A 238736-nucleotide genomic window follows, 5' to 3' on the forward strand; every position below is an offset into this window, starting at 1 on the left:
GTCTATAACCTGATATAGCTCCCATATAAACCGATCTCCCGATTTGAATGCTTGTGCCATTAGAGACTCAATTGCCATCCCATTTAGCTGAATTTGGAAACTAAGTCTTAAGTTATGACTTCCAACATCCATGCCAAGTATGATTCGAACCGATCCATAATCAGATATAGCCCCACTATAAACCGATCCCCGGATTTGACTTCTTCAGCTCTTAGAAGCCTAATTTTCACCTGATTATGCTGGAATTTGGCCCAAAACCTATCTTATGACTTACAACATCAGTGCCAAATTTTATTGGAATCAGTCAATATGGTGATATGGGCCCCCCAGGAACTGATATCCCGATATGACTTCTTGGAACAAAAATAATTCAAAAACAAACTCAATGAGGATACATTTTTAGTGGAATCCATGGTGGTGTGTACCCACGATTCGGCCCGCCCGAACTTAGCACGCTTTTAATTATTTTTTATATCCACTACCGAAGGATGGGGGTATATTCATTTTGTCATTCAGTTTGCAAAACATCGAAATTTCCATTTCGACCCTATAAGGTATATATATTCTTGATCAGCGTAAAAATCTAAGACGATCTACCCATGTCCGTCCGTCTGTCTGTTGAAACCACGCTACAGTCTTTAAAAATAGAGATATTTAGCTGAAACCTTGCGCAGATTGTTTTTTTTTTTTGTCCATAAGCAGGTTAAGTTTGAAGATGTACTATATCGGATTATATCTTGATATAGCCCCCATATAGATCGATCTGCCGATTTAGGGTCTTAGGCCTATAAAAGGCGCATTTATTGTCCGATTTTGCCTAAATTTGGGACAGTGATTAAAGTTAAGTCCCTCGACATTTTTCTGAAATTTTACCTAGATCGATCAAGATTTGGATATAGCTGCCATATAGACCGATCCTCCGTTTTAGGGTCTAAGGCCCATAAAAGCCACATTTATTATCCGATTTCGCTGAAATTTGGGACAGGAAGTTGTGTTAGGTCCATCGACATCCTTCGTCAATTTGGCCCAAATCGGTTCAGATTTGGATATAGCTGCCATATAGACCGATTTCTTGATTTAAGGTTTTTGGCCCATAAAATGCTCATTTATTGTCCGATGTCGCCGAAATTCAGGACAGTGAGTTAAGTTAAGCCCCTAGACATACTTCTGCAATATCGCACAGATCGGTCCAGATTTGGATGTAGCGCCATATAGACCGATATCTGTGTTTTAGGTTTTGGGGCCATAAAAGACGCATTTATTGTCCGATGTCGCTGAAATTTGAGACGGTGAGTTTAGTGAGGCTCTTCGACGTCTTTCTTCAACTTTGCCCAGATCGGTCCAGATTTGAATATAGCTGCCATATATACCGATCTCTCGATTTAAGGTTTTGGGCAGATAAAAGTGGCATTTATTGTCCGATTTCGCCGAAATTCGGGACAGTGCTTTGAATTAGGTTCTTCGACATTTTAATGCAACTTGGCCCAAATCGGTCCAGATTTGGATATAGCTGCCATGTAGACCGATATCTCGATTTAAAGTCTTGGTCACATAAAAGGCGCATTTATAATCCGACTTCACTGAAATTTGACGCAGTGACTTATGTTAGGCTTTTCGACATCCGTGTCGTATATGGTTCAGATCGGTTTATTTTGAGATATAGCTACTGTATTTATTAGTATTTGGTCCAAATCGGAACATATTTCGAATAGCTGCTATGGGGCATTAGGTATGCATTTTTCACCGGATTTTGACGAAAGGTGGTTTACACATATTGCCGAGCTGGCGGGTATCCAAAGTTCGGCCGGGCCGAAACGCCTTTTTACTTGTTTTTAAGTAATTTCGAAAGGCACTTCTTTTCAGATTTCCTTCGGGATCTTTTTTTGGTATGTTGTTAGGATACTTCCAGTTTTTGAAGCCGATGTTATTGACATAATGTTACGTACTTATATAATGTGCAAGAAGTGGCCTTTTCGATTTTTTTCACCCCCAACATCCCTCTTTCCAGTCGTTATGTTCATTACTACTTTTCATTCCTGCGAGTCCTTATAAAATGGGAGATTTTATTACGATAAGAACTTAAAGTAGCTAACTTATCACACTTTACGATCAATTCTCTCCTAACGTTCCTCTACTTTTTCTTGGTATACATTTTCATTACTTTCTAATATTTTGAACAGCTTGGTACTTCTTTGTCCTTGTACTGGCCGGTTGGTGTATATACTCCCTCAATTATATGACATCTCTGTTCTTCTCAAATCCTGTGCATGCCTATGCCATTGTGTTATCCTTTGAAACCTTTGGAATTATTTGTTTCTGTCATATCGTTGAAGCCTTTGAAAAAAGTTATGTTAATACAGCAAAAAGTCCATATGCGGCATATTTCCTATTCTTACCATTATTTAGTGTCTGCAGTGCAATTTCCACCATTTACTATAATGGTCAATTTTTAAGAGTATGCAGTGATCCGGATATTCGAGCCACTTCCATATATTTAGAGAATTGTAAGGCAATACCTAATTGTTGTCGTAAGTATGAGAGATACTTACTTGGATAACAAAATTACATTACAAAAAAGTTTTATGCTTCGAGGTGAATTTAAAATGATGGGTTCTGAAAATGGCATTCTAATGGAAACAATAGCCCTCATATGTATTATCACCTTGTGCTGGTGTATTATATTAATCACGGATTATCATTATCTGTTGCAATGCAAGAATATACCAAGAGATGATTAGTAAGTATAAGGGGACATTTCAAAAATTTCCATGAATAATCTTTAGTTATGCCCAATTAAATGATCATAAACGACGCCATGATAACTTGGATGACACCCAATTTGGTGAAGAATCTACCTTCTTGGAGCATTATAAGGTGCAGCGTTTGACAAATGCCCATTTTAAGGATATACCACTCATATGTGATCGTGTGGGCAAAAATTTCGATCAATACACAGCTGTGGATCGTCTCAGTCTCATTTTGAAGAGGTATGGACATGTATCCAAAGCGGAAGTAAGTGTTATAAAAATTTTTCTCGATTCCCTTTCAGTTACGATTGTTTTGGCATATTGGGCGTAAGTGGTTGCGGTGTTTCCACTCTCTTTAAATTAATCACCGGTTCTGAAGAAATGTCCTATGGTCGAATTTTAATCAAAGGTCAAAATATTTCCTGCAATTTTTCCTTACTTCAGCAGTCAGTGGGTCATGGCAAAAAAGTGATGATAAGTTTTCCCGAATTGTCTATCAAGAATATCATGGAGCATTTATGCTTGCTGCAGTGTTATCCAGCTGAACACGTTGCTGACATCTGTCTGAACTTAGCTAAAGTTTTGGGCCTGTTGCCACATTATGACAAATATTTAAATGTCTTAAGTGCTGGCACCCTTAATCGCCTCAATTGTGCCCTGGCTGTAATGGGTAATCCAGACATTGTGATACTCAATGTGGCCACTTCGGGTATTGATTCTGCCGGCAAGAGAATTGTCTGGAACATCTTGAAACGTATGCAAAACCAAGGCACCGCCATACTGCTTGCCACCACTAGTCTGAGGGATTGTGAAAGATTCTGTAATCGTGTGGCATTTATGTCACATGGACGTCTCTGTTTGATTGGCAATCCTTGGAGTTTGAACAAATTTTACGCCGACTATAATTTGCTGAAAGTGAAATTCACTCGAAATATTCTTCATTCTCAGAGGAATATGGCAAGAAATTATCTGTATGCTGCAAGTCTGAATAAGTTGACGGATTTTGTATACCGCAAATTTCCAAATTCGATGCTAAAGTAAGTTCAATTTTCAGCAGGGAAGTGGGAGGTGTGGAGTAGATATCAAGTAGTAGATCAAATAAGAAACAAGTAGAAGAAAAACAAGTGCTAAGTTCGGCCGGGCCGAATCTTGGGAACCCACTACCACCACCATGGGTTCTGCTAAAAATGTATCCAAATTTAGTTGAAGGGCATAATAACCAGCAAAAATAAAAGCTCTAGGAACCGAACAAGGATGATCTAGAGTCCGATTTACATGAGAGCTATATAAGGTTCTGGACCGGTTTGGACCGTACTTGGAACAATGGTTGCAAGACATAACAGAACACTATATGAAAAATTTCAGCCAAATCGCACAAAAATTGCAGTTTCCAGGGGCTCAAGAAGTCAAATGGGGAGATCGGGTTATATGGGAGCTATATCAGGTTATAGGCCGATTTGGACCGTTCTTGGCACAGTTGTTGTAAGTCAGAACAGAACACCATGTGCAAAAATTCAGCCAAATCGAATGAAAATTGAGGTTTCCAGGGGCTCAAGAAGTCAAATCACGAGATCGGTTTATATGGGATCTATATCAGGTTATAGACCGATTTGAACCGATTTGTATATGGCACAGTTGTTGGAAGTCATAACAGAACGCTATGTGCAAAATTTCAGCCAAATCGAAAGAAAATTGAAAATCCAGGGGCTCAAGAAGTCAAATCGGGACACCGGTTTATATGGGAGCTATATGAGGTTCTTGGCCGATTTTGAGCGAACTTGGCACAGATGTTAAAAGTCATAACAGAACATAACATGCAAAATTTCAGCCCAATCAGACACAAATAGCGACTTGTAATGGTTCAAGAAGTCAAATCGGGAGATCAGTTTATAGGGGAGCTATATCTAAATCAGAAACGATATGGCCCATTTGCAATGCCCAACAATATTAAGTATCCGTGCAAAATTTCAAGCCTGGCCGACACGTGATAACTATGAGCACCACACAGGCTGGAACTTTGAGCTCCGACTTGTGTGGTGTCAATCGGGAAGATTAGCTCAAAGCTACCTGTCGCGTCCACAGGTTGCGGATGGTGGAAAGCTCGTTTTTTTCGGTGTAGCAGCAAATGAGGGAGCGGGCAGTCAGCGATTTTCGAGAGGAGAATGTGAGGACTCCTCCCGGCCGATACAGGATGACTATGAGCACCACACATGCGGGAACTTTGAGCTCCGACTTTTGTGGTCCCCATCGTTATCACGGGAAGCTTAACTGAAAGCTACCGGGCGCGTCCACAGGTTGCGGATGGTGGAAAGGTCCGTTTTTATGCAAAGTAACTGCAAATGCGGCCGCGGGCAGTCAGCAAGTTTCGAGAGGACAGTCTGAGTGAGGAGTCAGGTGGCGCCGGCTCTGATTTAAATACTGAGTGTCAATAATACTCGAGATGACAAGGCGAGTTTTTGGCACCTTCAAATAACCAATGGCCAACATCAGCGTCTGTTCCCAGGTTAGGGGCGGCTGGCGGCGAGCGTCGAATCTTGGAGCAAGGGGTTGCGTTTGGGGCGCTGGGTCAGTAACCCGGCCCCGGAAAACTATAAGAATCACTATGCTAAACAAAGGAATAGTAAAAACGGACCCCTCTAACGTTGACGACCCAAGCAAACGAAAAAAGGACCATGATTTGCGGATCTACACCTGGAATGTCCACACTTTCCATAGAAAAGGTGCAGTATACGCGCTGGCGAATGTATTGGAGAAGTATAAGGCAGATATTACCGCCTTACAGGAAGTGCGATGGACTGGAAATGGCGTCACAACAAGACCAAAACGTGACGTACTATACTATAGCCGCAACAACACGAGACATGAATTCATCTGTGGATTTGTGGATAGTTGGAGACTGAAACACCTTGTCTTCAGCTTTACTCCGGTTGATGAGAGGCTAGCCACAATCCGCATAAAAGTCAAATTCTTCAACATCAGCCTTATTTGTGCCCATGCACCGGCGGAACGGTTGACGACCCACGCAAACGAAAAAAGGACCATGATTTGCGAATCTGCACCTGGAATGTCCGCACTCTCTATAGAGAAGGTGCAGTATACGCGCTGGCGGATGTATAAGAGAAGTACAAGGCAGATATAACCGCCTTACAGGAAGTACGATGGACTGGGAATGGCGTCACAACAACACCAAACCGTGACGAACTGTACTATATCTGCCACAACACGAGGCATGAATTCATCTGTGGATTTGTGGATAGTCGGAGACTGAAACACCTTGTCTTCAGCTTTACTCCGGTCCATGAGAGGCTAGCCACAATCCACATAAAAGCCAAATTCTTCAACACCACCTTATTTGTGCCCATGCACCGGCGGAACGGTTGACGACCCACGCAAACGAAAAAAGGACCATGATTTGCGGATCTGCACCTGGTATGTCCGCACTCTCCATAGAGAATGAGCAGTATACGCGCTGGCGAATGTATTGGAGAAGTATAAGGCAGTTATTATCGTCTTACACGAAGTGCGATGGACTGGAAATGGCGTCACAACAAGACCAAACCGTACTATGGCCGCCACAACACGAGGCATGAAATCGTCTGTGGATTTATGGATAGTCGGAGACTGCAACACCTTGTCTTCAACTTTACTCCGGTCGATGAGAGGCTAGCCACAATCCGCATAAAAGTCATATTCTTCAACATCAGCCTTATTTGTGCCCATGCCCCGACGGAAGACAAGGACGAGCAGACCAAGGCTATTTTCTATGAGCGCCTAGAGAGAGAATATGACCGCTGCCCCGCCCATGATATTAAAATCGTTCTGCGAGATTTTAATGCGAAAAGGGGAAGGAAGACATTTTTGGTCCAACAATCGGAAAGTTTAGCCTCCACGAGATAACGTCCAGTAATGGATTGAGGCTGATAGATTTCGCAGCGGCAAAAAACATGGTAGTTAGTAGCACCAGATTTCAACATAAAAATATCCACAAAGCCACATGGCTGTCACCCGATCAAAGCACGAGAAACCAAATTGATCACGTTGTGATAGATGGAAGGCATTCATCCAGCGTGTTAGATGTACGATCGATCCGTGGAGCGAATATAGATTCGGATCATTACCTAGTTGCAGCAAAGGTTCGCACCCGTTTGAACATGGCGAGGAAAGTACGATCTGACACTGCACGGAAGCTGAACATTGAAAAGCTGCAAACACAACAAATGGCAGCGGCATACTCCACTCGACTGACCCAAATGCTTGATGAAAGCACTCCTTGTTCCGATGATATAATGGCGCAGTGGCAAACTATTGCCCACTCCATGGAAAATGCCACGAAATCCGTACTTGGGTACCGGAAGCCTTCTCCAAGAAACCTATGGTACGGCCAAGAGTGTCGATATGCTACTGAAGCCAAGAATGCGGCATATAGAGCAACCCTGCAATCAGTAGCAACGCGCCAGATGAAGGAGAGGTATCGGGAGAAAAGGAGAGAGGAGAAACGTCTATTTCGCAGAAAGAAAAAGGAAATGGAAGGACGTGAGTGTGAGCGAATTGATATCTACAGAAGTCCGAAAATTCTACCAAAGAAATAAACATCAAACCGATGGCTTTGGTGCAGGCACATCCTCCTGCAGAGGATCTGGTAACTGACACAGATAACATGCTGAGGATATGGAAAGAACATTTTATCCAACTGGTAGTGTCTGATGATGGCGGCGAAGAGGATACCGCAGAACCAATCCCTGATGATGGTAAAGAATGTTTACCTTCTAGTCAGAATGAGGTCCAAGTAGCAATGACCCGACTAAAGAACAACAAGGCAGCAGGACCCGACGGGTTACCCGCTGAACTACAATATTTAAGACCGGAGGTGACACGTTGATTAAACGTACGCATCAGCTTATCTGCGCAATCTGGCTAAAAGGACGCATACCCGATGATTGAAACCTCTGCATACTATGTCCCGTACACAAGAAAGGAGACAAGACGCAATGTGCCAACTACAGAGGAATAAGACTCCTCCCCATCGCATACAAGATACTCTCGAGCGTACTGTGTGAAAGATTTAAACCTAAAATCAATGAGATAATTGGGCCCTATCAATGCGGCCCTATCAATGTAGTCTTTTGAAGGCAAACACGGTGGTACACGCAAACCGGGAAGTTCAAAAGCCCGATGGAAAGATCAAGTGGTGGGAGACACCTCGAAACTTTGTGTTAAAGATTTTAGAATGAGCGCAGAAGATCGAGGCGCTTGGAACGCTATTTTACGTTCGGCTTGTGGAACAATTGTTCTGTCATAGCCAATTAAAGTAAGTAAACAAAATTTCAAGCGGCTAGCTGTAGGCGTTCGATCGCTATCGTGATTTCAACAGACGGACGGACGGACCGACATGGCTAGATCTACTCAGAACATCGAGAGGATCAAGAATATATACTTTATGAGGTCATAGACGAATATTTCAAGGTGGACTAGATTAGTATAGCCCCATTCTATGGTGGTAGGTATAAAAAGATCAGTACAACAACAGAATAATTTTTGTTTTATTAATTGCTAATCCTTACCCAAATTTCAGGACGTTTCACGCTGTATGTTCGGCCTATTCGCGAAGCGATTACAACTAATTTCTGCTATACCATTGCTGCATATTAAATTTCTTCCTGTAATTCTATTCTGAGACAAAAATGGAAAACATTATTTGAACAGAAAGAAGAGATGGATATCGTGACACATATTTTTCTTGCTACCGTCCACGACCTTTGCGTTTGTGCGTTAAGGGGATGATTTACATGGTTTTTAACTGTTACCTGTGTGTGTGTGTAGCTGACGCCTTTTTGTCGGCGGCACATGCGCGTCACGGGAATGGTGTGCAGGGTTTTCAGCTGTTACCTGTGTGTGTGTAGCTTACGCCTTTTTGTTGGCGGCACATCCACATGATGCTCAACAGCACAGCCCAGGTAAATAGAGGAAAATGTAATAAAAATCGTATGTTCCTTTTTAAATGAGCATTTGTGTTAGTAAAAAACCTGTAAAGGTTTCTAAGGGCATTTTATTTAGGGTTTCAAACAGGGATCTCTTAGAGTCACAAATCAAACATTCTTGTATTATGATATTCTAAGTTTTAAATCATGTGATTATTGTATGACTGACAAACAACGTGTATTAAAAGCACCTTTCTAATTGCATTAAAGTTTTGTTTGGTATTACTGAGAAGGATGGATTTAATCATCTCTGTTACTAGAAATGTCAACCAAAAAAATTAAAACTTGTAATTGAATTACATTTATTCAATTATACTAAAATTTGAGAAATTCTTAAACTATTTTGAACGAAATTCAAATTAAAGAATATGGGTTTATAGGAAGCGTTGAACTCAACATAACAACATGTTTATATTGGGTAAATAAAAACGTTATTTGCTATAGGATTATTTCACTTGTTGGGAAGACACTTGGTTAAGTAAAATGACTTCCTAAACCCAAGTTAATAAACTACTTGCCACTAACTACAGATGAGTAAAACTTACTAAAAATTTGCAATTTTTTCTTGTTTTAATCAAAATTTAACCAAATGAGATTAAAATTTGATAACTTATTTGGAATAAGTGTTTTAATTTATTTTATGCGCACCATTCTTCTGAGCCAATACTACTCCACATAACCCAAATATTTGTTCTTTAAATTATTGTCTCTTTTCTAAAATCGTATTTCCTTCTGACCCCACATTTTAATTACAGAGAACATCACGGAAATCATTTCACTTTTGTCATACCTCAGAAATCGGCAACTGTTTCGAATATATTCATAACCATGATGCGGAATGCCCATTTACTTAATGTTGAAGATTTTGAACTGACCCGTTGTTCCCTATCTAAATCGTTTATAGAATTTTGGGAAAGAGAATATCGTCCGAAACGTATTGATGATCATTTATCATTGCTATAGAGTTGTTGTTGTTTTTCGCACTTTTAAACAAAAATAATTATCTGAACTTATTTATAATCATTCATTTATATTTACTCAACAAAAATATAAAAATAAAAACTTACACTAATTCATATTTATGCAAATTTTTCTATGAACATTTAATTTCTAAAAATTTTTATCTTACATCGAAGCTCGAGGATAGAATCCATGGTTCCAAGGCCAAAATAAGTCATTTTTTTACCAACGCTTCAGTTTTGTGGCATGTTTGTCCAATTTCTACCATTAGGTTGCGGTACGTTATCGTTCACTTGATCTTTTCATCCTAGTTTCGGCGCATCCTTGCTACGAAAACCATTCTTCCATTTTTGTAAATTTTTAAAATTCCTTATGCAAGACTGTTGTAACTGCTGCTAAATTTTGGCCCAAATCTGCTCCAGATTTCCTTTCAAGAATACTAGTTTCTTCACAAGTCCGTCTGAGAACATATGAAATCCGAATGATGGAAACAAAGGCATTACGACAGTCGACGCATAAACGGTTCTCGCATTCCACCTCCGACAGGTACATTTGTATGTATGTCCCAGTCTCGATTAATGCTGTCAAAATATGCTCGTATAGCATTAGTAACAGATTTGTTAGCATGCTCCGAAGCATTTCACAGGTATAAATATAGGGATTTTCTCATGTGAGTTATGTGGCGAACGTTCATCAGTTCATCCAATGTCCTCGATGTAAAAACTGCACCATCGAGAGTCACTAATTTGTAAAAAATTTGCCTGACGAGAAATTACACCACATTACGTTTTGTTGCATTTTTCGTGGCTTAGAGGAAAGTGAATATTGCGAGGTGATCCAAAATTGGCCTCTGGAACACGAATATGGGTTTCGTTGATAGGGGGGCCACAACGGGCCTTCCCCCTCAAAAAGTGAAAATGTACGGAATATAGGCAATAAGGTACTCAAATTAAAGGAATTTTTGCATTGAAGGCGAATGTGGTGAAAAGAAGAAGCAACTATGTCAAAATATGATCCCATTTGGACCAAATTCCGGACAGACATTGAGTGGTCTAACAAATTCAAGTCACTGTTCAATTTTGGTTTAATATTAGTCTTTTTATCTTTACTTTACTTTAAATGGCTATGACAGAATATTTGTTCCAGTAGCCAAACGTAGAATAGCGTTCCAAGCGCTTCGATCTTCTGCGCTCATTCTAAAATCTCTGACACCAAGTTTCTAGGTGTGTTCCACCACGTGATCTTTCCATCGGGCTTTTGGTCTTCCCGGTTTGCGTGTCCCACCGTGTTTGCCTTCAAAAGACTTCTTTGCTGGAGCTTCTTCATCCATTTCGACAACATGACCTAGCCAACGCAGCCGTTGTATTTTGATGCGTGTAACTATGCTATCGTCGTCATACAGCTCATACAGCTCGTGGTTCATACGTGGCCTATATTCTTCATTAACGCAAAATGGTCCATATATTTTACGAAGAATCTTTCTCTCAAATACTCCAAGCACTGCCTAATACTCCAAGCACTGCCTCATCTATAACAGCACGGTTAGTATCAGTGTCTTGTATAGTGTAATCTTTGTCTGTCGAGAGGTGGCCTTGTTTCTAAACTGCTTACTTAGTCCAAAGTATCTCCTGTTTTCCAGTATTATTCCTCGCTTTATCTCAAAACTGGTGTCATTCGTTTCGGTTACGGCGGTGCCGAGGTAGATAAAGTTGCTGACTGTCTCAAAGCTGTGGTTCCCAGCTTTCTTCGTTTTCTTTATCTGTTCGGTTGTGCAAAGCTTTTTGAGAGTTGAAACCATCCATTTCGTCTTATCTCCATTTACTGCTAGAACCATTTTCACTGACTCTCTTTCGATTCTTTCAAAGGCTGCAGTTACTACTTCCGGTGACCGGCCTATGATATCGATGTCGTCGGCATAGTTGAGTAGCATGTGCTCTCTTGTGATTAGTGTGCCATATCTATTCACATCTGCATCTCGTATAATCTTCTCCAGCAGGATATTAAAGAGATCACACGATAGGCTGTCTCCTTGTCTGAAACCTCGTTTGGTATTAAATGCTTCGGAGAGATTCTTTTCTATTCTTACAGAGGACCGCGTATCAGCAAGTCTCATCCTGCAGAGTCTTATCCATTTTGAAGGGATACCAAACTCAGACATGGCTTGAAATACCTTTGAACGTAAAGGAGTATCGAAGGCGGCCTTGTAGTTAACAAAGAGTCGGTAGATGTTGATTTGTCCTTCTCGGGTCTTTTCCAGGATTTGGCGCAGTGTGAATATCTGGTCCAGGATGGATTTAACAGGTCTAAAGCCGCATCGATAGGGCCCAATTATCTCATTGACTTTAGATTTAAATCTTTCACACAGTACGCTCGAGAGTATATTGTATGCCATGTAGAGAAGACTTATTCCTCTGTAGTTGGCACATTCCGTCTTGTCTCCTTTCTTGTGTACGGGACATAGTATGCAGAGGTTTCAATCATCGGGTATGCGTCCTTTTAGCCAGATTGCGATGATAAGCTGATGCATACGCCTTATCAGCGTGTCAACCCCGGTCTTAAATATTGTAGTTCAGGGGGTAACCCGTCGGGTCCTGCTGCCTTGTTGTTCTTTAGTCGGGTCACTGCTACTTGGATCTCATTCTGACTAGGAGGTAAACATTCTATACCATAATCATTGATTGGTTCTGCGGTATCCTCTTCGCCGCCAACGTCGGACCCTAGCAGTTGGGTAAAATATTCTTTCCATGTCCTCAGCATGCTATCTGTCAGTTACCAGCTTTTCTCCTTTGTCTCTGCAGGAAGATGTGCCTGCACCAAAGCCATCGGTTTGATGTTTAATTCTTTGGTAGAATTTCGGGACTTCCTTCTGACTCCTGAACATCTCAATTCGCTCACACTCACGTCTTTCCATTTCCCTTTTCTTCCTGCGGAACAGACGTTTCTCCTCTCTCCTTTTCTCCCGATACCTCTCCATCATCTGATTGCAGGGTTGCTCTATATGCCGCATTCTTGGCTTCAGTAGCATCTCGACACTCTTGGTCGTACCATGGGTTTTTGGAGGTGGAGCTTCCGGTACCCAAGTACGGATTTCGCGTCATTTTCCATTGAGTGGGCAATAGTTTGCCACTGCGCCATTATATCATCGGAACAAGGAGTGCTTTCATCAAGCAGTTGGGTCAGTCGAGTGGAGTATGCCGCTGCCATTTGTTGTGTTTGCAGCTTTTCAACGTTCAGCTTCCGTGCAGTGTCAGATCGTACATTCCTCGCCATGTTCAAACGGGTGCGAACCTTTGCTGCAACTAGGTAATGATCCGAATCTATATTTGCACCACGGATCGATCGTACATTTAAAACGCTGGATGAATGCCTTCCATCTATCACAACGTGATCAATTTGGTTTCTCGTGTTTTGATCGGATGCCAGCCATGTGGCTTTGTGAATATTTTTATGTTGAAATCTGGTGCTACTAACTACCATGTTTTTTGCTGCGCCGAAATCTATCAGCCTCAACCTATTACTGGACGTTATCTCATGGAGGCTAAACTTTCCGACTGTTGGACCAGAAATGTCTTCCTTCCCTATCTTCGCATTAAAATCTCCCAGAACGATTAGCGGTCATATTCTCTCTCTAGGCGCTCGTAGAAAATATCCCTGGTCGCCTTGCTCGTCTTTGTCTTCTGTCGGGGCATGGGCACAAATAAGGCTGATGTTGAAGAATTTGGCTTTTATGCGGATTGTGGCTAGCCTCTTATCCACCGGAGTAAAGCTGGAGACAAGGTGTTTCAGTGTCCGACTAACCACAAATCCACAGCCAAATTCATGCCTGGTGTTATGGCAGCTATAGTATTGGTCGTCAACGTTTGGTGTTGTAGTGACGCCATTCCCAGTCCATCGCACTTCATGTAAGGCGGTAATATCTGCCTTATACTTCTCTAATACATCCGCCAGCGCGTATACTGCACCTTCTCTATGGAGAGTGCGGACATTCCAGGTGCAGATCCGCAAATCATGGTCCGTTTTTCATTGGCGTGGATCGTCAACGTTGGAGCGTCCGTTTTTATACCCTCCACCATAGGAAGGGAGGTATACTAATTTCGGTATTCTGTTTGTAATTCGTCTGAGACCCCATAAAGTATATACAATATATTCTTGATCGTCGCGACATTTTATGTCGATCTAGCCATGTCCGTCCGTCTGTCTGTCAAAAGAACGCTAACTTCCGGAGGTTTAAAGCATTCCGCTTAAAATTTTGCACACATTCTTCTTATTTGTGTAGGTCGTTTGGTATTGTAAATGGGCCATATCGGTCCATATTTTGATATAGCTGTCATATAAACCGATCTTGGGTCTTGACTTCTTGAGCCTCTAAAGTGCGCAATTCTTATCCGATCTGAATCCGATGAATTTTTGCACGAAGTATTTTGTTATGATATCCAACAACTGTGCCAGGTATGGTTCAAATCGGTTCATAACCTGATATAGTTGTCATATAAACAGATCTGGGGACTTGTCTTCTTGAGCCTCTAGAGGGCGCAATTCTTATCCGATTTGGCTGAAATTTTGCATGACGTATTTCATTCTTACTTTCAACTGTGTCGAATAAGGTTCAAATCGGTTCATAACCTAATATAGCTGCCATATAAACCGATCTGGTTTATATGGCAGCTAGAGACTTCTTGAGCCTCTAGAGGTCGCAATTATTATCCTATTTGCCTGAATTTTGTACGACAGATCCTCTCATGAACATAAAAATACATGTTTGTTATGGTCTGAATCGATCTATAGCCCGATACAGCTCCCACATAAATCGATCTCTCTATTTTACTCCTTGAGCCCCCAAAGGGCGCAATTCTTAGTCGAATTGGCTGACATTTTACACAGGGCGGACCCTCCCCCTAACCCTAATTTTCAGAAACCCCAGATTTTGGAGATGGTGGTGCGATTTAAGCGAAACTTTGTGTGCTCTCATACAGTACGCTAAAAACAAAAATTTGGTATCCAAATTTCGGATGGGGTACCTAGGGGGGCTGCCCCACCCTAAAACCTACCAAACATATATTTAGACCAATCACGACAATATGGGACTCAAATGAAAGGTATTTAGGATAAGAAAACGTATCTGATATCCAATTGTCGGACCAAGTGCTAGGGGAACCACCCCAACCCCCAAAACACCCCTAAATCAGACATATTTACCGACCATAGCAATATGGGACTCAAATGAAAGGTATTTGCGAGTAGAATAAGAATTTGATATCCAAATGTGGGACCGAGTTTCTGGGGGTCCACCCCTTTCCCAAAACACACCCCCAAACAGGACTTATTTACTGACCATGGGAATATGGGGCTTAAATAAAAAGTATTTGAATGTAGAATACGAATCTGATATCCAAATATGGGACCAAGTGTTTGGGGTGCAGCCTCTCACCAAAAACATCCCGCAAAGGGGACAAATTTACGACCATAGCAATATGGGGCTCAAATGAAAGGTCTTTGGGAGCAAAGCACGTATTTGATATCAATATTCGGAAAAAGTGTCTATGGGGCCACCCCACCCGCACAACACCACCCAAATAGGAAATATTTGATGACTAATGCAATATGAGGCTCAAATATATGGGGTTTTAGAGTAGAACACGAATCCGATATATATTTTCAAGGCCAACTCACTGAGGGGCCGCCAATCTCCTAAAACACCCCCAAGCCGGTCATGTTTGCCGACTATGGAAATATGGAGCTCAAATTAAAGGTATTTGGAAGTAGAACACGTATCTGATATTACAATTAGTGACCAACTGTCTAGGGGACGTCCCACCACCATAAAAACCACAAATAGGACGTATTTACTCACCACGACAATTTGGGTCTTAAAGAGAGCGGAACTAAATATTTATTTTATTTTTAGGGCCAATACCCCAAACCGGACAAATTTGCTGACTTTTGCCATAGGGATTTTAAATGAGATTAGAAAACGAATTCGATATACAATTTTGAGGTCAATGGCAATATGGGGTTCAAATAAATGATTCAAAATAATTGCTAATATATTTACCAGGCTTAGTGTTTGGGTGACCTCCCCAATCTCCAAAACACCACTAAATCGGGCATAATTACAGACCATGTCAATTTGGAGCTTAAATGAAAGGTATTGAGGGGTAGAGCAACATTTGATACCCGCTTTCGGGACCAATTTTCTGGGGGACTACCCCTTTCCCAAAATTTCCCACAAACAGGAATTTTTTACTGACCATTGCAATATGGGGCTCAATATTGGAATACGAATTTGATATCCAAATGTAGGACCATGTATTTGGGGCATCACCCCTTTCCCAAAACACCACCAAAGGGAAAAAAATTTTTCGACCATGCCAATATGTGGCTCAAATGAAAGGTATTTGAGATTAGAAAATGAATTTGATAACCTATTTTGGGGCCATGTGTTTGGGGGACGCCTCATCCTGTAAACGGCTCTTAAGCCAATGGCAATATGGGGTTTAAATAAATGGTATTTGAGAGAAGAGCAAGATGCCGACATTTTTCAGGGTCAAGTATCTGGCGGACCACCTCTCCCCCGAAAACACCACTAAATCAGACATCATGAGAATATCGGGCTGAAATGAAGTATTTTAAGAATGGAGTACACCTTACATCCAAACTTAAATTCGTAGACCAATAAAGATCATATGGGATTCAGATAAAGGCCCTTATATTGTTAAACTGTTAGTCAAGTTAGCATGGTATTTCACTTAAAGATCTTTAATTATCGAAAATAAATATTCCAAAGAAACTTTTGTTCCATATTAAGTAAAAGAAGGCGCAGCGGAGCGGGCCCGGGCCAGCTAGTGTACCATAAAACGAGAAGAGTGGCCAATATTTTAGTGGTGGTTAATTATAATATTTATTTTTATTTTATTCACAATAAAATTCAATTTTTAAAACTTAAAATGTAACTAATTCCATAATATTTCATGTATACTAAATCACTGGCTAATAGTCATGTAAAAATTCATAAAAAAATATAAGGATGAGGTAAAAAAAAAATTGAGATGTCATCACATCCACCAAATACATGTATAAAAACAATTGACACATACAAAAATTTAAATTCCTTAACATAAGTACATAGAAATCTCCTTTTTTGGAGGAGATTGAAAAATTCGTAATCATTTTATTTTTGTAATTTATGTGGTGTCAATGCGAGCTGAGTACGAGGCGTCTAAAATTTATGAATAAAATTTACCAATTTCCAGCTAAAGTTGATTAAGCATCTCTCTCTTTTCACTACACTACAATAACTTAGGAACATTTAGATATTTTTTTTTTCATTTCCAATCATTCTTTAAGAATTTAAAGCACTTTCGTAATACTAAAATCTGCCTCTGAAAAGCCCCAATACTTAAAATGTATCAACAAAAGTAGGAGGAAAAAAACATCAAAAACTATGAATATAATTACATATATGAGTTTTTTCCTAAAAAAAATACACATTTATAAAAATACATTTGTTTATATGATTTTCGTAGTGGCATTGTTGAGATACATACATAGCATATGCATGTATATATGAAGATTGTAGATTTTTTTATATAATATATAAATGTAATAATAGTTTAGGCATTCGTATTTGTTATATATTACTATATAATTACTTATTTATATACAATTTAATTTTAGCATTCAATGTATGTTTCTATTTTTTTTATACATTCTTTTGGTAGTATAGATCACGGTTCCGTTTTATTTTTGTTTTTCTATTGATTGTACTGACATTCTTTGTGGATCACTTCTGTTATCTATTATCACGTATACATTTATAGGGCATAGGCTTGGGGGGGATCTCCTCCCTTCCACAGACCTATCAGGCGGTTCTTTGCATTCCAGAATCATTCTTCAGCTTGTTTATTGCAGCAGGAACACCATGAGTTGCTTCAAAATAATATAGAATAAGAAGAATGATTAGTTAATTTTGAAAACAAACAGAAACTTCTCAAAAGATCCGTGTTTCAATTTCTCATTTTGTGTTACATTGTAGCAAACGATCAGAAAAATGAGCAGTTAGGGAAAGTTGCATAAAATAAAAGAGTTAATTCGTTAAAGCAATCAAAATGTCAAAGGTCAATGGCAATACAAACAAGTAAGAGCGTGCTAAGTTCGGCCGGGCCGAATCTTATATACCCTTCAGTCAAAATTCAAATTCAGTCAAATCGAGTGGGAATTGCGCCCTCTAGCGGCTCAAAAAATCAAGGTCCCAGATCGGTTTATATGGCAGCTATATCAGGTTATGAACCAATATGAACCATACTAAGCACAGTTGTTGAAAATGATACCAAAACACTGCGTGCAAATTTTCAGCCAAATCGGATAAGAATTGCGCCTTCTAGAAGCTCAAAAAGTCAAGACCCAAGATCGGTTTATACGGCAGCTATATCAAAACATGGACCGATGTGGCCCATTTACAATCCCAACCGACCTTCACTAATAAAAAGTATTTGTGTAAAATTTCAAGCGGCTAGCTTTACCCCTTCGTGCCTTTACCCGTTAGCGTGCTTTTGACAGACAGACAGACGGACATGACAAAATCAACTTAAAATGTCATGACGATCAAGAATATATATTCTTTATGGGGTCTTCGACGCATATTTCGAGGTGTTACAAACAGAATGATGAAATTAATATACCCCCATGGAGGGTATTAAAAAGAGATTTTTGACTCAAATTAGGGACACTTAAACAATAGTGGACAATGGTTATAAGAAAGTCCAAAAAATTCCAACGTTTTTTATACCCATCACCATAAGATGAGGGTATTCTAATCTATTCATTCCGTTTGTAACACCTCGAAATATTGATCTAGGACCCCATAAAGTATATATATATATTCTTGATCGTCTCGAAATTCTCATTCGAACTAGCCATATCCCTCCGTCCGTCTGACGAAATCACGATAGCTGTCGAACGAGTAGAGCTAGCCGCTTAAAATTGTGCACAGATATTTTATATTGATGTAGGTCGTTGGGGATTACAAATGGGCCATATCGGTTCAGATTTAGATAAAGCTCCCATATAAACCGATCTCCCGATTTGACTTCTTGAGCCCATGGAAGTCACAATTTTTGTCCGATTTGACTGAAAATTTGCACTTAGTGTTCTGTTATGACTTCCAACCACTGTGTCAAGTACGGTCCAAATCGGTCAAGAACCTGATATAGCTCCCATATAAACCGATCTCCCAATTTGACTTCTTGAGCCCATGGAAGCCTCAATTTTCATCTGATTTGTCTGAAATTTTGTACATGGTGTTCTGTTATGACTCTTAACAACTGTGTCAAGTACGGGCCAAATCGGTCAAGAACCTGATATAGCTCCCATATAAACCGATCTCCAGATTTGACTTCTTAAGCCCCTGGAAGCCTCAATTTTCATCTGATTTGTCTGAAATTTTGTACATGGTGTTCTGTTATGACTCTTAACAACTGTGTCAAGTATGGTTCCAATCGGTAAAGGACCTGTTATAGCTCCCATATAAACCGATCTCCCGATTTGACTTCTTGAGCCGTTACGAGCCGCGTTTTTATCCGATTTGTTTGAAATTTAGCATATAGTGTTCAGTTATAACTCCAGCAGGCTTCAAAGTAATGTGCAAATGTGTGGAAGTTCCATCACTGCTCTACGAATATCCACATGACAGCCCACTTTTGGTCGGCATATGTGTTTTTTTTTTTTTTTTTTGTTTTTCTATGGAATCGTTGTCAAACCCAGTGTTACCGTTGTGCAACTAAAGTCTGCAATTCCGACCTTTTTTGAGGCCATTGATTTTTATACGACTTTTCTAAATTAGCACTAATTTGCGACATTTGGCCAATTTGTGAAACTTTTTTCAAGTTGCACGACTTTTTGTACAATTTATGAGGAGTACGCAAATTTAACCAAGCGACGACACACAGTGTTGCCAAGTCGAAAAATCTTTGAAATTACCATTGAAAGTTGGTCATCTTGAACATGTCAAATTTTGAATTGCTTGTCAAACAGATATTTAACTGAATCGATTTTGATGAAATTTAGCAGAGACTTAACGATGAGTAATACAACACTCCATACCAAATTTCGGTTGAAAACTGTAGCAAGTGTAAATCGGTCGACCTATATATTGGAGCTATATCTAAATCTGAGCCGATTTTAAACAAACGTGTTTGTCATGAGGCTAAAAATGTGATCTGTGGAAAATTTCGTGATGAGTGGATAACGAATGCGATCCTCACCTTGATTTTATAAAAACGACAGGTCGACTATCGGCACAGAAAGGCGGACATGGCTAAGCCGTATCAGGATGAATTTTTCAGTCAAACTACACATTTTATCGTAGCCATAGTAGTTGTGCAAGGTAAAAATTGTGTTTCTATAATACATACCTTGTAAATGTGTAACTAGTTTACCATTTTCTGCTAGGACCTAAAATATTCAACGTGTGACTTTTTTTGCGAAAACGAATTTTTGATGCGACCTTTTTACAAAAAAAAACGACTTTTTGTGTGACCTAACCTACCGTTGAGAATTTTGAAATATCTCAACGGCGATTAGGTTAGGTTTGAGGAGCAGTCTGCCAACAGACTCATTTAGGCGTCCATTGTGATACCACAGGAAAAGTAGAAGGAAGATGCCTTCTAGTTCCTACCATTGAACTATCCAGATCGCTTTAAAAAGCCCCATAACTTGCGAATGTTCAAATCCGCTTAATCAGACAGGTTCTCAAAGAAATGAGAACCTAAAGTGAAACTCTTTCTGACTGCCAGTGCGGGACACACACACAGAAGGTGTTCTATAGTCTCTTCTACTTCGATGTGCTCACAGTTTCTGCAAAAGTCGTTGCTGGCAACCTTCAGTCTGTCAGCATGTTTTCAGTCTAATCGGAAGTGACCTGTCATGACGGGCACAATGACTGAGACGTCTGTTCTAGGCAGTCATTACAAAGCGGTAGACCTCTTCAAGTCTAAAATAGGCCACATAATTTTGGAGTGCTCGCAGCCCTCTCTTTGCGGCCATCATTCGATGTCCTTCGGGCTAGAGGCATGCACACAGATTCCAGTTTCCCTGGAATGTGTAAAGTAGTTCCTAGTCTCGCAAGCTCGTCCGTTTTACAATTCCCTGAGATATCTCTGTGGCCCAGCACCCAGAACAGGTACATTTTGAACTGTTCAGCCATTTCGTTAAGAGATCTGCGACAGTCGATGGCGGTTTTTGTATTCAGAAATACGTTCTCCAGGGATTTAATGGCTGTCTGACTGTCTAAGAGGATATTGATACCAATCATCGTTATGACATTATATCTTAGTCATTCCACCACACTGCTGTGATCGGGTAACCTTTTCGATACGACCAGTTCTAGATCTTTAGAGTACACCCCAAAGCCCGCATGGTCATCTAGTTTGGAACCTTTCGTATAGAAATCTATGTAACTTCTATTACCAGGGATATCGTTGTTGTTGTAGCTGTGTGTTGTACACTGAGGCGGCAAGGATTGAAGATCTTCATCGGGTCCGGCTGCCATGGTATTGACCAGGGATATCGTAGTTCCAATCGGTTCTATCAGGAGCAGTGGTACAGTACTTATTATCACGTCCACAAGTCACTTGCTGGCAGCACTTGAAACCTTGTTGACCACGTAGAAAGCAATTGGCCGGTCTGTGGTAAGTGTGCCAGTGTGATTTCGTCAACTTTGTGACACGCAGAGGAAAAATATTTACATGTCAGAATGCCGCCCTCCGAACTGCGACGGGCTGTCTCCTCAGTTCTCATGTGGACCACCTCCATCAGTAGACAAAGATCCTTACAGTTCGAAGACATAACTACATGCTGTCTAAGCTATTTGGGCTGTTATCGCAAAGACCATCTAAATCATCATCCTGTGGATAGATATCCACCGCCCAGAAGCCTTAAGGTAGATCTACACGATCTAGAGCGTGAGGTTCAGCTCTACAAGAGAGAACCTGTAGATCAAGCGGCATATCAAGCAGGTCTAAACAACATTCATGCAGACACGGTAGCAGATGCGGTAATTGACTACCGGGTGAATGTAGTCCTTGGAGAACGACCGCCACCCATTGCATCTGAAGAAATCGACCTCCCCCGGCAAACCAGAGCAGTTCTGGCTCAATTACGTTCCGGCAGAGGCATTCGCCTCAATTCCTACAGAGCTAGGATTGATGCCGACGTGCAAGATCTATGTCTCGATTGTAACCCGGGACCGCACGATACACGTCACCTGTTTAACTGCCCGGCCAGACCCATCCATCTTAGTCGCAGAGTTCCTGGGTCTTGACACTCAACAGAATTTAGCAGATGAAAGATAGAACACAATAAACTACTACAACAACAATGCTGATATATTTTTAGGGCTAAGTACGTGGGTGACCGACCCATCCTGAATACACCTCAAACTGAACATATTCGTGGATTATGGCAAAAAGGGGCTCAAATCTGTTTCATATACCGACTATAGCAATATGTAGCTCCAATGTGGTTTTTGTGAGCGCAGCATGAATCTGATATCCACTTTCGGGGCAAATAGTTTGGCTAATCCAATCCACCACCAAATTCTAGAGAATGAAGTAGATCTAACATCCAAACTTTAACCGGCGGACCCTCCCCTTAGCTTTTTTCAAAAACGCCAGATCTCGCAGATTTGGGGGGGGACGATTCAAGCGAAATTTAGTTTGTTTATAATAACTTAAATACAGAAATTTGTATCCTTTAGGGTGGGATATCTAGGGGGCCGCCCCACCTCCAAAGCCACCTGCCAAATAAAACATAAACCAATAATGACAATATGGGACTCAAATGAAAGGTATCTGATTTCAAAGCACGAATCTAATATATGGGGATCCGACTCAGCCCCAAAAGCACCCCCATACCGGACCTATTTATCGATCATAGCAATATAAGGCTCCAATGAAAGGTATTTGGAAGAAGAGCACCAATATAATATCCACATAAAATCTGAAAGGCCGCACCAGCACCCCCAAACTTATTTTCTGACGTGACCTTATAGGGCTCGGATAAAATTAGAGGCGCAGCGGAGCGGGCCCTGTCCAGCTAGTAGATATATAAATAAGAATAGTGCTTGTGTTACCATTGTGCCGATGCGCCAAAGTTCTAGGTTTGATGAAGTAGAACATGTTTGAATTTAGTTTTCTAAAACTCAAAAAAAGGTGTTGAAATAAAGGTGCGAATAGTAGCAAGCGCCGAAATAAATGCAAAAGAAGTGTGCGTGTGTGGTTTGTGTATTAAATAAAATCCATATTTAATAATAATTATAATTAGTGCTAACTAAATTTAACTTAAATCTAAAAAAAAAATTAGTGCGAGTTTGTGTAACCCAGTGAATTATTTACAAATGTGCAAAAGAAAAACTGGTAGAAAAAAATTTACATAGCTTTTCGCATGTCATATTAGGCCAAATACAGAAATAAGAAAAAGTAGAAGTAGAAGTGCAAGTGTTGAGTGCATGACAAGAAAGTAGGAAGGTGTGTTTTTGTATGTGTGTGGGCGCGGGGGAGTATGTGCACAGGTTGGTGTAGAATTTTAGGCTCACTTGGTGACTTGTCGGGTGTCTTCTCGCTGATATTTGGCAAAATCTAAGAAAATCTCTTCTAATGTCGTCTGTGATATCGAATAATCTTCGATATTCAATTGGTCTCGATTACTTTCCATAAGGCCAAAGATTTGAGACCATTTAATACTGGACAATGGAATGTAGAAGGTAAGAATACCTTGGTAGTTTTCTCTGCAAAAAGAAAGCAAAAATGTAGGCATAATTTAAAATGTGAATAATACAATTTAAAACAATTAAAGGTGGTCTCATTTGTACAACAACCACAAATACGCCATCTCGCCATCACGATGTCATTGTTCTCAACACAACCAAAGAAACTTGCCCTCGCGTGTGTACGTGTACAGGTAAAATGAGAGAAAGCTTTCGTGTGTACGTGTGCAGGTAAAATGAGAGAAAGCTTGCGCTCGTATGTATATGTAAGCAAGTAGAATGAAAGAAATAGCAACACAGACGAACAGAGAACGTGCCGAAAAATGGGGTGGAATGTAAACAAAGAACTGCCATATTAATACCATCAGCTGGCCGGTTGTTTTCAACTGTTCGCATGAGACCACCTTGAATAATAACAAAACTTACTGTAATTCGGCTCTTGGGAATTCGGTTTCAATAAATGTTCTAACATTTTGGATATCCTGTTCCATTACATGTGGCAAAGCAGAGTTGCTACCTATTCTTAAGGTGCGGCCGCTACAAAAAAAAAAAACAAACGGTAAATCAAAAACAAACAGGTTGATGTATCTCTTTCCCATTCTCAATCAATAGCTTCACTTACTTGCTCGACTTTATGATATCCGTACTACGCCTCACTTTGATCTTCAAAATGAGACCCTTGGAGAATTTATTCTTTAAATGCTGTGTGGAACCTATACACTTGAATTCACCATTGACCATAATGGCCAGACGTGTGCACAACGCTTCACACTCTTCCATACTATGTGAGGTTAAAATTATGGATTTTCCCGAATCTCGAATGCGACACACCATATTCCATAGTTGGCGACGGGCGGCAGGATCCATACCCGTGGTAGGTTCATCCAAATATATAACCGATGGACTGCCTATGACAGCCAAAGCTGTACTCAATTTACGTTTGTTGCCACCACTATAGGCTTTGGTCTCCTTGTCGAAATGTTTCATAAAACCAAATGATTTGGCCAATTCTTCGGATATGTTACTTATACGATCACGTCTCACACCACGTAGCAGACAGAAAATGCGCATAGTTTCACGGCCCGTCAAATCATCAAGCAATGCATCGAATTGTGGACAATAGCCGATTTCTTTGTAAACACTGTTGACATCGGCCGCAAGATTCATGCCCTTGACATAGGCATTGCCGCTGGTAATACGCTCATCACCAGTCATCATTTTAAAGGTGGTCGTCTTACCGGCACCATTGACACCCAAAAGGCCAAAGCATTCGACACTGTAATGAAAAAAAGAAGATAGGGACAAATATAAGAATAAAAAAAATATAGGTGGGCAAAAGGTAGTTAAAGTTGTAAATATAACGAAAAATTTGGGTGTGGATTGGCTCAAAGTGAAAGATTTGCCGAGCGAGGTTAACTATCATCAGATTGTTGTTGTTGTAGCAGTGAGTAATGTTCTATCTTTTGACCGCTTGGTTCTCTTAAATATCCAGACCCAGGAACTTTGCGAATAAGGTGTGGTGTGTCCAGAGGGATCTGGGTCTAAGTCGAATGGGTACGGCTGGGCAGTTATACAGAAGACGTGTGACGTGTGGTCCCAGGTCATAATCAGGACACACATCCTTCAATCCTTGTTTGGAGCGAGGTTAACTATCACCAGTTTGTTGTTGTTATAGCAGTGTGTTGTGTTCTATATTTCGTCCGCTTGGTTCTGTTGAATATCCAGACCCAAGAACTTTGCGACTAAGGTGTGGTGTGCCCAGAGGGATCTGGCTGTGAGTCGAATAGGTATGGCTGGGCAGTTAAACAGGTGATGTGTATCGTGTGGTCCCAGTTCACCATCAGAACACACATTCTGCTCTTTGCCATCAATCCTTGCATGGAGCGAGGTTAACTAGCATCAGTTTGTTGTTGTTATAGCAGTGTGTTGTGTTCTATCCTTCGTCCGCTTGATTCTGTTGAATATCCAGACCCAGGAACTTTGCGACTAAGGTATGGATGGTGTGTCCAGAGGGATCTGGGACTGAGTCGAATGGGTCTGGCTGGGCAGTTAAACAGGAGCCGTGTGTCGTGTGGTCCCAAGTCATAATCAGGATACACATCCTGCACGTTGGCATCAATTCCTGCTTGGAGCGAGGTTAACTATCAACAGTTTGTTATTGTTGCTGTTGTTGTAACTACATTTCATGTGGAGATGGCGATCCTCGTCAAGATTCTGTAGGTTAGCAAGCAGTGTGTTGTATTCTATGGTTTGACTGCTTGGTTCTGTTGAATATTCACACCCAGAAACTCTGCGACTAAGGGGTGATGTATCCAGAGGAATCTGGGTCTGGGTTAAATGGGTCTGACTGGGCAGCTAAGCAGGCGACGTGTGATTCCAGGTCACATACCCTGTACGTTGTCATCAATATTTGTTGTTGTTGTAACCACATTGCATGTTGACGTGGCGATCCCCGTCAAGCTCTTGCAGGTGAGCAAGCTCGTTCCGGTCCAAAGGACCGAACGCCGCGGGAGCATGTTGTCCATTGGTTATTTTTAGGCGCCAATAACACGCCTTGTCATATTACTTAGTATTTGTGCAAGAGCCGGAGCCGCCCGGCCTCTCAATGAGACTCTCCGCTAGATACCGCCGATTGTCCGCGACTGGCGTTGCAGCTACTCCGTATGGAGCATTTCAATATCTGCAACCTGTGGACGCGCCGGGTAGCTCGCAGCTAAGCTTCTCGCGACAGCAATCACGGTGGTTTGCGAGTACCGCTGCCTGCACCGGGAAATTTGGCGGCTCTTGGGGTATTCGACCGGCTGGTATAAAGCGAGCGGATGCTGCTTTAATGATGTCTCGAAATTTCCTCTCGACAACTAGCACATTTGAAGGAGGTGGTAGCTCACTGAAGCGTTGATTGGTGTACTCTATGAAGCTGACCCAATCGACCTTCTTCTGATTGGTAAACGTCCGGCACTCAGAGGTTATGAAGTGGGGTGGTTGATCGATGGTCTGATCCCAAAAATGTGTCGCCTTGCCAGCAAACGGCACTCAGGAGATCAGGCCATGCAATGGAAATGTCTGGCAAATGTCCTAGTGGTGGCATCCTCATTCAATGTGCACAACGTGGAGCCAAAGATATTAAAGCGTTAAGGTCTCCTAGAACCAAGCGATTATGGCCAGTAGGCCACTGATGTAGGGCCTGTAAATTTGGCCCTTAATTGGGTCACAATAACCAACCGGCGGTATGTACGAGTTATTTAGCTCTATCTCGGCAGTACCGGACTTGACTGCTACCCCATACATTCTATGCAGGGGTCACTAGCGCCAGGCGCAGGAGAGAAAGGTTAATACTGCACGGAATGTTGTATCACGAAGCCCAGTACGTTGTATGTAGTTTTCTGTTATGACTTCCAATACCTATGCCGAATTAAGCCATAATCGGTCAACGGTAGCCCATTTATGGCCTTTTGGTACGTTTCTGATATTTTAATATACCCCTATATATTTTATCAGACCGAGAACAACAAACCGATATTGTTAAAACCCCGTTTACATTGCTCTGTAAATCCGGATTTAATGGTTCGATCATCGGTTTTCCCTTAATAAAATCAGCTGACGAGAGCCTTAAATCCGGATTTAATGAGCAGTGTAAACGGGGTTTAAATCGTAAAACTATTTTTTGCATGATTTTATCAAGCCGCCTTAAAATATGCTTCTGTGTTGTGTAACAACTTAGGCAGTAATTTTCAATATCAACTTACGGTTTAACACACAGCGATATTTCATTAACAGCCAAAAATTTATCATAATACTTGGTAACGCGATCTAAAACCAAATTCCAAATGCTCAAATCCGTGGGGGTCATATTCAAAATGCGATTTTTCTCCTTCTCAACGTCATCATCGTAATAGGCATCTGGAGCAGGTGGTGTGGGTTTGCTAATTAAAAGAAAATGAAAAAAAAATATATATATATATATAAATTTTCTCTTTTTTGGGTGCTATGTCTGTCTCTCTCTCTCTCTCTCTCTCTCTTGCTTCCTTTAACAGCCATATACTTACAAATTTCTTTGTTTCCATTTATAAATCAATTCATTTAAAATGCCATATTCGCGTAAAATCAAAATGGTCAAGAATGCAATAGCAGTGCCAACTAAATATACAATTTCGGGTAAAATGCCAGGCTCTTCCCAATCGAAATAGGGTATAGTGTCTGTGAAATAAAAAAAAAAACAATTAAGAAAAAATATACTCAATCTGGCAACTTTTGTTAGCATATTTCAGTACAAGTATGTCAACTTACAACAACATTTTGGTACCAATTGACATCTGAGAGCATCGGGCAATATTACAATCATTTTATTGCTGCAGGCATCACGTGTTGCCACATTGACATATAGCTTATTGAGACCCATGGCCAGAGAGAAATGAGGGAATATTCTAAAGATCCAACCCAAAAGATCGGCGGTGGATTTTGTACCCAGGAAATCAATGGACATGACAGCAACGACAATGAATAGGGCCATACCTAGGAGAGAAAAAACAAATTCCGAGAGATATGAAACTTTGAAAAAAATTCCTATAGAAATGAAATTTTTACAAAATCTTTATGTAAATTCATATGTATATGAATTTGTGTTTGTTTGTTTGCATGTGGGTTTTGTAAATTAGTTTGTTCCGTGTAGACTCAAAAACGGCTGAACTGATATTCTTGAAATCTTCACATATTATGTCTGGAAGGAGGAAGCAATAGGCTATATAACTTTTTCATATCGGAAGGGAGGCGGACCCTCAAATTTACCCCAAATGTACGACATAAAATAAATAAAAGTGGACTGATCGGGACAATATGGGATTCAAATGAAAGGTATTCAGGAGTAGAGTAGGAATTTTTATTAAAAATAAGGTCCAAGTAACGGGGGGCCGGCTATATAACTTTTTCATATCGGAAGGGAGGCGGACCCTCAACCTTACCCCAAATGTACGACCCAAAATAAATAAAAGTGAACCGATCGGGACAATATGGGACTCAAATGAAAGGTATTCAGGAGTAGAGTAGGAATTTTTTTATTAAAAATTTGGTCCAAGTAACTGGGGGGCCGCCCCGACCCCAAACCCCCTAAAATAGGTTTATTGACAACATGGGACTCGAATGAAAGGTATTCAGGAGTAGATTATGAATATGGTCAGGAAGGAGGTATAGACTTTATAATCTGTTGATATTGGAAGTGGGCGGACTCTCCCCGTTATCTCAAAAACACCACTTAAAATCAAAAGTGTACCAAAAGGGACAATATGGGTATCAAATGAAAGGTATTGGAGAGTAGAATACGAGTATGATATTAAAATTTGGGATCAAGTATCAAAGGGGTCGCCCAATCCCAAAATCTCACCCAAAGAGACGTATTGGCCCGAATGAAAGGTATTCAGGAGAAGACTTCGACGTGCCTTAACAAAAGATGTTTCAGGTAGTTCAAGTGTCTATCATTGTCAAATATAAAAGTAGATATAAATACAAGCCATTTTTTATAAATTATTTTGGAAAAAATCTGATTAATTAAAATATTGTCAAAATTTTAGACTAAGAATACAATTGCAAATTTTGCCCATGAACATACCCATGGACACTAAGGAACTGGGGCAAACTTCTCACATATTAATGAGTGCAGTCTGATTCAAGTTTAAGCTCAATGATAAGGGGCCTCCTTTTCATAGTCGAGTCCGAACGGCGTGCCGCAGTGCCACACCTCTTTGGAGAGAAGTTTTACATGGCATAGTACCTCACAAATGTTGCCAGCATTAGGAGGGGAAAACCACCGCTGAAATTTTTTTTCTGATGGTTTCGCTAGGATTCGAACCCAGGCGTTCAGCGTCATAGGCGGACATACTAAACTCTGCGCTACGGTGGCTTCCGTAAAAATAAGAAACATATTTTTCGCGTGGTGTAAATGAAAGCACAGCGGAGTGGGCCGGGCTCAGCTATCTATTGGGTTGCCCAAAAAGTAATTGCGGATTTTTCATATAGTCAGCGTTGACAAATTTTTTCACAGCTTGTGACTCTGTAATTGCATTCTTTCTTCTGTCAGTTATCAGCTGTTACTTTTAGCTTGCTTTAGAAGAAAAGTGTAAAAAAAGTATATTTGATTAAAGTTCATTCTAAGCTTTATTAAAAATGCATTTACTTCCTTTTAAAAAATCCGCAATTACTTTTTGGGCAACCCATAGTATATAACAAATAAAAGTGTGCTAAGTTCGGACGAGCCAAATCTTGGGAACCCACCACCATAGATTCTGCTAAAAATTTATACAAAATAAATTTAGTTAAAGGACATAAATTTATGCCACAAAACTTCTCAAAACTACTGTCAAACCAGCCAAAATTAAAGCTTCTAGGAACCGAAAACAAGGATGATCGAGAGACCGGTTAACATGGCAGCTATATCAGGTTATAGACTGATTTGGAACAGTCGTTGAAAGTCATAACAAAACACTATCTACAAAACTTTAGCCAAATTGTACAAAAATTGCGGCTTTTAAGGGTTCAAGAAGTCAAATTGGAAGATCGGTTTATATGGGAGCCATATCAGGTTATACTCCGATTTAGACCTTGGCACAATTGTTGGAAGTCATAACAGAACATCACATGCAAAACTTCAGCTAGGTTAGATTAGGTTAGGTTTAAGTGGCAGCCTTAAATCAGACTCACTTAGACTGCTGTCACCCATTGTGATATCACAGGAACAGAAGAAGGAAGATACCTTCTAGTTCCTACCAGATCGCTTTAAATATAAAATAGCCCAATTACTTGCGAATGTTCACATCCGCTAAATCAGACAGGTTCTCAAAGAAATGATAACCTAAAGTGGAACTCCTTCTGACTGCCTGCCAGAGTGGGACACACACACAGAAGGTGTTCAATAGTCTCTTCTTCTTCGATGTCCTCACAGCTTCTGCAAAAGTCGTTGCTGGCTACCTTCAGTCTGTCAGCATGTTTTCCGATTAAACAGTGACCTGTCGTGACGGACACAATGACTGAGACGTCTGTTCTAACCAATCACAGCAAAGTAGTAGACCTCTTCAAGTCCAGATTGGGCCACATAGTTTTCGAATGTTCACAGCCCCCTCTTTGTTGTCCTTCGGGTCTGGTGAAAACTTAGCTTACATGTCGCTAGAAGCATACCCACAGATTCCAGTATCCCTGGAATGTTTAGGGTAGTTCCTAGTCTCGCAAGCTCGTCCGTTTTACAATTCCCTGGGATATCTCTGTGGCCCGGCACCAAGAACGATGAATTTTGAACTGTTCAGCCATCTCGTTGAGAGATCTGCGACAATCGAGGGCGGTTTTTGTGATCAGAAATACGTTTTCCAGGGATTTAATGGCTGCCTGGCTGTCTGAGAAGATATTTATGCCAATCGTCATAATGACATTATATCATAGCCATTCCACCACTTCCTTAATTGCATGGACCTCCGCTTGATACATACTGCAGTGATAGGGTAACCTTTTCAATATGACCAGTTCTAGATCTTTAGAGTAGACCACCAAAGCCCACCTGGTCGTCTAGTTTGGAACCATGCGTATAGAAGTCTATGTAACTTCTATTGCCAGGGATATGGTAGTTCCAATCGCTTCTATCAGGAATCGTGGTACAGTACTTTTTATCAAAAAGCGGCTCAGGTAGGGTGTAATCCACACTGCCTGGAACATCGGATATTGTATCAAGGATAACACAGTGTCCGTAGCCGCCACATGACCAATAGGAAAGCTCCCTTAACCTCACGGCAGTGGTCGCTGTAATTTATCTAGCCACAATGTCCAGAGGCAAAAGATGTAGCATTAAATTCATTGCATCAGATGGTGTCGTCCTCAGTGCGGCTGTGGTGACAAACACGCCATACTTTGGATCCGGTTAAGTATCGAGCAGTAGTTGGACTTTTGAGATGCCGTCCACCAGACCACAACACCATATAGCATTAAAGGTCTGACAACCGCAGTATACATCGAATACATGACACGCGGTCTAAACCCCCAACTTCTGCCAATGGCTATCTTGCAGGTGTATAGGGCAAGAGTGGCCTTTCTTGCCCTTTCCAAAATGTTGGATTTGAAGTTCAATTTCCTGTCCAGCAAAACACCCGGGTATTTTGCGCTTTCTGTAAATGGGACATTCTCTCCGCCCAAGGAGACAGGTTCCACTGTAGGCAACTAGTATTTCCTGTTGAAAAGAACTTCTTCTGTCTTGCACGGATTTATACCTAGACCACTTTCGGTAGCCCACTATGCTGTTGCACGTAGAGCTTCCTGAAGTATATCTCTTAGAGTGCTGGGAAACTTTCCCCTAACCGCAATTGCCACGTCATCAGCATATGCGACCACTTTTACACCACTATCTTCCAGAGACTATAATATATTGTTAATGGCTATATTCCAAAGTAGAGGAGACAGTACGCCTGGGATCTTTGCCCTAAGGTGTGTTTCTATCAACCTCTCAAGAGTCTTCAGGATGACAGACTAATAGGACGAAAATCTTTCGTCTTCGTGTGGTAGGGTTTTCCTGCTTTCGGAATGAAAATTACGTTCGTGTTCCTCCATCCCACAGGTATACATGACATTCTGATACAAACAGAGTATATCTCCCTAGGCCAAGGAACCAGTCTATAAGACCCAGCTTGTAATTCAACCAGTGATACATCATCAGGGCCTGGCGAATTAAAGGAGTCGAAACTTTTTATCCCCCAAAGGAATTTCGGCTCAGACACAATTTCCCTAACAGCCTCCGACGAATGCATACCAGTGACAACCTCTTCTGACGCCACGTTATCTTAGTGTTTCCTCACCAGAGTAGTTCTAGTGTTTCCCCACTAGACATTGTCCATACATTCTCTGACTTCTGAATATACCCCACCGTAATAGGTCTCGAGGACAGAATCTTCCTTAGTCTAGAGGCCTCAGAGGTATCCTCCACGGAGCTACAGAATTCTACCCAGAATTTGTTTTGAACCTTTCTCAGCTCGCCCTTATTTTTTTTAGCTCAGCCTTATAGATGTCCCAATCGTGGGGTGCTCTTTGCACTGTTAAAGAGTTTTCTGCATTCCTTCCTTAGACCAACCAGCTCTGGGGTCCACCATGACGGTAGCTGTTTGCCCCTTGGCTTGGCACTGGGACATACTGACACAAGCGAGTCATTCATGGTCTTCATGATCCGCTTGACCACTATGTCTATATTCTCCGTAGTTTCCACTTTCTTTTCTGGTCTAGAAGGGATTGACGTGCAGAATTTGTGCCGAAGTTTATCCCAATCCGCCTTTCTTCTGTTTAGCCGAGGGACCACTTCTGCAGTGTTTTTTGGACAAGGCTGAAACTTGTCGAAAATGCGCAGAGAAGCTGTGATCGTACAACACTCCCCCGTGGCATATTCTTGCCAATTTTAATATTAAGTACCTCCGGCCTGTTCCTGGTAATAAAGGTCGGTTTATCCCCTTAATTATAAATCGTCAGATTGCAACCTACAATATATTCGATAAGTAGCTCACCCCTTACGTTGACATCCAAACTTCCCCATATCTGGTGATGTGCATTAGCATCACTTCCTACAGTGAGGCTCTTCTTTCCTACAGAAGCGGCTTCTACCAGCAACTTAAGGTTTGAAGGTGTCATCTCTGAGTCGTATGCCACATACAGGGAAGCCAGCCAGTAATGAGACTTATTTATCTCAAGGCTGGCTACTACTCAATCTTCAGTGCTTAGCGACGGGAGAAGTAAAGCATTTAGACAATTCTTTGCAAGAATACAGTTTCTGTGCCTCCCATTCCCAGAATTCTTAGTCCATGAACCATTCCTCCACAAACCCATGGTTCCTGGATAAGAACCACATCAAATTCCCCTGCCATCAGAAGGACCTTTAGTGCCGCCGAAGCGGCCTTACCATAGTGGAGATTTATCTGCAGAAACCGGACCATAGTCAGGATTCAGAACTTCCACCACTGTTGCGTTAGCCTTGTCTTCTGATTCCGCCAGGAGTTTATCCTCACAACATTCGTTAGATCTTGTCATGATGAGCTTCCGTACGCATCCAGGGGCAGGTGAGAAAGCTGTGGAACCACTCTTCCTCAGGACACTGGACACTTGCGGTGTGGACGATTTCCACTTAGATGCTTCACTAACTGCTGCTGTCGAAGTACTTTTTGAGTTCCGTGCTTCCCCGCTGGCGCACACCTTGAGTCCAGTCCAACTTTGCAACCCACCCACACAGGGCTTGTTGGGCCCCGTTTCAATGCCATCCCCTCCTAACTCGATTGTGGCAGTTGGATTTTCAGTCTCCTGCAATCCGCCAGAATTTAGCGATAGTTTCCAGGCAAGTGTTCAGCAACAACTGCTGAGTCATCTCCTAATTCCCCAACCCCACCTATTCTATAGACCTTCAGTTTCAGCTAAATCGGACAAAAATTGCGGTTTTCAGGGGCTCAAGAAGTCAAATCGGTCAGTCAGTTTAAAGACCGACTTGGACCGTACTTGGCAAAGTTTTTAGAAGTCATAACAGAACACTCTGTGCAAAATTTCAGCAAAATCGGACAAAAATTGCGGCTTGTTAGGGCTCAAGAAGTTTACTCGGGCGGCTATATCAGGTTAAAGACCGATTTACATCAACCGTAAATATCTGTGCAAAATTTCAAGTGGCTAGCTTTACGCGTTTGACCGTTATCGTGAATTCGACAGATGGACATGACTAGATCGACTCAGAACGTGGAGACAATCAAGAATATATGTATACTTTATGGGGCCATAGACCAATACTTCGAGGTGTTACAAACGGAATGACTAGATTAGTTTACCCCCATCCCATGGTGGTGGGTATAAAAGTGAAATTGTTGCGCTTTGTTTGTTAGTTGGTTTATTTCTTTGTTAGTTTGTCTGTCTGTATTTCAGTTTTCAAATTTCCCAAGAAATGATTTTTTTATACCCACCACCGAAGGATGGGGGTATATTCATTTTGTCATTCCGTTTGAAACACATCGAAATATCCAGATCTGCGTAAAAGTCAAAGACAATCTAGCCATGTCCGTCCTTCTGTCAGTTGAAATCACGCTACAGTCTTCAAAAATTGAGATATTGAACAGAAATTTTGCACAGATTCTTTTTTTGTTCATAAGCAGGTTAAGTTCGAAGATAGGCTATATCGGACTATATCTTGATATAGCCCCCATATAAACCGATCCGCCGGGTCTTGGGCCCATAAAAGCCACAGCTATTATCCAATTTTGCTGAAATTTTGGAACAGTGAGTTGTGATAGCTTCTTCCACATCCTTATTTAATTTGGCCCAGATCGGTCCAGATTTGGATATAGCTGTCATATAGACCGATCCGCCGATTTTGGCTCTTGGGCAGATAAAAGCCACATTTATTATCCGATTTAGCTGAAATTTGAGACAATGAGTTGTGTTAGGCCCTTCGACATCCTTCTTTAATTTGGCCTAAATCGGTCCAGGTTTGAATATAGCTTCCATATAGACCGATCTCTCGATTTAAGGTTTTGGGCCCATAAAAGCCGCATTTATTGTCCGATGTCGCCGAAACTTGGGACAGTGAGTTAGGTTAAGCCCCTCGACACACTTCAGCAATATGGCACAGATCGGTTCAGATTTGGATATAGCTGCCATATTGACCGATCTCTCGATTTAAGGTTTTGGAGCCATAAAAGGCGCATTTATTGTCCGTTGTCGCCGAAATTTGGGACAATGAGTTAGGTTAAGCCCCTCGACACACTTCTTCAATTTGTCCCATATCAGTCCAGATTTGGATATAGCTGCCATATAGACCGATCTCTAGATTTAAGGTTTTGGGCCCAGAAAAGGCGCATTATTTGTCCGTTGTCACTGAAATTTGGGCCGCTGAGTTAGGTTAAGCCCCTCGACATGCTTCTGCCATATGGCACAGATCGTTCCAGGTTTGGATATAGCTGCCATATAGACCGATCTCTCGATTTAAGGTTTTCGCACATAAAAGGCGCATTTATTGTCCGATGTTGTGTTAGGCTCTTTGACATTTTTCTGCAACTTGGCCCAAATCGGTCCAGATCTGGATATAGCTGCCTTGTAGATAAATATCTCGATTTAAAGTCATGACCCCATAAAAGGCTCATTTACAATCCGATTTCACTGAAATTTTACAATGTGTCTTATGTTAGGCTTTTGGACATCCGTGTCGTGTATGGTTCAGATCGGTTTATTTTTAGATATAGCTACTTCTACTAAGACCTATACTTTGTTATACACAATTGAACAATGACTTGTACTTAAAAGTATTTGGTCCAAATCCGAACATATTTCGATAAAGCTGCTACGGGGCATAAGGTATGTATTTTTCACCGGATTTTGACGAAACGTGGTTTACGTATATACTCGAGGTGCTGGGTATCCAAAGTTCGGCCCGGCCCAACTTAACGCCTTTTTACTTGTTTAACTTTCCATTGAAATGAAATTTTGATCAAAATTTCCAATTGAGATAACATTTTGATCAAAATGTCCAATAGAAATGATATTCGAAAATATTTTCTATGGTAATGAAATGTTTACATTTTCCAAGAAAATTTAATATTGCCAAAAAAATTTCCATAGAAATAAAGTGAAATTTTAACAAAATTTTCTTAGAACTGAAATTTTAACAAAATTTTCTTAGAAATGAAATGTTGACAAAATTTCCTATACAAATAGAATTGTGACAAAATACCATTATTGTTACTCTTAAATATCCTTCGGCAATACTTACCACAGAATATATTGATAATGGAAACTCTGCCAAATCCAGTTGAAGGCTCCGAGAAGAACATTGAAATCAGATATGTAAATGGAAGCACCGAAAATCCAAATATAAATATAACAAGGAAATAGCGAGCTACAAAAAAGACATGTTCCATATTAAAAACAAATCCAAAAAAGAATTTTGCATTGCTGCATTCTCCTCTCGATCATCTTTCCATACATACCCAAATCGCCAAAGGCCGAAAATCCCTCCTCCTGGAAACATGCTATCGTACAGACCACTATAATTGCGGTCAGTGTAAAGGTCAGCATGTCCCACAGGAATTGTGTTATCCAAAAGATCCATATATTGACGCCACTCACAAATTGCAAAAGTTTCGAACGAGATTCACGCTCTTTGATTGGGAACAAAATGTAAAAAGCACTCACGAAACAGAAGCAGAAACATAAATTCGTCGATAACTGTGTACCCAGATTATTGCCGGTATTCAATTGATTCAATACCGTCTCTGTGGAATAGGGTAATGGGGCATTTGTAACCTCAATTTCATAGGACTCATTCATGGCAGCCCTAAGGGAATTCAAAAAATTTCGATATTAAAAACAATGGTCCAAGACACAAGCACACACAAACAGAACAAACAAACAAACAAATGAAATGAAGGTAAGGTAAGCTCCACATAAAACTTGGACGGTGGAAATTTTATAATGCAACACAAAAATTGACGGTTTTCTTTCGAAAGCATTGTAATAAGGAAAGGCAACTGAGACTTACAAGCAAAAACTGATTCATTGAACATTTATATGAAAAATTGTATTTATATGAAATATTGTAAGCTCAACTAAGAGCTACCGGGTACGTCATAGGCGGAGGATGGTAGAATGTAACTGTAGTCGCAGACAATCATACCACTGAGAATCTCAGTGGAGAATCTCAGTAAGAGGCCGGGCGGGGCACATTGTTGCCTCTAAGTGTATTCGTTGGACAAAAATAGTTATAGTTAACATAGAGCTCTAAAATTTTGCCCAGACGTATATTTGAGTGTAATATAGAAAAAATGGAGTATGTTCCACCTATAACCTGATATAGCTCCCGATTTAACTACTTGAGCCTGTAATTATTAACCGATTTGTCTGAATCTTTGCATGATGGCATCTGTTAAGAATGTGAACAACTACCACAAGTATGGTCCAAATCGATCTATAACCTGATATAGCTTCCATATAAACCGATCTCCCGATTTAACTTCTTGAGCCTGCAAAGTTCGCAATAACCACCCTATATATAGGGTCCGAATCGGCTATAGACCGATTCGGACCATATTTGACACGTATGTTGAAGGTCATGGGAGAAACCGTTGTACAAAATTTCAACCAAATTGCATGATAAATACGCCCTCTGGAATCGCAAGAAGTCAAGATCCCAGATCGGTTTATATGGCCGCTATATCAGGTTATAAATCGATTTGAACCATATTTGGCACAGTTGTTAGAAGTCATAATAAAACACGTTATGCGAAATTTCAGCCAAATCGGATTAGAATTGCGACCTCTAGTGGCTCAAGAAGTCTAAATTCAAGATCGGTTTATATGGCGGCTATATCAGATTATAGACCGATTTAAACCATACTTAGCACACTTGTTGGAAGCCATAACCTAACCCGTCGTGCGAAATTTTAGCCAAATCGGATAGGAATTGCGCCCTCTAGTGGCTCAAGAAGTCAAGACTCCAGATAGGTTTATATGACAGCTATATCAGGTTATAAATCGATTTGAACGATATTGAACGAAATTTTGCACAAATACTTACTATTGATGTAGATCATTGGGAATTGCAAATGGGCCATATCGGATCAGATTTAGATATAGCTCCCATACAAACCGATCTCCCGATTTGACTTATTGAGCCCCTGAGAGCCGCAATTTTTGTCCGATTTGGCAGAAATTTTGCACATAATGTTCTGTTATGACTTCCAACAACTGTGCCAAGTACAGTTCAAATCCGTTTATAACCTAATATAGCTCCCACATAAACCGATCTCCCGATTTGACTTATTGAGTCCCTGAGAGCCGCATTTTTTGTCCGACTTGGCTGAAATTTGGCATGCGGTGTTCTGTAACGACTTCCAACAACTGTTCCAAGTACGGTCCAAATAAGTCTATAACCTGAAATAGCTCCCATTTAAACCGGTCTCTCGATTATCCTTGTTCGATTTTTAGAAGCTTTATTTTTTCCAGGTTTGACATTTGCTTGACCATTGCTTCAATAATTGAATCTGTCTCATTACACTTATCCATTAGGCCTTCATTTAAGACTCTCTATTCTAGTATACACAGTTTTCATTACGAAAAACGTTTAAGGAATGTTCCACGACAAATTCAATGTTAAAAAAGAACAAACACAACACAATGCCGATGAAATGTCCGGGAAGATTCCCAATTTTCATGTTTAGTGAGTGCTGGCAACCAAAAAACCACAAACCAAAGCCAAAAACGATGAAGAGATAACACTTATTGAAATTCTTTTCTTTCTGCGGGACTTACTTGACGATGGCATTATGCACCAGGTTCACCGTTAATGGAGCCGTATGTAAGGGCTGATTATTCAGCCAGGCTGTGATGTTGTTCGATCTTATAGATGCCGCTGCCAAATATCTTGAATTTATTCTCACTTGTATTTTGCGGCCCAATTCCACTATGTACTCGCTAAAACTCTTCGAGCCAGTTAATTCCAATTCATAATCACTCCCATATGACTGAGCAACCACTTTATATTGACTTGAGACAGCAGCCATAAAGGAATTGCCAGCTACATCAGGAGCCGTTTCTAAAACGCTAACGCCCACGGGATACTGAGTCAAACTCACTGTCATCGGCTGCAATGGCTTGAATGTACCCTGTGTTCTTGCGATTATGACGGTCATAACAACGAAAAATATGGGCATTATATTTTGTATCAAAAAGAGGAATTTGCTGCGCCATGTCTGCAAAATTTTCTTCCACATCATGGCGTCCCATTGATTTCGAAGTAGATTGACACCTTTCAGTAAGTGGACATTTTCGGAGAATAAGCGATCAGCTGGAAAATATACAAACAAAAATTTTCAGTTAGTTAAATGGATTTCACTTGCTAAACTTTGGGACTTACATGTCACAGATTCGGCATCATCTTCATGATAGGCATTGGCCCCATTCATTCGTGCACTGGTCTCTTTATGGGTATCACCATTTGCATTGGAATCTTCAGCACCTACTTTCATAAAGACCTCTTCCAGAGATGTTATGCCCACACCATAGCCATTGAGTTTCAAATTATCCGATTCGCGTTCCAAGTCACTAAACATTTCCTCAAACAGATGTGAATAGGTATCGGGTAACTGATAGCTCAACTCGGCGCCGATATCAGCTTCAGGTTGTATATTGGGCACATATTTCCGCAAAAGAGCTGTCAGTTCTTCGGCCTTGCAGCCATCACGTTTGACACAGATCTAAAGTAGGAATAGATACAAAAAGGATAAAAGATGTCAAATTGGGAGATCGGTTTATATGGGAGTTATATCATGTTAAAGAAGTTGGAATTCATAGCAGAACACTTTGTGCAAACACTTTCAGCCAAATCGGACAAAAATTGCGGCTTGTAAGGGCTCAAGAAGTCAAATTGGGAGATCGGTCTATATGGGAGCTATATCAGGTTAAACACCGATTTGGACCGAACGTTTGCAAAGTTCAAGAGACAAATTGGGAGATCGATTTCTATGGGAGCTATATTTTAATCTGAACCGATATGGCCCATTTTCAATCCCCAACGACCTACATCAATATAGTCCGATCTGAAACATATTTGGGTCAGATGTTGGGAAGCCTTAAACTCACTACTCAAATTTCAGCGAAATCGAATAAAAAATAAAGCCTTTATGGACTTTAGATCCTTTATCGGCAGTTCGGTCTATATAGCAGCTATATCCAAATATGGTTGGATTTGGCCCGTTCAAGAACTTAACCAGAGTGCATCAAAAAGACATATTTGTGATTAATTTCAGCTCAATATCTCAATGAACAGACGGGCGGATAGACGGACAGACACAGGGACATCGTTAAATCGTCTTAGAATTTTCCGACGATCCGAAATTTATATACTTTGTAACGGAATGACTAAATGAATATACCCCCTATCCGATTTGAGCCAAATCGGATAAGAATTGCCCTCTAGTGTCTCAAGAAGTCCAGATCGAAGATCGGTTTATATGGCAGCTATATCAGGTTATGGACCAATTTAAATCATATTTGGCACAGTTGTTGGAAGTCTTAACAAAACACTTCATGCTAAATTTCAGCCAAACCGGATAAGAATTGCGCCCTCTAATGGCTCAAGAAGTCAAGATCCAAGATCGGTTTATGTGGCAGTTATATCTAAATATGGACCAATATGGCCCATTAACAATCCCAACCGACCTACACTTATTGGAGGTATTTGTGCAAAATTTCAAACGGCTAGCTTTACTCCTTTGAAAGTTAGCGTGCTTTCGACAGGCAGACAGGCGGACGGACGAACATGGCCAGATCGACTTAAAATGTCATGACGATCAAAAATATATTTACTTTGTGGGCTCTTAGACGAATATTTCGAGGAGTTACAAACAGAATGACTAATACCACCTTTCTAAATTTTCCCAACTCACCAATTTGTATCCAGATCCATATTTTTTCTTCAAAAAGAACGAAGTGCCATGACATTTCAATTCACCATCACACATAATGGCAATACGATCACCCAAGACATCAGCTTCATCCATGAAATGTGTGGTCAATAGCACGGTGCGTCCAGCCTTCTCAGCTTGCAATAAATCCCACAATTGACGACGAGCCGAGGGATCCATGCCAGAGCTGGGTTCATCACACATTACCACCTTGGTATTTCCGGTGAGAGCACAACAGACCGATAGTTTTCTCTTCATACCACCCGATAGTTTGCTTGAGGCCACATTGGCTTTATCCTCCAATTCGATCATTCGTATGTACTTGTTAACCTCTTGCGTTATGGCATCACCCTTGAGACCTTTCAGACGACTGAAGAAGATCAAGTGATCGGCCACGGTCAAATCATCGAATAGAACATTGTGTTGCGGACAAAGACCCAAAGACATGCGGGCACCTTCGATATTTGTGCGAATGTCGCTGCCATTGAGTATAGCCGTACCGGATGTGGGAGGGAACATACCCGTCAGCATGGATATGGTGGTAGTCTTGCCGGCACCATTGTGCCCCAGCAGCACTGTTATTTCGCCTTCATACATATTGACCGATAGACCCTTCACAGCATGTTTGTCACCAAAACGTTTCTTTAGGTTTCTCACTTGCAGACCGATGTGTTTGCCGGCTGGCTCTGGTTCAAATGCATCGGGGTTGCGACGCTCTATATGCTCTTGGGGCATATCTTCGACACCTATATAATCATTTTCACCGCACCAAAATTTGCGACTGAATATGAAATTCCATTTGCGTGGCACACCATAATCGCCGGGGAATATTTGCTCTACATACAGACACACCAAGATGTATATGACGCATGATGCTAACATCATGATGATGACATAGCCCACAGTCAGATCATCGTCTATATTCACGGGGGTAAAAAGATTACTCCACTGCAATCCCTCTCCCGTGCCCTCGAACAACATGATAATATTTAGACCAAGACCCATGGCGGTGTTCGATATGAGACACCAACCCATTTTGGTGCCCAAACTCAATTCATCATAGGTTTGGTACATGAAGGAGTAGGGCATGTATGCAATGAACCATACCAAGCCGGTAACAGCGGCCGCAGTGCTGGCCTTCGAGAAGAAAGTGGCCATCATGAAACAGAAACAAATGCTGGTTATCATATAGACCAACATGAAAAAGAGCAAGGCTGACCAATCGGCAAATGTGAAAACAGCAACATCGTGCGACCATCGAATCTGGAAGAAAAACGTTAGAAGGGTCCCTTGGAAGCTTAAATAAGAACTTGTTTTTTTACCTTCATAATTATGGTGATTAGAATAGCCGAAACCGCCAACATGATGAAGTTTTTACAAAACCATGCAGTCCAATGTATCCAATTGTCCAAACCCATGATTTTCATAACTTCCTTCAATTGTTTCTCCTTTTCGGCAGTGATGTACTGAAATCAAATACAAATTGTCAAACAAACAGCCATAATCTCTGAATATTTTTGTAAACCACTCACCCGCACTATATTCGAGCAGGGATAGATGAAACTTAACAAAACAATTAGGGGCACAAAACTTGCCATACCCTCTAGCAGTGGATCGTAAATGTATTCTGGATAGGGAAAACGTTGCATATCCACCAGGGGCAAGTCAGTGCGATTTGATACTAGTTTTGTATAGGCCATGGAAATTGCATTCTGAACGGGTAGAAAACTTTCGCGTAAATAACCCACCGGCAAACCACCATCCTGAGCCGAGGGGTTACGTGGCCCCGTCAAATCCAGGGGTAAAAATAGCTTCATTGTCAACCATGTTAAGGCAAGATTCGAAGTCCATGTTCTCAGCTCACTGGGGTAACGCAAAGAGTATGCTAGTTTTGTGGGATACTCATCCAGATTGTAGAAGTCATCGTCAAATTGTACACCGACCAAATGATTGTCAGAGATCATAGCGAATTCCAAGGCGGCTGCATCATTTTTTTCTATGCACTGTAAATCTAATTTTTGTGCAGCCTCACAGGCGATATTTCTTATGAACGGATTGTTCGGTGAATAGAGAAGATTGTACTTGACGGGCTTTACAAATTCCATAATGGACATTTGATACCTACAACGGAGGAGAAGAGAGAGAGAAAGAAAAGAAAGAAATTTGTCAATCAGTTGATATAACTTGCGACACATTGTTAGAGTAATACTGACTACACCTAGATGCACATGCCACAAATTACAATGATTACAAAAATTTAATGTTTTATTTAATTAATGTTCATGATTTTGATGGCAAATTGTTATTATGTTAGTGTTCTGGTTCCCAATGAAATTTTTAATTGTAATAACCAAAATCCTTTCAACTTTTAATTGATATTATTGTGAAAGAAATCGTGGTTTGCCAATAACCGTTCGTTTAGTTTTAAAATTAAATTCAAAATATTATGACCAAGGCGTGGTTAATAAGGTGGCCGCATCGGCGAATTGCTACAACAAAGCATATTTTTTTGGAACTGGAAGAAAATGTGATTCGCCCTGACATTTTAAATTTTCGGCAAATTTGCTTCGACCAATCAGAGCAAGAAGAGAGAAGTTTATTAATTTTAAATGTTCAAAATTCCAATAAGCTCCAGAGGCTTTACCCACAAAACTGGCTGGAACATTAAGGTACGATCTGTGTAGTGTTCATTGCTGTCACGAAAAGCTGCGCTGCGAGCTACCGGGCGCGTCCACAGGTTGCAGATAGTGGAATGCTCCATACGGAGTTGCTGCAACGGCAGTCGTGGACAATCAGCGGTATTGAGAGGAGAGGCCTCAGTGAGAGGCCGGACGGCACCGACTCTTGCACAAATACCGAGTGCCTATGATGTTCGATATGACAAGGCGAGCAATTGGTGCCATTAAATAACCAATAGCCACCCTGGTTTGGCGGCGATCGGTCCTTTGGACCGGAACGAGTTTGCCCACCTGCAGAAGCCTGATGGCCCTACCACCACAAACTATTCCAAATTTTGGCAAAATCGGACAATATGCGCCTTCTATGGACACAAAACCTTAAATCGAGAGATCGTTCTATGTGGCAGCTATATCCAAATCTGAACCGATCTGGGCCAAATTGAAAAAGAATATCGAAGACCCTTAACATAACTCACTGTCCCAAATTTCGGCGACATCGGACAATAAATGCGCCTTTTATGGGTCCAAGACCTTAAATCGAGAGATTGGTTTATATTGGCAGCTGCATCCAAATTTGGACCGATCTGAGCCAAATTGCAGAAAGATGTCGAGGGGCCTAACACAACTTACTGTCCCAAATTTCGGCGACATTGGAAAATAAGTGCATCTTTTATGGACCCAAAACCTTAAATCGAGAGATCGGTCTATATATGGCAGCTATATTCAAATCTGGATCGATCTGGGTCAAATTGAAGAAGAATGTTGATGGCCCTAACACAACAAACTGTTCCAAATTTTGGCAAAATCGGACAATATGCGCCTTTTATGGGTGCAAGACCTAAAATTGAGAGATCGGTGTATATGGCAGCTATGTCCAAATCTGGACCGATCTGAGCCAAATTGACAAAGGATGTCGAAGAGCCTAATATTACTAACTGTCCCAAATTAAAGCAAAATCGGGTAATAAATGTGGCTTTTATGGGCCTAAAACCCTAAATCAGGGGATCGGTCTATATAGGGCAGCTATCCAAATCTGGACCGATCTGGGCCAAATTGACGAAGGATGTCGAGGGGCCTAACACAACTCACAGTCCCAAATTTCTGCAAAATCGGATAATAAATGTGGCTTTTATGGGCCTAGGACCCTAAATCGGCGGATCGGTCTATATGGGGGCTATATCTAGATATAGTCCGATTTGGGCCATCTTCGAACTTAACCTGCTTATGGACAAAAAAAGAATATGTGCAGAGTTTCAGCTCAATATCTCTATTTTTGAAGACTGTAGCGTGATTTCAACAGACAGACGGACGGACATGTCTAGATCGTCTTAGATTTTCACGCCCATCAAGAATATATATACTTTATGGGGTCGGAAATGGATATTGCGATGTGATATTTCCAGAGGCTCAAAAAGTCAAATTGGGATATCGGTTGTATGGTAGCTATATCAAGTTATCAACCGATTTAGACCATACTTAGAACAGTTAATGGAAGTCAAAACATATGCAAAATTTCATCGAAATTGGATCAAAAATTGCGCCCTCTAGAAGCCCAAGAAGTGTAATCGGGGGTCGGTTTATATGGCAGCTTCATCAGGTTATGGACTGATTAAGACCATATTTAGCACAGTTGTTGGAAACGATATGTGCAAAATTTCAGCCAACTCGGATAAGAAGCTCAAGAAGTCTAATCGGGAGATCGGTTTATATGGCAGCAATATCAGGTTATAAGACTGATTTATACCATACTTGACACAGTTAATGGAAGTCATAATAGAATCGAGCTAAATCGAACAAAAAAATTTCGGCTTATAGGGGCTCAAGATCGGGAGATCGGTTTATATGGCAGTTATATCAGGATATAAATTGATTTAGACAATACTTGGCACAGTTGTTGGAAGTCATAGAAGAACATCGCATGCAAAATTTTAGCTGAATCGGACAAAAATTTCAGCATACAGGGGCTCAAGAATTCAAATCGAGAGATCAGTTTATATAGGATCTATATCAGGTTATATACCGATTTGGACCGTACTTGACACACTTGTTGAAAGCCATAACAGAATACAGCATGCAAAATATCAGCCAAATCGAACAAAAATTGCGGCTTGTAAAGACCTAAGAAATCAAATCGGGAGATCGGTTTTTATGGGAGCTATATCAAGACCGATTTTGATCGTACTTGGCACATTTGTTGGAAGTCATAACAGAACACTATCTGTTCGGTTCAGGTTTGGAGTATAGCTGCCATATATGTAATTCGCCCGATTTTCACTTCTAGAGTCACAGCAAGCGCATTTATCGACCAATCTTGCCAAAATTTTGTACAACTACCACAATACTTGAGAAGTTTGTTCAAAATCGGTTCAGATTTAGATATAGCTCCCATATATATGTTCGTCCGATTTTCAGAAATTTTGGAATAAAGTGCACATTTGTTAACCGATTCTATCGAAATTTTACAGGAAGGATTTTCTTTTGACTTTCGACATTACTGGAGAAGCCTATGGAAATCGGTTCAGACTTAGATACAGCTGTCATATATGTATTTCGCCCGATTTTATCTTCTAGGCCCACTGCCAGCGCATTTATTGACCAGTCTTTCCCCGAGAACTACCACAATATCTGAGAAGTTTACTCCAAATCGGTTCAGATTTAGATATGGCGCCCATATGTACGTTCATTCGTCCGATTTTGAGAAATTTACTAACCCATGCTTTATATAAGACACTGTCTTTTGTATGGGTTTTATCATAATAAAATACAAATACAAACACAAATATTGTTCATCGATTCTCTTGAAATTTGGCAGGTAGGATTTTCTTATGACTCTCGACATTACTGGTGAATTTTATAGAAATCGTTATATCAGATTTAGATATAACTGTCATCTTTGCATATAGCCCGATTTTCACTCCAAGAGCCAAGAGCAAGCGCATTTGTTGACAAATCTTGGCAAAATTTTGCTCGAAATTTGATAGGGATTTTTTAACAACCCATCTGAAAACATCCGCCGAGGTCTATCAAAATTGGTTCATTGTACTTCTGGGGAAGGTATAGGGTATTATACAGCCGGCACCGTCCGACGTCTGCCCTTCCTTACTGGTTTTTTAATAGAAAATTTCCTAAATTTCAATCACGATCGTAATTGAAAAAAAATCCGGATTCAATTAAAAAAATTACTGATTTAATTAATTTTTTATTTGAAAATCTTTTTATAGTCTATTAAAATTTGTAATTGAAAAAAAATTTCCTGATATTTTTTCGGTATATTTTAGTTTATCCTTAAACTGTCAATAAGAACGTTAGCAAAAACAATAAAAAAAGAAACTATACACGAGAAAAATGTTTTAAAGTGTCTAGGAATGAAAAATGTAAGAAATAAAAAAAGCTTATAACAAAAAATCAACAATTTGTATTTAGTTAGTGTAAGTGTGAGGTCTATTAAAACAAAGGTAATCACCAATTAAGAACAAGAGTCTTAAATTAAATAAATAAAGTGTTAATTTACTACGACCAAAGTGAAAGATACTTAAAGTTGAGAAGGTGTTAACCAGAAGGATATATAGGTGTTAATTTAAAAAATATCATCAATTAAAGATAAGCAAAAATATCTACTGGTTACAGAAACAGAAGCAACCTTTGGCGGCACAAGTTCCTTATGGACATCATAATACTACGATTAAATTACCTGTCTTTGTTCAAGGCAGATTTTAGTAAATTACGCATTCTGCTGGCTGGTACTACTGTTTTCCTTTAGAGAAATTACAAATTGTGATGTCGTCCATATAAATATTGTTTTATTTTTTTTTTTGTTATGTTTTTTTTTTGTTTACATATATGTAAGAAGAAAATATTATTTGAGAAAAATACTGCCAACATTATTTAACTTAAGGACTAAGTTTCATATTTAGTTTAAATTCGCTTAGGCTATTATTTTATGTTAAAACTGTGCTTATTAGATTATAGTTCAAAGAAATATTTACTTGAAATCTTTCTCAAACATCATCTTATTGAATAACAATAAAAAAACAAGAAATTCATGCAAATTATACTATGTGTGCAGATTGAACTTAAAAATTTTTAGATTTTTCCTCACATCAAGTTAAACCTATATTAAGCCAATATTTTGCGAGGAAATTTATGATGTCATTACATTTATTGCAGCGGAATTTACTAATTTGACCATGAATGAAGCCAAGAGGAGGTTTTCAGCTTATATATCCTTTACAACTATTGTGGTACAGGGCACTTTAACTTGCCTTTTCTTGTAGCATCCAAAAAGACCGATGGACCCATTGTTAAGTATGACTCAAAATTCAAATTTCCGTCCGAATGTCTCCAATGTGGAGGGAGAAGACACGTTAAGGCGCCGTTACACGGCATGTAGTTGTCTTATGACATGTCACTTTTTGTAATCGACACACAATATGTAAAACTTAACATGTGCTATATTTGACATGTCATAGGACAACTACATGCCGTGTAAACAACCGCTGAAACGTCCACTTATGGTGTGTTTGTTTCTGTGTTGTTTGTCTGGCGTGTCTAGGAGATAGGTTTATATGGGAGCTATATCAGGTTATAGACCCAATTTAACCGTACTTGGCACAGTTATTGGAAGTCGTAATAGAACATAGCTTGCAAAATTTCAGTTAAATCGGGCAACAATTGCTGCTTCCAGGGCCTCAAGAAGTCAAATCAGGAATCGGTTTATATGGGAGCTATATCAGGTTATAGACCGATTTGGACAGTACTCGGCACAGTTGTTGGGTGTCATAACAGAACACCACATGCAAAATTTTAGCCAAATCGGATAAAAATTGTTGCTTCCATAGGCTCAAGAAGTCAAATCGGGAGATCGGTTAATATGGGAGCTATATCTAAATCTCAATCGATGTGGCCCATTTACAATCCCCAACGACCTACATCAATATTAAGAAACTATGCAAAATTTCAAGTAGTTAGCTTTACGCATTTGACCGCTATCGAAATTTCGACAGACGGACATGGCTTGATCGACTCCGAATGTCGAGACGATCAAGAATATGTGTAGTTTATGGGGTTTTAGACGAATATTTTGAGGTGTTGCAAACGGAATGTCAAGATTAGTGTACTCCCTTCCTATGGTGGTGGGGGGAATTCCCGATTTGACTTCTTGTGTCCCTACAGGGCGCAATTTTCATCCGATTTGGCTGAAATTTTGCATGCGGTGTTCTGTGATGACTTCCAACAACTGTGCCAAGTGCGGTTCAAATCGGTCTATGACCTGATAAAGCTCCCATGTAAGCCGGTCCCTCGATCATCATTGTTCGGTTCCTAGAAGCTTTAATTTTTGCTGGTTTGACAGAAGTTCGGTATGTAAAGGGTGATTTTTTTGAGGTTAGGATTTTCATGCATTAGTATTTGACAGATCACGTGGGATTTCAGACATGGTGTCAAAGAGAAAGATGCTCAGTATGCTTTGACATTTCATCATGAATAGACTTACTAACGAGCAACGCTTGCAAATCATTGAATTTTATTACCAAAATCAGTGTTCGGTTCGAAATGTCTTCAAATTTTGACAATAGAATTATGACCTTCAACTAAATTTATTTCGTATACATTTTTAGCAAAATCCATGGTGGTGGGTTTTAAAGATTCAGCCCGGCCGAACTAAGCACGCTTTTACTTGTTCATTGCTTAAATCTTAAATTTTGGGACATTTTTTTTTTTGTGCACCCATGCCTCCTGCCAGGCTTTCGGAGTGTATGCAAGTCTTAGACATGCAGTGAAAATAGAGGCCAAATGGGGCACCAGTTAGTCTGCTATCTTCTGCAGTAATGCTGGAAATATTCCATCTGGTCCGGGTGACTTAAATGATTGGATGCTCCTCAAGGCTTTCTTAGTCATAAATTCTCATTATGTCAAGATTTCGGTTTCACCGTGAGTTCCATCTCATACTGCGGAAAAGCCTCAACATGTTCTCCTTTGTCTCTGCTTTCACTCCCATGACGTCTACTAACGTCTCAGTTTTGACATGGGTTTTTGAGAGAAATCTTTTCATCTTGGAGGCGTCATTAACGCTAATGACCTGTTCACAGAAAATTTTTCAGGATTTATGTTTTGGCATCCTGGTCGCAATTTTGTAGTGAATATAAGTTACGTGACTCCAAAATTTTGTTAAACATTTTGCAAACATGATGTGGTAGAAAATAGTGAGGAGAAAGGTTATCTGGTTCAAATGATGCCCCTTAAATTTGGTTTGAAACTTTAAGTACACACACACACAGTATAATCAATCTTAATCTTATACTCCATAAGTCATATCCTATACGCAATTACATTTAAATCCCAAGTTGCACCTTTTCAAGACTATAATGACAATGGCTCATTCATTCTCGATTCTTGTAAAAACAAATTTTTTAATAAATTTTAATTGGATAAAAATTTAATAAAAAAAATGTAAACCCCATTTAGAACCCCGTTTACACTGCTCTTTAAATCCGTATTTAATGGCTCGATCATCTGCTTTCCCTTCATAAAACTAGCTGACGAGAACCTTAAATCCGGATTTAATGAGCAGGGGTTTGGACTTAATAACTTTAAAATATTCAAGTCCTTTATGAATTGTTATATAAAATATTCTGCATTAAAACTATTTTGAATCTAATATAGCCATTTTTATAACTTACCTAAACAAATTAATATTTTCAAGAGTCTGCGGTTGATATTCGGTAATCGGCTTTTCTTCTGCCACCACCAGGGCTCGTACCAACACCATTAACAGTGAGAAGATCACTGGCACAAATATTTCTATTGCAAATTGAATTTTGTGATGCCATTGTAGAAGCCAATTTTTCCATGTCAACAATTTGAATTTTTCCCAACTGCCCACGTGTGCCATTTTCCATAAAATATTTTTCTTTTTCTATTTTTGTTTCTTATAATCGTAATTATTATTTTTTATAAAATATTTATGTTTTGAGACATTTAATGTAGAGATATTTAAGTTGTTTTGTTAGATTTGAGATGGCCTATGTGGAAATCGTTTGGAACTGCAAAGAGAAAAAAAAATAAAAATTAACAAGTTGCATAAATAATGATAAGAAGCATATTAATAAAAACTTTAAAATATTTTCAAATTAAAATATTTTCTAAAATTAGGTTGAAAGGTTAAATTACAGCGAAATCGCCAAAAACCTTGAATCGAGAAATCGGTCTATATGGCAGCTATATCCAAATCTGGACCGATCTGGGCCAAATTGAAGAAGGATATCCAAGGGCCTAACACAACTCACTGTCCCAAATTTCGGCGAAATCGAACAATAAATGTGCCTTTTATGGCCCCAAAACCTTAAATCGAGAGATCGGTCTATATGGCACATATATCTAAATCTTGACCAATCTGGGCCAAATTGAAGAAGAATGTCCAAGGGCCTAATACAGCTCGCTGTCCCAAGTTTCAGTGAAATCGGACAATAAATGCGCCTTTTATGGTCCAAAAACCTTAAATCGAGAGATCGGTCTATATGGCAGATATATCCAAATCTGAACCAATCTGGGCCAAATTGAAGAAGGATGTCGACTGGCCTTACGCAACTCACTGTCCCAAAGTTCGGCGAAATCGAACAATAAATGCGCAATTTATGGGCACAAGACCTTAAATGGAGAGATCGGTCTATATGGCAGCTATATCCAAATCTGGACCTATCGGGGCCAAATTTAGGAAGGAAGTCGAAACGCCTAGCACAACTCACTGTCCCAAGTTTCAGTGAAATCGGACAATAAATGCTCCTTTTATGGGTCAAAAACATTAAATCGAGAGATCGGTCTATATGGCAGATATATCCAAATCTGAACCAATCTGGGCCAAATTGAAGAAGGATGTCGATTGGCCTTACGCAACTCACTGTCCCAAAGTTCGGCGAAATCGAACAATAAATGTGCCTTTTATGGGCCCAAAACCTTAAATCGAGAGATCCGTCTATATGACACATATATCCAAATCTGAACCGATCTGGCCCAAATTGAAGAAGGATGTCGACTGGCCTAACACAACTCACTATCCCAAGTTTCGGCGAAATCGGACAATAAATGCGTCTTTTATGGGACCAAGGCCTTAAATCAAGAGATCGGCAGCTATATTCAAATCTGAACCGATCGGGGCCAAATTGCAAAAGGATGTTGAGTGGCCTTACACAACTCACTGTCCCAAATTTCTGCAAAATCACATAATAAATGTGGTTTTTGTGGTCCCAAGACAGTAAATCGGCGTATCGGTCTATATGGCAGCTATATAAAAATCTAGACCGATCTGCGCCATATTGAAAAAATAATGTCCAAGGACCTAACACAACTTACGTCCCAAGTTTCGGCGAAATCGGACAATAATTGCGCCTTTTATGGGCCTAAAATCTTAAATCGAGAAATCGGTCTATATGGCAGCTATATCCAAATCTGGGCCGATCTGAGCCATATTGCAGAAAGATGTCGAGGGGCCTAACACAACTCACTGTCTGTCCAATATCGACGACATCGGATGATAAATGCGCCTTTCATGGGCCCAAGACCTTAAATCGAGAGATCGGTCTATAAGGCAACTATATCCAAATCTGAACCGATCGGGGCCAAATTGCAGAAGGATGTCGAGTGGCCTAACACAACTCTTTGTCCCAAATTTCAGCAAAATCGGAAAATAAATGTGGCTTTTAGGAGCCAAAGACCTTAAATTAGCGGATCGGTCTATATGGGGGCTATATCAAGATATAGTCCGATATAGCCATCTTCGAACTTAACCTGCCTGTGGACAAAACAAGAGTCTGTGCAAAGTTTCACCTCAATATCTCTATTTTTAAAGACTGTAGCGTGATTTCAACAGACAGACGGACGGACATGGCTAGATCGACTCAGAACGTCGAGACTATCAAGAATATATACATACTCTATGGGATCTTAGACGAATATGACGAAGTGTTACAAACGGATTGACTAGATTAGAATACCCCCCTCCTATGGTGGTGGGTATAAAAATCAATTTGTGTTCGTTTGTTTGTTTGTTCCGTATGGTCTCAAAAACGGCAGAACCGATTATGTTAAAATTGTCACAGATTGTGTAGGTTGGTCTGGAAGGAAGGAGGGCGGCACCTCTTACTCAAAAAGTACTACTCAAAAATAAAAGTGTTCCGATCGACACAATATGGGACTCAAATGAAAGGTATTCGGGAGTAGAGTATGAATTTCATACTAACCCCAAAACCCTCTAAAATTTCACGATCATGACAATATGCTACTCAAATGAAAGGTATTTGGGAGTAGATTCCGGATATGGGCAGGAGGGAGGAACAGGCTTTATAATTTTTTGATATCGGAATGGGGTGGACCCTCCCACATTACGCAAAAATAGGTTTATTGGACGATCATGACAACATGGGACTCAAATGAAAGGTATTAAGGAGTAGATTGCGGATATGGGCAGGAGAGAGGAACAGTCTTTATAATTTGTTGATATCGGAATGGGACGGACCCTCCTCCGTTACCCAAAAACATCACCCAAAATCAAAAGTGGACCGATAATGACAATATGGGTATCAAATGAAGGGTATTGAAGAGTAGAATGCGAATATGGTATTAAAAATTGGGTCCAAGTACCCAAGAAGTCGCCCTAACCCCAAAACTCCTCCAAGCAGACAAATTGAAAGTTCATATCAATATGTGGTTAAAATGAAAGGTATTCGGAAGTAGATTACGAATCTGGCATAGAAAATCAGATCGAAGTATAGGAGTCACACTATATGGGACTCGGTGAACCGATTTTCTTAAAATTATCACAGATTGTGTAGATTGATCTGGGAGGAAACATAGGATATATTGGGTTGCCCAAAAAGTAATTGCGGATTTTTTAAAAGAAAGTAAATACATTTTTAATAAAACTTAGAATGAACTTTAATCAAATATACTTTTTTTACACTTTTTTTCTAAAGCAAGCTAAAAGTAACAGCTGATAACTGACAGAAGAAAGAATGCAAATACAGAGTCACAAGCCGTTGAAAAAATTTGTCAACGCCGACTATATGAGAAATCCGCAATTACTTTTTGGCCAACCCAATATATAATTTTTTTGATATCGGATGAGGGCGAACCCTCCCCCATACCCCCAAAACACCACCCAAAATCAAAAGTTGACCGACAGGCACAATATGGGTATCAAATGAAAGGTTTTAGAGACTAGAAAACGAATACCGTACTAAAATTTTGAGTCCAAGTACGCAGCGGGCTGATCCAACCCCAAAACTCATCTAAACAGATATATTCGACGTTCATGTTAATATGGGACTTAAATAAAAAGTATTTGGCAGTAGATTACAAATCTGGCATATAAAATTAGGTCCAAGTAATGGGAGGTCGCACCACCCCCAAATACCCCTAAATGGGCACATTAGCCGACCATGGCTATATGGGACTTAAATGAAGGGATTTGCGAGTAGATTACGAATATGATATTAAAATTTGTGTTCAGATCTAGCTGGCGCTTTTTCTCCTAAAAATACGTCAAATAGGTTCATTGACCCATTATGATAATATAGGAATCAAATGAAAGGTATTTGAGAGGAGGAAACGAATCTGATATTCAATTTAGAAGCCAAGTGTTTGGGGATACGCCGTAAAGCAACCCCTAAACTGAACTTCATGTTATTGTTGTAGCCACATATTCATGTGGAGGTGATGATCCTCATCAAGCTCCTGTAGGCGAGCAAACTCGTTGCGGTCGAAAGGACAAATCGCCGCGGGAACAGGTTGGCCATTGGTTATTTAAAGACGCCAATAACTCGCCTTATCATATCGAGCATCATAGGTACTCAATATTTGTGCAAAAGCCAGTGCCGCCCGACCTCTCACTGAGACTCTCCGCTCGAGACATATGGATATATAGACCAATCACGCCAATATAGGGTTCAAACGAAAGATGCTTGAGAGAAAAAAAAACAATTTGATATCCAAATGAAGAGCCATGAGTTTGGGGATTGTCTCACCCCCAAAAAAAAACCTTCCTAATCGGACGTATTTAACGACAATTGCAATATGTGACTTATATAAAAGCTATTTGGGAGTCGAGTAAGAAATTGATACTCATTTTTGGGACAAAGACCCTTGGGTTCACTCCACCCTCAGGCAGAACTTATTTATCATGCCAATATGGGGCTCATATAAAATGTATTTGAAGGTGGAGCACCAAGCTTATAATTACTTTAAGAGCCAAGTGTCTGGGTGGCCAACCCACCCCCGAAATACCCCCTAAACAGGAAATATTTACCAAAGTGGTAATACTATAGGACTCAAAAGAGAGACATTTGGGAGTAGAGTAAAATTTTGCCCATGAACCGAGAAGAGACAAACTTTTCGCACATCAATGAGTTTTATCCGATTCAAGTTTGAACTCAATTATAAGGGACTTGTTTTTATAGCCAAGTCCGAACGGCGTGCCGCAGTGCGACACTTCTTTGGGGAGAATTTTGTACATGACCATGCATGGCTTGGCACCTCGCAAATTTCTCCAGCATTAAAAGGCAGTCTGCCATCAGACTCACTTAGACGTTTTCGTCCATTGTGATACCACAGGAACCGAAGAAGGAAGATGCCTTCTAGTTCCTACCGTTGAACCTTCCAGATCGCTTTAAAAAGCCCAATAACTTGCGAATGTTCACATCCGCCAAATCAGACAGCATCTCAAAGAAATGAGAACCTAAAGTGGAACTCCTTCTAACTGCTAGTGCGGGACACACACACAGAAGGTGTTTTATAGTCTCTTCTTCCTCGATGTCCCTACAGCTTATGCAAAAGTCGTTGCCGGCAACCTTTAGTCTGTCAGCATGTTTTCCGTCTAATCGGAAGTGACCTGTCATAACGGACACATGGACTGAGTCGTGTGTTCTAGCTAATGATAGCAAAGCAGTAGACATATATTTTATATTTAACCTTCATTCAATATTTATTTTCTTCATTTCAAAAGTCACTAAGACCAATATAATCATTTCAGAACAGCTCCTTTAGCTTAGGCCTCCATCTGATTTCTGTAAGGTTTCGGCATTACATAGTAACATCTACTGCCAACTTCACTCAGCTTGGATCTGATATGCCCCGCGGCATCCACAATGTTCCCTGAATTTCGCACAGTTAGAAGATACTAATTTCTAATCTATTTATAATAAATTACTAAGTGAAACGTCAATTCCAGTACCAAATATGCACCACACATAGGAAATTTATATGTAAAAAAATTATTAAATTAGATATCTCAAACCCCTTCCAAAAACCATGAAAGTTGAGAAACATTTGCATTTACATATCAAACATGTCATAAATTGTCAGAAAAACGAATTTATTTACCACCATCACCTGCTCACCTGCTTCATGTTTAGTTTGTATCAAATAAACAAATACACCCACTAAGTTAACAGAAAGGACAAAAACAAATTGTTCGTAAGCGTGTAATAAATATCAAAATTATTATCTCTCATATCCACTTCATTAACGGTGCCATTATCGCTGTGTAACAAAACGTGTGTAAGTATGTTTAACTTTGTTTGATATTTTGTGAGATAAAGTGTGTAAAACATTATTTGTTTTCATTCCAAAGCTAATATAGCATACTTTTGGGGTTTAGACAAAATTATAAAGTTTTGCATAACATACTTGGGAGAATATTTATCAGAATTTTATTTTCATTTAAGAGTGATTTCAATTCCAAAGAAAACTAGCAAGGAAAGGCAAAAGTCGGGCAGATCCTACTATGTAATACCCTATACTACCGAGTCTACCTTCTACTTTGAATATATGGAACCTATGTCTAAATCTGGATAATAAAGCTCATATCGGTTAAAAGATTACATATACATACTATATGTACACACAGATAGACAAATGACGGTACTTTGCCAAAACCGCCTGGTATTATTTTGTTCGTGACATTGGCAAAAATTTTTAATACCATTTGGTATCAATTCAATACCAGATAAAGAAAGCTTTTAAGAATTGACGGTGTCACATTTGTATTCTTGCCATCGCGCCGGATGTGTTTTTGTATTTAAAATATTGACGCCATTATAAAATACTTGTTAAACAAATGAATAAAATGTTTTTCTATACAATTTGAGTGCGTAAAATACTGTTCAAATACTCGCAAGCGGTGAAAATGGAAATAGTACTAATTCTAAGGACATTCTACATCAATAACATGATAGTCTCTTGTGTGGAAACCAATGCTGTGTTGGTGTATTCATATGAAAACCACTTCTGGAAATCAATGGATCAATTGCTGAATACAAAGAATTAAGGTTGGTTACGGTGTAACATTACTTTTTGTAATTATTAACATAAGCAATCGAAATAAAATAAGATTAAAATTATTTTCAATGCTTTTTTTTGGTTCAATACGGTGTGAAATAATCAACAACGGTCTGGTGCTAAAAACCACTAACCGATTGGTATTAAAATTAATACCAATTTGGTAATAAGGCTAGTACCAAATGGTAATAGTCATTTAATGTTTCATCCATACCATTCGGTATTGTTTTTGTATCATAAGAAGTTACTTTACTATCAATACCGCACGGTACTGAAATGATCACGTTTGGTATCAGCTTTTCTCTGGGTGTATATGAATCTCATGCAAAACTTTGTAAAAATCAGACAAAAATTGTGGCTACTACAGTCTTAAAAGGCCAGGAATGGAGGAAATCCCAATGTAGCCCCCATATATATATATGGGGGCTACATTGGGATTTCATTGCAGAATATGCGAGCTATAAATCAGAACCGATTTTGATGAAATTGTGCACAAATTTTGGGACATTGAATAGTACATCTTGTGTGAATTTTTGTGGAGATCGAACCTAAATAGTGACTACTACAGTTCTTAAGGGCCATATAGGATAAAAATTATATATGGGAGTTATATCCAAATCTGAACCGATTTTGATGAAATTGTGAACACATGTTGGGACATTGAATAGAACGTCTTATACAATATTTTGTAGAGATCGGACAGAAACTGTTCATACTCAAGCCTTAAGAAGTCATATCGGATAACTATATCTAAATCTGAATCGATTATCATCAAAATATATAGCTTTGGCCCTAGGTTAAGCTAAAGTGATAAGTGCAAAATTTCGTGATGATTGGATAACAAATGCGAACTATACCTTGATTACAAAACATCGATAGGCACACAGGCGGATTTGGGGCCAGAGTTCTAAGTCGATCGGTACACTGCTAACTGTCAAATATTGGTTCTAGGTGCAACTTGTGTTGAATTAACAATTAGGCCCATATATGTTATGGTTTACTTGGTGTTCAAATTAAATTCTCTAGTGCATCCCAAAAAAAAATCTCTTTTTCCAATTTTGGACGCCGTTCTGGCACGTGTTATCGTTAACCGATCATTATACCCTACACCACTACTGTGGTACAGGGTATTATGAATAAGTTTGAATAAGCGAATAAGTTTTTAACACCCAAAAGAGATAGACCCACTGATAAGTATGCCGATCGACTCAGAATCGCTTTCTGATTCGATTTAGCTATGTCCGTCTGTCCATGTTAATTTGTGTACAAACTACAGGTCGCAATTTTCATCCGATCGTCTTCAAATTCGGGGTTTTATGGCCTAGAGACGAAGCCTATTGAAGTTGGCTCGCCGAGGTCCATCAAAGATGTTTCAGAATTGGATATAGCTCCTATGTAAATATAGCTCCTTGTTGTAGGTGTAGGGTATTACACAGTCGGCACCGCCCGACTTTTGCCCTTCCTTACTGGTTTTAAAATTTCGTATTTCTTTTTGTTTGGGACACTCTAATATATATGGGAGCTACCGCAGCGCAGAATCTAGCATTTCCGCCTATGACGCTGAGCACCTTGCTTCAAATCCTCGCGAGAACATCAGAAACATTTTTCAGCGTTACCATGCCATGTAAAAACTTCTGACCAAAGAGGTGTCGCACTGCGGCACACCGTTCGGAAACTGCAAAAAATCGGGCAAAAATTGCTGCTTGTAATCACTCAAGAAGTTAAATCAGGAGATCGGTTTATATGGGAGCTATATCAGGTTATGGTCCGATTTGGAACGTACTAGGCACAGTTGTTGGAAGTCATAACAGAATACCGCATGAAAAATTTCAGCCAAATCGGACAAAAATTGCGGCTTGTAAGGTCTCAAGAAGTCAAATCGGGAGATCGGTTTATATGGGAGCTATATCACGTTATAGACCGATTCGGACCGTACTTTTTGGAAGTCATAACGGAACACTACATGCAAAATTTTAGCCAAATCGGACAAAAATAGCGGCTTCCAGAGGCTCAAGAAATCAAATCGGGAGATCGGTTTATATGAGATCGATATCAGGTTATGGACTGATTTGGAATGTATTTGGTACAGGTGTTGACAGTCGTAACAGTATGTGCAGCTTGAAAGGATTCAAGGAGTCAAATCGGCAGATTGGTTTATATGGGAGCTATATCCAAATCTACATCAATATTAAGTATCAGTGGAAAATTTCAAGCAGCTAACTTTACGTGTCTGACTGCTATCGCGATTTCGACAGACGGACGGACGGGCATGGCTAGATCGACTTAGAATGTCGAGACGATAAAGAATATATATACTTTATAGGGTCTTAGGTGAATATTTCGAGGTGTTACAAACAGAATGACTAGATTAGTGTATCGGTACATAACCTGATATAGCTGCCATATAAACCGACCTTGGATCTTGACTTCTTGAGCTTCTAGAGGGCGCAATTCTTAACCGTTTTGGCTGAAATTATGCATGAAGTGTTGTGTTATGACTTTCAAAAACTGTGGTAAGTATGGTTTAAATCGGTAGATAACCTGATATCTGCCATATAAACCGATCTGGGATCTTGACTTCTTAGGTCTCTCTCTAGTAGGTGCAATTCTTATCCGATTTGGCTGAAACCTAGCATGAGGTGTTCTGTTATGACTTTCAACAACTGTGCCAAGTATGGTTTAAATCGGTAAATAACCTGATATAGCTTGCATATAAACCGATCAGGGATCTTGACTTCTTAGGTCTCTAGAGAGTGCAACTCTCATCCGATTTGGATGAAATTAAGCTCAAATTTGTTTGTTATGATATCTAACAACCGTGCTATGTATGGTTCAAATCGATTCATAGCCTGATATAGCTGCCATATAAACCGATCTTGGATCTTGACTTCTTGAGCCACTAGAGGGTGCAATTCTCATCCGATTTGGCTGACATTTTGCATTAAATATTAAATATAGAGGGCGCAATTCTTATGCGATTTTGCTGAAATTTTGTACAACGACTTCTCCCATGACCTTCAACATACATGTCCAATATGATCTTAATCGATCTATAGCCTGATACAGCTCCCATATAAACCGATCTCCCGATTATGCTTCTTGAGCCCCTCCAAGGCGCAATTCTTATCCGAATGGACTGAAATATTAACCAAACATTTCTACTAAGGTCCTCAACATTCAATTCACTTATAGTCCGAATTGGACCATAACTTAATATATTTCCAATAGCATAAAAAATTCTTATTCATTATTCTTGGTTTGCTCCGAATCGGACTATAACTTGATATATCTCCAATAATATAACAATTCTTATTCATTATTCTTGGTTTGCCTTAAAAGAGATATCGCGCAAAGAACTAGGTTAGGTTAGGTAAGAGTGGCAGTCCTTCACAGACTCACCTAGACAATTTTGAGTCCATTGTGATACCACAGTGGCGACAGACCAGTGCTTCTAGCGGGAATCGAACCCACGACCCCTGCACACCAATCAAAGAACGCTACCAACTCGGCTACCGGGGCGCACCCACAATGAACTAACACGAGTTTCTTTTTTTTTCTTAAAATGGATTTCCATAGTAATCTTCGAGTAAACTGAATTATATTGCTTTATTTTACTAATATGAAGTTGAAATCTCGATAAGTTTGTTAATATTATCGGCTACCACTCGTACAAATTTCTATTTATTCTATTAAAATCATCTGATTTGCACTGAATAGGTCTGAAATAAAACACAGCATATATTCGATTTTTTTTTTTTGTATCGGCAGTGTGCTTCACTTTATTATTTTCCCATTTTCACGTGTGTCGGCCCGTCTGTTATTTATCAAAACTTCATGTTGTCCGGAAATGCGATGTTATCGCCACCATACCACCCGCCCATATTTATAGGCAGCATTGCATATATGATATGTCTACGTTTTCTATCAGACCATTAGTAACCTTCAGATTGGCCGATAATCCCCCAATTAGGAATGAAGTCAATGCTAAGGAATACTTTTAAGTACCTCTATGGTATGAACGAACTCAATTCACCTGAAATTTACTTTGTTACAAGTGCAAAATAAAAAATGCTCTTTTTTATATCAGGGTATCTACATTGGCTTATATAGTTTATTATAGGAACACAACGAAACATTTCATTGATTAGATTATAAAGTACACGTTGAAAGTGCAAAACAACGTAAGAGCTTTAGATTTCTTTGTGATTCCCAAAGATATTTTGAATATATTAGGACTATAAATAAGTTTGTGCAACTTTGTTATCAGCAATAGGCCCCAATTTTGGGGTAAATTTTGTAGTATGAAAAAAAGAACGCCAATATAAATGTACCCCACAGAAAAGTACAAATACACGAAAAAATGAATACATGTAGAAATCCAATATCATATTCAGAGATGGCCTGTCAGAAACAGTGACGTATATGACATACATTTCCGACGTATATTACATACATCGAAAACGTCGTAAACCTAGCCAAAAAACTAGGTTTCTGACAGAAAAAAAATTCGAACGAAAATATGTCGAATTTTTGATCTGATTAACTAAAAATTTTGGCATAAGTAATTTTTTCCTCCTGGAGACAAACAATATTGAAATTGGAAAAAATCGGTTCAGAATTAGAAAAAGCTACCGTAGGTTTACACGATTTTTATCAATATTGTTATAAAATGAATGACATCTGAGGTAGTGTCAAGTGAAATGGTAGATGGCGTGTTAAGTATGCTAATGTAAGGTAATGTCAAGTAAAATGGAAGATGGCGTGTTAAGTATTTTATTGAATAAGTAATGTTATTTTTAAGTATTGTTATTGAATAACATAATTAACACTCCATGTACCATTTCACTTGACACTTCCTCAGATGTCATGCATTTTTAACATACAGCGGTCAAAAAAAGTATTCATCATTAGCAAAATTGATAATAAATTCACTTATTTTGGGTAATTGAAGAAAATTTAAAGTAAACAAATAATGCAGTTTTATGCAATAGTTTATTTTTCGTAATATGTTTTAAAATAAATTCTAAAAATAAATTTAATTAGCGCAAAAAATGCAATTTTATATAATAACACCAAAAACAGAACAAAAAAAGTATTCATCATTGATGTGCTATCATCAAAGTCAAATTCAAATATTATTTGGGAATCCCCCTTTTCTGTTTGATTTAGTAAAGGAGGCTTTGCCCTTGACAGCAAATATTTAATTTCATTGAAAATATAGTTTTTGTCAAAATGGGTCGTAAGCAAAACGAGGTTTCTGATGAGGTAAAAGTTTTGATAATAAAACACCACAGGAATGGTTTAACTCAAAAAACTACCAGTGAAATATTAAATAGACCACGATCTACTATACAATCCATCATCAGAAAGTGGACAGAAACGAAAACTGTTGACAATAAACCAAGATCTGGTCGACCAAAAGCACTTTCAGTTGGAGATGTGCGTTGGCTAGTGCGGCAAGTTCAGAAAACTCCGAAGACAAATGCGACCATTCTTCGTAAAAACACTATGGAATATTTAGGGAAGGAAGTTACTACACAAACAATTCGAAATACACTCAAAAGGCATAGTTACAGAGGAAGAACTGCACGTAAGAAGCCCTTTATAAATAAAATAAACCGAGTGAAAAGGCTAAACTTCGCAAAAATGTATGTAAAACAGCCCGAATCATTTTGGAAAACAGTCATTTTTGCAGACGAGAGCAAGTTTAATCTTTTTGGGTGCGATGGAAAGGTCATAGTGTACAGAAAACCAAATACAGAGCTTGAAGAACGAAACACAGTTGCTACTGTAAAACATGGTGGAGGTGGTTTAATGGTTTGGGGGTGTATGGCGGCTTTAGGAGCGGGAAATCTTGAAATTATTAATGGAGTAATGGATCATAAGTATTACATTGACATTTTAAAGAGGAATTTAAAATATAGTGCTGTAAAACTTGGGCTTGGTAATAACTTTCAATATTATCAAGATAATGACCCCAAACATTCTGCTTTAAATACCAAGATGTGGATGCTGTATAACTGCCCCAAAGTCATTAAAACTCCTCCTCAAAGTCCCGACTTGAACCCAATTGAACATCTTTGGGAACATCTCGAACGCAAATTGAGAACGCGCAATTTTTCGAGCAAGAGTCAAATGCAACAGGTGATATTGGAGGAATGGACTAATATAGACCAAAATATAACCGCTAAATTAGTCCAATCGATGTCAAACCGTTTAAAAGAAGTTATAAGACGCGGTGGTCGAATAACAAAGTATTAATTTTTTTAAATTATGTTATTTATTTTTTTGTTTTTTTGCAATGATGAATACTTTTTTGGTTTAATTTTTTGTGTTCAGCTGTAAAATGGCCCTTTTTGTTCCAATAAATACTATTTTTTTCTTTAAAAACAACGAAATTGTGTACATATATATCACACAAGCACTACTGCATCATTAGTTTAATATGTTTTTATTCCAATTGTCTTTTGTAGACTTATTAAAAAAAAAACATTGAATGATGAATACTTTTTTTGACCGCTGTATGTCGTTTACAACAGCTTTCAAAAAGCAAATTAAAACGGGAGAAGCAAATAATTTTGCAAAAGGAAACAAAATAATTGCAATTTCTAAATATAATTGATGAAAACTAATAATTTATTGATTTTTTGCTTCACAAAAAAATCCTTAAACGTTACTTTATAAATTGACTTGAAATTTGCGTATATTTCCAATTTATTGTGTGAAAAATGTAAATGCAAAAATTAAAAAAAAAACTTAATATTTCTTTTATTGCGAAATTTTTTTACATATAAACTCTTCTATATACAACAAATAAGTGACAATAATATTTGTTAAAAATCAAACTTTTGCACTGAGTTATTAAGGTTTATGACGTTTGCGACTTTTTCTACGTTTTATACAAGTACACGACGTTTTCGACTTTTACAACTTTTTGACAGTCGGAAACCTAAAAAATCGTCTTACGGACCATCTCTGGTCATATTGGATTTAGAGTGTATTTTCAGTAAACAATTTCACCCCAAACATCAACATGCAAATAAACCCCAAATGATATTGAGCAAACATGTGAGCTATGACAATATACCCCAAGAAAATACAGCTCAAACTGAAAGAGAAAATAACCCCAAATTTGGGTCATGAATGGATCGCAAACCATGCAAGTATTGCCAAAAATATTGGGTTGCCCAAAAAGTAATTGCGGATTTTTCATATAGTCGGCGTTGACAAATTTTTTCACAGCTTGTGACTCTGTAATTCCATTCTTTCTTCTGTCAGTTATCAGCTGTTACTTTTAGCTTGCTTTACAAAAAAAGTGTACAAAAAGTATATTTGATTAAAGTTCATTCTAAGTTTTATTAAAAATGCATCTACTTTCTTTTAAAAAATCCGCAATTACTTTTTGGGCAACCAATAAATGCAATTTATATCTCAATTTTCTGTTGACTTCAAGTCATACTGGATGTTGATATTGTAGGTCATAGTTGAAATCATCATGCAGAATTTCAGATAAATCGAATAACAATAACAATAGACGCTCAAAAAGTACAACCGGAAGATTGCTTTATATGGAAGCTATTTTTTTTTGTTCTCGAAATTTATTTCAGTCTATCGGTATCCAATCTTCCAGTTATCATTTAAACAAATAAATACAATAAATGTAATTAGTTTGTTTAACATCACTTGTGTGTAAAGTCAAAAGCACTTACAAATTTGATGCGGAAATTAATTAAGCTATTCAAACAAATTGAGAAATTAATCAGTAGTTGACTAGCCACTTCAATTCTCCAGCTTTTTCAATCACTTTTTTTTAGAAAAAGAAATTTCGTTGAATTTGATATAATTTTTTCCTAAATTCAACAATCTGAACCAAATATAAATAAAATTTGTTTTTGTGAAGAATTTTTACTTGATATTAAGAAATTTTTCTTCTAATGGCTGGTGCCATGTTCTTTTTTCACAGTTGAAAACACATGTTTCTCGCGATTACTTTTTTTCAAACTATACAGAAATCTCATAATACTTTTATTTGAATTGTTTCATAAGTTATGGGGGAATGACCTGCTGAATGAAATCAGCAAGTTTTTTTGCTTCAAAATACTTTATCTAAAAGAAAGTAATCACGAAAAAATTTCGAGAAATTATTAGGAATTTTATATGAAAAATTACAGCAATTTGAGATTCATGGTCTGGTCGAGCAAAAGATGTCGAACTAAATTTGAAGGCCGTTAGTATATGAAGGCCATCGTAGCGGAGAGGTTAGCATGTCCGCCCATGACTCTGAACGCCTGGATGTACTGGCGGCTATGGACACTGTATTATCATTAAAACAAGTAAGTGCGTGCTAAGTTCGGCCGGGCCGAATCTTATATACTCTCCACCGTGGATCGCATTTGTCGAGTTTTTTTAAGCTTTTTAGGGAAACAAAGAATAATGGATAAGAATTGTTATGCTATTGCAGATATATCGAGTTATAGTCCGATTCGGGTCCCAAGTGAATTGAATGTTGAAGACCATAGTAGAAGTCGTTGGGTAATATTTCAGTACATTCGGATAAGAATTGCGCCTTGTAGAAGCTCAAGCAGCATAATCGGGAGAACGATTTATATGGGAGCTATATCAGGCTATTGATCGATTAAGATCATATTGGATATGTATATTGAAGGTCATGGGAGAAGCCGTTGTACAAAATTTCAGCCAAATCGGATGAGAATTGCGCCCTCTAGAGGCTTAAAAAGTCCAGATCCCAGATCAGTTTATACGGCAGCTATATCAGGTTATAAACCGATTTAAACCATACTTAGCACAGTTGTTGGAAGTCATAAAAGAACACTTTGTGCAATGCAATTTCAGCCAAATCGGATGAGAATTGCGCCCTCTAGGGGCTCAAGAAGTCAAGATCCAAGATCCAAGATTTGAAGATATGTCACATTAACGCCCAAAGCCTGAATAATAAGATTGATGAATTCCGATTTATCTTTGAGAATTCAGGTTTGGATGCTATTTGCGTATCAGAGACGTGGCTGAAGGAGACTACTCCTGATTCTTTCATTGATCTTGTTGGGTATACTGTCTACAGGGCTGATAGACCACGCAGAGGAGGCGGCACAGCGATTTATGTCCGCGACAATCTGAGGACTCGCATTTGTGCCAGATCAGTGGCTGATGATAGCATTGAATATGTGTTTATAGAATTATCTGCCACGGAAAGGAAGCTATTACTTGGTTGTGTCTATAGGCCAAATAACAATATTGACATACAACCATTCTTGGAAGTAGTGGAACACCTTACGATTACCTACCCGGATGTCATTATTGCAGGGGATCTAAATTCCAACATTCTTTTGGACTCAAGTCTCACAGCCCAGATGTCTTCATTGGGCTTATTACCTTTCAACACATCCATGCCGACTCATTTTTCGTCCAGTTCCAGTACCCTCCTTGATTTGCTTTTTGTCAGTGAGATTTCTAAAGTTTCATTGTATGACCAACTGTCCGCATCGTGCTTCTCCAACCATGACTTGATTTTTCTGTCTTACAACTTTGAGATCCTTGGAAGGGAGGAGTCTTACTCATATAGAGATTTCAATAGTCTGGACCACGAAGCCTTACCTTCTTTGATTTCTGATATCGATTGGAGTCTGCTATACCGCATGGAATCGATAGACGATCAGGTGAACTTTTTATCTAGAAATGTGTGCGCTGTCCAAGATTTTGTGCTCCCGATCAAAATGAGACAAATTTGTTCGAAGACTAAACCTTGGTTTTCGGCAGATATTCGTGTTGCAATTGAGTCCCGAAACACTGCATACCGTAGATGGAAACGTTTTAGGACGTCGCACCTACGAGAGGAATATCGCTCCAACAGATCCCGTGTCAATAAGTTGATAAGAGCTGCCAAGATCAATTACTACCTCAGACGTTTTACCTCTGCGATCGGTTCGAGGAAGACTTGGAAGACCATTCACGACATTGGTATCGGTCGCAGATCCCCCGATAACATCACTGATGTGGATGTGGACCAGCTTAATGCTACTTTCACCAATATTCCAACAAACCCCATAGATCCTAGTTTCTATGACTTTGAGTTGACTCTTGGGGATCGTCACAGTGAAGGTTTTGAATTTTCGGGTATAGAACAGAACGATGTTGTACTTGGTTTCTCCATGGTGAAGTCAAATGCAGTTGGATTCGACGGCATTGAACCAAGATTTCTCAAGGTACTATTACCATTTATTTTGCCATACATTACCCACATTTTTAACAGCATTTTGACCAGAAGTTCATTTCCGGTGGCATGGAAGTACGCTAAAGTTATACCCTTACCCAAGAATTGTAGGGAGTTTCGGCCCATCTCCATTTTGTGTTTTCTGTCCAAAGTCTTTGAGAAGATAATGTATAGACAGATATTTTCGTATATAAATGAGAACTCTCTTTTATATGAGAAGCAGTCAGGTTTCCGTCCCGGACGTAGTTGTATAAGTGCTCTAGCAGATGTGGTGGAGGATATCAGGAGTAACTTGGAGAATGACGAATTGAATTTGCTTGTTCTCCTCGACCATTCAAAGGCATTCGATACGGTCGATCACACTATGTTGGCAGCAAAATTAAAAAACCTGTTTCATTTCTCGTCTTCGTCTGTTCGTTTAATCATGTCATATCTCTCCAATCGTACCCAATCCGTGGTTTCGAAGTCATCAGTTTCTAGTCCCTTGCCTGTTATTCGAGGAGTGCCCCAGGGTTCAATCTTGGGCCCTATTCTATTCTCTTTATATAGCAACGACCTGCCAGACCAGCTCTCATTTTGTAAGACCCACATGTATGCTGATGATGTGCAGGTCTATATAAGTAGCACGAAGGAATGCTTAGACGACCATGTCAGGATGCTGAACCATGACCTGTCCAGAATTTATGAATGGGCAAATGCTAATGGCTTGTGCCTTAATCCTCTCAAGTCGAAGTGCATGGTTATTAAGAAAAGGGTTTCACGTTTCACTTGCGATCCTGTTGTTGTTGTTGCTAATGAGAGGTTAGAGATCGTGGCTCGTGCAAAGAACCTGGGGGTGACTTTCAACAGTACCTTGTCGTGGACAGACCATATTAATGCTGCTGTTGGTCAAGGGTATTCAAAGCTTCGCTCGCTTTGGTCCACTCAACAACTTACTCCTCTGTGGGTAAGAATACTTTTGGCAAAGTCATATATTATACCTAGCCTACTCTACGGTTGTGAGCTATTTGCAAACTGTGATTCTCGAAGCAGTCGTAAGATCGATACTTTCTTCAACAGTGTGGTACGCTATGTATATGGTCTTCGTCGACAAGACTCCACTTTCCGTTTCTCCAGATCCTTATATGGTGTATCATTTCGTGATGTTTTGCTCATGAGGTCATTGACCTTTTTACATAGGATAATATATACACAGGCACCATCTCATTTATTTGAGAGAATCAGATTTGCAAGGTCGAACCGAGGAAACAAATTGATTCCAATGATACACCGTAGCTTAGTCTCTCAATGGCATCTATTTATATTCGCCGTTCAGCTCTGGAACTCTCTCCCGCACGACCTTCAAACCATCAGTAACGTTGTAACATTTAAAGGTAAATTACTAGATCACTTTAGGGATTCTAGATAAGTCTTTTTAAAAATAAATATGTCAAGTGTTAATTTTGATTTGTGAGCGGTAACTAATTGTATACCAATATTTTTCTTATTTTTGATTTATTACTCAAATTAACAACCTATTTATATTTTGTTAGTTCCAAGCTTATTATATTTGATTTTTTTTTTTTTTTTTCTTTTTTTTACATTTATTTATTTATACTTTGTCTAACATTGTAACTTTAAAAGGATTAATTTCCCGTACTATAATCATAAGAACATGCGTTCTTGTTGTGCGGGTGTCAATAAATTACAAATTACAAATTACAAATATATGGCAGCTATATCAGCGTATGTACCGATTTAAACCACTTCATGCTAAATTTCAGCAATATCGGATAAGAATTGCGCCCTCAAGAGCCTTAAGAAGTCAAGATCCCAGATCAGTTTATACGGCAGCTATATTAGGTTATAAACCGATTTAAACCATACTTGGCACAGTTGTTGGAAGGCATAACAGAACACTTGATGCGAAATTTCAGCTAAATCGGATCAGAACTGCGCCCTTTATTGGCTCAAGAATTCAAGATCCTAGATCGGGGTATAAGGCTGCTTTATCAAAACATGGACCGATTTGGCCCATTTACAATCCCAACCAACCAACACTAATCAGTATTTGTGCAAAATTTCAAGCGTTTAGCTTTACGCCCTTGAAAGTCAGCGTGCTTTCGACAGACGGACGGACATGGATAGATCCACTCAAAATGCCATGACGATCAAGAAAATATATACTTTATGGGGTCTTGGACGCATATTTCGAGGTGCTACTAACGGAATGACGAAATTAGTATACCGCCCATCCTATGGTGGAGGGTATAACAATGAAGAGGTCTTCATTGCTTTAATAAAAAAAAGCTTGAATAAAACTAACAACAAAATACAATGCCCCATGTTCCAGGCACTTTGGATTACACATTGCCTGAACCGCTTTTTGAAAAAAAGTACTGTACCACTATTCCTGATAGAACCCATTGGAACTTCAATATCCCTGGTAGTAGAAGTTACATAGACTTTTATACGGATGGTTGCAAACTAGACGACCAGGTGGACTTTGGGGAGTACTCTGAAGAAATAGGACTGTTCATATCGGGAAGGTTAAGCCACCACCGCAGTGTGCATCAAGCGGAAATGCTTGCACTTAAAGAAGTGGGGGAACGGCTAAGATGTAATGTCATAACGCCGATTGGCATAAATATCTTCGCAAACAGCCAGGCAGTCATTAAATCTTTGGGGAAAGTATTTCTGAATTCAAAAACCGCCATCGATCTCTCAGCGAGATAGCTGACCAGTTCAAAATTCATCTGTTTTAGGAGCCGAGCTACAGAGATATTCCAAAGAATTGTGGAGCAAAGGAACTTGGGAGACTAGGTTCTATCTTACACCTTCCAGGGGACTGGAATATGTGGGTATGCTTCTAGCGACATGCAAGCTAAGTCTTCGGGATCAGCCCTAAGGGCAACGAATGGTCACAAAGGGGGGGTTGTGAACTCTCTAAAATTATATGGCCTAATCTATACTTGAAGATGTCTACGGCTATGCTGTCGCTGGCCAGAACATATGTCTCAGTCATTGTGACCGTCATGATAGGTCACTGTCTGATCGAAAAACATGCTGACAGACTAAAGGTCGCAAGTAACAGCTTTTGCACTGTGGAGCTGTGAGGACGTTGAAGAAGTAGAGTCTATAGAACATCAGCTGTGTGTGTCCCGCACTGGCGGTTAGAATGAGTTCCACTTTAGGTTCTCATTTCATTGAGAACTTGTCTGAATGTGAAGATGTAAACATTCGCAAGTTGATGAGATTTTTAAAGCGATATGGATGGGATTTTTAAAGAAGTAGTGTGAGTCTGATTGCACACAGCCACTTAAATCTAACCTTATCATCTTTATTAACACGTTCTAACATTGCTAAATTTTTTCATTCCACCCTTATGTTATTTTTCGTGTGTAAATAAATCATTAAAATTCATAGTAAACTCAAACTGATATGAAACTAAGCAACATTTCACACTGATTCATTCTCGTTGGAGTTGATACCTGACGGCAGTGTTATCACCAAATAACCACCTGTCCATAATCGCCAATATTAATTGTTTTATTTTTTCGAACTTTACAATTAAATTATTGTTTCAGGTATTTGCCTAATAAGCACAAGTCATATTAGAGCTATAAAATCGATGTGTATTCGTATTTGGTACAATTCTAATTGGCGAATGTTCATATGATGACGTGTGTTCGGAACTTCTCCTTCTTTTCTAACTACACACTATACATTTTCAATTCCCTGACAATAATGGCTAACTAAAGGTTGTGGTTGGCAAGCAATAGTGATAATTGATAACTATTTATATAGTCATCATTTTATATAAGCCCTTTGTCGACTGAGCAATCACCGTCTTTCGAAAGAAAAAACTTATTTCTATTTATTTAAGGATAGATAATAATCAAATAGATCAAGCACATTATTGGTCTGGATGATATTAATAGTGAAAACTAATAAATTAATAAACTATTAATGGTACTATATTGAAGGGAATTGCTTGCTAAATATTGGACATATACCCTACACCACTTCTGTGGTACAGGTCATATTATAACTTAATGCATTTGTTTATAACACCCAGAAGGAAGAGAGATAGACCCATTGATAAGCATACCGATCGACTCAGAATCACTTTCTGACGCGATTTAGCTATGTTTGTCGGTCCATCCACGTTAATTTGTGTACAAACTACAGGTCGCAGTTTTCATCCGATCATCGTAAAACTTGGTACAGGCATGTTTTTCGGTCTCGTCTCTAGACCGAAAAACATGCCTGTACCATCATCAGTCATTGAAATTGGAAAAAATCGGTTCAGATTTGGATATAACTCCCATATAAATATTCGTCCGATTTGCAGTAATTATGCATGATCATTTGTTAACCGATTCTCTCGAAATTTGGCAGGAAGGACTTTCTTATAACTTTCAACATTACTGGTGAATTTCATAGAAATCGGTACAGATTAAGATATAGCTCTCATATATATATATATATATATCGCATGATTTTCACTCCTAGAGACATTGCAAGCGCATTTATTGACCAATCTTTGTTTTTCTTGACAACTTCCTCAATGTCTGTAAAGTTTGCTCGAAAGCGGTTCAGATTTAGATATAGCTCCCACATATATGATCGTCCGATATGCAGTAAAATGGTCATTTGTTAACCGATTCTCTCGAAATTTGGCAGGAAGGGTCGCTTGACTCTCGACATTATTTGTGAATTTCATGGAAATCGGTATATAAATATATCGTCCTATTTTAACTTCTAGAGTCACAGCGAGCGCATTTATTGACCCATCTTGCCAAAATTTTGCTAAACCACGACTGCCACAGTATCTGAGAAGTTTGCTCGAAATCGGTTTAGAATTTGATATAGCTCCCATATATATTTTCGTCAGATTTTGGGTAATTTGCAAAAATGTTGTAATTTGTCAACCGTAATAGTTATTACAGTTTAAAATTTGATACGGATTGTTTAATAACCCATCTGAAAACATCCGCCGAGGTCCAACAAAATTGGTTCAGTATTGGATATTGTACACACACTTACACACACCACACCTAGGTATTATACAGTCGGCACCGCCTGACTGTTGCCCTTCCTTACTGGTTATTAAATGACAGCTTTCTTAGCCGCAAGGTAGTGGTCGAACACGTAGAGCTAGCCGGGTTTGCAAATGGACCAAATCGGTTTAAATTTGGATGTAGCTCCTATATAAACCGATCTCCCGATTTCATTTCTTGAGCCCATCGAAGCCACAATTTGTGTCAGATTTGGTTGAAATTTTGCACATAGTGATCTGATAAGACTTCCAACAACTGTACCAAGTACGGTCCAAATCGGCCAAGAACCTGATATAGCTTCCATAAAACCGATCTTCCGACTTGACTTTTTGAGCTCTTGGAAGCCGCAATTTTCCACCGATTTGGCTGAAATTTTGCAAATAGTGTTCTGTTATGATTCCCAACAACTGTGCCAAGTACGGTTCAATTTGCTCAAGAACATGATCGATCTCTTGATTTGACTTCTTGAGCCCATACAAGCCGCGATTTTTATCTGATTTGACTGAAATTTTGCTTATAGTATTCTGTTATGACTCTGAACAACTGCGCTAAGTAAAGTCCAATTCGGTCAATAACTAGATTTAGCTCTCATAATTTAGCAGAATCAATGGTGGTGGGTTCCCAAGATTCGGCCCGGCCATGCATAGCACTCTTTTACTTGTTTATAATAATTTTCTGTGCCTTTAGGTTAGGTTAGCTTAGGCTCAGGTGGCAGTCCGCCATCAGACTCACTTAGACGTTTTCCTCCATTGTGATACCACAGTAACAGAAGAAGGAAGATGTCTTTTAGTTCCTACTGTTGTACCATCCAGATCGCTTAAAAGCTCAAAAACTTGTGAATGTTGTGTTGTGAATGAGAATCTAAAGTGGAACTCCTTCTGACTGCAAGTGCGGGACACAGACACCGAAGCTGTTTTATAGTCTCTTCTTCTTCGATTTCCTCACAGCTTCTGCAAAATTCGATGCTGGCAACCTTCAGTCTGTCAGCATGTTTTCCGATTAGACAGTGACCTGTCATGACGCATGTCACAATGACTGAGACGTCTGTTCTAGCCAGTGACATGTCTAGATTAGGCCACATAGTTTTGGAATGCTCACAGCCCCCTCTTTGTGACCATCTATCATTCGTTGTCCTTGGGGCCTGGTCCTGAAAACTTAGCTTACATGTCGCTAGAGGCATACCCACAGATTCCAGTATCTCTGGAATGTGTAACGAGTTCGTCCGCTTTACAATTCCCTGGGATATCTCTGTGGCCCGACAACCAGAACAGGGTAGAGTTGATGCCTAGAAACTCCAACTCCTTCATGATTTTGATGATGAGCTTCCGTACGCATCCAGGGGCAGGTGAGAAAGCACTCTTCCTCGGGACACTGGACACTTGTGGTGCATGTCTCCGTTCACCATCAGCCTCATCCAATTTACCAATCTTCCAGTCGGTGATTGATAGATTGGGATTACATTCCCCTAGTCTTACAAGTATGGACTCACGATCTGAGGGAATCCTTGGTATCCAAACATGCACCATTGGTCGAGAAGGAATATCTTCCTTCTTGACTAAATCTTGTGCTGCCAGATCTCACTAATCTCTTTTAGCGCACAACGATACATTTCAATTTAGCGTTGATCCCCGAAGACAATTAGTCTGTATCGGCCCCGATACCAGCCTGCATCGTCACAAACTGTAGGCGTCCCAGGAAATTCCCCAAAGACATCGGAGTATAATGATGACAGTTCATTGACTATCCCAATCCAATTATTCCTGTTCCTCTCCCTTGTCGACAACTGCCATCACCTAACTGTCCCTATCGACATTAGCAAAGGTTCTTGGACCCATCTTACTATTGTTCGCCCTAGTTCTTTTAGGCATGGGATGCCCTCCGGGTGACCGCAGCCTTTTGGCTGACTGCGGTGCAGTTTCCGAATCGAGAAGTGTAGCCTTTGGGGTAACCTGTCCAGCAAATTCCCGAGCCCAATTTAGGTAATGTCTTCCCCTATCAGTGAGAGTCTTAGGAACATTCGCACCAAGTCTCTCAATTAACCTGAGAGCGATGCCTCTTTTATTACTCCAACCTCTTAAAGAGAGTGTTGGTATACCGGGGAAAGGCCAATGACCTAGGCGAATTATAGGCATGCTAAATAGAATAGGTTTGGCCTTGTCCTTAAGACTCGAACCATGTGTCTTCGTCAAAAGCCCCTGCTAATCAGTCGTCTGTTGGCTAGTGGAGATGAGGTTTCATAGCAGACAACATGCTACGGCCTGATGCCACCACCACAGCTGTTGGATTTTTGGAATCCATTCTAAACCTACTCCCGGGCTCTAGTTCTGTCGCTCCATTGGAAACAGACGCAGCTCATCAAACGCGTAATGGATACCACTATCGTAGCTATCCTTGAGTAACTTAAATTCTTCTTCCAAAAATAATGACATATTACGAGTTACAGAAAAATTCTTGCGGAGCGAAATAACAAACAAGAATTCATGAACTTTCTTAACAGACCACGCATTTTGATAATAAAATTCAATAATTTGCAAGCGTTGTTCGTTTGTAAGACGATTCATGGTTAAATTATAGACCGAATTGAAGATGTTTGACAGTGAAACAATACACGAAACGTGTGTGAGCTGCTTAACCAAGGTTGCCAAAAAGATATTAGCTAAAAAATAGGATGGGGGTATACTAATTTCGTCATTATGTTTGTAACACGTCGAAATATGCGTCTGAGACCCCATAGAGTATATATATTCTTGATCGTCATGTTACTTTAAGTCGATCCAGCCATGTCCGTCCGTCCGTCTATCTGTCGAAAAGACGCTAACTTTCGAAGGAGTAAATCTAGCCGCTTGAAATTTTGTACAAATACTTTTTATTAGTTTAGGTCAGTTGGGATTGTAAATGGGCCAAATCGGTCCACGTTTTTAAATAGCTGCCATATAAACCGATCTTGGGTCTTGACTTCTTGAGCCTGAAGAGGACGCAATTCTCGTCCGATTTGGCTGAAATTTTGTACGTGGTGTTTTGGTATAACATCCAATAACTGCGCTAAGTATGGTTCAAATCCGTCCATGTTTTGCAATAGCTGCCATATAAACCGATCTTGGGTCTTGACTTCTTGAGCCTCTAGAGGGCGCAATTCTCGTCCGATTTGACTGAAATTTTGCACGTGGTGTTTTGGTATAACTTCCACCAACTGCTTTAAGTATGGATCAAATCGGTCCATGTTTTGATATAGCTGCCATATAAACCGATCTTGGGTCTTGACTTCTTGAGCCTCTAGAGGGCGCAATTCTCGTCCGATTTGACTGAAATTTTGCACGTAGTGTTTTGGTATCACTTCCAACAACTGTGTTAAGTATGCTTCAAATCGATTCATAATCTCGTATAGCTGCCATATAAACCGATCTCGATCTTTATTTCTTGAGCCAATAGAGCGCGCAATTCTCATCCGATTTGGCTGAAATTTTGCATGAGGTGTTTTGTTATGACTTTCAATAACTGAGCTAAGTATGGCGCAAATCGGAACATAACCTGATAGAGCTGCCATATAAACCGATCTGGGATCTCGACTTCTTGAGCCTCTAGAGGGCGCAATTCGCATCCGATTTGGCAGAAATTTTGTACAACGGCTTCTCTCATGGCCTTTAACATACGTGTCTTATATGGTCTGAATCGATCAATAGCTTGATACTGCTCCCATATAAACCTATCTCGCGATGTTGCTTCTTGAGCCCTTAATAGGCGCAATTTTTATCCGAATGAACTGAAATATTACACAATGACTTCTACAATGTTCAGCTTTCATTTATGGTCCAAATCGGACTATAACTTGATATAGCTCCAATAGCATAACAGTTCATACTCAATATTCTAAAAAGAGATACCGTGCATAGAACTCGACAAATGCGATCCATGGTGGAGGGTATATAAGATTCAGCCCGGCCGAACTTAGCACGCTCCTACTTGTTTATAATAATTTTTTGTTCCTTTAATTAAGGTACAATATTTTGACGTTCATTTATCTGCAAGAACTTGAAAAGTTAAGGATCTAGTATACTACAATTTATGATAAAAAAAAATTCCTTAATATTTAATAAAAAATCTTTCTCTTAAAGAAAATTTTCCTTTAAAAGTTTAAACATTTGGCATCTTAAATAGCCTAGGGTGAAGGGTAGGTGTATTACGAGAAATATCAATGGTTTCTTGTATTGGGTTGCCCAAAAAGTAATTGCGGATTTTTTAAAAGAAAGTAAATGCATTTTTAATAAAACTTAGAATGAACTTTAATCAAATATACTTTTTTACACTTTTTTTCTAAAGCACGCTAAAAGTAACAGCTGATAACTGACAGAAGAAAGAATGCAATTACAGAGTCACAAGCTGTGAAAAAATTTGTCAACGCCGACTATGTGAAAAATCCGCAATTACTTTTTGGGCAACCCAATACAACACTATCAAAACATATTTTCTTATTGTGTACCTGAAGCTTGCCCCGATAAGAATATCATGATGATATCTGAGAACTCTTTATTGTTAGCATGGCGAGTCTAATGCCCAAAACACTTTTCAATGGCTCATAATGATATTGCAAAAAACCAAATCCGTGAAGTGATTATTAATCAACTTTGATGATAACAAGGCGCTCACATGTATCGATAAAAAACATTTTGTTTCGGTTTTTGTTTTGAACTGAAATAAAAAAAACTAATGTTTATTGAATATTCACAATATTTTGCCAACTCCACTGAGCTATCAAATAAAATATATTGTATCATTTTATTTATTTATTCTTTCCTTTCTTCATAGGCAATAAATATTTTCGCATAACTATTCCAGTTGTGTTGCAATTGTTTAGTTAGGTATTGCTATTTGAAGTTGGTCTTATAAACACAAAACAATATTGTGACGACTTGATCTTATCATGGTACACGTGCACCGATGAGACATTTTTTCATACGGAAAAACTATAATAAACATTTATATTACATATTCACATTCTATCGAAATCGATGACTAAGACGCAACACTATCGTTGGAGATAAGGGGTTTTTTTCAAATATTGCTTTGGATTGCATTGTAATGTCAGATTTTTCAAGTATTTTGAAGCAATCAAGCAAAATCCTGAATTAACAAAGAAAAAGGTTCAGAATTTTAGTTGTTCTCTAGATTTCAAAAGAAGTTTGCAAAGGTGCTTTTACCACAAACTAGCACTGAGGAAAATGTCAATTATTATGACTTGGTGAATTTTTTCTAAAAACAGGAAGATGAAAATTTAGATACATTTTTAGTGACCGACTTAAAATAATTACGGAATTAGCCAATATCATCTGTCTGAAGAAAAAAAATATTTTTCTTAACTTTCAGGATATGTTTAACATCATTTAAGGAAGTAAAATTTTCATTTAAGTACATATTTCCTATGTTAAAAGGTATTTACTTAATATTAAAGAAGTTTTATCTTAAATTGTAGTTTTATTGATCCATACATTTACGTCTTATTATTACAAACAAAATTCTTTTGTTGAGGATCAACAAATTGGCGAAGATTTGGGAAATTTGCTTTGTTGAAAGACTTTTACTTGATATTAAGGAATTTTTATCTTAAATGGTAGTAAAAGTGATTCCTGTTTGAACCGTTGAGTGGATCGGACGTTTTTGCTATTTCGCTCTGCAAGAATATGGGAAAAATTGGCTTTGTTGAAAGATTTTTACTTCATATTAAGGAATTTTTATCTTAAATGGTAGTATAAGTGATTCTTGTTTGAACCATTGAGTGAACGTTTTTGCTATTTCGCTCCGCAAGAATATTCTGCCAATCGTAATAGGTAGTTATTTTCGAAAAACGTTTAAGACACTTAAGGATAGATACGATAGTGTTCTCCATTAGGCGGTTGATGATTTGTGTCTGTGTCTAGTGAAGCGGCATATCTAGAGCCCGGGAGTAGTAGTAGTAGAATGGACTCCAAAGACACAAAAGCTGCGGTGGTGGTATCAGGCCGTAGCATGTTGTCTACCGCTAGGACCTCGACTGGTAAAGCGAGCGGCTGCGCCAAGCTTCACTAGCCGAAAGATCAGTAGTCGGTAATTGCTTTTGACGAAGACACCTGATTAGAGTCGTAAGAACCAGGCCGAATCTATTTTATTTGCATGCCTGTAATTTGCCTAGGACATCGGTCTCCTACGACTTTTTAAGGTTAGAACCAGTAAGAGCGTGCTGAGTTCGGCGGGGCCGAATCTTATATACCCTCCACCATTGATCGCATTGGTCCAGTTCTATGCCCGGTATCTCTTTTGAGGCAAACAAAGAATATTGAATAAGAACTGTTATGATATTGAAGATATATAAAGTTATAGTCCGATTTGGACCATAAATGAATGCTGAACATTGTAGAAGTCATTGTGTAATATTTCAGTTCATTCGCATAAGAATTGCGCCTTGTAGGGGCTCAAGAAGCAAAAGGTCATGAGAAAAGCAGTTGTACAAAATTTCAGCCAAATCGTATGAGAATTGCAAGCTCTATTGGCTCAAGAAGTCAAAATACAAGATCGGTTTATATGACAGCTATACCAGAATATAAACCGATTTGAATCATACATAGCATAGTTTTTGGAAGTGATACCAAAACACTACGTTCAAATTTCAGTTAAATCGGACGACAATTGCGCCCTCTAGGGCCTCAAGAAGCCAAGACCCAAGATCGGTTTATATGGCAGCTAGAACAGAACATGGACCGATTTGAACCATACTTTGCGCAGTTTTTGGAAGGAATACTATCATACAAAGATAGACCTAAGCCCTTGTGTTCTTTGTTTTTTTTTATGATATAGTATAACAACTTTACGTATGTGGCCTTAACGGATGATCACATCAGATTGCATGGGCGTTCCGCATTTCTGGCCATTTAAGTCGGCCGGACCTGACGGAATTATTCCGGCACTGCTGCAGGAGTCTCTTGGACTCATGCTGCCCTGGCTTGAGCGCATCTTCCGAGCGAGCCTAAAGACCAAGGTGGTCTTTATCCATATTAGTCTGTCATCGTTTCTGCTGAAAACACTGGATAGACTGATTTACCTGAGGGTGAGAGGGGGGCTGGCGCCGGAAAACTTCAGTGGGGCACAACACGCATACCACAAAGGCAGGTCGGTGGAGACGGCCCTTGACGATGTGGAACAGGAAGTCGAAACGTCTTTTCGACAGAAGGAGTACACTTTGGCGGCCTGGGTATTGAAGGGGGAGCGATAGTCGACGCACGATAGTTCTTGAACGGAGTCACCCTGCGGCTGTCGAAGGAGGCAAAGTACCTAGGCATAGTCCTCGACTCGAAACTGTCCTGGAAGAGGAACACCGAGGAAAGAAGCCGTAAGGCACTGTGCGCATTTAACTCCTGTAGGAGGATGTTCGGTAGGAAGTGGGGGGTAACCCCCAAGATAATTTATTCGATGTGTACGGCCATCCTGGCAGGACCATCAGAAAATTTTTCAGCGGTAGTTGTCCCCTCTTAATGCTGGCGACATTTGTTAGGTACTTCGCCATGTAAAAACTTCTTCCCAATGAGGTGTCGCTCTGCGGCATGCCGTTCGGACTCGGCTTTAAAAAGGAGGTCCCTTATCATTGAGCTTAAAATAAAATCAGACAGCAGCCTTAGGGTCGAGGATGGTGAGATCAAGATGCGTGGTGGGTTGTTTGGAGTCCCTGGATAGGTTCTAGGCCCACGATGAGGGAATGAGAGGGCGGACGAGTCCGTCATGAGGGGTTCGTCTGCGCCGGGCGGACCAGTCATCGGTCTTGCCTTCGTGCCATTTGTCGAGCTACTGAACACAGTAGAAGGGATGGCCAGTGTGGCGACGGTTTAGAGGTGGGACTCGCTGGATGGTTGTCTGACTGCAAAGCCTCTATGGCCGGTCATCGACAAGGGAGTTTGCTGGCGTTCGATCAGGGGTCATAATCGGACATTGTGCCAAAGGTCGCATGCCAGATCGCATGGGGATAACGCACAATGACTTTTGTTGGAGTTGCCTCGATGAGGATGAAGCGGAGACTATTGAGCACTTGCTGTGTTCATATCCGGGTCTGCAGGGACGTAGGAGTTGCTGGCGTTCGATAAAAGGTCGATGAGAACCTTGGCAGGGGTCATAATAGGACATTGTGCCATAGGCCGCATGGGAATAAGGCACAATGACTATTGTAGGAGTTGCCTCGATGAGGATGAAGAGGAGACTATTGAGCACTTGCTGTGTTCATGTCCGGGTCTGCAGGGACGTTGGCTCTCCTTTGTGGGGAGCCGTTTCTTCTCTGATCTGGGTGAACTTGCGAACGTACCTCTGATAGGTTTCCCAAGATATAATAAAATTTCCCACTAAAATCAAAGATATGGACTTTGGGCCAATAGATTTCGATGTTGCTTAACTGTGATAGGCCTTGGAATTCATATTGAGTTACAATTAATTCACCCTACTTTGAGTGGAATTAATCGATAAACACAAATCATTCAAATGAATTATGAAAATATTAATTATTACTCCACACATTAGAAGGCTAAGTAAATGACATATCTGATTGTCCGCTCACCACCCACCCAAGTTTTTAATTAATTTTTTTTTTTTTTGATTAGTCAATTTGAAATATTCTGATTACCTTGTACAACATTTAAGGCCAACAATTAGAGTCTTTGTTGATTGTATTATTATTATGTATATTGAAGAGCAGCTACCACAAAACAACACCAAATATATTTATTTGTATTCAATCAAGCCTTATTTTCGAGGGCTGATTGGGTAAATTGTAGTAAAAGGACTGACCACTGGGGGGTTTGATTTTCTCTTTTTGTTGCTACACTTTTTTGGTGATATATAATTTCTATTATTATTCAACAAAACTTAATTTCACAAACAGATTTTTTGGCAGTGTGGGAATTTTTTTTTGGGAAGGATAATTTATTTGCCTTTCCGTTCCTTTCTTAGATAGAGCGGTGGCAACTCCTGAAAGGGCCTTGAACGCGAAAATGAATTTCCAACGCTTTGCTGTTATCAAATTAACGCCGATGGTTTTTGTTTCCTATGCCGTTTTCCGTTTCAATCGACCGTTACCAAAAGAATTCAAATCGAAACTAAACTCGTAGCTAAATAGAACTTCATTACATTGGCTTTTGGCTGTTGGGGCTTTGAGAAATTTGTCTAACGCCTTTGCCGAATGTGTCCGCCTAATCAATGAATTTAGATAAGGCAAAACATATAATTTCGCACTTTGATTGTTATGGACGAGTATACGCGAGTGGGGTTCGCAATCTAGCGGTGAGAAAGAAGGTTGGTGGTCTGGACACTTATTTTAGGGCTAATAATTGATTACAAAAATGTGTACGACACAGACAAGTGGGTTTTTTTCTTTCTTCCATTTTTCTGTTCTTTTCGAAGCCAGAGCAATATATTGTTTAATAGCCCATCCACCCAGAACGTGGGGAGCCCAACGTTCCTAATGTGAGGACATGCATATGTCATTAAAATTAATTATTTGGCATAACATTCAGAAGTGCTACTCGTGATTAAATCTTGTGACCAATTCACTTAAGATATCGCCTGTCCTCTGACTTTTATCGGTTTTCATTGTTTAATTTTGTTATATTCAATGTCATTGTGTAAGAAAAAAAAATTATGCAGATTAAAATTATTGCCCTTCACAAGCGATAAATTTGTTTAATTTGAATATGGCTCTATCGATAAGACTTTCTGAGTACAAACTTATGCTCTTTAATTCATATTAACTATGAATCATATGCACATAGTCACATGGAAATCATAAAAACTGGCTGACCTACTATTGGGTTGCCCAAAAAGTAATTGCGGATTTTTCATATAGTCGGCGTTGACAAATTTTTTCACAGCTTGTGATTCTGTAATTGCATTCTTCCTTCTGTCAGTTATCAGCTGTTACTTTTAGCTTGCCTTAGAAAAAAAGTGTAAAAAAAGTATATTTGATTAAAGTTCATTCTAAGTTTTATTAAAAATGCATTTACTTTCTTTTAAAAAATCCGCAATTACTTTTTGGGCAACCCAATACATACAAAAGTTAGTAGGATTATCTGTATATAAATTTTATTTTGATATTATTTCACTTTTGTTTATTCAAATAAAAATTTTCATTCTTGTTTGTCTCTCCTTCGAGACGAGCTGAGTGATCGGAGATTTTAATTGCAATCAAAAGAGGGTGCAGATATTAATCCGCCCCATGCACACCTAAGCCAGTAATCGGTTTGTTGTGCACTCTAAAAACTATAAAGTTATCTCTAAAAACATAATTTTAAGTTAGGAATTCCGTGCTACTTACAAAATCCTTAAGTGTTTTCAATACCACTCCCCAAATTGGTTCACAATAACAGGTCTCCACCTAAACGCCGGTATCTGTTAGACGCTAAAGCCAGGCAATGACACAGAAAACGCTTCAACATCTCATCACCTTCCCCGCATGCCCTACACATGCTATCACCTGCCGCATCGATTTTACATAGGTGAGCTCGTAGTCCTGTGTCCCGTTATGATACCAATAGGTATACTGACCTCATTCGTACTTCCTTTCAGTAATAGCCTCGTCTTCTCACGGTCTGGATCCCCTATGGGGGGATCCGTCTTACGGACCGTTTCGCTGTTCCACAATGTTGCGTCGCCAACTCGGACTGAGCCAACCCGAAAGACTTCGGGTTAACCAAGTTTATTGAGGGCAATCCTCAGGCCTTCACCGACAAATCGTCAGCCTTTTTATTTCCCCTTACTCCGTTATGGCCCGGCACCCAAACGATGCGGATTTTGCGATCCTCAGAGAAGGCGTTAATCTCCTTCTTACACTGCAAGACTGTTCGTGACCATACCGTCCGGGTTGTTATTGCCCTTAAGGTAAAGATGTTCACACTCGATGTTCTCGCGTTAGCACCACGCCACTTCATGCATTCTGCATGCTGCAGGACCGTATTATGGTCAGGCAGTCTAAAATAGATCTCAGTCCCTGGGTTCTCAATATAGACCTCCAGGCCCACTCTGTCCTCTAGCTTTGATCCATCCAAGACTGTGCCAATGGCAGCAGTGTCTCGCACTCGACTTCAAGGTTCATCTCAGGTATCCAATCGGAAACCTCTTCCCTTCCATCTAGATTCCCTATCGTCGCCTCGATTTACCACGATGTAATGGTCTAATCACAGGCTCTACAGGAGCCAATGGACTATCCTCGGATTCAGGCCCCATTTCGAGCCTACGGCCCGTCTACATAGTGTCCAACATCTGTGAGCCTTCTCAGTACGCTCCTGAATGTGACACTTCCCATCCAGTTTCCTGTCCAAGATCACACCTAGTGTTTAACTTTGTGAGATATCGAAATCGTCTTATTGAGTTAACGTGGTGCGTTAAATTGGTCCACCTTCGTCTTCCTCGTGAACAGGCATATTTCAGTCTCCTCTGGGTTAACATTGAGACCTCTGAGTGTAAGCCCACTTATATGCCATATGCAAGTCCCTTTCGGCCCTTCTGCATAGCTCGTTCGGATCCTTACCCCCTTCGAAGTATTATAACATCGTTTGCGTAGCTGACGGGTTCAAATGCCTCCTCAGTCAGCATCCGTAATAGGTGATTAAAGGTGCTCACCCATAGGAGTGGCGATAAAATGCCAACTGTGGCGTGGCTTATGCCACTTTTTTCCTTATATTTATGCCATGGGACATACAATTTATCCACCTGTTCCTAAGCATATAGTTTATGCAGTTTCTACAGACCGGGTCCACCTGGTACCGGTCTAAGCATTAAATCAGTGTGTCGGTCCGCACATTGTTAAAAGCCCCCTCGATGTTAATGCATACCGCCAGGGTGTACGTTTTGGCATCGAAGGGTTCTTCTAGTTTGTGCTGGGCAGTCTCCACCGACATTCCCTTGACATAGGCAATCAATAACCTGATGAGTAATTGTAAACAAATTGCGTTGCGATCTCTGGCTTTCCTTTTCCACTTGCAAAGAAAATCTCGAATCATTGATTGGAGATTTTTGTATATTCTGCCCAAGACACCTGGATTCAAATTCTGGCGAGAATGTCATAAAAATTTTTCAGCAGTGGTTAGCCCCTTCTAATGCTGGCGACATTGGTGAGGTACTATGCCATGTAAAAACTTCTTACAAAGAACCGTCGCACTGCGGCACGCTCGACCCACGCTCGCTCGTTTTTGGGGGTGGGGAGGCGCCTCAGACACCAAGGAATAAATTTTTATATCAGATTCCTACTCTACTTTTAAATACCTTTCATTCGATACCCATATTGCCCAAAGCGGTGAAAGTGTCCTGTTGAGGGATTTTTTGGGAGGACCCCCTAAACACTTAAAGTGAAATTTATATCAATTTCATACTAAGTAAGGGGGAGGGTCCGACCACGCCCCTCCCCACTCAACCAAATCGGACAAAAATTGCGGCTTGTAAGGACTGAAGAAGCCAAATCGGCAGATCGATTTATATGAGAGCTATACCAGGTTATAGACCGATTTACTTGTACAGTTGTTGAAAGTCATAACAGAAATTGCGGCTTGTAAGGGCTTAAGAAGTTAAATCGGGAGATTGGTTTATATGGGAGCTATATCAGGAACACTACATTCAAAATGTTGGCCAAAACGGATAAAAATTACGGACTTCAGGGGCTAAAGATGTCAAATCGGGAGATCGAGAGCTATGTCAGGTTTTAGACCAATTTCAACCCTACTTGACACAGTTGTTGGAAGTCATAACGGAGCACTACATGCAAAATTTTGGTCAAAACGGATAAAAATTACGGACTGCAGGGGCTCAAGCTATTAAATCGGGAGATCGGGATATATGGGAGCTATATCCAAATCTAAACCGATATAGACAATTTACAGTCCACAACAACTTATATTAATAATATGTATCTGTGCAAAATTTCAAGCGGTTAGCTTTATGCGTTCGACCGCTATCATGATTTCGACAGACGGACGGACGGAGTGACAGACGGACATGGCTAGATCGACTCAGAATGTCGAGACGATCAAAAATATATATTAGGCCGAGGGTATATTCATTTAGTCATTCCGTTTGCAACACATCGCAATATCATTTTCCGACCCTACAAAGTATATAGGGTCGGAAATGATATTGCGATGTGTTGCAAACGGAATGACTAAATGAATATACCCTCGGCCTAATATATATCGTCGTAATCGTCGGATCGTCGTAAAATTCAAAGACGATTTGACGATGTCTGTATGTCTGTCCGTCAGTCCGTCCGTCAGTTCGTCCGTCAGTCCGTCAGTCCGTCCGTCTGTTGTAAACACTCTACAGCCTTCAAAAATTGAGATTTTCAGCTGAAATTTGGCACAAATACGTGTTTTTGATGCACGCTGACGCTGATCGATCTGCCGATAAAGGGTCTACTGCCCATAAACACTTTATTTTTTACCCGATTTCGCTGACATTTGAAACAGTGAGTAGTTTCGAGCTTCCCGACATCTGACCTAAATATGGTTCAGATCGGACTATATTCAGATATAGCTGCCATATAGACCGATCTGCCGATAATTGGTCTGCTGCCCATAAAAGCTTTATTTTTTAACCGATTTCGCTGAAATTTTAAACGGTGAGTAGTCTTAGGCCTCCCATCATAGCACAATAGTATGGTTCATATCGGACTATATTTAGATATACCTGTCAGATAGACTGATCTGCCGATAAGCCCATAAAAGCTTCATTTATTACCCGATTTCGTTCAAATTTGGAACAGTGTGTAGTTTTAGCACTCGCAACATCCGACCTAAATATGGTTCTGATCAGACTATATTTATATATGTTATGACTTCCAACATTCATGGTAAGTATTGTCCAAATCGGTCTATAACCTAATATAGCTTCCATTAAAGTCGATCTCCTGATTAGCTTTCTGCGGCCCTTAAAGGTCGAATTTTTGCCCGATTTGGCAAAAAAAATTTGCTATGTAGAATTTTTTTGCAGAATCCAGGGTGGTGAATTCCCAAAATTCGTCCCGGCGAACTTAACATGCTTCTACTTGTTATATTTTTAATTTAATGAGACATGACCTCTTATCATTCATTCAAAGTTTGTACTTAAATGCATCTGCAGCTTAAAACAAAAATGTCTTAAATATGTACGTCATGTTTTTGTCAATAAATAAAGCTTTGCATAACCTTCGATAGCTCAGTTGGTAGAGCGGTGGACTGTAGAAAATTGATGAAATTGAAATCCATAGGTCGCTGGTTCAAATCCGGCTCGAAGGAGTAAAATATTTTTACAAAAATATGGCTCAAAGTTTAAGAAGGAATATTTTTTTTGAGGTTTGTACAAATTGCAGATTCATTTATTTAAGGTACGCTATACATATTCTTTTAAGAATCAAAAGTTCTTTTTACATCCACCACATATGAAATTTCGATGCATAATTAATTTCCTACTTCCCAAGTCCGTCCTTTGTTGCGGTCGGTCTGCATATCCATTTGACATTATGGGTTTTTCCACGCTAGACCTTTATTTTTATATACACCACCACCATATGATGTGAAGAGGGGGGTATACAATTCTAATCATTCCGTTTGAAACACTTCGAAACTGCGATACCGTAAAGTAAAGGGTGATTTTTTAAAGCTATAGAAAAGTTTTTTCAAAAAAACACATAAAATTCAAAAAAAAAAAAATTCATGCAATCTTTATTTGAATCGATAGTACGGTCCATGTAATTTAACGTCTGAAGCTTATTTCATGCAAATGTTGACCCTGACTGGGACCGGTATCTCACGAATTAATGTTTCGATGTTGTCTTCCAATGCGTCAATTGAAACTTGTTTGTATGTATAGACATGAGCTTTAACATAGCCCCACAAAAAAAGTCTAAAGTCGTTAAATCGCATGATCTAAAAATAGATAAAATGTTCATTGAACTCGATTCTCAATAAGTCCATTGTTACGCGTGCTGTGTGGAATGTGGCAGCGTCTTGTTGAAACCACATGTCATGCAAGTAAAGCTCTTGTATTTTGGGCAAAAAAAGTTGGATATCATCTCACGGTAGCGCTCACCATTCACAGTTACGTTACGATTCGCATTATCTTCGAAGAAGCACGATCCAATGATGCCACCAGCCCGTGGCCGCACCAAACTGTGAGTTTTACCGGATGCATTGGTAGCTTTTGCAATTCTTCTGGCTGATCTTCATTGCAAAATCGAAAATTCTGCTTATTTACGTACCCATTGAGCCAAAAATGAGCTTAGTCCATAAAATGGAAGAAACGCGTGATAAACTTTCTTAATAGAGCACGCATTTTGATAATTGCAAATTGCAAATTTTGCCCATGAACATTCCATGAAGGAACAGGGGCAAACTTCTCACATATCATTGAGTGCAGTCCGATTGAAGTTTAAGCTTATTGATTAGGGACCTCCTTTTTATAGCCAACGCCGAACGGCGTAACACAGTGCGACAGAGCAGTTTTACATGACATTGTACCTCACAAATGTTGCCAGCATTAGGAGGGGAAAACCACCGCTGAAAATTTGTTCTAATGGTCTCGCCAGGATTTGAACCCAGGCGTTCAGCGTCATAGGCGGACATGCTAACCTCTGCGCTACGGTGGCCTACGGTGATAATAAAATGCAATAACTTGTAAGCTTTATTCGTTTGGAAAACGATTCATGGTTAAATCAAGACCAAACTGAAGATGAACACGAAACGTGCGTGAGCTGTTTAAACAAGTGTTGCCAAAAAGATAATAGCTAAAAAATCACCCAGTATATACATTATTTTTTCAAGTTTTTTTGTTTGTCAAGGCGAAGATCATTTTATCGTTTGTTTCTCTTTCGAGACGAGCTCAATGATCGGAGATTTTTCATTGCAAAAGGAAATGGAATGCCAGATATCGCAACACACACCAAGCACTATGGGACGAGTTTCGTAATTTGGTTAGAATTACTCATTAGCCATATTAGGTGTGAAGTCTTCAAGGGCCGTACGTTGGTAAGTTGTACTTATACCGAATTTATTGCGAAAACGCTTCTATGATATAAATACTACATTAACCACGCTCGACAACTGTGTCTATCAGCTTTACTTTTCCCTGTGCATATGTCTTTGGGTTATGACAGATTTTTTGTTTACACAATTACATTACTCCCATGGTATACACATAATTCTGTGCATCTGTTGCATGTTGTATTGTTTTATTCGTTTTCTTTTTTATAATTCTCAGATTATTTCTCTTCGAGACGAGCTAAATGATCGAAGATTTTCTTGCAATGGAAAAGTATACCCAGAAGATATCATAACACCAACCATAGTATGATGCGTTTCGATCTCTTGGTTAAGGACCTCGAATTCATTGCGAAAACGACTTTATGATATAAGTACGACACTATACAAACTCGACACCCGGTCTGCCAGCTGTTCTCCAATGTAGTGTTTTTCCAATGTATGTGTTTGTGTATTTGTAGTGATCGATTTTTAGCCCAAGCAACTACAATGGCTTCCATAGTATACACATGTTCCTGTGCATTTTTCGGAAGTTGTGTCAATAGCTTGGAACGTTAAACAACGGATACGGCTTTCGCTGTTCCTCCGTGTGTTCAGGTTTGAGTCTGAGCCGAGAGCCGACAAATTTTTTTTTTTCAATTTTTATATCCAATACCATAGGATGGGGGTATACTCATCCAGTCATTCCGTTTATAATACCTCGAAATATTGATCTAGGACCGCATAAAGTATATATATTCTTAATCGTCTCGACATCCTGAGTCGATCTAGCCATGTTCGTCCGTCCGTCCATCCATCCGTCCGTCTGTCAAAATCACAATAGCGGTCGAACGCGTGAAACTAGCCGCTTGAAATTTTGCATAGATACTTAATATTAATGTAGGTCGTTGAGGATTGCAAATGGGCCATATCGGTTCAGATTTGGATGTAGCTTCCCTATAAACCGATCGCTCGATTTTACTTCTTGAACCCCTGGAAGCCGCAATTTTCATCCGATTTGGCTGAAATTTTGCACATAGTATTCTTTTATGACTACTGACTTAGATCGGTATATAACCTGATATAACTGCCATATAAACCGATCTCCCGATTTGATTTCTTGAGCCCCTGGAAGCCTCAATTTTCATCCGATTTGACTGAAATTTTGCACATAGTATTCTGTTATGACTTTCAACAACTGTGCCAAGTTCGATTTAGATCCGTATATAACCTGATATAGCTCCCATATAAACCGATCTCCCGATTTGATTTCTTGAGCCCCTGTAAGCCGCAATTTTTGTCCGATTTGGCTAATATTTTGCAGCTAGTGTTCTGTTATGACTTTCAACAACTGTGCTAAGTACGGTTCAAATCGATCTTTAACCTGATATAGCTCCCATATAAACCTACCTTCGGATTTGACCTCTTCAGCACCTGGATGACGCAATTTTCATCCGATTTGGTAGTTGCCACGATTTTGCTTCGATCTATACAAAACAGTGCATGCAATACTAAAATCAAACCAGATTCAGAAGTAGATGCCTGTATATTATCCATTTGATAAGTTGGCGTAATTTTTTTTTTAAATCAGTAGCTTGTAGCAATGATGTAGGGTGTAATATAGTCGGGTCCACCCTACTTTTGCCGTTTTTTATTCCTTGTTTTAAGTGAACTTAGCTTTAATTTTTTTTAGGTAAAGGATGGTCAATTGGACCTAGAAAAGCATTTAATAATGACGTTTGCCCATTAAATTACATTGAAATTCAGAACAATGGGCAGAGTTGAATGGATGTAGGATGTGGTGCTAAAATGTCATTACCAGTAATTGTAACACCCATTCTAAGCACCATAAACAAGTTTGAATATACACAACACCACCAGTAATTGTAACACCCACCTTTAGCACCCTAAACAACAGTTTGAATTTACACAACACCACCATTCTTCTATTGCTTAAGGAATATGTTCACTAATAATATGTTCACTTTATCGTTCACTTTGTGTTACATCTATTTACTCGAACTGATGTGAAGGACGAAATTCTGTTTTAGGCCTTGCTCTTATATGAGTTTGCAGCTGTCAAGGATAAGGTTAATGGCCACAGAAACACATATGAAATTCACTTTGTATGTTTATACTTCCCATTTCTTAAAACGATTAATTTTAGATTTGACCTTAAAAGTGCTCGAATTAAGAATGTTTTGTGGAAAATTTGTCAAAAATAAGCAACATTATCGTCCTTTAATACAAATTGCTTAGTATCTGAGTCTCGATAGCGACGCCATGGCACCACCATAAGAACGTCATTGTGGTTAGCATTGATAAAATGTTTTGTCAACTTTCACATCTCAAAGGAAGAAGGATGAGTAGTGTTTTGTGACAGGCTTCATTACTGAGTAAAACTGCGTGGGTTTCTATCTGAGCGGAAGAGGATAAAGGGGAAATTATATGCTTTGACAATTTGGCGTCAGAACATATCCCACAGTCACATGACACAACCTTACAATGTGAGTTTAAGTGCCACACCTTAAATCAACATCTTAATTGACTTTGACCACTTATTTCTAAGGTAGAAGGTCAGTGTTCAATTAAGATAAAGTAATTCTACAGGTGTCAGGAATAAGTAAAATGGACAAAAGAACAATTCGTTTTAATTTAGCAAAAACAAGTAAAAAGGCATTAAGTTGGGCCGGGCCGAATTTTGGACACCCACAACCTCGAGTATATAAGTTAACCCCCTTTCATCACAACACGGTGAAAATTGGATAACTTATACACCCAAATTCGCCACGGACATAGAGTGGTCTAATTATGTCACTATTCAATATTGTAGAACAGAATATTGGTTTTTTGGCAGATTTATCCAATTATAAACCGATCTGAACCATATTAAGGTCGTATGCTGGGAGGTCTTAACCTACTCACTGTTTCAAATTTTACCGAAATCGGTTAAAAAATAATGGGCTTTATGGGCTTCAGACCCTTAATCGGCAGATCGGCCTATATGGCAGCTATATCTTAATATAGCCCGATCTTAACCATATTAAGGTCGGGTGTCAGGAGGCTAAAAACAACCCACAGTTTCAAATTTTAGCGTAATCGGTTAAAAAATAAAGCTTTTATGGGCTTCAGACCCTTTATCGGCAGATCGGTCTATATGGCAGCTATATCTAAATATAGTCCAATCTGTACCATATTTAGGTCGGGGGTCAGAAGGCTAAAAAAACCCACAGTTTCAAATTTTAGCGAAATCGGTTAAAAAATAAAGCTTTTATGGGCTTCAGACCCTTTATCGGAAGATCGGTCTATATGACAGCTATATATAAATATAATCTGATCTAAACCATATTTACGTCACATATCGGGAGGCTTCAAATAGCCCACTGTTCCAAATTTCAGTGAAATCGGTTAATAAATAAAGCTTTTATGGTCTTCAGACCTTTATCGGGAGATCGGTCTACATGGCAGATATATTTAAATATGGACCGATCTAATCCATATTTAGGTCAGATGTCGGGAGGCTTAAAACAACCCACTATTGCAAATTTCAGCGAAATCGGGTAATTACTAAAACTTTTATGGGATTCAGTCCCCTTATCGGCAGATCGGTCTATATGGTAGCTATACCTAAATATAATCCGATCAGAACCATATTTTGGTCGGATATTGGGAGGCCTTAACCTACTCACTGTTTCAAATTTTACCGAAATCGGTTAAAAAATAAAGCTTTTATGGGCTTCAGACCCATTATCGCCAGATCGGTCTATATGGCAGCTATATCTAAATATAGTCCAATCTGAACCATATTTAGGTCGGGGGTCAGGAGGCTAAAAAAAACACTGTTTCAAATTTTAGCGAAATCGGTTAAAAAATAAAGCTTTTATGGGCTTCAGACCCTTTATCGGCCGATCGGTCTATATGGCAGCTAAATCTAAATATAGTCCGATTTGATCCATATTTAGGTCGGATATTGGGAGGCTTAAAACTGCGCACAATTCTTAATTTCAGTGAAATCGGGTAATAAATAAAGCTTTTATGGTCTTCAGGCACTCTATCGGGAGATCGGTCTATATGGTAGCTGTATCTAAATATAGTCCGATCTGAACCATATTTACGTCACATTTCGGGAGGCTTAAAATAACCCATTGTTTCAAATTTCAGCGAAATCGGGTAATAAATAAAGCTTTTATAGCCTTCAGACCCTTTATCGGGAGATCGGTCTATATGACAGCTATATATAAATATAGTCCGATTTGATCCATATTAAGGTCACATATCGGGAGGCTTCAAATAACCCACTATTTTAAATTTCAGTGAAGTCGGGAAATAAATAAAGCTTTTATAGCCTTCAGAACCTTTATCGGGAGATCGGTCTATATGGTAACTGTATCTAAATATAGTACGATCTGAACCATATTTGGGTCAGTTGTCGGGAGGCCTTAAACTACTCACTGTTTCAAATTTCAGCAAAATCGGATGAAAAAAAAGCATTTATGGGCATTAGACCCGTTATCGAAAAATCGGTCTATATAGCAGCTATATCCAAATATGATCCGATTTCGCCCGTTCAAGAACTTAACCAGCGTGCATCAAAAAGACGTATCTGTGCCAAATTTCAGCTCAATATTTCAATTTTTAAAGGCTCTAGAATGATTACAACAGACGGTCGGACAAACGGATAGACGGACAGACACACGGACATCGTCAAATCGTCTTAGAATTTTACGACGATCCGAAATATATATACTTTGTAGGTTCGGAAACTGATATTTCGATGTGTTGCAAACGGAATGACTAAATGAATATACCCCTATCCTACGATGGTGGGTATAAAAATAGAAATAGGAAACATACGATAGATGTTGTCGTTTAACCTAGGGATCTTTAGGTTAGGTTAGGTTTAAGTGGCACTCTGCCATCAGACTCACTTAGACGTTTTCGTCCATTGTGAAACCACACGAACAGAAGAAGGAAAATGCCTTCTAGTTCCGACCGTTGAACCATCCAGATCGCTTTAAAAAGCCCAATAACTTGCGCATGTTCACATCCGCTAAATCAGACAGGATCTCAAAGAAATGAGAATCTAAAGTGGAACTCTTTCTGACTGCAAGTGCGGGACTCACACACAGAAGGTGTTCTAAAGTCTCTTCTCCCTCGATGTCCTCTGCAAAAGTCGTTGCTGGCAACCTTCAGTCTGTCAGCATGTTTTCCGACTAGACAGTGACCTGTCATGACGGACACAATGACTGAGACATCTGTTCTAGCCAATGAGAGCAAAGCAGTAGACCTCTTCAAGTCTAGATAAGGCCACATAGTTTTGGAATGTTCACAACCCCCTCTTTGTGACCATCTATCATTCGTTGTCCTTCGGGCCTGGTCCTGAAAACTTAGCTCACATGTAGCTAGAGGCATACCCACAGATTCCAGTATCCATGGAACGTGAAGGGTAGTTCCTAGTCTTACAAGCTCGTCCGCTTTACAGTTCCCTGTGCTATCTCTGTAACCTAGCACCCAGTACAGGTGAATTTTGAACTTTTCAGCCATCTGTTTAGAGATCTGCAACAGTCGAGAGCGGTTTTTGTGTTCCAAAATACGTGATCCAGAGATGCAATGACTGCCTGAAATGATATTTATCCCAATCGTGGTTATGACATTATATCTTGGCCATGACACCACCACTGCCTTAATTTCAAGAATCTCCGCTTAATACACACTACAGTGGTCGGGTAACCTTTTCGATATGAACAGTTCTAGGTCTTTAGAGTACACCCCAAAGCCCACCTGGTAGTCTAGTTTAGAATCATCCGTATAGGAGTCTATGTACCTTCTGTTACCAGGGATATCGTAGTTCCAATCGGTTCTATCAGGAATAGTGGTACAGTAATTTTTATGAAAAAGCGGCTCAGGTAGGGTGTAATCCACACTGCCTGGAACATCGGGCATTGTATCAAGAATAACACAGTGTCTGTAGCCGCCACATGACCAAAGAGAAAGTTCCCTTAGCCTCACGGCAGTGGTCGCAGCAATTTGTCTGGCCACAATGTCCAAGAGCATTCAATACATCATATGTTGACGTCCTCAGTGCGACTGTGATGCACCGTAGGTGGACTTTTGAAGCGCCGTCCACCAGACCGCAACACCATATACCATTATAGATCTGGCAACTACCGTATATACCCAATGCATGATGCGTGGTCTAAAAACCAACTTTTGCCAATGGCTCTCTTGCAGGTGTATATGGCAAGAGTTGCCTTTCTTGCCCTTTCCAAAAAGTTGGATTTAAAGTTCAATTTCCTGTCCAGCAACATAGCTCCCATATAAACCGACTGCTCAATGTGCCGTTTTGAGCCTCTAGTCGGCGCAACTATTAAGCTGAAATTTTAAACGTGGTATTTTTTATGATTTTAATAGTCTACATGTATCTGCAGATACAGGTAGACTACATGTAGATATATCTCCTATATATTTGAAAAAAGACATTCAAAGACTGTGTCAAATGCGAGGGCATTTAAGCTTCGACCCGGCCGAACTTAACGCGATTTTACTTCTTGGTAAATCTTTTTACAGTGGACAACGGATATAAGAAAATCCAAAAAATTCCAACTTTTTTCTTATATTAATGCATACAAAAAATTAGTTTGTTATACAAACACAATCAGGTATAAGAATTTTTTTATACACACCACTTAAGGATAGAGGTATATTCATTTTGTCATTCCGTTTGTAATACATCGAAATATCCATTTCCGACCCTATAAAGTATATATATTCGTGATCTTCTTAAAAATCTAAGACGATCTAGACATGTCCGTCCGTCTGTCTGTTGAAATCGCTCTACAGTCTTCAAAAATAGAGATATTGAGCTGAAACTTTGCACAGATTCTTTTTTTGTCCATAAGCAGGTTAAGTTCGAAGATGGGCTATATCGGACTATACTTGATATAACCCCCATATATACCGATCCACCGATTTAGGGTCTTAGGCCAATAAAAACCACATTTATTATCCGATTTTGCTGAAATTTTTGACAGTGAGTTTTGTTTGGCCTTTTGACATCCTTGGTCAATTTAGCACAAATCGGTTCAGATTTGGATATAGCTGCCATATAGACCGATCCTCCGATTTAGGGTCTTGGGCCCATAAAAGCCACATTTATTATCCGATTTTGCTAAAATTTGGTACAGTGAGATGTGTTAGGCCCTTCGATATCCTTCGTAAATTTGGCTCAGATCGGTCCAGATTTGGATATAGCTGCCATATAGACCGTTGCTCCGATTTAGGGTCTTAGGCCCATAAAAGCCACATTTATTATCCGATTTTGCTAAAATTTGGGACAGTGAGATGTGTTAGGCCCTTCGACATCCTTCGTCAATTTGGCTCAGATCGGTTTAGATTTGGATATAGCTGTCATATAGACCGTTGCTCCGATTTAGGGTCTTAGGCCCATAAAAGCCACATTTATTATCAGACTTTGCTAAAATTTGGGACAGTGAGATGTGTTAGGCCCTTCGACATCCTTCGTCAATTTGGCTCAGATCGGTTTAGATTTGGATATAGCTGTCATATAGACCGATCCTCCGATTTAGGGTCTTAGGCCCATAAAAGGTGCGTTTATTGTCCGATGTCGCCGAAATTTGGGACAGTGAGTTAGGTTAAGCCCCTTTACATACTTCTGCATTATGGGACAGATCGGTCTAGATTTGAATACAGCTGCCATATAGACCGATCTCTCGGTTTTAGGTTTTGGAGCCATAAAAAACGTATTTATTGTCCGATGTCGCCGCAATTTGGGACAGTGAGTTGTGTTAGGCCCTTTGACATTCTTCTACAATTTCACTCAGATCGTTTATATTGTTTATAATCCGATTTAAATGAAATTTGATACATTGACTTATGTTAGGCTTTTCGACATCCATGTTGTATATGGTTTAGATCGGTTTATTTGTAGATATAGCTACTAAAAAGATCAATATTTTGTTATACACAATTGAAGAATGACTTGTACTTATTAGTATTTAGTCCAAATCGGATCATATTTCGATATAACTGCTATGGGACATAAGGTATGCAATTTTCACCGGATTTTGATGAAAAGTGGGTATCCAAAGTTCGCCCCGGTCGAACCTAACGCCTTTTTACTTGTTCTTATATAAGTTGTGTTCATATTTCTACGTACACATCATAAGCCCGCAGGGTTCGAAATAATGTGCAAATGTGTAAAAGTTCAATCACTGCTCTACGAATATCCACATGACAACACACTTTATTAGGTCTGCATATGTATTTTTTTGTTTTTCTATGAAGTTGTTTTCAAACCATTTTTACCGATTTCGCATCATTTTTTCCAAGTGGAATTTTAAGCTTCGGTGCTTTAAAAATGTTCTACAATGAAGGATCTAAGAAAACTTGAAAAGGTTTTTTCTTATACACGATGTGCTTATATCCGTTATAAACTGCATTGTATTGCTGCCTAAAATTCCTTTATTTCTTCAAACAGAAATTTAAAAAAAATAATAATACCAAAAAAACTCCTTCGAGCCGGATTTGAACCAGCGACCTATGGATTTCTATACGTTTTTCCAATATTTTCTACAGTCCACCGCTCTACCAACTGAGCTATCGAAGGCATTGATGTTAATGTTACCACGGCTTAACACCTGCTGCTTATCGCCTCTTGTTGGAGACAATCTTGACAAAGTAAACGGATGATAAGTGTTGTTATCACCAAAAGCATAATAATCCGCCGCATATTAACTAAGCGTCTTGTTATAAATCAAAGCATTTTTAAACATCATCCAAATCGTATTTGTTTTTATGCACATTTATTGAGAGGCTCAACCATAGGATGGGGTTATATTAACTTCGTCATTCCGTATGTAACACATTGAAAAATATGTCTCTGACTCCATAAAGTAAATATGTGTATTAGGGTGATGACTTTTTTCTTAAAAAAATATTTCCTGTTGCACGAATGAATCAACTTTTAACTATTCATGACTAAAAAACGTTTATTCCATATAAAAATTAAAAAAAGGTCACGTAAAAAGTCGTTGGAGATTGCAAATGGGCCATATCGGTTTAGATTTAGATATAGCTCCCATATAAACTGAACCCCCGATTTGACTTCTTGAGCCCCTGAAAGCCGCCATTTTTTGCCGCCGATTTTGCTGAAATTCGGCATGTAGTGTTCTGTTAAGATTTCCAACAACTGTACCGAGTACGGTCCAAAAAGGCCCATAACCTGATATAGCTCCATATAAACCGATCTCCATTTTTGATTTATGGAGCCCACAATTTGTTTCCGATTTGGCTAAAATTTTTCACATAGTGTTCTGTTATGACTGTAAAATAACTGTACCAAGTATAGTTCAAATCGGTCTATAACCTGATATAGCTCCCACATAAACCGATCTCCCGATTTGACTTCTTGAGCGCCTGGAAGCCACAATTTTTGTCCGATTTGGCTAATATTTTTCAGACTTCCAACAACTGTGCCAAGTACGATCCAAATCGGTCTGTAACCTGATATAGCTCTCATAAAAACCCGATCTCCCGATTTGACTTCTTGAGCCCCTGGAAGCCATATTTTTGTCTGATTTTGCTGAAATTTTGCATATAGTGTTCTGTTATGACTTCCAATAACTGTGCCATGTATAGTTCAAATCAGTCTATAACCTGATATAGCTCCCATATAAACCGATTCCCCGATTTAATTTGGCTGCAATTTTGCATGTGGTGTCCCGTTATGACTTCCAACAACTGTACCAAATACGTTTCAAATCAATCTATATCCTGATATTGCTCCCGTGTAAACCAGTTTTTCGATAATCCTTGTTCGGTTGCTAGAAGTTTTAATTTTTGCTGGTTTGAAAGAAGTTTGGTTACATACCAATAAAATAATGCCATTCAACTTAATTTATTTTGTATAAAATAAAAAAAAAGAATCCATGGTGGTGGGTTCCAAAGACTCGGCCCCTACGAACTTAGCACGCTTTTACTTGTTTGAATAACGTTCACATCGAACCATATTTAATATAGCTGCCTTACAGACCGATCTCCCGATATAGAGTATTGGACCATAAAAGGAGCATTTTTCATTCGATTTTGATGAAATTTGAAACAGTGAGTTTTGAAAGACCTCTTTACCTTTTTGTTGAATGTCGCCCAAATCCAAATATAGGTGTAAAGGGGTACCAAAGCTCACTATTGTAAATTTCATCAAAATCGAATGAAAAATGCTCCTTTTGTGGGTTCAATACTCTATATCGGGAGATTGATCTGGATAGGGCTCTACCAGTACTCACTGTGCCAATTTTCATCGAAATCGGGTAATAAATGGATGTTTTATGGCTTTAATACCCTGCATCGGGAGATCGGGCGGTCGGTTTATAGGGCAGCTATATCCAAATATGGTTCGATCTGTGCCATAATGCAGAAGTATATCAAGAGGTTTAACTTAACTCACTGTCCTAAATTTCAGCAAAATCGGACAATCAATGTCCCTTTTATTGGCCTAAGACCCTAAATAGGAGGATCGGTCTATATGGCAACTATATCCAAATCTTGACCGATCTGAACCAAATTGACGAAAAATGTCGAAGGGCCTAACACAACTCACTGTCCGAAATTTCAGCAAAATCGGATAATAAATGTGGCTTTTATGGGTATAAGTCCCTAAATCGGAGGATCGGTCCAGATGGCAGCTATATCCAAATCTGGACTGATCTGGGCCAAATTGACGAATGATGTCGAAGGGCCTACTACAACTCACTATCCCAAATTTTAGCAAAATCGGATAATAAATGTGGTTTTTATTGGTCTAAGACCTTAAATCGGCGGATCGGTCTATACGGGGGCTATATTAAGATATAGTCCGATATAGCCCATCTTCGAACTTAACCTGCTTATGGACAAAAAAAGAATCTGTGCAAAGTTTCAGCTCAATATCTTTATTTTTAAAGGCTAATATAACTCAGATTGGTCTAGATTTGGATATAGCTGCCATATAGACCGATCCTCCGATTTAGGGTCTTAGGCCAATAAAAGCCACATTTATTATCCGATTTTGCTGAAATTTCGGACAGTGAGTTGTCTTAGGCCCTTCGACATCCTCCGGTAATATGGCCCAGATCGGTTCAGATTTTGATATAGCTGCCATATAGACCGATCCTCAAATATAGGGTCTTAGGCCCATAAAAGCCACATTTATTATACGATTTTGCTATAATTTGAGATAGTGAGTTGTGTTTGGCCCTTCAACGTCCTTCGTCAATTTGGCACAGATCGGTTCACATTTGGATATAGCTGCCATATAGACCGATCCTCCGATTTAAGGTCATAGGCCCAAAAAAGCTACATTTATTATCCGATTTTGCTGAAATTTGGGACTGTACGTTGTCTTAGGCCCTCCAACGTCCTCCGTCAATTTGGCTCAGATCGGTCCAGATTTGGATATAGCTGCCATATAGACCGATCCTCCGATTTTTGGTCTCAGGCCCATAAAACACGCATTTATTGTCCGATGTCACCGAAATTTGGAACAGTGAGTTAAGTTAAGCCCCTTGACATACTTTTGCGTTATCGCACTTACCGGTCCAGATTTGGATATAGCTGCCATATAGACCGATCTCTCGGATTTAGGTTTTGGGGTAATAAAAAGCGCATTTATTGTCCGATGTTGCCGACATTTGGGACAAAGAGTTAAGTTAAGCCCCTCCACATATTTCTGCTATGGAACCCGAGGTGGTGGGTATATACCCGAGGTGGTGGGTATCCAAAGTTCGGCCCGGCCGACTTAACGCCTTTTTACTTGTTTTTCAAATATATATGAGCTATATCAAGTTATTGAACGATATGTATCGTACTTATCATGCCGTACTAGTCATAGAAAAATATCACCTCGAAATGAGTAATAACTGCATCCTCAAAAGACTCAGAAAGTCAAATTGGGAGATCGGTTTATATGTCAGCTATATTAGGCTATAAACCGATTTAGATCATTCTTGGCACAGTTGTTGGAAGTCATACCAAAACGACATATACAAAATTTTAACCAAATTGGATAAGAATTGAGCCTTCTAGAAGCTCAAGAAGTCTAATCAAGAGATCGGTTTATAAGGCAGCTAAATTAGCTTATGAACCGAGTTAAACCACACTTAGCAGAGTTGTTGGAAGTGATATCAAAACACCATGTGCAAAATTTCGGCCAAATCGGATACGAATTGGGCCCCCTAGAAGCTCAAGAAGTCAAGACCCAAGATTGGTTTATATGGCAGCTATATCAAAACATTAACCGATATGGCCCACTTACAATCCCAACCGACATACACTAATAAGAAGTATTTGTGCAAAATTTTAAGCGCCTAGCTTTGCTCCTTCAAAAGTTTGACAGACAGACGGATGGTCAAAGCTAGATCGATTAAAATGTCATGACGATCAAGAATTTATATTTTTTATGGGGTTTTAGACGAATACTTCGAGGTGTTACAAACGGAATGGCTAACTTAGTATATCTCCATCCTATTGTGAAGGGTATAAATATTTCAGCGGTGGTTTTCCCCTCCTAAAGCTGGCGACATTTGTGAGGTACTATGCCATGTAAAAATTTCTCCCCAAAGAGGTATTGCACTTCGTTACTCCGTTCGGACTCTACTATACAAAGGAAGTCCCTTATCATTGAGCTTAAACTTGAATCGGACATTGATATGTGAGAAGTTTGCCTTAATGGAATGTTCATGGACAATAATATAGGAATAACAAAGTGAATATACACCCCATCCTATGGTGGTGGGTATAAAAACTATAGGTGTAAAGATAAGCCTGGTTAAGATTCTTGAAAAAAATATTAGCCCCTTATTACGCAGTAGGTTACTATGCATTTTATTACTTTCTCATTTCGTGGTATTCATTAATGACACAGAGTGATAAATCATAATCGTGTAAAATGCTTGGTGAGCTAAAATATAAATCGGAAACATTCATCATTGAATTACATTGTATTGCTGTAAAAAGCATTATTCAGTATATAAACAATTTTTGGAGAATAACAAATAGTTAACAGCGACGATATAGGCACACCAGAAACCATAAAAGATAGTTTGTTGTGATTCATAGGTACATATTTAGATTCCAGACTATTTTCCCAAACCTTGCAAAATGAGTCATTTCTATGGGTGCAATACGACATCACGGACATTACGTACTTATCAATAATGGCTACAATGATATTAGCAATTATAATGGTATAAATATTTGGAAATTTTTTGCTGACAGTTAGACATACTATGATTGTCGAATATGTTAAATTGTTTAATCCTTCATTATTTTTTCAGACGCTACAAAAATAATCATTGATAAAGTGATTTGGCAGATAGTTTAAATAATTTTCAAGCTAGTGTTTCGGTAGAAAAATTGGAATTGAATTTTTTGGACTATGCGCATTCAATTGGTAGTTTTATAATAAGACTAGCTGACCCGGGCCCGCTCCGCTGCGCCTTCTTTTACTTTATATGGAACAAAAGTTTCCTTGGAATATTTATTTTCGACAATTAAAGAGCTTTTAGTGAAATACCATGCTACGAATGTAGTATATCGCTTGACTAATTGTTTAACAATATAAGTGCCTTTGTCCGAATCCCATATGATCTTTATTGGTATACGAATTTTAGTTTGGATGTAAGGTGTACTCCATTCTTCAAATAATTTATTTCAGCCCGCTGCTCTCATGATATCTGATTTAGTGGTGTTTTCGGGGGTGAGGTGGTCCCCCCAGGCACTTGGCCCTGAAAAAATATCAGCATCATGCTCTTCTTTCAGAAACCATTTATTTAAACCCCATATTGCCATTGGTTTAGGGGAGTTTACACGATGAGGGGTGCCCCAAACACATGGCCCAAAATAGCTTATCAAATTCATTTTCTAATCTTAAATACTACATATTGGCATGGTCGAAAAATTTTTACCCTTTGTAGGGTGTTTTGGAGAAGGGGTGATGCCCTAAATAAATGGTCCTACATTTGGATATCAAATTCGTATTCTACTCCCAAATATCTTTATTTGAGCCCCATTTTGCGATGGTCACTAAAAAATTGCTGCTTGTGGGGTATTTTGGAAAAGGGGTTGACCCCCAGAAAATTGGTCCGGAACATGGGTATCAATTCTTGCTCTAACCCCCAAAACCTTTCATTTAATCTCCACATTGAAATGGTCGGTAAATATGGCCGATTTAGGGGTGTTTAGGGGATTGGGGTGGTCGCCCAAACACTAAGCCCGGAAAATGTATCAGCAATGTGCTCTATTCTCATATATCTATATATCATTAATTTGAACCCCATATTGCCAATGGCTTCAAAATTGGATATCAAATTCGTTTTCAAATCTCATTTAAACCCCTTATTGCAAAAGTCAGCAAATATGTCCGGTTTGGGGTATTGGCCCTAAAAACTATGAATATTTAGTTCCACCCTCTTTACGACCCAAATTGTCTTGGTGAGCAACTACGGCCTATTTGGGGGTTGTTATGGTGGTGGGACGTCCCCTAGATAGTTGGTCCCTGATGTTGATATCAGATACGTGGTCTACTCCCAAATACCTTTAATTTGAGCCCCATATTTCCATACTCGGTAAACATGAAAATATATATCGGTTTCGTGTTCCACTCTAAAAATCCTCTTATTTGAGCTTCATATTGCAAAAGTCAGCAAATACTTACTATTTGGGTGGTGTTGTGGGCTTGGGGTAGCCCCATTGACACTTTTCGTATTCTACTTACAAATACCTTTCATTTGAGTCCCATATTCCCATGGTCGGTAAATCTGTCCGATTTAGGGGTGTTTTGGGGGTTGGGATGGTCTCCCTAGCACTTGGTTCGACAATTGGATATCAGATACGTTTTCTTATCCTAAATACCTTTCATTTAAGTCCCATATTGTCGTGATTGGTCTATATATATGTTTGGTAGTTTTAGGGTGGAGCGCCCCCCCTAGGTACCCCATCCGAAATTTGGATACCAAATTTTTATTTTTAGGGCACTATATGTGAGCACACAAAATTTCGCTTAAATCGCATCACCCATCTCCGCGATCTGGAGGTTCTGAAAATTAGGGTAAGGGGGAGTTTCGGCCCCCCTTTAGATATCGAAAAATGTAGTACCCTATTTTCACCACTGGATCATTATGCACCATCTGTGAAAATTTCAAGAAAATCGGTTCAGCCGTTTCTGAGTCTATAAGGAACACACAAACATACAAACAAACAAATAAACCTACAAACCTATATATAAGATAAACTGGGGCCTGCGAAGGAAGCGAGTACAAGAGCGAGGTGAAATCGTTCCAGAGCGGCACATGGGTCTGTTTTTGCAAGTCAATAGAGACAGTGAATTTGTCCTCTAGGCTCCGCCGATTGTTCTCTAAGGAGGCGAAGACTCTTGCAACCATTGATAGAGATGACGGAACCTGAACGAAATTTTATTCTGATAGAGGGTACAGTGGGCCTGGGAGTCAACATTGAGAATTCAGGGATTAAGAACTGTTTTCAACTGCCTGACCATAATACGGTTCTGCAGGCGGAGATCCGAGCGAATGCGGAATGCGTGTGGTGTTTATGCGAGAACGTCGAGAGTGGACATCTTTACGGAGAATAAAATGGTCGTTAAGGCAATAACAACCAGGATAGTTAGATCACGAAAAGTCTTGGAGTGTAAGAAGGAGATTAACGCCTTCTCTGAGGATGACACCATCCACATTGTTTGGTTGCCGGGTCATAGCGAAGTAAAGGGGAATGAGAAAGCAGACGATTTGGCAGTGTAGGCCAGAGGACTGCCATCAACAAACTTGGTAAACCCGAAGCCATTTGGATCGACGAAGGCACATTTAGCACTGTGGAACAGGGAAACGGTTAGTAGGACGACGAAAATCCTATGAGGAAATCCGGATCATTAGAAGGCGAGGCTACTAATGAAAGGAAGTTAGAAGTAGGTTTTGTGGGGAGGTTGATGAAGCGGTGGATTATTTCCCATGTCATTGCCCAGTTTTTCCCGGCTAAAAGACACCGGAGCTTAGGTGGGAAACAGTACATAAATCAATTTAGGAGTGTGGTATGAAAAACAATTAGGGATTTTGTAAATAGCACGGAATTCCTGACATAGGTTTTCTTTTTCGAGGTTAGTTGTTATACGGAGGGGTGTGGTATGGAAAACAATTAGGGTTTTTGTAAGTAACACGGAATTTCTGACATAGGTTTTCTTTTTCGAGGTTAGTTTTTTTACGCACCAACATAGGATGGGGGTTTACTAATCTAGTCATTCCGTTTGTAACACCTCGAAATATTCGTCTTAGACCCCATAAAGTATTGTATATATATTCTTGATCGTTTCGACGTTCTGAGTCGATCTAGCCATGTCCGTCCGTCCGTCCCTCTGTTGAAATCACGATAGCGGTCGAACGCGTAAAGCTAGCCGCTTGAATTTTTGCACAGATACTTAATATTGATGTAGATCGTTGGGGATTGCAAATAGGCCATATCGGTTCAGATTTAGATATAGCCCGATTTGACTTCTTACGCCCCTGGAAGCCGCAATTTTTGCTTGATATGGCTGAAATTTTGCAGATAGTGTTCTGTTATGACTTCCAATAATTGTGCCTAGTATAGTCCAAATCGGTTTCTAACCCGATATAGCTCCCCTATAAACCGATCTCCCGATTTGATTTCTTGAGACGTTACAAGCCACATTTTTTTGTGCAATTTGGCTGAAATTTTGCATGTAGTGTTCTGTTATAACTTACGATCCATATCAGTCTATAAACTGATATAGCTCCCATATAAACCGGTCTCTCGATTATCCGTGTTCGGTTCCAACACTCACAGAAAAAAGTTTGCTGAAAATAGCAAACACCGTCTGCTGAATATTAGGAGTTAATTTTGCTGCTATTGTAGCAGTAGTTCTGCTATTACGACAATAGTTCTGCAATTTCAGAGTGGCAGACCAACAGCTGAAAAGTCTGCTGTTTGATGAAAATGACTGCTTCTTTATTATGAAGGGGGTGTTAAAAGAGAAAATACAATACAAAAGTAAGTGTGTGTGTCTCAGTGGATGTTTTTAATCACCACTGAATGTATACTTTCCAAAACTACGAGCGTGCTCCGCCACATTTCGAAATGTATACCAATGGATGTATCAGGCGGCTTCTTTTCTGTAATATACGACAAATTAAAATCATCTCTTCAAAAAAATTCAAAAAAAATGCCTAAAGTTATCAAAACAAGTAACAGGCAACCATAAAAAATAGCATACCATTTTTTTCAGCAGATGTTTGTACTTAATACAGCAGGTTTTGTTTGCTGATTTAGCTGACGGAAATGTTTGCTGAAACAGCTTTAATGTCTGCTTTCCCTTTTTCAGCAAACAAAATCTGCTGTTTTAGCAAACAATTTTGCTGTTTTGAATAACAACTTTGGTTAAGTGCAGAAGCTTTAAGTTTCGGTTAAGATCAGTTTATATGGCAGCTATATCAGGTTATGTACCGATTTGCGCCATACATAGCACATGACAAGTACGGTCCAGATAGCATTGATGTGCCCTACTAACACCTGCATATTTGGCACCTTCACCTGGCTACTTATTCGAAAAAATCATTTAAAGAACTTGATGACGGGAATGATGGAACTCTACACACTATTACTTGTTCTATTTCAGACTTTCCGCATAATCAAAGTTAATTTTCAACAGAACAATGGATGTATGGGATACAGGTATGATAAGGTTTAAAATACTTTGATTTATAACTATAAGGCTTGACTTACCATATAAAAATATGATGTTTGTAGTTGCCTGGAAAAATAGTAAAAAAAACATTAATACCTTCAACCAAAAATTATTATTTGTAGCCGTTGAGTGAAGCGGACGTGTTTTTTATTTCGCTCCTCAAAGAAAAAATAAATATATATTCGTATCTCGGAATAGGTAATACCTATTACGAAACAATTTGAAAGCCTTTTGGAGTAGGCTAAAAATGGACTCCAAAGACTCAACATCTGCGGTGGTGGCGTCAGACCGCAGCATGTTGTCCTCCCCTCCTATAGGTGTGGGTGCCTTGGCACCTGTAGTCGAGAGTAATGCTTCAAGCACACAACTAGTCGTCAGACTAATAAATGAGGAAGAAACGGATAAACCAGAGATGCACAGTTCGTTCCCAGCCTTTAAGTAAAGGTGGAGTTTCTGACTCGGATTCAGACATCGACTGTGTCAATGAAATAGTCATCGCAGCCGAATCGAGGGATGAGGGCATCGGAATGGCAGCAGAAGTGAGCGATGGCTTTGCTAAGCTCACAAGCAGACCGAGAAAGCGATCCGGTGCACCACGAAGGAGTCAGAGGATATGTCCCGGAAGCGTAATCGGGCAAAAGTGCAGGATGCTGGAAGGGATAGAACTGACATTCCAAGCACTTCTACGGAATCTGGAAAAAGAATCAGATCTCCCGAAGAGCATAACACTGCTAAAATACTGAAGAAGAAAAAGAGCTCCCCGCTTTCAAGTACTATGGGAAAACCAAGCCAGCCATCCCGCAATGGAGACTCCAGACTGTGTCCTGCCGAGGTGGACAAAGTTGGAACAGGAACGAAGGAAGCGCGCACGGCCCCTGAGTCTTCATGGACGAAGATGGTCGCTGGGAATGGTAAGAAGCCGCCCTCTTACGCCAGAGTGGCAAGGAAGCACAACAGAGATGAGCTCACTAATGCATTCATCAATATCGGCTGTGCATCCGGTAGGATTCAACCAGATCATCGGTCCCAAGTGGAGGATCTGATTAACGATCGGATTTTTTAACATGTGTGGAACTCTGTAGAGGGTCCACCCATACAAATGATAAGATGCGAGTTTAGAGGGGTTTAGAGGGGACATCTTTACGCTGCGTTTTGCGTCGGCGGAATGTATTGATACCGTCAAACAGCTCGTCAGAGGTATTCACGCACCCTAGGAGGGTGCAAAGCTCGACCTTGTGAGAAAGGTGGATATCCCTGGTCTTCATCAAGGGATGGGGTAGTAAATTTGCGACGGAACGCATGTTGAGATTCTTGGGCAAACAAAATCAAGGTTTGTTCGCAGAGAAGTGGGAAGTCTCCGTGACAAGTTTGGCTAAGACTAAAGGCATGGCGCACTACGGGAGCAAAGTTGTCTTTTTCAAGATCGGGAAGACTAGGAAAGGCAGAAATTTTCATTCTGCGACACCAGGCCGTGCAGTGGCAGGTGACTCAACACCGCCCAACAAACAGGGGGCCGACAACGAGACAACCACGGCATCTCTCAATATTGGAAAGACTAGGAGAAGCAATGATCATAATACTAAAATATCAGGCAATGCAGTGGCGAGAGACCCAACACAGCCTAACAGGAACCCGACGACGGACCCATCAATGACTTAAAGATAGGTAATACGGAATACTGGGATAGGTAAAGATCCTAATATTGCCGAAAGGGCCTTGCATATGACTGGGCAAGATCTCAGTGTTAACCCAGAGAAGACTGAAATATGCCCGTTCACGAGGAAGACGAAGGTGGCGGAATTTAACGCACCACGTTTCCTCAATAAGACGATTTCGATATCTGACAAGGTCAAATACTTAGGTGTGATCTTGGACAGGAAACAGAATTGGAAGTGTCACATTCAGCAGCGTACTGAGAAGGCTCACATATGTTGGGCACTATCTAAAAGGGCCGTAGGCTCGAAATGGGGCCTGAATCCGAGGATAGTCCACTGGCTCTACAGGAGCGTGATTAGACCGATACTTACTTACGCCTCAGTAGTTTGGTGGACTGCTAAGGAGAAAAAGTGCAACATAAGGACCATACAACAGGTTCAGAGAACATGTTGTCTTGGCATAGGCGGAGCGATAAGTACCACGCCCACTAGGGCACTGGAGACTATTCTGGATATCCGACCCATTGACATACAAATTAAGTGTGAGGCAGCCACTACGGCTATGAGACTTAAGGCGATGGGAGTATGGGAGCAGCTCATACCATCGCGGTGTAATCGAGGCGACGATAGGAAACCTGGAAGGAAGGGAAGAGATTTCCGATCGGATACCTGAGATTAACCTTGAAGTCGAGTGCGAGGCACTGCTGCCATCGCCACAGTCTTGGATTGAGGGAAACCTAGTACTGCCATCTGAAGGACCATGTTGCACGGATGGATCAAAGCTAGAGGACAGAGTGGGCCTGGGGGTGTACATTGAAAACCAGGGACTGACATCTGTTTTAGACTGCCTGACCATAATACGGTCCAGCAGGCGGAGATCCGGGCGTTCATGGAATGCGTGAAGTGGTGTGGTACTAACGCGAGTGTGAACATTTTTACCGACAGTAAATTGTGTCCGTCATGACAAGTCACTCACTGTTTGATGGGAAAACTTGCTGATACACTGAAGGTTGCAAGTAACGACTTCTACAAGCAGTGAGGACCTCGGGGTAGAAGAGACTATGGAACATTTGCTGTGTGTGTGTCCCGCACTGACCGTCAGAAGGAGTTCCAATTTAGGTTCTCATTTCTTTGAGAGCATGTCTGATTTAGCGGAGGTGAAAATTAGCAAGTTGTTGGGCTTTTTAAAACGATCTGAATGGTTCAACGGTAGGAACTAGAAGGTATCTTCCTCCTCTTGTTCCTGTGGCATCACATGGATGAAAATTACTAAGTGAGTATGACCTCTTTGACCACTTTCCCTAGTCTATATTAAAGAGATCACACGATAAGCTGTCTTCCCGTATACGTTTGTTCTTAAATAATGAAGCGTTGCTTTGTTTACTCATTTATAAATAATCTCGCTTTTTAAATGTCATCAAGAATATCTTAGGAAGTTTGTTATCCTCATGGCCCATATTCTATTAGGGCATTTATTTTAATTACTATTTAATCCTTATTGCCAAATGTCAATACAAATAAGAAGACAGCTTAACGAAATGAATAATTAATTTTTGTCATTTGGGAGGGGTGTAATAATCTAGTCATTCCGTTTGTAACACCTCGGAAAATTGATTTGCGATCACATCAAATGTTTATAGTCTTGAGTTGATCTAGCCATGTCTGTCTGTCCGTTTGTGGGAGACACAATAGTGGGCAAACCACTAAAGAGATGAAATTTTGCCCAGGGACTTCTTATTGATGTTGGTCATTGAAGATTGCAATTGGCCCATATCAGTTCAGACTTCAATATAGCCCCCATATACACTGATTCCCTGTTTTGACTTTTTGAGCTTCTAGAGGCCCTAATTTTCGTACGATTTGGGTGAAATTCGCTCTATGTCTTCCAAAATTCGTGCCAAGTGTGATCGAAATCGGCATGTAAACTGATATAGGCCGATCCCCCGATTTGACTTCTTGAGCCCTTAGGAACCACAATTTTTATCCTATTTGGCTGAAATTTGGAACAAATACTAGCGTTATGACTTTCAATATCCGGGTCAAATGTAATCCGAATCGGTCTTTAACTTGATGTAGCCCCCATATAAACCGATCTACGCATTTGACTTCTTGAGCCCCTTGAAGCCCCAATTTTCAACCGATTTGGCTAAAATATTGCCACTTCTCTTCTGATTTCAAACATCCATGCGAAGTATGATGATTCGCATCGGTCTATAAACTGGCATAGCCCCCATATAAACTGATCCCCTGATTTGACTTTTTGAGCCCCTAGAAGCCTACTTTTTCTTCCGATTTGGTACGTGAAGAACAATTATAACCTTCTATACTCACACCGAATCCCCAAAATCCGTTACCTTAAACTGATACCCCGATATGACTACTTGGGACCATAAAACCCCCAATTAATAACCGATATGATTGTAACAAAATAATTCAAAGTGTGTTCACAAGTGTAAACTATTAGCGGTATCCATGGTGGTGGGTACCCAAGATTCGGCCCGGCCGAACTTAGCACGCTTTTACTTATTTTGTTTAGATAAGGCATAACATAGCAATGCGTGAGTCATGGGTTTTTTGTACCAAGACCAACATAAAAATGAAAGTTATGGATGGTCATGTCTACATGACTCACATTCACAATGAAAAACCCGCAGGTAACTATTGAGCGTTAAGTTCGGCCGGACCAAATCTGAATATACCCACCGGTATGGATCGCATTTGACAAGTTCTTTATAGTTTTCTATTTACAGGCAAAAACTAAACAAGCAAAAGCGTGCTAAGCTCAGCCGCGCCATTTGTCAAATTCTTAGCCCAGTCAAGTTCTTAACCTGGGTATCTGTTTCGGACCATACTTGATTTGGATGTTGGAGTAGAAGTCATTTCAGCCAAATCGTATGAGAATTACGCCCTCTATGGGGCTTACGAAGTGTAAACGGAAAACGGTTTATATGGGAGCTATTGGGTTGCCCAAAAAGTAATTGCGGATTTTTCATATAGTCGGCGTTGACAAATTTTTTCACAGCTTGTGACTCTGTAATTACATTCTTTCTTCTGTCAGTTATCAGCTGTTACTTTTAGCTTGCTTTAGAAAAAAAGTGTAAAAAAAAAGTATATTTGATTAAAGTTCATTCTAAGTTTTATTAAAAAATGCATTTACTTTCTTTTAAAAAATCCGCAATTACTTTTTGGGCAACCCATATATCAAGTTATATACCGATTCAGGCCACACTTGACACATCTGTTAGAAGTCAAAAGAGAAGTCATTGTGCAAAATTTCCGATAATAATTTAGAGGCTCAAGTCAAATCGTCGGATCGGTTTATATGGGAGCTATCTTGGGTTGTGAAGCTAGTTCAACCATATTTACCACGGCTGTTAAAGGCCATTGCAAAATTTCAGTCAAGTCGGGTGGTATTTGCACCTTCTAGTGGTTCAAGAACAGCCACATCAGGTTATAAACCGATTTTATCCATACTAAGCGCAGTCGTTAGAAGTCAAAACAAAACACTTCATGCTAAATCTCAGTTTATATGGCAGCTATATGAAAACATGGACCGATATTGCCCATTTATAATCCCAATCGATCTACACCAATAAGATATCTCTATTCCATTTTTTCTTTTCACAAATCCAAATCATGCATGAACATGAATATCGAACCATAAATGGCTTCGTAAATTGCAAAATACCAAGCATGTCTCAGTCAAACTTGCACAAAAAAAAAATATTAAAAGTCGAATATCCCAAAACCAGTGGAGATATTCTATACCTCAAGCGGGATTTTCGAACTATTCAGCAAATTTTTGGAAATTGGACCACAAACGATGATTTGGTCACCAATCGTAGGCCAAAAGGCGCCCGCCCAACCTAGGGCCTTGAAACCGGCTCTAACCGTTCCAAATTTCAAAGGTATATCTCTACCCGTTCTCACACGGCATATTTTTTACTAGTTTTTTTTTTCGATTTTCTCCCCCTGTACGTAGGATTAGTGGCCCATTAGTCGGTAAAAAAAAGAACATATTACTTTGAAGAAACAAAAGAGAAGATGTCCAATGGATCCCCCCAATGTTGACTATCCCCGCAAACGTTTTAAGGACCATAATTTGCGTATCTGCCGCTGGAATATCAAAACTTTCTACCAAGAAGGTGCAGTGGCAGATGTATATGAAAGGTATTGGGTTGCCCAAAAAGTAATTGCGGATTTTTCTTATTGTCGGCGTTGACAAATTTTTTCACAGCTTGTGACTCTGTAATAGCTTGCTTTAGAAAAAAAGTGTAAAAAACGTATATTTGATTAAAGTTCAGAACAAGCCTGCAATCAGTAGCAAAACGCCAGGCAAAGGAGAGGTAAGGTGAGAAAAATTGGAAGAAGAACGTCTTTTCCGCAGAAAGAAGAATGAAATGGAAAGACATTAATGTAAGTGTGAGACAATGGAGATGTTCAGGCGCTAGAATGCAAGGAATATTTTTCCCAGCTGCTGGTATCCGATAATGACGATGATGATGATACCACAGAACCAGTCCATGGTGTTGTTATAGAATGTGTACCACCTAGTCGGAACATGGTCCACGTAGCAGTTACCCGGCTGAAAAACAACAAGGCAGCAGAAGTCGATGGATTGCCAACTGAATTATTTAAGACCGGAGACGAGACATTGATAAGGCGTATGCATCAACTTGTCTGAGCATTCTGGCTAAAAGAACGTATACCCGATATTTGGAACCTTCTCAATGTGGCTTTAGGCCTGATAAATCTACCAATGAACAGATATTTACACTGTGCCAAATCCTGGAAAAGACCGGAGAAAGACCTGCCACCTTTTCGTTCACTACAAAACCGCTTTCGACAGCACTGTACATTCAAAGGTATTTCAAGTCATGTCTAAATTTGATATCACTGATGCACAGTTAGCAATTAAGGTAGGAAAGAAACTTTTCGAATCGTTCAATACTAAACGTGGCTTCATCTCCTATAATCCTTATCCTGATGGAAAGGATTATACGAGATGAGGTGTGAATAGGCATAGCATACTACCCACACGACAACATACTCGAATGCTACTCGCCTTTGCCGAAGACACCATTATTATGGCTCGGTCGCCGGAAAGAGTAACTGGAGCCTTCGAAAAGATCGAAAGAGATTCAATGCAAGGGGGTCTGGAAGTAAGTGAACAAAAGACAAATCAACTCCCGCACAGCCCTGTACACCAGAGCAGACAAAGAAAATTGAGAAAGCTCGGAACTACAGCTTTAGATTAAGCAAGCAGTTCAGAGCAAAGTCACCTCTTAACAGACCAAAATCACACTATGCAAGACAATGATACTACCTGTACAGTTCCTCCACGGCGGATCATTTAGATGAAAAGTATATAATAGCTCTTCACGACGGGATTTCCTTAGCAATTGATTTCCTGGGTACGACACAACGTTGGAAAAATGTTGGAGAAATGCTGGGATGTTAGGAAGGACGGCAGAAGTGATGACAAAATGGATGGATGAGTGGTTAGTAGGCTGCATCGAAAAGGTCGGTGAGCTGAAGGCGGATGGAGCAGTAAGTTTCGGAGCTGGTCGGAAGGAAGTGGATGTGGTGATGGACAGGTGAAGCGATAAGACGGCGGACAGGTGAAAAGTTAGTAGGCTGCATCGAAAAGGTTGGTGAGCTGAAGGCGTCTGGACCATTAAGTTTCGGAGCTGGTCGAAAGAAAGTGGATGTGGTGATGGACGGGTGAAGTGATAGGACAAGCAGTTAGTAGGCTGCATCGAAAAGGTCTGTTAGCTGAAGACGGCAGGACAATGAAGTCGTGCAGCTAGTCGAGTGGGTGTGTGTGTGAAGTTCTGATGTTTTTCAAAGTTTTAACACGGTGTCGCTGTTAATCCTTTGTGACTAACATACTGTATATCGTGTATCTGAATGTTTTGGTGGCGCTCCTGTTTTGACTCAGACATGTGCTGAGTTATTTTGTGTTATGCCACCTGATTTCTGACTGTTTCTGAATGAAGTGTTGCTACAGGATGGGGGTATACAATTGGGTTGCCCAAAAGGTAATTGCGGATTTTTTAAAAGAAAGTAAATGCATTTTTAATAAAACGTAGAATAAACTTTAATCAAATGTACTTTTTTACACTTTTTTTCTAAAGCTAAAAGTGACAGAAGAAAGAATGCAATTACAGAGTCACAAGCTGTGAAAAAATTTGTCAACGCCGACTATATGAAAAATCCGCAATTACTTTTTGGGCAACCCAATATATAGTCCGGTCTACGTTGATGGACATATAGACGTCATATGAACCACTAGCTGTATGAGGACGCACAATGGGCCAAACTGCGAAAAAATTGGAAATAAGACCACAACGTTTGATCTGGTGATCTGAGCGATAAAAAAAAGACATTGGTAGAGGAGGACATAGGCTCTCAGGAAAATGGCTTTGTTGGTCTTTATGTTTAATACAGCGTGAGATGCAGGGTGTCAAAGTTGACAACTCTTCCCTTCTCTAAAACCTCAAGGGGCCATAACTTTTGATCTACTTAACCGATTTGCATGATTTAAGAGCTTGAAAATACAACGGTTGCCTTGGCTGGATTATGATGTCAAAATGAGTGAAGCTTCAGCCAAGACGTTTTTTTGAAGGTGACCATAACGAAATACGCAAAAGGGGAAGACCAAAATTCCGATGGAAAGACATCTCGCAACTGGGTGTCAGAGATTGGAGAAGGAGCGTGGAAGATATATTTGTTAGATATCACAACCGAATTGCGTCCTCTAGAGGCTCAATATGTCAAATCGGGAAATCGGTTTACATGGTAGTTATACCAGGTTATGAACTGATTCGGAGTATGGAACAGCTGTTGGAAGTCATTGAACGGAATACCGAAGTTAATATACCTCTGAAAGCAAACCGACAATGGATAAAAGACAAGATTCTCTATTTCCGAAATTCTATTACTAGCAAAAGCGTGCTAAGCCGGACCGAATCTTGGGAACCCACCACCATGGATTCTGCTAAAAATTTATAAAATAATTTTAGGCATATATTTATGCCACATACAAAACTTTTGTCAAATCAGCAAAAATTAAAGCTTCTACGAGCCGAACAAGAATAATCGAGAGACCGTTTTATATGGCAGCTACATCAGATTATAGACCGATCTGGACGGTAATTGGCAAAATTGTTGAAATTCCTAACAGAACACAACATGCCAAATTTCAGCCAAGTCGGTCAAAAATTGCGGCTTCCAGAAGTCAAATCGGGAGATGGGTTTATATGGGAGCTATATCCAAACCTGTACCGATATGGCCCATATCGGATCATATTTACATATAGCTGGCATATAGACCCATATACCGTTTAAGGATCTTAAGCCCATAACAGACGCATTTATCATCCGATTTCGTTAACATTTTAAATAGTGAGGTAGTAAAAGCCTCTCGACATCCGACTCAAATATCGTTCAGATCGGAGCATATTTAGATTTAGCTGTCATATAGATCGATATGCCGATTGAGGGTCTTAAAGTCGCAATTATTATCCGATTTCGCTAAAATTTGAATCTGTGAGTTTTATGAGCCTCCCGACATTCGGGCCATATTTAGATCGGGCCATATTTAGATATAGCTGTCAAATAGATCGATTTACTGATTTAGGGTCTTAAGCCCACAAAAGACGCAATTATTATCCGATTTCGCTGAAGTTTGAAACAGGGAGTTGTTTAAAGCCTCCTGATATCCGACTCAAATAAGGTTCAGATCGGTCTATATTCAGATATAGCTACCATATAGAGTGATCTGCCGCTTAAGGGTCCTGGGCCCATAAAAGCTGCACTTATAACCCATTGAAACTTGAGACAGTGAGTTGTTTTAAACTTTCCGTCACCCGACCAGCATATGGTCCAGATCAGACTGTATTTAGATATAGCTACCATATAGACCGATCTTCCAATTTAGGGTCTTAATCCCATAAAAAGCGGATTTGTTGCCCGACTTTGCTGAAACTGTGACTTGTATAAGAGTTCTCGGGACCTGAATGAAATATGATCCATACCAGCCCCCTTTTGCTTATTATTATGGATATGGTAGTGGAGTTGTTGGTGGTGGTGGATATCCAAAGTTCGGCACGGCCGAACCTAACACGTTTTTTACTTGTTTTAGTTATCTGCTGGTCAACCCAACCATTGAAAGCCCCAAGTGGACATAAAACCGGACTCATATGCAAGTTATTTAGAGCTTAATGGGATTTTGTCATAGAAAATTTGTGTTAAACTCTTACAGACGGCCGCCCCACCGATCAGAACAAGATTTTACAGGAATGACAGGTAAAGGAGTAGAGTACGAATTTGACATCGAGATTTTGTTACTAGTCTCTGGTGGCCACTCCCCTCAGACAAACTTCCCAAATGGATATTTAGACCATATAATTTCTTCTATGAATATGACATCTGTATTCAAAAATTGTATAATTTTGGTTGTACTTGTAGGCTCAGCATCTTAAATCGAGTAATCGTTTGGCATGCATGATGTCAATATATAGTCCGATATGTTTCATCTTCGAACTTATCCTTCCATCTTCGAAAGTGGACATAAAACCGGACTCATATGCAAGTTATTTAGAGCTTAACGGGATTTTGTCATCGAAAATTTGTGTTAAAGTCTTAGAGACGGCCGCCCCACCGATCAGAACAAGATTTTACGGGAATGGCAGGTAAAGGAGTAGAGTATGAATTTGACATCGAGATTTTGTTACTAGTCTCTGGTGGCCGCTCCCCTCAGACAAACTTCCCAAGTGGATATTTAGACCATATAATTTCTTCTAAGAATATGACATCTGTATTCAAAAATTGTATAATTTTGGTTGTATTTGTATGCTCAGCATCTTAAATCGAGTAATCGTTTGACATGAATGATGTCAATATATAGTCCGACATGTCTCATCTTCGAACTTATCCTTCAAAAGGATAAAAAAGACACCTGTTAAAAACACACACACTATAAAAATCTAAGTTAACATTTAATGTTTTGATACAAATTTGTTTTATGTGCCAGCCATAATTTTTTTTCTGTGTGTAGCTAAAAAAAACACAATTTAAAAAAAATTTCTGTATACTAGTGATGCTATTATTCGATATCATATTGATAATATGCATGGATATTTGTTTAAACGACAGTGATAGAAGTTTATGGGCAGCACATTGCCCTTATTCACATGAGACGAATGACTAATTTCAGATATCTTGCTATCATCATTCCATCGATAAATGGTTACTATAGTTTAGGGCCATGGTTATCTTTAGCTTATGACTTTTGTCATAAATCCATAAACAAGAAAACCACTATGCGTCCAAGAGAGCCTACTACGCCTTTGGAAAGAAACCAGGAAAAGCCTAACACAAAGGGTAGAAATTAACAGACGATACGTATTTGCAGTATGACATGCCACTTTTTGTATCCATTTGACTTTCTTTTTGTATGTCAGATACGAATAAAGCGCGCTTTAATCGGCAGGCATGTATTTGTCATGTGTATTTTACAATTTTTATTCCCATGTGCTTGCATGCACATATTGGGTTGCCCAAAAAGTAATTGCGGATTTTTTAAAAGAAAGTAAATGCATTTTTAATAAAACTTAGAATGAACTTTAATCAAATATACTTTTTTTACACTTTTTTTCTAAAGCAAGCTAAAAGTAACAGCTGATAACTGACAGAAGAAAGAATGCAATTACAGAGTCACAAGCTGTGAAAAAATTTGTCAACGCCGATTATATGAAAAATCCGCAATTACTTTTTGGGCAACCCAATATATCCAATGCAAATAGAGCTCGCTTAACCAAATTGCCGCGACCATACGATGACACTCTTAGTCTTTTGCGCTTTAGGTTAGGCTAGGTTGAAAAGAGGGTGTGGATATTAATCCGCCCCATGCCACTATGGACATACACCAAAGCCAGAAATCGGCTTGTTGTTCGCTCTAAATACTTGACGCTGAACGCCTGGGTTCGAATCCTAAGCTCCTGGGTTGGAATCCCCTCCTAATGCTGGAGGTACTTTGCCATGTAAAAACTTCTCCCCAAAGAGGTGTCGATCTGCGGCACGCCATTCGGACTTTGCTATAAAAAGGAGGCCCCTTATCATTGAGCTAAAAATTGAATCGGATAGTACTCATTGATTTGTGAGAAAATTGCCCCAGCTCCTCATTGGAACGTTCATGAGCAAATTTTCAATTTGCAACCTCGAAAAAGAAAATCTAAATCGGTAGATTTAGTTGGTTTATGTCTGGTATTGTGTCCCCACCTAAGTGCCGGTGTCTGTTTGCCGCAAAAGCCGGCAATGACAGGATATGCTTCAACGTCTCATCATCTTCTTCACATGCCCTACACATGCTATCATTTGCCGCATCGATTTTGCATAAGTGAGCTCGTAGTCCTATGTGTCCCGCTATGATATCAATAGCTATACTGACCTCCTACTTGCTTTCTTTCAGTAATAGCCTTGTCTTCTCACGATCTGGATGCCCCCATAGGATTTTCGCCGTCCTACCGACCATTTCGATGTTCCACAATGTTGCATGCGCATTCGTCGCCCACTCCTGTTAGGATATCGAAAGCTTTACTGACCTCCTGCTTGCTTCCTTTCAGTAATAGCCTCGTCTTCTCATAATCAGGATCTCCCCTTAAGATTTTGATCGTCCTGCCGACCATTTCGCTGTTCCACAGTGTTACGTTCGTAGCCCACGCTCTTAACTAGGACAGCGTCGCCCTGAAAGTTTGTTGACGGCAGTCCTCTGGCCTTCACTGCCAAATCGTCTGCTTTTCCATTCCCCCTTACACCGCCATAGCCCGGCAGCCAAACGATGCGGATCGTGCCACTCTCAGGGAAGGCGTTAATACCCTTACACTCCAAGACTGTTCGTGACTTCCATCCTGGGTGTTATTGCCTTATGGCCTTTTTACTGTCCGTAAAGTTATTCACACTCGACGTCCTCGCGTTAACACCACACCACCTCACGTATTAAATGATCGCCCGTATCCCCGCCTGCAGAACCGTATTATGGTCAGGCAGTCTAAAACAAATCTCAGTCTCTGGGTTCTCAATATAGATACCCAGGCCATCTCTGTTTTCTTGCTTTGATCCATCCGTGTAGCAAGTTCTTCCAGATGGCAATACTAGGGTTTCGTCAATACAAGACTGTGCCGCTGGCATTAGTGCCTCGCACTCGACCTCAAGTGTCGTCTCAGTTATTCGATCGAAAACCTCTTCCATTCCTTCGAGGTTTCCTATCGTTGCGATGGCATGACCTGCTCCTATCCTCTGTCCATTCTCCCATCGCCTTTAGTCTCATAGCCGCAATGGTTACCTCACACTTAATCTGTATGTCTATGGGTCGGATAATTGGAACAGTCTCTAGTGCCCTAGTGGGCGTGGTTCTCATCGCTCCGTATATACCAAGACAACATGTTCTCTGAACCTTTTGTATTTATCCTTTCATTGCACTTTTTCTCCATCGCAGTCCACAAAACTACTGAAGCGATATAAGTATTGGTCTAATCACGCTCCTGTAAAGCCTGTGGACTATCCTCGGATTCAGGCCCCATTTCGATCCGTCCAGTCTACATAGAGCCCAACATCTGTGAGCCTTCTCAGTACGCTCCTGAATGTGACACTTCCAATTAAGTTTCTTATCCAAGATCACTCCTAAGTATTCGACCTCGTTAGATATGGAAATCGTTTTATTGAGGAAACGTAGTGGGTCAAATTGGCCCACATTTGTCCTTCTCGTGAACAAGCAGATTTCGGTCTCTTGTCTTACCCCTTAGAAGTATTATAACATTGTCTGCGTAGTAGACGGGTTCATATCCCTCCTCAGTCAGCATTCGTTGCGCTTTAACAGAAACATTTTGCTTTAACATCTTGAGGCCGTAGAAGTCTAATCGGAACAGTACTGGGGAGTTGGAGTCGAGCAATTTTGCCCGGAGTCGGAATCGAGATAATTTTCTCGACAAAGTAGTAAAAATATATCAACTATAAAAAAAATAAATTTTAAAAACTTGACCGGACCGAATCTTGGTTACCCACCACCATGGATTCCTCTAAAAATTTACCCTTATAACCTGAGTTTGTATTTGAATTGTTTTGGTCTCAAGAAGTCATATCGGGATTTCGGTACTTACAGGGTCTATAGACCATATTGACCGATTCGGATAAAACTTGCCACGGATGTTTTAAGTCGTAAGATAGGTTTTTTGGCCAAATTTCAGCCAAATCAGGTGAAAATTTAGGCTTCTAAGGGCTGAAGAAGTCAAAATCGGTTCATATGGGGGCTATATATGTATATAGACCGATTCGGAACATACTTGGCATGGATGTTGGAAGTAATAACTCAAACCTTTATTCCAAATTTCAACCAAGTCGAATGAAAATTGAGGCTTCTAAGGGCTCAAGAAGTCAAATCCGAGATACTTGGCATGGATGTTGGAAGTTATAACTCAAGCCTTTGTTCCAAATTTGAGCCAAGTCGAATGAAAATTGAGGCTTCTAAGGGCTCACGAAGTCAAATCCGGGGTTCGGTTTATATGGGGGCTATATCTGTTTATAGACCGATTTAAATCATACTTGGCATGGATGTTGGAAGTCGTAACTCAAGTCATCATTCCAAATTTTAGCCAAATCGGATGAAAATTGAGGATTCTAGGGGCTCAAGAAATCAAATCGGGGGTTCATTTTATATGGGGGCTATATCCAAATCTGAACCGATATGGCCCATTTGCATTCCCCAATGACCTACATAAACAGTAAGTATCTGCGCAAAATTTTAAACGGCTACCTTTACGCGTTCGATTGCTATCATGATTTCGACAGACGGACGGACATGGTTAGATCGACTCAGAATGTCGAGACGATCCAGAATATGGGCAGTGTTTTTGGGGAGCGGCAGCAAAGCGGACGAATTTACGACCAAAGCAATATGGGGCTCAAATGATAGGTCTTTGGGAGTAAAGCACGAATCTGATATCAATATTCGGGAAAGTGTCTATGGGGCCACCCCACCCCAAACACCACCTAAATACGACGTAGTTGCTGACCAAATAATTCTACCAACGAATTAAACATCAAACAGATGGCTTTGGTGCACGCACATTCTTCTGCAGAGACAAAGAAGGAAATCTGGTAACTGACACAGATGGCATGATAAGAATATGGAAAAAGCATTTTACCCAAGCTGGAGTCCGACGATGGCGGCGAAGATGATACCGCAGAACCAATCAATGATGATGGTATATTCAGAATGAGGTTCAAGTAGCAGTGACCCGGCTAAAGAAGAACAAGGCAGTAGGAGCCGACGAGTTACCCGCCAAACTATTTAAGACCGGAGGCGACACGCTGATAATGCATCTGTTTATCTCCGCAATCTCGCTAGAAGAAGGCATACCCGATGACTGGAACCGCAACTACAGAGAAACCGAAATGTGCCAACTACAGAGGAATAAGTCTCCTCCCCATCGCATACAAGAAACTCTCGAGCGTACTGTGTGAATGATTCAAAACCTAAAGTCAAAAAAATAATTGACCATTTCTTTGTTGACTACAAAGCCGCTTTCGATGCCCCTTGACGTTCAAAAGTATTTCAAGTCATGTCTGAGTTTGGTATCCTATGGTGTGATCTCTTAAATATCCTGCTGAAGAAGATTATACGAGATGCAGATGTGAATAGATTTGGCACGCTGCTCACAAGAGAGCACATGCTTCTCTCCTATGCCGACGACATCGATATCATAGGTCGGTCATCGGAAGTAGTAACTGCAGCCTTTGAAAGAATCGAAAAAGAGTCAGTGAAAATGGGTCTGGCAGTAAATGGGTCTGGCAGTAAATGGAGATAAGACGAAATGGATGGTTTCAACTCCCAAAACGCCTTGTACAACCTAGTAGATAAAGAAAATGGAGAAAGTTGGGAACCACAACTTTGAGGTAGTCAGTAACTTTATCTACCTCAGCTACGCCTTAACCGAAACGAATGACACCAGTTTTGAAATAAGCGAAAAATAATACTGGCAAACAGACGCTACTTTGGACTAAATTAGCAGTTTAGAAACAAGGCCACCTCTCGACGGACGAAGATTACAATATACAAGACACTGATACTACCAATATTGTTATATGGTTCTGAGGCATGGGTACTTGTGAAAGCAATTGAGGCAGTGCTTGGAGTATTTGAGAGAAAGATTCTTCGTAAAATATATGGACCAGTTTGCGTTAGAGGAAAATATAGGCGACGTATGAACCACGAGCAGCTGTATGACGACGATAGCATAGTTACACGCATCAAGCTCCAGCAAAGAAGTCTTTTGAAGACAAACGCGGTGTTACACGCAAACCGGGAAGACTAAAAGCCCGATGGAAAAATCAAGTGGTGGGAGACACCACGAAACTTGGTGTCAGAGATTTTAGAATGAGCGCAGAAGATCGAGGCGCTTGGAACGCTATTCTACGTTCGGCTAGTGGAACAAATGTTCTGTCATAGCCAATAAAAGTAATTAAAGTAAGTGAATGGAGCTCGATATTGATAGTTTTTAAGAGCCCATACCCCAAACCGGACATATTTGCCGACTTTTGCAATAAGGGGTTTAAATGAAAGGTATTTGAGATTAGAAATCGAATTTGATATACAATTTTCAGGACAATGGTAATATGCGGTTAAAATAAATGCTATTTGAGAGTGGGGCACGATACTGATATATTTTGTAGGGTTAAGTGTTTGACAATGTGGGGCTCAAGTGAAATGTATTAGGGAGTAGAGCAAGAAATTTGAGACCAATTTTTTGGGTGTCTATCCCTTCCCATCGTAATATGGGGCTCAAATAAAGGCATTTGGGAGTAGAATACGAATCTGATACCCAAATGTCGAACCATGTATTTGGGCCACCGCCCCTTCCCCAAAACACCCCCCATAGAGTACAAATTTACAGTCCATGGTAATATGTGTCTCATAAGAAAGCCATTTGAGATTAGAAAACGAACTAAGTGTCTGGGGGAACACCTCACCCCCAAAAACACCCCTAAATCGGAAATACGTACTTACCCATCATGGCAATATGGGCCTAAAATTAAATTTATTTGGGAGTAGACCACAAAATTTACACCCAGTGTGGACTCCATGGGAATATCGGGCTTAAATAAAATCTTTTAAGAGTGGAGTACATCTAACATCCAAGCGAATTCATAGACCCATAAAGATCATATGGGATTCAGATAATGCCATTTATTGGGTTGCCCAAAAAGTAATTGCGGATTTTTCATATAGTCGGCGTTGACAAATTTTTTCACAGCTTGTGACTCTGTAATTGCATTCTTTCTTCTGTCAGTTATCAGCTGTTACTTTTAGCTTGCTTAAGAAAAAAAGTGTAAAAAAAGTATATTTGATTAAAGTTCGTTCTAAGTTTTATTAAAAATGCATTTACTTTCTTTTAAAAAATCCGCAATTATTTTTTGGGCAACCCAATATATTGTTACACTGTTAGTCAAGCGATATAAATATACTAGCATGGTATTTCACTAAAAGCTCTTTAATTGTCGAAAATAAATATTGAAAGGATAAAGTAAAAGTAGGCGCAGCGGAGCAGGCCCGGTTCAGCTAGTTTTCCATAAATAAGAACAAAATTTTGTATAATTTAAAAAAAAATTCAGCAAATTCAAAAATTTTTTTGTGATAATCAAATTTCGTCCAATTTTTGGAATTATATTGAAGTTTGGCGAATTTTCTATAAATAATTCAACGAAATTAAAGATTAACAAATTTCTATACGACTATTTTTGAAATATGTTTCAAACTATAAAAGATGTCCATAAAAATTATGGGTTCCCCAAAAAGTAATTGCTGATTTTTTAAAAGAAAGTAAATGCATTTTTAATAAAACTTAGAATGAACTTTAATCAAATATACTTTTTTTACACTTTTTTCTAAAGCAAGCTAAAAGTAACAGCTGATAACTGACAGAAGAAAGAATACAATTACAGAGTCACAAGCTGTGAAAAAATTTGTCAACGCTGACTATATGAAAAATCCGCAATTACTTTTTGGGCAACCCAATAAAAATACCTCTTGAAAATATGTCTTTTTATGTTATTACCAAGTGTCACTTAATGAGATATGACCTCTGATTATTTATTCAAAGTTTGTGCTTAAATGCATCTGCAGACAAAAACAAAAATGTCTTAAAGAAATGTACGTCATGTTTTGGTGAATTAATTTAGCTTAGCATAACCTTCGATAGCTCAGTTGGTAGAGCGGTGGACTGTAGAAAATTGAAAAGATTGAAATCCATAGGTCGCTGGTTCAAATCCAACTCGAAGAAGTAAAATATTTTTGCCAAAACATGGCTCGTAGTTTACAAAAAATTTAAATTTTTAAGATTCATACAAATTGCAAATTTAGGTATTTAAGATGCATTACATATGTTCTTTTATAATTCAGAGATTCTTTTTAGATCCACCTTATACCAAATGTGGATACATGACTTGTACAGTACTTCCAATGTCTTTTCACTATAGTCCCATATGCATACCGACCGAGACAATATCATTATGGGGGTTTCCACGCTAGAGCTGCTTTTTATATCTATGGGGGATATGATATTCCGGTCATTTTGTTTGAAACACCTCGAAACATTGATCTGAGACACCATAAATTATATATACATATATTTTTAATCGACTTGACATTCTAAGTCGATCTAGCCATATCCGTTCGTCTGTGGAAATCATGATAGTCGTTTTGTTTTGCTGATTTGACATCATTTTTGTACTTAAATTTCACATATGCCCTTCAACTAAATTCATTTGTGGAAATTTTTAGTAGAATCTGTGGTGGCGACTTCCCAAGGCGTTATTTTGCGTTTATATTTATACCCACCATCGCGAATGTCGAAAAGGTTAAATAGGTCACCATGCCAAATTTCAGCAAAATCGCCTTTTATGGACCCAAGACTATAATTATATATCATTACGTATGTCGAAGAGCCTAACGCAACACATTATGCCAAATTTCAACGGCAATAGATAATAAATGTGGCTAAAATGGGCCTAAGACCTTAAATCGGGTTATCGGTATATATAGCAGCTATATCCAAATATAGACCTATCTGAATCAAACGGGCACGGATATCGAAAAGCGTAACATAGGTTACATAGGCCAAATTTTAGCGAAATCGGACTATAAATGCGTTTTTTATGGGCCCAATACCTTTAATTCGGAGATCGATCTATATGGCAGCGACTGTATTCAAATATAGACCGATATTCAGGTTTAAAGTCTTGAGGCAATAAATTGATCATTTTTCATACGATTTCGATACAATTTGGCACATTTCTGTGAGTTGTGGTCCAGATCGAACCATATTTAGATATAACTGCCCTACAGACCAACCGCCCGATCTCCCGATATAGGATATTAAGACCATAAAAGATCTATTTATTAACCAATTTCGATGAACATTGTCACTGTGAGTTCTGGTAGACCACCACCCATTCCTATCAAATGTGGTCCAGATCGGACAATATTTAGATATAACTGTCATATAGACCGATCTCCCGATGTAGTATATTGAGCCTATAAAATCGGAATTTTTCATCCGATTTCGATGAAATTTGGCACGTTGAGATCTTGTAGACCCCTACACCTATTTGTTGACAGCCTAACGCAAAACATTGTGCAAAATTTCAGCGGTTATAGATAATACATGTGGCTATAATAGCTTAAAATCTAAGATCAAGAAAAATCTGTAGCCTGATTTCAACAGACAGACGGATGGACGTACACTCATAGAAAACTCTCCTGACTGTCTGTATAAATTTTGCTGTTCTTATGCCCAACACCATAGGATGAGAGAATACTAATCTAGTCATTCCGTATACTAATCTAGTCGTTCCCAATTTTTATCCGATTTTGCTGAAATTTGGAATAGTATTTTTGTTATGACTTCCAACATCCGTGTCAAGTATGATCCGAATCGGTCCATAAACAGATATAGTCCCCATATAAACCGATCCCCCAATTTGACTTCCTGAGCACTTAGAAACCTCAATTTTCATCCAATTTAGCTGAAATTTGGAACAAAGACTTAAGTTTTAACTTCCAATATATATGCCAAGTATGATCCGAATGGGAATATAAACAGATATATCCAACATATGAACCGATCCCCGGATTTGACTTCTTGAGCCCTTACTTAACCTCAATTTGCATCCGATTTGGCTGAAATTTGGAACAAGGACTTGTGTCATGTCTTCCAACATCCATACCAAGTATGATCCGAATCGATCTATAAACAGATATAGCACCCATATAAAACAATCCCCTGTTTTGACTTCTTGTGCCCCTAGAAACCTAAATTTCACCTGATTTGGTTGAAATTTTAAGCAAAAACTTGGCACATCAGTGCCAAGTTTTATCCGAATCGGTCAATATAGTAATATTGAAATCTTAAGCCCCTCGGAGCTTCAATTTTCATCCGCTTTGGCTGAGCTTTGGAACGAAGACTTGTGTTATGACTTCCAACTTCCATACCAAGTATGATCCGAACCGGTCTATATGCAGATATCACCCCCAATTAAACCCATCCCCAGATTTGATTCTTCAGCCCTTAGAAGCCTCAACTTTCATGCGATTTGGCTGAAATTTGGAACAAAGGCTTATGTTATGATTTTCAACATTCATACAAAGTATGATTCGAATCGGTCTACATAAAGACATAGCCCCCATATAAACCGTTCCCCGGATTTGACCTGATTTGGATGAAAATTTGACAAAAAAATATATTGAAATTTTGCCTTGATATAAGACAAGTTTTTGAAAATTTTATATATAAAGAAAAGTTCGTTGAAATTTTGGAAAATATTTCATTAGCTTTTTGTTTTTAGAGAAAATTGTATTTAGGTTTTGTATTTATACACGCAAAAAAAACGTTCGGGCATTTCTACGACAAACAAAATACCTTTATCATGAAGTTTCACTTTTATTGTAACTGTGCATCGTTTCGCTTCAACATATCAAACGTTATCCATTAACGTAGCTTTATTGAACGATACTAAATTTCTTTATTGTAATCCCTTTATCAGCTTCGCTCACGAAACGATTACTCATTCACCGAGCCATTAATTGTTCTCTTGTGTCTCTCCTACTGGAGAGAAAGCGTCAGTATTTGAGCATATAGACCAGGGATGGAAAAGTCAGTACTTTAGTACTTTTTTTTTCAGTACTTTTTCCACCCGAAGAGTACCGTAGTACCCCCGCGACGGATTTAGTACCTTTTCAAGCACTAAGAATTTTTCAAACAACTCGTATGTTTTCGAACCTTTCTTGTCTAAAGAAGCGAGCATTTCTCACGATAAAATTGGGATAATCACTTGTTAGCCGATCGAATCAAGTCCATCCGATTATCGAGTTGGCGCTAAGCACATCGCTTGGAGATTGAAAGGAACAATGTTCGCTCATATTTAGAAACAGATGCCTCATGTACATGTCGCCTTATTTGACTTATTTAGCCTATAGAAAGCTTTGGGAGCGACACGGACCCCCACGGACACTTGGCCTCTGAATTCTATATGAGATTCGTGCTCGAGTCCCAGATATCTCCCATTTAAGTCTCAAATTGTACCGATCTATATGCCCGTTTGGGGGTTTTGCTTGACTCGAAATTTCAATATTTGATTTATGTTTTTAGGTAACTATTGGGTTGACCAAAAAGGAATTGCGGATTTTTTAAAAGAAAGTAAATGCATTTTTAATAAAACTTAGAATGAACTTTAATCAAATATACTTTTTTTACACTTTTTTTCTAAAGCAAGCTAAAAGTAACAGCTCATAACTGACAGAAGAAAGAATGCAATTACAGAGTCACAAGCTGTGAAAAAATTTGTCAACGCTGACTATATGAAAAATCCGCAATTACTTTTTGGGCAACCCAATATCATTATACAATCACAAATTCGTCCAACCATCTACGAGATATGTATATCTCGGATATATCACGAACCCTTCGGCTTTCATTAAGGTGCAAGTGATACTTCTTTCTTATTGCAGAGTGCAGTTCGATTAAAATTTAAGCCCAACGATGTGCCGAGTTCGAATGGCGAGTCGCATAGCGATACCACTTCGTAGAGATACTTGAAACCTTTATGCAAAACTTAAAAATACTCTTTCGGCCCAAAAAGTACCTTTGTAGTACAATTTTAAAATCTGTATTTTCCATCCCTAATATAGACCAGTGATGGTCAAAAATACTGACACTATAACATATTAGTGAGTATGTTCACAAGAAAATAATCCCAAGCAAGCCCAAGGGCTTGCACATAATTGCAATTGTGTGCACGTCACAAACAACATTTTGTTCTTTTTCTTTTTGACTGAGCAAAGAGCAGTCAGTATAGTGAGCAGCTCGGTCGAGTTCGAATGGTAAACTAAGAAAGTGACAACTTTTAAATTTTCGGCTTAAGTCCAAATACTCTGGTATGGCCGATAACAAAAATCATTGAAGAAACACTCAAATGGCCGCTACGTATAAAAAACAAAATAGGAATTTCTAACGCCCATACATACGTTGTTTGGTAACATTTACGCTATATAGAAATATGCATCCTAAAGAAGGTATTTAAATGTGCGAAAACAACAACTCCCATAAGTATTTTTTTGTTTTATTTTTAGCATAACGAACACAGCAGGTCATAATACAAAACCATAATGGAGCAAAAATGGAGGGATAATTGTATATCATAACATCGAAATATACCCAAATAAACTCTGAAAGAGTTTGACTTGCCAATTTAGAACTGCTTATATGAATTATGTGACAACATTACATAGAACTTGGCATCATCTATTTTAAAATTAAATAGAATAAACATATACATAAGCATTACATTAAAATAATTTATAAATTAAGAAAACCTAGTTGAGACCCCGAATAAAATAGAGGGTATTGTCAGGGTAAAAAATTTATTGCAAAAAAACATGTACTATCATCGTAAACAAAGCCCATGTTTTTCACAAAAGAAGTTAACTTGTCAAAAATTTCCTATATGTGAAAAAAAAAATATTTTTTGTGCGTAGAAAGTTTTGTTAAAATTTTTCTTGGAGAAAATCTTCATTGAAATTACGGCATTCGAAAGAATTATTTCTGCCGCCAATGATTAAAATGATTATCCCAATACGTACCTATTAACCTTTTATCTTCTGATTTTACTTAACGTAAACATTTCTTCGCTGATCTTAAGAACTTACTGATTCTGGTAATATTTGTATACAAACTTATCTATCGATTAAAAACATTTATTGATCTATGATTGACTGGTATATTTGCACGTGATACTCCACACTTCTTTATTCTTAGCAAGAACAACTAACTAGCCATGTGATCATCAATAAAAACAAATGCACTCACATGTAGAAATAGTATAAGATATCGAACACTACTGGTCATTTGCCGAATCTAACCTTATCTGAATCGATTATAATGACATAGAGATTAAATTGAATTGTTTGAATTTGATTAAATTGTTTGTTCCCTTAGTATAGCCTACATAAATCCAATTTAATGAGGAAAAACACTGAAAGTTTCCACATCATTTAGCAACAGAGACAGCTGAGCGACTTAAGTTTAAATCAATTCAGCCCATTTTATTTAAAAACAAGTAAAAGCGTGCTAAGTTCGGCGGGGCCGAATCATGGGTACCCACCACCATGGATTCCACTAAAATTTACCATTATTCACAAAGTTTGTATTTGAATTATTTTGGTCTCAAGAAGTCATATTGGAATATTGGTACTTTGGGGGCCTATATCACCGATTCACATAAAACTTGGCACCCTATCATAAGATAGGGATTCGGGCCAAATTTCAGCAAAATCAGGTGAACATTTAGGCTTCTAGAACTGAAGAAGACAAATCCGGGGATCGGTTTATATGGGGGCTATATCGTTTTATAAACCGATTCGGATCATGCTTGGCGTGGATGTTGGAAGTCATAACTCAAGTCTTTTTTCCAAATTTCAGACAAATCGGATAAAAATTGAGGTTTGTATAGGGGCTCAAATTGGTGGATCGGTTTATATGGAGATTATATCTGTTTATAGACCTATTCCGATCATACTTGGTATGGATGTTGAAAGCCATAATCGAACGAAAATTGAGGCTTTTAAGGAATCAAGAAGACAAATTTGGGGATCGGTTTATATGGGGGTTAAATCTATTTATAGACCGATTCAGATTATACTTGGCGTGGATGTCATAACACAAGTCTTTGTTCCAAATTTCATCCAAATCGTATGAAAATTAAGGCTTCTAAGGGCTCACGAAGTCAAAACCTGGGATCGGTTATATGAGGGCTACATCTGTTTATAGACTGATTCATGGATATAGGAAGTCATAAATGTTCCAAATTTCAGCCGAATCGCATGAAAATTGAGGCTTGTAGGGGCTTAAGAAATCAAATCCGGGGATCGGTTTAAATAGGGGTTATATCAGTTTATAAACCTATTCGGATCATACTTGGCACGGATTTTGGAAGTCATAACTCAATTCTTTTTTCCAAATTTCAGTTAAATCAAATGAAAATTGAGGCTTTTAAGGGATCAAGAGGTCAAATCGGGGGATCGGTTTATATTGGGGCTATATCTATTTATAGATAGATCTGGATCATACTTGGCGTGGATGTCTGAAAGTCATAACACAAGTCTTTTTTTTCAAATTTCAGCCAAATCGAATAAAAATGCAGGCTTCAAGAAGTTAAATCTGGGGATCGGTTTATATGGGGGCTATACCTGTTTATAATACTTACCATACTTGGCATGGATGTTGGAATTCATAAATCAAGTCTTTTTTTCCAAATTTTAGCCAAACATTGAGGCTTCTAGGGGCTCAAGAAGTCAAATCGAAGGATCGGTTTAAATGAGGCCACCGTAGCGTAAAGGTTAGCATGTCCGCATATGACGCTGAAAGCCTGGTTTCGGATCCTGGCGAGAACATGAGAAGAAATTTTCAGTGGTGGTTTTCCCCTCCTAATACTGGCAACATTTGTGAGGTACTTTGTTATGTAAAAACTTCTCTCCACAGAGGTGTCACATGTTCGGCACGCTGTTCGGACTCGGCTATAAAAAGAAGGCCCCTTATTATTGAGCTTAAACTTGAATCGGACTGCACTCATTTATATGTGAGAAGTTTGAACCTGTTCCCTAGCGGTAAAAAAAAAATATATATATCCAAATCTGTAGGCCAACGTGGCGCAGAGGTTAGCATGTCCGACTATGACGCTGAACGCTTTGGTTCAAACCCCGACGTAAACATTAGAAAAATTTTCAGCGATGGTTATCCCCTTACTAATGCTGCCTACATTTGGGAGATACTTTGCCATGTAAAAACTTCTACCCAAAGTGGTGTCGCACTGCGGCATGCCGTTCGGACTCGGCTATAAAAAGGAGGCCCCTTATCATTGTGCTTAAAATTGAATCGGACAGCTCTCATTGATATGTGAAAAGTTGGCCCCTGTTCCTAAGTGGAATGTTCATGGGAAAATTTGCTTTTGCATATCCAAATCTGAACCAATATGGCCAATTTGCAATCCCCAACGACCTACACCAATAAGGAGTATCAGTGCAAAACTTATCGTGATTTCGAGAGACGTAGGAACGGACTTGGCTAGTTCGACTCAGAATGTCAAGACGATCAAGTACATATATACTAGGGTGAATTTATCTCAATGGGACAGTAGGCGGTACCCCCATAAAATGTTTTGTTAGATTTTAAGATTCACAAAATTTAAGCACAATTAAAAAATGTTAACACGTGCTTCTGGGGCCTCAAAGTTTAATAACGATGAAGATGGATTTGGGGGCTGGCACCAAAAAAAAATATTAAACCAACCTAAAATATACTTTATGGGGTCGCAGATCAATATTTCGAGATTTCGAGGTGTTAGAAATGGAATGACTAAATTACTATACCTCCATCATATGTCTTTATCATCATACATGTATATACTTTACAGATCAACATTTCGAGGTGTTACAAACGGAACACCTCGAATCCCATGGTGGTGGGTATAAACCGGTCCCCTTAATATCCCCTCCATCCCATGGTGGTGGGTATAAAAATTAAATAAAGTACTTTGTTTTGTTATATTTTTTGGAACATATAACGTTGTAAATTAAGTTATTCGCCTAATCGCTTAATGTAAGTACGAACATGTTCTGTTGTACCCACTTTTTGTATTCACTGTAAATTTGTATGTTCTCTTACTTTACACTTTACAATTGCACCTTTAAGAGTATTGGCATTAGAGGAAATGCGCAACTGATGTCAGATTCTTTTAACTCTCTCTCTCTCTCTCTCCCTCTCTTCCGGAAACTTTGCTGTTTTCCTGGCACAAACACATGTAGGGTTACCGTATTACCTTTTTATTGTGGGCAACCAAATTTATTAAATTAAATTAATATAGATGTGTTTTTCGACTCTTTAAACAGGCATCAATTTGAAAACAACCATGAATGAACAATGAATTTAATTTGTTTTCAATCGATTGTGGACATTTTTATTGCTTTCAAAATTTTTTCCAAAAAAGTTTGTCGTTTTTTCGACACGTTAAAATTTAAATTTTGTGTTTGTTTGTCCCCTGCAGAACTCTGAACCGGTCTCAAACTGGTGATTTCATCAGTTTTCAGTGACCAGTGACAGGTCCCCTTACTATCCAACTATGTCATATCTAGGGCATGATTTTTGGATGAAATTTGAAACAGTGCGTTTTGGTACTCCGCTAAACCTTCTTGTTGAATATCGTCCAGAACGGACCATATTTGGATATAGCTTCCATATAGACCGATCTCCCGATATAAAGTCTTGAGCCCATAAAAGGAGCATTTTTCAGATTATTCAGGTGCAGATAGTACCATATTTGAATCTAGCCCCAGGTTCAGTCGTTAAAGGCAAATAGAAATCGAACTAATGACATATTTTATCCATTAATCAACCACTAACAACTATATCCATACAGGAAATATTTTATAAACTCAGAATTGCAATTGTAAAATCGACACAGTAATTCTAAATTAAGTTTCGTTCGCCAATTCACAAAAAACAGCTGCTTTCCCTTTATAAATTCAGCTGTTTTCAGTGAATTGGCAAATGGAACCAAAATTTAATTAGTACTTGAAACATTCAATTAAATTTTTTTCTTTACTTTTTAAGTTTCGCATATGAATATGTTCGATTGAAAATATAATGGGTAAGAGCGTGCTAAGTTCGGGCGGGCCGAATCTTATATACACTCCACCATGGATCGCATTTGTCAAGTTCTTTTCGTGGCGTCTCTTTTTAGGCAAACAAAGAATAAGGAATAAGAACTGTTATGCTATTGGAGCTTTATCAAGATTTAGTCCTCTTCGGACCATAAATGAATTGAATGCTAAATATTGTAGAAGTCATTGTGTAATATTTCAGTCCATTCGGATAAGAATTGCGCCTTGTAGGGGCTCAAGAAGCAAAATCGGGAGATCGGTTTATATGCGAGCCGTATCAAGCTATAGATCGATTCGGACCATATTGGACACGTATATTGAAGGTCATGGGAGAAGGCATGGTACAAAATTTCTGCAAAGTCAGATGAGAATTGCAGCCTCTAGAGGCTAAAGAAGTCAAGATCTCAGATCATTTTATATGGTAGCTATATCAGGTTATGTACCGATTTGCTCCATACTAAGCACAGTTGTTGGAATTGTTACCAAAACACCGCGTGCAAAATTTCAGTCAAATCGAACGATAATTGTGCCCTCTAGAGGCTTAAGAAGTCAAGACCCAAGATCGGTTCATATGGCAGCTACTTCAGGTGATGAGCCGATTTGAACCATACTTAACACAGTTGTTGGAAGTGATACCAAAACACCACGTGCAAAATTTCAGTCAAATCGGATGATTGCGCCCTCTAGAGGCTTAAGAAGTCAAGACCCAAGATCGGTTTATATAGCAGCTATAACAAAACTTGAACCGATATGGCCCATTTACAATCCCAACCGACCCAATTAAAGGTATTTGTGCAAAATTTTAAGCGCCTAGCTTTACTCCTTCGTCTATGATTACAACATAGGAAAATAATTGTGAGAGAAATAGGGATACACAGGTTTTTCATATTAAGGTTAAAATATTTATTTTGAATGAAGTGTCTTGAGTAGGTGTTTGAGACTCTTTTGGACAGTTATAAGCATCAGTTCTCAAAGAATGTAGGATTTGAGTTTAGGGTCATTATCTTGATAAAATTGGAATTTTTCCCGATTCTATTTTTTCAGCACTACATTTAAATTTATTTTTCTGAATGTTTAAATAATATATCTTATCCCTGATTTTTACTGTTTACTACTCTTTACTACGCTGACAGCACTAAGGCAACCCCATGCTATTATAGACCCTACTCTGTGCTTTAAGGTTGGAACTGTGTGCTGTGGGTCCATGGCCACAGCCATATCTTACTTGGGCCATCCGAACCAAATAATGCAAATTTGCGTTCATACAACATGCAAATTCCAAAAACACGAGTTCCCAAACAAAATCCAATCGAACTTTGCTGTTTTTTGGATTTATGAACGGCCATTTGAGTCCAACTCTACCTTGAAGATCATGCTTATGGTCAGCAGATCGAGTAATATTGATTATTTTCGCTTGTTCCTTCGAGATTTTGCTAGTTCAGCATAATGAATAACCAATTATCTATCGGCATGCATGGCGATCATCTCAATTGGCATACTTTATATAGTTCATAGGTTCTTAGATCAATATTTCGAGGTGTTACCTAACCAAACTGTTTTACAGTGACTCGCAACATGCAGCCAAATATGGTCAGAATTGGCCCATAAACTGATACAGCTGCAATTTAAACCTATGTCTCAAAATTAGTTCTAAAAAGTGCGAATGTTATCAGATTCAGCTAAAATTTTGCATTATGACTTATTTGACTATCAAATTTCATATCCAAATCTTTTATAACTCCCCTTATAACCGATCTCCTTATTTGAATAAGTGATTTTTTATGATAAATTCATACAAGAAATTGTGAAGAAAAATGTTTGTGTTCAGTTTAAAAATCGGGCAAATCGCCAACGAATTCTAATTTAGATTAAAATAAAAATCGCAAGAAACCCGGAAAATACACCTAAACATTGCACGAATTTATTAGAAATTTTATTCACAAACACTTCCGCGGGAATCGTAACAGGCCTAATAATAACAAAATAAAACAATCCCACTCAGTTCTACTTATTATAGTTTTTCTCATAACAAACTATGGCAACTCTGAACAGCACAGTTCTCATTTACGTCTTGTATCATCATCTACAGAGAACACAAACAAAGCGAACGCAGATGAAGAGATTTAGATAAACAATAACAAAACAAAATGCCATTGATTGTTTGTACCTGGCTATATTCAAACAAAAAAAACAGAGAAAACAAAAATTTGCTAACATTTCACTTTGCTTAATTTCGTTCTTTTGATATTGTTAAGAAATTGTGAATAATTTTTCCATTCATTTAAAATCGCTGACATACGGCACAACTATAAAAAATCGTTTATAAGAATGACTTTCAGTTTAATGGGTGGTATTAACAACCGCTACTTTAATACATACATATGTACACATTTATTTACATGTTTTTTTTTTTTCATATGGTCGCATGCCTAGTAGTAGTATGTCAACATCTGATAAATGATTTAATGTTTTGAAAAACATTCGCATACTATTTTAAACGCTCAAAACTTACATAAGGTTTTCTTATTGATGTAGATGTGTATATGGTATTTTAGTCCCAAGACCTCCAAGGTATTTTGTTGAATCTTTGTGCCGGCCAAAGAAAATGCTGACAAAAGCTGCGCTTACACAAAATGAATCACTGTTTTATATATAGGGGGAATTTACGTTATTTCATCACAAAATTGCCATCCAATTTAAACACAGTGCAAATTACAAAATATAGTTTTTAGTATTTACAGTTTTACGCTTTAATGACTTCCGTGCCGCTGAATTTTTTATCTTTGGTTATTGTTTTTCATCACTAAAATTAGTTTATTTGCAATTTTTATTTTGCCCACATTCACCAAACTTTGAATTAATAGACATAGGAACACTTCAACAGTATATGCATATATATTCATTCATAATTAGGTATAAGCTATTCACTCCTAGATGTTAGAATATTAAATTATTTGCCTTAGAAGAAATCACACCTCTTTCATTAATGCCCATCAAACGGCAGTAACAAAGGAATGAAACCAGCTGCCACCTGCCTCCTAACTCAAAATCAAAAATTCCAAATTATTTTATTACATTGGCACAATCTTCTCTTTATTTCAAATGTTTTTGTCGGACAAAAAACTTATTTACACAGTAGACCACAAAAAAACACAAAGTAACCGCCTCTTGTTGTTATCGTTACAAATGTTCTCGTCTTACTAAATGTCATATGTTAGACACTCATCTAATTCACACAACACAGAGAAATTAGAAATCTCTGAAGAGAGAGTCCGACAAACAGCTGTTTATTATTTAATTCTATTATGTTACCAAAGAGAACGATTTGAAGGGGGAGGGAAACCAAAATAAACACCCGACAAGATTTGAAGCTGTATGTCACTGACATTGCCAATATATGTATATATAGGTATACATATATACATTAACATTTTTATCGGCATCTCTGTGTTATTGTTATGGGGGGCTTGAAACCCGGCCGGCTGACCATTTGAATATTTGTTGAGTTATGCTACTGCCAAAAAAAGAGATTGATAAAGGGGAAAATAAACAGGCACATGCTTTAATAAACTTATAAATTCAATCGTCAATGACAATCAAAGAAGGACATATAGACTTCTGTTTTTTTTTAGAGAAAGGACTATGATGGAAATAGCTCGTGCACCTAATCGGAGTAGCAATGTGCTAATGTGGCCAATCTATTGTAGAGGTCTAAGTGTCTGGAAAGAATCTACAAAGAAAAGAATCACGACAATTTATACAAAATAAATTTAGTTAAAGGGCATTATTTAATTTTAAATACCAAACTTCTGTCTAATCAGTAAAAATTAAAACTTTTAGGAACCGAACAAGGTTGTTGAAAGTCGTAACAGAACATCGCATGCAAAATTTCAACCAAATCGGACAAAAATTTTGGTGTGAAAGGGCTCAAGAAGTCAAATCGGGAGATCGGTGTGTAAGGGCTCAAGAAGTCAAATCGGGAGATAAACCGATCTGGGAGCTATATCAGGTTATAGACTGATTTTGACCGTACTTGGCACAGTGCCAGTTACCGCAAATGAGAGGTGTTCAGGAGTAGAGTACGAATTTCATATTAAAAATTGGGTCCAAGTAACTGGACCCCAACCCCAAAACCCCCTAAAACAGGTTTATTGGACGAGCATGACGATATGGGACTCAAATGAAAGGTAACTGGAAGTACATTACGAATATGGTCAGGAAGAACGAATAGGCTTTATAATTTGTTGGTATCGGAAGGGGGCGGACCCTCCCCGTTTACCCCAAAACGACCGCCCAAAATCAAAAGTGGGCCGATAATGATATGGATATCAAATAAAAGGTATTGAAGAGTAGAATGCGAATATGGTATTATAAAGGGTGATTTTTTTGAGGTTAGGATTTTCATGCATTAGTATTTGACAGATCACGTGGGATTTCAGACATGGTGTCAAAGAGAAAGATGCTCAGTATACTTTGACATTTCATCATGAATAGACTTACTAACGAGCAACGCTTGCAAATCATTGAATTTTATTACCAAAATCAGTGTTCGGTTCGAAATGTGTTCAAATGTTGACAAATTTTGTTCAGCGATGAGGCTCATTTCTGGTTGAATGGCTACGTAAATAAGCAAAATTGCCGCATTTGGAGTGAAGAGCAACCAGAAGCCGTTCAAGAACTGCCCATGCATCCCGAAAAATGCACTGTTTGGTGTGGTTTGTACGCTGGTGGAATCATTGGACCGTATTTTTTCAAAGATGCTGTTGGACGCAACGTTACGGTGAATGAACACATTTCGAACCAAACACTGATTTTGGTAATAAAATTCAATGATTTGCAAGCGTTGCTCGTTAGTAAGTCTATTCATGATGAAATGTCAAAGCATACTGAGCATCTTTCTCTTTGACACCATGTCTGAAATCCCATGTGATCTGTCAAATACTAATGCATGAAAATCCTAACCTCAAAAAAATCACCCTTTATATAGGGCGGCTTCCCCAACCCCAAAACTCCTCCAAGTAGGCAAATTGAACGTTCATATCAATGTGGGGCTCAAATGAAAGGTATTCGGGAGTAGATTACGAATCTGGCATATGGGGTCACAGATTTTATTGAAGTATATGGGCCGATAGGCACAATATGGGTATCAAATGAAAGGTATGAGAGACTAGAAAACGAACAACGTATTAAAATTTGGGGTTCAAGTACCCAGCGGGCCGCCCCAACCCCAAAACTTCTCTAAACAGATATATTCGACGTTCATGTCAATATGGGACTCAAATAAAAAGTATTTGGCAGTAGATTACAAATATGGCATATAAAATTAGGTCGATATAAAGGGAGGTCGCCCCACCCCCAAATACGCACAAATGGGCACCTTAGCCGACCATGGCTATATGGGACTCAAATGAAACATATTTGGGAGTAGATTACGAATATGACATCAAAATTTGCGTTTAGATCTAGGTGGCGCTTTTTCTCCTAAAAATACGTAAAATAGGATCATTGACCCATTATGACAATATGGGACTCAAATTAAAGACATTTGAGAGTAGAAAACGAATCTGATATCCAATTTGGGAGCCAAGTGTTTGGGGGTACACCCTAAAGCACCCGCTAATTTGAACTTCATTGCCAACTATGGCAATATGGGGCTCAAATTAATGGTAAATAACGAATTTAGTAGGCGCCCCAGCCCCAAAACACTTTCCAAACGGTTCACATTTAAAGTTCATGACAAAATGGGATTAAAGGGATTTGGGAGTGAAATCACAAATGTAATACGAATATTTGAGTCGAAATGTCTGAACGGCGTGCGGCAGTCCGACACCTCTTTGGGGAGAATTTACATGACCATGTATGGCTTGGTACCTCACAAATTTTGCCAGCATTAGGAGGGGACAACCACCGCTTTAAATTTTTTTCGATGTTCTCGCCAGAATTCGAACGCAGGCGTTCAGCGGATATAGGCTACAGTGGCACGTATTCGATAACGACATTCAGGGCGAAGTGTCCCCACCCTAAAAAAACAGTAGAGTTAAAGAAGGCGCAGCGGAGCGGGCCCGGTTCGGTTAGTTTCCGATAAAAATGAAATTTTGGCAAAATTTTCTATTTAAACGGTATTTTGACAAAATTTCTTATAGAAATTAAATTTTGACAAAAGTTCCCATAGAAATTAAATTTTTTGAAAAATTTGTCAACATATTCCTCAAAAAGCATATTTCGACGAAATTTTTTAAAACAATCAATTATAATCCAAGCTTTATTTTAACCGATGGTTAAAAATAATTCCTTCGAGCCGGATTTGAACCAGCGACCTATGGATTTCTACTTTTTTCCAGATTATGTCTCTACAGTCCACCGCTCTACCAACTGAGCTATCGAAGGTTACATATGTTTGTAGTTTTAAAGCTATTGGGTTGCCCAAAAAGTAATTGCGGGTTTTTCATATAGTCGGCGTTGACAAATATTTTCACAGCTTGTGACTCTGTAATTGCATTCTTTCTTCTGTCAGTTATCAGCTGTTACTTTTAGCTTGCTTTAGAAAAAAAGTGTAAAAAAAGTATATTTGATTAAAGTTCATTCTAAGCTTTATTAAAAATGCATTTACTTTCTTTTAAAAAATCCGCAATTACTTTTTGGGCAACCCAATAAATACTTAATATTTATGTAAATGGTATTAAATATAATATTTTCCAAACATGATCTGGTACAGTTTCTTTTCTTTTAAAATCTGTATTTCAATATTATTTTTAATTAATATTTTTTTTGATTTTATTTTTTATTAAAATTTTATTTTTTTATGATACGTATTTAAAAAATTATCCTTCGAGCCGGATTTGAACCAGCGACCTATGGATTTCTTCTTTAAGTCTTTTACTTCTACAGTCCACCGCTCTACCAACTGAGCTATCGAAGGTCTTGTTATGATTATAGTTTTTCTTTGAATTCAAATTATTCTTATGTTAATTTATTAAAAAAAAATTCAAACGCCAAATCAAATTATAATAGTAATGAGGTTCTGCAAAGTCTTTTGGATTTTTGTTTTGAAGATTACCCCATATTATATATTATGAATGAAAAAGCGTTAAGGAGAAAATACCCTCCTTTGTCTATTTACTGTTGTTTTGCCATCCAACTTTATATTACGTTTCTCAAACCCCAATATTTTGTTGATTCTTTTTAATTTCGATATTGAGATTATTTAGAACTTTTTGTACACATTTTTAAAAACTATCCTTCGAGCCGGATTTGAACCAGCGACCTATGGATTTCTATCTTAAGAAGATCACATCTACAGTCCACCGCTCTACCAACTGAGCTATCGAAGGTCCTAAATAAACATTGACAGCTGGCAAGCATGTCTTTTATGATGGTATAAAAATGGAATTTACTTTACAATTTCAGATCATGCAATCCCATTGTCTAGCGAAAAAAAAAGTTAGTTAGAGTGCACTACCAACAATTTTGCCGTTATTCGCACCACTTTGCTATAAGTGGTACACACAAGTGCACATTTCAACATATTCAAGGAGTTGTTGCTATTTGGCCCACCAACTGTGTGTTTGTGGTGACTGTGTGTTTGTGTTGATGGTTAAACCGTACGATACATATGTATATTCAGATGAGGTTTTGCTTTCACTTTTCGTTTGATTTTGCCTTAGATATCTTATAAATCAAGTTCATTGTTCATTTATGTGTATGTTGTAGCAGTGTCGTTAACATAAAATGTTTTTAACAACAATTCATTGCATAATTATTTCATTGATAAGCATGGTAGCGACTATATTTAGCATACAATGTGATTTGGTTGACGTTTTCTGTTTTGTTTTGTTTAATTTTGCTCGTGCTCGAAAACCTTCGATAGCTCAGTTGGTAGAGCGGTGGACTGTAGAAAATTTGCTAAAGATATTGTGGACATCCATAGGTCGCTGGTTCAAATCCGGCTCGAAGGATTGGTTTTTTGTTTTATCACAAAATTTGAAGTATTCAGACGTACATTTGTTTATTTCTTATCGATACACAATTTAAAATAAAAGCATTTCAAATGAGTTGCTAACAAAAAACCTTCGATAGCTCAGTTGGTAGAGCGGTGGACTGTAGAGATTGTACAAAGTGTATGTGGAAATCCATAGGTCGCTGGTTCAAATCCGGCTCGAAGGAGAGATAATCTTTTAAATATAATGAAATCATGTTAATTGTAAGAGCCCAATCCAACAAGAAATTGTAGCAAAAAATGTGTCTAAAATTAAAAGCGGGTACATTTAATAAAATGATATGCACTTTACGAAACCGATTATAAAATATGCATATGTATGTTGTATCAAGGTCCAAATTTTAAATTGATACTGAAAATATATGGTACAAAAAACAAAAAAAAAACATAAAAATAAAATGGGAATGGGGAGAGACAGAATTTGTCTCGCGTTGTAAAAGCTGCTATCACACGATATGTATAGTCAAATGTATTTTGAAGATAGTAACTCTGAAAGTTATACACATCGTGTGATACGTATGAAAAATTTAATATGAACAAGTAAAAGCGTTCTTTGCCCCGTATAGATAATAGATAGATGGAAAATAGATAAGAATTGCTACGCTATTGGAGCTATATGAATTTATAGTCTGATTCGGACCATAATTGATTTGAAAGTTGGATACCATAGTAGAAATCATTGTGCAAAATGTCAGCCGAATCGCATAAGAATTACACCCTCTAGAGGCTTAAGAAGTCAATATCCCACATCGGCGAACATGCATGTACCCATATCTATCCATATCCATAAAAATGAATTTGTGTATGTTTGATTGTATTTATGTTTGTGGGTTTGTAAATTTGTTTTTTCAGTATAGACTCTAAATCGGTAATTCGGTTGAATCGATTGTGGGGAGTAGTCTGGAAGGAACAATAGGCTATATATTTTGTTCATAGGCTATATATTTTTTGGTTCATAGATTTTGTTAAATGTACGATCCAAAAATAAAAGTAAACCGATCGGGATAATATGGGACTCAAATGGAAGGTATTCAGGAGTAGACTACGAATTTTATATTAGAAATTGGGTCCAAGTAACTGGGGGGCAGCCCCGACTCCAAAACCCCTTTAAATAGGCATATTGGACGATAATGACAATATGGGACTCGAATGAAAGGTAATCGGTAGTTGATTGCGAATATGATCAGGAAGGAGGAATAGCCTTTATAATTTATTGATATTGGAAGGGGACAGATCCTCCCTCCTTACCCCAAAAACAGCACCCAAATTCTGGGTTGATTGATCAGGACAATATGGGTATGAAATGAGAGGTATTGGAGAATAAAATACGAAGATAGTATTATATATTGGGTTGCCCAAAAAGTAATTGCGGATTTTTCATATAGTCGGCGTTGACAAATTTTTTCACAGCTTGTGACTCTGTAATTGCATTCTTTCTTCTGTCAGTTATCAGCTGTTACTTTTAGCTTGCTTTAGAAAAAAAGTGTAAAAAAAAGTATATTTGATTAAAGTTCATTCTAAGTTTTATTAAAAATGCATTTACTTTCTTTTAAAAAATCCGCAATTACTTTTTGGGCAACCCAATATATTTGGTCCAAGGAATCCGAATCCAAATCGAATCTAATGAAAGTAATGAAAGGTATTCGAGAGTTGATTATAGAGTGTGAGTAGAGTGCGTCATTCAAATATGTGCTCAAGTGGCAGATGGAGTGTAGCGCACAGCCCTCATTTGGAAGCCCTCCACCAAAGGGTTGTATACACCAATCATGACAATATGTGGTTAAATTAAAGGTATAATGTTGTGGACTACGAATCGTATATCTTTATTCCGCTCCTATATCTATATATCCGATATAACGGACCACCTCACCCCAAAACAGTCGATTAATCACGATGACCTAACAGGAAACTATGTGATTTATTTAATTTGTGGGGACACAAATATATGTATGTAGGCCGCCATACATCAAAAATTATGACGTTCAGCGTGACATATTTACCGACCATGGCAGTATGGATCTAAAATGAAAGGTCTTTAGGAGTAGATCACGAAACTGACTTCCACTTTTGAGACAAAGTCTCTGGGGATCCAATACACTCTTAAACAAGACTTTTACTTAATGGGGTTTAGATAAGAGATATTTGAGAATAGAAAAATCTACAGAAAAATTGGGATACATTTTCAAACTAAGCAGAACATTTTAAAATTTTGAGTACTTTTCTCCAACATAGCATTATCGGGCGAAGCAGGGCGGGCCGAGTTCAGATAATCTTATATATAAAAATCAATTTGTGTTTGTTTGTTGACTTGTTCGTTTTTCTGTTCCGTATAGACTCAAAAACGGCTGAACCGATTTTCATGTAAATTTCATAGATATCTATAAGGGGGGAGCGGACCTTCCCCCTTACTCTAATTTTCAGAAACGCTAGATCTCGGAGAAGTGTGGTGCGATTTAAGCAAAATTTTCTATGCCTCAAAACCTAAAACCAGCCGATAGTAATCTAAAAACAAACATTTGGTATCCAAATATCGGATGGGGTACTTAGGGGGGCCGCCCGACCACCAAAACCTACCAAATATATATATAGACCAATCACGAGAACCTGGGACTCGAATTAAAGGTATTTAAGGTTAGAAAACGTATCTGATATCCAATTTTCGGACCAAGTGTTTGGGGAATCACCCCAAACCCCTAAACACCCCATTTCGGACATATTTACCTACCATGGCAATATGGGACTCAAATGAAAGGTATTTGCGGGTAGAAGACGAATCTAATATCCAAATGTGGGACCAAGTGTTTGGGGGCCGCCCCTCTCACAAAAAACACCAACCAAAGAGGACCAATTTGCGACCATAGCAGTATGGAACTCAAATCAAAGGTCTTTGGGAGTAAAGCACGAATCTGAAATCAATAAATAGCAAATTTTTGCCCATGAACATTCCTCTAAGGAACTCAACTCGGGCAAACTTCTCACATATGACTAAGTGCTATCCGATTCAAATTCTAAGCTCAATGATAAGGGGCCTTCTTTTTAATGCCGAGTCCGAACGGCGTGCCGCAATGCGACACCTCTTTGGTGAGAAGTTTTAACATGGCATAGTACCTCACAAATGTCGCCAGCATTAGGAAGGGATAACCACGGCTGGAATTGGCTACAGTTGCATGAATTCGATATCCACATTCAGGGCGAAGTGTCCCCACCCTAAAAAGACATTAGACAGTTAAAGAAGGCGCAGCGGAGCGGGCCCGATTCGGCTAGTTTCCTATAGAAATAAAATTTTACCAAAATTTCCTATTGAAATAAAATTTTACCAAAATTTCCTATAGAAATAAAATTTTGACAAAATTTCCTATAGAAATGAAATTTTGACAAAATTTCCTATAGAAATGAAATTTTGACAAAATTTCCTATAGAAATGAAATTTTGACAAAATTTCCTATAGAAATGAAATTTTGACAAAATTTCCTATAGAAATGAAATTTTGACAAAATTTCCTATAGAAATGAAATTTTGACAAAATTTCCTATAGAAATGAAATTTTGACAAAATTTCCTATAGAAATGAAATTTTGACAAAATTTCCTATAGAAATGAAATTTTGACAAAATTTCCTATAGAAATGAAATTTTGACAAAATTTCCTATAGAAATGAAATTTGACAAGATTTTGTATAGAAATGAAATTGGGACAAAAAATCCTATAGAAATGGAATTTTGACAAAATTTCCTATAGAAATGAAATTTTGACAAAATTTTCTATAGAAATGAAATTTTGACAAAATTTCATATAGAAATGAAATTTTGACAAAATTTCATATAGAAGTGAAATTTTGACAAAATAAAAAAATTTTCTTCCAGGGGTAATTGTCGGCAAAAATATTCTTCATTGCGATAAAAGTCCTTCAAGAGAAATAGAAATTTTCTAGAATATGCATTGAAAATTCCAAGTTTTTTACTTTGCAGCTTGTGATCCAGATAACCTGAGTACGGAAACACATGTTGGGAAATAAAAAAAGACGTGTGCATATGTTGGAGCTCTTTGATTTATTATAAAGGTTATCATTTAAGAGCAGTCCTTTAATAACAAGCTCTCTTTGCGTCAAAACGCAAGAGAGTGGGACAGAGAATGAGAAATTGAGGTCAAATCACATTGTGTTGGGTCAACTGGTGTATAGAAGTATTCCTAATGACCTCATAGCCACGAAAGGACGAAGGATGTAGAAACATCGGTAACCCACTTTTGTGTGTGTTAGTCATCCTTTTCATGAGAAATCAATACCAGTTGTTTACGATTCAAGAGAACCAACCAGCCATAAAAACAAGAACAATGGTTTATTGGACAAGGCCAAAGATAAGCTCCTTCGAAGGACTGGCAATATGAATGCGAATGTCATTCTTGAATTATTCATGTTGCCATGTAACCGGCTTTGAAGGCAATAGTCAGCCGACTAAAAACAAACACCTGTAGACATTTTAAATTAATCCCAGAAAAGCGGCATATTTCCATAGATTAGTACCGTCAAGAGGTCGATGATCTCAGAAAAGTTAAAGTTTGACGTTGTTAAAAACGTGCTGAGCGTTAATGGTCTTAAATAATAATTGTTAAGGGTGGACATTTTTTTCATTTTAATAGGAATTAGAGCAGAAGATAGAGGATGAGAAAAAAAAATATGAATCACTTTAAAATGAGACCTTAAATGAGACAATTAATTTATTAGGCAATTCTTTGGTATTCTTAAATAAAGGGCAAAGAAGGAGAACACTCCGATACTGTATACTAGATATGTGCATTTTCACTCATGCTCATGTACGCTCACGAAAAAATATGTTACTCACGCACGACTTTTTTTATGTCGACTCACGTTCACGCACGCTCATGAGACAAACCTGGTTTCACGCACACTTACGAGAAAAATCACGACTCACGAAACACTGACGACTTTCGAGACACTAACGACCAGTGTTGCGTATCCCGGCCGATACGGGATGACTATGAGCACCACACAGGCTGGAAATTTGAGCTCCCACTTGTGTGGTGCCCATCGTTATCACGGGAAACTTAGCTAAAAGCTACCGGGCGCGTCCACAGGTTGCGGATGGTGGAAAGCTCCGTTTTTATGCGGAGTAGCTGCAAATGCGGCCGCTGGCAGTCAGCGTTTTTCGAGAGGAGAGTCTCAGTGAGGAGTCAGGTGGCACTGGCTCGTAACTAAATACTGAGTGCCAATGATACTCGAGATGACAAGGCGAGTTATTGGCGCCTCCAAATAACCAATGGCCATCATCAGCGTCTGTTTCCAGGTTAGGGGCGGCTGGCGGCGAGCGTCGGATTTTGGAGCAAGCGGCTCGCCACAACGAGGGATACATGCAATCCCACAAACCCATGCGGTTGGGGCGCTGGGCCAGTAACCCGCCCCCGGAAAACATAGAACTACTATGAAAAACAAAGGAATAGTAAAATCGGACCCCCCCAACGTTGACGACCCACGCAAACGAAAAAAGGACCATGATTTGCACCTGGAATGTCTGCACTCTTTATAGAGAAGGTACAGTATACGCGCTGGCGGATGTATTAGAGAAGTACAAGGCAGACATAACCGCCTTACAGGAAGTGCGATGGACTGGGAACGGCGTCACTACAACACCAAACGGTGACGAACTATACTATAGCTGCCATAACACGAGGCATAAATTTGGCTGCGGATTTGTGGTTAGTCGAAGACTGAAACACCTAATTTCCAGCTTTACTCCGGTGGATGAGAGGCTAGCCACAATCTGCATAAAAGCCAAATTCTTCAACATCAGTCTTATTTGTGCCCATGCCCCGACGGAAGACAAAGACGAGCAGACCAAAGATATTTTCTACGAGCGCCTAGAGAGAGAATATGACCGCTGCCCCCCCATGATATTAAAATCGTTCTGGGAGATTTTAATGCGAAAATAGTTTAGCCTCCACGAGATAACGTCCAGTAATGGGTTGAGGCTGATAGATTTCGCCGCGGCAAAAAACATGGTAGTTAGTAGCACCAGATTTCAACATAAAAATATCCACAAAGCCACATGGCTGTCACCCGATCAAAACACGAGAAACCAAATTGATCACGTTGTGATAGATGGAAGGCATTCATCCAGCGTGTTAGATGTACGATCGATCCGTGGAGCGAATATAGATTCGGATCATTACCTTGTTGCAGCAAAGGTTCGCACCCGTTTGAACATGGCGAGGAAAGTACGATCTGACACTGCACGGAAGCTGGACATTGAAAAGCTGCAGACACAACAAATGGCAGCGGCATACTCCACTCGACTGACCCAACTGCTTGATGAAAGCACTCCTTGTTCCGATGATATAGTGGCGCAGTGCAAACTATTGCCCACTCCATGGAAAATGCCGCGAAATCCGTACTTGGGTACCGAAAGCCTCCTCCAAAAAACCCATGGTACGACCAAGAGTGTCGAGATGCTACTGAAGCCAAGAATGCGGCATATAGAGCAACCCTGCAATCAGTAGCAACGCGCCAGATGAAGGAGAGGTATCGGGAGAAAAGGAGAGAGGAGAAACGTCTATTCCGCAGAAAGAAAAAGGAAATGGAAAGATGTGTGTGTGAGCGAATTGAGATGTACAGGAGTTAGAATGAAGTCCGGAAATTCTACCAAAGAATTAAACATCAAACCAATGGCTTTGGTGCAGGCACATCCCCCTGCAGAGACAAAGAAGGAAATCTGGTAACTGACACAGGCAACATGCTGAGGATATGGAAAGAACATTTTACCCAACTGCTAGTGCCCGATGTTGGCGGCGAAGAGGATACCGCAGAACCAATCCCTGATGATGGTATAGAATGTTTACCTCCTAGTCAGAATGAGGTACAAGTAGCAGTAACCCGACTAAAGAACAACAAGGCAGCAGGAGCCGACGGGTTACCCGCTGAACTATTTAAGACCGGAGGCGACACACTGATGAGGCGTATGCATCAGCTTATCTGCGCAATCTGGCTAGAAGAACGCACCCCCGATGATTGGAACCTCAGCATACTATGTCCCGTACACAAGAAAGGAGACAAGACGGAATGTGCCAACTACAGAGGAATAAGTCTCCTCCCCATCGCATACAAAATACTCTCGAGCGTACTTTGTGAAAGATTAAAACCTAAAGTCAATGAGATAATTGGGCCCTATCAATGCGGTTTTAGACCTGGTAAATCCACCCTAGACCAGATATGCACACTGCGCCAAATCCTGGAAAAGACCTGAGAAGGACAAATCAACACCTACCATCTCTTTGTTGACTACAAAGATGGTCTCAACTCCCAAAAAGCCTTGTACAACCGAGCAGATAAAGAACATGGAGAAAGTTGGGAACCACAACTTTGAGATAGTCAGTAACATTATCTACCTCGGCACCGCCGTAACCGAAACGAATGACACCAGTTTTGAGATAAAGCGAAGAATAATACTGGCAAACAGATGCTACTTTGGACTAAGTAAGCAGTTTAGAAACAAGGTCATCTCTCGACAGACGAATACTACACTTTACAAGACACTGATACTACCCGTGCTGTTATATAGTTCTGAAGCATGGGTACTTGTGAAAGCAGATGAGGCAGTGCTTGGAGTATTTGAGAGAAAGATTCTTCGTAAAATATATGGACCAGTTTGCGTTAACGGAGAATATAGGCGACGTATGAACCACGAGCTGTATGAGCTGTATGACGACGATAGCATAGTTACACGCATCAAAATACAACGGCTGCGTTGGCTAGGTCATGTTGTCAGAATGGATGAAGAAGCTCCAGCAAAGAAGACTTTTGAAGGCAAACACGGTGGTACACGCAAACCGGGAAGACCAAAAGCCCGATGGAAGATCAAGTTGTGGGAGACACCTCGAAACTTGGTGTCAGAGATTTTAGAATGAGCGCAGAAGATCGAGGCGCTTGGAACGCTATTCTACGTTCGGCTAGTGGAAGAAATATTCTGTCATGGCCAATTAAAGTAAAGTAAAGTAACGACCAGTGTTGCCACTCAAGAAAATTATTTCCTGCCAAAATTCAAGAAAAATCCTACCAAATGTTCTACAAGCCAAAATGCGGTTGGTCATTTGACCACTCCATTTGCAGCCCATCAAATAATATTTTTTCAACCCTACAAAGTTTACATACTGGATAGTTATATTCATAGACGATCTAGACCGTCTGTTTGTTGAAATCACAGCCTATATTTCGATATAGCACCCTTTATACAGATCTCCCCATATGAAATCTCAAGTTCATAACTTTCCAATTCAAGGGTTTGAGCCCCGAAATATGCATTTACTAACCATTTTCGACGTTACAGTGGACTCCTTAACATCTATGTATAAGCCGGATCTGACCTTATTTGTATGCATCTAGCCTATATCCCTGTTTTCCGAATAAAGACATTGAAATACGGTTGTGTGGTTTGGAACCCATTCTACAAGTGCTACTCCGATAGGATTGAATCAGTCCAGGCATAATTTCATCTTTTTGCATTTAGGGTCTTGCTATGGAATTCCGCGGAATTCTTCCCCCCTGCGAGATCCACTTGAAACTTATTGACTTACCAACGAAACGTAACGTACGTAATTACACGTACGTAATTACAGTGAAATTACTGCGTGGTCAGATTAATTCCCAATTCTTAACTGGCGAATTAAATTTTAATATTCCTCTCCGAAGTACTCGCCTCTTAGACTGCCCCCTACACCACCTTTTGTGAGATCTAATTACGAATTAAACAATGCGTTTCGCTCTTTGTATATGATGTATATATCAAATTGTGTAGTAATATATCCTTCACCGATCCTATTCTTGTAATAAAGATTTTCTATCCTTTGTCTGTAGTTTGTAGTAGAAGTTGCCAGAGAAGACTGTTCTGGCATTGTTATGTAATATCTATGTTGCTTTGGATGTTGATCTAACTATAGTGTTTAAATGGCTGTTAAATTTCTGTAGCCAGTATTACCCTAAATCCTACTAACCCTCCATACTTCGGACTATGGGGTGTACGCATCCCTACGTAATGGGAAGTGCTCCCTGGGTCGGCAGGGGCAGGTGTGAATGGCGTGGGAACGAACGAAAAAAAAAAAACACTTTTTTCCCAAGAATTTCTGAAATTTGGAAGAGATCCCTAAAAAGTCGTACCAGATACAGTCAATATCATAACTTAGCCCCTATTTAGCCTTTCGACATTCATGGTTTTATTCTTCACGAATACAAAGAATCAACAAGAAGTGAAATTATTTTGAGTTTTCCTCGGCGATTTTTTCAGCATACAAAAATGGGGTTTTATATGATGGAAACCCCTACCAAAAATTGAGGTCAGCCTATCAACCTACCAAGAGAATAAAAACCTACCAAAAACGGCAACACTGCTCACAAGATACTCGCAAGACACTCACGAGACAATCACGACTCTCGAGACAATCAACACTCGCGACTCACAAGACACTCACCAGAAACTCTGAAGTCACGAGACACTCACAAATCACGTTTGAAAATATATTTTTCCATGAAACGAATATTTTTTTCCAGGCGTGTCAAATCTTTCGGTATTTTTATGTTCATATATGCAAATTTTGCCCATGAACATTCCACTAAGGAACAGGGGCAAACTTCTCACATATCAATGAGTGCAATCCGATTTAAGTTTAAGCTCAATGATAAGGCACCTCCTTTTTATAGTCCGAACGGCGTGCCGCAGTGCGACACCTCTTTGGAGAGAAGTTTTTACATGACATAGAACCTCACAAATGTTGCCAGCATTAGGAGTGGAAAACCACCGCTGAAAATTTTTCTGATGACCTCGCCAGAATTCGAACCCAGACGTTCATTATTTGCTCTTTTTTATTTTTATGCGTTTGTAGACAGAAATTTCTACTTGTTCCATACTTTTCCAATAATGACAGGGTTCCTGAATTCGTACGTTAAAATACCGTATAATTTGCGACGAATGCAAAAATCTGTATTTTTTCGATATTTTTAACGGTTAGTCGTTGTTGTAACCGCATTTTCATGTGGAGGTGACCTACAGGTGAGCAAGCTCGTTTCGGTCCAAAGGAACGATCGCAGCGGGAACAGGGTGGCCATTGGTTATTTAAAGGCGCCAATAACTCGCCTTGTCATGTCGAGCAACGTAGGTCCTCAGTATTTGTGCAAGAGCCGGTGCCACCCGACCTCTCAGTAAGACTCTTCGCTCGATACCACTGCAGCCGATGTCCGCGACTGTAGTTACAGCTACTCCGGATGGAGCATTCCACTATCCGCAACCCGTAGATGCGCCCGATATCTCTCAGCTAAGCTTCTCGTGACAGCAATGAACTCCACACAGATCGGACCTCAATGTTCCAACTTGTGTGGTGCTCACAGCTATCCCGTGCCGAGAACGGTTAGTCGTGAGTGTCTCGTGTGTCGTGAGGTCTCGTAAGTCAAGATTTTTCTCGTAAGTCGTGAGTCGTGATTTTTCTCGTGAGCCTTAAGTGTTTCGCGAGACGTGATTTTTTCGTAAGTCTGATTTTCTCGTGAGCAGTGAATTTCTCGTGAGTCATGAGCGTATCGTGAGTCGAGATTTTTCTTGTGAGCCGTGAATGCCTCGTGATTCGCGATTTTCTCGTGAGTCGTGATTTTCTCGTGAGTGTCTCGTGAATCGCGATTTTCTTGTGAGTCGTGAACAGGATTTCACTCACATTCTCACGCACGAAGAATTTTAATTCAATCACGGTCACGCACGATCCAGTAATTGGATTTAGATCCCAATCACGAATCACGTGACTCAGCAACTCACGTGCACACCTCTACTGTATACCGCCTTACGGACGTACGGACCAAGAATATATTTAAGGGGATCCTAGAGAGAACATATGAACGGTGCCTCGCGTACATGACATGAAAATCGAGTTATGAGACTTTAATGCTAAGCTAGGAAAATGTAGCATTCACGACGCCACATGGTTGTCCCCCAAACAAGAAGTGAGCACGCTGTGATAGTTAGGTTTAAGTGACGGTCTACCATCAGACGCACTTAGACCTTTATGATTCCACAGAACAGGAGATGCAAGATGCTTTCTAGTTCCTACTGTTGTAACATCCAGATCGCTATGAAAAGCCCAACAACTTGTGAATGTTCACATCCGCTAAATCAGACCTGTTCTCAGAGAAATGATAAACTTAGTTGGAACTCTTTCCGACGGCCAGTGCGGGACACCACACAGCAGATGTTCTATAGTTTCTTTTTCCTCGACTTCCTCACAGCTTCTGCAGAAGTCGTTACTTACAACCTACAGTCTGTCACCATGTTTTCTGATCAAACAGTGAGTGACCTGTCATGACGGATACAATGACTGAAACGTCTGTTGCAGCCAGCGACAGCAGAGCGGTAGACCACTTCAGGATTGAAAAAACAACTTTTCAAAAAAATGTCAAAAAATCAACTTACTTTACACTTGTTCCACTAGCCGAACGTAAAATAGCGTTCCAAGCGCCGCGATCTTCGGCGCTCATTCTAAAATCTCTGACACCAAGATTCGAGGTGTCTCCCACCACTTGATCTTTCCATCGGGCTTTTGGTCTTCCCACCGTGTTTGCCTTAAAAAAACTTCTTTGCTGAAGCTTCTTCATCCATTCTGACAACATAACCTAGCCAACGCAGCCGTTGTCTTCGATGCGTGTAACTATGCTATCGTCGTCCATTAACGCAAACTGGTCCATATATTTTACGAAAAATCTTTCTCTCAAATACTCCAAGCACTGCCTCATCTGATTTCACAAGTACCCATGCCTTAGAACCATATAACAGCACGGGTAGAATCAGTGTCTTGTATAGTGTAATCTTCGTCTGTCGAGAGGTGGCCTTTTTTATACCCTCCACCATTAGATGGGGGGTATACTAATTTCGTCATTCTGATTGTAACTACTCGAAATATTCGTCTGAGACCCCATAAAGTATATATATTCTTGATCGTCGTGAAATTTTATGTCGATCTAGCCATGTCCGTCCGTCCGTCTGTCTGTCGAAAGCACGCTAACTTCCGAAGGAGTAAAGCTAGCTCCTTGAAATTTTGCACAAATACTTCTTATTAGTGTAGGTCGGTTGGTATTGTAAATGGGCCATATCGGTCCATGTCTTGATATAGCTGCCATATAAACCGATCTTGGGTCTTGATTTCTTAAGCCTCTAGAAGGCGCAATTCTTATCCGATTGGGATGAAATTTTGCACGACGTGTTTTGTTATGATATCCAACAACTGTGTATGGTTCAAATCGGTCCATAACCTTATATAGCTGTCATATAAACCGATCTTGGGTCTTGACTTCTTGAGCCTCTAGGGGGCGCAGTTCCTATCCGATTTGGCTGAAATTTCGCAAGACGTTTTTTATTGTTACTTTCAACCACAATGTCAAATAAAATACAAGTCGGTTCATAACCTGATGTAGCTGCCATATAAACCGATCTGGGATCTTGACTTCTTGAGCCTCAAGGGGTCGCAATTATTATCCGACTTGCCTGAAATTTTGTACGACGGATTCTTTCATGACCATCAACATACGTGTTTATTATGGTCTGAATCGGTCCATAGCCCGATACAGCTCCCATAAAAATCGATCTCTCTACTTTGCGTTTTGAGCTCACAAAGAGCGCAATTCTTATTCGAATTGGCTGACATTTTACACAGGTCTCCAACATATAATTTAATTGTGGTCCAAACTGGAGCATATATTGATATCGCTCTAATAGCAGATCAAATCTTTTCTTATATCCTGTTTTTCCTAAGAAGAGATGCCGGGAAAAGAACTAGCCAAAAGCGATCCATGGTGGAGGGTATATAAGATTCGGCCCGGCCGAACTTAGCACGCTTTTACTTGTTCTAAACTGCTTACATAGTCCAAAGTAGCATCTGTTTGTCAGAATTATTCTTCGCTTTATCTCAACCCAGGCGTCATTCGTTTCGGTTTAGGCAGTGCCGAGGTAGATAAAGTTGTTGACTATCTCATTGTTGGGTTCCCAACTTTCTGCATTTTCTTTATGTGCTCGGTTGTACAAGGCGTTTTGGGAGTTGAAACCATCCATTTCGTCTTATCTCCATTTCCTGCCAGACCCATTTTCACTGAATCTCTTTCGATTCTTTCAAAGGCTGTAGTAACTACTTCCGGTTCGGTGACCGGCATAGACGAGTAGCATTTGTTCTCTTGTGATTAGTGTGCCATATCTTTTCATATCTGCATCTCGAATAATCTTCTCCAGCAGGATATTAAAGAGATCACACGATAGGCTGTCTCCTTGTCTGAAACATCGTTTAGTATTAAGTGGATCGGAAAGATTCTTTCCTATTCTTACTGAGGAACGCGTATCAGCAAGTGTCATCCTGCAAAGTCTTATTAATTTTGCAGGGATACGAAACTCAGACATGGCTTGAAATACCTTTGAACGTAAAGGGATATCGAAAGCGGCTTTGTAGTCAACAAAGAGATGGTAGGTGTTGATTTGTCCTTCTCGGGTCTTTTCTAGGATTTAGCGCAAACAATGAACTCGCAAAAGTTAAACAATATTTAACTTTGAGAACTATAAACACAACTTACGTGTGGCAGCATAGAATGACACTTGCTTTCAAGCGTCAAGGTTTAACTTTTTTAACTATTCTACTTTGTTGTTGTGGTATATGTGCGACGCTAAACGCTCTAATTCAATTCAATAAGAAATTTTGAAAAAAAAGTCCTAAGTCAATAAGAGTTTTCAGAAACATATATCCAGTTTTCCGATTTGGTAACAAATGCATACATTAAAAACAAGTCACTGCTTTGTCCAAAATGGCTTCGATATAAACGCCCTATCAACATAGACTTTGTAAAAACATTAACATTTATCGTTCAGTTTATCTGCGTATGTGAACTGCACACGTTATTTTGAACTGTGGCTTTTACGCTGCCAGCTGATTTCTAATTTTTAAAAGTGTCGGATAGTCAAAATTTTCTACAATTTCATAACACATAATAAATTTAACTAGTTCAACTTATTAAATAATCATTTCTGAACTACTAAATATTTACTTACAATAAAAGAATAGGAAAAATTTTGACATTTAAGCGTACAATTGACAGGGTGGGGCACCTAACAGCAGTGCTTTTGTTGTTCTTGGCCAAATGACATTTCCTGTTGTTGCCCCGGTATGTCAAACACAATTTACGTTTCCAAATATTAGAAGAAAGCATTTTAAAGCGATAATTACGCAATAAATGTAAGTATTTCAAGTTGCCTTTTACGGCAGACAAAGTTTGAAACGTTTGTTTATATCGTTCAACAGTTAACCAGGCGACAATTGTAACTACTCACAAATGGCAACATCTACAAAAGCAAAAAGCGTCTATAGATTATTCGTCGGTAACCTTCCATGGACTGTAGGTCATCCTGAGTTGAAACAGTATTTCAAACATTTTGGTCGTGTGGTAAATGCCAATGTAATATTTGATAAAAAGACCGGCCTTTCCAGAGGATATGGATTTGTGACAGTACATTCCCTGAAATCTATGCAAGCAATTGAAAACGAACAAAAGCACGCGCTAGAAGGCAATTACTTGAATATACAAAAAACATAGATAAAAAAGAGACCACCAATAATTAGTTTTTTAAGACCAACAAAAATAATATACAAAAAAAAAACAGCAAAGCATACCGAGAAAGCATAGAGCACCATGGAATCGCAACAGTCTGGTGACAGTGACTGGGAATTCGATGAACTGGAAGATGAAAATGATGTCATATTCACAAAAGCCACACAGCAGGTACAAAAAACTCATGACAAGATAATGCCCAATGACCTGTTGCAGCTCTATGGTCTTTTCAAACAAGCGACTGTGGGAAAATGTAATACTTCGAAACCAAGCATGTTTGCTATGCAAGCACGTGCAAAGTGGAGTGCTTGGGAGGAGCTGGGTTCAATGTCATCCGAGAAGGCTAAAGAACTTTATGTGGAAAAAGTTAAGCAGCTTGATCCCCATTGGTATGAACAAATACAAAAGGGAGAGAATATGTCAGGCGGTGGTGGAACAGGTTGGGTGGTACACTCAATCGAATTGCCCCCCGACGACGTTCTGACACATAAGCCAGATTGCGAAAAGACTATATTTGATTTTGTTAAAGATCGCAATTTTTCCAAGGTAGAAGAGATGCTGAATCCAAGCGATTTACAAGCACTAGATGAAACTGGTCTTGGTCTTATACACTGGGCTACCGATGCCAATAATGTACAGATTTTATCACTACTATTATCTTCTGGGTGTCCTGTAGATTTGCAAGATGCAGAACAACGGCAAACGGCTTTACATTATGCCACATCATGTGGCCATTCGGAATGTATACGTTTGCTATTGCAGTATGGGGCTGATAAAATGGCTAAGGATATTGATGGACAGACCTGTGTGGATGTTGCAGATACGACGGTACTTTCACTATTAAATTAAACAATGTCTCTCAAAGAGATATTCCAATTAAGAAAACTTCGCTTTGCTTCTTTTTAATAATAACAATAAAAACAAAACAATTATCTTATTTATAAATATTTTGATCTTTATAAACGGATAACAGTTACTTTTAAAGAGTATACAGATTTCAATTTTTATCGTTGTCAGTGTTAGGGTCGCAGTCGCAAAATGTCCATCTATAATTTTTTTTCATGCAATACAAATGAATGGCTTAATGTTATATTACCTATTAATTCCATATGGTGTTAGCTACTGAAAACGTAGGATAACTACCTAGCCATTTGATAAGACTAATTGAGCAAATTCGATATTAATACGCACATGTCTTCGGTGTTAGTAGCCACCTAACCCATGGACAGCCACCGCTTCGAGATATCTAATTGGATCTTCATTGTCTAGAGCATTGATATGCCCACTAATACAATTATTATGTACTTTAAGCAAAGTATTAGGCAGTCCCAAATAACATTCACGAAGTTACGGTAGCGAAAACACCATGTAAATGCCTTTCTTGGAAAACATCCGCCGACCATAACGTCTGAGGACGTTAACTTCGGCAAACCAGGGGCCGATTTACCGCATACATGAACGAGTAGGTTAGGCAATCCCATGGCAGGCGGTTGTTCGTACCTGAAGACCTTCATCGGTAAGTGCTGCCGTCTGAGTCTACAACACACTGCTGCAACAACAACAACGAGTAGGTTAGCTCAGATGAATTGATATGTTAGAGAGGAAGCCTTCTCGCAATCTGTCTCATCATTGTGATCAGCGACCAAACACAGGTTGACCTTGTGCTGCCTGTACAGTTTCTCCAGATAGTTCAGACATCGATACAACGATTTAGATACTATAATCGTCTCATAAGATCCTTAAGCGCTGCCTGATTACCGCTAAATATGCAGATGCCAACCGTTCGATGTTCCTTTACAACACTATCTTCGCATTCCTGGTAATTGCAAAGTCCTACGCTTGAAATGTACTGCAGACGTCTTTCAAGCGATGAAAGATGTCTATTTGTAGCTTTGGGCATTGGATTTCACATCCGGTTCCACTTTCAGTCCGTAAAACTATTAAAACTTCCAAACCTAATCCACTCTTCTGCCACCCCTCCAAGATAGGCATTAGCACGCGCAGGCTGTTCACAATGTCCATAGCCCCGTCGGGTAAACCGGTATGTCTCGCCGGCAACCTCCGAAGCTGACAAAGATGCGACAGCCTAAAAAGCGTCCTCTAGACCGACGTAAACGACGATCGCCTGAACTTCCAAGGATCTGGTTGCAGTTGTTGTTGTAGCCACATTTTCATGTGAAGGTGGCGATCCTCATTAAGCTGCTGTATGTGAGCAAACTCGTTCCGGTCCAAAGGATCGATCGTCGTGGGAATAAGGTGGCCGCGGTGTTGTTGTTGTAGCTGTTTGTTGTGTTCTTTCTTTCGTCTGTTTGAATCTGTTGAGTGTCAAGATCCAAGAACTTTGGGTCTGGCCCGGCAGTTAAACAAATCGAGTTGTCCCTCGCTACAATCGGGACATACATCTTGGACCTCGGCATCATTCCTTGCTCTGAAGAAGTTGAGGCGGCTGCATCTGCCGGAACGTAATTGAGCCAGAACTACTCTGGAGCCGGGGGAGTTCAATTTCTTCAGGTGAAATGGGAGGCGGTCGTTCTCCAAGGACTACAACAAATGTTCGTGTTGTTGTTGTAGCAGTGTATAGTACACTGAGTCGGCAGCACTTGCCGATGAAATAATTCATTGGGTCAATTCAATACGCAAAAACCAGCTGCCATGGAATTGACTTGGTTGCAGTTGTACCCATAGCCTCACTTATGAATCCAAAAGGCACCCTATTTAAATCCCACACATGGGAAGTATACTCAGTCACCAGCCACCAGACATGGTAACCATAGGTCGCAAATTTCATCTGCTACCAACGAGCCACGAATAGAGAGTAGCGAAGGCCTTTCTTACCCTAGTCTCCCTACACAAGTCCCAGTTGAACTTATAATCCAATATAGCCCCAGGGAATCTTGCCAACTTAACACCGGCCGTCTGAACTCAGGCACCTTTCTCCTTCTCGTAAACAATGTCAACTCAGTCTTCCTGACATTAACCCCTTGATCATATCTAGTAGCCCTAGAGCAATGTCCAGAACCTCAGACATTTAATCCTAAAACGTCCCGGTGGTCAGAATAATCAGGTCGTCAGCATAAGCGCAAACCCTTGCCTGACCCTGGCGGGCGGATGTACATCATTATAGGCCCCCTCAATGTCCAGAAACGCCGCTAAAGCGAATTCCTTAAACTGAAGAGTCTTCTCCAGATGATGCTCGACACTATAAAGTGCAGTGTCAACCGATTTACCATTGATATATTCGTGCTCACACCTGGAGAAGAAATCCAAATTTCACTGAAGTCCAAAATTCACTTCAATGTCTTCACGAAGAAGGAAGAGAGCCTAATTGGCCTCAAGTCCTTAGCTGCACTCCACTGCCACTGCCCCGCCAAGCGTACATAGTTGATACGCGCCCGAAACAATCCGATCTATCAGTCAGGCGGTTATATACATCAACAGGGCAAAGAAACCTACACCTGAGGTTTGTTGGACCGTGGCAAACGTGACAACAATGACGATTTACAGAAATACGCCAAAACTAGGAAAAGCTTTACATTAACACCATTGAATAGGCCCGACACGGGATAGGTGTGAGCACCACACAGGTTGGAACATTGAGATCCGATCTGTGTGGTGTTCATTGCTTGGACGAAAAGTTTAGCTGCGAGCTACCGGGCGCGTCAACAGGTTGCAAATAGGCATACGGTGTTGCTGCAAAGGCAGTCGCGGACAATTAGCGGTATCAAGCGGAGAGTCTCAATGAGAGGCCGGGCGGCACCGGCTCTTACATACTGAGTGCCTATGATGCTCGATACGACAAGGCGGATAATTGACGCCTTTAAATGACCGATGGCCACCCGGTTCCCGCGGCGATCGGTCCTTTGGACCGGAACGAGCTTGCTCACCTTAAGGAGCTTGACAGGGATCGCCACCTCCACATGAAAATGTGGCTACAACAACAACAACAACCAAACCCGGTCTTATCTCGCGCCTCCGAACCAAAACCAACATCACGCGTTTTTTTTTACATATACAGATTAAATAGGAATGAAACTCGCTGTCGCTGCTGTGGCATCGAAATGGGTCATAATTGTCAAATTATGTGACAACGTTCAGATTTCCCTACCTTACCTAGGGAAATCTGAACGTTAAAGTCATAGTTGATCCATCTTAACGTAGTGTCCCAAAAGCATACCCGGCGGACGAAAGATGTAAGGTTTAAAACTTAAAACATATAACATATAACCCAATAAGCTCAAATAAAACGATAACAACATTTGTAGCTAGAGGCGGAGGGAAGAGGCAAAAAAATCTGTTAATTTAATATTTCCATCTCAATATTTCTGACCCACCTATTACTTTAATGCAATAAGAACAAATCGTTTGTTTTTAATATGTAAAAGAAGATCTTCCCAATCTACCCAATGCCTTGTGCATTTTTGTTGCAATAGTTTAAGTTGATATGTATTATGATAATTTTTAGGGGATGTAAATAAAACGAAGCTTCCACCAAGTGCTATGGTCGCGTGGCGTTTTCGACGTTTATAATAGAAAAGCAAAAACTCATTAGTTATGTTGAATTGTTTCAGCACACCGATAATAAACGAATAGAATGTTCCTTACATGTCAAACATAAGAGCAGCGTTGCCTTTCTGGCTTTTTCTACCAAATTTGGTGGAATTTACTTTCAAATTTAAGGGCCCATTTCGATTTTGGTAGATTTTTAGCGAAATTGTATTTTAGCACCCGCTTCCATAGGACAGGGGGTATATTCATTAAGGTATTCCGTTTGCAACACATCAAAATTTCCATTTACGAACCTACAAAATAGTTCAACTTTATCGTCGTAAAATTCTAAGACGATTTAACGATGTCCGCCGGTGTTGAAGCCGTCTGTTGTAATCACGCTAGAGCCTTCAAAAACTGTGGTATTGAGCTAAATTTTGGGACAGACCCATGTTTTTTCCAGGTTAAGTTCTTAAATGGGCCCAATCAGACTATTTTAGATATAGCTTGCAAATAGACCGATATACCGGTTGGTGTCCATAAAGCCGCATTTATTGTCCGAAAGGCTCCATTATGATATTCGGACTGAATATGGTCAATATCAGACTATATTTAAATATAGCAGTTATTAGCTGCTATATAAACCGGTCTGCTGGTTTGAGGTTTTGAGCCAAGAGAAGCCTATTTTTATACCCTCCACCATAGGATGGGGGGTATACTATTGGTTTGCCCAAAAAGTAATTGCGGATTTTTTAAAAGAAAGTAAATGCATTTTTAATAAGACTTAGAATGAACTTTAATCAAATATACTTTTTTTTACACTTTTTTTCTAAAGCAAGCTAAAAGAACAGCTGATAACTGAAAGAAGAAAGAATGCAATTACAGAGTCACAAGCTGTGAAAAAATTTGTCAACGCCGACTATATGAAAAATCCGCAATTACTTTTTGGGCAACCCAATATATTCGTCATTCTGTTTGTAACTACTCGAAATATTCGTCTGAGACCCCATAAAGTATATATATTCTTGATCTGTCTGTCGAAAGCACACTAACTTCCGAAGGAGTAAAGCCAGCCGCTTGAAATTTTGCACAAATACTTCTTATTAGTGTAGGTCCGTTGGTATTGTAAATGGGCCATATCGGTCCATGTTTTGATATAGGTGCCATATAAACCGATCTTGGGTCTTGACTTCTTGAGCCTCTAGAGTGCGCAATTCTTATCCGATTGGAATGAAATTTTGCACGACATGTTTTGTTATGATATCCAACAACTATGCTAAGTATGGTTCAAATCGGTCCATAACCTGATATAGCCGCTATATAAACCGATCTGGGATCTTGACTTCTTGAGCCTCTAGAGGTCGCAATTATTATCCGATTTGCCTGAAATTTTGCACGGCGGATTCTCTCATGACCATCAACATACGTGTTTATTATGGTCTGAATCGGTCTATAGCCCGATACAGCTCCATATAAATCGATCTCTCTATTTTACTTCTTGAGTCCCCAAAGGGCGCAATTCTTATTCGAATTGGCTGACATTTTACACAGGTCTCCAACATATAATTTAATTGTGGTCCAAACCGGACCATATCTTGATATCGCTCTAATAACATAGCAAATCTTTTCTTATATCCTTTTTTGCCTAAGAAGAGATGCCGGGAAAAGAACTCGACAAATGCGATCCATGGTGGAGGGTATATAAGATTCGGCCGATTCGGCCGATCTTAGCTCGCTTTTACTTGTTTTAACATGATTTTGCTAGAATTTGGTACAGTTAGTAGCATTTTTTTTCCTAAGACATTCCACTAAGAAACAGGGGCAAACTTCTCATATATAAATGAGTGAAGTTCGATTCATGTTTAAACTCAATGATTATAGCCGACTCCAAACGAGTCCTCTTTGGAGAGAAGTTTTACATGGCATAGTACCTCACAAATGTTGCCAGCATTAGGAGGAGAAAACCAACGCTGAAAATTTTTTTCTGTTGGTCTCGCCAGGATTCGAAATCAGGCGTTCAGCGTCATAGGCAGACATGTTAACCTCTGCGCTACGGTGGCCTCCAGTTAGTAGCAATAGGCCCCCAAATACCAGCGCCGAGTATGGTTAATATCGGATTATAGTTGAATATACATACATATATATGGTATGTTGTATTAGACCCTAAGTGTTGTGTTAGACCCTCATGAGGCCATGGGCTCAAAACGGCCTCTTTTATTTCCTGAAAATGACGAAATTAAGAATAGTGAGTATATCTGATCCCCGCACAATCTTTACCCGATAGAGACCAATATCTCGGAAAAAACTTCTTTTGTTCGCAAATGATAACAAACAAGTAAAAGCGTACTAAGTTCGGCCGGGCCGAATCTTATATACCCTCCACCATAGAGCGCATATGTCGAGTTCTTTTCCCGACATCTCTCTTTATGCCCACAATCGATTGAAAACTAGCTTAATCACATTCTTTGTTTATACACAGTTCTCTTGAAATTCTCTCTTCTTTTAATTTTCTTCATTTATTTCCAATCTTTGCGCTTAAAAGAGTCGCTTAGGTTGCTACTTCACGATCAGACATGTCATATGAGCTGTCACTTTATGTATTGATAAGACTTGTCGTGTGTACGTCAAATGCGAAAAGAGCGCCCTCTATTCGGCATGGTTTCTTAAATTTTTCGAACGTATCACACGATTAAACTTCAAATGACATATCTGATCGTGTAATAGAAGCTTTATTTTATCTGCTATTTATTTATTGTCTGTGATAAATAGAGAGAGACGCCCATAAATATTGGCACACTGGCTAGTTTTGAAGAGCAAGTACATTTAAGATAAACCTTTTCTTTGTTGTACAAATTATTTGTAGGTCTAAATGCAAGTATTTGGCAATGAATTTGGTTTATATTTTTTATAAAACTTCAAATTTTTTTGTAAATAATGGCTGGAACGAGATTGATCACCTACAGGAGTTTGGCGAGGATCGCCACCTCCACATGAAAATGTGGTTACAACAACAACATTGATCGTCTTTAGTTCCTATCTATCTCCTTTATAAACTGTCCAGCAGATTTCAATTTTTGAGCCCTTAGAAGCGTTAATAACTATTTAATTTTTACGAAATTTGGTAAGTAAAGTGCGTTATAACTTCCACAAACCTGACCTGCGGACATGCTTACCTCTGCGCTACGGCGCTCCGCCGGCGGTGTGATGTGACAAGCTTTTAAAGCCGAGTCTGAACGGCTTGCCGCAGTGCGACACCTCTTTGTGGAGAAGTTTTTACATGGCTGTAATACCAAATGGTACAGTACCTTCCAAATGGTGCCAGCATTAGGAGGGGATAACCACCGCCTAAATTTTTTTCTGATTTTCTTGCCAGGATACGAACTTAGGCGTTCAGCGTCATAGGCGGACATGCTTACCTCTGCGTTACGGTGGCCTCCGCCGGCGGCAAATGTTTTCGCTTAAACACTGTGTTCTTATGATACTCGTTATGACAAGCTGAGTTATTGTTGCCTTTGAATAACGAACAACTTTAACGTTCCCGCGGTGATGGGTCCTATGGACGGGAACGAGCTTGCTCACCTATGGAGCTTGGCGGGGATCACTACCCCCACATACAAATGTGGATATAACTACAACAATCACCATTTAGATAAGTCGCCAGCTGTTTGACTTCTTATTTGTTACATCATTTCATTGCCTACGCTCTCAAATCTTCAGCCTTATGATTCACTTTATGGACCACAGAAGTACTTCATTCAAACAAATGACACCCTTCACAAGCCTTAAGCTATCAATCCTACTCAACTTGTCACACTATCACTCAGGCTGCATCCCACCCAAGTTGTAGAGTTACTAGTTCCGATTATTTAAGAATCTCGCCAACGAGTAATGGGTAAAGACACAACACACTGTTACAACAACCGCCTAGATAGATATGCACTCCATAAAAACCTTTCCCCCTGATTTGACATTTTCAGCCCCTAGAAACCCTATTCTTGAAAAATTTAAAAGATCTTCGAAAAACTTTATAAAAAGTAGCATTCTTTGGCTTCGGGTAAAAATTGGTAACACCGCATATTGAAAATCAACTGTGGTGCCTGGAACCATTTATGCTGGGGCTTTAAATTGACGACCAGTTGAAGCTCATCTCGGTTGGCGGTCTGAAATCTGACATCATGAATAACCCATATACAAGGGTACGTAGTACGAAGTGTTATAAAAGCTATAATATGAGATTCCGATTTGTATTATCATAGCACCTTCAAATACGAGTAAACTCCGCCATCCAGTATGTTACAAATTTAACATACCTCCATCTCTGTGTAGTTCACCCCTGCTCGCATTACTTCCGCAGAGGTGTGGATGATAGACAGCTGCACACTGCAAAGCGGACATGAAATGTGTGTATGTGTTAGGATACGTGTGCCTTGTATCGTTGTTGTTGTGTTGATCAATGTACAAAACACAGGGGGGATGACGTTTTGTATAAGAATAGGAACATGCTGCAACAACCACTTTCTGATCAACTTTATGTTCCAACTGTTGTCGTCGCCTCTGCCGGCCGGTATATCTTCATGGCATACATAAATGCAAACATCTGTCTCAGCTGTTTTGTTTGGGTTTTATCTTGCATACCTCTCTCTATCGAAAAAAAAAATAATAATAATAAAGAAGACAAGCAAGGAGGGGTGGTTAGTTACCCTTATGCTAGCTAGCTATGAAGGCTGGGCTCTGTGCCCCTTGCTTTAAACTGCAGTTATGGTCGACTATACACAAGTTGTTATCATACGAGACATGACAAAGTAAGTCAGTCGGATTATAGATGAGCTTGTGTACGCATCTCTTCGAGGAAATTAAAGAGACTCCAAAGAGGAAACTAAATCACCAGTAAAGTATAGATAGAGAAGATGTCCGGAAAACTAATAATGAAACGCAAAATGGATAAACACCAGACTCAAACGACAGCGACATCATCATCATCATCATCACCTTTGCCAGCCCAAGCGCCAGTCGATGAAGTTGACAGTGAAAAGCTAGACCCTACACAACAAAAAGTATCCAATGAAATGGAGGATTGCCGCAATATCAATGACTGCAACGACAATAGTTGCAGTACATCAACTCTGCAACCATTAAGTAAGCGCTTACGCTGTGATACCCCACCTCCAGAGCCAGAAGATGTTTTGCATCAGCATATTGTAGTTGAGCCAAACAATGAAGACTTTGCCAATAATCAACGAAATCGTCAACTACTGGAAGCCATACAAGCAAAAATGTTAGAGCTCCAACAAGAACTGGATGATTTCGAAGAGGATTTTGACGAGTTCTATGATCCTCAACCAGCAGCCCCCATCGACCAAAATATCATGTCCGATGAAGATGCTCGAGCCTTGGGCTACGCCATGTGTGCCCAGGAAACAATATTATTTTTACAACGCGAAGGCATATCACCAGAAAGTCTGCTCTATACACGTTTGCGTGATGCTCTTGTTGGTCGTGAAACCAACGATCATGTATTTAAAACATAAAGCGATCTATCAACGCCATCAACAATCGTCGTCAATTTCTAGTCATTTGTTTCCGGGAAACAGAGAACAACTAACAAAGAGGAACAACCCAGCTCTAGTCATCATTCTCTATTAAGTTAAACTTAAGAAAGGAATAATTATAGTATTTTGAGGGAACATGTCTGATTTTATTGTACATATCGTCACTTTGAACTTTAATGCGAGCCTCTTGTAGTAGACATCCTCAAACCAAATCATTCAGATATGAATATGAATAACGAATCCTTCGTTTGGATAGTTTGAAAAGGCACGCTCTATTGGAAGTAAACTATACATGGGTACTTAAAATGTCTAATCTTTATATATTAAGCAAATTTTATAGTTTGTATAAATACATATAGGTTTTTATAGGAAACAAAAAAATAAAACCAATCTTCAAGAAAACTGTACTTTAATTTTACAGAACAATAACCCAAAACAAGTGTAGCATTATTGTTATTGTTGTTGTAGCCACATTTTCATGTGGAGGTGGCGATCCCCTGTAGGTGGGCAAACTTAATCCGGTCCAAAGGACCGATCGCCGCAGGAACCAGGTGACCATTAGTTATTTAAAGCCACCAATAACTCTCCTTGTCATATCGAGCATCATAGGCATTCAGTATTTGTGCAAAAGCCGGTGCCGCCCGGCCTCTCACTGAGACTCTCCACTCGTAACCGCTGATTGTTCGCGACTGCCGTTGCAGCTACTCCGTATGGAGCATTCCACTATCCGCAACCTGTGGACGCGCCCGGTAGCTCGCAGCTAACTTTCCCATGAAAGCATTGAACACCCCACAGATCGTACCTCAATATTCCAGCTTGTGTGGTGTTCACGGTTATACCGTGCCGGGTTGGATTATTAATAAACCTGTTAAAACTTACATACTTTATTCCTACTGATCCTCTGCGCTCTCTCTCTCTCTTAAAAATCTGAGACTAAATTTCGAGATGTCTTTCACCACTTGACCTTTTCATCGGAGTTTTGTTGTTGTGGCCATACGTCGTTGTTGTAGTCACATTTGCATGTGGAGGTGGCGATCCTCGTCAAGCTCCTGAAGGTAAGCAACCTTGTTCCGGCCCAAAGGACCAATCGCCGCAGGAACAAGGTTGCCTTTGGTTATTTAAAGGCGCCAATAAATCGCCTTGTCATATCGAGCATCATAGGCACTCAGTACTTTTGCAAGAGCTGGTGCCGCCCGGCCTCTCCGCTCGAAACCACTGATCGTCCGTGACTGCAGGTGCAGTTACTCCGTATGGAGTATTCCACTATCCGCATCCTGTGGACGAGCTCGATAGCTCGCATCTAAGCTTCCCGTGAAAGCATTGAACACCACACAGATCGGACTTCAATGTTCTAGCCTATGTGATGCTTACAGCTATACCATACCGAGCTGGATTATTAATAAACCTGCAAGAACCTACATACTTTACTTTAACAGATCTTCTGTGCGCTCTCTCTCTCAAAAATCTGAGACCTAGTTTCGAGATGTCTTTCGCCACTTGACCTTTTCAACGTAGTTTTTGTTGTTGTGGCCCTACGTCGTTGTTGTTGTTGTAGCCACATTTGCATGTGGAAATGGCTATCCTCGTCAAGTTCTTATAGGCGAGCAAGCTCGTTTTGGTCTATACGACCGATCGCCACGGGAACATGATGGCCATTTGTTATTTAGAGGCCTCAATAACTCGCCTTGTCGTATGGAGCATCATAAGCACTCAGTACTTAAGCAAGAGCCGGTGCCACCCAGCCTCTTTCTGAGACTCTTCACTGGATACGGCTGATCGTACGCTACCTGTGGACGCACTACCCGCCACCTGTGGACGCACCCGGGAGCTCCCAGCTTAGCTTCTGGTGATAACGAAGAACACCACACAGATTGGAGCTCAAAGTTCCAGACTGTGTGGTGCTCACAGTCATCCCATAAGGTTAGGTTAGGTTGAAAAGATGGTGCAGATTAATTAATCCGCCCCATGCCACTATGGACATACACCTAAGTAAGTAATCGGCTTGTTGTGCGCTTTAAAAAGTATAAAGTAACCTCTAAAAAGAAAATTTGAGGTTAGGATTTCCGTGTTACTTAGAAAATCCTTAAATTTTTTCAATACCACTCCCCTAAGCTGGTTCATGTCTGGTATTGTGTCTCCACCCAAGTGCCGATATCTGTTAGACGCGAAAGCCGGGCAATGACAAAGGAAATGCTCCAACGACTCATCATCTTCCCCGCATGCCCTACAAATGCTACCGCTTGCCGCACCGATTTTACATAAGTGAGCTCGTAGTCCTATGTGTCCTGTTATGATACCAATAGCTATACTCACCTCCTTCTTACTTCCTTTCAGTAATGGCCTCTTCTTCTCACGATCTGGATCCCCCCAAAGGATTTTCGCCGTCCTAACGACCGTTTCGCTGTAGCATGCGCATTTATCGCCCACGCTCTTAACTCGGACTGCGTCGACCCGAAAGGCTTCGCGTTAACCAAGTTTATTGACGACAGTCCCGTGGCCTTCACCGCCAAATCGTCTGCGCTTTCATTCCCCCTTACTCCGTTATTACCCGGCACCCAAACGATACGGATTTTGCCATCCTCAGAGAAGGCGTTAATCTCCTTCCTACCATGTTTTTAGCTGCTGTGAATTATTTTAGCCTCAATAATTATGGGATGTTCTCCCGTGGATCCTAAATTTTCCGACCGTTGCACCAAAAACATTCTCTATTCATGTAAATTGCAAAATTTGCCCATGAACATTCCACTAAGAAACAGGGGCAAACTTCTCACATATCAATGGATGCAGTCTAATTCAAATTTTAAGCTCAATGATAATGGGCCTTCTTTTATAGCCGAGTCCGAACGGCATGCCGCAGTGCTACACCTCTTTGAAGGGAAGTTTTACATGGCAGAGTACCTCACAAATGTTGCCAGCATCAGGAGGGGAAAACTACCGCTGACAATTTTTTCTAATAGTCTCGCCAGGATTCGAACCCAGGCGTTCAGCGACATAGCCGGACTTGCTAACCTCTGCGCTACGGTGGCCTCCATAGCCTCCATGGTGGCCTCGATTCATGTAGCCACTCAAAATAGCCATGTTTCTTAGTCCAAAGGCAATCTTCAATGCCATACTCTCAACATACAGGTGAAAAGGCCTAAAATCATGTATGGCATTCAGCGTCTCTCGGGACACACCTCCTTATACAGAGAGCTGCACCGCCGCTGTACTCTGTTCCTTTCCGATTATCCTGTGGAGTATATCGTTGTCCAGAGTACGATATCACATCATACATACATAGGTGAGAATCGGCGAACAACTACCGTAAACGTCAAGTGCTCCGTCTCTGGCCTGGGACCCCAACTCATTCCTATTCAGTTGCGACAGAATTTGGGAGAACTCAGTCCCATTTTGACCTTTTCCTCGAAGTTCCTTCTCAATTTTGGTCTTTGGTCGATGATGACACCGTGGTACTTGGCCTCCGAAGAGATGCAGTTCCAGCCATCCGGGATAGGTCCCCTAAGTCTCTGGTATAAGCTTCCTAAACGAGGTCAGTATGTTGTTGTTGTTGCTGTAGCCACATTTTCATGTGGAGGTGGCGATCCTCGTCACGCTCCTGTAGGTGAGCATGCTCGTTCCGGTCCAAAGAACCGATCGCCGCGGGAACAGGGTTGCCATTGGTTTTTTAAAAACGCCAATAATTCGCCTTGTCAAATAGACATAACAGTATTTATGCAATGGCCGATGCCGCCCGACCTCTCACTGAGACATGGAGCATTCCATTATCCGCAACCTGTGGACGCATCTAAGCTTCTCGTGACAGCAATGAACACCACACAAATCGGACCTCAATATCCCAGCCTATGTGGTGCTCCAAACTACCCCCCGTACGGGGGGTCAACAGAGCAGAGAAGAAACAGCCATCCACCATGATTATGACATCAACCACGCAAGCAACACGGACCTTAATGATTTCCCACTCTAAAGACCTCAGATTCCAATTGATATACAAAAGCCCCAAAAGGGCGATGGAACCCCTCCTTGGTGAGTTTCTTTATTCATAATCTTCCTAATCGAACACTCCGGCTATTCAGCAAAGTAGCAACTAATGACGAGGTGTTCCCACGTCCACCAGATCGCCATACCTCTTTCACTGTGGACAAAAAAAAAAATACTTTAAGGATACACGACCGAAAGGCCTACGGATGAAGGGTATAGGTTAGCTGCGCTCGTGTCCTCATGGCAAAGGAAATCTGTTTTTTGTTTTATTTAGATTGGACTCAGGTAATCTAAATAAAATTTTTCATTCCTAGAAAATTTTACTTACCCATGGCTAATTATATAATATAAAACAATTAAGCATTATCTACAAAGGTTATCAGATAAAATACGAAATAAAAACTAAATGCTTATTTTAAAAACTTACATTTTCCTTCCATGACTTGTGGCCATTCAAATTGTTGTGTGGACCGAAAATAAAACAAATTGAAATCAAAATATATCGCCTAAAAAAGCTTTCAAGTTCCAACGATAGCAGCCGATAAGTCGAACTAAATTGTACAATGGTTGGGTCACTTGCCCAACAACAACGAAATCAACGATACAACCCTGTGGCGATGGGGGCGCAAATTCTCACTAAGCTTTTAAATTTCTGGACACTTCCTAATTGCCATTCTGGTTTTTATTTGCATTATCATTTGTGATTTATGATTATAAACCATGGCGAAAAAATTTCTTCTCGCAAAGTGCACTATCTGTCAACGAGTTTTGGTTGTGTGTTTTATAGTTAAGAACCATAACACACACACAAACAACGAAAAATGGCGCGAACTAGTAACATATACAAAATCAGAGTTGCACTAATCACAAATTTTGTCAAGTATAGCACTCAATATTATGTTGTTGGGCAACTGCCACTACCTGTGTCAACCATGTTTTGGATTATATATATCAATTAGGAAGAGTCCAGAAATTGGACTGCCTTGTGGGAATTTCGCCACCATCACCACAGAGTTGTATGGTTGATTTCTTTCTTGTTGGGCAAGTGATCCAACCTACTTGTGCTGAGTTTACATGGCACAACAGATGCATGATCATTGCAATAGTATTGGTGAAAACAAGGGTGTATGTGTCACATGTACACATAACCATTAATCATGGATAAAAAATGCAAATCGTTTAATTTTTTTTTTTTTGATGGATGGCGTCCGTCGATTACCGTTTACAAAGAAATGTGTAATCAATAATTGACAGATCCGTGCCAACTAAAGTTATAAAATAAGAAATAAGGTATGAAAAATTAAAAAAAAAAAAAAAAACAATGTACCATTTTTGACAAAAGCTGTTATCAACAGGTGCACACAATGAGTACGATCATGATGTGCCGTCTAAAAGGGTCATTAATTCAACCATGGTGTAAAGTGAGTGTATTCAGTTGTTGTTTTACTCAAAACAAGCCCGGCATTAAATAAAATGAATGGGTTGTCTATGCATGTTTAAATAAATAAAACCATGCGCTAAATGCCTGAAAAAACTAATGGCTTCAATTAAATAATAACGCCCCTTATATTTACGTCCGAATAATCACGTTCCATGCGATTCGATTTAGCCATGTGGATAATCGATTAACCGATTTTTACAAAGCCGACTCATAGATCTCTCTACAAGTACACAAAAAAAGTATAAAAATTTGGATCAAGCGATTTTTGGCGCTACTGAAAATATTTAAAGCAATCCATTTTCCAAATGGAAGATTTCCAGAAGATTGAAAAAATTGGTGAGGGAACATATGGAGTTGTTTACAAAGGACGCAACAGACTTACTGGCCAGATTGTGGCTATGAAAAAAATTCGCCTGGAATCGGATGATGAGGGTATACCTTCTACAGCCATAAGAGAAATTTCTCTTTTAAAAGAATTGAAGCATCCGAACATTGTGTCCCTGGTAGATGTGCTCATGGAAGAAAGCCGATTGTATTTAATATTTGAATTTTTGTCTATGGATTTGAAAAAATACATGGACTCCTTGCCCCCGGAAAAGCCCTTGGACAGTGAACTTGTGAGAAGTTATCTCTACCAAATAACCAATGCGATATTATTTTGCCATAAAAGACGAGTTTTACATCGCGATTTGAAGCCACAAAATTTGCTAATTGACAAAAACGGCATCATTAAAGTGGCAGATTTTGGTCTTGGACGTTCGTTTGGCATTCCTGTTCGTATTTACACCCACGAAATTGTAACACTGTGGTACAGGGCACCAGAAGTTTTGCTGGGATCACCAAGATACTCGTGCCCCGTAGACATTTGGTCAATTGGTTGTATATTTGCTGAGATGGCAACCAGGAAGCCATTGTTCCAAGGAGATTCAGAAATTGATCAGCTATTCAGAATGTTCAGAATTCTTAAAACACCAACGGAAGAAATTTGGCCCGGCGTAACATCACTTCCTGATTATAAAAATACATTCCCTTGCTGGTCAACAAATCAACTGCCAAATCAATTGAAGAACTTAAATAGCGATGGTATTGATTTGATACAAAAAATGCTTATTTATGATCCAGTTCATCGCATATCTGCGAAAGATGTATTGGAACACGCATACTTTGATGGGTTTGATACTAAATTAATAAATTGTCAGTGAATAATTTTTATGTAATATGCTACTCGTAAATATTAATCTCTAAATATACCTACATACACCCTTTTTAAATAAAATAAACCGGAATTTTAATTACGATTTTTCCAAGGTCTAACACATGTGTTTCACAAAACTTTATGTAGATTAGAGATAATCAGGTGGAGCCAACTGTATAGTACCATACGCCCACCCAACAATTATAAATTCGGGCCAATCGTCACGAAATTTTGCACATGTCACTTTTTATCCCAAGGACGAACGCTATTGGGTTTTGTAAAAATCGGTTCAGATTTAGATACAACTCCCATATATATGTATCGCCCGATTTCCACTTAAAAGGCCGTGGTAACTACTTTTCGCACAAAATTGGGCAAGGATTGTTTTCTTACTGATATTAACATGTTTGCAAACTTTTATCAAAATCGGAAGGCTGCCGAGGTTACATGTTTGTATTGTATTGATAAGTTTACTGATCGATTCAGAATCACTTTCTGATTCGATTTAGCCTTATCCGTCACCTTTCCTTTGCCCTGGTGGGTCTATTTCGAAAATACACATATGTAAGTCTTTTCTTACCGTCATAGATCAAAAAGAAATGAAAGGGCGTTAAGAACATCAGAGCCCGCCAGCTCGCCTCTTAGCATGTAAAAACGTGTTATGTACGCTCGGGCCTAGTCAGGGGTACCATGGATTCTGCTAAGCATTTACAACAAGTAACTTAGTTTATATTTGATTTTTTTTTTACAAATTTATATCAAGGCCTCTGGCGGTTTAAGAAGAACATTTATATGTGAGTATTAGAGGGCCACCATCCTACGAGTGTAGGTATAAAAATATGAATAGATGCTATAGTAAGGCTTTTTAAGCCCTGAAACAACTACAAAACTCCCAATCAATACAACGTGTACTTAAAGGCATAAAAGCAGAGATGTTATCCTCAGTGCATAGGACTACCTACTTCCAGACTCTCTCTTTAGAAGTAGGAATACAAACATATTACCTCGGCAGCCTTCCTGGATATGGAAGGGGATTTTTAACGTTAAGTTGGAGTCCATACATGGCGCTCTGCTCAACATGGAGGTTAATACGATGCAGAAAGGTTGCAACGCCTCACTAGCTGAGGGCTTCATTTGGACAATAGTGAACAGGAGAACAACTGTGTCATCAACAACAACCCTGTACCTTGCAGGGTTTTTGTTGTCGTTGTTTTTGTAGCCACATTTTCATGTGGAGGTGGCGATCCTCATCAAGCTCCTGTAGATGAGCAAGTTTGTTCCGGTTCAAAGGACCGATCGCCGCAGAAACATAACGACCATTGGTTATGTAAAGGCGCCAATAACTCGCCTTGTCGTATCGAGCATCATAGACACTCAGTATTTAAGCAACAGTCGGTGCCACTCGGCCTCACACTGAGACTCTCTACTCGATACCGTTGATTGTCCGCGACTGCAGTTGCAGCTATTCTGTATGAAGCATTCCACTATCCGCAACCTGTGTACGCGCCCGGTAGCTCGCAGCTAAGCTTCTATCGACAGCAATAAACACCACGCAGATTGGATCTGAATGTTTCGGCCTGTGTGGTGCTCACAGCTATCTCGTGCCGGAAAGGTACAAGGTACCCCGGAGCCAAACGGATTGCCTTGAGAGAGGCGCCACACCATTCCCGATCTTAGGCCACTAAAATCACCCTTAGAGTGAGAGAGGCAGGTAAATGGTGTGCCTTAAACTTTGGTCATTATTCTATTCTGCTGGGGGGACAGAGATGCTCCGTGACGGCATAATATATGCGTCGCCACTTATTATATAATAGGTTAGTCCTTCTTTGCTAACGAATTGGTGGCACTGGCCTACGATTGCGAGAACATACAGGATTAGTAAACATCCCTTTCCGTTCCTGGATTCCTTCCAGGCTATTAGGCCTCTTGTCATTCTGTTGATTGGTTGGTTGGTTGACTAGACCATCATCTCACCGGCGAGAACTTCTTTCCGGTCCAACTAGTTTTCTCACCTTTTTTATCTTGTGCACTGCCTTCAGTTTACTGTCGTTTCTGCTGTCTTCATAGCGGTATGTTGTTTGTTTATGTTTCTACTTCTTCTTGTTCTCTTGTACCTCCTTATAAGGGCAAAAACAATGGCTTAAGGTCTCGGAATGAAGTGATGATCTTGTTGTAGCAGTTTGTTGTGTTCTTTCTTTCGTCTGCTTAATTCTGTTGAGTGTCAAGACTCAGGAACTAAGATAGGGTGATTCCACAGGGATCTGGGTCTGGCTGGGCAGTTAAACAGGTGACGTGTATCGTGCGGTCCCTGGTTACAATCAGGACATGCACGTCAGCATCAATCCTTGTTCTGTACTAGTTGAGGCGGCTGCATCTGCCGATACGTAATTGAGCTAGAACTACTCTGGTTTGCCGGGGGAGGTCAATTTCTTCACGTGCAATGGGAGGCGGTCGTTCTCCAAGGACTACATTCACCCGGTAGCCATTTACCGCATCTGCTACCGTATCTGCATGAGGTTCTCTCTTGTAGCGCTGAATCTCGCACTCTAGATCATGTAGATCTACTTTAAGGCTTCTGGGCGGTGGATATCTATCCACAAGATGGTGCTTTGGATGGTCTCTGCGATAACAGCCCAAAAGGTATTGCTTAGACAGCATGTAGTTATGTCTTCGCACTGGTAGGATCTTTGTTTCCTGAGGTAGGTGGTCCACATGAGAACTGAATGAAGTGATTTCGACCACTTGTTACTGACCTTCGTTTCTGGAGACAGTTTTTTTTAACCTACTTAAGTGGTAGCCCTCCTTCTCTGGACCCTCGGCAGATACAGATGAATGCTCATGCCATGTGTCTTTACTAAGTTATTTTAGTAATAAGGAAGCATATTTCTTAACGGGTGCAATATTACTATTCAGACGCCCTACCACACGGTCACAATATATGCGAAAAGTCAGTCGGAGCTAGAGACTCTGGTTTCAGTTATTTGTATGTGGTTTTAAGTTTTTAGAGAGATTCAAGAAGTATCCCGGGTAATAAGGAGGGCTGTCTGGCACGCATTCATGCTACGAAATCCACGAGTCCAACCTGTGCGACAATTCCGAAGCGATTGAGTAGCAGGTATCCTACTCAAACAAATAAATAAATCATGATTGGTTGGAGTAAACATTGATATGACAATAGGCGTGAAAAATCTTGCGATTTGCTTCACTCATATAACTACAATTATCGTTAAAGCAGTCTCAGATTACATATTATTATAAAATTATATATATATTTTTATTATTTGCCAGGTTTGAACATCGAGTTTATGTGTTTTATTAATTTTATAGCGAAAGAAACAGAAAAGTTTAACCTATACTAAGTGAAATAATTAGTAACGAGTACGGATGCAAAGAGGAAATTATTTCCACAATTTCTTAATGGACATATTCTTTTCTGAATCTTTTTGCATAACCTTTGCCACGGCCATTTCAAAATCTTCTTGCGTCACATGCACCCGTCTTTCTCGCAAGGCATACATACCGGCCTCAGTGCAAACGCCCTTTACTTCGGCGCCCGAAGCTCCCGGCATTAATTCTGCAATTTTTCGCAAGTTAATTCCACGTGTTAAGTTCATCTTGCGCGAGTGAATCTTAAGAATATCCAAGCGAGCTTCCTCGTTTGGTGGCGGGAATTCAATTTTACGATCGATACGACCGGGACGCAGGAGAGCAGGATCCAAAATATCTATACGATTGGTGGCCATAATCACCTTAATATTCTTAGTGGCTTCAAAACCATCCAACTGATTGAGCAGCTCCAACATAGTACGTTGGACCTCTGAATCACCTCCAGAACCCGACTCGATACGAGATGAACCAATTGAATCAATTTCATCCATGAAAATAATGGAGGGAGCGTGTTCACGTGCCATAACGAAAAGTTCACGAACCATGCGAGAACCTTCACCAATGAATTTCTGCACCAACTCAGAGCCGGAAACACGTATAAACGTACACTCTGTGTGGTGAGCTACAGCACGGGCCAGCAAGGTCTTTCCAGTTCCAGGGGGGCCATATAAGAGAACACCTTTGGGTTGGGCAATACCCAAAGCATCAAATAACTCAGGGTGCTTGACGGGAAGTTCAATCACTTCTTTAATCTCCTTGATTTGCTTATCCAAACCGCCCACCATTTCGTATGTGGAGTCAGGCACCTTTTCCACCATCATAAGGGAAACCAAAGGATCGACCTTATTCGGTAGGATTTTGTGCAACGTATAGCTTTCATTGCGCAAAGCAACACGGCAATTGGGTGTAACATCATTGATGTCAATATTTTTATCAATATCAACAACAAATTTGCCTTCGGGGTGTACCTTAACTAAAACCTTCTTCTTATCCATTGGTTTTACGACCTCACCAACATAGCTGCCCTGTTCCTGCAGTAGCTGTAATTCTTCACGCAGCATACGAACTACATATACACAAAAAATATTGTTATAAGAATTTTAAGTCCGAGGGCATTATTTTGCACTGAGATACCTTTTGCATTAAGTTCATTACGTTGGGCCTGCAAACGTCTTAAATTTTGTGATTTTTCGGCAACTATCAACTGAAGTTCCTCGATTTTTTGTATGTAGTATGAGCGAAACCCTTCACCCTTACAAACGGCATCAATGTCCATCTGCAACAAATAAACCTTAAACATTGCTTTATATAAATTTTTGAAATACATACCCGCTTTGTGACGGTCATTATTTTTTTTTTTAATATAATTAAATCAACTACAAATATTAAAACTGTTCACCTTTCCTTTCGCTGTTCTTACGAATGACAAGTCAAAATTTTTGCAAGTTGTATTAATTCGGGTATTTGGTACAAATACTGTCAACCTCCAGCACGATAGCGCATAGGTTAAAACGATAACAAATAAAAGGCAACTTCAAGGGGGATTCGCACAATGAACACTTTTACGTTGTTTTAACCCATTAACGCCCAATTTTTTTTTTGAAAAATCGAACATAATGTTGTTTTGGGTTAATTAAGTGTTGGTCCGATCTCCATATCAAAAATTAAAAATGAAAACAGTTTGGAAAAATAAACGCTTTTTTAATCAAAGATAACATTTAAAAATAAATAATCTTTGTGTAATATGAAGGCAATATTGTATTGGCTCAAAAAATTAGATTATTATAGTTATAACTACTTACTTACTTTAATTGACTATGACAGAAAAATTTGTCCCATTAGCCGAAATTAGAATAGCGTTCCAAGCGCCTCGATCTTCTGCGCTCCCTCTATAATCCCTGACACCATGTTTCACCATTTACACTTCCATTATGCTCTCGGCTGTCCAGGTTTGGGTGTACTATCGTGATTGTCTTCAAAAGGCTTCTTCGCTACAGCTTCTTCTTGAGATTCAGATTTCGTGATCTGAATCCGCGAACCTTGTTACCTCGTAACCACGGTTCTTGAACGAGGGCCACATCAGTGTCATCTCATCAGACAGCCCATGCCCCATAGTACCTTGCGTGGCGTCGTCTTCATCGGCGGGCAGGACCATTCTCCCATGGTTTAAGCCCAACTTGATCTCTCCCAGCGTGGACTTCAGGAGTGACAAGAATTCTGAACAAAACCTGATCCATTGGCCCTTGCCATTACCACGTCCCCTAACAATTGCCCAGCCCTCCGCTAGCAGATGATTATTATGCCCTTAAAGTAGTCTGAGTATAGCTTCGTCCTCCAATACTGGAGGAGGAAGCCCAGCTCCTTGGCTTCCGATAGAGGTCTCAAAGTTGTGGTTTGTGGTTCCCATATTTCTAAATTTTCTTTATCTGATCGGTTTTACAGGGTGTTTTGGGAGTTGACACCATCCATTTCGTATTATCTCTTTCGATTCTTACGATTCCGGTGACCGACTTATGATATAGATGTCGTCGGCATACGCTAGTAGCATGTGTTCTATTGTGAGTAGTGTGCCATATATATTCACATCTGCTTCTCGTATAATCTTCTCTACCTGGATATTAAAGAGATCACACTTTAAGCTGTCTCCTTGTCAGAAACCTCGTTTGGTATTGAATAGTTCGGAGAGATTCTTTCCTATTTTTATTGAAGAACTTGTATCAGCAAGTGTCATGCTGCAGTCTTATTCATTTTGCAGGGATACCAAACTCTGACGTGGCTTGAACTACCTTTAAACGTATAGAGCTATCGAAAGGAGCTTTGTAGTCAACAAAAATATGGTAGGTGTTGATTTGTCCTTCCTTCTTTTCCAGGATTTGGACCAAAGTGAATCTCTGGTCTAGGGTGGATTTGCCATGTCTAAAGGCGAATTGATAGAGCCCATTTATCTCATTGTCTAGTCTCCTTTCTTGTGTACGGGACATAGTATGCTGAGGTTCCAATCATCGGGTAAGCGTTCTTCTAGCCAGATCGTGCAGACAAGGTGATGCATGTGCCTTATCAGCGTGTCACATCCGGTCTTAAATAATTCAACGGACAACCCGTCGGCACCTGCTGCAAAGTTGTTCTTCGGTCAGATCACAGCTACATTCTGACTAGGAGGTAAACATTCTATACCATTATCAGAGATTAGTTCACCGTGCAGACAAGGTGATGCATGTGCCTTATCAGCGTGTCACATCCGGTCTTAAATAATTCAACGGACAACCCGTCGGCACCTGCTGCAAAGTTGTTCTTCGGTCAGATCACAGCTATATTCTGACTAGGAGGTAAACATTCTATACCATTATCAGAGATTAGTTCAACGGTATCCTCTTCGCCGCCAACGTCGGACACTAGCACTTGGTTAAAATGTTATTTCCATATCCTCAGCACGATATCTGTATCAGTTACCAGATTTCTTTCTTTGTCACTTCAGGAGGATGCTCCTGTACCAAAGCCATCGGGTTGATGTTTGATTCATTGGTGGAATTCCCGGACTTCATTCTGACTCCTGTACATCTCAATTCGTTCACACTCACGTCTTTCCATTTCCTTTTTCTTGCTGCGGAATAGACGTTTCTCCTCTTCTTCCTATAACTCCCTTTCATCTGGCGCGTTGCTACTGATTGCAGTGTTGCTCTGTATGCCGCATTCTTGGATTCAATAGCATCTCGACAATCTTGGTCGTACCAAGGGCTTTTTTCCGGGACCCAATTATAGATTTAGCGGGATTTTCCCTGGAGTGGGCCATAGATTGTAACTGCGTCGATAGGAGTGCTTTCACCAAGCAGTTATCCGAGTGGAGTATGCCGTTGTTTGCAGCTTTTCAATGCCTAGCTACCGTGCAGTGTCAGATCGAACTTTTCTCGCCATACTCAAACGGGTGCGAACCTTTGCTGAAACAAGGTAATGATCCGAATCTCTATTTGCTCCACTAATCAATCGTACATCTACCAAGTTGGATGAATGCCTTCCATCTATCAGAATGTGATCAATTTGGTTTCTCCTTGTTATTATTGTAGCAGTTGAGGCTGCAGCCCTTGCCGATGATGAACTTCATCGGGTCAATCCGGTACGTACAACCGGTTGCCATGTGATTGCTTTGATCTCGTGTTTTGATTGGATGACAGCCCATGCTGCTTTGTGTATTTTTTAAGTTGAAATCTGGTGCAAAAAAAACCTGATATTAGCCTCAACCCATTATCGGACGTTATCATTATCATCAGAGAACTGAACCTGGAAATTAATAGGGTGTTCGACGAATATAAACTGAATTTATGAATAGAACACTTGAAGCAATTTAACCTATACGCCTGGATTGGCAAACTGTGGTTTACTGTAAGCCACTTTCTAATCCCTGCAAGAGGGATGACAGGACCTGTTACTTTTGGTGACGTAATAGTGACTGATCCGCGCGCCGGTTAATCACGAGAGAGACACGCAAGGGAAAGAACCATTCGTGGTTTCCGAGTCTAGGTACATTCATCACAATTTGCTGTGGAAGAGGTTACAAATGACATCTACAGCGCCAAGTCGGCCCAAGCGATGAGCCAAGATGGAATTTCTACACTTATGCTGAAGAACTTGGATGTACGTCCCATGGCAGCCGGTTGTACGTACCAGATTGACCCGATGCATTCTTTCATCGGCAAAGGCTGCCGCCTCAGTGTACAACACTGCTACAACAACAACTATTACTTTTTTGCAACACTAACACATTTTACTTTTATAGTTTCAAAATCCTTCTAGTGAACAGCACCACCTGTCTTTCTGCAGTTTAAGCCAAGCCCATCTTCCTCAGCACACCTTGGCTTAGGCATGCTGATAGCTGCTTACCAACGATGGCTCAAGATCCCAGATGGATGCGTCCCAGACGAAGGGAAGACACTGACTGGACTTTATTCCTTACACAGGGTGTGGCCTCCCGCCCCAAAAATCCTCACCAGCCGTATGACGATCACTCCTTTTCTATTCCCCTGTTATAATCTCAGATTCAGCACTGCACGTGTGGCTGCGCCTTTGTTAATATAAATTTTTTGGAAATCATGATTGAAAAGTGATAGCTGATGGCTATAGTAGCCACTTTCTTCCTTCTTTAATCTTATATTTACTATAAGTTAATTATGAAACAAATAACTTTCCATTACAGCATTCCCATCTTTTTGTTGGGTGCACCGTAAATGGTTGCCTCTATATAAATGAAAATAAAGTATGCTCTTTTCCTCCTTGAAAACCGGGAATCATAAGAAAAATTAATAAACCAGATTTGTTACTATTTTTATATAGTTTTTTATTTTGTTTTATATCTTAGTTGATGTATTTCTGGTGAACACGTACTAAGAATTGGTAGTTTGTTGGTTTGTTGTAACTGTCCTTTGCTATCAATTAATTTATCTTTTTATTTGTTGGCTTTTTTATTTGTTTTTTCCGTTCAGTGTTTTTTTTTCGATACATTTAAGAACTTAACAATACAATTCGGTCGATAACTCGAAAATAGAACACTTGTTTCTTTTGTTCTGACAAGATAAAAGATCTGCATGATATAGCTTTTCCTAGTGTTTTAGTTGTGGTTGTTCTCACATTGTTTAGCGCAAAAATTAATTCAATTAAATTACAATGGGCTTGTGTTTAAATTTAAATAAATTTAAAATTAAATTAAAATGTTTATTAACTGTAGGTGTAGGTAGAGTTGGTAATTTAATTAATTTACAAGATCTTCTTGATTTCATCGTACAACACAAGTACGAAAGCACCACCAGTACCTCTGAGAACGTTGGAGAAGGCACCCTTGAAGAAGGCACCGGAACCTTCTTGCTTGGCGATGGTGGCCCAGCAGTGCAATGTGTTCTTGTAGATGATTTCGGTAGCCTTGCGACCAGACTGCATCATCATACGACGACGGACAGTATCGAATGGATAGGATACAATACCAGCAACAGTTGTAACAACTTGAGCGATAGCCCAGCTGATGTAGATGGGGGTGTTCTTAGGATCGGGCAACATACCACGAGCAGTATCGTAGAAGCCGAAGTAGGCAGCACGGTAGATAATGATACCTTGTACAGATACACCGAAACCACGGTACAAACCAACAAGACCATCAGATTTGAAGATCTTGGCCAAGCAGTTACCAAGACCGGTGAATTCACGTTGACCACCCTTGCCGGTATCAGCGGCCAAGCTAAATGTGTAAAGAAAAAGAAAAAAAAATACACAAATATATTCGTTGAAGTTGTGAATAATTTCATTTTTGCATAACTTACCGAGTACGGGCAAAGTCCAATGGGTAGACGAAGCAAAGGGAAGTTGCACCAGCAGCACCACCGGAAGCCAAGTTACCCATGAAGTAACGCCAGAACTGAGTGTTCTTGTCAACACCACCCAAGAAAACCTAAAGAATGAAATAAACGAATGTAAATTAGGTGTGTTATTGAAATCAGACAAACAAGTTTCTAAACTTCGAAGAGCGCCCACATTACAGTAGAAACAGCATAATGGTATTACGCTTTTTAGAAACATCCCACTTAAGTGTAACTTGATGGAAAGAACCGTTTCATTTTTGGTGTTAACTTACTTGCTTGTACTTATCCTTGAAGGCAAAGTTCAAAGCCTGGGTTGGGAAATATCTGATAACGTTAGCCATGTTACCACGCCAGTAAGAAGCAAAACCTTGTTCTTTTGGAATGCGGACAAAGCAGTCAATCATGCCTTTGTATTGCTTGTCGGGACTGATTTGTTTGGAAATGTGTTGTACTTGCAAGAGCAACTTGACACGTTCAATGGGGGCGACGGCAGTCTTGGATACAGCTGCGGAGATACCGCCAGCAGCGAAATCCTTAATGAAGTTGAAGGGATCAGCTTCTTTACCCATTTTGCTGCAAATATAATAAAAAAATAAAAATTATTAAAATTGAATTCCAAAAAGGTGTATAAACTGAGACCAATAAATTTATGTGTCAATTATGAATTGCAACCTAACTAAAGTTGAGTTGCCAATGGCCATATTTTATGTATTAAATTGCATATCACCATCGTGTATACGAAAAGTTTTTAAGAAAGTTTTACAAAACACCATATATTTTTCTTGCAACGAATGCAATATGTTTTGATATAAGAAACAAGAATTTTTTTTTGAAGCACAGAAGCTAAAAACTCCGTAAAATGTTATATAAGAACATTTTGTGAGAAATCGGTAAGGATGCGTTTTGACATTTGGTTTGAATCAACTCCTTAGAAAAAAACACATATGCAGACCAAAAGTGAGTTGCCATGTAAATATTCTTAGAGCAGTGATGGAACTTTCACATATTTGCACACTTCTTCGAACCTTGCGGGTTTATTTTGTATACGTAGAAATATGGACACTACTGGAAGAAACTAGAAAAATTTTGGAATTTTCTAGACTTTCTTATATCTGTTGTTTACTGTATTGTACTGAAGTCTTGAAGGCATTACATTACACAAACCGGGAAGACCAAATGCCCGATGGAAAGATCAAGTGGTGGGAGACACCTCGAAACTTGGTGTCCGAGATTTTAGAATGAGCGCGGAAGACCGAGGCGCTTGGAACGCTATTCTACGATCGGCTAGTGGAACAAATATTCTGTCTTAGCAAATTAAAGTAAAGTAAGTTGTTTACTGTACCAGGTATATCGGGATGTCTTAACAGTTTGAAATTCAACCTTTCTGGTTACCGAGCTATAGAAATATAACTACCTACACATGGAATTAAGCGACATGCAAAAGGCATGTATGACATGGAAAGGGATGACATTATTCACAAACTTTGGGGCTCCAAACGCTCCAAAATTATGTCACAATATAAACTTGAAGAGTTTTACACTTTGCTGTCTTTGGCTAGAACGTCCAGTCATGATACGATTGTAAAGCATGCTAATACACTAAAGGCTGCAAGTAACGATTTCTGTAGAAGCTGCGAGGACGTTGAGGAGACAAAAAAAATTATGCCTTAATAGGTTCCTCTTTAGGTTCCTATACCTTTGAGGAACATTGAAAGTTACCAGGCGTTTCAAGTCGATCTGGGCGATTCACCTGTTCCTCCAATTATCGAAGTGGTCCAATATATCAGTGAGTTTGAATGCAGATAATTTTAAATTTTCAGTAATCGTAGTTATTGGAGGCCAAAGTAGCACAGAGGTTAGCATGTCCGCCTATGACGCTGAACGCCTGGGATCGAATCCTGGCGACGCCATCAGAAAAAAATTTTAGCGATGGTTTTCCCCTCCAAATGCTGGCAACATTTGTGAGGTACTACGCCATGTAAAACTTATATCTAAAGATGTGTCTCACTGCGGCACGCCGTTCGGACTCGGCTATAAAAAGGAGTCTCCTCATCATTGAACTTAAACTTGAAACAGACTGCACTCATTGATATTCGAGAAGTTTGCCCCTGTTCCTTAGTGGAATGTTCATGGGCAAAATTTGAAAACTTGCGTGATTATTGAAGTTTTTTCATTTAGCTATAATTTGTTCTTCAAATGGACGTGGTAGCAACAACTGTAAGCGGTTTTCGCTAAAACAGCTGATCACACATAGTGTAATGAAGTTATTTCTCTTATATTTTGAGAAGCAATTTTAAAATATACTCGAAACATAAGATTCATGCCTTATTTGTAGTTGCATGTGTCATCAACCCAAGCTTTAAATACCGTTACACATTTGTTGTCTTTCTTGACAAACGATGTGGGCTTTGCTCTCCGCGCTAAGCAATTCTCATTTGATCTCTTCACCCAGTCTTGAGTGTTCGACAACTGAGACAGCAAAATTAATATCGTCTTGATGTTTAATGCTTAAACCGGCGTTTTTTGTCTTTCTAAAGTCAACAAACGAAAATAAGAAGCTCACAAGAGCTCTCGATATTCAATTCGTCATATAAAATAACTATAAAACTAGTTTTGGTGCACTGGCTACAAATGATTGAACGAAAGCTAAAACTGTATTTTTGTCTATCCTAGCACGTGGTGTGCCAAATATTGCTCTTTGTTGCTAGGGAAAATATTTGAGGCCTATAAAAAAAAACTTTAACTGACACATCGTTAAAAATGAGTTATTAAAACCTGAAAAGAACCTAAAAAAGCCATTGCATAATGTAGCAAACAAGAAAAATATCTTGCCAAAAGTTTGATAATGAAAAACACAAATTGTTATACAATCTAGTCTACTTGCAAAAAAAAAATCAAGAGGCAGATGACAACGTTTCCCATTCAAGAGCATATCAAAAAATTGTGACGTTCACTGTATTTCATTTTCATGGTCAGAGAGATAAGAGAGTGATTGAAAACATGAGAGTAAGAAAATAATTCTTACTAATACTAGAATAATATAATAGTAAAATACACAAAATAGCAAGGTCTAGTATTTTTAGATTTGAAATTGATAAAAAAAAGCTATGAAAAATGAAGGAGAGGGAGAAATTTTGTATTTCCGAACACAATGAGTTGAAAAATCAGCAATTTCAAAGATAACAGACTTTTTCAAAAGATAAATGTCCGTTTTATCTAATTATTAACACGAGAAACTAAATTAAAGGTCATAGTTTAGTTTGAGCATAATCGATTCAAGGGAATAAGACTTTTCATTTCTTTTTTCATATATAATCACTATGAATTTTGTACTCTGGGAACTACCATTTGTTTTATCTTGAGCTGGCCTTAAGTGAACAGTTACGTCACATTTTATTGTATATCTTTTCCAGAAGAATCCATACATTAAATTGTCATAATGGTGATTCTTATGCCATTGCAATTCATTTAATGATGATTAAAATTTATGGAATTTTTTTATTAATATATTTTTTTTTATCGATTTGTTGCAATTTCTTGTTCATTACCAAGAAATATTAGTATACCAGTGTGGCAACCACCCAAATAGGGGTGATGATAGCAGTAGGATTGCATAACTTTCTTTCGTTGGAAATGTTGAAAAAGAAAAATCTTCATACATTAAAGAGAGGCTTAACAAAATTAGCCATTTTAATCCATACGGAAATTAGCACCATTTAATAGAATCTAATTAATATTCATCACGTGAATTATTTTTTTTTATATGCTGTAACCGATTGATAATTTTTTCCTTGGAAAAAGTGAATCACACTATAAACCTTAACACTGAACTATTGTTTCATACACTGCAAAACTTATTGCGTTATTTAATTATTACGTTTTTTATTTTATATTATAGTTTATTTGTATTTTGTAAACATACTTTTTATGTGGTTATCACAGAGAAAATTAAAATCCAAAAACCAAATTCCTTTTGAACCAAAGGTCTGCACCGGACGGCAACTTAAACGTTAATAAAATTTTATTCTGAACCCAACTGAAATGTAACACACAAATCAAGAACACTTATAAATTAAGTTTAAACGAATGAGAGAGAGAGCACGCCCCAATGTCTCAACACACACAGTGAGTGGCAGAGCAGCCAACCCCCCATGGGGGAAAAAAAAGAGTAAGAGCAAATGCGAAATTAATGGATAATGAAAGAATCTCAGATACAAAGTGAGCGCATGAAAAAAAAGCTTTTTTTGACGTAACAATACAACCGTATTTGTCGAGTTATATTGAAAAAAAGAACAGAGATAATGGAAAATACAAAAAAAGAATTCATACAGTAGCCATAATTTGGGCTTCTCTATTTAAAAAAAGAGTATGTTGATTTGCTCAGAAAATAGAAGAAGAAAAAACCAAATAACTCGTCACATGTTTAAAGATAAATTCACCATGGTATCTCATTGTTACATAACATATATTTATACAACAAATAAAACAACTGTCATAAGCAATTGAGAGAGCAGTCAAAGAAAAAAGCTTTTTTCGGGCAAACTTTCGCCGCCATAGATTTGCAAAGAGACACATGCTTACTGGTTCAAAGACGGCAGCAATGGTTGGAAAAAGTTCAATCTTCTCCAAATACCAAATCATGTGCCAAGAATCTATCCCAAAAAACACAATGTCGGCGCCGAAACAACGTAACACCGTTTCCCAGCATTTTTTTTTTCGTTTACATAAGTGGACATACAACATAGTGATTGCAGGTATTATTTAATTTAACCCTTTCGTTCAGTGAGATTTGTTATTCCTATTGAATTTTTCCAATAATGCCGCACCTACAGATACATATTTACATACATATGTATGTATATGCAACCTTTTACACGTTAGCAACATTGAACAATGAATTTCTCGTCACTTTAGTAGCGTAATTATTGGCATCATTAATCTCATCTTTAATCTAATTTTGATTAATAAATAGAATTTAATTGAATACATACATTGCATATTTCTTATAATCACATCCAGCATCTATAGGTTCGTTCATACAGTAATTTTTTATTTAATTATTGTTTTTTCCCCTAGATTACTAGCATCAAAACGTAACTCATACGCAAGTAAGATACGCCAGGCTTGACGTCAATTTTAGTAAATAATAGTAATTTTGAAAAACAACAATATGAACATGTGAAAACACACAAAAAGAAATGAATTGTAAAGGGTGGTACTTTATTCGTTCTTCACAAATGAAAACACATGTTTTTCAAGGTTACTTAGTTTGAAACACTACATATATCTCAATAACATAATATTTTATGACATATTTTTTAAAAGTAACAAAGAAATGTCATACTTTGTGAAAGCAGCAAATTTTTTTGCTTCAAAATCTCTTACCTAAAAAAAAGGAATCATGAAATTTCGCTAAAAGCGAATACAGTACCACCCTTTAAAAAATATTTTTACGGGATTTTTCACAAAATAGGTTTAAAATAGGTTTATTTGACAGTTCTAAAAAGGAAATCTGTCAAACAAACCTATCTAAAATCTACATTAAATTTTATGAATACAGCCGTTAATATATTTTCATTTCATTTTCTTTTATCATCATATTCATATAAGACTCAAGACTATAGATGTTATGCCTTAGAACTCTTTGGATATCTTCCCAATATGAATAGGATTCAGCATTTGGGCTTAGAAACTGGTAAAACCCTCAAATTATTTAGTTTTAAAATTATATATATGATTTTTTTAGATTTTAAAGGCGTTAAAGTTATGACATTTAAGGTTATGACTTGTCATTCAAGGTATATAACCTTCGGGTTTTCCAACAAGGACTTTACTTATTAAACTTACTCTTCAATAAAATTACAAAGTTTTAAAAAGTTTGAGTTAACGATCTCAAATTAGCAGTCACCGACTCCGAATTTCGGTACTAAATTTTGATGATTTGCAGACGTTGTTCGTTCGTGTACTTTACCATGATGAAAATTTTGAGTTTGCTGAATAATTGACGGTGACAGTTCGATGATTCACAAAATTCAAAATTTTCAAGTCAATTAAAAAACCCATTTGCCTGTGTATATCCCCCATCCCACATAGTCACACCTACGTACCTACTATTGCCAGGAATGTTTCAATCCAAGCGACTGTCAGCTCAGATGATGAGAATAAAGATTACATAACAATACTTTTATAACATTACTTAAATTCGTTGCAGATTATTTGAACAAAAACAGGAAGTTATTTGCCAGCAAAAAATATATGTTTACATATATAGATTTTTTTGAAACATAAGCAGTTGCGAAATTATAATTAAAAAATTAAAATTATTTATTAGATAAGGTTGAAAAGAGGGTGCGGATATTAATCCGCCCATGCCACTATTGACATACACCTAATCCTGTAATCGGCTTGTTGTGCGCTCTGAATACAAAAAGTAAACAAGTACCATGGATCGCAATTGTCTAGTTCTTTTCCCGGCATCTCTTTTTAGGCAAACATATGATAAAAAAAAATTGCTAATATTGGAATTATATCAACGTATGGTCCGATGGTCCGGACCATAATTGAACTGATGTTGAAGACCATAGTAGAAGTCGCTGTGTAAAATTTCAGCCAATTGGAATAAAAGTTGCGCCCTTTAGGGGCTCAAGAAGTAAACTAGGGATATCGGTTTATATGGGAGCTGTGTCAGGCTATAGACCGATTCAGACCATAATTGACACGTTGAAGATCATAAGAGACGTCGTTGTACAAAATTTCAGCCAAAGCGGATAATAATTGCGACCTCTAGAGGCCCAAGAAGTCAAGATCCCAAATCGGTTTATATGGCAGCTCTATCAGGTTATGGGTCAATTAAAACCATATTTGGCACAACTGTTGGAAGTCATAACAAAACACTTCTTGCAAAGTTTCAGCCAAATCAAGACTCCAGATCGGTTTATATGGCAGCTATATCAGGCTAGGGCCGATTTGAACCATACTTAGCACAGATATTGGAAATCATAAAAAAACACCTCATGCAAAATTTCAGCCAAATCTTGGCTCAAGTCAAGATCCAAGATTGGTTTATATAGCAGCTATATCAAAATATAGACCGATATGGCCCATTTACAATCCCAACCGAACTTCACTAATAAGAAGTATTTGTGCAAAATTTCAAGCGGCTAGCTTTACTCCTTCGGAAGTTAGCGTACTTTCGACAGACAGACGGGCGGACATTTCTAGGTCCACTTAAAATGTCAAGACGATCAAGAATATATATACTTTATGGGGTCGCAGAGGAATATTTCGAGTAATTACAAACAGAATGACGAAATTAGTATACCCATCCTATGGTGGAGGTTATAAAAAAAATTATAGTTGGTTCATGTCCATACTGACTTCATGCACACCGAAAATGCCTATTAAATTATTATGAAATCCGAAGGACTCTCTTCTTTTTCAGAACACAAACAAAAATAAAGACAACAGTATAGAAGCAGAGTTGATTCGGTCCATTTCTTGAGCATTTAATTACATTTGCAATTAAAATTGTGCGTTTCAATTTTTTTTTAAAGTGCGTTTTGACAGTTGTTCGTGTGAAAAGTCAAAGTCAGTACTAGGCTTTAGATGCGAAAATCGTGCAATGACATAGGAAATGGTCCAACGTCTTATCATCTTCCCACATGCCTTAAATTTATTCGATCATTTACCTTTAATATCTAAAATATGTTTAAGAAATTCTAATTCTCAACAACTGCGTTAAAGGAATCCTAAATCGCAATAACTGTCTTCAAGAAATCCTAGTTCGCAAAAGTTTGGTATAGGTAAAATATCAATTTAACACTATCCAATTTATCTAGCGGCAATTTTCAGTTTTTAGAAAAGAAAAAAGCCAAAGGGAAAAGCTTTCTATTTTGCTGTAGGGATGAATAAATTGCATAATAATAGTCGATCGTTATGTATACCATAACATAAAGAACACAGACAAATATTATTGTTTGAGTTAACTTTACGATCTGCTTATTTGTTCTTCTTAAAAAAATTTGCGTTTATATTTACATACATACGAACATGTAACATAAGTGCGTCACTTATATTTTTTTATAATTATTGAGCACTAATATAACATTTGGTCAAAGTCAATGAACTTGAGAAAATTTCAACACCACAACAAACGAGCTAAAAAAAAAAAGCTTCACACGAGAGAAATAAATCGAAAAGAAAAATCGTTCAATACCAAGCCAAACAAGATCTTAATCATTGTGAATGAATAAGTTCAAGATTGTAAGATAGAAAAGCATAGTTCACAATCAGCCTTCCTCCCTCCCACTGCCACCACACATGAGATTTGCATCTTCTGAATTTGTTTTTCCAATGCACAATTAGATAATTGCATAGTTGCTTGGTGGACAGCAGGCATTGTGCCAAAAGTACTATAATTAGAGTGGAATGGTTGCCGAAAGATGTGAAAAGTCGGCTGCAAGGTAACGTAAAATCAGCTGAATTGCCGCCAAAATGGTGTAGACAATAAACAGAAGAAACAACATACTTATTTTTTGTTAAAAACGTGGAAGGTTGTTTGTTTATGTTTAAATTTAAATGGCTTTGAAACAAACCAAGGCCATTTAAAAAAAAAAAAAATATTATAATGAAGAATACTTTGCAGAAAGAAATGGCTCAGTAAAGTATTTCAGCAATGTAATAATGTTAAACAAGTAAAAAGGCGTTAAGTTGGGCCGGGCCGAAATTTGGATCCCCACCACCTAAGGTATATATGTAAACCACCATACGTCAAAATCCTGTGAAAAATGCATACCTTATGCCCCATAGCAGCTATATCGAAATATGTTCCGATTTGGATCAAAAACTAATAAGTACAAATCATTGTGTATAACAAATATTGGCCTTTTTAGTACTTCTATCTAAAAATAAACCAATCTGAACCATATACGTCACGGATGTCAAAAAACCCAACATAAGTCACTGTGTCAAATTCCATTGAAATCGGATTATATATGCGCCTTTTATGGGGCCAAGACTTTAAATCGAGATATTGATCTATATGGCAGCTATATCCAAATTTGGACCAATTTGGGTCAAGTTGCAAAAAAATGTCGAAGAGTCTAAATCGGCAAAACAATAAATGCGCCTTTTATTGCCCCAAAGCCTTAGATCGAGAGATCGGTCTATATGGACCGATCTAAGCCAAGTTGAAAAAGTATGTCGAAGGGCCTAACTTAACACACTGTCCCAAATTTCGGCGAAATAGGACAATAAATGCTCCTTTTATGGGACCAAAAACTTAAATCGAGAGATCGTTCTATATGGCAGCGTGTATGTCATATTGCAGAAGTATGTCGAGGGGCCTAACACAACTCACTGGCCCAAATTTCAGCAAAATCGGATAATAAATGTGGCTTTTATGGGCCTAAGACCCTAAATCGGCGGATCGGTCTATATGGCAACTATATCCAAATCTAGACCGATCCGGACCAAATTGAAGAAGGATTTTAAAGGGCCTAACACAACTCACTGTCCCAAATTTTGACAAAATAAGATAATAAATGCGTCTTTTATGGACCCAAAACCTTAAATCGAGAGATCGGTCTATATGGCAGCGATATCTAAATCTAGACTGAAGTGGACCAAATTGAAAAAGGATTTCGAAGGGCCTAACAAAACTCACTGTCCCAAATTTCAGCAAAATCGGATAATAAATGTGACTTTTATGGGCCTAAGACCCTAAATCGGCGGATTGGTCCGTATGTGGGCTATATCAAGATATAGTCCGATACAGCCCATCTTCGAACTTAACCAGCTTATAGACAAAAAAAAAAGAATCAGTGCAAAGTTTCAGCTCAATATCTCTATTTTTAAAGACTGTAGCGTGATTTCAACAGACGGACGGACATGGCTAGATTTTTACACGAATATATATACTTTATAGGGTCAGAAATGGATATTTAGATGTGTTGCAAGAGGAATGACAAAATGAATATACCCCCATCATTCAGTGGTGGGTATAAAATATATTAAATTTTATAATGCTTGTCTAGTTTCTAAAAATATTTCGAATAAGAAAAATTTAAAATTTCCACTTAAAAACTAATTATTTTATATAGCCTCGCTATCAGATATGGCGTCACAATCTGTGGCCTAATTTTCGCCTTAATACGATCGAGTGTTGCATTATGGCATCCGTTATCCAGTAATTCACGAAATGTGCGCATTTTTGCACGCAGCAATATACCTATCATAAATAGCCAGTTTTAAAGAAATGAGCCAAAAAAATTGGACCCGAGAGACGTTAAAATGCGATTTGGTATATACTGCTTGTGAGCTACAAAAGAACTGATTTTGCATAGTATTATTGTTGGTCATCAAAAGTGTACACATAACAAAACCCCAACAAGACAAATTTTAGCCGGAGTAGAAAATTACCTTATTTGGTCGAATCCAAAGACTATTTTTTATTATGAGCCTTTGAAATCGTGCCAGACAATAACTGGGTACCTGTATCGAACAGAATTGATTCGTTTGAAGAAAGCATTGCAAAACAATTCCGAATACAAGAGGCTATAAACTTCCCAAACGATAACACATGAACACACAATGCAAAAATGGTCAACAACTATTTGGAAAACCTAGGATGCAAAGTTTTGGATCAACTGCCTCAAGTGATTTCAAACCTTAACATCGGTATTCACAAGACTTTAGGTTTATTTGACAGATTTTCTTTATAGAACTGTAATATAAAACTTTTTTTAAAGTTTTATTAAGTTTTGTGAATACGGTCATAAGTCTATATGGCAGCTATATCTTTATATAGTCCGATCTGAAACATAATCGAGTCGGATGTCGGAAGGCTTAAAACAAATCACTATTTCAAATATCAACGAAATCGGATAAAAATTGAGATATTGAGCTGAAATTTGGCACAGGTTCGTCATCTTGCAATACGCAGGTTAAGTTCTAGAGCGGGCCAAATCGGAACATATTTAAATAAAGCTGCCATATAGAAATTTAAAAGCGATCTACTGATTTAAGGTAAAGATCCCACATAAGCTGCATTTGTGAGCCGAAATTTTAAATTTTTGAATATAGGTGCCATATAGTCCGACTCTCAAAACTCGTGCAGTTTCGTGCAAATTAGGAATAGTGATACCTCTCGTAATTGTATTAGAATTATCGACATCCATAACCAGTACGGAATGTATTTAGATGTAGCTGCCATTTGCCAATCGGGTAATGAGTCCATAAAACATTTTGGGAAAATCTATCAAAATTGAAGGTCAGCCCTACCTACCTACCAAGAGAAAACAAATCTTGGCAAATTTGGTAGAAACCAACCAAAAACAGCAACGCTGATTGGAAGTGGACATGAACGACATGGAAGAAGTCGTTGTGAAAAACTTTGAGATGGTTGGTTGACCCAGGACAGTAACAAACTTTATAACTGGATTCCCGTAAGCCATACTCGGCGAGAATGTAAATTGCAAAATCGTTCACTAGCATTTCATCACGGAGAGCAAAAATGTAAACTGCAAAATTTCTCAGGAGCATTTCATCACGGAGAGCAAACTTTCATACATCAATGAGTTCTGCCCGAATCAATTTAAATCGACTCTTTTTTTTGGAAATATCACTAGTATTAGTGACAGAATAACCACCGCTAAAATTATTTGCCAGATGGTGAGAAGAGTATAACCCATAGAAAATATTTCAGATGCTTACGCCAACATTCAACATCGAAACAAGCGAAAACATTTTTGAAAAGTGGCACAGTGGAGTGGAAAAGTGGTCCAAATATATAGAGTATGGTATCATGGTCCAAGAAAAAAAGTGCCAAATTTGAAGCTAAAGACACACTACGTCAACGCTGATCGCACCACAAATCGTTATAAAACGTCAGCCCTGAGTTTGAATCCTAGCGAGACCAGAAACAATTTTCAGTGTTAACCTTTATAATGCTGACGACATTTATGAAGTACTATGTAAAGTTTATATGGCAAAACAGCCATGTAAAAACTATAAGGAGGCCTCTTATCATTGACCATAAACTTGAATCGAACAGCATTTATTGGTATGTAAGATGTTTGTTCGTTCCTTAATGAAATGGTTTTGGGAAAATTTTGCAAATTTTGGTAGCGCTGCCAAAGCAAAGGTGGTCGAAAAAAAACTGTAACAATGCCTGAAAAGGTACGGCGAATGTCGAATTCAACGATATCCACGTCATGGTAGCCATAAAATGGCTAAAGATCGAGTATCCCGTGAAAGAATGCAACATATTTTGAAAAACAAGCACAAGGCAAAGCCTTACAAGTTCCAAAGGCACACGATCTCAAAACAAAAGAAAGAAAAAAAAACACTCAAAATGGTCGAGTTTAACCGAGCGCATATACGAGAAATTGCGGCTACGAACGTCCACCCTAAGTAGTTTTCCACCTGAAGTAACGTAATGGGTGGTTGTGACCACCCAAGGCCGCTATTTAATCGTTTTTGTTATAGTAGTAAATGCGAATTATTACCGGGATAATATTTTTTAGTTCGTAGACCTACTAAACGTCCAATTCACCAGATGCCAATCCGAAGGACTTTTCTATTTGGGCCATTTTAGAGAGCAAGGTTACGACTTAAAATCATACCAGTGGATGCGCTGAAGAAAGGTGAAGTACGGGAATGGGCAGCTTACATTCGTGCAGTTTGCAATTCGGGTTTGACCAATTCAGAGCAACAGTCAAGCAAAATGTTGTCACATAGAGCAAACGTGAATGGATTCTGAAATTGAAATTACTCCCACACATTTTTGTTATTTAAATCAATAAAAATATATTTTCACACAACAAAAATGTGGTCCTTTGAATTGCTAACACTTCATGTCGGCTAATCTGTAGAAAGACAACAGTGTTACAAAATTTGTTTTCCTTCTTTGAATCTAGGAAAATTTATACATTCATACATTAATTTTACCAATCATCTAATGGTGGTGGGTAAGAAAAAAAAATAAAAATTTTCTATTTTGTTGTTGTAACAGTGCGTTTTACACTGAGACGGCAGCTCTTGCTAAAGAAGGACTTCATCGAGTCAATCCGGTACGTGCAACCGGCTGCCATGCGATTCCATTTTGTAATTGTGATGCGTATGTTAAATTTCCCGAAGCTAAGGATTTTCATCGCAGGCAGTTTTGATGCAGCAGTATTGGGAAATTTAATGCAGGAAAGCCTAAAGAAGGACTTCATCGAGTCAATCCGGTACGTGCAACCGGCTGCCATGCGATTCCATTTTGTGATTGTGATGCGTATGTTAAATTTCCCGAAGCTAATTTTCATCGCAGGCAGTTTTGATGCAGCAGTATTGGGAAATTTAATGCAGGAAAGCCTTAATGAATCGTGATTTTGACGTATTAAAAAAGTAATAAAACCTTGACCGTATGCATCAGTATACACACATTTAATTGATTTTATGTCTTTTGTTACAAATAAAGGCTATCTGTGATGTGCTGCACCATCTTTACTAACATAAAAATATTCTACAAACAAGTCTCTAGGATGCACATAAAAGTTCGAATACAGTTCAATGACTTCCAGTAATAAGATAGTTCTACTATAAAAAATAATTTAATGTCATGCTGACCAATATTAAAGTTCACTGCTTCCGCTAAGCAGTTGTAGCAGAGACTACTATAATCCATCATAAATTATTGTAACTACGATTTGATTCGAAACTCTTTAAGAGCAACGGTCGCTCTTAAAGAGTTTCGAATGTACAAAAAAAAGAGAGCTTGAAGGAAAAAGCTTAAAAATGATGAGTTGAAGTTTTATTCAAACCAAATTACACCATGCATGCAGTGTGGTAGAACAAATATTAAAAGGTATAACCTTTGGACAGCTTCAGTCGTAAAAACTGGTTAATGCCACGATAACAAATTCTAAATGCGAGAAACGAACAAAATGTCAAATTCCCCAAAAACGACTTGTTTGACGATTTATGGTAGTTACTATGTTCGCTTCTCGCGAAATATTTTCGTGATTACCCTACTGAAGAAAACCTGCTGATTTTATTCATTATGACATTCCCTCGTAATTTATGAAACAAAGATATTGTGCTATCATTGAGATTTTTGTAGTGTTTCAAAAAAGTAATTGCGAAAAACCAGTGTTTTCAACTGTGAAAAACGAACGTAGTACCAGCCTTTGAAAAACGACCAAGCCATGTGAATGGCCGCAAATATACACGATGGCATCAACCACCGTCAGCGGATCGCCAAACACATACGCACAAAAGTCAACCATGTACACGATGTTAATGAAATGTATGCTTAAATTTGCAAGTTTTTTAGGTTAGGTTTCAGATTATGAAAGTAGAATTGCAGGTCAGCATTGCCCTTGTGACACGATTTTCTTTTAGCAAAAACAACACATCAAAGTAAAGGTAACAAAAATCCAACATCCTAAAACAATTCTAAATTTTATCAAAGAATATTTATCTAATACTACAATTTTTTTCTTTGAATAATTTGGCTTAATACATGATTTCTCTTTACGTAACAAGAGTCCGATAAGTTTCCACATGTCACCCACGATGCACTTAGTAGTACTTACGTACATTTTATTTAAATTAATATTAAAAATAAGATTTTTCTTTACCTCTTTTTGTTTCTTTCAAAAGTTATACAATAAAAACTTCTTTTGAAGAATTTTCCAAAAAATTCCCAGTTGGCGTTTGGCGTTGACAAAGACGCGTGTTCACTTAACGACCGTAATTCGTAAAGTAAAGAGAAAGAAGTTGGGGTACCCAGTTTCCAGTTAAGAATGGTTACTCACAAGGTAGACTAATAGCGAATCGGAAAATGACCAACACATGGTTGAATTAAAAAGGTTGGCTCACTTGCCCAGCTGATGGAATTGTCCAACTTCAGAGTTGTATCCAAATCTCAATAGAATGCAAATAAAAACTAGAATGTCATTTAGGAAGTGTCCAGAAATTTGACAGCCTAGTAGGAATTTGCACTACCATCGCCAAAATGAAAATGGCGCGAACTAGTAACTTACACAATATCAGAATTGCACTAATCACTGATTTTGACAGTTGTTTTTGTTGTTGGGCAACTGCCACTACCTGTAAATGAATATATCTTGGCTGGTACAATGATTATTTTTCGCGAAATTTTTTCGTGACTACTTTTTTTAAATAATAGATTTTGAAGCAAAAAACATGGTGATTTCATTAAGTAGGACAGTCCCTCATGTAACTCTGATTTTGTGTATGTTTCTAGTTCGCTCCATTCTTCCTTGTTTGTGTGTTATGGTTCTTAACTATAATACACACACAGATATACCCAAAACTCGTTGACAGATACAGAATTTCGCGAGAAAAAATTGTACTCAGTTGTTTACGGTATACTACCTGGTATTATGTCATGGTAACTGAATGAAATCAGCATGTTTTTTTGCTTCAAAAGGTATTATCTAAAAAATGTAGTCTCGAAAGGCGAACATTGTACCAGCCCTTATTATCAAAAAAAATGTAGTCGCGAAAATTTTCGCGTGACTACTTTTTTTAGATAATAGCTTTTGAAGCAAGGAAACTTGCCGATATCTTTCAGTAGGACATTCCCCCATAAAGCCTAGTACTGGCCTCGACTTTTCACACGAACAACTGTCAAAACGCACTATAAAAAAATGGAGACGACGATAATGCGAACACATTCCGTACAAGTGGTACTCAGTTTATAATTGCAGCAGAATAAAATTCGCATAATTTTAATTGCAAATGTAATTAAATGCTCACGAAATGGGACGAAACAACTCAGGCTTACAGCCAGGTACTGACTTCAATCTCAGCGAAAATGTCTATTAAATTCTTGCGAAGTGAATACAATGAATATATCTTAGCTGGTACTATTTATATTCGCTTTTCGAGATATTTTTCGCCGATCACTTTTTCTTTATTTTAAAAATTTTAAGATTTTAAATTTTGTTCTTTGAGATAATAGATTATAAAGCAAAACAACTTGCTGATTTCATTCAGTAGGCCATTCCCTCATTACTTATGGTAAAATTTTAATAAAATTGTTATTTGTGTAGTTTTTAAAAAAAGTAATCGCGAAAAATTGGGGTTTCTACGGTGAAAAACGAACATTTTACCAGCCATTACATGACAAGAGAATTCGGACACCTTACCAGGCACCAGATGTGAAATAAGTACTCAGTACTAATGTGCTGTTAATAGTTGGTATTCGGTTGTCATCGTCGCTGCCGATGTTTATATTGAACGAATATTTTACATATTTATAGAAAAACGTGCGTATGTACTTTTCTTCATTCTACATTTCATTATGTATTTAATAATTTAATTGCAGAAAGAAAAAATGTCCGGTCGAGAGGGTGGTAAGAAAAAACCATTGAAGGCCCCCAAGAAAGACGCCAAAGAACTTGATGATGACGATATGGCCTTTAAACAAAAACAAAAGGAAGCTCAAAAGGCATTGGAAGCTGCCAAAGCTAATGCGTCCAAGAAAGGTCCTCTAGTGGGAGGAGGAATCAAGAAGTCGGGCAAGAAGTAAAACACAAAATTTTAGCATTTATTTGCAATTGTCCCTCAACCAAGTTAACAAATAAATTTATAGATTTTTTTATAATTAAAAATATTAAAGCTTTGTTTCCCTCGGATTGGCAAAAAATTAAACAATATCGTAGTGATATTCTTTACAGTCGTTCGACAAAGAAGCACTTGCAAATGATGACTGCGTTCCTGGAAATTGCACGGAGTAGGCGGCTTGTGAATTGGCATAACCAATATGCTGATGCAATGGCTTTTGCGGGTACTTATCTATGTGATAGGCTAAGGCTCCCAGAAATGCATCACCGGCTCCCGTAGTATCTATAACCTTTTCTACTTTATGGGCTGCTACATGAATACAGACTTGTGGTTCCCTCTTTTCCATATATATAGCACCTTGTGAACCTAAAGTTATGATAACGGTTGAAGCACCCATTTCAATTAACTTAATAGCAGCTGTTTTAGCTTCACTGTAACAAAAAATTGTTTGACATTATGGAAGAAACAATGCTTTGATGGATCAACTTACGAAATGGTTTCTATAGCTTCTACACCTGTCATAAGGGCAGCTTCAGTTTCATTGACACATAAAATGGTAGCTGCTTGAATCAGTTCTTTGGGAGTATTTGCCATGGCGGGAGCAGCATTGAGTATGGAAACTCCTTTAAAACTCTTCAAAGCGTTTAGAGTTCCACTTGGAGGAGTCTCTAATTGGCACAATAACACTTTGGCAGAGTCAAATAAAGTGCGTGTTTCGGTTACATTGTCTTGATCAAGAAAATCATTGGCACCAGGCACTATAATAATGTGATTTTCTCCATCGTTAGAAACAGCTATTTGTGCTATGCCAGTACTTTGTCCTTTACACTGCTGTACATAATTCACATTGACACCCTCTTTTTGAAGTTGTTTTATATAATTTTCGCCCCAAGAGTCAGCACCAACTTTAGCTATCAATGCGGTCTGAGCACCCAAACGAGCAGCTGCAACGCACTGATTTGCTCCTTTACCACCAAATCCATTTGAGAATTTACTGCCCAGCAAGGTCTCACCAGCTTTCGGTAAACGGTCTACATAACTTTAAGAAACATTTTTGAAATAAAAATATCTCAAATACAACGTGTCACAAAATCGAATACTTCTGTTGTTACAATTATCAAAATCTATGTCTTGTGATTTTTAAAAGTTGATAACAAATCCCTAAATTGGGGGCCTTTTTAAGGGCAACTACAATTTTCTTTAGAAAAACGAGACATCACACACCATATAAAATCAACGATTGCAGAGCCGTAAACTAAAACACTGACGTTGTTTAAGTTCTCCATCATGCCTAGTAATCCAATGTTATGAATGGTCTGTTTGAATAGAATCAGCTGGAAAGTAAACAAGTGCTTTGTTACTGTAGATATAGTTGCCTTCTATTATCGTGAGATAACACCATGTGATGGTTGCCAGAATTTCGTGAAAAATAGATTATCAATGATTTTTAGGCTAATAATGGCGAAATAGCAGAAATCTTATGTTCTGCTTTTTCATAAGTCTATTGTAAAACATTTTAATTTATTGTTACACAGAAAATAAAGGTTGCTGAAATCGGACCTAAATCGAAACAAAAAATTCATTTAAGTTCATTCAATTCAAGATAGCTTGTTTGATCATCCCGTTACTGAATGAAACGACCGAGTACGAACATTCATGTTTGATTACTAACGAAGTGATTCGAACTGAATGTTCGGTTCGAGCAAATACGAAATCAATCACTCGCCGTGCATTTACCCAAAATCAAGTCGCTGAACAAGTGTACTTGAAAATTTTGCTGCTCGCTGCAGTTCTCTGCTGCCTACTCACAAAACAGCACTGACAGCATCAGCCGTTGGCTGATCGCAGTGCAGAGAACAATTAAGTTCGGCAAGTTGTGTATTTTTGTTGCTATTAGCATTGATGGATTTGAATAAGGGAAGTAAGATTTTACTTGTCTTCTATTGCGCTTGTGGAGCAAGTTTTAAGTCCTGTTCAAATTCAGATGTACAATGAAACTCAATCAAACTCTTTTATTAAAAAAAAGTAACCACGAAAAAATTTCGCGAAAAGCTACCATAGTAGCAAATTTTTTTCTTAAGTGCTCTCTTCTGTTGGCAGATAAAGTAAGCGAACGACTTCCAGTAAAAATTTGTGCAAATTTGCACAAATTTTTCGGTACCCGAACACAGCTAAAATGAGAGAAAGAGAAACACAAACGTGCATCCTTTCAGTCTACGAGTATCAAACTTGGAAGCAGGATTTACTAGTAGAAGGTTAAGTCACTTGCGGAAACATAAAGTGGATAGGGCCCATGACCATCATTAAGGACGTCAAATCTGCCGATTGAAATATTTTATTGCAGTGCATTTCATTTTGTATCCGTAATTAACCATATGAAGTAAAAAATGGTTTATTTATGGGAAAAATACCAACTATTTATTTAAGTAGGTCAGTTAGACATGTTTTTGAAAGAATAAACAAATTACCAATAAATTGGTTTATTGACTTGATAACCTATTTCATTGAATTATTCTGCTTGCCATAAATGCAAATCGCAAAACCGTTTATTGATAATAAGAATTTGTTTATTTCAAAATTTAATAAAAATTTCTTAATTGAATTAAGATTTTCATTTTTTTCTGCGTAGTATTGTGTTTCTGCATTGACATAAAGCAGGGTATTGACCATGGCGAAATAATTTAAGGTGGTCTCATTTATACAACAACTACAAATCAAAGGTGCAATCCGCCATCTTGCCATCAAGGTGATCGACGTTTTGCCAATACACTTGTGTGAAATTTGTGTGTATGTGTATATACGTTTGCGTACATGAGCAGAGAAATGGGAGAAAGAAGAGGACAACAAAGGGAATGCAAACAAAAATTTTACATCTTATTACCGTCTAACCTGGCCTGTTGTTTACAGCTGTTCGCGTGAGTCCACCTTTTTCAACACTTTTCATCTCACAATCGTGCCAACTATCACCATGGTACAATTAAGAGCTAGCGTCATTAGCATAACAAGAAAAATCTAGCCCCAATAAAACTACCTTGATTGGCAAATGCCGTAAATGCTTATTACAATTTACAATTTTTTCTTTTCCAAATGTGTTTTAAAGTTGTATTTTCATCAATATAACACTGTTTTGTTGCATATGTGTAAAATATCCGATCAATTATAATTAATTAATTTATATCTTATTATCCGAATTTGACAGTGTAAACATGGTTTAATTCTCCCATCCACAATCGACTATTAAGATCGAGTTTCGCATTTTTTGGATTATGGCAGCCTAAGGCGGATTTAAAAAGGTGGTCTCACTCGAACAGCTGTTAACAGCCGTCCAGGTTTGACGGTATTTTGTTTTGCATTCTCTTTGTTGTTATCTTCTTTCTCGCATACTCTCTGCACATGTACGCACAGGTATACACACACGCGCACAGATTTCTTTGCGAGTGTTGGCTAAACCATGATCAGCTAGATGACAAGATGGCGGATTGCATCATATGATTTATGGTTGTTTTACAAACGAGGCCACCTTGAATTGTTTTGCCATGATGGCATCCGTTATCGATTAATTCTATTTCAAATTTCGAAGCGAAATGTGCGAGTTTTTGCCCGCAGCAAATTACCTATCGTAATTAAAAAATTTTCGTCTATTTTCAAGAAATTAGGCTAAAAATAAGACATCGAAGTATATATTTCATAAAATAAAACTATAATTATAGTATATTCACATTTTTGGTCCCTTAAATTGGACAAAAATTAACTTTGTGCTTAAGCCAAATTCGGTGAAGCAAATTATCAAATAATCTTCAAACATGACCACACCAAATTTTGTATCATTTTGCCACTAAATTTAAGGGAGCAGAATATTTTTTCAAGGAAAAGGTTCTGACTTTATCCATTTGTACTTTGGCAGGCAAATTCTAAACAAGCCCTTAACAATATAACAAATCTTCCCGACTGGCATTCGAAGGCCTCCAAGTTAGTGGTTTTCGTCAGAATCCACTAAATAAAAACGCGAAAGAATCAGCCGATATACAATTTTTGGACATTTCTCGTCATTGAGGATGTCAATTTTCTCTTTCTTTGATTTCATATTTTTATTTACGTTTTCCTCTAACTTAACCTTATAAACAAAAGAGAGCTATTCGTTTAAAAGGTTTCTCTAAGTGAGTCCTGTTCGTTTGAGTGAAACAGCGCTAATCCTGGTTGTGCAAGAATTATTTAAAATCTTGGAAAATCTCAAAATGTGAGCAGCCCTTAAAAATGTTCTTGTTACATTTCAGCATAGCTGATGGTATAGTTGACTTTTTTTTATATTTTTATAAGACTTGTCGGAAAGTTTCGGCTTCATATGCCAGGAAAAAACTGTTTTTGATATTTTTTTTTTCAATTTATTTCCAATATTTCAGTTGACTCCGTCTACTAGTATTTAATTGATGAGTTAAACTAACATTTTTATTTGTTTAAACCCATTTACCGATAAATGTTTGTACTTACACAATCCTAGCTTTATATTGCATTAGGATTCATTGGTTATAATAACAATTTCATTTCAGACAGAAATATAAAATACTTATAGCCTCTTCATGAGCATAAATGAAAGATGTATTACTGTATGTGAACCATCATATAAGACTATATTTAAACTCATGCAAATGCCTTTTTCTCAGTGTACTACCACGTTGCCAGACTCATAAAATAAACAATTCTGGGATATTGTTAAAACACTTTATTTAGAAAAATGTCTTAGTACGTTACATAAAAATGAAACTTCAAAAACATTATACATACGTTTTGAGACTTTCTTCAAATTGGATTCCCTTCAATGATAACTACTAATATGCAAACCGTATTAATTTAAACTAAAACTAAAAAAATGACGTGTAGCAAAACGATTGCAAAATGATAGAAGGAAACCATGTAATAAATTTCATAAAAAAAATTTATTAAAATATAATAATTTATTAACATAAATTGAAAGCACGTCACTTTGTAATTATGTTCATATGTTTTTTTTAATTATATTACACTAAATATAAGATTGGGGTTAAAAAATAATTCGATAATTAACTGTGCATTAAAAATATTTGTTTGAAAGAGTGTAAGAAAGTTCATGTTACAAATGTAAGCATAATTTTTACAGTTGCAAATATTTTAGTTTTTCTTTATTAGGCGTAATCACTTAATTTAATTACATTTTTGTTTTTATTATTATTTTTATTACAAAGTCAACATATTTTAACAATATATTCATGTGTATATATTTTTTTTTTTGTTTTATCGCCTTTTTGGGAATTTACATGTCCTTAAATTTACGTAATTCAATTACACATTCCTCTCTTTTTAATTAATATTATTTTATTCTAGTTTTTGTTTTCTCTTATATACTAATCTTATAAATAGACTGACTACATACTATAACTAAAAACGTCCTCATTTTTTTTAAAAACAAGTTTAACAAAATCAGAATGATATTTTCAATAAATAGAAGGATAATCTATAATGAGGTACTACTTCAAAGTACCAAGTTTAAAACGAAATGCTTAAGCGTCAAAGTTATATATAAATCCAGAGCAATATATCTTTTAAAACAGTATGATTATTTGGCAAATGTGGGGAAAACTAAAAAAAACAGATTTAGTATATAAGATATACTAAAACCTATTTTAGACAAATTTGTGTATGGGAAAAAAATTGGGTTTTTTTTTGTTTCCTATCTGCAAAATACTTAAAATTGCTGAAATTTCAGGCTTTGGAGATAGAAAATTCTATAGCAGGTTTTTAAGGCTTATTTGTATTCTATAGTCGTACTAAGCTCAGGATTCTATATTCTTCTTTACAGTTAAGTTAATTTGATCTTTTTTGCTACAAAAGTTTGCATGGCTCTAAAGGTATTTTTTGGAGATTGGAAAAAGGGTAAAGCAAAAAGTTTTAAAGTTATTAATAAAATTTTGCAGTTGATTCGATTGGTTCGTAGTTCCGTTACTAAAAGACACAAAAATGCATTTAATTTTGAACTTTATTTAATATTTCACGATATGTTAAATAAATAATAAAAGCATTTTTGTGTCCTTTAATTGCGGACCTAAAGTCGAAACAAATGGAAAACTAAAAATTTAAAGTCAACAATAACACACATTGTTATTTATCAAATAAATGTTTTACTAGAGTTGGAAGTGTGGAATAAAGAAAGTGGATTCTGTATTCTACTTGTGGGAGGAAGGCCGTGTGGCACATAATGTGGCAAGTGGAGGGGAAATTATCTCTCTAGAGAATAAGCTATACATTATTTGTATTTATTTCAATCTGATTTGTTTACAAATTGAGAACAATATCTATCGAGGTAGGGCTCGTAATATAATCGGGTGTGTTCTGTGTGTCACTTTTCTTCTAAAATCAATTGCTTATTATCACGTTATTAAAGTTTCAAAATATCTTAAATTTTCATCATGAGATTTCTTAGATAAAACCAAAAAAAGTATCTTACAACAAATAAACAAATTTTAAGTCCATTGTGATACCACAGTAGCGACAGACTAAGGCTTCTGGCGGGAATCGAACCCTTGACCCCTGCACAGGTAATTCAAGCACGCTACCACCTCGGCTACCGGGGCGCCCAACAAATAATTAATTTGCGTGATAATTACATATTGATTCGAGGGGAATAAGTGAAACCCAGAACACACCTTAATGTTCGCATTGAAATTTGGAAGAATGGGAAGGATAGTTAAATGCATCAATTATTACAGTGAATACAAAGAGTAATACCAATCTTAACAAGTAAAAAGGCATTAAGTTCGACAGGGCCGAACTTTGGATACCCACCACCTCGGGTATATATTTAAACCCAATTTCATCACAATCCAAAGAAAATTGGATAATTTATGCACTCAAATTCGGCACGGGCATTGAGTGGTCCTATAAATATAAGTCACTGTTGAATTTTGTATTTCAAATTTCAATAAAATCGGGTAAGAAATAAAGCTTTTATGAGCTTCAGACCGATATGCCGGTCTATATGACAGCTATACCTAAATGCAGTCGCATGACAGCTGGCCTAAAACTACTCTCTGTTTCAAATTTCAGTTAAATTGGACAGAAAATAATGCTTTTATGGGCATCAGACCCTTTATCGGCAGATCAATCTATATGGCAGCTATAACTAAATATAGTCCGATCTAAAATATATTTGGGTCAGATATTGGTAGGCCTAAAACTATTCACTGTTTAAAATTTCAGCAAAATCGGATGGAAAAATAAGTTTTTATGGACATTAGACCCTTTATCGGAAAATCCGTCTATATAGAAGCTATATCCAAATATGGTCCGATTTGGCCCGTTCAAGAACTTAACCAGCGTGCATCAGAAAGACGTATCTGTGCCAAATTTATCTCAATTTTTGAAACCTGTAGAGTGATTACAACAGACGGATAGACGGACATGCACACGGACATCGTTAAATCGTCTTAGAATTTTACGACGATCCGAAATATATACTTTGTAGGGTCGGAAATTGATACTTCGATGTATTGCAAACGGAATGACTAAATGAATATACCCCTTATCCTACGGTGGTGGGTATAAAAAGGAAATAGTGTGAATGCTGTGATTTTTCAGTGGGTTGGGATTGGAAGCCACATCATCATAAGTGAGAAGCCAGATTTCATTTTGTGGGTCATGAATGGTACTCGAACAAAGATAAGGATTACGTCCAAACGGCTGAATGATATAATAATTTTGTTAAAAAAATGCTAATAAAATGGCTAATAAAATTTTCATGAATTAGCATTGTCGTTGCCTCAGTGCTTTAGTAAAAGTGCGGTAGACAGTAAGTAAAAGTAAGAAAGGTAACAGTTGTGTGAGAGATAGAGATCACAGTTAAATTAGGAGTGTTGGTGGCATCACAATGGACTAAAATTGTCTAAGTGAGTTTGAAATGACTGCCACTCTTACCCTACCTAACCCATGCGAAATGGACTGGGGTTAAGATTAAAGGTTATCGCTGTGGTAGCCGAGTTGGTACCGTGATCGGATTATCACTACGGGTGTCTTGAATTCGATTCTTACAGAGGTCTGATCCATTGATACTGTAGTATCATAATGGATTGATAAAGTCTTAAATGAGCCTGTTTGAAAAAAAATTAAAAGAACTAAGCAATGCCTACCATTGTGTGGAGATATTTGAGCATGCATTAAAATAAAGATTGAAGGGGAACGATTCTGCTCAATTAAGACTAACTGCAAAAATTACCAACTTTTTTGTCCTTTGATTCGTTCAGCTGATTTTATAAAGGGGAAAAGCCAATTTCGATGAATTGTTGAAAGAATCGTGGGACAAAAATTAAGGGGTTTTGGCAGTAAATGTTAGGCCGTACCATACGCATAGGATAGCTGTGAGCACCACATGGGCTGGATATCTGCGATTTGTCCGATGTTCATCGTTATCATGAGAAGCTCAGTTAAGAGCTACCGGGTGAATCCACTGTTTGCAGATAGTAGAACGGACCATACGGGGAAGCTGCAACTGCAATCGCACCACATGGGCTGGATTGCAGCCCAAATCTGAGCTGCGATTTGTGTGATGTTCATCATTATCATGAGAAGCTCAGCTGAGAGATACCGTGCGAATCCACTGTTTGTACATAGTGTAACGCTCCATACGAGGAAAGTTACACTGCAGTAGCACCACACGGGCTGGATCTCTGAGCTGCGATTTGTGAGATGTTCATCGTTATCATGAGCTCAGCTGAAAGCTACCGGGCGACTCCGCTGTTTGCAGATAGCGGGGAAGGTGCAACTGCAGCGATCAATCCCATGGCAGCCGGTTGTACCTACTGGATTGACCCGATGGAGTTCTTCATTGGCAAGGACAGCTGCCTCTGATTACAACACACTGCTACAACAACAACTAAAACGGTATCGAGGGAAGTCTCAGTGAGAGGCCGAGGCACCGGCTCTTGGTTAAATACTGTGTTCCTATGATACTTGACATAACAAGGTGAATCCCTGGCGCGTTTAAATAATCAATTACCATCATGTTCCCGAGGCGACCGGTCCTTTGGACCAGAACGAGCTTGCTCACCTATTGTAGCTTATTTGAGGCACTGTGATCATGCGTATAACACCGGACACTGTGTTGGAAAGGCAACCATCCACAAACCCACCAAGAGCATATGTAACCCAAATGGACATCAAGCCCCATCATGGAAATAATAAGCTCAACTTAAAGATATTTGAGAGTAGAGTACGTCAGAAAGTGTCTGGACGACTCCAACTTCAAAAAATAACCAAAAGAACTAATGATTGTGGAATTTTGGATATCAAATAAAAGGTTTTTAATAGTAGATCAAAACGAAAGATAGACATTTTAACCCGGCACGGAATAATTATGAGCACAGCACAGACTGAATGTTTGACCTCCAATCTATGTGGTGTTCATCGTTATCATGAGTAGCTCAGCTAACATTATCCGGACGCCTTCACAGTCAACAGGTATCGAGTGGAGAATCTCAGTAAGAAGACGGTCTTAAAGTCTGAGTGCCCATGATGCTCGATATGAGATTGCGATTCCTCAGCCTAAAAGATGAGAATTTAAAAATATGAACAAATTTTACAGTCTGTCTATCGCAAAATAAGTCGCAGAGCATCCAGCTAGTAAATTATAATAGAACACTTTTTAGGTTGGGTTTGTTTGATCCGCCTTTGATCATTCTTAAATCCGCCCATGACGCTGAACGCCTGGGTTTGAATCCTGGGGGGACCATTAGAAAAAATTTTTAGCTGTGATTTTCCCCTCCTAATGCTGGAAACATTTGTGATGTACTATGCCTGTAAAACTTCTCTCCAAAGAGGTGTCGCACTGCGGCTCGGCTATAAAAAGGGGGCCCCTTATCAATGAGCTTAAACTTGAATCGGACTGCACTCATTGTTATGTGAGAAGTTTGCCCCTGTTCCTTCGTGGAATGTTCATGGGCAAAATTTGCAATTTAGCCACTATAAGTGGATGAAGATACATTCGGTACGGATGCTAATGTGAAGTGTTTTTCAGATGAGGTTTTTATAATACGTACATAATACGCAATTATGATGAAAACATTTGTCATAAATGATATATATGCTTTTTACCAATGTTAACAGAAGAGGAGAAGGAACGATTTCATTTAGATATTACAACGGCACCTAATCTCAAAAGAAGTGAGTTGAATATTAAGTTTTAAAACTAAATATTCAACTCTCCTAATCCTAAGCTCCAGCAAAATAAAAATTTCTTCGTCGAACGAAACTTTTAAAAAAATGTTTAAAATGAAAAAATTATTTAGTTATACAAACTATTGTTAATTGTGCTCATCAGCACTAAAGTGAAAATAAGGAATAAGGCTCTAAGCCCAAGCAAATGATGTGAACAAACTAAAACAATTATTTTCCCATGCCAAAAATGACAAATTCATATGTTGGTGAATTGCAATTGCCATGAATACTATTCATCTTTGTACACGAGTAAGCGAGTGAGTGAATGGGGGTTGGGTTGTTATGTTATGAATACATGATTGTTATGGACCTATTGACATTACTGAATTATTGTTGCATATTCTACAAAATCGCTTTGCAACGTTAATCCATCTACAACATCCAATAGAATTTCTATGTCCTTTTCGCTATTTATAATGCTGGGTGCACCCACCAACCGAATGTTTTTACCATCGATGTTGGTGGAGAAGGTCTTATTTTTGAATATTACTGCGCGATCATAAGGCATTCGTGATTGTTGGCGATTTTGTATGGACCGTCTGAACATAACGCAAGATGGTTGATATTTACCGCGATCCTCTTCACTTATATTGTACTCCTCCAAGTTTCCGGTGTAGGTGACAAACGTACTTTTTGCCAGTGTAGAAGCGGACAACTCATAAAGTGTCACCTTGCAGCTCCATAGGTCGGATGGAAGGTGTATTGCTTTAGCACTGTTTGCTAAATTTATTAACGGCATATCTAATTGATTTTTCACAAGGGGAGTCTGCCTCTTGGGTTCCAATGGCATGTTGATGACATACCATGTCTCAAAACAGGTAATTTTTTTAATTATTTTGTCGCCTTGTTTTGATATGACAACTTTTTCGGCAGGCGGTTTGCGTATTGTAGGCGTGAGATCTGTTGGTGACTTAGCATCTCCCACTTGTTGGTTCGTGGCTGCCAAAGAATTTTCTTTGGCGGCAGCCGGCGTAAAAAGTCGCTTTTTATTATTTGTAACCATTATGGGTGAGCTTCGAGTATTAGGCAGGCGTTTTTTCCTTTGAATTGGTGATGTGGATGCTGGTGAAGTATCTGTTTTTGCCTTCGAACTATTTTTTGGAAGCAACACTTTGAATTTTTTCTTATCCTCAGGCGCAGAAACTTCCGAATCCGTATCCTCTGCTGTGTCCAATGGAAGGGATAGTTTTGCATTTCTTTCGGATTTGCTCTGCTCAAAGGATTTGCTCTCTGCCTCATCTTCGGTCTCCTCTTCGTCCAGTGACAAAGGGAAACTTTCCTCAGCAGAATCATCTAAATTGGTAATCATGGGTTTTACAGGCTGAGTCTTTTTACCCACTACAGAATTTAGTATACGCGGTGCCGGTTTATCTGGAATTGAAGATACCGGTGTACTGGTTTTTGCTGCAACTCGAGGATTATTTCGTAGACCTAGTTTATGATTAAGTATTTTTGGCTTGTTAGCCGAAGAGGATGACATAGTCAGTAAATTGTTTGTAAGGACAGTTGTAGTTGATTGTTGCTGTTTTCTTACATTCTCACTACTTGTATTGCGAGCTGTGGGCAATTTCTTTTTCTCACCGTCGACCACTTGGCTGTTCTTCATAGTGGGTAGTTTGTTTACTTTCGTTGGGAGAACATCGCGTTTATTGCTTTTGCCTTTCGCTTTTTTGGCATCATGGCGATCCTCATCTTCATCATCGCCATCATCATTCTCGTCATCATCTAGAATAATACTATCGGAGAATTCTATAACTCCCGGTTTACTTAAGCTTGCAGAGCCAGCCTTCGACTTTGTTATCAGTACATCGCCTTTTTTGTTAATGATATCATTTACGTTTACAATAGTGAATGTAGGCATTGTCTCAAAGTCATCCATTGTGGAATTCGGAGACTCATCATTCAACGATATAACTTCAGCTGTTGTTGCTATCGGCGAGGCCTTTGTGGTTGTTTGGCTATTCGCTTGAGAATTCGATGAAATTGTTTTAGAGTTCGTGGCTATTTTAGAATTCTGCGTACTGCTGCCACTTGCAGGAATAATTGTTGAAGCCAATGCAGATTTAAGCTTATCGATTGGTTTTATGGGCAGAGTTTGCAACTTACTTTGTTGTTGTTTTTGTTGCTGTGTAGGCGCGGATGGAGGAGAACTGGTTGCTGTAGAGGACGTTAACAGTTTTGAAGTACTATTTGAACTTTCCTTCCTAACTACGGGCTTTGGAGAGCTTGTTCGCATCCTGTTGGGAACGCTCGTAGCATTCGACGATCCCATCAATGTTTTCTGTGCACCCACTGGTGCGTGTGTTGATTGTGCAAAAGACTTGTTAGACATTGGCGTTTTATTGTTACCACCGGGGGTCTGCTGAATTTGTCTACTTGGTACTGTTTTTGCGGCCAATTTAGATGGAGTATTATCATGCTGGGAAATTTTACTTGAGTCGATTATTCTTCTCTTTGCTAAAAATTGAGGCTGTGGCATATTTTTATTTCCTCCGTTTACTGGTGGTTTTCCCTCGCTACTTGTGTTGGTTTTTTGAACTGGTAAAGGGCGCTGAAGGCGATTCGCTTGATTTGTAACCATTGAAGAATTCTCCTTGATGGGCATTCGTACTTTGACTCCCGTGGAAGTGGTAACCAACATTTGCTTACGTGCCACTGTGTACGAGCCGTCGCTGTCACTATCATTAGCATCATCTAACTTACGTTTTTGTGCCATAGAGCTACCGCTGCCAGCTAAGAAATTTTGATTGCGTTGGGCATTTGCAGACTGAAGTGAACGCCGAAGCTGTTGTAAGTGTGTGGGTGCCGTTCTTACCATTGAAGCTGGCGTAGAAAACAGGCGTTTAACATTAGCATTAGGCGTTTGAGAGGACGTCTTACCGGTTGTAGCGCTTGGTGTTGCAGGCACATTACGGGACTTAGGTCTTCCTTTATGCGCGCGCTTTGATATCTCTTCTTCAATTTCTGATATATCCGAGTCCAAAGCCTCATCCTTCTCATCTAGTTTGTAGGCTTTGTCGCCTTTTGTGTCATAATTCTGTGAATCATCGTCGATTAATTCGTCTTCCGAGTTACGATTGTAGAAATCATCTGAGGAAGTTGAATTTTTTCGACGTTTTCCATCAGCGCCCATTGATGATTTCGCAGAAGAAGCGGCTCCTCCTACATTGCGTACCATCCTTGGGGTTACCATATCCTCACTGGCATATTTTGGGTTAGGTTTAATTGCCCTTCTTGATCTTCCAGAGGCAATAGTTGGCGTTGGCGTTTCCTCTCTAGCTGGCGTAGAAGCCTTAGAAGCGCGCGATACAACCTTTGCTTTCTGGTTTGATCGCATGGCTGACATAGTTGATGCTTGCGGCCTTTGCTGCGCTATTCTTGGGCTATTGCTGTTGTTGTCCCCAACTGGCCTCTTTTTAATAGGCCCCCTAGACTGACTTGATGCAGCCAGATGTTTGGGAGTAACTCCCATAACACCACCCGCGGCACTAGAATGTGACTGACGGGCGTTCGAATTTCCTCCACCTTTTTGATGATCTTGGTAGTGCTGTTGAGTCTTTTGAGCCGAAGTAGATTGTGTTCTTCGTATTGGCGGTGATGGTGTCGGGGATAATGAGTTATGTGATAGCTTTTCCAAACGTACTACGCAGGCGCGAGTCTTCTTTGTCTCCGAAATATTTAATTTTTTTCCCACACGCATTTTTTACATCTGGAAATCATATGATATGATCTGAAAAAATATGTAGAAAAAAATATAAAACTGGAATTAATACTATACGCAGATGAAATAAGTTAAAAAATTCAATGTTGAATGTAAAAAATCACTAATAACATGTGTAGAATGTTGCGCATATATTATTCGTTGCATGCAGGACAGATATCAGAGTTCCCAAGTTGAAATAACGATACGAGTTTAGATTGCTACACCATTTGGAGTTTAATTCAGCCAGAGTCCTAGCTAGAGTGTTTTCATCTGCGATTGCCGGTGGGCGTCCACCAAGGATTATATTTGGCTGGTATATAGGGTCGTATTGGCTATATAAGGAGTAGAGATGTGCGGGTGAGTGATTTTTCAATCACGCTCACGAGAAAACTCATGAGACAATCACGAGTCACGGTTAAACAAATATTTTCCTATGAAGCGAATAATTTTTTCCATGCGTCTCAAATCATACAGCCTAACCACTTATTGGTTCTTTTCCTTTCTTCCCATCTGTAGGCAGATTCGTACGTTGAAGTACCGTATGATTTGAGAGTATATGAAAAATTTTGTAACCAACCTACGAAACACGTCCCAAAGTTGTGTTTGTTGCGATATCTGGTCGTTTTCCACTTGCAAAGAAGATCTCCGATCATTGAGCTCGTCTCGAAAGAGAAATAGACAAAAATTGTAAAATTTAATGATGTTCGCTCTAACAGGCAAAAAAAACTTGAAAATGAAGTTTTTGTTTGTTTTTTTTTTTTTGTTTCGTTAGAGTTTTGTGTGTCGTGCGTGTTTCGTGAGTCATGATTTTTCTGGTGAGTCGTGATTTTTCTCGTGAGTCGTGATTTTCTCGTGAGTGGTGATTTTTCTCGTGAGTCGTGATGAGTGTCGTGAGTCGTGATGAGTGTCGTGAGTCGTGATGAGTGTCGTGAGCATGATTTCACTCACGCACGAAGAATTTTAATTTAATCACGGCCACGCGCGATCACGTGATTAGATTTGGATCTCACTCACGAATCACGTGACTAACAAGTGAATCACACGACACATCTCTAATGAGGAAGTTGTAAGTGGATTGGCGATATGATGTCGTATCGCCCATCTAACTCCAGACATGTCTCAGAGGGGCTCCAAGTCAGTGAGCTGGAAATACGGGTGATCCTCATCATTGCAGCTCAGGAGGAAATAAAGACAGGAGCTCATTACGAGCTTTAACTTAAGCATCGTTGTTGTTGTAGCAGTTTATTCTGTTCTATTTTTCGTCTGCTTGATTCTGTGGAGTGTCAAGACCCAGGAACTCTTCGACTAAGGTGGGGTGCGTCCACAGGGATCTGGATCTGAGTCGGGTGGGTCTGACTGGGCAGTTAAAAAGGTGACGTGTATCGTGCGGTCCCTGGTTGCAATCGGGACATACATCTTGCACGTCGGCATCCATCCTTGCTCTATAGGAGTTGAGGCGGCTGCATCTGGTGGAAAGTAATTGACCCAGAACCACTCTGGTTTGCCGTCGTTCTTCAAAGACTACATTCGCTGGTAGCCATTTATTGCATCTGCTACCGTGTCTGCATGAATGTTGTCCAGACCTGCTTTATATGCCGGTTGATCTAGAGGTTCTCTCTTGTAGCGCTGAACCTCACGCTCTAGATCATGTAGATCTACCTTAAGTCTTCTGGGCGGTGGATACCTATCCACAAGATGATGATTTGGATGGTCTCTGCGATAACAGCCCAAAAGGTATTTTTTAGACAGCATGTAGTTATGTCTTCGCACTGGTAGGATCTTTGTCTCCTGATGGAGGTGGACAAAATGAAAACTGAGGAGACAACCCGTCGCAGTTCGGAGCATTCGGCATTCTGACAGATCTGAATATTATTCCACTGCGTGTCACAAAGTTGACGAGACCACACTGGCGCTGCTGCATAACTTACCACAGACCGGCCAATTGCTTTGTTCGTGGTCAACAAGGTTTCTTTGTCTGCAACCCAAGTACTGCCAGCAAATGACATTATCCCCACTTGGCATTTTGGCATGTGTAAGAGCTGTCAAATGTGACGCCAAGTATTTTGGGACACTTGATGGTCGGAATCATTTCTCCATCAGCGAACCACAAGTCTGTATTCATGTAGCAGCCCATAAAGTAGAAAAGGTTATAGATACTACGGGAGCCGGTGATGCATTTCTGGGAGCCTTAGCCTATCACATAGATAAGTACCCACAAAAGCCATTGCATCAGCATATTGGTTATGCCAATTCACAAGCCGCCTACTCCGTGCAATTTCCAGGAACGCAGTCATCATTTGCAAGCGCTTCTTTGCCGAACGACTGTAAAGAATATCACTACGATATTGTTTAATTTTTTGCCAATCCGAGGGAAACAAAGCTTTAATATTATTAATTATAAAAAAATCTATATATTTATTTGTTAACTTGGTTGAGGGACAATTGCAAATAAATGCTAAAATTTTGTGTTTTACTTCTTGCCCGACTTCTTGATTCCTCCTCCCACTAGAGGACCTTTCTTGGACGCATTAGCTTTGGCAGCTTCCAACGCCTTTTGAGCTTCCTTTTGTTTTTGTTTAAAGGCCATATCGTCATCATCAAGTTCTTTGGCGTCTTTCTTGGGGGCCTTCAATGGTTTTTTCTTACCACCCTCTCGACCGGACATTTTTTCCTTCTGCAATTAAATTATTAAATACATAATGAAATGTAGAATGAAGAAAAGTAAGGTTTTACACCAAGATCTTTGCGTAAAATCTTCCATGTGGTCGAATAACACAAACCCAATTGCTGCGAACGGCGACGAATCGACATTTCACGGTCTTCAGCAACACTCTCAGAAACAGACGCAATATTCTCTTCTGTACGCATTCGTGTGGTTGGATTAATGTCCAATAAAGTAAACTGAGTGCGAAACTTGGTCACAATCGCATTAATTGTTTGCTCACTTGGTCGGTTATGTAGACCATAAATCGGACGTAAAGCGCGAAACACATTTCGAACCGAACACTGATTATGGTAATAAAATTCAATGATTTGCAAGCGTTGCTCGTTAGTAAGTCTATTCATGATGAAATGTCAAAGCATACTGAGCATCTTTCTCTTTGACACCATGTCTGAAATCCCACGTGATCTGTCAAATGAAGGGTGATTTTTTTGAGGTTAGGATTTTCATGCATTAGTATTTGACAGATCACGTGGGATTTCAGACATGGTGTCAAAGAGAAAGATGCTCAGTATGCTTTGACATGTCATCATGAATAGACTTACTAACGAGCAACGCTTGCAAATCATTGAATTTAATTACCAAAATCAGTGTTCGGTTCGAAATGTGTTCATTCACCGTAACGTTGCGTCCAACAGCATCTTTGAAAAAATACGGTCCAATGATTCCACCAGCGTACAAACCACACCAAACAGTGCATTTTTCGGGATGCATGGGCAGTTCTTGAACGGCTTCTGGTTGCTCTTCACTCCAAATGCGGCAATTTTGCTTATTTACGTAGCCATTCAACCAGAAATGAGCCTCATCGCTGAACAAAATTTGTCAAAATTTGAACACATTTCGAACCGAACACTGATTTTGGTAATAAAATTCAATGATTTGCAAGCGTTGCTCGTTAGTAAGTCTATTCATGATGAAATGTCAAAGCATACTGAGCATCTTTCTCTTTGACACCATGTCTGAAATCCCACGTGATCTGTCAAATACTAATGCATGAAAATCCTAACCTCAAAAAAATCACCCTTTACTAATGCATGAAAATCCTAACCTCAAAAAAATCACCCTTTATTACCAGCCATTACATGAAAAGAGAATTCGGACACCTTACCAGGCACCAGATGCGAAATAAGTACTCAGTACTAATGTGCTGTTAATAGTTGGTATTCGGTTGTCATCGTCGCTGCCGATGTTTATATTGAACGAATATTTTACATATTTATAGAAAAACGTGCGTATGTACTTTTCTTCATTCTACATTTCATTATAAAGGGTGATTTTTTTGAGGTTAGGATTTTCATGCATTAGTATTTGACAGATCACGTGGGATTTCAGACATGGTGTCAAAGAGAAAGATGCTCAGTATGCTTTGACATTTCATCATGAATAGACTTACTAACGAGCAACGCTTGCAAATCATTGAATTTTATTACCAAAATCAGTGTTCTGTTCGAAATGTGTTCATTCACCGTAACGTTGCGTCCAACAGCATCTTTGAAAAAATACGGTCCAATGATTCCACCAGCGTACAAACCACACCAAACAGTGCATTTTTCGGGATGCATGGGCAGTTCTTGAACGGCTTCTGGTTGCTCTTCACTCCAAATGCGGCAATTTTGCTTATTTACGTAGCCATTCAACCAGAAATGAGCCTCATCGCTGAACGGTGAATGAACACATTTCGAACCGAACACTGATTTTGGTAATAAAATTCAATGATTTGCAAGCGTTTCTCGTTAGTAAGTCTATTCATGATGAAATGTCAAAGCATACTGAGCATCTTTCTCTTTGACACCATGTCTGAAATCCCACGTGATCTGTCAAATACTAATGCATGAAAATCCTAACCTCAAAAAAATCACCCTTTATATTTTATAATTTAATTGCAGAAGAAAAAATGTCCGGTCGAGAGGGTGGTAAGAAAAAACCATTGAAGGCCCCAAAGAAAGACGCCAAAGAACTTGATGATGACGATATGGCCTTTAAACAAAAACAAAAGGAAGCTCAAAAGGCGTTGGAAGCTGCCAAAGCTAATGCGTCCAAGAAAGGTCCTCTAGTGGGAGGAGGAATCAAGAAGTCGGGCAAGAAGTAAAACACAAAATTTTAGCATTTATTTGCAATTGTCCCTCAACCAAGTTAACAAATAAATTTATCGATTTTTTTATAATTAAAAATATTAAAGCTTTGTTTCCCTCGGATTGGCAAAAAATTAGACAATATCGTAGTGATATTCTTTACAGTCGTTCGACAAAGAAGCACTTGCAAATGATGACTGCGTTCCTGGAAATTGCACGGAGTAGGCGGCTTGTGAATTGGCATAACCAATATGCTGATGCAATGGCTTTTGCGGGTACTTATCTATGTGATAGGCTAAGGCTCCCAGAAATGCATCACCGGCTCCCGTAGTATCTATAACCTTTTCTACTTTATGGGCTGCTACATGAATACAGACTTGTGGTTCCCTCTTTTCCATATATATAGCACCTTGTGAACCTAAAGTTATGATAACGGTTGAAGCACCCATTTCAATTAACTTAATAGCAGCTGTTTTAGCTTCACTGTAACAAAAAATTGTTTGACATTATGGAAGAAACAATGCTTTGATGGATCAACTTACGAAATGGTTTCTATAGCTTCTACACCTGTCATAAGGGCAGCTTCAGTTTCATTGACACATAAAATGGTAGCTGCTTGAATCAGTTCTTTGGGAGTATTTGCCATGGCGGGAGCAGCATTGAGTATGGAAACTCCTTTAAAACTCTTCAAAGCGTTTAGAGTTCCACTTGGAGGAGTCTCTAATTGGCACAATAACACTTTGGCAGAGTCAAATAAAGTGCGTGTTTCGGTTACATTGTCTTGATCAAGAAAATCATTGGCACCAGGCACTATAATAATGTGATTTTCTCCATCGTTAGAAACAGCTATTTGTGCTATGCCAGTACTTTGTCCTTTACACTGCTGTACATAATTCACATTGACACCCTCTTTTTGAAGTTGTTTTATATAATTTTCGCCCCAAGAGTCAGCACCAACTTTAGCTATCAATGCGGTCTGAGCACCCAAACGAGCAGCTGCAACGCACTGATTTGCTCCTTTACCACCAAATCCATTTGAGAATTTACTGCCCAGCAAGGTCTCACCAGCTTTCGGTAAACGGTCTACATAACTTTAAGAAACATTTTTGAAATAAAAATATCTCAAATACAACGTGTCACAAAATTGAATACTTCTAATGTTACAATTATCAAAATCTATGTCGTGTGATTTAAAAAAGTTGATAACAAATCCCTAAATTGGGGGCCTTTTTAAGGGCAACTACAATTTTCTTTAGAAAAACGAGACATCACACATACCATATAAAATCAACGATTGCAGAGCCGTAAACTAAAACACTGACGTTGTTTAAGTTCTCCATCATGCCTAGTAATCCAATGTTATGAATAGAATCAGCTGGAAAGTAAACAAGTGCTTTGTTACTGTAGATATAGTTACCTTCTATTATCGTGAGATAACACCATGTGATGGTTGCCAGAATTTCGTGAAAAATAGATTATCAATGATTTTTAGGCTAATAATGGCGAAATAGCAGAAATCTTATGTTCTGCTTTTTCATAAGTCTATTGTAAAACATTTTAAATGTATAGTTACACAGAAAATAAAAGTTGCTGAAATCGGACCTAAATGGAAACAAAAAATGCATTTAAGTTCATTCAATTCAATATAGCTTGTTTGATCATCCCTCGTTACTGAATGAAACGACCGAGTACGAACATTCATGTTTGATTACTAACGAAGTGATTCGAACTGAATGTTCGGTTCGAGCAAATACGAAATCAATCACTCGCCGTGCATCCACCCAAAATCAAGTCGCTGAACAAGTGTACTTGAAAATTTTGCTGCTCGCTGCAGTTCTCTGCTGCCTACACACAAAACAGCATTGACAGCATCAGCCATTGGCTGATCGCAGTGCAGAGAACAATTAAGTTCGGCAAGTTGTGTATTTTTGTTGCTATTAGCATTGATGGATTTGAATAAGGGAAGTAAGATTTTACTTGTCTTCTATTGCGCTTGTGGAGCAAGTTTTAAGTCCTGTTCAAATTCAGACGTACAATGAAACTCAATCAAAATCTTTTATTAAAAAAAGTAACCACGAAAAAATTTCGCGAAAAGCAAATTTTTTTCTTAAGTGTAAATATATAATAATGAATGACAACTCAATAAATTTTGTCAAAACTTGCACTCTCTCGTGCTCTCTTCTGCTGGCAAATAAAGTACGCGGACGACTTCCAGTAAAAATTTGTGCAAATTTGCACAAATTTTTCGGTACCCGAACACAGCTAAAATGAGAGAAAGAGAAACACAAACGTGCATCCTTTCAGTCTACGAGTATCAAACTTGGAAGCAGGATTCACAACTAAGGTTAAGTCACTTGCGGAAACATAAAGTGGATAGGGCCCATGACCATCATTAAGGACGTCAAATCTGCCGATTGAAATATTTTATTGCAGTGCATTTCATTTTGTATCCGTAATTAACCGTATGAAGTAAAAAATGGTTTATTTATGGGAAAAATACCAACTATTTATTTAAGTAGGTCAGTTAGACATGTTTTTGAAAGAATAAACAAATTACCAATAAATTGGTTTATTGACTTGATAACCTATTTCATTGAATTATTCTGCTTGCCATAAATGCAAATCGCAAAACCGTTTATTGATAATAAGAATTTGTTTATTTCAAAATTTAATAAAAATTTCTTAATTGAATTAAGATTTTCATTTTTTTCTGCGTAGTATTGTGTTTCTGCATTGACATAAAGCAGGGTATTGACCATGGCGAAATAATTTAAGGTGGTCTAATTTATACAACAACTACAAATCAAAGGTGCAATCCGCCATCTTGCCATCAAGGTGATCGACGTTTTGCTAATACACTTGTGTGAAATTTGTGTGTATGTGTATATACGTTTGCGTACATGAGCAGAGAAATGGGAGAAAGAAGAGGACAACAAAGGGAATGCAAACAAAAATTTTACATCTTATTACCGTCTAACCTGGCCTGTTGTTTACAGCTGTTCGCGTGAGTCCACCTTTTTCAACACTTTTCATCTCACAATCGTGCCAACTATCACCATGGTACAATTAAGAGCTAGCGTCATTAGCATAACAAGAAAAATCTAGCCCCAATAAAACTACCTTGATTGGCAAATGCCGTAAATGCTTATGTCAAAGTGGTTTTAGAAACAAACGTTGTTTTACAATTTTTTCTTTTCCAAATGTGTTTTAAAGTTGTATTTTCATCAATATAACACTGTTTTGTTGCATATGTGTAGAATATCCGATCAATTATAATTAATTAATTTATATCTTATTATCCGGATTTGACAGTGTAAACGTGGTTTAATTCTCCCATCCACAATCGACTATTAAGATCGAGTTTCGCATTTTTTGGATTATGGCAGCCTAAGGCGGATTTAAAAAGGTGGTCTCACTCGAACAGCTGTTAACAGCCGTCCAGGTTTGACGGTATTTTGTTTTGCATTCTCTTTGTTGTTATCTTCTTTCTCGCATACTCTCTGCACATGTACGCACAGGTATACACACACGCGCACAGATTTCTTTGCGAGTGTTGGCTAAACCATGATCAGCTAGATGACAAGATGGCGGATTGCATCATATGATTTATGGTTGTTTTACAAACGAGGCCACCTTGAATTGTTTTGCCATGATGGCATCCGTTATCGATTAATTCTATTTCAAATTTCGAAGCGAAATGTGCGAGTTTTTGCCCGCAGCAAATTACCTATCGTAATTAAAAAATTTTCGTCTATTTTCAAGAAATTAGGCTAAAAATAAGACATCGAAGTATATATTTCATAAAATAAAACTATAATTATAGTATATTCACATTTTTGGTCCCTTAAATTGGACAAAAATTAACTTTGTGCTTAAGCCAAATTCGGCAAAGCAAATTATCAAATAATCTTCAAACATGACCACACCAAATTTTGTATCATTTTGCCACTAAATTTTTACTTTGGCTGTTGTTTCCTTGTGCCTCCCCGAAAAAACAAACATAATACAAGCACCGTTGGCTGTGCTTGAGGCGACCTAATCCACATAAATGTTTGTCCTCTTTCATATAAAGTAGCAATTTATAGTGTAAAAACAGTAACATATCGTTAAAAAACAATTGCATATTGTTTAGAAATAGTTTTATTTATTTTTTTAGTAGCAATAACCTTTTTTTAACAACCACCATTTGCTTTGTTTACCTTAGAGATGGGAAAATATGCTCGACGTATCGATTTTTTCCTTCCAGAAATCGACACCTTTTTGACAAATTGCTATCGTAAGCCATGATCCAATTTGTATTTGCGGAACGGAACAAATCTTCGAACAAAAACTCACTCGAGAGCGGATGCGATAATTAGGCCCCAGGTGTGATAGCAAAAATGATGAATCATGACATGTCGTAAGACATCTACATGCCGTATAATAGCGCTTTTAATGTCAAGTTCACCGCAATATATGCCACAACCGGTTCCATTCTCCATTTGAATTCCAATGCAATTTATAGTATAAAAACAGTAACATATCTTTAAAAAAACAATTGCATATTGTTATGAAAGTGTTTTATTTATTTTTTAGTAGCAATAATTTTTTTTAACAACCACCATTTGCTTTGTTTACCTTTGAGATGGGAAAATATGTTCGACGTATCGATTTTTTCTTCCCAGAAATCGTTAACTTTTTGACAAATTACGATCGTAAGCTATGATCCAATTCGTATTTACGGAACGGAATTAATGTTCGAACAAAATCTCGCTCGATAGCGGATGCGAGAATTTAGTCCCAGGTGTGATAGCAAAAATGATGAATCGCATGTAAATTGACAATTTTGACAAACATGACATGTCATAAGAGATGGACATGCCGTATAATAGCGCTTTTAATGTCAAGTTCACCGCAATATACGCCACAACCGGTTCCATTCTCCATCTAAATTCCAGTCCCCTCTCTAGTTGATGCACCACATGCTGTTTATGTGCAAGTTTGCACATTTTTGCTGCCATCTGAAGAAGTGGGACAATGTTTTAACAAGGAAGGCCTAAAATCCTTGACCGCACCATATTGCTGTTTCCCAGCCTTTGGTATAAAAACCACTTTAACCCTCTTCCAACATAGAAGTATACAGGCAAATTCTAAACAAGCCCTTAACAATATAACAAATCTTCCCGACTGGCATTCGAAGGCCTCCAAGATAGTGGTTTTCGTCAGAATCCACTAAATAAAAACGCGAAAGAATCAGCCAATATACAATTTTTGGACATTTCTCGTCATTGAGGATGTCAATTTTCTCTTTCTTTGATTTCATATTTTTATTTACGTTTTCCTCTAACTTAACCTAATAAATAAAAGAGAGCTATTCGTTTAAAAGGTTTCTCTAAGTGAGTCCTGTTCGTTTGAGTGAAACAGCGCTAATCCTGGTTGTGCAAGAATTATTTAAAATCTTGGAAAATCTCAAAATGTGAGCAGCCCTTAAAAATGTTTTTGTTACCATTCAGCATTGCTTATGGTATAGTTGGCTTTTTTTATATTTTTATAAGATTTGTCGGATAGTTTCGGCTTTATATGGCAGGAAAAAACCAAAATTGTTTTTGATAGTTTTTTTCAATTTATTTCCAATATTTCAGTTGACTCCGTCTACTAGTATTTATTTGATTAGTTACACTGACACTTTTATTTGTTTAAACCCATTTACCGATAAATGGTTGTACTTACACAATCCTAGCTTTATATTACATTAGGATTCATTGATAATAATAATTTCATTTCAGACAGATATATAAAATACTTATAGCCTCTTCATGAGCATAAATGAAAGATGTATTACTGTATGTGAACCATCATATAAGACTATATTTAAACTCATGCAAATGCCTTCTTCTCAGTGTACTACCACGTTGCCAGACTCATAAAATAAACAATTCTGGGATACTGTTAAAACACTTTATTTAGAAAAATGTCTTAGTACGTTACATAAAAATGAAACTTCAAAAACATTATACATACGTTTTGAGACTTTCTTCAAATTGGATTCCCTTCAATGATAACTACTAATATGCAAACCATATTAATTTAAACTAAAACTAAAAAAATGACGTGTAGCAAAGCGATTGCAAAATGATAGAAGGAAACCATGTTAATAGGGTAATAAATTTCATAAAAAAATTTATTAAAATATTATAATTTATTAACATAAACTGAAAGCACGTCACTTTGTAATTATGTCCATATGTTTTTTTTTTTAATTATATTACACTAAATATAAGATTGGGGTTAAAAAATAATTCGATAATTAACTGTGCATCAAAAATATTTGTTTGAAAGAGTGTAAGAAAGTTCATGTTACAAATGTAAGCATAATTTTTACAGTTGCAAATATTTTAGTTTTTCTTTATTAGGCGTAATCACTTAATTAAATTACATTTTTGTTTTTATTATTATTTTTATTACAAAGTCAACATATTTTAACAATATATTCATGTGTATATATTTTTTTGTTTAATCGCCTTTTTGGGAATTTACAACATGTCCTTAAATTTACGTAATTCAATTACATATTCCTCTCTTTTTAATTAATATTATTTTATTCTAGTTTTTGTTTTCTCTTATATACTAATCTTATAAATAGACTGACTACATACTATAACTAAAAACGTCCTCATTTTTTTAAAAACAAGTTTAACAAAATCAGAATGATATTTTCAATAAATAGAAGGATAATCTATAATGAGGTACTACTTCATAGCGGAGTACCAAGTTTAAAACGAAATGCTTACGCGTCAAAGTTATATATAAATCCAGGGCAATATATCTTTTAAAACAGTATGATTATTTGGCAAATGTGGGGAAAACTAAAAAAAAAAACAAATTTAGTATATAACATATACTAAAACCTATTTTAGATAAATTTGTGTTGTGTGGGAAAAAAATTTGGGTTTTTTTTTGTTTCCTATCTGCAAAATATTTAAAATTGCTGGAATTTCAGGCTTTGGAGATGGAAGGTTTTTAAGGCTTATTTGTATTCTATAGTCGTACTAAGCTCAAGATTCAATATTCTTCTTTACAGTTAAGTTAATTTGATCTTTTTTGCTACAAAAGTTTGCATGGCTCTAAAGGTATTTTTTGGAGATTAGAAAAAGGGTAAAGCAAAAAGTTTAAAAGTTATTAATAAAATTTTGCAGTTGATTCGATTGGTTCGTAGTTCCGTTACTAAAAGACACAAAAATGCATTTAATTTTGATTTTTATTTAATATTTCACGATATGTTAAATAAATAATAAAAGCATTTTTGTGTCCTTTAATTGCGGACCTAAAGTCGAACCAAATGGAAAACTAAAAATTTAAAGTCAACAATAACACACATTGTTATTTATCAAATAAATGTTTTACTAGAGTTGGAAGTGTGGAATAAAGAAAGTGGATTCTGTATTCTACTTGTGGGAGGAAGGCCGTGTGGCACATAATGTGGCAAGTGGAGGGGAAATTATCTCTCTAGAGAATAAGCTATACATTATTTGTATTTATTTCAATCTGATTTGTTTACAAATTGAGAACAATATCTATCGAGGTAGGGCTCGTAATATAATCGGGTGTGTTCTGTGTGTCACTTTTCTTCTAAAATCAATTGCTTATTATCACGTTATTAAAGTTTCAAAATATCTTAAATTTTCATCATGAGATTTCTTAGATAAAACCAAAAAAAGTATCTTACAACAAATAAACAAATTTTAAGTCCATTGTGATACCACAGTAGCGACAGACTAAGGCTTCTGGCGGGAATCGAACCCTTGACCCCTGCACAGGTAATTCAAGCACGCTACCACCTCGGCTACCGAGGCGCCCAACAAATAATTAATTTGCGTGATAATTACATATTGATTCGAGGGGAATAAGTGAAACCCAGAACACACCTTAATGTTCGCATTGAAATTTGGAAGAATGGGAAGGATAGTTAAATGCATCAATTATTACAGTGAATACAAAGAGTAATACCAATCTTAACAAGTAAAAAGGCATTAAGTTCGACAGGGCCGAACTTTGGATACCCACCACCTCGGGTATATATTTAAACCCAATTTCATCACAATCCAAAGAAAATCGGATAATTTATGCACTCAAATTCGGCACGGGCATTGAGTGGTCCTATAAATATAAGTCACTGTTGAATTTTGTATTTCAAATTTCAATAAAATCGGGTAAGAAATAAAGCTTTTATGAGCTTCAGACCGATATGCCGGTCTATATGACAGCTATATCTAAATGCAGTCGCATGACAGCTGGCCTAAAACTACTCTCTGTTTCAAATTTCAGTTAAATTGGACAGAAAATAATGCTTTTATGGGCATCAGACCCTTTATCGGCAGATCGGTCTATATGGCAGCTATAACTAAATATAGTCCGATCTAAAATATATTTGGGTCAGATATTGGTAGGCCTAAAACTATTCACTGTTTAAAATTTCAGCAAAATCGGATGGAAAAATAAGTTTTTATGGACATTAGACCCTTTATCGGAAAATCCGTCTATATAGAAGCTATATCCAAATATGGTCCGATTTGGCCCGTTCAAGAACTTAACCAGCGTGCATCAGAAAGACGTATCTGTGCCAAATTTATCTCAATTTTTGAAACCTGTAGAGTGATTACAACAGACGGATAGACGGACATGCACACGGACATCGTTAAATCGTCTTAGAATTTTACGACGATCCGAAATATATACTTTGTAGGGTCGGAAATTGATACTTCGATGTATTGCAAACGGAATGACTAAATGAATATACCCCTTATCCTACGGTGGTGGGTATAAAAAGGAAATAGTGTGAATGCTGTGATTTTTCAGTGGGTTGGGATTGGAAGCCACATCATCATAAGTGAGAAGCCAGATTTCATTTTGTGGGTCATGAATGGTACTCGAACAAAGATAAGGATTACGTCCAAACGGCTGAATGATATAATAATTTTGTTAAAAAAATGCTAATAAAATGGCTAATAAAATTTTCATGAATTAGCATTGTCGTTGCCTCAGTGCTTAAGTAAAAGTGCGGTAGACAGTAAGTAAAAGTAAGAAAGGTAACAGTTGTGTGAGAGATAGAGATCACAGTTAAATTAGGAGTGTTGGTGGCATCACAATGGACTAAAATTGTATAAGTGAGTTTGAAATGACTGCCACTCTTACCCTACCTAACCCATGCGAAATGGACTGGGGTTAAGATTAAAGGTTATCGCTGTGGTAGCCGAGTTGGTATCGTGATCGGATTATCAGTACGGGTGTCTTAAATTCGATTCTTAGCAGAGGTCTGATCCATTGATACTGTAGTATCATAATGTATTGATAAAGTCTTAAATGAGCCTGTTTAAAAAAAATTAAAAGAACTAAGCAATGCCTACCATTGTGTGGAAAATATTTGAGCATGCATTAAAATAAAGATTGAAGGGGAACGATTCTGCTCAATTAAGACTAACTGCCAAAACTACCAACTTTTTTGTCCTTTGATTCGTTCAGCTGATTTTATAAAGGGGAAAAGCCAATTTCGATGAATTGTTGAAAGAATCGTGTGACAAAAATTAAGGGGTTTTGGCAGTAAATGTTAGGCCGTACCATACGCATAGGATAGCTGTGAGCACCACATGGGCTGGATATCTGCGATTTGTCCGATGTTCATCGTTATCATGAGAAGCTCAGTTAAGAGCTACCGGGTGAATCCACTGTTTGCAGATAGTAGAACGGACCATACGGGGAAGCTGCAACTGCAATCGCACCACATGGGCTGGAGCTCTGAGCTGCGATTTGTGTGATGTTCATCATTATCATGAGAAGCTCAGCTGAGAGTTACCGGGCGAATCCACTGTTTGTACATAGTGTAACGCTCCATACGAGGAAAGTTACACTGCAGTAGCACCACACGGGCTGGATCTCTGAGCTGCGATTTGTGAGATGTTCATCGTTATCATGAGAAGCTCAGCTGAAAGCTACCGGGCGAATCCGCTGTTTGCAGATAGCGGGGAAGGTGCAACTGCAGCGATCAATCCCATGGCAGCCGGTTGTACCTACTGGATTGACCCGATGGAGTTCTTCATTGGCAAGGACAGCTGCCTCTGATTACAACACACTGCTACAACAACAACTAAAAGGGTATCGAGTGAAGTCTCAGCGAGAGGCCGAGGCACCGGCTCTTGGTTAAATACTGTGTTCCTATGATACTTGACATAACAAGGTGAATCCCTGGCGCGTTTAAATAATCAATTACCATCATGTTCCCGAGGCGACCGGTCCTTTGGACCAGAACGAGCTTGCTCACCTATTGTAGCTTATTTGAGGCACTGTGATCATGCGTATAACACCGGACACTGTGTTGGAAAGGCAACCATCCACAAACCCACCAAGAGCATATGTAACCCAAATGGACATCAAGCCCCATCATGGAAATAATAAGCTCAACTTAAAGATATTTGAGAGTAGAGTACGTCAGAAAGTGTCTGGACGACTCCAACTTCAAAAAATAACCAAAAGAACTAATGATTGTGGAATTTTGGATATCAAATGAAAGGTTTTTAATAGTAGATCAAAACGAAAGATAGACATTTTAACCCGGCACGGAATAATTATGAGCACAGCATAGACTGAATGTTTGACTTCCAATCTATGTGGTGTTCATCGTTATCATGAGTAGCTCAGCTAACATTATCCGGACGCCTTCACAGGGTGCGAATACAGAGTTACAGCAAGTGCTGTCGCGAACAGTCAAAGGTATCGAGTGGAGAATCTCAGTAAGAAGACGGTCTTAAAGTCTGAGTGCCCATGATGCTCGATATGAGATTGCGATTCCTCAGCCTAAAAGATGAGAATTTAAAAATATGAACAAATTTTACAGTCTGTCTATCGCAAAATAAGTCGCAGAGCATCCAGCTAGTAAATTATAATAGAACACTTTTTAGGTTGGGTTTGTTTGATCCGCCTTTGATCATTCTTAAATCCGCCCATGACGCTGAACGCCTGGGTTTGAATCCTGGGGGGACCATTAGAAAAAATTTTTAGCTGTGATTTTCCCCTTCTAATGCTGGAAACATTTGTGATGTACTATGCCTGTAAAACTTCTCTCCAAAGAGGTGTCGCACTGCGGCTCGGCTATAAAAAGGGGGCCCCTTATCAATGAGCTTAAACTTGAATCGGACTGCACTCATTGTTATGTGAGAAGTTTGCCCCTGTTCCTTCGTGGAATGTTCATGGGCAAAATTTGCAATTTAGCCACTATAAGTGGATGAAGATACATTCGGTACGGATGCTAATGTGAAGTGTTTTTCAGATGAGGTTTTTATAATACGTACATAATACGCAATTATGATGAAAACATTTGTCATAAATGATATATATGCTTTTTACCAATGTTAACAGAAGAGGAGAAGGAACGATTTCATTTAGATATTACAACGGCACCTAATCTCAAAAGAAGTGAGTTGAATATTAAGTTTTAAAACTAAATATTCAACTCTCCTAATCCTAAGCTCCAGCAAAATAAAAATTTCTTCGTCGAACGAAACTTTTAAAAAAATGTTTAAAATGAAAAAATTATTTAGTTATACAAACTATTGTTAATTGTGCTCATCAGCACTAAAGTGAAAATAAGGAATAAGGCTCTAAGCCCAAGCAAATGATGTGAACAAACTAAAACAATTATTTTCCCATGCCAAAAATGACAAATTCATATGTTGGTGAATTGCAATTGCCATGAATACTATTCATCTTTGTACACGAGTAAGCGAGTGAGTGAATGGGGGTTGGGTTGTTATGTTATGAATACATGATTGTTATGGACCTATTGACATTACTGAATTATTGTTGCATATTCTACAAAATCGCTTTGCAACGTTAATCCATCTACAACATCCAATAGAATTTCTATGTCCTTTTCGCTATTTATAATGCTGGGTGCACCCACCAACCGAATGTTTTTACCATCGATGTTGGTGGAGAAGGTCTTATTTTTGAATATTACTGCGCGATCATAAGGCATTCGTGATTGTTGGCGATTTTGTATGGACCGTCTGAACATAACGCAAGATGGTTGATATTTACCGCGATCCTCTTCACTTATATTGTACTCCTCCAAGTTTCCGGTGTAGGTGACAAACGTACTTTTTGCCAGTGTAGAAGCGGACAACTCATAAAGTGTCACCTTGCAGCTCCATAGGTCGGATGGAAGGTGTATTGCTTTAGCACTGTTTGCTAAATTTATTAACGGCATATCTAATTGATTTTTCACAAGGGGAGTCTGCCTCTTGGGTTCCAATGGCATGTTGATGACATACCATGTCTCAAAACAGGTAATTTTTTTAATTATTTTGTCGCCTTGTTTTGATATGACAACTTTTTCGGCAGGCGGTTTGCGTATTGTAGGCGTGAGATCTGTTGGTGACTTAGCATCTCCCACTTGTTGGTTCGTGGCTGCCAAAGAATTTTCTTTGGCGGCAGCCGGCGTAAAAAGTCGCTTTTTATTATTTGTAACCATTATGGGTGAGCTTCGAGTATTAGGCAGGCGTTTTTTCCTTTGAATTGGTGATGTGGATGCTGGTGAAGTATCTGTTTTTGCCTTCGAACTATTTTTTGGAAGCAACACTTTGAATTTTTTCTTATCCTCAGGCGCAGAAACTTCCGAATCCGTATCCTCTGCTGTGTCCAATGGAAGGGATAGTTTTGCATTTCTTTCGGATTTGCTCTGCTCAAAGGATTTGCTCTCTGCCTCATCTTCGGTCTCCTCTTCGTCCAGTGACAAAGGGAAACTTTCCTCAGCAGAATCATCTAAATTGGTAATCATGGGTTTTACAGGCTGAGTCTTTTTACCCACTACAGAATTTAGTATACGCGGTGCCGGTTTATCTGGAATTGAAGATACCGGTGTACTGGTTTTTGCTGCAACTCGAGGATTATTTCGTAGACCTAGTTTATGATTAAGTATTTTTGGCTTGTTAGCCGAAGAGGATGACATAGTCAGTAAATTGTTTGTAAGGACAGTTGTAGTTGATTGTTGCTGTTTTCTTACATTCTCACTACTTGTATTACGAGCTGTGGGCAATTTCTTTTTCTCACCGTCGACCACTTGGCTGTTCTTCATAGTGGGTAGTTTGTTTACTTTCGTTGGGAGAACATCGCGTTTATTGCTTTTGCCTTTCGCTTTTTTGGCATCATGGCGATCCTCATCTTCATCATCGCCATCATCATTCTCGTCATCATCTAGAGTAATACTATCGGAGAATTCTATAACTCCCGGTTTACTTAAGCTTGCAGAGCCAGCCTTCGACTTTGTTATCAGTACATCGCCTTTTTTGTTAATGATATCATTTACGTTTACAATAGTGAATGTAGGCATTGTCTCAAAGTCATCCATTGTGGAATTCGGAGACTCATCATTCAACGATATAACTTCAGCTGTTGTTGCTATCGGCGAGGCCTTTGTGGTTGTTTGGCTATTCGCTTGAGAATTCGATGAAATTGTTTTAGAGTTCGTGGCTATTTTAGAATTCTGCGTACTGCTGCCACTTGCAGGAATAATTGTTGAAGCCAATGCAGATTTAAGCTTATCGATTGGTTTTATGGGCAGAGTTTGCAACTTACTTTGTTGTTGTTTTTGTTGCTGTGTAGGCGCGGATGGAGGAGAACTGGTTGCTGTAGAGGACGTTAACAGTTTTGAAGTACTATTTGAACTTTCCTTCCTAACTACGGGCTTTGGAGAGCTTGTTCGCATCCTGTTGGGAACGCTCGTAGCATTCGACGATCCCATCAATGTTTTCTGTGCACCCACTGGTGCGTGTGTTGATTGTGCAAAAGACTTGTTAGACATTGGCGTTTTATTGTTACCACCGGGGGTCTGCTGAATTTGTCTACTTGGTACTGTTTTTGCGGCCAATTTAGATGGAGTATTATCATGCTGGGAAATTTTACTTGAGTCGATTATTCTTCTCTTTGCTAAAAATTGAGGCTGTGGCATATTTTTATTTCCTCCGTTTACTGGTGGTTTTCCCTCGCTACTTGTGTTGGTTTTTTGAACTGGTAAAGGGCGCTGAAGGCGATTCGCTTGATTTGTAACCATTGAAGAATTCTCCTTGATGGGCATTCGTACTTTGACTCCCGTGGAAGTGGTAACCAACATTTGCTTACGTGCCACTGTGTACGAGCCGTCGCTGTCACTATCATTAGCATCATCTAACTTACGTTTTTGTGCCATAGAGCTACCGCTGCCAGCTAAGAAATTTTGATTGCGTTGGGCATTTGCAGACTGAAGTGAACGCCGAAGCTGTTGTAAGTGTGTGGGTGCCGTTCTTACCATTGAAGCTGGCGTAGAAAACAGGCGTTTAACATTAGCATTAGGCGTTTGAGAGGACGTCTTACCGGTTGTAGCGCTTGGTGTTGCAGGCACATTACGGGACTTAGGTCTTCCTTTATGCGCGCGCTTTGATATCTCTTCTTCAATTTCTGATATATCCGAGTCCAAAGCCTCATCCTTCTCATCTAGTTTGTAGGCTTTGTCGCCTTTTGTGTCATAATTCTGTGAATCATCGTCGATTAATTCGTCTTCCGAGTTACGATTGTAGAAATCATCTGAGGAAGTTGAATTTTTTCGACGTTTTCCATCAGCGCCCATTGATGATTTCGCAGAAGAAGCGGCTCCTCCTACATTGCGTACCATCCTTGGGGTTACCATATCCTCACTGGCATATTTTGGGTTAGGTTTAATTGCCCTTCTTGATCTTCCAGAGGCAATAGTTGGCGTTGGCGTTTCCTCTCTAGCTGGCGTAGAAGCCTTAGAAGCGCGCGATACAACTTTTGCTTTCTGGTTTGATCGCATGGCTGACATAGTTGATGCTTGCGGCCTTTGCTGCGCTATTCTTGGGCTATTGCTGTTGTTGTCCCCAACTGGCCTCTTTTTAATAGGCCCCCTAGACTGACTTGATGCAGCCAGATGTTTGGGAGTAACTCCCATAACACCACCCGCGGCACTAGAATGTGACTGACGGGCGTTCGAATTTCCTCCACCTTTTTGATGATCTTGGTAGTGCTGTTGAGTCTTTTGAGCCGAAGTAGATTGTGTTCTTCGTATTGGCGGTGATGGTGTCGGGGATAATGAGTTATGTGATAGCTTTTCCAAACGTACTACGCAGGCGCGAGTCTTCTTTGTCTCCGAAATATTTAATTTTTTTCCCACACGCATTTTTCACATCTGGAAATCATATGATATGATCTGAAAAAATATGTAGAAAAAAATATAAAACTGGAATTAATACTATACGCAGATGAAATAAGTTAAAAAATTCAATGTTGAATGTAAAAAATCACTAATAACATGTGTAGAATGTTGCGCATATATTATTCGTTGCATGCAGGACAGATATCAGAGTTCCCAAGTTGAAATAACGATACGAGTTTAGATTGCTACACCATTTGGAGTTTATTTCAGCCAGAGTCCTAGCTAGAGTAACTCACGAGAAAACTCATGAGACAATCACGAGTCACGGTTAAACAAATATTTTCCTATGAAGCGAATAATTTTTTCCATGCGTCTCAAATCATACAGCCTAACCACTTATTGGTTCTTTTCCTTTCTTCCCATCTGTAGGCAGATTCGTACGTTGAAGTACCGTATGATTTGAGAGTATATGAAAAATTTTGTAACCAACCTACGAAACACGTCCCAAAGTTGTGTTTGTTGCGATATCTGGTCGTTTTCCACTTGCAAAGAAGATCTCCGATCATTGAGCTCGTCTCGAAAGAGAAATAGACAAAAATTGTAAAATTTAATGATGTTCGCTCTAACAGGCAAAAAAAAACTTGAAAATGAAGTTTTTGTTTGTTTTTTTTTTTTTGTTTCGTTAGAGTTTTGTGTGTCGTGCGTGTTTCGTGAGTCATGATTTTTCTGGTGAGTCGTGATTTTTCTCGTGAGTCGTGATTTTCTCGTGAGTGGTGATTTTTCTCGTGAGTCGTGATGAGTGTCGTGAGTCGTGATGAGTGTCGTGAGTCGTGATGAGTGTCGTGAGCATGATTTCACTCACGCACGAAGAATTTTAATTTAATCACGGCCACGCGCGATCACGTGATTAGATTTGGATCTCACTCACGAATCACGTGACTAACAAGTGAATCACACGACACATCTCTAATGAGGAAGTTGTAAGTGGATTGGCGATATGATGTCGTATCGCCCATCTAACTCCAGACATGTCTCAGAGGGGCTCCAAGTCAGTGAGCTGGAAATACGGGTGATCCTCATCATTGCAGCTCAGGAGGAAATAAAGACAGGAGCTCATTACGAGCTTTAACTTAAGCATCGTTGTTGTTGTAGCAGTTTATTCTGTTCTATTTTTCGTCTGCTTGATTCTGTGGAGTGTCAAGACCCAGGAACTCTTCGACTAAGGTGGGGTGCGTCCACAGGGATCTGGATCTGAGTCGGGTGGGTCTGACTGGGCAGTTAAAAAGGTGACGTGTATCGTGCGGTCCCTGGTTGCAATCGGGACATACATCTTGCACGTCGGCATCCATCCTTGCTCTATAGGAGTTGAGGCGGCTGCATCTGGTGGAAAGTAATTGACCCAGAACCACTCTGGTTTGCCGTCGTTCTTCAAAGACTACATTCGCTGGTAGCCATTTATTGCATCTGCTACCGTGTCTGCATGAATGTTGTCCAGACCTGCTTTATATGCCGGTTGATCTAGAGGTTCTCTCTTGTAGCGCTGAACCTCACGCTCTAGATCATGTAGATCTACCTTAAGTCTTCTGGGCGGTGGATACCTATCCACAAGATGATGATTTGGATGGTCTCTGCGATAACAGCCCAAAAGGTATTTTTTAGACAGCATGTAGTTATGTCTTCGCACTGGTAGGATCTTTGTCTCCTGATGGAGGTGGACAAAATGAAAACTGAGGAGACAACCCGTCGCAGTTCGGAGCATTCGGCATTCTGACAGATCTGAATATTATTCCACTGCGTGTCACAAAGTTGACGAGACCACACTGGCGCTGCTGCATAACTTACCACAGACCGGCCAATTGCTTTGTTCGTGGTCAACAAGGTTTCTTTGTCTGCAACCCAAGTACTGCCAGCAAATGACATTATCCCCACTTGGCATTTTGGCATGTGTAAGAGCTGTCAAATGTGACGCCAAGTATTTTGGGACACTTGATGGTCGGAATCATTTCTCCATCAACCATCACAGTCAGCTCAGTATTCACCCCACGCGTATTTGTAGTGAACAATGTGGCTGAAGATTTGGTGGCAGATATCTTCAGATTTCTGGCAGCGAAATCGTGCTCTCCTCGTGTGGATTGTCGTTTGCTATCTATAGGCATCCTGTGGTAGTGCTAAGGGCTGCTAAAGATTTGAGGATTCTGTTTCTTGCCCTATCGCTTTCGCCACTACAGTAAGCTGATGACGCGAATAGGCCCTAGGATATTAGAATTTTCGGGTGATTAACTATCGGATTCCGTTGTGCAACGATTTTGAATTCAAGCTCCATTGAGACCTCTTTAGTGCAATAGTGTGGCTGAGGGTTTTTTGGGCGATTTTATATTGCGACACCCGAAAAATTCTGCCAAATCTGTGCAAATAAGTATTTATCCGTTCACACAGCTCATGGAGTTATAGAGGGTCGTAAAGGGAGCTTAGAGAGATAGAAGTTTAGGAGACCACCTTCTGGGGAATTTTCAGTTTCTAAACTATACGTATGAATGGCGACCGCGCGTTTAGTTCACAATCCACCTCATTGTCGAGTGTAATCGACAATTTTAAATGCCTTGGAAAGCTTTTTTTGTTATGGTCGTGGTTGACATGTTGGGTTGTTGTTGTTGTGTTGTACATTGCGGTGGCAGCCCTTGTCGATGAAGGACTCCATCCGGTACATACAACCGGCTGCCATGGGATTGTGTGGTGATGTGGCGTTAATTACTTTTGTCGAACTGTGCATCTTCCAGAATCCATGCTAATGATCTTTTGGAAGAAGGAAACCATTTAAACTGTGTATCATTAGCGCCTCAAGCGTCCTTGCGATCCGGGTAGAGGAGAGATCGGTTTGTATGACTCTCCTTGGTCTGTACGTCAAAGTCTCCACGATGTATCGTACTTTCTGCGGCGTTCTCCGTATAGATAGATTATCAACAACCTGATGCGACCATTCCTGTGGTACAGAAGAGCGTGCCCACCAGCAACAGCAATTTAAGACTTTTCTCTTTCGTAGCAAACACGCCAATATAAATAAAGAACAATCGACATTTCTCAAAGAAAAATTGATACTAAGTGGTAATTATCTTTAAACCATTTCTTTCCTGAATAAATTTAAATTGTACAGTTTAAGTTGATTGATGCATTTGGTATGACAGTTTTTAGTATTCCTACTATTAGAAATAACAAAATTAAACAACTAATCAAATATCTGGTAACTCTTTAGAGAAGAGAAATTGGCGGGAGTTTTACACCCCTCGCCACCCTCAGACTAGATTAATTTAGCTTCAATGAAACACTCATATATATATGTATATATATACATTATATATGTTAAAATCTAAAAGATTTGCCAAAAGACGCAACAAATTTTCCAAATAAATATTATAACTTGAATACGAAAAAACTATTTTATTTTTGACACTATGTTGTACAGTCACAACAAGCATTCTTGACGAATAAGGCAACAGCGACAATCGTAGTCTCAATGTGTGCAGACGACGTTTCACAGTACATTCGTTGGATTCTATTGCGCGGATTTTTCACAATAACCAAAAGAAAATCCACAGATGGACAATAAACTTACTTTTATTTGAAGACTCGAAAAACTGTTTCACATAAACACATCAATCGGAAATTTCATTTGTCGGGTTAATTTACAAAGGGTACAGATAAGTATTATTTTTCAACGAATTTCAATGTATTTCTTTTCTTCACAAACTTCCACAGCAAGCAAATGGTAGTACGCCGCCGAAAGGTAAAGAAGAAAAAACCTAATTGTTTTGTAGTTAATACGATTCACACGTTCAGATTTGGTAATTTTCCAATCATTTATATTCTTGCGATGTGTTCTGGACTACTTTTTATTATTTTACGTGAATATTCTTGAGTAAAAAGTGAAATTGCAACGTAAACGATGTCAAGACAGACCGACCAACGCTTTGTGAAATTGTACGACAGAAAACAACAGTCTCCGTAGCTGCATTCATACACCGCCGTCACTATTTTCCTATTACGAAAAAGTGTCGCCGCTTCAAATATTACGTCGCTGTTAGTATCTCTTATTGCTAAGTTCAATTTATGTGAAAAGAAATTCTTTATGTACAGAAAATAGAGCTTAAGACATTTTAAACTTGATATTTCATAATTATACAAAAAAAAACTAATAGCGAAATTACAAAACAATATTAAGAGCAATAAGAATGTTTTACTGTCAAGTATATTAGAAGACATTAAGACTTTTCATACCATTATAAAAATGCTTAATCTCCACTTTCTATGATGTTTTTATTCTCTAGGAAAAATAATTACTTTCATGCCAGGTAGTTGGATTCAACATCCAGACGCTGATAAAAAAATATATACAGGCGGCACAGCCGTTTATGATCACGTATCGGCTTTGTTTCTATATCGTGTGAAAAATAAACTGAGTAGGCATTCACAGGGATTTGATTACGCATCATATCCAATAGTTCATCATGATGCGTTATCAAATCCTGATGAATGGCGTTTCTTCCGCCATCTTGCAACAATTCCGCCATATTGCTAAATGTAATAGATTGCATCTCAGGGACTTGTTCTTTTACATGCTAACGTCATTTTGACAACTAGTTGTCAACTGTCACAAACAATAGAGCAAAACAAAAGCGAAAAAAGCAAAACAAATTGCAATCTAAAAATGGATGAAAAATGGTCGACTTCACGATTTCTTCCGATTGTGTAATGTTGAGTTTGAACAGATTTCGACTTCTTTGGCTTGTTCAAAAACCGATTTTCCTCTTTTATAGGCCTTAAAAGGCGATTTTCATAAATCCTTCAATGGCATGGGGCACGCACATACGGTTTGCGTTTGAATGTGGTGTATGAAAGAGCTTTCCTTGGTTAAAGGGAGAGTTGTGCAAAACAAGCAAGAAGAAGAAGTAAACCATACCAGAGCAACGACGTCGGGACGGATCTGTGAACGAAATCCAAAAATGGAGTCATCAACATAGTGTTGTGCCATTCTCGATTAAAAACTGCTCGCTTTTAGTGGAATTCGACGAAGTGCTCATCCGCCTATCGTTTTACAATATGATGTGATGCCTCATGGGCATAATGTTAGTACACCAGCAGCAGACGGAAGAGGTTCCATTACAACTAAAAGTGGCACCGACTGTGACATACGACAGAAAATTGAGCCTTTTGGTGGCTTCCACTCGTAGTCATTATGATCCCTACGATTATGTCAACAGAGTCTTATGTGGGTGTCACACTATAGGATATACTCCGCCGGAAGCTAAAGCACCATGCATGGACATTGCAAGTTTGCCTATGGCTTAATTGCCACCAAAGCACCATATATGGCTTATATGCCACCAGAACAGCAAACCAGAATCTTAAATCCCGTATATTGCGCGTCCATAGGTTGCAGATAGTAGAATGTTTTATACGGAGTAACTTTAACTGCAATCAGCGGTATCGATTGGAGAGTCTCAGTGAGAGGTCGGCTCTTGCTTAAATACTGAGTGCGTATGATGCTCGATATGACAACACGAGTTATTGGCGCTTTTAAATAACCAGCGGCAATTGGTCGTATAGACAGGAACAGCCTGCTCACCTACAAGAGCTGGACGAAGATCGCCACTTTCACATTCAAATGTGGATACAACAACAACAAATGTGCCAGTTCCATGATATATGCCCATCATGCCAAAAGAACCGAAAGCTGAAGGAGGATTCGAGAAAATTAACATTGCGGAAGTTGCAACTTTTAGACCGGTTGACCGATTAGCAGAAAATCCTTTGGTCAGAATTCTTGCACACCGGAACCACCCAGAATTTATGAGCAGAAACCCAATCTATTGCCTTCCTTAAGACCATCCCCCACTAGCGAAGAAACTGAAAGGGAAGGCAACAATAATGAACACAGTTAATAACAAGAAAACAAAATATGCCTATGAGAAAACCGCAGACAATGTGTTGAATAGACTATTGTACTATACCCAGATGTGGGCGTTGGTCAGCATCACATGGCAGAAGGTATTTATTACTTTTCTAAATACCAAAAACACGTTTTTAAACTTACTTTCTTATTTAAAGAGCAAACTCAATTCAGTGAAATACTTAAACCCAATGAAAACATTCCAATGAAGATTGTAATTGCGCTTTGAAATCTTCTGAAAGTAAACTTTTTAGTATATGTGTGTTAATGGTGGTGTTCCAAGGTTGGGATTTATCTGACGATAAAACCCCGTTTGTGGTGCCATGAATTGCCTTGCCGGTATGCTGGCGTTTAGCGCGGCTAGGGCTCGCCGGATGGGGGTGGTTCTTGCAACCATGACATCTATCACACCATAAACCAAAAAAAATCATACCGGTCTTTGCGTAAGAAAGAAAGAAAAAGGTAGGCCAAAATAAGT

General features: G+C 38.9%; 15 protein-coding genes, 2 long non-coding RNA genes and 8 other non-coding genes across 32 annotated transcripts in view; 12 read left to right on the top strand and 13 right to left on the bottom strand.

The window, feature by feature from the left end:
- The window catches only part of LOC106085142 (phospholipid-transporting ATPase ABCA1-like), a 21824-nt gene extending 12084 nt beyond the window's left edge, over positions 1 to 9740 (top strand). Inside the window, exons 5-9 of the mRNA XM_059367203.1 lie at positions 2181 to 2528; positions 2593 to 2737; positions 2784 to 2987; positions 3050 to 3784; positions 9481 to 9740. Coding sequence (XP_059223186.1) covers positions 2181 to 2528; positions 2593 to 2737; positions 2784 to 2987; positions 3050 to 3784; positions 9481 to 9688 — 1640 coding nt within the window. The 3' untranslated portion in view covers positions 9689 to 9740. The remainder of the gene's footprint in view (positions 1 to 2180; positions 2529 to 2592; positions 2738 to 2783; positions 2988 to 3049; positions 3785 to 9480) is intronic.
- A 6818-nt stretch (positions 9741 to 16558) lies between these two features.
- LOC106085149 (phospholipid-transporting ATPase ABCA3) lies at positions 16559 to 136022 on the bottom strand. 5 transcript variants are annotated; one of them, XM_059366359.1, is made up of 19 exons: positions 135907 to 136022; positions 135344 to 135761; positions 105945 to 105972; positions 50241 to 50603; positions 47255 to 47317; positions 42418 to 43006; positions 42208 to 42351; positions 40868 to 42148; positions 39337 to 39676; positions 38733 to 39267; positions 36413 to 36759; positions 36196 to 36321; positions 27732 to 27956; positions 27491 to 27641; positions 27191 to 27367; positions 24067 to 24720; positions 23871 to 23981; positions 23274 to 23465; positions 16559 to 17611 (listed from the first exon to the last, which is right to left on the bottom strand). In XM_059366359.1, the coding sequence occupies exons 4-19, from the start codon at positions 50450 to 50452 to the stop codon at positions 17569 to 17571; spliced, it is 5190 nt and encodes a 1729-aa protein (XP_059222342.1). In that variant the 5' UTR covers positions 50453 to 50603; positions 105945 to 105972; positions 135344 to 135761; positions 135907 to 136022; the 3' UTR covers positions 16559 to 17568. The 5 variants fall into 5 exon arrangements, with proteins under 5 accessions (XP_059222342.1, XP_059222343.1, XP_059222345.1 ...); XM_059366360.1 differs by having other exon boundaries at positions 135344 to 135472; positions 135807 to 136022; XM_059366362.1 differs by lacking the exon at positions 47255 to 47317 and having other exon boundaries at positions 135344 to 136022.
- Positions 86333 to 86423, top strand: Trnay-gua (transfer RNA tyrosine (anticodon GUA)). The gene is given in 2 exon segments: positions 86333 to 86369; positions 86388 to 86423. It is a non-coding gene; the product is annotated as a tRNA-Tyr (tRNA).
- Positions 96672 to 96768, bottom strand: Trnay-gua (transfer RNA tyrosine (anticodon GUA)). Its single transcript has 2 exons — positions 96732 to 96768; positions 96672 to 96707 (listed from the first exon to the last, which is right to left on the bottom strand). It is a non-coding gene; the product is annotated as a tRNA-Tyr (tRNA).
- Positions 123811 to 123901, top strand: Trnay-gua (transfer RNA tyrosine (anticodon GUA)). Its single transcript is given in 2 exon segments — positions 123811 to 123847; positions 123866 to 123901. It is a non-coding gene; the product is annotated as a tRNA-Tyr (tRNA).
- A 3098-nt stretch (positions 136023 to 139120) lies between the features above and the next one.
- Trnay-gua (transfer RNA tyrosine (anticodon GUA)) lies at positions 139121 to 139218 on the bottom strand. Its single transcript has 2 exons — positions 139182 to 139218; positions 139121 to 139156 (listed from the first exon to the last, which is right to left on the bottom strand). It is a non-coding gene; the product is annotated as a tRNA-Tyr (tRNA).
- Positions 139219 to 139655: 437 nt separating this feature from the next.
- On the bottom strand, positions 139656 to 139750 carry Trnay-gua (transfer RNA tyrosine (anticodon GUA)). The gene is made up of 2 exons: positions 139714 to 139750; positions 139656 to 139691 (listed from the first exon to the last, which is right to left on the bottom strand). It is a non-coding gene; the product is annotated as a tRNA-Tyr (tRNA).
- Positions 139751 to 140067: 317 nt separating this feature from the next.
- Trnay-gua (transfer RNA tyrosine (anticodon GUA)) lies at positions 140068 to 140162 on the bottom strand. The gene is made up of 2 exons: positions 140126 to 140162; positions 140068 to 140103 (listed from the first exon to the last, which is right to left on the bottom strand). It is a non-coding gene; the product is annotated as a tRNA-Tyr (tRNA).
- A 526-nt stretch (positions 140163 to 140688) lies between these two features.
- On the top strand, positions 140689 to 140786 carry Trnay-gua (transfer RNA tyrosine (anticodon GUA)). The gene is made up of 2 exons: positions 140689 to 140725; positions 140751 to 140786. It is a non-coding gene; the product is annotated as a tRNA-Tyr (tRNA).
- A 111-nt stretch (positions 140787 to 140897) lies between these two features.
- Trnay-gua (transfer RNA tyrosine (anticodon GUA)) lies at positions 140898 to 140994 on the top strand. The gene is made up of 2 exons: positions 140898 to 140934; positions 140959 to 140994. It is a non-coding gene; the product is annotated as a tRNA-Tyr (tRNA).
- Positions 140995 to 154856: 13862 nt separating this feature from the next.
- Positions 154857 to 155589, top strand: LOC106085152 (uncharacterized). The gene is made up of 2 exons (XM_013249218.2): positions 154857 to 155076; positions 155143 to 155589. The coding sequence occupies exon 2, from the start codon at positions 155174 to 155176 to the stop codon at positions 155432 to 155434; it is 261 nt and encodes an 86-aa protein (XP_013104672.2). The 5' UTR covers positions 154857 to 155076; positions 155143 to 155173; the 3' UTR covers positions 155435 to 155589.
- Positions 155442 to 156386, top strand: LOC106085150 (acyl-CoA-binding domain-containing protein 6). The gene has a single exon (XM_013249216.2). It carries the CDS (start codon positions 155531 to 155533, stop codon positions 156296 to 156298), a length of 768 nt encoding a protein of 255 aa, XP_013104670.2. The 5' UTR covers positions 155442 to 155530; the 3' UTR covers positions 156299 to 156386.
- A 3077-nt stretch (positions 156387 to 159463) lies between these two features.
- Positions 159464 to 159966, bottom strand: LOC131997281 (uncharacterized). The gene is made up of 3 exons (XR_009398172.1): positions 159781 to 159966; positions 159560 to 159711; positions 159464 to 159494 (listed from the first exon to the last, which is right to left on the bottom strand). It is a non-coding gene; the product is annotated as an uncharacterized LOC131997281 (long non-coding RNA).
- A 4400-nt stretch (positions 159967 to 164366) lies between these two features.
- LOC106085151 (uncharacterized) lies at positions 164367 to 165850 on the top strand. The gene has a single exon (XM_013249217.2). The coding sequence runs from the start codon at positions 164842 to 164844 to the stop codon at positions 165460 to 165462; it is 621 nt and encodes a 206-aa protein (XP_013104671.1). The 5' UTR covers positions 164367 to 164841; the 3' UTR covers positions 165463 to 165850.
- A 5267-nt stretch (positions 165851 to 171117) lies between these two features.
- On the top strand, positions 171118 to 172180 carry LOC106085147 (cyclin-dependent kinase 1). The gene has a single exon (XM_013249211.2). The coding sequence runs from the start codon at positions 171208 to 171210 to the stop codon at positions 172102 to 172104; it is 897 nt and encodes a 298-aa protein (XP_013104665.1). The 5' UTR covers positions 171118 to 171207; the 3' UTR covers positions 172105 to 172180.
- Positions 172181 to 175339: 3159 nt separating this feature from the next.
- LOC106085143 (26S proteasome regulatory subunit 8) lies at positions 175340 to 176923 on the bottom strand. Its single transcript, XM_013249205.2, has 3 exons — positions 176814 to 176923; positions 176619 to 176760; positions 175340 to 176550 (listed from the first exon to the last, which is right to left on the bottom strand). Exons 1-3 carry the CDS (start codon positions 176829 to 176831, stop codon positions 175496 to 175498), a joined length of 1215 nt encoding a protein of 404 aa, XP_013104659.1. The 5' UTR covers positions 176832 to 176923; the 3' UTR covers positions 175340 to 175495.
- A 3865-nt stretch (positions 176924 to 180788) lies between these two features.
- Positions 180789 to 196578, bottom strand: LOC106085153 (ADP,ATP carrier protein). Of its 2 annotated transcripts, none has more exons than XM_013249220.2 (4): positions 196450 to 196578; positions 182098 to 182398; positions 181787 to 181914; positions 180789 to 181704 (listed from the first exon to the last, which is right to left on the bottom strand). In XM_013249220.2, exons 2-4 carry the CDS (start codon positions 182392 to 182394, stop codon positions 181230 to 181232), a joined length of 900 nt encoding a protein of 299 aa, XP_013104674.2. In that variant the 5' UTR covers positions 182395 to 182398; positions 196450 to 196578; the 3' UTR covers positions 180789 to 181229. The 2 variants fall into 2 exon arrangements, with proteins under 2 accessions (XP_013104674.2, XP_013104673.2); XM_013249219.2 differs by lacking the exon at positions 196450 to 196578 and adding an exon at positions 185748 to 185857.
- LOC131996845 (uncharacterized) lies at positions 187391 to 188113 on the top strand. The gene is made up of 2 exons (XR_009398038.1): positions 187391 to 187520; positions 187572 to 188113. It is a non-coding gene; the product is annotated as an uncharacterized LOC131996845 (long non-coding RNA).
- A 1360-nt stretch (positions 196579 to 197938) lies between the features above and the next one.
- Positions 197939 to 198457, top strand: LOC106085145 (translation machinery-associated protein 7 homolog). 2 transcript variants are annotated; one of them, XM_013249208.2, is made up of 2 exons: positions 197939 to 198105; positions 198165 to 198457. In XM_013249208.2, the coding sequence occupies exon 2, from the start codon at positions 198174 to 198176 to the stop codon at positions 198366 to 198368; it is 195 nt and encodes a 64-aa protein (XP_013104662.1). In that variant the 5' UTR covers positions 197939 to 198105; positions 198165 to 198173; the 3' UTR covers positions 198369 to 198457. The 2 variants fall into 2 exon arrangements, with proteins under 2 accessions (XP_013104662.1, XP_013104661.1); XM_013249207.2 differs by having other exon boundaries at positions 197947 to 198109.
- LOC106085144 (ribokinase) lies at positions 198366 to 199788 on the bottom strand. The gene is made up of 3 exons (XM_013249206.2): positions 199628 to 199788; positions 198894 to 199442; positions 198366 to 198834 (listed from the first exon to the last, which is right to left on the bottom strand). The coding sequence occupies exons 1-3, from the start codon at positions 199690 to 199692 to the stop codon at positions 198486 to 198488; spliced, it is 963 nt and encodes a 320-aa protein (XP_013104660.2). The 5' UTR covers positions 199693 to 199788; the 3' UTR covers positions 198366 to 198485.
- Positions 199789 to 208845: 9057 nt separating this feature from the next.
- Positions 208846 to 212342, bottom strand: LOC106082169 (uncharacterized). Its single transcript, XM_013244524.2, has 2 exons — positions 211523 to 212342; positions 208846 to 211465 (listed from the first exon to the last, which is right to left on the bottom strand). Exons 1-2 carry the CDS (start codon positions 212340 to 212342, stop codon positions 208962 to 208964), a joined length of 3324 nt encoding a protein of 1107 aa, XP_013099978.2. The 3' UTR covers positions 208846 to 208961.
- Positions 212343 to 214726: 2384 nt separating this feature from the next.
- Positions 214727 to 215050, bottom strand: LOC131997118 (translation machinery-associated protein 7 homolog). The gene has a single exon (XM_059367485.1). The coding sequence runs from the start codon at positions 215008 to 215010 to the stop codon at positions 214816 to 214818; it is 195 nt and encodes a 64-aa protein (XP_059223468.1). The 5' UTR covers positions 215011 to 215050; the 3' UTR covers positions 214727 to 214815.
- A 1873-nt stretch (positions 215051 to 216923) lies between these two features.
- LOC131996868 (translation machinery-associated protein 7 homolog) lies at positions 216924 to 217233 on the top strand. The gene has a single exon (XM_059367039.1). The coding sequence runs from the start codon at positions 216962 to 216964 to the stop codon at positions 217154 to 217156; it is 195 nt and encodes a 64-aa protein (XP_059223022.1). The 5' UTR covers positions 216924 to 216961; the 3' UTR covers positions 217157 to 217233.
- LOC131996867 (ribokinase-like) lies at positions 217154 to 218525 on the bottom strand. The gene is made up of 3 exons (XM_059367038.1): positions 218418 to 218525; positions 217682 to 218230; positions 217154 to 217622 (listed from the first exon to the last, which is right to left on the bottom strand). The coding sequence occupies exons 1-3, from the start codon at positions 218480 to 218482 to the stop codon at positions 217274 to 217276; spliced, it is 963 nt and encodes a 320-aa protein (XP_059223021.1). The 5' UTR covers positions 218483 to 218525; the 3' UTR covers positions 217154 to 217273.
- A 10316-nt stretch (positions 218526 to 228841) lies between these two features.
- On the bottom strand, positions 228842 to 236075 carry LOC106085154 (uncharacterized). Of its 2 annotated transcripts, XM_059366834.1 has the most exons (3): positions 235925 to 236075; positions 231519 to 232368; positions 228842 to 231461 (listed from the first exon to the last, which is right to left on the bottom strand). In XM_059366834.1, exons 2-3 carry the CDS (start codon positions 232336 to 232338, stop codon positions 228958 to 228960), a joined length of 3324 nt encoding a protein of 1107 aa, XP_059222817.1. In that variant the 5' UTR covers positions 232339 to 232368; positions 235925 to 236075; the 3' UTR covers positions 228842 to 228957. The 2 variants fall into 2 exon arrangements, with proteins under 2 accessions (XP_059222817.1, XP_059222816.1); XM_059366833.1 differs by having other exon boundaries at positions 228842 to 232368.
- Between the last annotated feature and the right edge of the window lie 2661 nt (positions 236076 to 238736).

Source organism: Stomoxys calcitrans, chromosome 4 (genome assembly GCF_963082655.1).
Source record: "Stomoxys calcitrans chromosome 4, idStoCalc2.1, whole genome shotgun sequence".
Taxonomy (NCBI): Eukaryota; Metazoa; Arthropoda; class Insecta; order Diptera; family Muscidae; genus Stomoxys; species Stomoxys calcitrans.

Coding starts and splice junctions, on each gene's coding strand:
- LOC106085143 (XM_013249205.2), bottom strand. Junction 176,551..176,618: donor TAATGAACTTAATGCAAAAG/GTATCTCAGTGC, acceptor GTGTATATGTAG/TTCGTATGCTGCGTGAAGAA.
- LOC106085152 (XM_013249218.2), top strand. CDS start 155,174: ATGGCAACATCTACAAAAGCAAAAAGCGTCTATAGATTATTCGTCGGT.
- LOC106085154 (XM_059366833.1), bottom strand. CDS start 232,338: ATGCGTGTGGGAAAAAAATTAAATATTTCGGAGACAAAGAAGACTCGC.
- LOC131996868 (XM_059367039.1), top strand. CDS start 216,962: ATGTCCGGTCGAGAGGGTGGTAAGAAAAAACCATTGAAGGCCCCAAAG.
- LOC131997118 (XM_059367485.1), bottom strand. CDS start 215,010: ATGTCCGGTCGAGAGGGTGGTAAGAAAAAACCATTGAAGGCCCCCAAG.
- LOC106085144 (XM_013249206.2), bottom strand. CDS start 199,692: ATGATGGAGAACTTAAACAACGTCAGTGTTTTAGTTTACGGCTCTGCA. Junction 199,443..199,627: donor GCAATCGTTGATTTTATATG/GTGTGTGATGTC, acceptor TGTTTCTTAAAG/TTATGTAGACCGTTTACCGA. Junction 198,835..198,893: donor GAAGCTATAGAAACCATTTC/GTAAGTTGATCC, acceptor TTTTTGTTACAG/TGAAGCTAAAACAGCTGCTA.
- LOC106085151 (XM_013249217.2), top strand. CDS start 164,842: ATGTCCGGAAAACTAATAATGAAACGCAAAATGGATAAACACCAGACT.
- LOC106082169 (XM_013244524.2), bottom strand. CDS start 212,342: ATGCGTGTGGGAAAAAAATTAAATATTTCGGAGACAAAGAAGACTCGC. Junction 211,466..211,522: donor AACACCAAGCGCTACAACCG/GTAAGACGTCCT, acceptor TTTCTACGCCAG/CTTCAATGGTAAGAACGGCA.
- LOC106085153 (XM_013249220.2), bottom strand. CDS start 182,394: ATGGGTAAAGAAGCTGATCCCTTCAACTTCATTAAGGATTTCGCTGCT. Junction 181,915..182,097: donor TCAAGGATAAGTACAAGCAA/GTAAGTTAACAC, acceptor TTCATTCTTTAG/GTTTTCTTGGGTGGTGTTGA. Junction 181,705..181,786: donor TTGGACTTTGCCCGTACTCG/GTAAGTTATGCA, acceptor TTACACATTTAG/CTTGGCCGCTGATACCGGCA.
- LOC106085150 (XM_013249216.2), top strand. CDS start 155,531: ATGGAATCGCAACAGTCTGGTGACAGTGACTGGGAATTCGATGAACTG.
- LOC106085149 (XM_059366359.1), bottom strand. CDS start 50,452: ATGGCACACGTGGGCAGTTGGGAAAAATTCAAATTGTTGACATGGAAA. Junction 43,007..47,254: donor TCTGCCTTGAACAAAGACAG/GTAATTTAATCG, acceptor CCTCCGTTGTAG/GTATCAAATGTCCATTATGG. Junction 27,957..36,195: donor CATTATCAATATATTCTGTG/GTAAGTATTGCC, acceptor TTTCTCTCCTAG/GTATGGCCCTATTCATTGTC.
- LOC106085145 (XM_013249208.2), top strand. CDS start 198,174: ATGTCCGGTCGAGAGGGTGGTAAGAAAAAACCATTGAAGGCCCCCAAG.
- LOC131996867 (XM_059367038.1), bottom strand. CDS start 218,482: ATGATGGAGAACTTAAACAACGTCAGTGTTTTAGTTTACGGCTCTGCA. Junction 218,231..218,417: donor GCAATCGTTGATTTTATATG/GTATGTGTGATG, acceptor TGTTTCTTAAAG/TTATGTAGACCGTTTACCGA. Junction 217,623..217,681: donor GAAGCTATAGAAACCATTTC/GTAAGTTGATCC, acceptor TTTTTGTTACAG/TGAAGCTAAAACAGCTGCTA.
- LOC106085147 (XM_013249211.2), top strand. CDS start 171,208: ATGGAAGATTTCCAGAAGATTGAAAAAATTGGTGAGGGAACATATGGA.